We start from the raw sequence: 284,589 nt of genomic DNA, 5'->3' as shown, positions 1-284,589 counted from the left end.
TTTTTAAGATAACTTGTAGTCACCAGAGTAAAGTATCAGTGACCATGAGGACATTGCTAAATTATAGTCTGGCACAGAAGGTCGAAACCACTGTATTAAATGGCATTAAATTCACTTCCTCTCATTCTCTCCAGTTTAAACTTTCTAATCCCTTAATAAAATGTTTAAATACTGCATTTGGCTTTGGGAATGGTTAATATATTATTCACTTTACAGATAGCTTACAGATTAAACAAAAGCCAAAACTCGGAAAACTATTTTGTTCACAGGATTTTGGAAATCTGCTTGGTCAGTGCTTAGCAGTGTCGGTAAAATTAATGAATGTTTAATAAATTGTTAATACTTTCTATAATACTAGTCTAGTTGATGGATTCTGGTCGTGTGATCTAATACAATCCAATTAGTCAAAGTTTTTAACAATCTGGGAATCCAAATGTTTTTCTCAGTGTTGGGCATACAGTTCCGAAAAATTATCTGTCAACCTCAGATAAAGCTATTAATTAAATCCCTTTAGAAATGGTTGGCTATGGATAAATCGTATCCTCCCAAATAAGATCATGGTTTTGCCCTATTGAACTTATTTGTTACATTCACAACTAACATAGTCAATTTAATATTATTATTAGTGATACCAATGATTGCCAGAATAACAAAAAATAAGATCGAAATTTAGATATATTCTATCAGCATTACAGGGGTGGATCACAGGGATGGGGCAGGGGGGCACAGGCCCTAGCTGAAACCTGTTTGGCCCCTCTCCTGTCAGCAGTTTAAAATATGTAAAAGAAAGAAAGAAAAAAAGAAGTAATAATATGATAAAAGAAAAAAAGTCAGTTATATATAAAGTTAGTTGAAACATGTAATTGTATTGGCATTTTTTATTGAAGAACACAATGTACCTGAACAAGGAATATTTCTCAAAAAATAGTCGATGATGTGTGGCTTTGATTCAGAGTCACTGAGCTAACAGTAAACAAGGAATGACTTAAATGTGCACCTGACTGTATCATGACTTGTGCATTGATGTTGGACATGTAATTGTAAATTGTGGCCCCTTCATTACCCCCGACTCCTTTAGATCTGCCACCGCAGGATTGTATTCCTTGATGTTCTGAGCAAATGGCAGCATTATGATAAGGGAGATCTTTCTCAAAACTGAGCAAGATGTGGACCGGCACTGGAGAGCATATATTAAACCTGGAGAGCAAATGAATCTGGATTTCCAGTCGTATCAAGTGACTTCATGCTCACTTCTCATGAAGCTTCTATTCAAAACAAAAAAGAGAGAAAAATGGTGATGGTGAAAAATGGATAGCGCTGCCAGAACTATGATAAATTCTAAATAATGGCTGTGGGAGCAGCTTCCTAATGGTAATGTTCAGCAGTGTTATAAAAGCATGGCGACAGGGCTTAACTTGTGCAGTGGATTTTACACGGGGAAATAGCCAGCGACTCCCACTCTTTTCCTGTGAGGAAAAAAAAGTCGCGGGGGGTGGGGGGCAGGGGGGGGGGGTCCCTACACATAAAAGATGTGCAACAGGCAACGCGGCGTTCCTCGTATAGTTTTTCTCACACTCCTACAAACCTTCTGTCACATGCAACAGTTTCATGGGAGCGAGACGCACAACAGAGGATCTAAATTTGTGAAGCCGCTGGACCTGAACACAACAAAATTATACGTTCAGAAACACTATAGCCCCCGCTCACATTTCACTTAACTACACTGTCATCTTGGCACCGCGGCGGAGACGGGTGCACGTTTTTCCGAGTGATCTTCTCTTGCCCTTTGAGCGGCGATGACGGTCAGCTTTATTAAAAGGGATATTTCATCCAAACACAGGGTGGGGGGGTGGGGGGGGGTTCTGTTCTCCTCCTGATTTTGATTGACAGCTCGACTCCGGCAGAAAATCAAAGCAATCTGGGATCCATTTGGATTAAAGTGAGAGGGGTCATCGTCAAAGGCTAAGGTTAGGCACACTGTGTGGATTTCCCACGGAAGTAACAGGCGTTTTAGGGACTGATCCGGCGCCTTTTGTTTCCGAGCGGGACTTTAATGTGAAGATAACATGTTGTTGTTTGGAAATGTTAAAAAATGCAATCTTAAGTATCCCCCTTGAATGTGAATCATCTCATTACCAGGCATTCTCACACTGAGATAATGTGAAGCATAATGTATTTTATATCATCATGGTAAGAAACAGGGCCAGCAGTGCACTGTGTAAAATCCCCTTCAGTGGCATTATTTTGGTCGTCAGTAGCATAAATTTGGATGCGAGGAACATCAAAGCCCCCATATAAATGCCTTTCTCTTCATGTTGTCATCCTATCTTTGAATCACTCCCCCTCCCCCCTAGGGCCATGGTTATTTACATTTTCAAATCTGCATTTTTCATATAGATCTGTCTGCCTCTGATTTTAATATCAGTGATGTTTCCCACGACACCTTTTGTTTTATTATGCATTATGAATTTCTTCCCCTCTCACTCCTCCCTCTCCCTCTCTCTCTCTATCTCTCTCTCTCTCTCTCTCTCTCTCTCTCTCTCTCTCTCTCTCTCTCTCTCGCTCTCTCTCTCGCTCTCTCTCTCTCGCCTCCATCTTTTTCTAATCCCTATCCCCCACACTAGGCTTATGAGTCCCAGTGTTTTATCATGGGGAGAGAGATTTATCATTTCAATCTCATTTCAATAAATAAAATAATCTCTCTTCTCCTGTACGTGACAGCAGCTAATAGTATTTTGTTATCGTGGAGTGAAACTTTGCAGACTTAGTGCACTTGCTGAAATGCTTTGCATTGGCATTCTGCTCCCGCATACAGTAGCACCGCCTGCCTACATATAGGAGTGAAGGATATTTATCGCATTGTAAACTGTGCACAAGTACATTTTAAGATATGCGGCCCACTTCATTAAAGCAGAGCACGGTGTCAAAATGTTTAATTTGTTGATTTAATGGATGTAATAATGTCATGCTTTTCTTATAACATGCATTCAGTAAGTGTAAGAGCTGAAACAGAGGTTAAATGCAACATCATGTTAGATGCTTGGTAATTAAATGAGTAATGTACTTACTGGGTTTGGTTTGTACCTATTTGAGCAGCTGTATGGGAATCCTCTTGTACCAATTCCATCCTCTTAAAAGCTACTGGGCTGCACTCATGTATGCTTTTATCTTTCAGCCAGGATATGTTCTTAAAGCATGGTCTGTCAGATCCGCCTGCACTGTGGTGTGTAGAAGAACAAGAGCAGCCATCAAGACGACAGTTTTATTTTAATTGCTATCTCCCTTTCCTCCCGGTCCTTCATTTTCCCTTACCCCTGGAGCAAATCAACAGAAAAAATGTAAAAGGACTGACAGGAAAACAATTGCGTTTCAAATTGAACTCCCTGCAGAGTGTGTTCACTTCCTTAACCTGACATCCCTCCCTTCCCCACACATGGCAGAGGAGAAGCCAAGGCGAGCGGCAGCCACACTAAAGCCGGAGAGAGGGGGGAGACCGTCCTTTTGAATATGTGTTTTCTGTTTATCATTAGCTGACTGGGTGCTTCATCATTCGGCGAAAATCCCTATCTGCTGAACATAAGGCCGAGAGACAGCGGGGAATCAATCTTTTGTGCTTGGGCAGATAAACACAGGACGCAATCAGGGGGAGACGGAGCGACGGAGCAGGCCGCGGGACTCACGCCGCCGGTGATGGATGGCGGAAGTGAAAGTGTCAGGATGGCATTATGCAAATGGGGGAGGCATCCGAGCATCGCCCCGGTGATTATGGGAGATGGGAGAGCAGCCTGTGGTCCCCCTGGCACCAAGGCAGCCATTTTGGGGGCTCGTTGTCTCCTGCTGGGGAGTAGGGGAGGAGGGGAGGAGTAAAAGGGGTGTGGATAGAGAGGTGGACGGGGGAGAGAGAGAGAGAGAGAGAAGGAGGAGATGAAGGAGGAGGAAAAGGGAGGGAAGAACGAGTCACGGTATCATTCCCTCACATGCACCAGCGCCTCACCCCCACCCTTTACCCAAAAAAGGGGAGGAATAAGTCTATAAGGAGAGTGAGAGGCATCTGTGTCATTTACTGAAACAAATGACCAGCCTTCTCTTTCTGTGGGGTTTGAATGAGGAGGGTGAGACTGCTGAATGATAGAGATAGAACACTGATGGAACAATCATGAATAATGAACTTGAACTGGACAGAAATAAAAGCTGGTTAGGGTGATTGCGACAGCCGCTATATTTTTCGACAAGTCGGAGCGACTGCACGCCAAGCAGCTCTCAGAGGCCAACGTGACCCCTGGGTACAATGGTATCCATCCTGGCTGTGTCACTTTCACGACCATCTCGACTCACACACACACACACACACACACACACACACTGATCTCAATGACAAGCGAGCAGGACACACACTCTCACTATAATGACCAAGGATGCTACTTGTATTAAAATGAGGGTTGAAGTGAGAGCAAGGCAGATACTTCAGGGAGCAGCCGGGGCCCAGAGGGGAGATCCAGCCACAGTCCCTGCTGTACCATTACAGTAAGATTGGATGAAGATGGAGACATGGAAAATATGATAGTGTACGAGCTGATGGGGACGAAGCAAGGAGAATGCCGCCGTCGTGATTTATGCACGCGATCCCGTGCACGGCTTATGCGCAGCCGAGAGACGGATCGTGAGTTAGTGTGTTTGTGTGTGATGTGAAATTAGCAGCTGTAGTCATATGAGCCCATTTTTCTCCTGTTTACACAAGAGGAGAGGGAGCGCGCACGTGTTTGTGATAGCAGGGAGCAGGAGAGAGTCACTGATCACGCGCTGTGAAATTCTTTTGAATGAACGTCTGCCGCCATCTCTGCGCCATTGTTTCTCCGCTGGAATACAATTAACAACCATCCGGTGTCAATCTTTACAATCTCAAATCGTTGTCCTCCTCTGACGCCCGCATTCATTTTCAGTCGCTGTCCTGGCGAGACAAAGCGGGCTGAAGTGCCCGTCCTCCACCTCTAACTTTAACACTCGCCACAACGCACAGACAATACCACTCCGTTCCGCCTGATTGGATCCATTTGCATTGGACACCTCCTCTGCATATTGATTGATGGGTTTAATCAGCGAATCAGGGGGAGCGCTCAGACATCAATCTCTGTCAGGCCCCTACCTTTTTTCCGAGCCTGTGATTCCCTGCTAGGACTCATCAAGGAAAGCAAGTTTAGACAGAAAGAGAGAAGGAGGTGGGCAGAGGGAACAGACGAGAAGAGAGAGAGAGGGGGGAAAAAACAAGAAAGAAGAAAGGCATGTGGGGTGTGGAAGGACGAAATAGTAGAAATAACTTGAGGGGGATTTTTGTGACTGGCCGCAGTAAAAGTAGATCAGGTGTGGCGTAAAGGAAGATTGGCTAACTGTGAAGCCATGTAGGAAATTTAGAAAATGAAATAGCAGCCAGACAGAGCAGAATTTATACAGGTTACACCTGTACAGTAATGCAGAAAATGTGTGGAGCATGAAAAAAGGGAGAATTCACTGTGAGAATGATTCTGATATTCATTGTTATCTTTAAAACCAACTAAACATTTCAACTTTTGTTTGACATTGGCGCGAAGAGAAATCAATGGACAGAAAGAGTCTTGAATTAAATCAAACTTGAGTTCCTTTTCTCTCCACCTAAAACGTCAGTAGATGGAATGTAATACAGGATGACAAAACAGTTAACTAATTGGCATCAACCAACTCGAGTCTTGAGAGTCTTTCTCTTTCCTGTCTAATTTCACAGGTCCTAAAACAGGTATAGCTGTCAAAGTCACAGGATCAATAGAACGGCTTAGGAAAACAGCCTTTTCACTCCTCTCCCTGCTGTTTGTGTGTGTGCTCGTGTGTGCGTCTCTGTGCATGCACAGTTGTATATATAGAAAGTGTTAATTGAGGTGTGATTGCCATTGTGTGCCTCATCGGGGGATGCAGGAGACCCCCCTCTACCCTTCCAGTGTCAATGTGAGAGTGTACCTGTGACACGTCGAGCTGACAGATACTCCGTTTCCGTCTCACTTGATAATTACTGTAATACAAACTCAATTAAAAGTAAGCAGCTCAAAGAGGAAGGAGACGAGTTTGATTAAAAACGTGAATAAAAACACAGATTTGAGAATACATATTTTTACAGCTCTGTCTCCACAATGGTGTGAGATTCGCTCAAATGAATGCACGTGTCTCTAATTTCTGTATCAGCGGAGGCAGCTAATAGTCTGGAGACAACGTTGTGGTTTTTAATGAAGCTTGTTTCTTTTTAGTTTCGGAGAAGGGCGTCTTGTTTTTAGGTAAAGAAAAACCCGACTGCCTCTACGTGACAGTTTAACAGAATCAGCCAGTTAGCGACGGATAAATGAACGACAGAATTAAAGACACACGAGCAGACGCTCAGCCTCTCTCAGCTGCACGGTGCGGACGTCGGCTTAATAGCGACCAGATAATTGTTATGAAACAACATCACACACAACTAGTAAAAGAAAACTGCAAATGAACTCTATCCTCCTGTATTTTAAACATTTGTTCAGGCTGAGTTTTTTTATTTTATTTCTTCTATTAAACTCAATTACTTCCTGCGTGAACCTGGCCTTCACAGAAAGGGCCCCATAATTCACTTCTGGGGAGTGAGAGAGAGAGAGAGAGAGAGAGAGAGAGAGAGAGCAAGGGAAGAAAACATTGCAACATGCTCATTTTTTGGAGGAAGAAACTTTTAATACCCACAGCTCTTAATGACGGCACTGCAATTAGAGTGGCTGCATTTTTGCTCTAGCCGCGAGTCAAAGGAAAACAAATAAAGCAGCTCGATTTAGAAACCTTATTAGACTTTGAGTCCCTGAGCAATTAAAGTATTACAGCTGAAGTGCTTCTGTGAACCCACCAATGGAACGCATTTATAGGTGGTCTCTACTTTACTGGTGGTCTGTTACCAGCCATTTTTCTCCCACTTTTTATTTCTTATTTGCACCGTTCGGAGCTCCATCCACTTCATTGTTTGTGTGTGTGAGCGTGCTGTGAGAAGTTACTGGACAGTATGAGCTCCTGTTATTAACGTGTGTGTGTGTGAGGGTGTGTGGTTGTATGTGTGTGTGTGTGTGTGTGTGTGTGTGTTTGCTTTAAGTACCAGATTATGACAAAAACATTATAATTTGAACAAAAGAATAAAGATCAATTAATGATATAAGCCGTAATATTCAGAAAGAAAACTATTCAAATAATCACAACTCATCTTTTTTATCAATCACTCTTTCATCTTCTATCTGCAGCACTTGCCCCACGCAGTGTCTAAATTGGCTTGGCTGTGATGATGCCCTTTGCAATGCAATCTCTCCAATTTGATGCCTTATCAAATTACTAACCCAAAGGAAATTAATGGTATCATCTGCGTCAAGGCATTGATGTAGTTTCACTTAGCCTGAAACACTGGGGTTCTAATTGAATGATTAGATTCCTCTAGATTTTCTATCCATCTTTATACTAATTACAATATAAAAGGGAAACCAAGTGCCTTCCGTATCAATTTTAACAAATAAATCCAGGTAAAAATGACAGGAAAAAGAAGACATTGAATGTATGAATCACATTTAATTAATACATAATTGTAATTGGCTGTTATTGGAGGGGGAAGTGTTCCCGAAGACAGGCAGAATTTTATGTTCCTAAATGTATTTTATTTTAATGACTTGTAATACATTTTGGTTAGGGCACAGTGATGCGGGACTAAATCCGGATGTGCCACTAGGGGGGGTGGTGATGCTTTTGGAGCCGAGCAAGCACATGGGCTGGTGTGCAGTGAAAAGGCTGTTCGTTCCAATGTTCTCATTCACAGTTGCTTTCCCACAAGAGAGAGAGAGAGAGAGAAGGTGGCTGTGTTTCAAAGGCAGGGAGGGAGAAGGGATAACAAAGAAAGAGCAGGAGTATAGACTCACATCTCAACCCGCAGAGTCGTTACAGCTCTATCTCGGCTAACTTTGGCGGGAAGTTTGACCCTCCGCGTGCTAATACCATAATCCCCGTGCGGTGACCTCCTCCTCTTCGACCGCTCCTGACACCTCCTGCTCGGCCACCTCTGGCCCGGCTCCTCCCCTCTGATCACTCAGCAAGCGTCCCCGCCATAACTGACTAATGACCCCATATCAATATTTGGCCGTGGTCACAGGCTTTCAGTACCGTTGTAATTTAAAGTGGATTAGTGTTCGCCTCAGCACGTTTCTTTTGGCAGCCAGCCAGTGGGACAAGCTTTTGATAACAGGTTCCTTCTTGAGTATGTTTCCAGTGTGTGGGTGTGGGTGTGTGTACATGTCTGCTTTGTGTGTGTGTGTGTGTGTGTGTTTGTGGGAACTACATAAGCTGCCCATTGCCCTACGGGACTTAAACACCAAAGCAGCAAAAAAGGCTGCAGTTTTTCCTGATGAGAAGAGGACACACGGATACACACACACACACACACACACACACCGACCCACACACACGCAGGTGCTTGCTGAGTGACTTACTGCCCAAGCCTGTTTACTGCGAAATGCTGAGGTCTCACTCCAAGTATTTATGCTGCTCTAAAAAACGATTGCGTTATTGTGGTGAGTGTTGAGCAAGTTCAATTAAGTAAAATACTTCAGGTAAAAAAACAATGGTATACACACACACACATATATATATATATATATACATATATGTTTATATACATATATTTAGAAAGAGAGAGAGAGAGAGAGAGAGAGAGAGAGAGAGAGAGAGATCCCTAAGCAGATTTATGCAGTGCCACCTTACCAGCCCTTTTGGGATCCGGTGTTAATTCTAACTATAATTCAACAGACAAAAAGCATTCCTCTGTTTTCTTAGTGCTGTTTACTTATTATTATTGTTTAAATATTCCAAACATATTGAGATGTATAGATTCCCCCCCCCCCCCCCCGTCTTCTTTTCTTGGTCTGCACTGCCGTGGCTGATCAGACACGACCAGGTCCAGACTTGTCAGGATACTCTGACTTGTCTGCTGCACTGAACAAACCATAAAGCTCCGGCAAAACCCAGACAGACAGACAAATGGGGGGGGGGGGGAGAAAAACCCCTGTGAGTGTGTCTTACCTTGTCCCTGCACCGCTTTCAGTATGCAGAGTGCGGAGGCAGAGTGTTTATCTCATTCGCTGGTGAAATGCTTGTGTAACTGAACGCTACGCTGATCAAGTTCAAATCGCGGCAGGATAATTAAAACATGTTGATCCCTTCAGTCATGGGAAAGGGGCAGATTTATTAATGATACACTCACCACAGCCCCGTGGACGTTGTGCACAGCTGAGAAATGGTAATATTGCATGAAATTGTTGGTTAGATTGTCATTTACCTGCGGGCCCGTGCCACTGTGAGAGGTCTTTCATGTAAATGAATTTGTCTAGAGAATGAGAGAAATGAGAGACAGAGGGAGGAGTGAGAGATGAAATTAATAGCTGCGGGTCATGGGGATAATGATTTCTTCATGGACCCAGTCAGAGTCAAATGGCCCGGGCATCGCGTGTGTTTTTTTTTTTTTTTTGAAAGGAGGAGTGAATGTAAGGGTGAACATTACATTGAACAGGGGCATTTGCTGAATATGTAAACGCATTTGGTTTTATGACGGGGTCTACATGCCAACAACGCTTCCAAATGACCCACTTTGTATTCACGCAATGCAAATTTGCCGCTGCGTCGTTAGATCTCGTTGATTGAGTGGTGCTCCCATATGTTGAACAAGAGAACATATAATTTACTCATGATAACAAAATATTATGACACGTAGGGATGGGGGGGGGGGGGGAAACTGCTGCCACGATTCTAGCTGAGACTACCTGGTCAAGTTCACCTCCCTCGAACGGATTTGTCTCATTTCAGCCTGACTCGGAGTGGATCTCAGGCTCAGGTCCCGACCTCGCCGTCACCCGGAGCAGACAAACCCCTCTGGCGTTAACTGCGATCCCACACACATAAAGGATAAAGGTGCAGGTGTGTTTTTGCTCATTCATATCTGAATGGGGGTGGCCGCGTCAAAAGCTGCTGGTCAATCTCTTTGCACGTCTATTGTGCGGGGGGCACGTCTGACAGAGTAAACCAGCATGGACACATGTGAACATAAAGGGCGTACCTCACACCCCCACGGCCCCATGCTGAAAGGACCCAGTGAGGGTGTGAGCAGGAGGGAGAGAGAGAGGAGGGGACGGGGGAAGAAAGGGCCCAGGCCAGGGCCCTAATGGTGGGAACAGTGCGGAGGTGAAGCCGTCTTTTTGTCTGCCGCGGATAAAGGAGGCTTTTGAGAGGCAGCGTGTGTTTTTGTTCCGCGGAGGGCCATCGAAGCTGCAGGCCATGCTCGTCCCGGGTTGTGTTGTCGGGGGGTGGAGGGGACAGGAGTGTGGACACAGGCAGGAGACAGAGTTACTCGCTCCAGGGAGAAAAATATGCTACTGTGAGGGTGTTGGAAGGAGGACAGCGTATCATCTGTCTATGAAGAAGGGGGGGGGGGGGGGGGAAGAGCGGGGGGAGGTGAGGGGGAGAGTGTGAGAGAGAATAAGACAGTGCTCGAAAGGGACAGATGGAGGGGAGGGGGGGGTAGAAAGTGAGACAGAAAGACGGAAAGAGAGAGAAGGAGAGGCGTGAAGGTGCTTTATGGGGTACTTAGTGGCTCATGTATCCACGCTGCTGTCATTTCAGGTCACCCATTGTGCTGCATGCAGCCGCACACACCTGATTCTCCCTCGAAAGATATCCTACAACATATTGCAATTTTCCAATCGTCCAAATAACCGCCTTTGATTTTTCGCCACCCATTTCAGCGGGGACACTTGACACTACCTTACCGTGACATACGGCCATTGTTTGGCGTGACAAGAGGACGGCCCCCTGGCAGCCTGCGGTGAACTCTCGCTGCTCCCTGACCCGTCTGACCTTTCCAACAGTTCATCTTCCACACACCAGCATTGACTGATCTGCCTTTAGGGCCCTCAGACCGCTCCGTGTCGCCTCGGCTGACAGCGGACAAAACTCTGCGATTCCTTCACTGAAACTTGATCTTCATATAAAATATTGACGTGGGAACCCAACCGCGTATTCAAGCCGCTGTATCAGCTGACACACAGTTACACGTCGAGCCGCAAAAAATAAGGAGATGCAGATTTATGCATTTTGGTTTGCATCTGAGTAAACTAGTTTCGGCCGTGGCCCTTTGAGATCCTGTTTACCGAACGATTACTCATCCCACATTACACAAAGTGAACAAGCAGAAAGTCCTCAAAGGTTTTAGGTGTCACTTGTCGCTGTTATGTCACAATTTGCTTTGAATGACCCTGGATGTCCTCTCTCCTCTTTTAGCCTCTCAGTCGATTGTCAAGACATCTAATCTCTTTGAACGTCCGTTAAGGTGTGACACGGAGTTTGTCTGTCGAGCTGATTGTAATTGATGGGATCAGATGACATCTCCAACCGGTGAAAGGAGGACGGTGGATTCCTTTACAGGGCAGAGCAGACATCAAGTTTAATGACAGGATGACTGTAAGGGCTGCTGCTCTTTAGCTGAGGGCAAACTATAAAGCACAATGCAGCAGAACACCTTGTTCTTCTTATAGTCCACTGTTGGAGCAAAGAAAAAACCTAATGTCATAATGCATGTATACAAACTTGTTCCACTATGACATATGTTACACTAAAGGTTTGCTGATTTAATAATCCAATTATCATTATGATCCTGATACAATTATTTCTCATATTGGAATAGAAGTAAACAATGTGGCTGGAAATTACAGTAATGTCACATAAAACAATAATGTTCTTTAAAATTGAAAATGATAGAATAGAATGGAACACTAGCACTTTCATTGTACTGGGTAAAGCAGTACAACAAAATCTGAAGAGCTACTTCTGAAAAAAGTTTATCAAATGTATAAAATGTATACAAAAAATACATAATTAAATACACAAGCGATAATTACAAGACTGATCAAAGAGTGGCTACGATTGGACGAAGCAAAAAGCCTTGTTTAAAATCTTTGGAGAATCACAAAATGATTTTGTCAAGGTAATGATCTGCCAAATACGCGGTGAGATCACCAGAGGAGTAACAATCGCAAAAACTAATTAGTCCGCAATATGTTTATCACCATTTTACATGGCAGTATATTACGGTTTGATATATTGTTACATGGCCAATTAGTGTCTCATAATGCTCAGTCAGCCACAGAGCTCGGGGTCAGAGGTCGTGTTCGCTGTAGGCTGAGAGTGACGGAGACGGAGGCAGAGGCGGTGCAGGAAAAAAAAACTAATAGAAATAGACAATTTCAGAGGCCCAGACGAAAAAGATAACAGCAGGTTCCATTATTTTTAATATAAATAACACTCGATACAGGCAAAATGGCAGATGATATCTCACACATCACAGTGTCCAGATAGTCTGCAGATGAAACGCCGACTTCCTCAAGTCACTGCCTTATCTCGAATTAGATTCTGACTTCACACTGGTTCTATGTAAATATTCCTCCGATGAGACGTTACAGTGCACACAGTCATCTGTAAAAAGGTAAATGAACTCTTATAATAGCCTTTATCTGGGCACTAATTGCCATAATCCATAAATCATCCGAGGAGATTACATCACCTCAGGGCTGTCAAGTATCATAGATGTGTGATAAAGCATTAGAATCAGTTAATCACCTCTGACAAAGAATATGAAATGACTGAATGACTCCAGGAGCTTTGTTAGGATGGGCCGGAACAAGGAGTGGATGAGGAAAAGGGAAAAGTGTGGGGAGGCTGCTGTGGTGGTAGACAGCTAGTGTGTGTGTGCGTGTGTGTGCGTGTGTGTTGTCTACAGCGCTGAACATTTGGCATTAGCTGCGGAGACACCGTAAAAACATCACAATCACGCCACGGCATCGTAGTCAGGATTTCACACCTTCAGCGCTTCTGCTCATACCTACCAGGACCCTCCATTAGCCTGCCCATGTGTTGACACTCCAGGTGTCTGTTCGCAAATGATTCGAATGCATTTTTGCCGGCTACTGTTATTTATCACACACAAAATGGGCAGGGGACACGGTGATGTATGCTATCCGCGGTGACAGTGATAACCAGGACAATAATTACACAAAGCCCAGCTCATCCATCACTGTCACTTATCACTTAAGCAATCAGGCATTCAAAAGAAAGAAGGGCGGGGAGGGATGGGAGGATCCTGGACTGGGATTCTCTGTTCCGTCTATCAGGCGGGCCGATCCTGTTTGGCTGCTCTTATGAGCGCGGCATTGTTGAAGTCACTTGAGGCAATTTTTGTGAAGGTATAGTTGCATTGATGTTAACTCAAACCCGACAGCGCCCTTATTTGATGTAGATGTGGATTATATGCAGTGAACAAACAATGCGTCCGTTGCTGATCTAAATGGTTTCTGTGATGATAACTTTTTTTAATTGTTTGTTTCCAAGGTCCAAAAATTGTCACTTTGTATGTTCCAGTCCTCACATCTCACATCTATACAAGTACAAACACACAAACACACACCGGTCATGCTGTCCAAGATGGTGAAATGATCATTCAAGAAGAAAACATTTCAATTGTTACCTTTTCCAAGGGCTTGCACAACATATACATCGACGGTACGCACAGAAAAACTGGTTTCTCTTCACAGAGCCGGAGACAGAGACCGGATAGCCTCAACATGTCTGGGCTGCACTGACACTGAACTTGAACCCTGAAGCTCCTGGAAGAAGGGAGCGAGCTGGAGAGTGAAGGACGGCTTGAACGACAGAAAGAGGGAGCTTCCCAGGTAGAGAGAGAGGTCAGGGGTTACATAAATACTGAGAAAGCCCTGTGGGCTGGACTGATGCACTCTTGGGTAATGAGGCTCACACCTCCAGGGACTCATAACCTTTGAACCCTGAACCAACCGTGTAATGGCCTGTGGGGGGGGGAAGAGAGAAAGACAGCGATATCACTCCAGAAGCTACAAGCTCATGCCTTTGGTGAAGAGGAGATACATGGGGAGTCTGACCTTTGACCCGGTGTTGTTACTGTGACATTTACGGCCATCAGTTTAACCGATCTTTAATGGTATAATGTGCAGAGGCTATCAGACATGACAACGAGGTAAAAAACGATTCCAACCGAGGAGTGGAGCGCAAACATCTGCTGCATGCGAGCACCAAATGAAAAGCACTTTACACCAGTGTTTCATTCCCCTGTTTATTGCAGCAGGATTGTGAATCTGTTTCCTTTGAACATGATGGATCATTAAAGTAATGGTGTACTGTGGTTTTGTTCTTATTTTTGCTTAGATGTTACTTCTTTTTAAATACAAATTTTTATCTGTGTCTGTGTCTCTCCTGAGAGCTGCCATTGCTCTACTTACCAGGAAATACTTTCTAGATATGCTAATGTACAGTCACGAGAGAAAGCACAAGTGTGTGTGCGGGCATGTGTGTTGAAAAAGAAAGACACACAGGGAGAGAAAGAGAGAGAGAGAGAGAGAGAGAGAGAGAGAGAGAGAGAGAGAGAGAGAGAGAGAGAGAGAGGTAGAGAGAGAGAGAGAGAGAGAGACATGGGTGGTTATCTTGTAGTAGCAGCAAAGGACAAGCATTTAAGTAACACACAGCAGCACAGTATTTTTCTTGTCTGGGTTGAACTGTTTGTGTGCGGGTGTGTCTTTGTGTATCTGTTTACGTAGATGCCTCTTTAAAGATCCCTGTAGGTACAGTATGTACCATATAGGTACAGTTGTCTCGGTTGAGACGGCATGTTACTGTCCTTTGTACTCTGTGTACCGCACTCTGTGACTTTGAACGTTTAAGAATACTCAGTACACAGGAATGTCAAGTAAGTAATAAAGTCAAATAAGTTTGACATTTTGGGAAATTTACTTTTTTATAATTAAGAGTTAAATTAAAGGATCAATGCCATTCTCGTATTTGCGCAATCATCATGAATCTACAGTTTGAATCTACAGAGGGCGTTTAAGTTTAGCTTTCCATAAAAACGGAAAAGCACTGGAAATATTCTTGTTTGCCTTCTTGGCAAGAATAAGATGAGCATATTGACATAGGAGGCTATTGTTAGCAGCTGGTTTGCTGAACGGAGTGGAAACAAAGAGCGACAGCCTCTCTGACACTGTCCACAGATCTTCCTCTAGTAGCACTTCTCTAGCTCACCACTTAACACATTTTATCTCCTTTATTAAGTATGAAAACAACATAGTTCCACTGAGGGGCAAGGCGATTTCAAAACAGTTTTGAAGGTACAGATTTAGAGATGTAATTTGCCACAGGCCACAGTAACAATTACTTCATTTGTCAGTCTGGCTCATTGCTTTAACACATCAGATCAGTCTAAGACACCCAGCAGTGTCACCACCGACAGCCTTAATGGTCATCACACTCTGACAAATGAGTAATGAACACTAGTACAAGCGTACGAGTACAGGCGTGCTAACCAAGCGTTCCATTCAAGCCACTAATTACAAGTAACTGATTCCTAACTCCTGGAGTCAATCTCAAAAACACGATGGCAGCAAAATATTTCTTTAATATTGTCAGTTACGAAATGCTCCTCCCTCTCCAATGATATGACCCAGATGACATAATATAACTGCAGGTATGAAATTCCCCCTAGTTCATCTTCTCTGTCGACACATCAGAGACACCCCCCCCCCCCCCCCGCCCCCCCGTCATGGTGTGTGGTCTTCCCCGGCTTCACTCAGCCTATCTTTTTGGATCTCAGTGTAGAGTTCATCAGCGCTACGTGACACAGACACCGCTGCTCGTGGCTACAGTCAGTTGTCCCAGGGTGGTCAGTTCCCTACGCGGCTGATTCTTTTAACTCTAAACTGTTTTTACTTACCACAGAAAGTACACGTATGTCAAACACAGTGCACGCAATGCAGGGGATGGGGGTGTAACATAACATATAAATGAAACACCACAATGCCCTGTAACATACAGTAGTGACAGTAAAACTGGTGTGTTCAGTTCAAATACACTAAATGACGCTCATGTGGGAAGCAGTCTCACAAAACTGAAACGGTTTTCACCCTCTTCCTGCTGTCAAAGTCTTTTTACTCTTAACTTTACTGGCAATAAAATGCTGAATATTCACAACATCCTGCAAACACTGTAACAACCTTCCACCATAAATCTTGTGTGCCGGTACCTGCTGACCAATTAATTTCTGTCAAGGCAGCCAACAAAATATGTAGAGCTGTAGAATCATCAAGTTGAATCTTTTCCTGTTAAATTTGACCTTATATATATATAGGTTATAAGGTATATATATATATAAGGTTAATTGAGAATAAAAAATAAAAAAATCCTGGATCTACTCCTTTGTCCACATTCACCCAAAAATGTAATATTTTCTTCCTTGGTCCCAAGTTTCCACCAAATTTCATGGATATCCATTCAAAGTGTTTTTTGTGTAATCTTGCTGATGATCAAACCAACCAACCAAAAGACAGGGGTGAAAACATAACCTCCTTGCCAGAGGTTATTAACTTAACGTTGTAAATTAAGTAAATTTTGATTATTATTTGGGAAAAGATTAGAATTTATTTTCATAACCTTTTCTGAAAAAAATGCCTTGATGTAATTTAATTAAACCAAATCAACAATGACCTTGCAGTCATTTATACACAGCTATCACAACTAATGCCATGTCCCTAACATCCGCTGGTGGTCTCTAACATCTGGTGTTTAGCAACTTATCACCAAACTAGTGCGGCGTGCCTTCAGAAGTACAAGTAAGATATTCACTATCATGTCCTATGTTGTAAAAATAAAATTTCCTGTGAAAATGTAGAGGTGTGGAGTCGACTTCATGGTTTAAATAAATTATCCAGCAGCCTAAGCATTGCTCCCTGAAATCATCACTTGAGTTCAACCTCCCACAGAGCCACTGTTCACCTTGATTAAATCTCCTAGAATGACCTATTCTTTAGTAATGATAGTACGTTATGACTCTGACTCGTAGATTCTGATTTCTGCCTTTTCAAAGAATTGTTTATTTTGGGAGATACGCTTGTTCGCATTGTTGCCAAAAGTTAAATGACAAGATTAACTCCACTCTTATATCCGTCTGCTAAATATAGATCTGGAGGGAGAGGACGATTAACCTAGCTTAGTGTAAAGACTAAAAACAAGGGCAACCGCTAGTCTCGTTCCTTCTTTAGTTCTTTAAATATACCTGCCAACACCTGTAAATGTACATGTTCAATCTTGTTTCTTCAGTGTGTGTAAAAGAAAAATGTTAAACTGATGACATTGTTGTTTCACAGGATATTAGGGTGCCCTGAATATTTTTATTATGGAAAAGCTGTCACTTTGAGGTGGGAACCAGAGGTTGGGTTGCCATATTTAAGAGATTTGAAGATGCCCATGCTTTCTGTTTCCCACAACTTTCAAGGTTTACGCTAAGCTAAGCTAATCACACCCTGGCTCTAGCTCCATACATGACAACAACCTCTGACAAATGAGTGAGGCATGTTGATGGTGACTCCATCAAAGAGACATCCCTCTTCTGCAAGGAATATTAAATATTCAGGGTTACTGAGAACTGGTCTTTGCACAGATGGTGCGGCGTGCTTGAAGGGGATAGTGAGAGGAATTATTGCGAAGGTGAAACTACAAAACATTAATATTGTGATGAACCACTGTATTTTGCACAGAGAGCCCAGTTGGCTGAGGTGCTGGATGAGGTGCAGGTGGTAAACTACATCAAGGCCCCTTAAGTCCCGCCTCTTCTCCCAACTGTGCGCTGAGACATATTTGGTCATATCAATGACACTAAGCTACAGAACACGTCCTACCATCCACAGACAAGATTCAGGGGTTTATAGGCGAGCTAATGCTGTGGCACGAGGCTTTGAAACAGGGCTCCATGGACATGATTCCATTGGCATTAGCCGCACCGCAGGCGGCCCCGGGAGCGTGCTGTATTTGCAGAGTGCAGTCAGACTTTAAAAGAGAGGTTTGAGCGATATTTTCCACATGTGGCCAACATCGAGGACTATTACTCAATTCAAGATGCATTCAATCAGGACTCTTCAACAGAGAAGTTGACTTTGAGAGAGTGAGAGAGAAGAATGTGCAAAGCTCCCTATGAACCGCAAGATGAGACTCAGATTTTGTGAGCTCCCACTGGATGAGTTCTGGTTGGCTTCTGCATCGGAGTATCCAACCATCTCCCCCCCACACTATTGAGCAACTTCTTATTTCCCCCACTCCCTACTACACTCTGGTTAACCTGAAGAGCAACAGGAGGTCACAGGAGGTCTCTCTGTCGAGCAGGACTGCGAGTGGCCCTCTCTTCAGTACCACCCAGGATTACAAAAAATGTGAGCATGACAGGCACGTGTGTCACACTAGCTTGTAAGTAGGCAACAATATTTACAATCACAAATGTATGTAACGTTTACAATTTCTGACAGATTGTTATTTTCAACACAATATTGACTTACTTGATACTGTGGTTCTATTATTTGCATGCATGTAAAAAATGTCACTCACTGGCAATGCATCTCCTTTGTCTTGACCGTTGTATAATAAACAACTCAAGTGCAAACTGTTTATGTATTTACTGTTTATGGACAAATTAGTTTTCATTCTAAGTGCATCTCTCTTCGTAGCTTGGTCTGTAAAGGGTGGTTAAGTCAGGCCAGATGTGCTCCTCTCTCTCTCTCTCTCTCTCTCTCTCTCTCTCTCTTTCTTTCTCTCTCACTCTCTCTGTCTCTGTCTCTCTCTCTCTCTCTCTCGTTATTTCACACACACACACACACACACACACACACACACACACACAAACAAACACAAACACTTTTGTCCCTCCTCCTTTTTCAAACTCTCTTCCTCCTTTTTCAATCAAATTACTATGTTTTTATTTACCTAATTGTGACTTTTGTGTTCGTTGTCAGAACGACAACTCGGAAAGAACGAGAAGTCTTTGGTGCAGAAGTTGTCCAGTTTCTGACGTCATCAAATATAAATCAGTTAACACAATTGAAATAGAAGCTTTTTATGTGAACTTGTCATTTGGTTTATGATACAGGTACACAAGTTTTAAAATATTTATATGTCTGTCACACCTGATCCTTTATCTTTGCTTTTTGTTATCATACAAATAAAGGAAGGAGGTGTTTATATGCTCCAAACAAATAAATACAACACATTTTCTTTTCCATATTTTTCTACAAAGCACATGAACATATTCACAAAATTGGAAAACGACTTCATAACTTGAGAGATGGTAACTCCCGGGGAGCATGTGAATGCACAGTGAAATAACGGGGACAGTATGGACTTGTGGGTCACGTGACATCCCTCGGCCAGCTACTCAAGTGGCCCAGCATTAGCAGTGACAAAAGAGTCTGTGGCACGCTCGTCAGAAAGTCAATACCATGATAAACACTGCCCTTCACTTGAGCCCCGGTTCACCACTTTAGCAGCCAATTGCCTCGACAGTCATTACCTAACTAGTAAATCACCACAGCTAGGATACAAGTAAATAACGGAGCCGGTGAATGAATAACTCCACTAAAGAGGTGAGCAGCCGCGGCAGGAAACCCTGTATTGCCCTTCATTTTTACACAAACTCATTCTAAGTGGAAAGTGAGCATATGTTATAGAAAATGAGCCCGTAAAGCAGAATTTTTTTTATTTTTTATTTTTTTTCTCCCCGATGGCTGTTGCAGAGAGTGTCATTCAAGATGTGGCCTTTCCACACTCATAAAAAACACATAAAACACACATTGTGCTCTCGTAAAGCACTTACAGAGGTGAGATTTATGTGCCGGGGTCTGGATTTTCCAAATAGAGACCAATGCTGTCCCTACAATGTTTGTGATTTATGCTGCAAATGTATTGGCATGAATACCAATGTGATTTCCTAAAATTAGTAGATGAGGTCTGATTTGAATGAACTAAGCTCTGAAGCAGGGATCCCCAGCTCGCTGCAACACATTTCTTTAAAAAAAAACATGCAGAGCTCATCACCCAGGAGTCCTGTTTCTGCCCCCATTGTCATTTTGAGAGGCAACCTTGCTCCTCCCAAAGGCCTGGCTAAATGTGTGTGCCATCATGCATACAGTCATTAGACACTCCTGCGCTCATACAAAACTAAATACTCCATAACTACAAAGAAAAGACGTCAGTGCAGCGCAGACCTGCTGGTAGAATGGGCACAGGTGATTGGCTCTGCTTTAGCCGAGAAAGGACTAAACTCCCTCCACAGCATGAGGTGTCACTTACTTCGCTAATGTGTCTTTAATGTGGCCTGTTACACCCTTGGATGTGGATATCAAAACGTTTAAGTCGACCCGCTCACTGGAGGCAGAAGTGAGTCTTGTAAAATGAATTATTGATGCCGTGCGCTGCCCCCCCCCCCCCCCCCCCCTCTCTGATGGGGGAACAATGTAACGTGCGCTGGCAAATTCATCTGGGCTCTTTAAAATCAAGGTCTCGCTGCTCACTTTCATGTTCTGACGAGGCTTCAGACTCCGAGCCACAAGGCATTCCTTGATTGCCGGTGATGTCCAAGTCTTTCTGAGAGGCACCGCGGTCCTGTCGGGACAGAGCACGTTATTGTTGGGATACCTGCATAGTTGCATGATTGGTGTCAAATAAACATGGTGCTGAGCTACAGTGCTAGAGGTCTTTTTACCTGTAATTATGGCATGGCTAGCTTTCCACTGTGGGACAGCTGCCAGCTTGCTTTGGCTTTTATGGGGCTTCTGGTCCTTTCTTGTGGTTGTCATGCTGCAATTAAAACTGTCTCCAATCGCTGGGTGGCAAAAGGCGCTGAGACAGACTCTTGTCTCTCGCACACATACACACATACAGTATGCATGTGTACTCATATACAAACGCACTGTGGAGCCACTGGCTGGAGGCGATGGGAAAGCGTATGATATAGGAAAAACATAGTTAATTACATTTGACAGGTATCTATTAAAGTGCATTCTTAGACCTTAAAGGGCCTTCACACATCTAATGGAAATACACACTCAACTGCTGCCCATGAATAATAGGGCTTCCAAGCCAAATGCTTTGGCTTTTTTCCCCCCCTTATCTCACCGAGATCTCACGTCTGTCAGCGAATAGACAAATCACCACTAATCAAATCCACAGAAGTATAAACCAAGGTTGTATACCGGTATTCAGATGCTTTTAAATGAGTTATTCAGGCATTCCTCTCACTTTTAAGTGAATGAGTACTTGAATCCCTCCTCCACAGAAGCACCAGCTCTTCTGTTTATTACAAACAATAGAAGTATGATTGTAATCATGGCACTTTCCCCTCACTTTGCAGATAAAGAAAGGATGAACGCGTCGCAGACACACTTGAATCATGACCCGCAGGTGAAATGTCCAGATGCAAAAGTGTACCTATCTGTAAGATAACCTGGGACAACACGTGGCAGGGACAGCTGTCTGTCTGCCGGCTCTGTTCATACGTCTTTCTCTCTCAGCCTGGCTGCCCGTCTACCTCTCTGTCTGGTTTGTGGGTTCAGCCTGTCGGTCTCGCCATTCTTTACTGGTCTTTCATCTAATCTGCCTGAAGACGCTGTCAGATCAGCTGTCTTCAAAATCCAATTTAGCTGCTTGATACAAAATATTCCATGCAAAAAGAAAGGAGACAGATTCATGTTGAAATCCTCAATGAGTTACACTATGTGTCACAATTGATTATTGCAACGAGTTAGCAAACCATTAGTCTTGATATTCTGTCTTCTACCTTCTTCTAAGTGTATGAATTGAGATGTAGAAAACAAAGGGAGAGTGAGGGAGTGATTATTGCAAATCAAACAGTTAACAATCTCCGTAGAAATACAGGGTATTTCCGATTTGCTTAATGGTTTTTGGAAGACATTTTTGAACAGGTAATGGATATACAATACATAAGAATATATTTATTGTTAAATCTATGAGTTGAACTTTCAAATACAGGAGGTAGACTCGTGCTCTCTTCCATCACTCTGACCTCCACAGCCTTACTTCCCACTTTGCTACATAAAGGGCACCCTGGTTAACTTACATGCTAAGATTCGAACTTTATCATAAAGGAACACCTTGGATTTTAACTTCTGTCACAGCAAAACAGCAGTGAAAGAACTAGCAGGTCTTTACTGTAACCAGGAAGCTGGTGGTGAGGAAAAGGCCATTCAAACGCCAACATCTTGAAACTGCAGAGGTCAGAGTCATTTAGACTTCGTGTGCTCTGTCAAGAATGCCCCCCCACACCAAATTTGGCTTTCTGAGATATTTGCCATGTCTTGTTTGGTGTTTCTTTTGGACAAAAATATTGTCTGGTATGAAAAAGTAATGATGCAATGTCAAATGTCAGATGGAAGTGTCAAACTAGGTGGCCGACATGTTTATACACCTGGTCCCTCACGGGCCTAAAGGGAAATATTTGGTGTATCATGTAGTGCTGTCAGACAAATTTGTGCATGCTCTTGGCTGTAGGCATTTTCTCTGAAACCTGGGAAACATCTATAATGACTGTTTGCTACCTCGACCTATTCCTTTGGCTTGTTCTGGGTAGGGAGTTGTTTGTGAGGTCTGCTGATTGGATACTGAATGATACATGTATTTGTTTCAATATAAGAGATATCAATTTTAGGATATTTCCAAGAGGGCGGGCCTGAATATTCCTCTCCCCGATTTACATCTTGGTCTTTGCCACTTGCTGTCTTCTGTATTTTCGGTTTTCACTGAACAATTATCCCTTTTATCCCATCCCACACCCCTGTGTTTCTCCCAGTCCCATCTCCTCTCATTAGAAGGGCTCGAGGATCACACACAAAGCCAGTGAAACATTATGATGATAGTTTTGTTGCATGCCCTTCTTTGTCTCTGTCCACATTCCTCGAAAATGAAAGATGGCAACAATTACCTTGGTGTCTGATGCCTGAGGTCTTTTGACATCCACCTTGAAGAGCAGGTCTGGTTCCCCGCCTATGGCGATGCTGACGCAGGCTTGTGTTTTGCGTCAATTACTGTCCACATGAAGATGGCTAACTGACTAGGAGTGGCCATTTTCGCCTGCAAAGTTGCATTTGTCGAGAGCCAACATTTGTTGGCATGGTAAGCTGCTGTGCATGTATAGGCCAGCCTTTTTTAGAATGATTGACAGCACCGGTTCTTTATGTATTGTCTGTGAAGATTCTCTGTCACCCAGGTGTCTTCCGGGGCTGTACCTATGAACACGTGTAGGCTGCAACTCCTGAAGATTCTTTCTGTGTTAGTCGTTGCTGTGGACAGCTTGTCGGGATTCCATCTAAATATTACCACAGGTCAAAGGAAAGGCGGTGTGTGGGTATTTAACTAGGCTGTACATCAAAGCGTGGCAATTTGAGAGTGACATGTGAGTCTGGAAAGTGCTAATAGCCTGCCCGAGCAGACTCCATCCAACCTCCTGCCAATGTCAGAATCCAGCTGAATTTGCTCTCCAAGATGTTCTTCTGAGGTGAAAGCCAGCAGTCAGTTGTAGCGCCACTGGTAGCCGTTTCCGACGCTTTGGTAGCGTAGCATCAAAGTCACAGGGCACACATATATTCCGTAGGATTAGAGTAGCGTAAAAGGACAGCCCCAGCCCATTCACTGTTGGCACGGCCGCCACAGCCTCGGCACAAGTGAGTTTTTAATGCATTCCATTTAACTTTAATTACTCCAATCTCTGCGAGGGCACACAGGAAGAAAAGGCCCGGGCGTTTGTGCCGAGCAGATTACCCCACTGCCCTGCCAAGTCCGTGGCGCGCTGCATCCTAAGATAGAATTCAAATTCAAATGTGGGCTAAAGAAAGTGCAGCTGTCACCCCTCTGGCCTGCGAAGCCCCAACCGGATCAAAGATGAGCTGTCCTCCTCCCCTGCCCGTGTAAAAATGAGCTGTCCTGGCCGTGCCAGTGTCTCGTCCCCCTGGGGCACCTAATCCTCCTCTCCTGACTCCACACTGACAGTCTGAATAAAGGCATTAAACCCCGCAAAATAATTACCAATTAAAACGGATGGAGAAGTCATCAGGTAGTGACTGAGGGGAGGGGGGTGCAGGCAGAGGCAGCAGAGAGGGATGGAGCTGTGTTGGGTTTCTCTCCTCCCTGCCAAGAACAACCTGTATTTTCTCCTTTATGGGTTATGGGTTTGCAGTTCTGGATGAGTGAGTGACCTTACTGAGTAGTATCAGACCAGGAACAGACTTCTGAAAGCTTCTAGGATGTCGAAGAAAGTTTGTGTAAGGCATCCCAACTGTAAGCAAGCCAGGAAATCGGTGCAGAAGTTTTATAAGCCTCAAGAATTAAGAATAGTTGTTATATCGGATGCTACTTTATCTGGGTTAGTGCTGCTGCTGCTGCTGCTGCACAGACCTTAGATAAGGCGAAAGCACAGAGATCACTGGGCATCTGTTTGTATGTTTAAGCATAAGGAGATGTGCTGGTGTGTTTGCACGTACGTGAGAATGCATTTCAAAGTATTGGGGTATTTTGGGGCAGTGGTCAAACCACATGTGGATGTGCAAAATGAGCCTTAACTGTTGTTGTGTGTTTACTGGCCACTGCGCCATAAATGAGCATGTGTGCACATGTGTGTTTGTACCTGCAGAAGAATGTTATGGGGGTGTTTGCAGACTAGCGTGCCATGAGGCCCGGGGCACTAATCCACCAGCGCCACACTGCCGAATCCAGGTAAAGTGATCCTAAAGCCTTCTTACCCCTCTCCCTCCTCTGTTCTCCCTGCTCCCCTTTGAGCTCTGTCTATTAGCAGTGGCGGAGATCAGACTAGTGAGTATCCACTCAAAAGACCAGTCTGGACCAAGGTCCCACATTTTGACAACTTAATCTCCTCTTTGACGGCAGGCAGAAAAGAAGGGAGTTGTCGTGTGACAAAGGGTTCCGACTTGACCATGTTCTTTTGAACGTCCGTCCTCCGCTGTAAGAGACAACCTGTTTTCCTGTCCCCGAGCATAACCATAACACATCCCGCCCACTGCCCTATTTTTCGGGCTCTCGCTTGTTTATGATTTCCATGCAACTGATGACTGAAACTAACTTTCAGAGAGACAGATAGGGACACACCATGAAATTCCAGTTTGACTCACACGGATATTAAGAAGAGACACACTATAAATCAAACTTGGATTCAAGTGAAGTTTATCTCCCACTGTTTCATAACGTTGATTGAGCAAGGTGGCTCATTCCAGCGCCTCAACAAAACTGCTCCTCCATCTGAAACCCGCAGTATCTCTCCATTGATGTTGATCGCTTTTGACCTGAGGGACGCTCCGCATCGCTGATGTGACTTGTCTTTTGGTTTCTGTATCGGCGCCAAAATCACCCGGGGCTAAGTACACTGGGCGTGTACCCTGCTGTGGACGTTGCAGCGTGTATGGTGCATACATTTGTACGTGTGTGAGAAAAGAGGAGATGGAATTTTTTTCCCTATTCTTCGGAACCCATAATTAGACCTCAACTGAGATTCCCAGCCAAGCACATATTTTCTCTCTTCATAGATACTGTACACATAAAACATGTACACTACATTTACTTTCAGCCAACATTTTTAAGATGATCCTTTGCGGGTGTTTTCATCTCTCCCTCACTCTCTGTGATAAAGCTCAGGATCAATTTAAATCTGCTCTGTTTCATCTCAATTATCATGCTATGGTCAAATTATTATCTTGATTTAAAAACAGATCTTCGCCGTTGAGGGGCCCAGTCGACTCAAAGGTGCAGCGTTAATTCCATTTATTGTAAAGAGCAGCCCCCAGTATTTTAAGGCTAAAACCTTGATCCCCTGAGATGACAACTCAGCTTTATCTAGACCTCATCTTCAATCCCTTTTACAAACTTCAGTCAAATTGTGTGCGACTCTAATCATGAGGAAAATAAGTTGTCATCACTGAACTACTTCGGGTTATTTGTCATAACAGCTTGTCTTGTTTAATAAAAGCATACATATTTTAACATGTGCAGAAAATACACACTTTCTTTGCTCCACCGTGCATTTGACCATGTTTCTGTGGTTTCAGCGGCGTGCTGTTTAAGTGGATCAGCAGCTTCTGTGAGACTAAATAAACACCTCAAAAACCCCTTCGTAATTAAAATAACTTTGTGTAGATGCTGCTTCGATGAAGTCTGTGATAACAGTTCAACAAACAGGCCTGTGTGTGTCTGTGTTTTGTGTTTGCGTGTCACTGCCACACGAACTGGTGGAGCAGCTTTTGTGCCAGTGGCATGTTGACATGAGAAAGGACTTACGCACTGGGCCGTAAAACTGCACGAGAGGGCCGTACTTTCACACTCATATGATGATGTCCTAAAAATACTCTCTGTGATCAATGTTAACTACTGTTTATCTTAATCTACGATAGGTAGAGAGGTAGGTGGTTGTAGGGAGGGAGGGAGGGATTGAGGGAGGGAGAGAGGAACGGAGGGAGGGATGTGTAGATGGATAGGGAGGTAGGTAGGTAGGAAGGTATATTGGTACTATATACTTAGATTATTGTGTTACAGCAGCACGGTGTCAAACACACACAATCTGTAAAATTATTAGAACAAAACTACAATAAATATGGAAATAAAGCTGTTAATATAAAAAGAAAAAAAATACATTACATTACTGTATATGATTCCAAAATGTGTTTAACTGAAGACTGGAAAACTTTATCTTTGTATCTCTCCAGTGAAAACTTGCTACTTGTTTTTCTTTTGACCTTTTTATATATACGTGAGATACAGTGTTAACATGACAGGCTTTGAGTCATTCATCAGCATTTTACCGTTTCAAACATCATCTGAGGCCACTCGCCATTTCCCTCATCCATTTAGTTTTAAAAGAAAGGACACCAAAATCATACAGGCGCAGACACGTCGTTCAATGTGCTTGAAAGTGTCTTTGTTGGAAGATGAGAAAGTCTGTGACATGCTAAGGTCGAAGGACAACTGATAATTTAGGGAGAGCAAGGATTTCTCTTTTCATTAAATGAAACACTCCATATAAAACAAAGAGAAGGCCTTCGGGCCTTGTCAACCATCTTTATTAGAAACCCCACTTTGGTCTTAATGCATTTCTAGTCATTAGCCAGGGCACAATATGTCACAATCCTCTTCAAAAGAGTACGTACACATTGTTCAAATAATTGCCCCGTGAAGGACAAACATGCATGTAAAAAGGCATCATTATTCAGGCGCAATCACTCGCAGGGACTTTCAGGCCTTCCTCTCTGCCATTGTTGTAGAAGGCCATCTGATGTCAAAGTGCCTCTTTGCACAAGTGTGAATTAAAGACGGAGATTTGCCAAACAGCAGCGTGAGAGCGCCAGTGCAGACTTAAACACACTTTAATCAGATCTGCTGTGGCGGTGATCATAAGTTGAAGACACGTTGCTATAGGAATCACAGGCTCTGGTCTAATGATACTGGTTCACACTGAGCGTGCGGATGTAAACTTAACACAAAACAATGTAACCGTCAGTGTTGTGGGAATCTGACACCCTTCGCAAAACACCATCCCCCGGTTGTCAATCAAACCGTTTCCGATATAAAATTTGTCCCATTCGCTCTGCTTTTTTAATTAATATGCATAGTTAATGAGCAGTTTTACGCCAGACAGCGGTAAAATGGCAGCTTGCTGCAATAACCAAAATCACTATGCATGGATGACTGACACATTGTTTTGTGTATCATCATTACTCTCACTTTCAAACTTCTATCCATCCATGGAGGATATACACTGGTGACCTCCCCAGCTGTCAGGGGAACTGGTGAGGCTGCTGAGATGACTTGTTAGGACGTACTCACTGTGTCCAGCTGCCTGACATGACATAACCTCCCCTGGCACATTAACTAATTTACAGTATTTACGTTTATGTATGGCCCTCAAGGATTTGTACCTGCAATCTGTAACTCACCTTAACAGCGTGTGTTGGAGAATACATTACCTTCTGTTTTTAAATTTTGCATTTTAAATTGATTTATTAAAACGTATTAATTGTTCAGCTTAAATTTTTCTTGTTTCCTATATTTGTGGCGGGTGTCAGTAACCTGATCACCTCCGCCAAGGATATTTAGTTTTTACCTGGGTTGGTTTGTTTGTTAAGTCCGCAGGATTCCAATGGAAACGTAGGATATGGTACATGCAAGGGAGGAACCAATTATATTCTGGGATGGATCAGGATCAGGGGACTGATCCAGGATTTTTTTTTTATTATTCTCCTTCTTAACCATTGTGAGATTTTCAACACTTTGCTTGATTTCTCAGAGAATTGCACGACATATATTTAGGGGGTTGGTATTGCTAAGCGTGTGCAATTTTCTGCAGATCCCAATGAAAAATTGAGATCTACTGGATTTGCATGTGGCTTCACTGGGCTGTCGGCTTTCTTCAGTGGTAACAAGAAGGTCTAGAAGCCTGTAACCAACACCCATGTGTAGCAGAGAAGCGTAAAGTGGCCTTAGCTGTAAGCCTTGTTTCATTTAAGGGGACTGTGGGCTTTGGCGGAGATATGCGCTTACTGAGGGCAATTTAGTTTTGGTATAGGACTTCTCATTTGACTCTGAAAGATAGCGAATAAATGTAATGTTGAACTAGTCATTTAATTAGATACTGAAGTGTTGATAAGACTGTGAAAAAGACCACACGTTCCTTTCTGTTCAACCCGTCTGGCTGGTTCATGAAGGAGGAAGTAATACAAAGGATACAACATATTTCATTTGATATGATGTTATTAAATACTCTATATTCAATATTATATTTTTTTCTATCTGCAATAATTTCCATTGCCATCGATTTCACAATTAATTAATTAGACCCTTCCACTTCAGATATATATATAATAAAATATAATAATATTTTGCCCATAAAATCTGTGCTGCTGAGGTTGCAGGATGGGTCATTACACCAATGTCACATCAAGCCTCTAAAAATTGGCTGTGCACACAGAAACAAGCCCCCCAACTGACTTAATACTAACTAATCTTTTTTAAGTTTGAAAAAACTGGGTCTTAAGAAACCTCCGAACAGCAAGAGAGCCGGGGCGATTATGCCGATGTTAAGTTTAATACCCACACTCCTGCCAAGACAGGAAAAGCAAGGGTGGAAAAGGGACAGATTTTTTGGCAGCCCTTCGTCAAAAGCATAAAGCAGTGGCCACAAGGGGAGACGTAAAGAGATTAGAAGAGCTATTGACATTTCCCCGTAGCAAGGAACGGGGTGTCGAAAAGCAGCGGGGATGATAAGGTGTACAGGCATTCAGGCCCCCCTCTCATGTTTTATGTATCTGTGATCACAACTGATCGTGAGAGAAATTAATCAATAACAATGCCGCCGGGATGTGTGGATGACACATGCCACTGCCCACCCCCCACCCGCCACCTCGTGCCGCCGCCGCCGCCGCCGCCACCTCCTCCTCCTCCGCTGCCTCCTCCCTCAGTACTCCTTGCCACACTCCTCCATTCTCCACCCTCCCTCTTTCTCCTCACCCCATCCATTTTGATTCGGGGGGCCTGTTGTGCGCCGTGTCTAGGTGAGGGATTTTTACATCCCCGGCGTGCTTGGAGGAACTCCATATGGCCGGGATCAAAGGTGTTGCTGGGTGCATGGTTCTGCTTGGTTGCCAGCCACCGCCGTTAATTAGAAAACAAGATCAGAGGCGGTATTAAAATCCAATTAAGCCCGTATGAACAGATTGCCAAGTGATGTTCACTAATGCATTACTGAGCACCATGCAAATTTTAGTGGCAGCATTTGGCTTTATGTTATGTGTTTGTGTCATTAAGAGTGTGTGTGTGTGTGTGCGGGAGTGTGTCGCTGCACGTGTCACTTGCTGGCGATCCAAGGCTCTGTGACATTGCCTGATCTTTTCCCTGATACACAGCTCTAATCTCATATAAACAATCAGCTAAAGCTCCGCAGCACAACAAACACCTATCCACACAATAAGATTGGATGATATTGCTTCTTACAATTAAAGCATAATTGAGAATGCTGAATTATTGATCCGTCATAATTGAGTTCTCTTCATTTGATTTGTACGAGGAACTAATACAGCACACGGAAAATCCAGCGGATTTGGATAAATTGCCTCGGAGTATTCGGGTTTGATACAAAGTTGGATACAGCCTCTCCATTCGGTCTCAGTGGCCACTCAAAGGCACGAATCACAAGAGGGACAGGAGCTTTCTGTTTAAAGTCATCTTAAATGTGGAGACGGCTGTCAGCAGATCAAATTAAACCACGTTAAGGAATTGGATGAGGCACATTAAAATGCGTACATAAAATCATCCTGCACAATAAGTGCCTATTTAGTCCGCGAGTTTCATTCGCCACCGCAGACAGACAGGGCATCTGTACCAAAGACTGACAAGTGGATGCAGCTGGTGGCCTATGGCCCGAAGCATCCACATTATCACAGACGAGGGGCTGTTAATGTTGGGCTGAATGGAGCCCCTTTTGAGATACAAAATAGCATTCTGATTAGAAAGCCAGGAAATACACATGTGAAGTGCCGGAAACCGTCACAATGCAGAGCCACGGCACATTTGGCACAGTCTCAAGCTGCGTGTACAGAGGGGTACGATTTTAATGAAGGGATGTGCCGCCATCAGACACATTCAGATCTCACACCCAGTGTTTTGCAGGATATGCTCTTCAGGTTTTGGGTTCGATCAGTATTTTCTAATGAGACCGGAAACCGTGGACTCGTAGTTTTTAAAGTTTACAGAGATGATTTCACTACATTTGTTCGTAGTTAAAAAGGTTTCCGAGATCTAATGTTTGCTCTCCCAGGGGAGCCACATGTCAGACCTCTTTTGGCTTTTTGTCCGTGCCAGCACATTACATCTCGCTGTGGCTGTGACTTTTTATTCCTCCTTATGAACAAACGGTTGAACAATTAAATTAAAGATGAGCTCAAATGATCTGCATCATCTGCATTACAGAGCTGGGCAGGTATTTGACCAACAGTAGATCATTCAGAAAAACAATGAAGTGCTTGTATGTGGATAGGTATGGTAAATAAGAATGGGATGTAGGTCAGAGCAACAAAAACACAGACGAAGGAGGATTTAGTCAGGCTGAAAATAAAATTGCGTAATGTAATACGCCCGACTATCAATGGGCAGACAACAATGAGACAACTGAGTCAGCTTCGATACACCGGCTGCGGTTGGAGAGTCAAAATAATCTCCTTTCCTTACCACTATTCGTTGACCTCAATGGAAAACACCACACGGTCAAGGAATGACGTGAAATCGGACTCATTTTACACAGAAAGTAACCAAATACATTTTATCGAAAAAACTAAATACAAAACAAACAAGAAAAGAAATGATGAAATAACATCGTGAGGAATACACATGAAGAAAACCTTATATCATGCATTACGCAATCAAGGGATCGAAATAACCTCTACATTAGTATTTAGATCTGATGATGCCATTGTGAACAATACGTTTAATTCGCTGGTTGTTCACTAGACAGATGTGACTGAGAACAAATCCGGGGCTCAGAGCATCATGTGAGGATTCTGGATCGTGTCATGAGAATAAAACAGCTGCTCTGTTTTTTTTTTAACTCATGTGTGATCGTCCAGGTGCAACTACAGTGTTAAGTCGCTTTAAATGTTGCTGCTGCAATGAATTGTGGGATGACATTTTCTCCGTTTCTTTCCTAAAGGAGATCAAATATTCGAAGTGTTCTTATTATGGCGGCCGCAGACAAGGTTCCGGACCATTTCACACAGTTAGGAAGGTTTCTAAGCTAAATTTACTTTTCAAACGCACCCGCTCACTGTTGAAGTTTTGGCCTCATTGATCCACCATCCTCAGGATTGATTACAGCTGTGCTTCATCAACACCACAGCTTCTCATTGGTCCGAGTAGATCACTGCTACATTTATAAACAGAGGCATGGTGTTTGTAGAGCTGTTTGCTTACCATGATGGCTGTTAGGGCCTGCTCAGGGTAAGTCACCGTGTCTCTGTTGCTTTGACTGATCTGATTAGTCTTTCTTCTTATGTTTCATCTATTTTTATTAATAGGGCTTTGCTTCTTGTTCTGCTGACTGGTGCAAGTTACAGCTACCCTGCAAATAAAGGTAAAATCCCTGTCCTCCACATGTTTCTGCTGGTTTTGTGAGTTTGTATTCATTTATTTTGCTCCCTGCAGGTTTTGACGCCGGCTCCGCCTATGGCAGCAGTTACGGTGCAAACCCTGTGTCTGCCGGCTCCAGCTGGGAAGGGCCTTCCTCTGGATATACAGATTCTGGTGCGAGGGCTTCTTCTGCTAATACTCGTCCGCAAACTGCTTCACGCAGAGTGCCTAAGTACTCCCAGCCCGGTGTTCAGAACAGACATCAACTAGACATCAACTGGTCAGGTGCACCTTCCAGTCCTTTTTCTTCTGAGGAAAGACCCAGTGCCCACCGCTTTGCCTCCAGTAAACCTGAAGCACTTGGCTCCAGGTATATGGGTCCACCTGCTCCTCCCCAGTTCCGGGCAGGTGAATTGTCTCACGAAGAGACCATCTACGAGAGTGGCGACCATGAATCTGAGACGGAGGAGCGACGCATCCCACCGTCACCTCCAGGTGTCGCTGTTGCGGATGGACCAGTGCCTAATCGTGATCTCCCATCGGTCACTGGGGAAGGATGGGTTGTGTATCCTTATCCGATAGACTACATGTTACGGATGGGCCGGTATCCTCCAGGCACACTCTCTCACTTCACCGACAGCTTTGAGCAGGGGAGGGACTCCTGGCAGGACTCACACCAGATAAGATACTACTATCCCGCTAACCCCCGTCCTCTGCAGGCTGAGACCATCCCCACTGACTCTAGAGCATCTCGGAGCAATAAGCGGCAAAGCCAACCTGTGAAGCAGTCTGCTGGGAGTGCTGGCTATGGTCAGACCAGTGCGGTGAATGGACAAAACCAGCCCTATAGAAGAGTTGGGTCCAGCAGGATGACACAGCCCAAGCATGGTTAAGGTTGAAGATCAATTGTTCTGGTGGTTTTACTGCTAGGTTCTTGTCAAGGTTTCTGGTGCTAGCAAATGATTGAACACCATAGCTGCAGTTTTTATCTATGGAACATGCCAGTTTTCTCCATCTTTGTTCCTGCCTGTTCCAACTTCAATAGCAATGAGCTTTAACGGTAAGATTGATGATCTTGTTTTTACACCGAACGGAAAATAAACCTCAATAGTACAAATTGCCTCCATTGACTCATAACGTATCTTTAATCTGGTATTTGGTGCGAGCCATGAGGCCTCTGCTGTGTGCACTGGCTCAAAATGGCAGTAGACCTGCTTCGTCAATCTATAAATTTGTCTTTGCTGTTAATCCATAATGTTTGCATGTTTTTAAAAGTACAAACTCATTTACACACACACTTGTCCAATTTCAGAATGGCTCAATGTTTTTTTTTTTTTTCAATTTGGTCTAAGGTGACTTGAGCATTTCAGGAGGAATTGGCTCAAAAATATTAAAATCAAACTGCACCACTGAAATTCTTGAGTGGCCTTGGACTTGGTCGCAAAGACATTACACGTCATGTGAACTCAAGTCAAACTTTGCTCTTCCACCTGCTGCGATGCATTACTAATCCTATGTCTTATTCATGAAACAGAGATTCAGGTTTTCAAATCCAGCTCCAGCATCAGATGCCTGTCCCCGAATCATCTACTGAAGCCATTTAGACATTAATAAAAGCTGTACATTCTCTAAACATCTGGTGGGTTGAGGGGTGGAAGCTTTTAAAGTCACTTTTTCCCCATGCTGAGAATTAAGAGGCGTTCATAAACAAACCCCCCCGTCTTGGGCCGGCTTGATGTATAGTTTGGTTTGAGCTGTGGCTCAAACAAGGGGGAATCAATATCCAATCTGTTACAGTGACATTTGCTGATGTCATTAATGGACAGTGGGCATCCTAATTCATATAACAAATCACCTCCGAAAGACTCCATTGATCTTTAATTAGAAGCTGCTGTTAATCACCTTTATGACTCTCCTCAGTGGCACCATAATGGTTTCTGCAGTGAAGCCACGGCAGCATCAGCAGGATGTGTTTGCCGTCAGTGTTTATGTACAAAGCACCTCTCCGTTAATGGACCCTGTTCCGATATTTTCAGAATATTTTACATTTGTGACTTTTAATCCAGTTTGGGCCCCAGAGAAGAGGCCAAACATGGAGTCGTCACTTGCATCTAAAAATCCTTTCTCTAAATGGTCCTTTTCAGGCATCGGGACAAACAATGACCCGCAGGAGAGAAATGGCAATTACCTCTAGTAAGGTGGCCACTTCACACACCTGTCACAACACAGATGAACCCATCATAAAGGACCAGTGGAGAGGGACAAAAATGCAGGGGGTCTCCCTCGGTGACCCTTCAGCTTTCATAGTCTCCCCTCTTTTCCTGCTCCACTATTAAGACATAAAGGGGTCAGTCCCCAGACGGCTCCTTCCTTTATCCATCGCTCTCACACTCATCACGGCTCATGCTCCCCAACCAGTAGCCACAGAGCCTCGACATATGTATTATTTTGTATCCTGTTATTTTTCTCTCAGAAAACACCACTTTCCAAAATTTGGATTTTGTCTGTTACGGTTTACGTTGTGATTTTAAGGTTTTCCTCATTTTAAGGATTGTCCTTATGAACAGTTTTCTCTTTTAATCAGGAGATCTTATAAACAAAAGATAATTTTGAGATAAAACATGTGATGTGAAAGTAGCCTTGGAATTGATCAGGATGATTTTGCTGCTCCTTGATTAAAAGATGAAATAGTTGTTCGTGATGGCTTTTCCAGATTCGATGGAGTCAATGTTGTTTTTTTCTCAAAAAGTGACAATCAGAAAATCCTCCTCAATGCTCCATCAATGTTATCCATGTATTTTTATAACAAATGGAATAAGCTACTTCCAAATCGTTTGAGCGATGTGAGGCAGGGCTTTTAAAACATTATGTGAAGGATAAAAAGAAAGGAAAAAAAAGTCATATATATTTTGCCATATGCTGTGATTTGGCATCTGGCATCCTCCTGTGCGACTTGATGTGAAAGGTGGAATGTGGTTCGACTTGGCCATGCGGCAAATGTGGCCAAAGTCGGTCTAAACAAACATGTATTTCAGATGTGTGGCTGTAAAAGGAACGGCTAGACGAGGAAATAATTTGCTCATAAAATTCCTAGATCTTCATACGTGATTGTTATTCCTTCCAGTGCTTTACGGCGCCCTCTTAAAATAATGGAACAGGAAGAAAATCCCTTGGGTAAAAAAGTTTTATTTACAGCCGTTCACATGTGTGATTTCTTTTGATTAGTTTTGGTCATTCATTTTCCGATTTAACAGATAATTTGTCTAAGCTGCACACGCTCAATTAGAAATTTCCTTTATTCTCAGAAACATTTTTTTTGTGTCTGAATACCTTTGGTGTTATGAAAACCATATCATTAAGTACACCACAGAAATGGTGAATTCCTTTGCCATGTAAAACTTTTTTTTCCTCCGTAAATGCAGGGTATGCACAGACCAATGTTAAAAATCTACCCCCAGCCATCGTGAACGGCCCAATTGCCTTGTGATTAACGCACAATAAAAGAATGCGATGGCTTAAAGAAGCAGCAGGAAAAGCTGCCCAGTGAAAGATGGGTGTACGGCGCACTCTATAATTAAGCCAGTCTGCACTTGATGAAAGTAGATCACACTGGCGGGCCACGGCTTCACAGCCAGTTTGTTTTTACGACATAATTACAGTCCAAATCAAATGAGAAGATTTAATATTGCACCACGACAACCATGTGTCCAATGTCAACAATGACACTGACCCCCCTGAGGCAAGGTGTCTGTGTGTGTGTGTGTGTGTGTGTGTGTGTGCGTGTGGGAGGAGGGGGTGGGGGGGGGAGCAGGTCAGGCGTCAGGAAGCCGACAGCAGAGAAGCCTCCCCACCGCGGGAGCTATCTACCTGTGTCTGGGCCCACCTGGGAGGTCTGACACCAATGGAATTACACTGACAGTGGGACAGAGGGTAGGAGAGAGAGAGAGAGAAAAGAGTTTGTCTCTGAAACAGAAGGAGGGAAGGAGGAGGAGGAAAGAGTGGGGGTACACGAGGGAGGGGGACGGAGTCATGCGGCGAGAAAGTTCATCTGAGAAGAATCTATCTATTAGAAGCAGGTGAGGGTGGAGGAAGCAAAAATCTGAGGGAGGAAAATAGAGACGAGGGAAGTGGGTGAGTGAAAGTGATGAGGAAAGCAAAAAAGAAAGAAGAGAGGGAGAAGCAGCAGACTTGGATATTTAGACAGTGAGGGTGTGGCCTAAGAGCAAATACAAACAAACATCTTTCATGCCAGTGTCTCCAAGGCCGGCCACCTCGCCGTGGAGAGCTCGTGCAGTGATCTTACAATTAATGATGATAAACAGGATCAGTTGAGGTGAAATCAGTGGATCACATCATGTCTGTCCTCTCTTCCATGTGAGTGTTTAAAATGCATGTTTGAAAAAAAGTGAGCTGCTTTCAGACATGCACTGAACTCCGTATAATCTCCGGACATTCTCCGGAGGGACTGCACAGCCGTTTTCAGACATGACCTGCGTGTAAGGTCAGATATCCGGAGTCATTCACTCGGACTTTTGCATTAACAGTTCAGAGCATGTCTGAAAGCAACTTACGTGATTTCGTAAATGTAATTTTCCCCTGCCAGCCCCCTAGCAAATTACTCTGGAGAATGTGCGAATGAGGACATGTGAGAACATAGCAGGAGACTCACTTGTAGCAAGTGACACATGTCTGACCCAACAACAACAAAAAGGAATCTCAACAGCAAAATGTATACATTTTTGCTGCGCGGCCCCTCATCTGAACGCTGTGATGTTGTGAACACGTCTGAGAACCCCAGAGAAAAGTCTGGAACCATTTCTGTGGACATTCTCCGGAGCTCATGTCTGAAAATGGCTATAGAGGATAATAGAAACAATAGACTCTGTAGTTTTCTGCAGTTAAGGAATTGTCTGACTATAACTGAGGTACTTATGGCAGCCCACAGTTGTCCTCTCTGTTTTGAGATGAGTGCCGTTCTGATTCTTAACGACATGGTTGTGCCATAAACGACCAAAACCTCCCACCGAGTGGCTTCAGTGTTTTTCCTCCCTCAGAAAAAGTCTGCATTTCCTGTCCTTTAGTGACCAGCTTGACACGACCACAGAGCCTTTGTTCCTCTGGGTCAGATTCTCCCGGAGGAGAACCTTCCTAAGTACCAGCTGTTGAGTGACCACGCTCGACCACACTGCTCTCTGTCTCCTGACCACCCCTTTAACTTGCTGTTCCTGCTCTCCATCCATCCATCCCTCCCTCCACCCTTCCCCGAGTTGTCTGCCTTTCCCTCCCGTTCCCAAGAACCTCCAGCTGGGCTGGATTTTCTCTGGTCGCTGTGTCGCAGGGCGAAGCCCCAGCAGCTCGTTGGGCGGCCAGCGCCATTTGACTGGGTATTGGTCAGGGCTGGTAGATTAGTAACTTGATCTACAGAGAGGCCAGTGGGGCCTGAGGCCTGTGATCCAGTAGAAAGTAGGGTCTCTGTGGTGGCCTTGTGGTTCTGTGTGGGCCAGGGCTTGAACCGCAATCCTTGCTGACACCCTGTTCCCCAAGGAGGTGGTTTTACTCCAAATCATGATTTCCCATCTCGCCCAACTCTCTATGTCTATAGGGCCACTGCCCAGGGCTTTCTGGTGAAGAAGATACTGCACATCCTCACCACTGGTACTTGAGGCCGCTTTTCTCCCACGGAGCTGGGCACACGAGACGAGGACTCATCCCAAACCGTCTTAAAAGAGGGCTTTTCAACCTCATGTCACATGGGACCTGTGTTAGATCGGCTGGTAAAAGAGAAATGTCCGAGATGGGACTATAAGCTTCCATTTGTGTGGCCTTTGACTATATGAGGAGCTCAACATGGACATAAAAGGTTCCCCTAAAATAGGTTATATAATACGATGTTAGAGGATGCTATATGATTTACATTTTTACGAAACAAATACACGTCAGTTTGATAAGGAAAATAAGAGTAATACCATGTGTTTTGAAAATATACCTGAGGGGAAAAAAATTAAACCAAGCACCTATGGTCACATGACGTTGTGAGTTTTGATCCAGTTTTTACCTTTTTTCAGAATCATTAAAAACATCTGCAGCCACTAATCGTCTGCAGAGTCAGGCTATTCCAAATGTTAAGTCGATAGTTTCCCCTTTGCAAGGATAAGAACTGTGGGAATGTGACATCTTCTCAAGATGCACATTTCTACTGACCAGAACACCAGAATCATCAACATGGCACCCAGATGTCAGCCTCCAGGCATGAACACACACACACACACACACACAAACGGTTGGGAAAGTCACAGTCAGATCCCTCCAACAAACACCAAATCCTCCCAACATAATCTGTGTAAGCAATTTAATGCCGCTTGTTTGATTATTTTCAGAATATTTTGACATAATAATTATGTTTTTATGGTGAATCCTGGATAATTTTGAGACACAGAGACACTTCAGTTGTGTGTGTGTGTGTGTGTGTGTGTGTGTGTGTGTGTGTGTGTGTGTGTGTGTGTGTTTGTGTGTGTGTGTGTGTGTGTGTGTGTGTGTGTGTGTGTGTGTGTGTGTGTGGCAAGAGCTGGCAAGTATCGAGAATTCCTCCTGATTTGTCTCTTGCACACAAACCATCCCCACACAAGCCTCCTTTCCTTTCTTTACTCTTCTATCTGCACTCTATTGTTGTGTCTCTTTTCTTCTCATTCACTCACACACACACACACACACACGGTGAACATTCACTGTTGTGCTATCCACAGGCACTGGAGGCTCAAGCAAGGACAGGCTTGACTGCCATTGGCTTGATGTCAAGAAATACCTGATGGGTCCCCACACTCATGCCAGAACTCATTTATGAAGTATGAGCCTGTCAACCATTATGCTCAGAAATCAAAACTCGTATGATGCCAAATAACCACAAGTTCCTCAGTGACAATGAGGCCGACATTCATCAAAATTCATCAAAACATTGACTACTGTTTGTATTCACTCAAAAAAAACAAAAAAAACTGAGAGGAGACAACCTTGATTACAGGTTTTATTATTTATTACCGGCCTCATGTTATCTGACACACTATGAGACATTTTAGCAGTCGACAATGCGAGTGTGTAGCTGCTCACTGAAGCAGCATTAAGGTATTACGTTTTGAACGTGACATTTATCCACAACATGTGTAATGTCGACGTACGTCAAGTCAACATACGTAGACCGTCGGACCGCATCTGAAGAATGTGGATTGTCGAGCAAAAACATGTTTGAAGCCTGAATGATGCGCGGAGGGAACGTAACGCAAGACAGAATCGGTGTAAATTTAGGAGTTTAAATTGTATAGCTTGTCTGTAGGCTGCTATGAGTTATAAGGTCAAGTGTTCAATCTTTTTTTTTATGATTTCTAGTTCTTTGAATGCATTTCTTACGCTTCAACATCCACATCATGCAACATAAAAATGACAACATGGCATATCTTTAAGTTAACAACCAATGTTGGTCGGCTGCCATTACAAAGTCAGTAGTTTACGGGGGTTTGATGACACACTTATGTGGGACGCAGTTCTCAGTTTTCATTGCGCGACGGCTCAAATAATATTGACATTTATATTTAATCTCTTACAGATACTGTGAGCAGAGTTTTTCTCCATACAGATGTTACCCATCACAAGGCGTGTGCCATGTAGCTTTGTATAGAGTTACATTGTAACTGCGCTTGTGGTCCCGTCGGCTGTTGCTACATGTGTTTTATTATTGTCGGTGTGATGTGCGGAGGAAATAATCAGAGTGGAAGATATGTTCAGTCATAGAGCAATCGCAACATTTATTGAAGTGTTGGCTTTCTTGTATTGATTTTTCAACACATTACAAAAATACATATATGTTCAAAACAGCAGATGTGTACTGTTCTGAAATCACTTACTTTTTTCACAATGATGCACTCCCCCCCCCCCCCCCCCCCCGAAAAAAAAGAACAAGGAAACCGTTTTGTACAAAGAGTGTAAGTGAAAAGTGAAATATGAAAATGCATTCAAATTACAGCTGTAAGTGCCATCACAAGACCTTCAGCCAACCACGAGAAGAAAAAAAAAACAGCAACAAAAAACATAATGTCCATGAATGTCTCGTAGAATCTGGAAAAGTATTCCCTCACAAACCATAATATTCCCCCTGCGGAAGGTTCAGCTTCTTTCTTCTCCTTTTTTTTTTTTTTTTTTTTAAATCATTTTGTTTTACATCCTTTAGGGATGGCTTCACCAAACCAACAACAACAAAAAAACACAGAGGACAGGCCATAAGTCAATAATGGCAGCACTCTTGTTAGAAAAAGAAAAAAAATCTGGCATGATTCTGCAATTTTACATTTAAAAAAAACAAATCGTCTTCCCGTACAGTGAACAAGTAATCAAACAGAAACATATTCATGAAGATAAAATCCCTCCACCAGGATAATCATACAAAACTGCTATGGCATTCAAAAACATCTTTAAAGAACATTGGAGAAAACAATACTTTATTATCATTTTTAAACACTTACACAGAGTATTTCATTAATGGCATACTTCAACACTGTAAACATATTGTAAGACTGAATGTCCATGTGTGTGTGTGTGTGTGTGTGTGTGTGTGTGTGTGTATGTGTGTGTGTGTGGTCTGGATCACTGTCAGGCTTCCACCGTTCAATGTTTCAATCCGATATATATTTCATATTTCATAGCTGTATGGCTCTTTTTTGGCCCAACTGTGAGCTGAATTTACTCCCGGAATGAATACACTGTGCACTTTACAAGAGGACTTTGATTTTTGCACTCATGCATCCACATCTGTAAGCAAGCTGAAGGCAGCTCTTCAGCCGATCTCGTGTTAATTCACTGAAAATATATTGGAATACGTGGTGACTGAATGGCTTATGGAGCGCTGCTGTGACCTTAACGTCAGGAATTTGCATTGAAGGTACTCTATGTTCCTTTTTTTTCCCACAATAACAAAACGGCACACATAAAACCTGACAATAGGCCAGAGAGGCAGGTCAAACTTTCAAGTGAAGATGATTTTGAGGACTGAGAGTTGCAGTGGTAAGATGAATGATGTTGTCTCGTTCTCTTTTCATGTGGCTTTCGCTGTCTCCCTCCCTCTCACGCTCACTCTGTCTCTACGCTGATGGGCCGTTATAAGATGTGGCCACTAGATGTGCGTTTGGAAAAAGAAAAAAAAGAAAGAGAACAACACACTTTTCATGTGCTTTCAATTTCACTTGCATGACTCTTATTCTCCCTGGTCAAGGCCTTGCTCTCTCTCCCTCCATGTCTTCCTCACACTTCCCTCATTTCTCAGTTTCAATCTTTAATTTTTACCAGAAAGATAGGTTGCACCGCACCCCCCCCCCCCCCCCCCCCCCCCCCCCAGAGCAGCTGTGCTTAAAATTATCATAACTCATATATATCCATTTTTTTTTTTTTTTTTTTTATTCATTTCAGAGTGAATGATGCAGAAAATAAAAACTGTAATCCCCCCAAAAGTCACGAACACACACACTGTCTCAAAATCTGTTACTGGGAGTTAAACCCGTATCACTTTGTGAGGCGAATGAACCGGCTTCCTTTTTTTTTTTTTTTTTTTTCAAAGCCGCTCTAATGCATGAATCTGAGCTAGTGAACTGTGAAAAGACGCCGTCGGAGAGCGGCTTAGAGCACGCCGCCGAGAGAAGAACACACACGCTAACACGTATTGATATGAATTTCATTTGAAACCATTTTGTGCGTCCTAAGGGGACAGGGGCCAGTCGGACTGGGTCAGAGGGAGAAAGAGAGAGAGAGAGAGAGAGATGACAGATTCAGAAAGTGTTACAATTGTTGAAGTATCTTTCGGTTAACAAACCGCCTTTGAGTAAGCACACGTACGGTGGGGGAGGTAATCGAGTGGGTCTGATAAAGCAATAATGTATGGTAGTTACACTTATAGCATATACTGTGGATGATGCAAGCAGCTGGTCTTCTGATTGTTTAATTTTAGGCCGTGTTTCACGTAAAGTCAGGGCTACTTTAACATATATATATAAAAAAAAGAATATATTTACAAACCATAAACAGGACTTTTCTCCTTCTCACATTAATCACAAGTAGTCTCAACATATTAAATATGTCGGTTTAATCCTACATTGGGAATGTTCTGAGCATCATTTAAGGGTACCTCCATTAAGTGCAACCTTTATTTATGTCCTGACTGAAGCGAGGACAGCAGTAAAGTAACTACATTTTTGAAATAATTCACATGCCAGTATTTTTATTTATTTCAAAAAAGGACAAATTCCCTGAATAAATTAAAAGCAACTCATCAGATCTATAAGACGATGTTGGATTTTTTAAATCCGACACGATGTTTTATTGTCAGGCTGACATTCAGTGCTTTATGCCTGTATGAGGGAATGGATTGTAGTCCGCTGCTGTAGTTTATATAGAAAACAATTCTTTTTACTTTTAAAAGCTAACGGCTTCGTACAACTTTGCTCTCACGTGATAATAAGCTTCCTTGAAGGAAAAAAAAGATATTTTGTATTAAGGGTGACTTTTTTTCCTGTAATCGCATTTTAGAAAAAAAAGGTTCTTTTTTTTTTTTTTTAGCACATTTCAAAACTAACTCCATATGAAATCCCACAAAGATGTACCTGCACATGCCAAATATCATTACAAAAATCCAATAAATACAGAAATTATTGCACAGTAGAAAGGCTCCGTGGATTCCTAACTGATAAAATCCTCAGACAGTTTGCCAGGAAACACCAAGTTGGGCATTCCAGACAAGTTCTCATTAAAGTTTCCCTTTGTTTATATTCTCAGGTGGCAGTTTCTGTGACAAGAAAAAAAGATGAACATCAATCAGTCTCAATATTTTAAAGAGACAGATCATCCAGCCAAGCCCCATAGCTGAAGAAGTGGTTATAAGGATTTCATTTGTGTGTCTGTGTGTGTGTGTGTCTGTGTGTGTGTGTGTGTGTGTGTGTGTGTGTGTGTGTGTGTGTGTGTCTGTGTACGTGTGTGTGTGTCTGTGTGTGTGTGTGTGTGTGTGTGTGTGTTTTCTTGTGTACACTGAAGACTGTATAACTAATGGTCGCTGGCTATACCTCTGTCCGCCTGCTCCAGCTTGACCTCGCTGGCCATCAAATGTTCGCCATGCCACTTCTTCATGTGTTTCTCCAGTGTGCTGTAGACACTGAAGGGCATGTGGCAGATGTCGCAGCGGTACACCTCCTTTCCAAACTGCCCATGGGTCTTCATGTGGCGCGTCAGCTTGGAGCTCTGGGCGCAGGCGTAGCTGCACAGGTCACACTTGTAGGGCCGTTCCCCCGTGTGGCTGCGTCGGTGCACCGTCAGGTTGCTGCAGTTCTTGAACACCTTGCCGCAGTACTCGCACGTGTCATTCCTCCTGTCCTTGGAGCTCGGGGGCCTCCCCGGTCCCGGACCCCGCAGGAGGTGAGGAGTGCTGCTGCCGCTGCGGCCCGAGGCGCTCCCTCCCTCCATCAGCTCACCAGGCGGGGTGGCGTAGCGCAGGCTTCCTGTCTCCGAAGAGGAGTGCTCGGAGGAGGTGGCGAATGGTGACTGACGGGAATCAGTGAACCCCAAGAAGGGTTCTCTGATGAAGTGGCGTGAAGCTGCGTAACCAGCCAGGAGCTGAGAGTAGACATTCTCAGGAGAGATAAGCGGTATGGTTGGGGGAAGCTCCAGCTGTTCCTTCTCAATCTTGATCCTCTTGTTGTTGGAGGGGTTTGGGCTGGTGATGGGGGTGGGCCGACGCTGAAACAGCCCAGGGAAGGAATCTATTTCAGATACACTAATTCTGCCGTTCATCACAGGCCTCTGGTCCTCCTGCTCACCTCGCTCTCTCTCCTGCTCCCTCTGGTTCTCTCTTTCTCTTACTGCTTCACCCCTGTCTCCACCATTTCCATTAGGTTGTCTCTCCAGGCTTCTCTTATTAGGGTTAAGTCTAAGGTGATTGTCCAGATGGTTGTACGGGTGCATGATGCCCACACCGCCACTGTCGCATACTCGGTCCCTGCTCATGGTCTTCTCCTCAGGAGACTGTCTTGGACCATTGTCCGATTTCGGGCGGAACTCCTGCGAGTCCTCACTTAAGTTGGAATCTGGCCGACTTCCATTCCTTATCTCCTCATCTTCTTCCTCTTCTTCCTCTTCTTCCTCTTCCTCTTCCTCCTCCTCCTCCTCATTGTCCATTCCCATCACACTTGAATCTCCCTCCCGACTCTTCTCCTCACCCTCTCCTCCCTCTCCTCTATTTCCCTGTTCTGGGGAGCCACTCATGGACCCAGACTTGTTGTGCATATGTGTCTTCATGTGCCTTTTAAGCTTGCTTGCCTGGGAACATGCGTGGTCACATAGATGACACTTGTACGGCCTCTCTCCTGTGTGACTGCGCCTGTGGACGATCAGGTTGCTCTGGAACTTGAAAATCTTGCCACAGAACTCACAGGATTTGGATTTTCCTGGGGCTTGGTTTTGACCCTGGGTGTCAGGAGGGCTGGTGGAGCCATGTGCCCCCTGGGGAGTGGGCGGCTGTGGAGGATAGGTGAGAAATGCTGGGGGCTTGGAGCCAGGCTGGAAAAGTGTAGGACTTAGCAGGCGGTGCATGTGTGGCACACGGGTGGGTGAGAGAGGGGGTGTAGGCCCCCCATTATTGGTTGTGTTGCCTGCCAGTTCCCTCAGACGACGGGAGAAGTCCATGGAGGGAGGCTCCATGGGGGTCATCCGCATCACCCTCTCAAAGGCACTGGGGTGCTGGGACAGCAGCCCCATCTCCTCTGGGCCTAGCCGCTCTAGAGGAAGTCTTGGGGGAGGTGGAGGGCTAATAAAGGGTGGCGTCGCAGGCAGTCGGGTCTCCATGTACCCCGGGGGAGGGTGGTGTTCCCTGAGCAGGGGCGCGGCCATGCGGAGGAGGTGGAATGGGTTGTTGGTGTCGCCGAGGAAAGTGGGGAGAGGAGAGCGGGGCAGGGCCTCGAGGCCGGGGGGCGGAGGCAGAGCCATGCGGGGAGTGAAGGAGCAGTTGACCGGGTGGTGGTCCAGGTAGATGCGGATGCCATGAGTGTGCTGGGCATGCTGGAGCAGGAACCAGGCGCTGGTGAAGGTCCGCTTGCAGGTTGTGCAGACGTAGCTGGATGGTTCATCTTTCCCTGTGGACCAAGAGAAATAAATGATTAATGTACAAATCTAACACGCAAAGAAAAACATTTTACTCAACATTTCAAACCAGCATGTTACTTTCCAATGCCTGCACATATATTAACAACCTGTGTGCATATGTGCAGAGTTATGTTTAGGAGAATGAATAGTACAGTTATATTAGCTTTGTGTATCTGTGTATGGGGGTCTTCTGTGGGCTTTGTCTGCGTGCATATGAAATTTTGAATGCGTGTGTGTCTACAGGCTAATGCAGATGGCAGGTACTGCCCTAAGGCCGTGACACATTATGCTAATTCTAATGTCAGCGAGGCTTTAATACACAGATCCATCTCGTCTACTGTGTCATTTCCATATGGAGACACGGGAGACAGCCACGGAAAAAAAAACACACACCAATGGGGGAAACAAGGAAATATGGGCGAGGGGGAGGGAGAGAGGGAGGGAGGGAGGGGGTGGGATGTGGCATTAGAGAGAAGGAGAGACACACAAAGGGGAGAGAGGTGATGGAGACGACGTGTTAACTGTAAAGTCCCCTCCGGTCTTAAAACAGCATCCACATTAAATAAAGCTCTACGTCACTGGTGTAATAACTGGTACAGTAAAGCGATCTGTTGTGGTTGCTCACACACACACACACACACACACACACACACACAAACACACACGCACAAAGAGAGAGAGAGATAAAGGGGGGGGGGCTGTACGTCACTCACTGACAAATTGCCCCTTTAAATGGCGTGACTTAATAATGCTAAATGAATCTATCAGTCACTGTAGCATGGCACTGTCAGCCTGCTTGTGACTCATAAAAAAAAGAAGAGAGCCGGGGTTGGGATCCATCTAATTCAACACAGGCTGCAGCACTGAAGAGGCATTTCCACAGTCTCATGTTCACTCGCGAGTCATCTGCATCTACTTTGTGATCAGCAGCTACCGCAAGCCGAGCTGTAGTCGGTACGGTGGCACCGAAGCCCCCGAGCCAGGAGGGAGAAAACAAAGACAGAGAGGTAACTCATGCCCAAAATGGCATGTGATCAAGAGGAGAGCCCTTAAGATGGCTGTCTCTCTCTGAGCCGCCCGTTGTCATGGAATGTAAAACACACTCACAGTCACTGATACATCGCGCAACAATATTTTACATTCACTTTCCTCCCCTGCCGCTCTCTCTGCTTCTCACGGCACAGCTCGCTCACAGATTCACACACACTTGTGCCGTGTGGAGCACATGAGCGGAAGCTGATGTTGGAACAGTGTTGAGTCCAGGAAGCTGATTTGGCGGTGTGATTGGTTTGGCTTTCCCCGGGGGAGACAGGGTCAGAAAAAGTTAATGAGGGGCTCATTTACTGATTCTCTCTGTTTTTCTCTGCTATTAGTGGGGGCTGTAGTGCAGCCGTCACTCTCACTGTGTGTGTGGGGTGGGACATGACCTGACTCCTGCTACAAACGTGTGTGTGTGTGTGTGTGTGTGGGGATGCAAGCCTAACTTCTAAGCATGCATGTGTATATGCGTGTGTGTGTGTTTGTGTGTGGGGCAAGTAGTGGGCCGCCTGCCCGTGTTTAGTTTGGCGAGGCTTCACACGGCCGCTTGGCAGCAGCGAGCTGGACAGCTTAACAGCTTTGGACGGCGAGAAGAGAGCAAGAGAGGGAATGGGAGAGGAGGAGAGAAGGTAAGAAGAGAGGTGGAGGGACTTTGGGGGCCAGACGTGCTTGAGTGCACCCACACACACACACACACACACATGCACGCACGCACACAAGGCTATTTGCATACCCTGAGGGAGGGAGAGGGGTCTATAGACTTGTGAGCTTTATAATCCCATCAACACACAAGGATCAATATGAAGTGAAGATGTGAGATTGGCAGAGGGACTGATGATCTTGCTTCATTTACCAAATTGTGTGTTTTATTTTGTATTTTTTTTATCTCTATTTTGGTCCGCACAAATGGCCTCATCAATACTACAAGCCACCCAATCGTATACCACCACCCCCCACAAACATACGCCCCCCCCATCGCCGCTACAGCAACACATTTGCATCTTGTCATATCTTACACGGCCGAGCCATATGCTGCCAAAGGAAGCGTGGCGGCTAATAGAGTGGCAGCTGATGGCCACCGCCTAATGACGACCCAAGACAAATGTTATCAACTTCACAAACAAGCAAGCGAGCAAACGAGCAGGGGGAGGGGAGGAGAACAGGGAGAGAGAAAAGAAAAGCAAGCCGTATGTCGCCACTAAGAGAATAAGAGATAGAGACGGATGTAGGGGTGTATAGATAGATAGATAGATAGATAGATAGATAGATAGATAGATAGATAGATAGATAGACAGATAGATATAGATAGATAGATAGATAGATAGATAGATAGACAGACAGATAGATACATAGATAGATAGATAGATAGATAGATAGATAGATAGATAGATAGATAGATAGATCCTCCATGTTTCAGACACAGAAATGCACAAAGAAAGAGGTCGTGGACATCCTCATTCCATTCTGTCCTCTCTCTCTCTTTCTCACACACACAGTCACACACACACACACACACTTGCACACGCACTGGAGGAGTGTGACGATATCATTAAAGAATCACGGTGAGCCGTGTCATGCTTCAGTTTGTATCAATTACCGTCTCGTGCCTGACACGCAGATAGAGACCCGGCCACCGCTGACCACCAAGGTCAACGACCAGTTACAATAGTTAAATTCTCATCTCCACTCAGCCACTGATGCTGGACCTAATTGCCCAGTTTACACACACCATATGCACACACACACACACGAGCACACACACTGCTCAGTGGTTATGACTGAGATGAGGGGTTGCGATGAAATGCAGTCGCAGCAAGATTCTGGTGATATGCTGCTGCACTACTCTCTGCTTCTGTCATTTTGCAAACAGCACAACTACTGCTTCTACAGTGTATTGGATTCACCCTAAAAAAACGATAACACAGTAAGTTATGCGTCTGTCCAGGTGTCCACTCAGGCAAACTTTTCCACGAGGCACAGGAACACAACACAAACCGGAGACTGGCGTGGAGACCAGCTCTTTGCCCTGTGCAACAAAACCAGGGCTAAGGGCCAGGAGGCCTGGAGGAAGTTATTAAACATTGGCACATGCATGGAGCTGAGGTGGGCCAGTAATAATGCTCTCCTTCTCTCCTGGGTTGGTTTTTTTACTAAACCACCGGGCCAATTAAGCCAGTCTTCAGGGACTGAGATCTGAGCTTTACATCAGATTTTATTCTTTCCAGATTGCCTTTTATAGCCATTATTTTCCTTAAAAGTACAAACAAAATGCCAGTGGATGAAGGGGAGCCATGGTATTGACTGTTCGCATATGGCCAGTGTAGAAAAGTTGGTGTGAGCTTGGCGGAGCTGAAGTAGACACCAGGCGTATGGTGCAGACATGTGGATTTCGTGTTTAATTTGGGGAATTCGCATATGCCATCTCCGCAGCAGGACTCTGATTTATATAGCACTTACATTTGGGGGCCTTTATCACATTCTCTAATCCATAGGGACTTATAATAAAAACCACGGAAGAATAACAAAAAATCCACAAGCTCAGCCTTCGAACAAGATGGGCATAGCGGAGCGTCGCTGCTGACAGGGAGCAGTGAGTGGATGGTAATGAACGCTCGCTGGTGCCAAATTTCCCCTCACAAAGCTCAGGGAAAAACATCATAATTGAAAATAAGTAGAATTTGAACGCTGGCCCACCAACCCTCTCGACTGTACCACATTCAGGGTGAAGCCAGGGTGAAACAAATTCAGGGAGCAAAGTTTGTAATGTGTACAAACAGAAGACGGTGCAGGTTGGGGTTGTTAACAAGGAGACGAGTCAGGGAGCAGGTGATATGTTACAGTTGGTGTCGCGTGTGTGTGCGTGAGTGTGTGTTTGTGTGTGTGTGTGTGTGTGTGTGTGAGTGTGTGTGTGAGTTTGTGTGTGTGTGTGAGTGCACTGCAGCATTCCTGGAGTTCAGGTCCGCTGTACTGCTCCAACATTCCATCAAGGGCGACAGAACGCCACAGCGACAGATTTGCATACAGAACAAAGCCGCCCGCAGGCTAGGCCACTGGGACTGAAACATGCCCCTGCAGCCCCTCCTCTCCCCTACCCTCTCCGTGCACGCACGCACACTCGCGCAAACACACTCCCACGTGCACGAGCAAGCACAAGCCTTCTGGGGAGTACGCGTGTGTGCACCTGTCAGGGGTTAGCTGACACCTCTGCTGCTGGCAAAGCAGCTCCTCATTAGCATGGCTGTGATCTAGGGGTCCCCAGGGGTCCCGGCCTCCTCTCCTCACCCCCTGTCCCCTCCCTACACCTCTGCTCCTCTCCTCCTCCTCACATCTCCCATCCGTCCCTCCCGCTCCTCCTCCTTCGTCTTCTTCTTCTTCCATGCCCCACTCCCCTCTGCTCTGATGGCTTGTTTGTCATGAGGGGGGCTAATCAGGAGACATGGGGCCACGCAGATCAACCGTGTGTGTGTGTGTGTGTGTGTGTGTGTGTGTGTGTCTCTCAGGGAAAAAGGGACCTTGCACATTAAACTATAGGGCCCCGACGTGCAGCAGCTGACTGTCACACACATTCAGTAAAAGAAAGAGGGAGATGGAGAGACAGAAAGAAGGAGAGGGACTGTGGAGGGTGGCAGTAGCAGGCAGGGGGTAAGGCTCTCACACAGTGTGACTGGCTCCATGCTAACTCAAACCAGCTTTGGCCTGCTAACCATATACATATGTGTGTGTTTGTGTGTGTGTGTGTGTGTGTGTGTGTGTGTGTGTGGTGTGTGTGTGTGTCTGTCTGCAGCCAATATGACCAGCTGAAATGCCTGACAGCCCAAAAGAGAATTTAAAGACGCAGTGCTCCTTCGTGTGCTCACGGAAAAGTGTTAGGGACTGAGCCCTCGACACATTTTTCCTAACGATATGTATCTCTTCACTTTTCTCTCTCTCCATCCCTCTCTCCTCTCCTCCTCTTTATCCCATGCATGTGTACACTGAGCACCTGTACTAGGTGTCTGCGTACTCCACCCTGACCCTCATGCCTCCTAGGATGCGGGTCAAATGAACAATAAAAGGGATCAGGTATCTCCAACAACTTGATCCCAGACACGCACACTATACACGGAGCCAGACCAGCTGCGCGACAACGCACGAGTGGAAGAGGCTCTCATGTAGCGCGACCGAGGGAGCATGTTACCGCCATGAGGCAAGCCATCCCGGCGAGGGCACAGGGGACGCTGCTGTGAAAAATAACTGGAAAGACCTCTCTGTCAGTTAAGAGCTATGACTCTTGGCTCGGCTTCTAGGACAAAGAGGGAGAAAGAGGGAGGGAGAGAAAGGGAGCGATATAGACGCAAAAAAAAAGACAGGGAGGGAAGGAAAAGAAAAAGGGAGCTCCATAAAGTGCATTAGCTAAGCTCTCTGTGGCATTTCTCTAAGCCTGACTCATCGCCATCAGCTCCTAACTGGTCCCAGTGCCTGTACGTGCGTGTGCACATGTTCCTGTGAGCGTGTGTGTGTGTGTGTGTGTGTGCACTCGCGTCAAGTGTGGGAGCGTTTTTTCGGGGTGTGTGCGCATTCTTGTGAGGGGCTGCTGTCTGTCATGTGACGCTGACAAATGGGTGACACTCAATCGTGCTTGTGGTTCGAGAGAAGATGTAAGAGAGAGGAGCAAGATGGAGAAGATGATGAAAGGAGGAGAAAACAGGGGGAGGAAGAAAAGGAAGGAAAGACAGTGAAAGAGGGGAAAAAAGATAATTGCAGGGAGCAGAAGAAAAAGTGCGCTGTTGTTTACTTTATCACCTGCATTTACATTTTAAATAAGAAGTAGACGCACTTTAATCTCTCATTCCATCACCTCGAGTTTTGCCAGGACACAGCAGAGAAAACAAACAACATAAAAATGTGAAAAGGATGCAACGACAGGAGGTGTGAGCTGAATTAAAGAAATAGTGTTTTAGATAAAATGCCCCTAGTGATGCGACACGTGAGCAAGAAAAATCTAACTGTTTGGATAGGTGATAAAAGACAAAAAACTCTCCTCTGACCATGAACTGGAAACTGACTTTGTGGACTCCCACAATGTTTGTTTGAGGTTTTACATCCAAATGAGCTCCAGTCACTTCCCTCGGGGACTCTCACTTTGTCCAGAAAGTCAATTTCCTATTCACTGGCACTGAATAGGAAATTGACTTTGACATATGAGTGACATGCGATTTCAGTTTTGCGGGGGGTTTATTAAATTTTTAATCGGATCAATCATTATAGACAAACAGTATGAAATATATTGTGCTGGATTTATTTTTTTTGGAACAGAATGAAAAGGTGGCATCATTTTGGTCTTTGTTGATGATTTAAATGAAACAAAACACCCTATGACGTCTCACACACACACACATACACACACACACACACACACACACACACAAAGGCTTATCTCAACCTGTGATGAGCATGTGTTCCTTAGCAAACTCTGGTTGGTTTAACGTGTGTGTGCGTATTACTCATTTATTGGGACCTAACTCTGTCTCCGGGGTCACTTCAAGGGAACAAGTCTTCCTTGCGGAAACAAAAAGTCCCAATAACATAAATGAAAGATTTCTAAGGTGAGGAGATGTGTTTGGTAGAGGTTAAGGTTCAAATTTAGTTTTAGGTTAGGTTAGGTTTAGGCTAGGTTTGGGCTTAGATTAAGGATAGGGTTAGGCAAGTAGCAGCTATGGTTAAGTGTGGAGTCTCCAGGAAATCAATGTATATCAATCTAATGTCCTGTGAGGTAATGGAGACAAGACTCCATGTGTGTGTGTGTGTGTGTGTGTGTGTGTGTGTGTGTTTTGTGTAACACCGAGTATGAAACACAAATAAATAGGAACAAACAGTGCTTTTTGTGTCTCTGTGTGTGTGTAGTGCATGTGTTTGCATCCTCAGTGTGTATCTCCCTCTACCATTCTGGGACATGGTGCTATATTCTCTCAGCAGTAGTAATGTTCCCCAGCTGGATCCTGCCCATTGGAGCCAAGCAGCGTTAACTAGCCGCCCACAGGAAAAATACCACCGTGGCCCTGAACGCAGCACACCAAGTCCATCCAAACCAATCAGCCCGCTATAAAACTTGCCCCTCACATGCCTGAGAAATGGCATGGAGTCCATTCCAGTGGGCCTGAACATGCACAAGCTATTTCACTCTATCGCCACAATTTCCCTCATTTAATATCTAATTCCAGCTATTAAAGGTTGTGAGAGGATGCAGTGCTTTGTTCCCTCTTCCGAACACAAAGCAGAGGCTGTGAGGCTGGTGAGGGAGAGAGAGAGAGCACGCGGAGTGCGGCATCGTTTGAGACCGTTTTGCAACCTAATTAGCGTTAGCTTGATGCAACAAAAAGGGGAGAGTGTTAAAAATACAAATATAGGCCAGAGATGTTCAGCTCTCTAATTCCTTTTTAAAGGTGAGAAAAAAGCTAAATTAATGAACGATTTAGTTTCTCTTTTTTACCGCAGAAAAGCGACTTCCTGGAGTCGACATACACTTTTAATGTGGATCAGATTCATAACAAGATTCATAAAGAGTTGATGTAGTGAGCCTCAGCTAAGGTAACGTCATAATTGAAGTACAGACATTATCTTCAATTCAAACTCTTGAAAAGAATTTCATCATGTCAAAACAGAACACCCATAACATCCTGATGATTTTAAAGCGTGAATCTGGAACATTTTAATGGACCCCCTGGTAGGGACTCCCATTGAGAACCAGCGATATAATGTATTGCACCGCTAAATGTGAGACGATTAAATAAAAATGACCCGGATAGAATCTTAACTCATCTCAAACTGTAATTTGAGTGTACAAAACTCAAATCCATTCTAGCTTTGAACTTCTTTGTTGTCCTTATCCATTGAGCCGTCTCTCCTGTCTTCTAAGGGCTTATGATAATGTGAAGCCCGATGGCACATTATTAGCATTGCTCCGGTCATGTCTCCAGGTGAATTCTGTTCTCTCACGCTCTCTCCCAGGTCCTTAAAACATGCTCGCGTGTGTCAAACCGCCTCGGAACACCTAACCTCAAATGCTCCACGCAAACCTGTTCACGGGTACAAATGCAGACATGTACCGTACATAGATCCATCCCTCAACATACACACCCAGCACATATTTACGGGGTGACATGCGGGTGTGTGATGGGGCTGAGTTTGGCCCCAGGCCTCCCCCTGTGGGCTCCGAGCTGTGGCCTCTCCCTCTGTCTCTCTCCTTCTCTCTCCTTCTCTCTCGTTTCTCTCTCTTTCTCGTATTCTCTCTGTCTTTCTGGCTGTTATCACGCTGATACATTTCCTGCTCCTGGCATGGCTCCTGCATAGCTTATGGTTAAAGAAAGCTTTCATCTATCAGTGCCTTAAGGAGACACACACACACACTCACACTCACACACACACACACACACACACACACATACACTCACACCCACACATATACAAGCAGTGGTACAGGCCAGCGCTGCCCCGCCAGACCACAGGCCCAGACTAGCTCCGCTGGCACCAATCACCCTGATAACATCTTAGGCTTTATTTCATTTTGGCTTGCTCTGTTCTGCTCTGGGAAAGACAGACACAGAGAAGAGGGATTTCTGGAACACAAAAAAAGTATGAGTTACGCCAGTATACAGTGAGCGCGTAGCCCCTTAACCTTGAGGAGCTCACTCTACTGTCTGCCACGCCATCTCCGGACATGACGGTGCAAGTCCTTTCTCGTCCGAGACACAGAAAAGAGGGGGGATGTTTCTTCCTTTGACTTGAAGATGGCAGATCGGGTTTTAAAGTGAAAGTAAAAGTTAATTAAAAAAACATGTTTATGTGGGAAATTGTTTTCATCCTCTCCCTCACGCCTTTCATGGCTCCGTCCACCCAGATTAATAAAAATTCTAGCCAAATAGTTTCGGGTTTTATATGCTCAGGTTTACTTGTCTACACTCGTCCGCTCTTCTCTGCGGTGCACAGCGCTGTGAAATATGTCTGAAATGTATTCAACATCTGTGTGTGTTTCCAGATCACATGTTCATAATCCACAGATCTCACTGTAAAGGGTTTTCGCTTGAAATTGAAAAGTGCGGCCCTTGTAAAAACAGTTAACAGGGTGTTCTGTGGATTATTGTAACAACAGTGCCACACTGTTTCTGGGAAGAAGATATTGCTTTAAAAAATGGTAAATATTATATTTTCAAGTGAAATTCTGTGAATGAAATCGCTTTTACGTTGGTGCAGAAATCTGGGCAAAGTAAACCAAATCTTTCTGAGTGAGCAAATGTGTTTCCCCCCATCATTTTGAACTGAACTTTCAACATTAGACATAAAATTAATTTTTTGCATCATCTCACCCCGTCGTACAACTTTTACCAAGAGCTCCTGTTGATGTGAAAGTCGCATCGTGTGCATGGAGGCTGTTGATGCAGTTTGCAAACGAGACCTTGTTCCAGTTACACCACTTTAGACTTAAGTGACAAACCGACATAAAAGAAGCTCGTGTTTGTCATGTGCTTGTCTGCGTCTAGTGTTCCCTCTCGGTGTAATTGCTCAAGACAAATAAGTGGATGAAATAAGGGGAATCGTAAGTGTAGCATGAAAGCCTTTCAATATCTCTCGCGGTGAGGCAGCCTGTAAAAAGGAAAAAAAATACGGCCATAAACGCTGTCTCCTAGTTTTCTTCCGCCGCAATCCTTGCCCAATCAGTGCAGGAGGATAATAAGATGAGGGGGGGGGGAGAGGAACAACAACAGTGTCGCAGGTCGGATTACCCTCGTCTGACTGTCTAACAAGTGCCATTTCTTTACCTCGACACAATTGGCCACAACTAATGGTGGCTCCTTTTGCTACCGAAGGCAAACACGCACTACCTTTCAATAGAAAAAACTGGAGTGAGGAACCTGGTCAGAAAATCTCTCCATTTACCCCTTGAAGGAGAGCATTATGTGTTCTGCTCCTAATGTGTGGCAGACCGCACAAAGGCTGCACACGCGCAGACACATGAGGATTTTATCTGCATGTCCGACCCGAGGAGTGAGAGAGCAGCTCGGCAGGCCCTGCCACCGAGTCGCGCATGTAAAAGTAAAAAATCTAAAGTTGTTAATCAGCTAAAGACATTGATTTTACTCTGCCCCGATTAAGGCAAACTTGTTATCACATATCGCCACCAGTGACAGGAAGCTACAATAACCAGAGTGCAGTCAAATTACCTTGGTGATAATGATTTTATGCAAAAAAAAAAACATCAACACGTGCACGGATTCTCACTGACACAAGTGGTCCATGCCAACGACACCGTGAAGTTCACGTCGGCACTTCACTCGCGGCTCCGCACAAAGCAGCGTGTTTGTGTGGAATACCGAAGCGCCATCATCACCCTCCATGCGTAGCAGGGACGGGGTGTGAGGTTTCTAATGCCTCTTAAGTAAGGCTGTTAAGGAGCACGGAGTCCACACATCTGGAAGACACAGTCAGTCGGCACATGCTGAAAGTTAGCGGTGGCGCTCGCAGTCCAAATTAGTGGCGAGTTTTATTCCCCCGCTGTGGTAGGAAAATATCAAATCTGCTGCCATATGAGCGCCATAAAGCTGGCTGTGGAGCGTTTGATGCCTTCATGTGGGAGCCTTTAAGCTGTGTGTCTATGCATGTGTGTGTGTGTGTGTGCGTGTGTTTGTGCGCACGTGTGTGTTTGGTGGGAGATGCAGGCATTAATATGAGATGGGAGTCATTGTATGCATTCCTGCATGCACATGTGTTGTGTGTGGCTCATATCTGCGTGCCTACTCCTGCCTGCATGTTTCCATTTTCTGACCAAATGTGTGAATGCAGGTTTCTAACCGTGTCTGCGTGTGTGTGTGTCAGGTGGCTGTGGCGGTGTGTGTGTGTGTGTGTGTGTGTGCAGCTGTGCCATTTTAGCAGCTCCCTTATAGACCTATTTGACCTGCTGTACAAAGCAGACAGACAGACACAAGCAGAGTCAGACGGCCCCTGGGGTGGTCCTGTCTGAGGTGCAGCGTTATGGGCTAACAACACTCGGGCCCCATACACAGGCAGAAATATGTATACTGTAATTGTACACACACACGCACACACACACACAGATGTGAAAGTGAACTTAAATTCTCATACAGAGGCACATAAATGTTATTATTTTCCTCTAAGCTATAGGAGAAAGGTTTTATTTTGCAAGTGCATAAAATTGAAAATCGAGCACAACGTGTTGCTTATGCGCCTGTTAATTTGTTTGAAATTAAATATTTAAGTTTACAAATTCATTGGCGGAAAAAGACACAATACTGTGCAGTAAAATATTTACTTTTTAAAGTGTCTAGACATGGGGTTAGACAGATAGAAAGGGTGAGTCATACATATACATACAAATGCACAAAAACAATATGCATGCATTCCATTTGATATATATCTTTGGTTATTATATTTAAAACGTTTTGGTTAAGATTGCATAAATTATTTTGAAAAATAAAATCTAGGCAAGCTTATTATTCATCGCATTGCTACAGAGAAAAAACACTAAAACTGTAACTTCTTAAGAAGTGTCATCTACTCTATTTCCAAGCAATGGTAAAGTCTATGAAGTCTGTGTATGAGTGTTTGGAACATACTGAAGGCCTTTGAATCTACCTCTGCTCAACTTAAAAGTCATGCATGAGTGTGTTCTGATGTTAGTCAGTTGAGGAACTGGTGTTCTCCTCTCTTTTTCTCTTACAGAGGAACAAGGAAATATTTACAACTCAAAGAAAGCAGGAAATACACACATGCACACACATACGCACACACACACACACACACACAGAAAATGCCAAAATAAAAATAGGAACACATGCCTAACAGCACACACAAAATAAATCTCCCTGGCAAGCGTTCAAAACGCTTGAGTGAGAACACATAAACACACACAGACTGCACCAGAAATGCATGAACACGCATGAGACACACTTGCAAGCACACACATGCACATGCACCCCCCCCCCACACACACACAAACATACACACACACACACACACAAACCACGCAAGGGTGCAAACACTCACACACACACACACACACACACACACACACACCACCTACACAAGTGCCACCATGTAACCCCTAATCACAACCCCAGAGCTTGGACATCAAATGAAGCAAGTTTAAAAAAAAAAAAAAATCATCAGGAGTAATTAACGCATTTTCATATGCAAATGTGATTAATGCAAAACTACAAAGTCATTATGCAAATCAACTTTTCCTTGAGCCTCTGTACAAATATTCACAGCTCAAATCAGGGATCAGTCTCGCCATCTTTCTTTTTTTATCTCTTACCCCTCTGCCTCTGCCTCTATCTCTCCCTCTCTCGGAGTAGAGATAATGCGTAAGTAGCATGTGAAGTTATTTCTAACTCACGCAGTGTGTGTGTTTTCATGCGATGGGCCGGGGCTATGGCATTACGCCGCCTGCCTACTGATTACTGGCTGGTTGGCACTGGAGCGAGACAGGGAAGCCGGCGTACAGGGGAAGGTATGAATATGCAAAAGCCTGATTGCTTTTCATGATTAAAGCCTATTTAATATGGAAATGAGAGCAAGCCAGGTGATTAAAGGAGCATTGGGTGGTGGGGCAAAAAAAAAAAAAAAAGGATGGAGAAACGGAGAGAGAGAAGTAGAGAAGGAGAGAGACACCTTCAAATCCACACACCGGCAGAAAGGTTCGGAGACAAACAAGTGTCAGTCATGGCAGATTTGACTTGTTTGGACACCAAGGTCTTTGTCACATCTGAAACGTGCATCACAGGTTACCATCCAGAAACCACCATTACTCATTTTCGGAGAGAAAAAAATCCCCCGTTGCCAAACAAAAACTGATTTTATCACCTTAAACCGCGTCCGTGCACTTTAACACACTTTCACACCCTCAGTAATTCGGAACATGTAGGTGTGACCGTTTCAAAGTGGCAGGTGTCTCATTTAAATCCCTCCGTCTTTCACTTTTGGTAACACATTAGGTGAAAACTGCAAGATCTTCAGCCTAATTCAGTGATATGACTGCGTTGCCCGCAAACATGGCGCCACAGAGATCAGAGGTGGACGCAGAGGAGGAACAGAGAGAGACGTCTGAGGATGTCGCTGTCGTTCACAACGTCTCATGAAATATTTACTGTGTGAACTCAACCCACACGCCGTTTGTGTGTGAGAGAGCGACAGAGGTAGACAGAGGGAGCGAGAGGTTGTCATGATGTGACTTCGCCCTTGTGTACTGGTTGTCGTAAAGTGCTCCGAGGGGGCCCGCCGCCAGCCGTCCTGGGAGGAGTTCAAAGCAGGGCCAGGGTCGTCTTAGCATGGAAACGCTCCCCTAGCGACAACCCCTTGCCTGCCTGATGACACGCATCATTCTTCACAGACACCGCACATGCACACGTGCGCATACTCATACAAAAATTCACACAAAGCGCACACATATTAAAATAGCCCCCACATACACACGCGCAGAGTGCATGCATCAGCAAGAGAAACTCAGGGATACAAAAAAAAAAAAAAAAACTGGGAGCAGACGTGCCATTTTTCATCTACACCATGTGTACGGGAGCTTGTGCTTGCATGTGTGTGTGTTTGTGTGAGTGTGTGTTTTGGTGAGAGTGTGTTTGCACCTTTTGGGGTTGAATCTGCTAGCCTTGCAGCATGTTTGCATTTTAAGCAAGCGGGCTGACAGACAAAGAGGCCAGACAGGATGTTATAAAACACGATCAGGTGAAAAAAACAAAAACAATCCAGGGGAGGAGGGGGTTAAGGGTTATTGCACATAGCACGAGCTGTGCATGAAAAGTGCATGTATGCTCTTTTGCATGTGTGTGCATTTGACTCCTATTCACATCCCCTTGTGTCTATTTTTTAACACTTCTGCTGCAAATATTTGTTGGTGAAGTTCCTAATACCACAGGCTGGCAAATGTGTGTGTGTGTGTCCAATGTGTGTGTTATGTGTGTGTGTGCAACTAACACACCGGACTTAATTAGACCTAATAATGTTTAATCTAATTTGGTTAAAAACTTGAGACTGCCTTGAGTGGCAATCTAATGTGTTGAGCAAAGCTCCCCTCCTCTCTTTCATTCGGCGGCTTTGAGTGCTTTCATGTCCTGTCCTCTCAGTGATAAGACTCTGTGTGGCTGTGCGTGTGGCCGCGTGTCTGTTGCTCAAACAGTCCGACTCCCCTGCACAAACGTTCCTCCCTCTGACCACCTACAACCCGTTTTTTCATTGCACCAGCTTCCAAATGAGTTCCACGTTTTTTGATGTCTCCGCTGCAGCCGGCCGTCTAGGTGCGATGCAGCTACGGGCCGCTTACAGCTCATTAAACTTCCATAGTGTGGCTGGGAATTTAGATCGGCGATAAAAGCCACGTTACCGTCTGAACTGCTGGAATGTTGGGGAGACACTGATTAAACGTTTAAGCCTATTTTTGCAATCAATATGTTTTCTTTCGGGGGGGGGGGCATCCAAAACGGTGCTGTCACATATTGTTTGCGATCTACTTTCAGCAAATTTTTTTTTCTCACTGCAAAAAGTTGGTGACCACACACAGCTGGTGGCCACACGCGAGAACATGTGTTGATCTCTGCAGCGATGACACAAAAAAAAAGTGTCTGCACCAGCTCTGATTCCGAAACGAACAAAATATGCAAATGCAGAGCTGTGTCCCTGGGCTTATTATTTTTCTTTTAACAAAAACGTCTTCCAATCTCGTACAGAACCGGCTACACCTTGGAGCATCCTGCCGAGAGAGATGGGGAGTGTGTGATATGTGAGATGAATACACTCGTACAAAAAAAAGGGGTTATTCATTCAGACATTGATTGATTCTGATCGAGTTTGGTTCAGGAACACATTAGTGCTCACCGTAGAAATGTTCACCTCTCCAATATAATGTAACACAAACAACGTGCACCTGCTGGGGACCCGTGTTGTCATGGCATCTCTACAAACTGTTCAACCTTTCACACTGATTATTCTCATCTAACGTGGCTTGTGTAACCTCTCAGTTTATTTCGCTGTGCGCTGGCGGTTGTGTAAGATGTTTTTTGAGTAATTCAATAATCATTATAAAAACAGGGATATATCACTCTGACGTATGAATCCAAACTGAAAAAAGCTTCAGGTGGCACTTCAGGATTGCTATTCAGAATTCTACTCAAGATTACAAGATGGACAAGTGGGAGCAACATGTGGCTCTAGTAATGTCTCTCAAGTCTTTCATACTCCGCTGAGGAAATTTATGCACAAGTTTTAATTAACGCACACACAAAAAAAACATTATCATAAGGGCCGTAACCTAGACAACACTAAGTGATACGAGGTAATGGAACAAACGTTTATATGTGTTTTTAATCCCTGGCTACTTTTAAAATGTGATATTACTTTGTCCTGTATATTTTAATTCATTAATTCAATTTTTATACTGACATGGATTCGTGAACAAAGCTTCACAAATCCATTCACGTCTGTGACACTGTAATCTGAATCTCCACTTTTATTTTGAAGGGGCTGCTCTGTATTCTAAAAACCCTTGTTTATTGGAAAACAACACATGTGGGACATTATGTAAAATTAAAGTCTCATCTTTACGATATATATAAGACTACCTTTTTGGTAGTTCAACACTATAGGGTCCAGGTGAGTTTGTATCTGATTTGCATCTGGTAACTTTTACAACCAGGTTGCCTCCCTTCTGCAGCTGAGACCTTCTTCCTCTGCTGAAGTCTGTGTAATCCTGGATAGCCTCCCCAGCTCTCGGCTGTGATGGGGACTGTCTCCCCTGATAACTTTGAACTGGTTTCCCTGCAGCGCTGGCAGTGTGCAACACACACGCCGCCGCCGCCGCCACCGCCACCCACCCCCAGCCAGATGAACGGCCTTGCTACTTTATTAATCCTCTTCTCCTCACCACGAACACAGATGAATTTTAATCAGCCTTCTTAACCTCTTTTTTTTATACGCTGCAGGATTTCTTTACAAAACGCACCGACACGTGATATGCACTCACACATGAGCAAAAAAAAAAAAATGAGAGAGAAAATACACACATACAAACACACATGCACTCGTGCACACACACACACTGACTGGGTTGGCTCTTCTATCACCTTCTTCCCGCCTTTCAAAATTGGTTTCAGCTGAAGAAGTCCTTCAGGCCTGCCAGTGTGTGTTTGTTTGGGGTCTGTGTTTGTGTGATTTTGTGGGCTTGTGTGTGTGTGTGTGTGTGTGTGTGTGTGTGTGTGTGTGTGTGTGTGTGTGTGTGTGTGTGTGTGTGTGTGTGCGTGTGTGTGTGTGTGTGTGTGTGTTTGATGTTTTACTTAGAACGAAGCAGAATAGACACACAGTGCAGCTCTCACTCACTCTAATGAAATCATCGCAGGCTACATTAATCCCTCCTGAAGGCCACTGTCAAAATAACAAGCAGCTGGGATTCTTTAAACAGAGCTATCTTTCTCGGACAGGTGAGAGAGGTGTGTGTGTACATGGCTCTGTGCAGCTATGTGTGCTTACGACATGTGCATCTATTTATTGGTTCTTGTGTTCCGGTCTCCATACCTCCTCTCTCCTGTTTGGGGCAGAGTCCCTTGGACGGCGTCAGCCTCCTGTCCACATCCACCTCTCCTCCGGGGCCCACCTGGATGCCCACCTCCACTGGAATGGACCCTCTGCACAGCTCCAGGGACCTGGCCCTGGGAGAAATGGCAATGCCCGTGACCCCGCCACTCTCCCCTGGTTTGGAGAAAGACCCTGGTCCGCTCCTGGGGCCCCGACACAGACGGCGCTTGTGCTCGATGAACACAAGGATGTCGCCCAGAGGGAAGTTGGTCTGGCACTGGCCGCAGGTCAGCAGATCGTGCTCCCCGGGGCCATGCCGCCGAGGGCTGGGAGTGGACGGCTCTGGAGATGGAGATCCCGCTCCTGAGTCATGATTGGCATCTGCTGCTGCTGAAAAAAGGCAGAGGAAGGTAGAAGATGTCAGAGTTTGGTGAGACAGGCTGAGACACAACACACAAGGAGGTTTAGTTATTCCTGATGACATTACCTGATAAACGCCAACCCTCCCTACCACACCAGATGATCATTACGTTCACAACTGTCTCACTTTCATCGCACAAAACAAATCCGCTGTAAACCTGCTTCGCCTAGACAAACACCTGCGCAGCTTATCTATGAGAGATCTGCGTGGGTGGGACCCGGCACATACACTCTATGTATGTGTGTGTGTGTGTGTGTGTGTGTGTGCATGTGTAACTCTGTGTGTGTTGGTGTGTGGCCAGGAAGCTATTCATCTCACAGTGCAGGCTGGGTTTCCGGTGAGGGCCCTCGTTGCACTAAGCTGTCATAGCTAGACGGCTGCCTCACCACGTGGGAGCCCCAGCGTGTGCAGAACAAAGTGTAGCACAGCACAGGCCACATCCACCAGTATGTGTGTGTGTGTGTGTGTGTGTGTGTGTGTGTGTGTGTTCTTATGTTTGTGTATCACAGAAAACGACAGAAAAGAAAAATGAGAATGAGGGGAAAAAAGAGTAAGACGTCTAAGTGTGTGTATATGAATAGAGCAGCACACAGGTGAGTTCGAACACTGTATTCTCCACAGACAGAAAATCTATAAAGCCAAACCCGGGGTCCTGTTAAGAGAGTAAATCTCATTCTTCACAGATCTGACACAGCCATTAATAACCATTACACATTCTTCCCCTCCCTCCTCCCCTATGGCCCGCACAGACTCCCTCGGCTTAACGTAAATCCCTCATGGACGACCTCCAGTTTTTTTAAACACTGCCCCCGATGCACCAGTATGAAGATGTGTCTTCTTCTCCAAAGCCCGGAGGAAACCGGAAGCTCCAGAGACTAGAGGGGCCGGGCGAGCGAAAAGAAGGTACCCAGGAGAGAGATGTTGATGCCTGCGAGAGGAGCAGAGCCGTGCCTGCCTGTCTCCGCAGCTCCTCCACTTCTAGCACCTGCATCTCCCCCTCCCCGTACCCTCATCTCTCTCTCTCTCTCTCTCTCTCTCTCTCTCTCTTTCTCCAAACATGACACCCCTAATAATTGCAAAGATTAGACAAAGAAGCCAGTTGGTGTTTCTCGGTGCACAGATATCAGGGGAGAGATCCTAAACTCTCTTATCCCCCATCTCTAACTGTCAGAGAGCCGCTGCCCCTCCTCCTCCTCCTCCCCGATCAGGACTGTTAAACTATTTTTTCACTGAATTAAATATGTCCAAGATTCCTGTTCGGCTGTGAATCACCCCTCCTTCCCCGACCTCCCCCACCCACACGCACTCACACACGCGTTCAAGTCCACTCACTTCGCCCCGGAGTAATGATCTGATGCCAAATATCTTTTCTCTAAATGGCGATGGGGCTCCTGGATGCCTGCCAGATCATTTCCATCTCATAATCTTTGGCGGCAAAGAAGGAACACAAACACATATTTACCTACAGTTCACAGCTTGTGGCCGTAAATCACATGGAGCAATGTTCCAGAGTGCTCACACACAGGGCCCGAGTCTGTGCTCGCGCATGCATGTGTGTGCGTATGTGCATTGCATATAAGTAGGACTGTGCAGGAGCAGGAGATGCACCCACCGACAACATGGCGCGCTCTCATTTCTCACTCCGAGGGCAAGACAGGTGTCGTGAGGCCTAGATCATCATCATCGCGGCAAATGAGGAAAGGACGGGATCAAGTCAAAGAGCTGACAGACACCTGGGCACTTGAACTCGACTTCCCCCCCCCCCCGTCAGAGACGGAGACGAGCAGAGATGGGCCTGTTTGTTAACCTATGGATGAGTAACGTGGCCTGGGGGCAGAAGGCAGTAAATTAGGCGTTGGCACTGCTGCTGCACCGGTGGAATATCAGTCGGACAGCTTCTAAAAACCGCACCCGCCCCTGAAACCCGCTCACTGATCTGTCCCGAGGCTCACCTGTGTGAGAAAAACACATGTGCAATAAGGAGCCGTCCATGGAACGCCTGCGGCAAAAAAAAATACAAAAAAATGTGTGGACACAAACACGCTGTAGTGGAAGTACACACACACACACACACACACACACACAAGCAGACACAGACACACCAAAGAAAAAACACTCTAATGTTGCCTATCATGGTGACAGACAGTGTCTAATTCCTCTGTATAAACTCCTATGTCAGAGGAACATGCTTGATAGGTAAGGGAGCAGAGCAGACGCACTGTCAAACATGCCATCGTTGAGAAGGCGTGATGATAGCAATGAAACCCAGCTGTCTACCACGATACCACACATACCTTATTTCTCTCTCTTGGTCTTTCGCACACACACACACACACACACACACACACACACACATATGCAGAGCCACTTTCACCCATGCAGTGACAGTCCTGCTCCTCTCCCTTATCAAGTGTGAGTAAAGTCAGGCAGCCTTAGAGCACCCCCTATCAGTTTGATGAGGAGAGAGTCAGTTAGTCACTTCCTCGCTGCTGCTGCTGCTGCCGCTGCTGCTGCCGCCGCTGCCGCTGCACAATATGTACCAGATGGGAGACACAGCTGAAGACAATGGACCTCTTTCACCAATAGTTCCATTTGTGAGAAAGGCTAAAAGATATTCAGACGCCCCGGCCAAAAAAGTATTTAATGATGAAACAATGTTGTCAAAGGCTTTGAGGAATTGTCTCATTTGCGGGCTGAAATATTTTTTTAATTGCAAAATGTGTGCCGTGCAGCCGGGGTGACTGTCTGCGTTGTAATTCCAACGTCAAAATTGTTGTACGGCACAGTGAGTGTGTGTGCTCCTCTCAGAAGGGGGCCAGGTAAAACAAGCTCGGTGGGTGAAACTTGCCAAAGTGCTGGTAGCACTGAGAGCTCCTGCCATGTCCTCTGCACTTAATTGCCCCGATATAAATCCTCCTAAAACCTTTTCATTGTTTCTATCCTCATATACCCTCATGTCTCAATTATGCTCCTGTGTTTCATCGAGCCGAAGGCTAAGAAGGAGAAAATTACAACAGCGTTTGACAAGTCCGGCTCTGCCCTACAGTGAGTCGGGTCGAACCAGAAAAAGTTGTCGTCTCGCTGTGAGCGAAACATTTGTTTTTATTTAATGACATGTTGCGATATGAAGGGATTCTTGTAAGGGCCATGACGGAGCGCCGTGAAACTATTTTCCACCGAAGTTCTGACCTTACACAACAGTTTAATACCAGCTGCACACTCTGTTCCGCTGGTGAAGGCAGAGTAAGGCCAGGGGCACTCGTATGACAGTCGACCACACTGTATGGGTTCAGACCTGTCTCTCCTTCTTTGTCTTCCCCTTCCATTTGCTGAGCTGAAAACGCACACTTGCGTACACACACACACACACACACACACACACACACGCACAGACACACACAAGCACATGTCTAAACCCCACAGGGAAAGTCGGGTAAGATTCACGCTGTCATTGAAAATAAATGACACCAGCAACGTTGCAGATGGTTGCAATCAAAAATTCAAACAACAAGCGGCCTCGCTTAGCCTATCCCTTTTTCTCGGCTGCGGCTGCCAAGGAAAGCTGCAACAGTGCGCGTTGTGTAAGGCCAGGCCTGTGTGTGTTTCATTATCTTATCACCATTTAATCTATCGCAGTCTCATTTCTTATCGTAAATCTTCGATGATCGGCCCGAAAGTGAGCAAAATACGGCTCTGCAGCTGACTGTGACTTGTCACTAAATTGCTATAAATGACTTGTAAGCTGCGAAGCATGACACTCGTCGGTGTAAATCAAATTTGCAAAACGATTTTAGAGGTACAATAATAGTAAAAAGAGGCACTTTATGGCTGTGCAAAATTGATTAAACGTGTTCGATAATATTGAAATATAGAAAGAAAATCAAGAGAGCAGACTGCAGTGCTTCGTCATAAATCATAAATCGCTCACCAATCATCTCCTTTGAGATTATCGTTCGTTTACCACAATGTGTGTGTGTGTGTGTGTGTGTGTGTGTGTGTGTTTGAATATTTACTGTTGCGTTGCTCTGCGTACGGTGGGTTTCTCTCTAGCGTTTGACAGCCATATGGTGCAAATAAAGAAAAAAACATTAACTGTTTCACAAGTAGCATGCCAGCTCCGAGCGTAAACAGTTATCACAAGGCGTTTCCATGGCTGGATCCAGGAAAACGGTCCTCTGGAATATCGCTGATACTGAATTGCTAAAAAATGACTGCTTTCTGAAGGAGGGAGGCCCGTGATGCCGCAGTCGTTAATGTGTGAGTAATATAGGATAAGGATATTCCTGTGATAAGTCTCTTTTTGTCATGAATGTGACTCCGAGCTGAGTCACGGACTGGAAGAGTCTAAAAAAGCCTGGAAGGGATGTTTCGCTGTATTTTTTATCCTGCAATACCTTAATTCAACAAAGGATGAGCGTCAAATTCGACTGAGGCAGAATGGCCTGTTACGTGCATTTGTTAAAGTGTGAACATAAGCCATTTATGTGCATTTTGAGTGTGCTGTTTGCACAGTTTTATAACCTGTGTGTGTGTGTGCATGTGTGTGTGTGTGTGTGTGTGTGTGTGTGTGTGTGTGTGTGTGTGTGTGTGTCTGTATGTGCCCGCGTGTGTGTGTGTGTGCTTTCCTTGGCGCTCGCCAAGCATTTCGTACATTCATGGCAGTTACTCTAATTTCCGTACGTCCCTCTTGATGTCTGGCCTGGCAGGTCGATTTTCAGTACATAGTCTTCCACGAAAAGCCTGTCCAGAAATATGCTGATATTCAGGTTCTCTGTGTTCCCAGGTAGAGCATGACCTATAGGTCCATGGCTGCAGGGCAGAAGGCTGCTGCGTTCACTTACACCGAATAACCCCTGATCTGACATGTAGGTGATATATGTTGGCAATAGGCTGGAACTTCATATAATCACCTGTGTAAGGAGATCCCTTGTGATTGGTCTTGACAGCTCATACTTAAATCTTGTGAGAGCAAAGTCGACCAGGTGATATATTGAAAATATTGAAAATAGACTACATCCTCTTTTTTAATAAGTTTGTCGGACCATTCTCTTGCTGCACGTACACTGTGCAAAGCTCTCCTTATATGTTGACTCAATCAAATTACAGTTTGGTTTTCCCCCAGCGCTCCTCAGATCCTCCAGCCTGAGATGTGATCCTGGTCCTCTCCAGACCCACCCAGCTGAAGAAAACCGCCCGGAGCGACATGCAGCCTCCAGACATCGGATGATAGGGACATGAGAAGCTCTCCACCCATCCCGAGCTTAGAAACCCGGTGTCGCTATTAAGATATCCTTTACATACAGTAAACACAGCTTCACTGCTGCTCTGTGCAAACACATCTCTGCAGATAAACGCTCACAGACGCACATTGTTCTCGTTCAACTGGGAGCAAATAATAACGTGTGTGTTCAAAAGGGCCTGTTTTGGCATTGCATCTTTGGTGGGTTTGCAATAGAGGGGAGAGGGGAGAAAAAAACACCTGAAAGGCCAGCACTGTCTTAATCTTGCACTTGTGCGTCTCAGGTCAATGTCTCAGCTCGAGGCCACGGTTAAACAAGCAAGCGTGTATCATGTGAGAGAACAGGTAGGACGAGATTCAGGCCCTTCGGATGACCCAGCTCTCACAGCAGCCTACTGTACGTGCTCTCATGGCCACTTCGGCACAACTTTAACCTGTGCACGCTCGAGCTGAACACCAAGGGTTTGGCAGCATTTTGCAAACCGGCACATCTCGACTTCAGTTAGAGGTTTGACACTTTCATGTCGTCCACAGAGAAGTCAGCGGTGATTAAAAGGGAGCTCTCGAAACCAGTCATTAAAAGAATGAGGGGAGAAAACAGTCGAATGTCGGAGGCATGTGAATGCAACTCCAGCTCATGGAGGTAAGTAAAGAAATGAATTAAAGATAATCAGTGACAAATAATTATAATTCTAACCACAGCTTATCTGCATGCAGCACAACAAGTTCCTGCAGTGGTATGAACCTGCTGACTGTACATCAGGTGCTTAAAGGCTTTTGTGGAACATATGCAAAAAAGACGTCAATCAAAATGACCCATGGCCGGAAGGATGGGCGGCAAATATTTGACAGTTAGTCCAAATTTGTACAACTTCCCCAAAGACAAATGAAAATATGACATACGTTGCCATTTTTTTCCTAATAAATCATGCAGGTAAATGATAAGCACACAGACACACACACATGCACATGCCTGAGGTGAAACTGTATAGTGGTGCTCGAGTTTTCTTGCACAGTTGAAAATGTGCATCAGCTCGATCTCCATCTTAATCAACTGACAGACAGCACTGTGAGAAATAATACAGAGGCAGATCAATAGTCAGGCTGGATCGATATTTGTCATCAGCCTAAAATCTGCTGAGGGTGCATCACACACTTCCTCAGCAACACAAAACAAAAACACTCCGAACATTTATCATTTCATACTGAAATGATTATTCCAATGATCAATGATTAGGGCCATAGTCTAAACGGGTCGGGTGGGACGGAATGCGTCTGTAACCCTCTTTCAGCACAAAACCAGACTGTCCAAAGATTACATCATGAACTTCTGCAATGAATTACCCAGATTAGGGCCTCTATGAAATTGGATTTAGGCAAAGCAGAGGGCTGGGAGATGAAGGTTAGATTGATATAATTGATTAGAAATTGGATTGTGCGACTTTTTAATCACATGCTCCGAAAATAAGAAAATAAAATAATCCTGCTTCAGATTTAATCCGTGCAATTTAATCACATTTTTGGTTCGCAGCTCTGAGAGCATCAGACGGAGTTCGTACCCCTGCGTTTTAAAAAACTATTGCATCAATAATACCAGTTTTAAAAAAAGTTCAGATTGTGGTTGGATTGTGCACTTTGGATTTATTTTTTTACACATCCTGGATTTTTTGTGCGTTTTTAAAATGTAGTTAAAGCACAGATGCGTGTGTGTGTGTGGTTGTGTGTGTGCGTGTGTGTGCGTGCGTGCGTGTGTGTGTGATGTGTGTGTAAAAAATAAAGATACAATTAAAAATTGAGGTACAAGTTTGTGCAGAGCTCACCAAACAACTGTGGCCTTATTTTTTGTTTATTAACAAAGTGAACACAAATATAAACAAAGTGCCACATGTTGCAATATGCTGGAAAAAAATATATAAAATTGTGTTGTAGTGGTTTACAAACTCATACACAGGCCACGCAATAGTGCGTGCACACGTAATCACACACTCACACACACACACACACTTTGTCAGACAGTCCAAGTGTATCTGTCTTTAGATCATCTCTCGTAGTAAAAGTCATGTGAAGCTGCAAAGGGCACATTTTAAATATTGGCCTCCTTAACCCTTTAAATAAAATAGTTTAAAACCATTAATAATCCACGTTATTACTCTAATCCAGACTAAAAGTGTGTTAAAAGAACGGTATGGTGTTTTGTTTTTCCCTTTATCACATTGTGAATTAATTCCCACAAATCAGATAAATTGTGTGTAATTTACTTGTTTGTTTGGCTCATTTTTTAAATCCTAATGCATGTGCACGGTTAAGATCTTTCCCCCTACAAATACTTGTATTCTTTGCTGAAAATCTATTTGTACCAAACACAAATTTACAAATAATTGTACAAGTAGAGTCAACGAGAGACGACGGAGAAGAAAGAGTTAAACTCACCTTGAACTGTCTCCCTGTGCGTCAACGATAAGTGCTGCGGGTTCACCTGCTTGCGGCGGGACATTGCCCCGGCATTTACTCTGGCATCGCCCGGTGAACGGCACTTGGAGTCGGCTTGCACCGTGGTGTCGGTCTGCTCCGGAACGCAGGAGACCAACTTTCCCCTCCTTTGCCTAAATCCCTCCGCTATTCACAGTCTTCGAGCCGCAGCTTCTGATGCGCCCTGCGGGAGGTGAAGGGGTCGGAGCGGAGCGCAATTTATAGATGGAAGACCAGTTTGTCCACAAATGTCCGACCGCGTCTTCGCAGGACTCAACACCTGGATTGAGGAAGCCAAAGTGCAAGTGTTTTAGGAAGCAGTCGACTTTAAGTGGCCGATGAGCTGATATGTACGCAGGTAGGTAATATTTTGCAATGAGCTTTTTTTTTTGTTTCAGACAAAAAAAGACAGAAGAATCCTGGACTGCCCACCTCTGCAGCGACCGTGGTGACAGATGAAGGACGGCGCACTCCACCGGCGATAGGTATTGGCTCTTATTTGTTTCCTCTCCCCCCTTTTTTTTTCTTAATTCTAATAGTATGATTATATCATCTGGGGTCAAGCGGCTGCTGATTATTCTAGGGTTCCCTACAGTCCTTCGATTTCAGCAGTGGTGCGCTAAAATGACCCTTTGGCACTGACTCCTCCTGCGCGTTTTGGCATCAGCGCGCGGAGCGGCAACTCTTGGCTCTGGTGGCAGTAGCCTCGCTGATTGAAAGAGGGAGGGAGGGAGAGAGAGAAGAGAGAGAGAGAGAGATGGGGGGGGAGTGAGCAGGCGGGCAGACAAGACACCTCCTCCTCTTTCTCGACCAACAAGCAGAGGTCCAATGTTTCCCAGCGCCCAACAGTGTCGAGGCTACTTCGTGTTGACTCGCGCGACGACAGAGGCGCTGTTGGGGAGGAATCTACACGCAGCCTGTGTGTGTGTGTGTGTGGGTGTGTGTGTGTGTGTGTGATCGGGGGTTGTCTACAGTGGAGTGGGGCTGGGTTCCAAGTTCAAGTGCGAGTCCGAGCCGTTTGCGCTTCATCCACCGCAGACATGTGAGGGCGCGGGACAGCAGCGCGCGGACACCAGAGCAGAGGGGAAGTTGGCTCGTGTGTGGGCCACGAAAGTAAAATAAAGACCCGATCATGGTGTCTGTCTGCCCTTCTTGACTAGTGTTAAGTGATAGCACCCACACTGTTATCTCCACCTGAGCTCTAATGGCCATTCCATCCAAAAGTGCATGATGTCAAATTATCAGGATTTCCCTTTTAGCACGTTACACCCCCCCCCCCCCCCAACCCCCCCCACACACACACTTGCTTTGATCGGTTTACAACTTCCCTCTTTCCACTCGACGCCAGCTGTAATTTTGTGTGGCCGTGTCATTAGGACATCTTTTTGAAATGACAAATCCCAACCACTCACTCCGAGATCAGCCCCAAATAAACAGTTGAATTTAGGTAGTCCATGCTATTGTGGCTTTCTCTTCTTTGTAAAAATGACCAAAGAACACTATACCAAACACTACAGCACATGAATGCAAAAAAACACACACACACCTCTTTCTTCCCACATTGGATCAGAGGAGGGGAGAACCAGCACGCTGCATCTTTGTTGTTTTGGATAATTTAAACATGTTGTGAGGCAACAGTACCCTCTGTTGGCACAGACTGGAGACATTACAAACCTGTTCAGGGGGCAAAGCCTTAACACGGCGCTGCTGCTATAGTCCACTCTTTATTTTTTAGAGCGAAGCCTCTGTTCAGAATCTGAGAGGGTCCTTGAAGAGCAGATCAGGTTCACTCAGTGGCAATTAATGGCACTAATGGGCAATCATTCCGCACATGATTCACTGTATTCCTTCAGATCAGTGTACGCACACAGATAAGGGTTTGGTGTGGGGCTGCAGCTCGGCTAAGCACGTCCTCGAGGTTCTTTTTTTTAACCGCGCCGTGCAATTCAAAAGTGTGCCGTGCTGTAATTTTGGGCTGGAATGCATAGTTGAATAAAAACAAACGGCTAATAACGGCGTTTAAAGTTGACACCATTTCCGGGCGGATCGGCGGAGAAGTGTGCAGTTATATAGCAATACATTTTATAGTCGGGCCATTAATAAATCATGGTGGGCAATTTTAAGAGCATTAGAAGTTTGATTGCTTCGGGGCAGGCCTAGGGGACTTTCAGGACAGTAATTATTTATATAAATGAAATGTCATCTCAGCTCTGGCTCAAGTAGACATAACCTCAGCAGACTCCACATGGAAACACTACAGCACAACAGCTATCTTTCAGGGATAGGCCGCGCGCGTTGTCAAGCATATTGCTTTGACTGGAGCGCATAAATTTGGTATGTGATATTACATGAAATGTCTTCTTCCCCGCATCAGGCCAAGAGAGCAACAGCAGTCTTGGACACATTGGATTCTGAAGGAAAACATTATTCCCAGTACACACACACACACAAACACACACACACACACACACACACACACACACACACACACACACACACACACACACACACTTGTGCCATCCCTTCTGGCTCCAAGCAGCTCCTTGATCCTTACCCATGGGTGTCTCAATAATACATCAATGTCTCCATTATAGCTTGTATCTGCTGGCTCTGGGCAAAGGCAGTTTAAGCTGGGTTGCACAGGGCCAACATACCACAAATACCCTGCTTGTGGACACAGGAAAGGTTTTAAGTCCAGAGTGTTGCCTCTGAGGAGACATGCATCTCGCGTTGTAAGTGCCACCGCTGAATGCCAAATACCTGAACACACCGCAGGGCAGTTGCCTACACCAGAGAGGAGGATACGCGAAATTGAAAGCTTTGTCCAAGTAACAAGGGACATTGTGTTTACAGTTCAGCTCTTTTACCAAAAATGGCCGAGGATTTTAACGAGATCCCGGGCACTTGTAATTTATGTTAAAACACAGAAATTAGCCCAAGGACCAGGTTCAACTCTTGCACATCACTGGACAATAGTACACGCCATTTAACTGGCTCCGATTCTGGGTCACAACCTTCATCACATCCTTTTATCCTCCATTTTTCATGTCTCTCCCATCTGTTTACTCTCTGAAGAATACCAAAATAACATTAATATCTTAAAATAGCCCGGCGTATATGAACGACAACTGCACATAATGCAATTTTTAAGAGCTTAAAGAGAATTAAAAGTGTACTCTGGGGTCAAGTGTACGAACGGGTCAGAGCAGCCATTTCTGATGTGTTTAACCACAATGTGACAGAACCGACATAAACAATGAAAGGTCCACTCCAGGACAGCTCATGGTAATATGAATATTGCTCTGGGATTTGCTTATAGTTGGTGCTTCATTATGCAATGTTTAATATTAATAAAGAAAGTACAAGTATATATTATTCATAAGCTGATTTACTGTGGCTGCTGTGTGTGTGGGTGTGTGTGTGTGTGTGTGTGCACTTGGACTTGAGTGACAGATTGAGATGCTCCCTTGCTACGGGCAATACAACCAGACAAGGCTCTTACTTTTCTACAGGACACATCCCGACAATTTCTACCACAGTTAAGAGGATTTGTCCGAGCATGGCTGAATGTATAATACATGCAGATGCCAAATTTTAATTTGGACCAAGTAAATGATTCAATGCCGGGTTTTTTCTTGGAAGAGAGGCCGGTGGGGGGAACGGAGAGAGCACAAGATGTTAAATGTTGCCTGCACTTACACTGCAACATTTAAAGCAGGGCAGTAGTCCTACTAGTCATTGGGGCGGGGACACGTTTAAATAAGGTGAAATTGACCCCCCAAAAAACGGAATTTGTTAACAATTGTTAATAATAATAAAACTGTTATGCTATGACAACAAGCAAAAGAGCACCGTCATCCGATAATATTCACTAAGGTGTCGTGCAGCTCATGTTCTGTTTCTGGCAGCTCTGCATGCGGTTTGTCCAATATCCCTTTTCCACCAACGCGAACCAGGTTCCAGTTTTCCGGGCTGGTGCTAGAGCTGGTTCGCTGTTGCTTTTTCACAGGCCATGCCACTCAAACACTCAAAGATGTTTTTTTATCATGTGTTTTTGGTCTTATCAATATATTTCTTATTTACCTTAAAACCATCATTCAATGAATCTCACTTTCTTAGTTTTGTTGTATTTCTCGGTAACAACTGCCCTTGCAGTAGATTTTCGGCTTTTTACAGCTCTAGCCTTCAGGTGTGTAAATAATATCAATCGTTTAGAGTTTGATGAGTTGTGAAAAACATCTTATTATTTCCATGCAGCCATTGTAAAATTGTATTGGTCACAGATAGCTGTAACATGCCACCTGTTGGCTATAGAGCAAAACACGTTTTTTTGAGGATCGTGATCGTGGACCCTGGATCGTGGTGGCAGCTTATCGTGGATTATGATTACAACTATATTGCTTAGATATACAATATGTCTACCCACATACACTGCCACTATTGGCAATATCATTTTCATTACAATTGTCATTCCTGCTCCCTTCATCATTTTCTATTTCTCTTCTCATGAATGCTGTAAATATTGTCATTTTGTTGATGTGCTCGGTTACAGGCAGATTCTATTTCATTTCTGTCCGTCCAGGGAGATCCCTCACGTGTGGCTCTCTCTGAGGGAAATATCCCCTGTATATATTGTTTTTCTCCCCCCCAGTTTTTCGTCTCTCTTGTTGAGGGTTAATGACACAGGATGCACCTTATTAAGCCCTGCGAGAAAAATTGTGCCTTGTGAATATGGGCTGCCGGCCATACAAATAAAATTCAATAAGAATGATTTATTGATTTGGGTTTTGTGGGATTCCCTTTTTGCTTCAATCATCAATCAATAAAATTGTATTTGTATAGCCCATATTTACAAATCACACTTTGTCTCGCAGGGCTTAACAAGGTGTGACATCCTCTGCCCTTAACCCTCAACAAGGGTCAAGAAAAACTACCCAAAAACCTTTTAACAGGGGGAGAAGAACATAGAAACCTCAGTGAGAGCCACATGGGAGGGATCCGTCTCCCAGGATGGACAGAAGTTCAATAGATGCCACTTGTAATAGAGAGAATCAGAAAAACTATGAGTATTTGCAGCATTGATAAGAAGAAACAGTTTGTAGCACAATGGAAGGTAAATGAATTGATGAATTATTGTCAATAAAGGTAATATATCTGAGTAGACATATTGTAGACCAAGCAGTCTTGTTGTAATCATAGTCCACGTTCAGCAGCCACCACGGCCATGATCCACCATCACGATCTGATACAATAAGAGGGAAAAAGAAGAAAGAGAAGCTGGAAAGAGAAGCTCCTTGTGTCATGTGTCCCCGACATTCTAGAGCTATAGCAGCGTAACTTAGAGCAGGTCTAAGATAAGCCTGGACCAGCTCTAACTATAAGCTTTATCATAAAGGAAGGTTTTAGGCCTGCTCCTAAATGTAGAAAGGGTGTTTGTCTCCCTGAACTGAAACCGGGAGGTGATTCCACAGGAGAGGAGCTTGAAAGCTGAAAGCTCTACTCTTCTTTGAGAGACTTTAGGGATAACAAGTAAGCCTGGATTCCGGGAGCGCTGTGCTCTAGTGGGCTGATATGGCACCATGAGCTGTTTAATGGTGCCATATTATTAAGGGATTTAAAAGGGAGAATGTTAAATTCTATTCTAGATTTTCTTACAAACGATCTTTGTAGACAAAAACCAACAAGTCGAAAGCATGATATTATTTTAGTCTCATTCACATCTGTTAAATAAGCTCCTTCCACTACAGGATTCAAATTAGAGGTATTTGATTTATATGTTTAAAAGTAGTTTACACTCTGTCCTGTGTCTAAATGTTACACGTGTTTGATTAATTTCTTTTCATTTCCATTTAAAAACTCTTTGAAATCTTGTCTTTTTGTGAACCATATTGTTTCCAAGTATGTGGTCAATTCATAAACTGCAAAACCCAGTCATGCCTGTGCGAGACCACTAGTAATTATTTGTCTCCCCTTAGTGGATGTTATTGGAACCAACATATTTCCTCATATTAAAAGTAAATGGTGTTGTTATTATTCCTTCTGATGGGATTTCTAAAGGCCAGATATTTAAAATGGAATAAACATTAATCAAAGCACGAGCTAAATTCATTCAGCAGAGGAAAAGAAAAACTAAAATCTAACCGAGGCACAGGCGTGCCAGATATCTTGCGTCGTGACGTCATCGTCCGACGCTCTGCACAATGGCGATGCCCTTGTTACAATGGGGTCTGTTGTGGATCACTCGTTTCCCGACTTATCGTGAATAACTGCGGATCTGCTCGTTCGGTTGTGTGTTCTGTGTGATTTCTCCAGTACGGCTACATGCTAAAGGTAAGAGTCGTGTTCGGCTGCGGGCGGACGGACCCGATCAGGCCGAAATCGAACTACTTCTGACAGGTTGCGGAGCTCCGAGCCTCAGCGTTGATGGCACCTCGAGTCAGTTTAGCTAGCCGAGGTTAGCTTAGCTGCTAGCTGCGGCCGGCGATCTCACTCCGGCCGCCTTTACATGGAAGGTTTCTTTCGTTTTAAGTTGCTGGTGTGTTCATGCGACACCCCCTGACGTAGCTTACACATTATGTTCCAGGGACGTTTCATAATTAAGCCCCAGGAAGCTAACTTTAGCCAGTGCTAACGAGATGCTAAAACCCACTGTTTCCTCTCAATTAGCATTACGAAGCTAACTTTTTCGGTAAGCTAATTGCGAGGAGGGGCCTCTTCTGGATCCACGTTAGTCTCTTCATTTCAGGTTATGAGTTGTTGTTGTGCTGTTGTTACAGCTACAAGGTTAATGTCAGGTGTAGTTTACCCATGAATGAATGGAGAGAAGGTGCAGGGACACTGTCTTTTCTCTGTGCTACTCCTGGTTGTTGGCTGACTGTTAGCTCTCTGTCAAATGCAGAAATAAACACGTTATCAATGCTGTGAAATACTTGGTTCCGAGGGAAATGCATAGAATTCACACTGATCTCTGTCTTCCTTATTTCACACTGGGTGGATAGAGGAACGTAGCTACATCCTGCTCTTTATGATGACTGAGTACAATGACTTAAAGTGGCCTAAATTGTTACAAAGTAAAAGCAAATTATGAACATATGCTCCTAATATTTCTTAATGTTCGACAGAGTTGCCTATTGTGGCTTCAATTCATTAAAAGTTAGAGCAAACTATGAAAATCCCCTGATGTTTCACAGAGTTGATAAGAGTCACCTGCTACTATGGTAGAACATCACTGTTAATCAATGAGTGGATTTACAGTTTTACAGTAACACTTAATATTCAGAATCAGAAATACTTGGACAGAAATATATATATATTTTGACATAAACAATAATTACAAATACAAAAAGGTAAGCAAGAGTATAAAGAAGTGCTTTTCTCGTCTTGATGACCACTCAAAGCTATCTAAAGTAGAGTTTGTGCCTTTCACACATTCATACTATGCCTCTGTGTACAGCACTTTCTTTATCACACACTGTCAAAGCAGCATTCTTCTTTCTGGCACCGTCTTCGTAGAGATCAGCTTCCCCCCCCCCAAACAACATCACTTCCACTCTGTATCAGTTTGAGTCTGTTTAACGGGCCGTCCCAGCACACAACAGCAAACAGGATAGCATTGACGCCTACTCTTGCTACCAATGCTTCTGGGTAGTAATGGCCTTAACTAAACCTTTTTTTGCCATCCTCTCAGCAGTCGAGTGCAGCAGGTCCATCCAACGTTGCCTCCCCTCAGCCAATGAAGGAATCGAGAGAGAACTTCTCAATGACTGGCCAAACGATTCTGGACCACATCAAACCATGCTGGTACTGGGACAAGAAGGATTTGGCCCACACCCCATCTCAGTCCGAGGGCCTGGACTCGGCCACGGAAGCTCGATATCGGCGAGAAGGAGCCCGCTTCATATTTGACGTGGGAACCCGACTTGGCCTGTATCCTTAATTGATTTATTGACAGATTGAAATACTGTGCAGGTCGATTTAGTAAAGTGCTCCGTGGTTTGGTTCATTCCTGATCAAAATACAGTAAATATAAACCTAACTTTTCAAATTATGAAGGAATTATACAACCAATATACAGTATTTAGGTTTGTTCACTTCCCTCTTTTACAGGAGTTATTTACTTTCACTGGAATAGATGGAAAAGACTTGTATAAGACTAGTTAACAGGAAGTATAGCAGAGATAGTATGTAGTGATCATAGCAGCACAATCATAATAAACATCTTTTTAAGTCAGGTCAGTTTCCTTTTTCATACTTGTTATCTAACAATGTGCAATTATCTGTCAATGGTCTCTGATATGTCCTTGACTGTTACCAGACACTATGACACACTGGCAACTGGGATCATATATTTCCACCGCTTCTACATGTTTCACTCTTTCAAGCAGTTCCCTAGATATGTAAGTTCAATTCACTTTTTACGTTTTTTCACGTTCCTGGAAGTATGAATAAATGTGTGGGATTAATGTTGCCTTTTTGCGTCTCAACAGGTGACGGGGGGTTGCTGTCTCTTCCTGGCGGGGAAAGTGGAGGAGACCCCGAAGAAGTGCAAAGACATCATTAAAACCGCCCGCAGCTTACTGAACGATGTGCAGTTTGCTCAGTTTGGAGACGACCCGAAGGTGCGGCTTCTCTTATGTTCACTATGTTGTCTTGAGTCTCTGGTCCCTGTTAACACTGTGTGCTGTGAGTGCAAAGGGATGTTGTGCTGTACCTTTTTAATTGAGTCAGGGAATTTGTTCTGGTCATGGAGTTCAGAAAAGAAGTTAATAGTCTTAACCAGCTGTATAGATCCCTGCCATAATATCATGAAGACCTAGAAAGAGAAAAGTAAACATGTCTAAACATTGCTGTTAATCTGCTTAAACAAGCAACCATACGATAATCTTATGTTGTAAGATTCTGTCTCCACTCTTGATCTTTAAAGTCATGAACATGTGTGTTTCTTCAACAGGAAGAGGTGATGGTTTTGGAGAGAATCTTGCTCCAGACTATCAAATTTGACCTGCAGGTGGAGCACCCCTACATGTTCCTGCTGCGCTATGTCAAGCAGCTGAAAGGTGAGTTGGATTAAGTATTGCATCAGATCCAAATGGTCTTGTACATTATTATGGAACAAACAAGTTAAACATTTTATTTCTCCTTCTTGTTATAGGGGAAAAGAATAAAGTGTGCAAGGTGCTGCAAATGGCGTGGACGTTTGTCAATGACAGGTGAGCAGCCGAACTCTCTCCCACTGTCACTCTGTGTCATACGTGACTGTCAGTGGTGTCATGCATTTGATTCACTAAATGTCTTAAACTCTTATAACCTAACCTGTGCAATGGAAGTACTTATTTAACGGTCTGAGGCTTGTAGAATTTGTTAATTTGTAAAGCACCAAATCGACATGCAAATCTCAAGGCACCAGGTAAGGTTAAGACCCTCCCTGAATAGTATCATAGAGAAACCCAACAGTTCCCACAATAAGTGGACTTGGTGACTGTAGGGAGGAAAAAAATCCATTTCATTAGTGAAATCTTTTAAATAACTTCTTTTAAAAGCTTTAAAAAAAACCTTCTTTGGAAAAAAGTCTATTCCATAAAATGTTTTAATTTTGTGTCAACCTAATAAAGCACTTTGTATCTGTGTTTTGCAAAGTGCTGTAACAATAAAGTTTATTTTATTAAATGATTTATACATTGATTATATGGTAAATAAGTGAAACAGGCTTTACAACCTGGGAAACATTGTTTTATAAAGACTGTAGTGGAAAGGGCCTCAGGATGCATACCACATTACAGCAATGTCTCCAACGTCAGTTTCAATCTGGCCGATGAACTTTATTGCCTGTTTACACCTTTACTCCTGACATTGTCTCTGTTGTGCGCTGGCAAACAAACAATTGTTAAAAAATAGGTTCTAAATAGTTTGCCTGTGTCCCCTCCAGCTTGTGCACCATGCTGTCTCTGCAGTGGGAGCCAGAGATTATCGCGGTTGCCGTCATGTACCTGGCTGGCCGCCTCTGCAAGTTCGACCTCCAGGAGTGGACCGCCAAGCAGTCGTCGCGCAGCTGGTGGGAGCAGTTCGTCCAGGACGTCCCAGTTGGGCTGCTTGAAGGTGCTTGTCACAAATCTACTATGCTTTGTGCCTTTCCTTTGATAATTGTCCAACCTCTTTTCGGACTTGTATGAACAAAAAACCTCTGTCGGTGTCCAGACATTTGCCACCAGATCCTGGACCTGTACTCGCAGGGCAACAAGCCCATCCCTCAGGCGATGCAGGAGAAGGAGCGTCCGCCTATTCCTCCAATCCCTGCTCCTCCTGCCCCACTCGGACCACCCCCAGTTGCCAACCCTCCTCCCCCACCCCCAAAGAAGACATCCCCTCCGGGTGGCAGCCCTGCACGCCAGCTCAAACGTTCACATGTGAATATACACTTAAATAACATTGCTGATGGCGTAACATAGATTTCATCTTACAGTTAGTGCATGTATTTATAATGATTTATATATCAACACTAAGCTTACCTCAAAGGGACTCATTCATGTTTCTTTGTTTCAGACGTCCCCCAAAGATGAACCAAAGGCTCCAGGTAACATTCCTATTTAAATATTCCATTTGGGATTATAAGTAGTTGAGATCTTACAAATGTTGAAATACCTCCAAGAAAAGTTTGCTAATTAGCATGAGATTTTTTTTTTAAGGATTTTATGAATATTCGTGCCTACAGCAAAATGCCCTCCTTATTAAAGAAAAAAAGCTTTTGCATGTTATTAACTGGCTTGTTATTTTGCAGAACAAGTCGGGTCAAAGATCCCGAGACTGGAGAGCCCAATGCCCCCCCTGCCAACGTCGCAGCCTCCCTCAGGTAAATGTTGGTCATCTACCATCGTCAGCCAGTTTGCAAAGATGTTGCTATGCCCCTACTATTACCTTTTCATTTGAAAACGCATCATCTCTGCTTCTAATGGACTAGGCGTCCCACGTTTGGAAACTATGATGTAGACACTCGCAATCCTGTGCTAAATGGGTCTCTTGGGTCATGATGTAGCCTTCGCTGATTCAGGCCCCTATCACATGACGACACCCCGTTGTCCATTTGCCTGTCACCAGATAGGCCGATAATGAGCAGTCAGGACCCCTGCCTGAGACTCAGGCTTGGAAAGCAGCCCTAAGTCTTTAGTCCTCCCAGTCTGCTTACATAATCACCAACTCGTCTGGACATAATGTTTCCCAACACACGCATAATCACATACTCCCTAACCTCTCCCAGACCAATCTGATTAGTGCTTGAGCCTGATAATGAGACCTCCTATGTGGCTGATGCCTGGTAGTCGTGGTCTGGCTGCGTGCTGTTCGTCTGGGAACAGAAAGGTTATTTGAGCTCACGTTGGAATTAGCAGCCTTGTGATATTTATAGGAACAATAATTAGCAATTTTTTCTAACGAGATGTTTTTCTTTGCTTTTTCTTGCCGCTCACTAGACCGAAAAGCTCCGGCTCCAGCACTTCCCACAGAAGCCGAACCAGGAAGTGAGGCTGCTCCTCCACCCCCGCACGCGCCGCCTCCACACCAGCCCCCTCCGTTGCCCCATCGCCCTCCTCCGCCACCGCCCTCCAACTACATCATGTCCACCACCAGCTCCTACATGTCCGGGGAGGGCTACCAGAGCCTGCAGTCCATGATGAAGACGGAGGGCCCCTCCTACGCCCCCATGCCGCCCAGCTATGCTCCTCCATTACCGCAATACCACCAACACGTGTATCCGCCGCCTGCAGCACCACCTCCAGGCCCTCCACCTCCTCCTTCCACCTACCCGCCACCCAGCTTGGCCCCGGCCTATCCGCCTCCAGGTTACAATAGCTACCCTCCGCCACCACGTATGCCACCAGGGCACGTACCTCCGGGAATAGGCCTTCCACCTACAGGGTACCCGCCTCCTGTGCCTCCAGGACAGCAACAAGTCCCCCTGCCCCTTCCACCCGGCATGCCCCTGAACCGGGGTGGATGGATGAGATGAGAGTGTTATACTCTATGAACTGAGACTGGGGAGGAAACGCTCTCTGAGAACAACCGGGATCTGGTGTTATTGTGGTACAGAGGAAAAGAAGCAGTTTCACCTCCACCAGGACTCCTGGACAGTTTCTAGGGTCGGGATTAAAGTTTTATCAGCAGATAGTCTTAAGAAGAAAAGTGAGTTGTCGACAGGTTTGTTATGAGAATCCAAAGTGCTGCTGCGAGATCGTAGTAAGAGTCTGGAAATATTTCAAAGTAAGTGACCTAAGTCGAACTTGGTGTTCCCAATTCCAGGATCTTGTAACAAACACTGTTTATTCATTGTTCGGTTCTGGGAATGTACCAGGAAATAGTGACACCCTGTTTTTTCCCCCCACCAATTTCGCTCTTGTTTTTTAAGTTTCGTCAGGCTTGCTCCTTCACTTATCATGGGGAGATGAGATGTACTATTTTGACTTTACCTTTAAATGGATAAAAGGTTGACTTATATTCCCTTGTGTTTTTCTATCATCCTCATCTTGATTGGTTTTTCCTGAATCTCCAATCCATCCTAGTGTTGCCGAGATAAAACAATGTAGTAGAACCTTGGTTTTATGGTTAGATATAAAAACATCAATACAACTGAAGGAGACATACTGTATATTCAAACATGTCCTTGAATGTACATGCTGTATATTTGTTTCAGTCTTGCTACTTGTATTCTGTTGAAACAGAGGTCGTGTGCGTCGCAAGATGTTTCTTTACCTTTGTTAATTTTTGTTACTTATTTCCTGTTCCATTATATTCATTGCAACTACACAACACAAACCCTGTTATCAAACCCAACAACATCTTACACTGGACATTCTAAAGTTTATTTGTACATATCTGATCTTTTCATCCGGACAGATTTGTTTGCGTTTCTATCCATACGTGCCTTAGTCAGGCCGCTCTGTTTCTCTGTATGCTGCACGCAGCTTTGGTTTTGTGTCTGAGTGGCACTTAAAACAATAAAAACTGGCTTTTCCTACTTTAAACTGCCTTCTATGTTTTCAGTGTGTATAAGGTGAAAATATGGATTGTACAGAAGTGGCTCCCAACCTTTTTTTTTTCCTGAAATACCCGTAAATGCGTTTCAAGTTTGATCAGCAGCTTACTAGTTACTTAGATGCTAAATTTACTAAAACCGTACTGTTATTCTAGTCCGTGACAAATTAATTATTTGAATCAGATTTCTATTTTAGTTGTTTCATTAGTTGAGTTTTCCACTCGCCTGTGCAACAGCAGAGATCTTGTTTGGAAATAAGTCTTGATTTTATGTCCAGTCCTGCACCAACAGGGGGCAGCCTACACTCATCCACTATGGAAAACATGTTATTGGCCACAGTAAATAAAAGACACTTGTTGTGACACTTCTGTCATGAAGCAATTTTCTCTTTCTTTTCTAAAAGTTGACTCCTTTTATCCCGTGCCAGATATTCATGTCATCTCTGAAAGTGATACAAAAAAAGGAGTTCCAGTCATGTGAGTTATTGCAGGAATTGACATTTATTGACGCTGTAGACTCTAGGATTCTTTACTGTGGTTTTAGCATATAGGCAGAAAGAAAAGAAACACTATAGATGTTTGTTAAAAAAGACCAAATCAAATCACCATGCAGAAAAACGTGGCACATTTCAAATCAAATGCCATATATATAGAATATTTATATATAGAAAGTATTCAAAATTGTATCATGGCTTCAAATCAGTTCCTAGAAAAAAGGACACTTTTAAAAACCATACTTTGATTTATTATTATTATTTTGACCCATTATTTGAGAGAGCAGAGGCGCATGGCGGGCAGCCTCAGAAATGTTCTAATTTGGAACAAATAACGATAGAGGTGGGAGAGCCCAAGCTGTCAGTCATTAAATGGACCTATCTGATCCATTCAACATGACTCAGCAGTTCCAGACAGCGATCCCATCTCTATCTGACACCTGGCAATAAATACTGTGACGAACAGCGTTTTGTTCATTCTGACATCAAGAAATACTCATTTTTAAATGTTAGTGTTTTTCAAAAAAAGACATCTAAGGGAAGACTTATCTCTTGTATTCTAAGAAACAACAACTTTAAGAAACATGCGCTGCGTAAACACACCTGCTGAATCCATGACTACAGAAAAGGTCAGAGCAGAAGAAATCAAATAAAAAATAGACCTTTTCATCTACTGACGATATAAAACCAAAGAACTCAGAGCGATCCCAAAAAGGAGTCAGAACTGAACCTGGGGGGAGGTTTTAGTATTTGGTCTTGAAATTTTTATCAGCATTAATGGGACGAGGCTTTTAGCATGGATTCAGCAAATGTCTTCAGCTTTCTTCAACCGTGCTGCAACCAGGGTTCAAACAACAGAAGAGAGGATTCACAGGCAGATGCTACAGCTGCAAGAGAAGCTTTCATTTTCCTTTTACACACCCACATGCACACACACTCACTCACTCTCACACACTCGCTCTCTCTCACTCTCTCACACATACACACACTCTCACAGTCACAGATGGGCAAAGGTAAAGCTGTAGCCCTCCCAACCTGAGAAAATGATTGTCGAGCATGCACACAGCATACAATTTTAGTTAATTTCACAAAGTAAGAAAAGTGATCGATCCAATAAACTCATGGATGGTTTGATTCCAAATGGCCTTGATACATTTCCGGACGTTACACAGAAGGAGGAATAATAGCGAATCACCTGGAAGAGAATATTAATAATAATAATTAAAAAAAAATGAAAGTTAATAACCCAAACCCTGTTTAAGGTCCGGCAGCGTGTGCTTTTTCGAACTAGATTATTGATCACATGGCCACGCTAGAATACAAAACAGATAAAAGTAAAATCAACAATAACAATGAAGTAGTGCCATGGTTTTATACATAATATACACAAGTTAACAGTGATCTCTAGACTTCATTATCCATAGTCTCATGAGCAAAAAGGCGCTAGGTCACAGTGGGTTTCACTTGGTTAACACTTTAGAATGCTACTGCTAGTTACACTCGCTGACCACTAGGGGGAGGGCGATACATGTGACAGGGGGTAGGGTCTCTATGGGAGGTACAGTACTATCACGACTTCTCCGAAGATACGGCCACGACGCTGCCTTCACGTCCAAACGTGTGAGAACACTCCGCCCCCTGCGGCCGAATGACTCCTGTGCTTGAAACCATGTCACAGCGCTGGCTTTGTGTAGCGTAGCTTTTGCTCTGAAGGACTACAAGTGGTGTGTGTGTGTATGTGTGTTTGTGTGTGTCTGTAGGGGTTTTACAGGAGAGATCGTCGTGGAGCTGGTTAGCTTCGGAAATGCGACAAAGAAAAGTGGCGAATCAGTGAAACTAGCTGCCAGTAGTCAATGTAAGCTCTGAGAGATTAAAAACATGGAAAGTACATGTGACTAACAGGTCCGTTTATGTGTCTATCTTAGCCCGTGTCGATAGCGTGCTGGTTGAAGGAGCGCTGTAGGCAGTGGGGAGCACGGCATTATGGGTCCTGGTAGTAAGAGGTGGTTTCAGGTGAGTGCAGGTGCTGTAGATCCCCATCTCTCTCTCTCTCTCTCTCTCTCTCTCTCTCTCTCTCTTTCCCCCTCCATCTCTCGCCGGCTGCTGTGCTACAGCGGCCCTTTGAACTGGTTCCCAGAGAGGTGCTGTCTGACGGACAGCTTTGATCCCGCCGCATCTCCCAGCTTCCTCCACACCACCTGCAAAACACAAGCCGAGAGAGAGAGAGAGCAGGTGAGAGGGGGAAGAGGAAGAATGAGGAGGGAGACGTGCGGAAAGAAAGGGAGACAGGCAGAGGCTCCGCATGAAAATAGGATTTTCCTCTTCAAGAGTGACAACTTCAAATGCTCACAGTTGGACTTTGAGCTGCAAAGACGCGAAACACACACACACACACACACACACACACACACACACACACACACACACACACACACACACACACACACACACACACACACACACACACACACACACACACACACACACACACACACACACACACAGATTACAGAGGAGCTATCTCCGTATCCATCCTCTGTCTCTGCGAGGCTTCTCTCTGCTGCTGAGTGAGAGTGAGGGAGAGAAAGGGGCCCCGGGGACCCCAGTGATATTACAGAGGTACCATTGTAGTGCTCCCCAGATTCCTGGCCTGTAACATACCTCCGCCGGGCCCAGATAGCCCTGGCTCTCATTTTCTCTCTCGCTCTCTTTTTCACTCTAATCAGCGAACCTTTTTATCCCGGATCAGGCCTTTCAGCACCAACAGAGAAAGATAGAGGGAGACGAGGGGGGAGAGGAAGAATGGAGGGGTTGAGGCCGAGGCTGGTGGGGGCTGGTGCTGCTCCAGTCTAATTGCTCTGACAGCTCAACTACGAGCCTCTTCTTACTCAGGGCTTCCAGTTTAGAGTTGGCTTCGGAGCAGGGGAGGTGGGCGTGGGGAGCGGGGAGTGGGCGAGCGAGGCACAGGGATAGGTAGAGAGAGAGAGAGACAGAGGGAGAGAGACGTGCCCGGGACACTTCTGCAAGTGTCATTCCGAACCAAGTGAGTGTGAATGAGGCTTCGCTCATTAGCGAGAGCAGCTCAGAAACCCGACCTAATTTGCATCCAGCGGAAAAGAACTAAAAACACTGACACACAGAGCAAACGGGAACAATATGGACATGAGTTGCTCTTTTTTGCGGCAGAGGGGTCAGCAGGAGAAGAATATTCAGGTGTTGCTCTTACGTTGCACATCTCTCGCACGATGGCCTTCTCTTTCTCACTGAGATCGTCCTCGTAGTCCTCGGGAGCCTGCTTGTCCAGGTTCTCGTGGACCTCCAGCACCTGAGGGCAGACACAGAGATTAGAGTGAGTGTGAGTGTGTGTGTGTCCACTGATTGGATACGTTACATTAATAAATGCATGTGGTTTAAGCAACATTTTAGGCGAAGTTGTATGAGAGCTGTATAATCTAAGATTTCAAGAATAATGTTGAGTAATTATGAGAGTAGAGTCGTTGTTCCTGTCCTTCTAGATCCAACACCTCAAACCAGTCTCATTGTTTCTTGAGAAACTATGAAGCCCTTTTGAATATCATGCAGATGTGACCGACGATAAAGTCGACCAATACCAAACATTTCCTCCTCCTCAAAAGAAACAACTTCCTCCATTCTTCAGAATAGACTCAGGTTCTTACACAATAACTTAAGTCCTGATACTTATACGATAATGTGGTGCTGCTGTGACAGAAGGTTTTTGTAATTTGTAAAACTTATACTTAAGTTATATTTAACAAGATGCTCCACATCTCTAATTTTTACATAGGCGACAGGTGGATCTTCAGATATCCCCCCCTCTGAAATAGCACCTTTTCTATGACTTTACTTTCAAAGTCTATGATTTTCTTTACCCTTTTAAGCGGAACTTAAACTCTGTCAAAAAAAAAAAAATCGGATTTAGGACTTTGAAACAACTTTTTACAGCAGTGTCAGTTTTGCATTTGACAAAAGATATTAAAGTAAAGTCAGGACTTCTGATTGAGATTGTTTTGGTGTTGTGCTCACTGACAGCTTTTCCTCTGGTGAGAGAAACAATTGACCAATCAGAGCACGCATGTTCCTACATAGCTCGCTCCATCTACTAAAAACATGTAATAAGCACAGACGAGATCTACGTCGCTTTTCATGATCAAAAAGCTCTTCGATCGATTTGAAATATTATGAATTAACGTCCTCTATGATCAAGGAATCAGAAACAGTGTCAACAAGAACCAACGTTTCCTTTAAATGAAAATAACTGTGGTACCTTCATGGCGTGCACCACAGCCTCTGGCTTCTGGACACAGGACAAGTAGCCTGTGGCAGGGGAGGACTCGCTGGTGGGGAGACGTCCAGTTCCCTGAGAAGAGATAAAGAAAAGAAAATGATTTATTTTGTGCTAGATGGTACACGGATTGCGAGAGGATGTGACCTCTGGAGGACATGCTCTGCAGACTGCCACATCTGCTGTCACACACGGTTTACCCCCGACTCCCCCCGGCGTCACACGAGCACCGACTCTCACCGAGCTCTTCGTTTGACCCACGTCCGAGACACTTTGCTCGGTTATGAAAACCTAAATAAATAAAACAACACTCTCTCCATATCAGTGTGTGTTTGATTTATCAGGAGAGATTTCTTTCTCTGTCGAGCTGAAAATACCATCCCCTTCATCCCGGCTCAGATCACCTCGCGCCTGCTTGTGTTTTCCTTCCCCTCCCTTTCTTTTTTTTTGCATCCACCATGTTGTCAGCAGCAAGCCAGGTCTGCTACCTGCATGCACACTGTGATTTAACCTGGTGTGATGGGAGCGGCCGGCCAGAAAGAGAAGCAGGGGAGTCGCGCTTGACTCATCCCACCCCCTGGTTAGTTCCAGACAGTGGCTCACTGTTCGAGAGGGACACAGAGATCGCTGGGACACACAAAGGCAACATTCACAGCAACCTGGCATCGGGGCCATAGCCTGATTAGACACAGCTCCGTGACTCTGTTAGCCAGGGTTCAATTCTCCGCTCACTACCATTGCATTCGCCACCCCCCCCCCACCCCCCCACACTCTTTGGGTGCCAGAGAGAGGCCACAAAAACCAACAGAAACAGATAAAATAATAATAACTGTTGCTTGAGGCCAAGAGGGATGGTGTGTGGAAACTGTCCGTTCACATCACATCAGCCGCATGAAAAGTTGATGTTTCCCTGGTCCTGAGGGAGGTGACCTGACACATGCTCACCTGACAACCACAGGAAACAACCGTTTGTCTTACATGTGCCTTTATAATCAGCATTTATTTATTCCGGGGGTGGGAATTCTTATATTCTTGAGAGAGAGAGGGAAAAGGGTAGATGCGTTTTTATTCCATGGGTTTTCAAGAGCATCGATATAAGAGGACTGGTGAATATAATAAAAAGGTTCATGTGAATTGTGGTCGTTAATTGCCCAAAAAAAAAGATCTGTTCAGCAACACACAAAAGAATCAACATGCAAAAACAAGTTTTCAAAACACTCCCTACTAACAGCCAGGGCAGAGCGTGTATTCTCTTTTTTTTGGGTGGCTGTGACTCAGGAGGTAGAGCGGGTTGTTCACTACCCAGAAGGTGCGTGGTCCATTCCCCCGCAGCTCCGCTCTGCATACCAGAATGTCCTTGGGCAAGACACTGAACCATTGCCCCTGAAGTTTGATGAATGATAGAGATAGGGCTGCAGATAGATGCACTGTATCAACCGTAATGAGCCTAGCCTTTTTAAAGACTAGAAAAACTTATTTGAATTTTAAAATGTTTTTTTCTTTCATTTTTACAGTTGAAATTTTTAAAGAAAATAAAGCCAAACTTGAATTTATGGGCATATGGAAGATTCTCTTTTGTTGCAACGCATACAAAGTATCTTTCATTCATTGTATATATTTGTATTTATTTTGTTATAATTGCCTCTTTATTTTTTTGATCTATTTATTACTGACCTGTTTGGGAGTTCTTTTTCCTCATAGGTTTTTGTGAGCTTTAAAATAAAAATACTATATGTGCAGTTTCAGTGGAAGTCAAAAAGCTCTTAACAGATGTAATCTCATTTTTAAACCATGTTAGAATTTATGGATAATGAGTAATGTCTAGGGTTGTAGCTTCATATGACAGCACCTCATTATTCAAGGGCCACATCAAACACACACGATTTACAGAATAAATCCCCCTGTTAAACACATTCCCCACTGTGTGTGTATATCTTCTTGTTTAAGGTCATAACGACAAGTTCTTACATCCTCCTCTCGTCTGTGGGTTAAAGCTGTAAAGGGAACTATGAGGACACTGCCAGTATCACTGTGTTGAACTTTTCTGTTTACTCTACGCTGCAGCTCAACGCAGTAAAGGAAAGGATTTGGACAGCAGCGCGGAGGCAGCTCAGAGCAATGTTTACTGCTCATATGGACGTACACTTGGTTACGGCTCGCCTGCATAAACACGCCTGATTCAGGCTGAGGGAGGCGGGGGGGAAGCAAACGCTGTCAGAATCAATGGTTTGTAGTTTGATCACACAGAATCTGGATGCTTTTTTTTCCCTTCTCCTTTTCATCTTTCTCGCTTGTTTTCTGTTTGACACTATCACGCTCGCCCGCCCCTCTGACCTGAAACTGGGCCTGACTGAGAGACACAGGACTAGATATAAAGGATGAGCTGATGGATCAGGATGGGTTCCAACAACATGACTCCAGTTCACTGAGGTTCTGCTGCTGTAGCTGCCACATCGCTCAGCTTTCTCTCCCTCGTTCTTTGTCACCATCCAAGGCCTTTGTTGAACTTGAGCCACTTAACACTTCACAGAGATGTCACGACAACAAAGACGTGAATCGCTGACGCTGCACACAACTGATTTGACAGGACTGTCTGGTGTTTGTGCAGATTAAAACATATGATAAACTGATTTATTAGAATACAATATAATAATTATTATCATCGTCATTACTACTGTTACCTGGTGCTAACAGCCATTCTGACAGATCTTGTTCCTGGTCTCTCTCATTTCTGTCTCCGCCCCCCCTCTATCTTCTCTCACCTCCTTTCCATCCACTTCTCTTCTTTCACATTTTTTCTCTGCTCAACCCAAACAGTCGAGGCCGATTGAGCCTGGTTTCTTCCAGTGGAAGGGTAGTACATAATATAATATAATATAACACAATATAATATAATATAATAATAATATTGTAACATAAAACAGGCTCCACCCTAATTCGGGAAACTATTTTGGCTAAAAGTGACTTTCTGTACAGGGAGCTTGAGCACTCGCTCCCACGAATTCTGTGACTTAATTCATTTTTAAGAAATAATTTTCTGCTACCATTAATTTGTTTAAAATATTTCATTAACAGAGAGAAATATGGACAAACTTGTTGGCTCCAACCTGACAGCCTAAGGGTATTATTTTCTTGAATTGATAACAATTAATTGTGAAAACACAACTTAATCCAAGAAGAAGGACAATCAGGACTAAAATATGTTGTCATTAGGAAATATTTCTATATTTCAGTATATTTGGGTTACACTTACTATTTTCTTCCAATTTTCCTGTTATTATAATTTCCAGAAAATAAGAAACAGTTTAGAGGGAGTTCCTGGGTACACGGTTACAGTGGATTAAATATGACTGACAATGTCAAAATGATGCCAAATGTCAAGGCGCCAAAATTCACAGCTCAAGTCAATATCATGACCTTGTTTTATGTGTGGAATTAAACGCTGGCAGAGACCACCATCCACATAATTGGCAGTTTATCCTTCCTCCTGCTGGGAGAGACCTTTGTGGGGTCAAGGTTCACGGACGTTATTAAGCGAGGAGGAGACGGGCGTGACCCACAAGCTTAAAAAGGTGCGAGCTGGCCTGCGCCTCACACTGGGCCTGTGATTAAAACATAATATTGATTTTTTACACAGGGAAGATTTAGTCCTGCGGGTAGCGGCATAGCCCGACTCTGACCTTGCTTAAGCAGTCAGAAAACAATTATCCAGCCTCTCCTCCCCAGACACCGGCAGGGTCAGGGGTGGGCGGTGGATTGTCGAGAATTATTACTTTCATAGCGGGATTCGATTCAAACCGTCTCCTCAGGGCACGGGGGGGGAGGATGGAGCTGAAAGGCCAGGATGAGGGAGTGAGAGTGGGGAAGGCTGACTCCTGTCTCCATCTTACTCGCTCTTCTTCCCATTATCTTTTCCCAATCCATCTTATTTTCTTCCTGCTCCTCCCTCTCCTGCTTTCTTCCTGTTTGTGTTCGACATGGTGTCGTGTAAGCGAGAGCAATCTTGCATGTCTGGGTATAATTGGAGAGTTAGCAGTAAAGTGAATTAGAGCTGACATGACTTGATTCCACTGTGGGGGCACGAGTACAGTCCTCCCTGCAATTAAGTCTGTGTGGGCCCGTGTGCAATTAAACCCAGGCTCTATACCACATTTGTTATAAGCAGAGTGATAGTGTTGATCTTTGACTGCTGGAGAGGAGAGATATGAGTGGGTGTGTGCCCCCCCCCCGTTGTGCATCAATGTGAGTCCTTGTATGCGTGTACCCTGCTTGTATGCATGGGCCTGTGTGAACTTGTGCGTGTGTACTGACCATGTGCATGGCGTCCTGGCGCTGGGGCAGTGAGGACAGCTGGGACTCGGAGTGGTAGAGGGTCATTCCCTTCCTCAGGACGCGGAGGTCACCTGGGTTACACTGCTGGACACAAAACAAACATATCATTAAAAAACAAACTCGTGGCGATGCTTAAAATCTAATTACCCCCAGCAAGGGGGTCATGCTTTCACTCTGTTTATCCTTCTGTTAGTTAGTTAGCAGGAAAACGCAACAACTCCTGGACAGAAACTTGGTGGAAGGATGCGTTACGGGTCAGGAAAACACCCATTGCATTTTGTTTTGCTTTCTCTGCAGCGTTTTCCCACAGAATGAATTCCATCGATGGCAGCAGCGGGGTTATCAGGTGCACATGCATGACCGTCGCTCTATTGCCCAACAGACTCCCGAGTGACAGGAACAGAGGCTAACAGAGTTCTGGCTTGAGAGAGACAGAGAGAACAGCATTGAATGCCACTTAGGGGAACGTGCAGAAACGCAGCTGAGGTCGGACTGCCTGCGTGGACTCAGACGACCTAATGCAGAGAATGGCTCCACATACAACTACACAATGCAGCAATGGAGCAAAACACCAGCTAATAAATCATTTCTGTTTTTATGAGAAGTGTAAACTAGTATTTGGTTTACTGTCTACAAAGGACATGGCAGGTTTTATATATATAGTATATACACTGATACTATAGGGAAAGCCGCACAGATGTTTGATATCTAACAAGTCGGCCAGTAACGCCTGTCAGGTTGATTTATCATAGCTCTGCACTAGAGTGGAGACACTTTTTCAAAGATGAACGCGACAGAAGGTTTGAGATAAAACCTCAATTTGAAAGGCAAACACTGAACATTAAATCATTTTGAATGCTTACATTTAAAACCACATTAAATGAAACTATAAAAATCCTGTGCTAAAACAAATGCATAAAAAACGCTGCCAGTAAAACATTTATTGCTGCCAGTGTTTGTCTGGCACCACTGTGCATATTAACATCCTCGGTGATGGTTCATTACAGGCTGCAGTTCCCCCCGCCCCCCCTCCACCACACTGGCACCTGCCTGCACTCGCATTGTCAGTCGGACGCCATCGCTCCGAGCACTTCATTTGCGGAGCTGATTTTTATTTGTTGTGGCTGTCTGCATAAAAAGGCCCTTCAGAGCACCGGGGCCGTATCACATTGTGCATCATCAAGGGCCATTACGCCGGGACAGTGTTCCCAAGATTTGTCCTCATTAGCAGCAAAAGACCACTGGTTCCTGGAGGCAGTAACCAGCCCTCGCTCCTCTCTGTGGGCAGGGACACAGCAACACCACTGTTCCTTATGACATTTCCTCGTGTCACGCACTAATGTTCCCTCTGTGCGAGGAGCGGTGCGACAACACACGTGATGCCGGGGAGCACTCGGGCTATATATAACCCAACGAGCTGTGGGTGAACGTCTCTGAGTGCGTGGACATCGTGCTGTCTGCCGCTGTATTCCCTCGGTGCCACATACACTCAGGTGCACGCTCATACATCCGTTTTGCTCATACTCGGAATTCACCTCGTCTTCTCTGCCCTTCCATGTCCCCCGTCCTCTCGGCTCTTCCAGCTCAGTGTCCTCTCAGTGTTACCCTAACCTTTCCCAATCCCTCCCTTGGCACGTCTTCATCTACCCTCTGGGTTTTTCACAATCATGCTCTCAATTCTGGGCCTTTTCTAGCATCTTTTTGCCATTTCGGGCTCTCGGCTTTGTTCCTTGTGTAGGTTATTTCTGAAAGGGTGACCTAAACAATATCTCCTTATGAGACTACATTTAAATCTCCTAGATCCCGATTTTTATTTGGATTTGCACCATATTTCTCAGTCCACAGATTCTCATTCAGATCCATGAATTATGAAAACATAACCTCCTGGACGCATGTGGGAAGAAGACCTGCTTTGATCAGAAGGAGTTTTCTGACTAATGCATATTTCCTGGGAAGTCTAGTTTTACAAACAAACCAACATGTCTCCAACTTTCCTTCCTTCCCTGAATTGACCTTGGCCACTGAGACCAACAAAGCTATTTGTTTGCCAGACAGCTGGAAACAAGTATCTTCTCGGTTAAAGCTCGGGCCCCTCCGTCTATCCATCCATCACAGTGTGCTTGGAGCTGAAGGGGAGAGGCTGTGGATGACATGCATCAGTTCCTACATGAGTTATGAGAGGCAGCAGTGATGCAGCCTACGCAAAATTCTGTAAAGTTAATTTGACTAACCCACACTGGGTACTTCACTGGGTAGTCTGAAATGATTTGTTTCCTTCTCAAAATTAAGCCCTATATGGTAATACAAGAATAATTATTCCTGTACTACTGTACTTTATTATGCAAATACATATTGTTGTGCCAGAGACATGCGTCCTAAGCTTCTGTGCCCTATACACACTAATGAAAACTTATAAAAACATAAATACTGGAGTCAGTCTCAGCTGTCAATTATTAAGTTTAACCCATTTCTATAGCATTACATAACTAATTAAAACCAACTCACCAGAAAAAAATAGCACTGAACATAAATCAGTGTACAAGACTATCTACAATGACAGAAACAATCTGTGAGAACAATGTATTTGACATGTACTTTGACCTTTTAGATTGGTCCTTGTCCCATCAGCAGGATTTATAACTTATATTGCAGGCAGCCACCAGGTGAGGCTTTCCAGAGGCTTCGGCTTTACTTTTGGGGAGTGGTCATTTCCTTCATCTGAAGAAAGACTCTGGTTCTTCTTCCCATGTCTTCTGTGAGGGTTTTCCCTCAGTACTCCAGCATCCTCCCGCGGTCTAAAGACATGCATACTAACTGGAGACACTAAATTGCCTTTAGGTGTGAATGGTTGTCTCTATGTGTCAGCTCCTTCCCCACCTTGACCCACCAAAGATAAGCTGATGGGTGGATGGACGGACAGATGGATGGATGGATGCATGGATGGTAATGCATCCTCCTAAATGCTAAACAACTTTAAAAGCCCACTGTTTCAAAGACTCTTAATAATTCAGAGTGGTTGCTTTCCTCCCGCTGACATAGCAACAGTTAGTAAACCATGTTCCACTCCATGGTTTTCAAGCTGATCCGAGTCAATAAATCAGTCAATGAATAAAAGCATAATTCATTAACCCCCGTCATCATTCAGGTCCACTGGTTCCCACTGCGGTCCACTCTCCGCAAGATGACTTCAATTACCCTGCAGTTAGTGGACTGGAGTATCATCTGAATCTGACAGATAAATCATTTAATTCTCAGAGTCATGCTGCAGAGCACTTAGTTGCTCAGGATAGAGTGGCAGCGAGCTTGTGGGGAAAACCAGAGTGCCTCACACTTCAGTGACTTAACAGAGACAAGTAACCGTTAAAGGACATGGGGGATCTGAGTGGGAGAAAAGTTCGAAAGAATCTCGTACATGTACGTGATGAAGCATGCTCGTGGTCCTGCACAGACAAACACACACACACACACACACCCTGTTTCTCTCCGTGATTACACCTGTGCTGTGCAGGACTTTGTTCCTTTCTGCCGTGGGACCATGTTATTAACTCTCTCTCTCTCTCTCTCTCTCTTCCTTTTGTCCCCTCTGTACAGTCAAATCCTTCAGCCTGTTTGGAGGGGCAACATTCCTGCGATAAGAGGCTATTGTTGCCTTCAGGCTTAACAAAGTTTCACTGGACCCGTTTCGTAACACAGGAAGTTAGGCAATATGTCCACTGAGGCAACTAATCCATTGTAACAACCCCACCTGAGAGCATTCACACACACATCAGTATAATTGTTGCATAAGAGTCAGGTTAAAAAGTAAACCGGAGAAATGTCGTTATTTGCTGGAGCAAAAGAAATCAAAGTTTATAAGAGACAGAACCATTGAGATGTTTCGGAACTCCAGACAGACGTTTCATCATTCCTCACTCGCGTACAAGTTGTCGGCCATGCATTATGGATGCCTGGTTCTACCTGAGTTGCCTTTGCAGCTTAAATTATTCAGCCCAGAAGACGTCCCGACAAGCCAGGACAAGCATTTGTCATTCATGCACCGGAGCACGATGTAGCATTGGTTCACCGGGGGTGCCTTGTACCAGACAGTGGGTGAGCGGTGCAGACCAGCTCCAAGCGCAGAGAAAGGCTTTCTTGCCAAGATACATGGCCACCTCATTAGCACAGCATGCTAGCAGAGCACACAGGGACCAAAGGACAGGAGTGGACACTGAGGCAGGACCTTTCCATGCAGACTAACTCCTTTGTGAAATGTGCACTGTGTCAGAGCTGATTCAGGTCTGTGGTGATGTTTGAAGCTACTTTGAAGGTTGTTGTACTGGACTGTATTATTACGGATAAAATAATAAATCTAACACAACATGTATCAATATAGCATTAACGATAGAGTATTCAGACTCTGTCACATCGCTCTTTTACCGTGAGATATTTATTTTATTTTAATTTTTTTAATGTTTTTTAATAAATAATCTAACCAGCTGATGGCTGTGGTTTCATATTCAATTTATATTATATGTGGGGGTGGATTTAATCTTCTTATCTAACTTCCAGCAAGAACAAACAAGTTAATTTCAGTCCTTATGAACATTATCGGAGAATTGATGTCTGAATTTCAGCATAAAGTGAACATGTTCATTATTATATATGTCCCCCCCTATAAAAAAGCCCCAAAGCTCAAAGCTGTAAAAAAAGTCCCACCACCGAACACATAAAAGGTGGAAAAAAGGAAAAGCGGATCAACTGGTTGACAAACAGAGAAGTCAAACGAAAGGGGGCGTTTCAGAGAGTTACCTTTTTCGTCTGTATCTGTGATAAGCTATACCGGCTATTAGCCTGGAGAGAGAGAAAAACATGATGATGTACTGGTTCATTACTGGAACGTTGTCATTGGAGTCTTTTTGAGGTTCAGAGATAAACATACAGTTAAAAAAAATGACAAGACAAAGACAAAACACAAAGACCAACGGTCGATTTTAATAAGCAGGTTCATTGTATGTGTCCCAACTGCTTTGAAACAATGAGTAGCACTTCACTGTAGTACTGAGGTGCTGTAAGGATTCCAGCCTACACTCTCTGCCTACGTATTAAATCTGCTGGGAGATAATTGGGGAGGAGAAATAGTTTTTTTTTTTTAAGAATAAAGGCTTCGAATCAAAATGCCTTTTGAACTTTGAAATTAAAACTCAACTGTTTGCAGCCTGAACTGCATTCAGATCAACTGGAAGCCTAGGGATGAAGCAGAGATAACAAATGATATATAAAAGACTACAATCTATATTTACGCTTTTGTGTGAGTTTACAGTTTGTTCCTCCTCAGATGACTTGTTTCCGTGATAAATCTATTTGTGCGGATGTAACACACACACACACCTCTGCAGACTGACATGACCTCCCGGTGAACCAGACAAACTATTTCAAGCCCCCACCCTCCCCTTTCTCACACTCCCACCTCCACCCGCTCAACCCTCCATCCTCCAAATTTTAGAGAAGTCAGAGCAAGGTCAACTTTTGGAGACATGCTTTACCCTGTCACTGTCACTTAAAGCCTCTCTCTCCCTCCCCTCCACCTCCTTTTCCCTCCTCTCATCTCTCCTCCGCTCCCACAGTTCCCCTCCGGGGGCTAACATCGCTGCTCGCTGCCGAGGCTTACTGACTCCCCATGAATTAAACATGGGTAAACATATTCTCCAACTAACAGGCAGGGTGTTGTGAGGGGGTGGCTTCAGAGGAGGCAGCAGGCAGCCACTTCATCTCAAACCGCCGCCGATCACATGCTGCTGGCCGAGTTAGAAAGTTGCACAAGAGTTCAGTGACTGGGCTAATGGCGTGACTCCTGAGTGAGTCTCTCCACTGAGAGTGACGCACATCTGCCGCGGTATAACGTGTGAGCCTCACCTGTGTGAGAAGCTTAGTGTTATCGTCCTCCAGGATCCGCACTTTCGTCTCCAGCTGTCTGATGTAGTTGGAGGAGGGATCTGGAGGAGGGAGGAAGCAGAAAGAGAGCAGAGGTGATTAGCATTTAAAAGACCTCGATCAGAAAACGGGGCAGGGCAGGGCCAGTGGAGCGAACGGACCCCATGCAGCTAGAAAACATTGTTATGCACTTTGAGACTCTCCAGATCAGGTTTGAGGTAGTGGTTCAAGTCTGAAGTTGGAATATGGGGAATATGTTGTCTTCTTATTAACATGAGCTTTTATTTTGAAACTGCAACCAAAAAAGTACACACACACACACACACACACACACACACACACACACACACACACACACACACACACACACACACACACACACACACACACACACACACACACACACACACACACACACACACACACACACACACACACACACCTAACTGTTTACTATGAATGAACGCACTTAACCAAATTATTTCAAATAGCCTCAGCAGCCACATGAGAAATAAAGGATAAAATCTACTTAAGTATTTAAGTAGTACGCAAATAACTTTTAAATAATGTGTACGTTGTTTTACAATTAGGCAACTATGTTAGTCCAAAAACGTTTAAGGTAACAGGTAACAAGAATTTAGAGAACGCTAATGTTTAACACAATAACTGTATATAAAGACACATCTTCCTCCTTCTGTATAAACAATAAGCCAAACATCTTGGATGCGGGTGCTGCCATCTTGGGGATGTCAAGCAGAGTGGAGCTGTGTCACCCTAATGTCAAGGGTCAAGCGCTGAGCATTCCCACCCAGATTAGCAGAGCTTGACCTAACTTTTGACCTCACGCTCGCCTGTGGTCTCCCAGTTGGTTCCACACTTTCTCTTTGCCTCTCGTTCATTCAGTGAGAAACATGTGACATCGCTGTGTTTTTTTTTTTTTTAAACATGTCACAAAACTGTTTCTTTCTGTAGACACCTGACAAACCGTGGCCTAATTTCACCACAGCAACACAAGAGCAGAGCTGATCCGGATACCGCAGCACTGTGCGTTAACGCGACTCGGAGGGTTCAAACCAGGGACAGCGACTGTGTGAAGAGTGGAGGTGCAGTTTGACTTTAGTAGGTGCCACGCAGCTTGTTATCTGAAAAGCCATGTTTAATTTACAGTGAGATCAAAGCCGAGCTGTGCACAGGAAGTGCACGTCAGCAGCAGCAGCGAGTGAGGAGCAACAACACTGTGCACACAGATGGATTTTGTTTTGTTTTCTTAGAGGAAGTACAGAGAGACTGAGAGAGGAGACGGAGGAGATGTAACAAAGCCGGTGGGGAGGTTGCTGATGAAAATGACGGGTTGAGTAAGATGCCGATGAGAAGCCGGTGCTGTAGGGTATTACACACACACGCGCGCACGCACACTAAATCACAACTTGTTGCAGTGACGCAAGTCAGTGACCTTGGTTTTACCCGACCAAGTTTTTTATAACCTAGCTGATGAGGTCTTTGCGACCAGGGGGCACTATTCTGCAGAAACAACTATCACACACACTTAGCAGCAGCCTGGATTGTGTAGATTTACAATGACACACTCTTGGTCACAAATAAAAGCTACAACATGTTTTCCGAGTTTCAAACGCAGTGAGGAAACTGGTCTCAGACTTTTACACCCCAAAGTAGATGCATGTTTAAGTGTGTGTTTACATGCACTCGTGTGTTTACAAAGCTACTTTTGACGATGCAGTAAATGCATTTTTTTTTATTCAATAACCTAATTTCTAAACAAATTGAATATAACCCAGTTTTCATAGAATAAATAAAAATAGATCCTGGTTAAGTGCATATAAATATAAGATATTAATAGGCATCACTCCATCCTCAAAATAAACAGATCTGATTATTAAAAGGATTTGTTAATATATGATGTCCTCTCAAAATCAGTGGGTTTTCATTACTAAATAGCAGATTATTTTTTTAATTCGGACACGTACACTGTGTGTTGTCTCAGTACACAGCCTGTCCTCCCACTCCACAATCAGTCCAGATGCACCTTCAACACTTGAAAGAGGCCGGCTAAATAACAAAAATATTACAGGAGAAATCTGATCACTGACTACCTGAATGTAAACAAATCTTTTACAGATTTCCAGGCTGGCTTTCATAATCCTGTTTGTGATGGTGCTAACACACTGTTTGTGAAAGCAGACACAAAGAGCGGCCCCAGCGGGACCCGCAGGCCTGTTTGTGTCCGGCCCTTTGACTCTTGGGCGAGCCGGTGTCTCTGTCCACGAACGGGTGGACAGAGGCTGCAGTGACCAGAGCCGCTAATCCTCTCTTCCTGCCCTGTGACACTCTAATCTGGATTCATCTGCTGCCCTGACCTGCGGCCAAGATCTCAAGCCGATTAGGTCGACGGTTCCTCAGCCTTCAGTCAACACCGGCCCACTCAAACAACAAAGGGAGAAGCCTCGGAAAGAAAGAAGGAGAGGGAGGACGGAAAATGAATTCTGATCGCTCTGGTGTGTATGTTAAGATTACTAACAGATGGAGATCTTTCTGTCAGTAATCCAATAAACTCCAAAGTCATTCCGAGTCGGTCGGGCTCATTTTATTTTTATCTCCTAAATGAATTGAAAAATTAATTTACGCACTCAAATGTAAATATCGATATATAGCTCGGACATATAGCCAGCTAGAATTAGACTGAAGTGAGGAATCCAACTGCTATAAGCGCTGTGTCTTCACATCTCCCACAGAGCACCGTGCCTCCCTTCCACTGCCAATCTATAAGCCTTTGATGTGTTATGGGGGGGTTATGTTAAATCTCGCAGCGCATCACGCATGGCATTATTAAGTAGTGATGCTTAAATATGTGTAGATCTGCCGTGGGAACATTCGCAGGAACACACGACATGCACCGAATGCCTCAACACACACACACACACACACACACACACACACACACACACACACACACACACACACACACACACACACACACACACACACACACACACACACACACACACACACACACACACACACACACACACACACACACACACACACACACACACACACACACACGGGTGAAGCCAGCTTGTCACCCTCTCTTCAACAACCGACTCCAGAGAGTCATCCCGGTGGGAGAGGGGGGTCAGGTTATTGAACCACACCACTGCTACATCTCCTTTTTTATTACACACAACCGCCCCTCAGGCTTCACATCCTCTCCTCACCGCTCCCTCATGAAGCTGGAGGAAAAGCCAGCAGATCACACAGGGATGGTATAGCCGAGCCAAAAATAATTAAATATAATTATATATATATATATACTATATTGAGAGAGAAGTAAGAAGAGAGAGTGGGAAACCTCTCAAGTACAAGGGAGCTATTTTTATCTTCTTAAGTGTTGTTTACCCAAATGAATTGAGCTGATGTATGCTCATGTGCGAGGTTGTGTGTGTGTGTGTGTGTGTGTGTGTGTGTGTGTGTGTGTGTGTGTGTGTGTGTGTGTGTGTGTGTGTGTGTGTGTGTGTGTGTGTGTGTGTGTGCGTGCGTGCACAGGACAAAAGGTGACGCAGACAATGGCGTGAGTCCGTCCCCCTCGCCATGCGTCACTGTACATCACGTCAGGGCCACCATGACCCACTTCTGGTGGCCACTCCTCTGCCCTGCTCCCTTCCCTCCGTTTCATTCCAACCCTCCACTTTTAACTGCTCCTTCCATTGTCTTTCCTTTTCTACCCTCAAAACAAATGCAAGCTTTCGAGTAACTGACCCATTAGTGAACTTTGCTGGTTGGTGACGTTGTCGTCTGGGTTTCTATGTTAAACAGAAGCTCCCAAAAAAGTTGTGTGTGATCATTCACAGGTCATGACCTCCACTGGCCCTTCTTTGTTTTTCTACTGTGCTCCAAACCCCCTTCACCCATCTGTCCATCATCGCAGCCCCTTCTGCACTGCATTGTCTGGGTTGTTTTCCTAAGATACAACCACAAGGAGTGAGGCACAATTCTCCATCCAAAATGAGAATGAAAACCACTGCAGTATTAAAACAGTGTGAGAGGGTTGACCACGGTGTGTTTAAAGACCTGCTGCATGAGCAGGAAAGTTTTTAATCTTGGAAAACAGTCCGTACTCAAGGTCCACGTACGACTCGGCTGACCTAAATACTTCAAAGCTGCAAAGCTTTGACCACTGCTCTGGTAATCAACATGCAGTATTTGAAATACTGCATTTTGTTTTGTTTTTGTTTATAGCCCATGACATAAGGAATAGCAATTTAATATTATTCATTATGCAACAACATTAATTAGTATTAGTTTGTAAGACAACAATATTTTTCGTCTTAGCACTGACACTCAGCTTGTAACTGAGAGAAGCTGATTGGGGAAATCATTGAGAGAGATTTTTGGTTTTGGTCAGTCGAGGGGATTCGTTGACAGTAACGGGAATCCAAAACACTGCCAGCCTTAGAATTTCAATATGAAGAAACTAGAATGAGTCCCATTCCCGGGAAATGAGGGGAAATATTTCCTGGTTCCGCCCCATGATCTGGGTCTTCTCCAAAATTAAATTGGTTCTTACATGACCCATACTGCACCCTTTAACCAAGTTTCATAGTAATCAGTTTTGTAGTTTTTGTGTAATCGTGCTTACAAACCAACAAAGTATATGTCTTGAAGTAACTGCGATAAGGTTTGATTCCTTATAATACACTTTTACATTAAAACTCTTTTGAGGTGCGAGCGATACAATTCTCCTCCTTACATTTCTAGTTCCTCCATCCCTACATCTGTTCTCTTTGTCACGCCCTTCCTATACATGTCTCAATTCCCAGTGTGGGTCAGAGAATGGGAGCGGGTTTATTGGAGGTCAGACCAGGCCAGTCTTTATGGAGCACATACAGGCAGAAGGGTGTTGCAAGAATAAGCCTGGTTAGCTATTAGACGTTGCAATATATATACTTGTTATTTAGCTGGTATTGGCAGGAATGTATATTACAGCACAACCAGCCTCCACACTGTTGACTCTAAGGTCGTTCATACATCAAAAGCTTTGGTAAAACAGTATAGTTAAAAAGGACTCAGCATTGGAATCCCCTCATGTTTTCGAGTCGGATCCCTCGGCTGTTTAGAAGCCTGCAGTGTACAGAATCACTCTGCTTCTATTATTCCTGGCTCGGCTCCGGCTTTCATCTCCCATTCACAGCTGTATCGCAGTGTTTTAGCACAGAAACATGGATATTCTCTCAAAAAATGAGTGTGTACTGTGTGTGCCGGGTATGAGCAAGCGCCTATGTGCAGCATTTGTACAATAGGGAGTGCCCGTGGGTTGCATGGGTGTCTACGCCGAGTGTGTGTGCATGTGGGAGGGAGGGAGAGCAAGTGTTTGTACAAAAGAGGGGATTTTGTGTGTATGTGTGTGGTTATGCGTGTGTGTTAGTATGTGTGTTTAAGGCAGGAGGCTGGGTCAATTACCTCAAGATGTTGAAGAAAGAGCAGAAAGCCTCTACACATGTCTCCCTCTTGATTCTCTGCACCAACACCCAAATAAAAGTACAGCAGGATTCCGTGAAACCTGACCTCAGCGGCTACAGAACATCCAATTTATCAAACAATAACATCTCCATTAAGGGGCAACTTTCAAAACTCCAGAGAGGACATATTGAATCCATACGAGGGAACCGAATGGGGCCCAGCTTTGAAAACAGAAAAAAAAGGAGGGAAAAATAAATAATGGAAGGAGAGAGGCCCCACTGCCTCTAAAGTCAGATCCTACAGACTTCGTTCAGATCTGGTTTTAACACGCGTCCCTGAGTGAACCGGTCCCGGGTGTGAATGTATACCCGAAGATGCATATGAAATCTGATGATTCAGACCACATTGGGAGTTGGTCTGAGATTTTAGCTGCGTGAAAAAATGCAGTCAAATTTTGGAGAACACACACAAGTGTTCAACTTAGGGGTCCATGAGCACGGATGGATGACTAAATGTAGCGGAGCCCAGCTGACCATCGGACACAGAAACTATGAATTCACCTTTAGATACCAGGTGTCCCTCTTTTTTCAGCCTCAAGAACATCACTTAGGCATGTGCAGAAATCCAATGCCTGATGGTACTACCATGCCTGGTTATACTTGGAAAGATCTGACTGACTGATTGCCATTCAGGGGAGACGTGTAGCAAAGTACAATTAACAAACTGATTATTTGAACAACTGTTTCAGCTCTCTGTTCCACACACTCCAAAGAGGAATGACATGTGGATATTTGTATGCACTCTAAGGTATGTGCGTGATTGCGTGCATGTGCAGAGCAAGTGTGTGCTCGCTTCTTTTGCCTGGTTGCCCAGCGCTCAGTTGAAGCCAGGGCAAACTGACCACAGGAACAGAGAGGAACAAGTTAAGCGGGCACCCATGCTGCATTAATGAGGGGGGTGGCAGAACCTGGCAACCCAAGCATGTAAACCACAGGCCCATGGGAGGGCTTCAAAGGCTCGACTGGTGCATCAGCTGGCAGGGAGCTAACCCCATCTGACAAGACATGGCACTCGTTCTGAGGGAGAGAGAGAGTGCCTCACCACCTCACACACACTCTGTCGTATGTGACCATGTATGTGGGTGTGGGTGCGGTGTGTTCCGCAGAAAGCGAGACATGTTTTTTCATGAGCATGTGAATGTTGCCGACGTGCGTGTGTGCATCTCTGTGTGTGATAACAGCCCTGCGTGGCTTCATGCTTGAAGAGAGATGACCCATGCTGAGTGACTCATGTGATAGTTTAAGTGTCAAAAGGGATTGGGATTCAAAAGGGCGGCCTAACCCCAACGTTGCTAGGTGAAAACAGGTTTTTAATCATTTGCCGCACGTCATAATATTTATAATAATAAGTATTGCACTTTTCATAGAAATGCTAAATGCTTTACAACAACGAAATGACATACCTTATGGGATGCACGACCAAATTGACGAAACATATTAAAAACAACAATGTAACATTAGATAGAAAATGACAGTTGAAACACCTTGTGGCAAGAGGGGTATAGCAGGATTAGACAGCTATCTAAAATTAGATTTTTCTTTAAAATCCCTTTGTAACATTACATTTTGAGGAAAGTTTAACAGTATTAAAAAACTAGTTCCCGTCTAATTCAGCTGCTGATTAGCTTTGGACCTTTGACCACCCAGAGTTACTCCAGTACAAATTGTGTTTTAACTATTGTTTTCTTTTTCTTCTTCCTTTTCTTTTTGGCTAAATGCATTGTGTTTACTTTGATACCTTCACTGTCAAGTAGGGAAGCTCGATTATGGAAAAAATCATAATCACGATTATTTTGGACAATATCGAAATCACGACTATTCAAACGATTATTAATATGTGCCCTTATTCTGAAGTCTATGCTTTATTCTTTAAATGACTGGAGCGTGCGCAATAAAGTGAATCACTTCCGGTTCAGGTAAACACCCATTAGGGCGTGTCTTATTCCTCGTGACCCAAAAATCTATTAATCGAGCAACCCTACTGTCAAGTCAAGTCAAGACAAAAACTTATTTTCAACCCATGGGTATTTCTTTTATAGATAGCATGGCATAGAACCTGCAAATAATGTCTTCTGATTTACTCTGAGGAAGAGCTGAAAAAACAAACAAACTTTCGATTGACTGAATGATTAAAATGAGGAATACGATAAATTTGAACATTTCAAAATGTGTTCCGGGAAAAATATTTGTGTAATTTGAGAAAATAACTGTTTTAGTAGATTAGGTATTTTTGCCACAACTTCAACTAATTCCAATGTTCATAGAGGAGGAACATGTAGTTAATAGGGATGAGCGAGTACAGCATTATCTGTATCTGTATCTGTTAACCATATCAATTATCTGTATCCGTATCCGTACTCGGAGTGGGCGGGGCCTAACCCGGAAGTGGGTGTGATTTAACCCGGAAGTGGGCTGGATTTAACCCGGAAGTGGGCCGGGTTGTCTTGAAACGGGCGGGGCTTTAACCAGTATGTTATTTTAAGCATGCAATTGATATGGGTTGATCAGAAATTGTTATATTTATTGCTGATTAGAAAACTATTACAGGACAGCATCTGCATTGAGCTTCAGATCAATGATTTTGATCACAATAGCAAGCGAACTATTTACAGAACAAGTTTTGTAACAATGAATACAACACATGCTGTTGCAATTATGAAGTGAAATGTAATAACAAGTGTTTTCATACTCAACATAACTTTCTTTTTTAACTTTGAATTTTTTTTAATTTATTTCCACACCAGGTGTGTGTGTGTGTGTATGTGTGTATGTGTGTGTGTGTGTGTGTGTGTGTGTGTGTGTGTGTGTGTGTGTGTGTGTGTGTGTGTGTGTGTGTGTGTGTGTATGTGAGTAAGAGAGAGACAGAGAGACAGAGAGACAGAGAGAGAGAGAGGGGGAGTGTGTGTGTGTGTGTGTAGCTTAATTTGTAATATTTTTTATACCACTACTACCTAGAACTTGTCAGACACTCAGTGCGTGAAGTAAAATAAAACTGGTTAGAGCCAACTGACGGTTTAAAAAAAGTTTAAACCGTTAAAGTAAAAAAAAAAAAACTGTTTAAAAAAAAAAAAAAAAAAAAAATCTCCGACAGGCAGAGACGCAACGCGAGTCGCTTTCTACCAGCACCACGTCTGAACGAACCCACGTTTAACAGAACTCTACTGGTTAATAAGTAAGTACAAACTGAAATAAAAACAAACTTCAAGCTGAAGAAACCCTAAACGTTAACGGAAAAGACCCGCGAACCTGAGTGACTGAGAGACAGAGAGCTGTTCTTTGAGTGAGTGAGCAGAGCGGTGTGTGAAGGGGAGGAGCGCTGTGACGCTGTGTGAGGATTTTCATTCAGTCCGAGCACAGATATTGACTCGTATTACTCGTATAATACTCGTGCTCGGCAAAAGTGCTTTATCCGTACCGGATACTCGTTTCAGCCGAGTATCCGGCTCATCTCTAGTAGTTAAGTACAACAACTTTCTCATGGGTTATAAACTATATCATTAATGGAAAGATAACCTGCGAATAAATCAATAATGAAAACAACCGTTATCTAAAGCCAAAGTCAGACTGTAAAAACTTGCACCTGATAACAGACTTTTTATCAGTCTGAGACTACTGCATGGTAATTCAACCTAGTTTTTTTCTTCGATCATATGGTTTGTAAAGTTCCTACGCTCCTCAAATGGTTCTTGGTCCCCTGTGAAAGTTGCAGCAGCAGAAAAGCCCTTTAACTGAGCTTCCTGGACCAGACTGCAAAAAGTAGATTTCATGTAGATTTAGAACAGATATGTCAGAGTACGGATCCTTTGGTTATGTTGCATTCTACCGATTTAGGAATCAATTTGGTGAGGAGAGTTCAGCGTAAACATGTTATAGGTCCTCACTCATTTCCTGCTTCTTGCATCAGCCTCATTTCCTCTCCTACTTTCCAACATAAATCAATCTGACAGTCTGGATAAAACAGAGAAAAGTGGACATGCAAACATTATTGACTTTAACTCCACACAAATAACCACGTCATGTTGTATATAATTATACACACTGTCATTTGAAGTTGTGCGGAGGTCCGTTGGGTCTCTTTAATGTAACAAGTGTTGGTAATGTGTATTGAGTGGAAATTGAAGACCTCTATAAATCTCCTCTGTCTAGGTATTGATCGGTCTGTCAACAACCTTAGTGGGGGAGAGAAGGAATTATTTATAGTCGTTCCAGCAGACTAACAAAGACGTGTGTCTTGTTGCTATAACAGATCCCGTCCGACATCGCGATGCGCTCCTCCCCCGTCTCCTCCGATCGTCGTCACCACCCTAGCAGGGTCTCGTGAACGCCTTCACAAGCCTGAAGCTGTGCATGGCTGGATAAAGACGTGTCCACGCAGGAGCCAATGTGATCGATCTATAAATAAAAAGTCCTTGGCGTAAATGCAAACCTAATTTGTAAGGACTAATTGTGATTGCGAGGACAGAAACATTTCCAAAACAACTCCATGTTCTTCTCCAGAACAATCTAACCGCAGTGTCACAGGGCTTATTTGTTGACAGTGGACGATCAAGCCACTTTCAAGGCTGGTGCCCTAGGACCTTAATCTTTTGATTAGGCTAGAAGAATGGCAGCTTGGCAGCCAGTTGGATTTAATCTCATAGATGTGGTCCACAGCCATAATTACATGTGTGCATCTGTTGGCCAATTCAGTACGCGACAAAACAGAAAGAAATTAGCGACATTTGGAGATTGATTGGCCGTGTGGGCTACAGGACGCTGCGACTCATGAACCCATTCATGTGTGTGTGTTATGTTCCAGATGACTTTTCTTATCCATCTGTCACCTCTGGGTCAAACACGCGAACAAGGTCAGGACCCCCACGAAGCATTTGGGTAACGGGTCCTACCTTCCCCAACTGGTCTTCTGGGTAAATGCCCAAACTGAAAACCATCCATTATTATGATTATCTTGAAGAGTATAATCTGTTCAGTATTTTCCTAATCCGAGAAGACCTTTAAATCTTTCCTCTATCTCACACTCTGTGACACTGTGAGCCCTCGACACTGAAGGTCAAGGGTCGGGACACTGGATTCCTCTGGATCAGTCACCCAGTTAGGATTTTCTTCTTGCATAGAGCAACATGGTGGGATTACTGCGTGAATGAGTGTTTGTTGTTATTTATCTTCCCCTCTGTTTGCACACATTTCAGTATCATACACAGTTAGATGGGATGATTTGTTGTGGGAATCATCTGTGTTTAACTAGAAGGAGTTATGAATATTTACACGTCGCTTAAATTGACGTTTAAGCAAACCTCAGTCAACAAAACTTTTAGAAAATGTCAGTAAACCAGCAGTTTAACTAAGACCATGTGATAACAGACGCACTGTCTCAGTATGCCTGCATGTCATCAACATGATACCCCACAGTGCCCATGGAAGGCTTTGCACAAGAGGCTTAGGAGATGGCTGGCTTTACCTCGCACAACCCACCGCAGTGTGTAAACAAACACCAGAGGGCATTGTGGGTAGGGAGCATCCTCCCAGAGCCCATGGCCCTCTTTAACCTCATTCCTCTCCCCGTTACCACGGTTTCACCACCACAAACCCAATGGCAAACCCCATTTGCATAAATCTGCATACCTCCCTGTTGCTTTAAAAGCCTGTCTGACTGACTGCTGAGCTGGCAGAGGCCATGCTTATGTAAGCAGAGTTAGCAGTTAGATGGTCAATACAGAGGACGTCCCATCAATAACTATCACCCTTAAACCCCTTTATTATGTGCCTCTGAAAATCCCATCTGCCGTGTGGGTTCTGATGCAATCTTTTTCTTTCCGATGACATCACCTCATGTTTTCATTGCCCTTTACACCAGTAATAGCGATGTCGGATTTCATTCAGACGTAAATCAGAGAGGAAAGGAGAGCAGGCAAGATTCAACTTGCGGATGAGCTCTGCTACATAATTAAAATGTTGACAAAATCTCTCTTGCTCGGGTACCTAATCTGTGCTTTGGTTGATGATTATCGGAACAAAAAGAATTACCTGTGACAACATGTTAAAAATCCCTTAAAAAATGTGCTCTTCAAAAGAACACTTGTACATGAACGATTACAGAGCGATCATTAGAACTGTGCTACAGAGTCAGTCAGTCAGTCAGTCAGTCAGTCTCTCTCGCTCTCTCTCTCATAACATATAATAAGTGCCAGTTTGTGGGTTCATTTATACAGTTGAGGCCTGGAGACCTAGACAGTGTTGACGTAATGCCGTGGCTCCAACTCGGACCTAGCCAATGGAAAAGCAAACTGGTTCTTAAACGGTTCACAAGTTCAACCAGCTCCGAACCAGCACTAGCACTCGGTTCACTTTGGTGGAAAAGTAAGCTTTCTGATTCCAATTTCCTTTAATCTTAAGTAGCAATAGTGCACTTAACCAGAGTGTTGTTTACCCTTTGAAACCATTGTTCATTTAAGGATGGGATTTATGCTTAATTCTTGTAATTGAATAAAAGCCTAAACCATGTCAAAATTAGTGTTGATTGTTCATACTTTGCAGAATTGCACACTTGATTAAAATATGTTTGGTCTTAATGGTCTGTAATAATTTTTCTAAATTATGTTTTGTTACCTTGGAGGAAATTAGTTTGGTTGTTATGTTCAGTAACTCGAAAATAGTCTCTAAAACCAACGTGAAAAAAAAGTGATAAGATCGTGGATCGTGATCCTGCCTGGAATTAAAATAATTATGTACATGGGGGAGACTGGGAAATTTGCTTCCATAACCAGAGCCAAACTCAAAGTGGGCGGTCACTGTTAAACTTTATGATAATGGCCTGTGGATTTTCTAACAGCACAAAGACAAAGCTCTCACAAAATAACCTGGAGAAACAAAACCCCCTCTATTAACTGGTGTCATCTGGGTTATTACCAACTATTAACCAAGCACTGGTGGATAAAAAGGATCTGTGAAGGGCCATTAGCACAGTAATTGCCACAGAGAGAAAGAGGCTTTACGTAAGAGCTGTCCAGATAGACAGTTATCTCATCGTAACCACCACTAAAATTGGATTGATGTTGGAGTGGAGTTCCATGGCCTTTGACTCAACCCGACAGCAGCATTTTGAGATGCGCTGAAGCTAAGCGAAGGCGACAGCGCTTATACTCCGCAGTTGTCAGGAAAACAGGCCATTAGAAAGGAAACAGGAGCATGAGAGCGAGACGTACAGCAGGGAGACAACAGATACTGTGCAAACAGGACAGAAACAGGCATAATAACCGAGGGAATTCTATTACATCCCATTATGAATGGTTAGCGCTGGCTCCATCCAAGTCTCTCGCTACAGGAGAAAAGCCTGGACTCATTATCTATGTCGCTGCATTCGTCCCTTCTGTGTTTCTCTGGCTTACATATCGACTCAAAATCCCTCCGACCTCCTGGCGAGAAGTGACCTATCTGCTCAACTCCGAGACATCCTCCTCTAAAGGACAGAATGGTGTGAAACGCGTTCAAACGGGGACACTGAGCTAAAAAAAAACTGTCATCCACAGAAACTGGCTATTTTTAAACGCAGAACATGAAACATCCTTGTAAGAAGCAGCATCAGACGAAGAAAATTACATTTTAATCTACCAAGGGTCTGCACACACAGTCACACATATTCAGAAACACACAAAAGCTTTCCTGTGCCATTGGTAGGATGCCTCGAAGCTCAAAGGCATGTGCGTTTCTGTGTGTGTAAGTACATTTATGTGAATGTGCGTGTGTAAAAGGAAAAGCTCAAAGGTGCGAAACTGCCAGGCATTCCCAAGGTGTCTGATCTTGTCTAATTGCCTCCAGTTTAAATGGACCCTGAAGCACAGTGTACTCTCCAAAATTGACGGTTATGTCTCCTTGCAGCTCTGCATCCTAACAAACTCTGGCTGAGTTGAGCTTAAATGACAGCGTGACGAATCGCAGCTTTGCTCTGTCATCAGTCATTCTTACCTTTCTAGACTAAAACTTAAAGCAGTTCAAAAACATTTTGCGCAGGACTATTTGTGTGCCATAATCACATGTTCCCTTGCATACAATCAGGGACCAGCTATTTAAAAAAAAAAAAGGTAGCATCTGAGTAATTTACACGAAAAACTTAGAAAAGCAGTAATTCAGACATGTGACCCATGAAATAGCTTCAACTGACAGTTAATGAGAAATTATATCATTGATGTGTTCATTTAAAATATGATCAAATCTAAGTAAACACACATACTTGATTTCTGAAGGGAGACAGCTCTAGTTATTTTAAATTCATGGTTTTTAGTAAAGTTCTATAGTCAATGATTGACTGACGTCTGAACACACATGTTAAATTGTGTATAAACCGGTGTAGTATTATAATATGCAAACACAAGAATACAATTTGTCTTCTATTTATCTACTAATTCCAAAAAACTTTGTGTCCGTCTGTCGCACATCTTGAGAACTGTTCATCTCACTGGCCTCACACTGAGCATGTGTTTTTGTTAAGGGGCCAAAGAAAGTCACACATTACATTAAATATTAACAGCTTTGATTAAAGCAGTTGACCAGCGCTCTGTAGCAGGGTTGCAAGTTCGATCACGACAACAGCAAGTTCATGACAACGGCCACAACAACTGAGTCGCCGGTTCGAGTTGAGCTTCACTGAATTCTGAATAAACAGGTGAACAGCTCTTTGTGCAAATTCAGGGTTCTTTGGACTGAGACCTGCAGTAGGCCTGTACCTGCCGCGGCTGACTTCAGGTCACTTTTACAGTTTCAGAAAGAGAACTGCAACAAGCATCACCACAGACCCAGCAACAGTAAAGAATGAACTGGGACAATGCTTAGTTTGATTGTGCGTTCATGCGTGTGTTTGTGTGCGTGTATGTGAGTGCTAGCAGGACGTCAACCAAACCCAGCTCCAATCACACAACAGCCATTGGTCCCACCAGTAATTATCTCCAGTAATCGTAGCTAATGAATGACTTCATTAAGCAGAGCTGCCACAAACATCAACCCCATTTCCACCCAAGAGGCAATAATGACATTTACGACCAGTGTTGCAGCCTATGTTAAACAAGCCTAGGCAATTGCATTTGATTGGATGATGGAGTACATTATAGAATTATATATGTGTCCTGTATTCCAGTGTGCAGGCAGGGTTTTAAATGTCATTTTATACTGTGCTGTGGTATATCATAACAGTCCATATGCCATCACTTCCACTGCGGCACTGAAGAGTTCCATCCTTTTAATAGGACCAAGCCCCACCTCTCACTATGTAGCCATTAGGTTTATTAGTGTAGCTTGTACAGGGGGCACAGCACGCAAACACACAGAAGGGGGGGGAATCACAAGAACAAATTCCATTAGCGAGTGGGACTAGAGGTTTTATAGCCAGATGGTTAACCTGCCCTGAATCAATCTGATGAAGACCCCAATCTCACGTTCAGATATACACACACACATATAAATACCTAATAAAACCTAATGGGAACTCATCAACCAGTAATTTTATTACACAGGACCTTCCTGACACCCCATCATCTGGTCGTCAAGTCACGCTTTCTCACTTTATGATGCATGGCTATCATTTGCGCAGCAGGGTGGTTACAGAGGCAGTTTGGTTTGATACATACTCTGATGGGGCAGAGCCATAAGTCATACTCATCAATCTAACTGCCGCGGCCTTTGACAAATTCTCTTTTGGTGTCTGGGTCCCATAAATGAAATGCAAAGCAGCAGAATGTGATCCCAAACTATAAAATAAAACTGCTTCTGACTGGAAAATTAGAACTGCGGCTGAAGCTGATGTGCTGCCGCTGGAATCCCGAAGCCACTGAGCTGTGGGATGCGGTTCAATAAAATACTTAGGCTGCTGAGTAATGGTTTAAAAGACAGGGACTATTTTATGTGATGAGTCCCTCAAGATCCAGCTTGCTTGGGTAGTTTCACACCGATATCTTGAGAATGAATCTCACACATAGAAACCATTTGCTCTCGGGTACCTTTTTTATGATGAACCATGGTAAAAATCAAGCCCCCTATCCACTGGTCAAAAAAACAACCAACAACCACCGACACCCATCAACACCAACCGACACCTGGCTCCAAAAAAGTCCAAAAAGCTAAATATTGCATTTCCCAAAATGCAAATGCTCTGCATTAATGTAGAGCTTTTCTAGTCTTATCTACCACTGGATGTGCTTTACACTACAAATCACATTCACCTATTCACACACATATTCATTCAGGGCTTCTATATGCTACTCCTATTCTATCACAGACCATTGACAAACTGGGGCAGTTTTCAGTATCTTGCCAGAAGACACTTTGGGATGCACCTTCTGATTAGTGAACGACCATCTCTATCTTGTGACACACAGCCGCCCCCAAAAAAAGTAAAATTTCTTTTTTAAGTAATATGCTTCTTCAATACACCATCAAATGTTGGATATTAAGCTTCAAAATGACAAAAAAACACCAGCATTCAGAAGGTTAAATAAAACTGTAAGACAGTATTTTTCAGATGCATATTTGTTTCAAGTGAATTGCAACCAGCTGCAGCAACACACAGTCCGGATCTTGTGCAAGATACAAGGTTCTAACAGGGCCATAGGCATTTAATGAGGTGTGATACGATCACAATCTAAATGTGTCAACACCCCGAATGAATAATAATCAAAATCTATTGCTCAGTGCTCAAAAGCTATTTGGCTGTTTATTTTTGCCCAATAAAAAAAAAAACCAGTCGATATATGCTGTAAAGCTGTTTCACCATCTATAAAAAGTTAACCAGTGTTGCCTGCATCACCTCCGTTACCTCAGTCACCTTTGCAAACTGAAGAAACAGGCTCCAGGGATGAGTCTGTGACAAAAAGCTGAACTGACTTCACCTTGCACGGCACAGACGGGTCAGACGCCGCCCGGCCTCATATGTCTGTGGCAGCTGTCCACCGAGACAGTGACCAGGTGGTCCCTCTGACTCACTGCGTCTTACTAACAGAGGGAGGTCAAATCAGATCACTGGCAGAAACTGGCAGAGGAGACAGTGAGATGAGGACAAGGCCGGCCATGTTCTGTCATAGCTGATTTTAAATAAATCAAATATAGCTTAAGAAAATTGATTTTGAGTAAGGCTAAATGAGCACTAACTCGATCTGAACAAGCCTTTATCCGTTTTATGCCTTTTTTTGTATATATGTAGGGTTATCAAACCTCTAATCATCTTACTGTAAAAGCTCCAGATTAGGCAACAGGAACATATGCTAGCTTTGGCCAGGACAAACGTTGTGCTGCTTCTCTCTCGGTTTTAAAATGGCAATGAATCCAGTGTTTTCGGCTGTTTGGAGACCCTGTGGAATGAGTTCACATTTCACCCAAATGAGTGTTGGGATATGTTTCCCACAACCATGCATAGGATAAAATTAGACATAGAAACAAAGGCATGTATTATTGACTTTGTTGCATATGTGTGGTGCAAGTACCGTGTGCAAAAAGAAAGTTGCAAGCCTGACTTTTTAATTGTCCTTATTAAAACTTAAATTAAATGCTGCGGGCTTAAGACAGATTTATCTACTCCCAGTGTTTCCCATTAATTACCTAGACTGTGGCTGCACGCCATAGTCTTATATGTCCCGCCCCAGTTTCACATAGCATCAAAGATCTCTATCATAGTGCTTTGCATCATTGCTTCATTGAAGAGCTGTGTGCATAGATTGGCTCAGCCTCCCATCAAGCCCTGCTCTCTCACCATCACACTGACCATTGTGAGCACTGGGAGAAATCCTGTCACGTTGGTGCTATAGTGGACAGTCTCAAAATCTATAGAGTGGGGCAGATAGTTATAACAAATGTGCATTTTGTGACAATTACGCAATTACCTTTTGGATTTTGAAAAAAAAAATTGAAAGGCTTTCTGCTGGAAGTGTTTCAATTTTAATGCTGCTCATCACTAAATGCACAATTGTTATGGAATTTTTTGCTAAGCTGCACCACTAACACACTTTTCACTGTCCTCAGCAGACCTCAGCAGAACTAGTCTGCACTTCATCCCTGTGCATTCCCTCAGCGGTCCTCAGACGGCAAAAGGCAGCATACACGGACTTCACTACTTTCCTAATTAGCTTTATTTACATTTTTGTATAACATACACTGTGCTTTTCAGTACTGCAGTGTAAGACCCAACAGTGTAAATAATTGAAAGCATATCTCTCCCTCTACGACTTGTGGAATATGAACTCTCATTCGACCCTTCTCTCACTGTTTTCTCTCCGCGCGTTAAATCCCGAGAGGCAACAACAGGGAACGTTCACAGACACTGACGCCTGATTTATGTAACCAATTCGCTGTTTTTATTATGACACAATGACAATATGCTGCGCTCGCTTTACCTTGCATCCAAGTTCCTGTCAGGCTGCTCTTCTTATAGACATTCCCTCGGAATTTAAAGGCACGGTCCCACCCAAGAGCTGTTAACACGTGCGGTGTTGCAATAAAGCCAATCTTACAGTCTCATAGTGAAACTCGTTACTCATTTCAAAACTGTAAATAAGTCAACTTTAGACCCCACTGACATGCTTGATTGTAGCAAAACATTTAGCGACGGGAAAAGGTTCCAAGTTGGATTAGTTAAGAAAGTCGAACAGGGTCATATGCAAATCTATAAAAGAGCAGCTATAAAAGAGATTTGCATTGTGTCCTATTTGTTGGATTTAGATACATACCTGTATAATGTACATCAGTAATCCTTTCTTAATTTAAGATTCTGAAAAATGATATTTGCATGACAAAATTCCCCATTTCCTCTTATTCTACTACCATCACCCTCTCAGCCGCAGCAGCTGAGGTTTCAGAGGTGGCCAATTTCCAGCTGTGCCCCCCGGCAGTGAAATCTTCTCTTTTGTACTCTCGTTCTTTTTTCACTTCCACCTCATCCGCTCTTCCTATACCTCATCCATCTCTTTTGCCTCATCGCTGCTCGTTTCACCTTTGTTTAAACTTCGGTGCTCTCTTGTTTCTTCTCTCCACTTCCCTCCGGCCCCAACTATCAATAACCCTCAACCTTCATCTAGTTTTCCTAATCCCACCTCTCCCACTTCCGCATTTTTTTAAACTCTCCTCATTTCTCCCAGATTCCCCCTTCCTCCGCAACCCTCATCGGCCGCACGTGGCCACTAATGTGGGCTCCCCCCCCAAAAAAACCCTCCTCTGTCAGCCTTTCCATCCATTTGGTTAACTGTGCTGCCACGACTGTGGTAAATACAACATAAACACAATGGGTATTGATTGCTTGCCACTGCTTTCATTCAGCTTGGCATGCTTATTATGATGCTATTATCTCATCATTTTCCAAATAGTCAATTATTAACCTCTGCATGGAAACTATGATGAACCTTTCATCTTGTTCCAAACTGTATAAATGCACCATACGGAGGCCGGATCAGAAGAATCACTAACTGGTTGCACATGGCTTAGCCCTCCTCCTCATCCTTTTCCACTTCATGCCCGCTGCTTTTGTTTGTTGTGCGTGTGCCGAGTACAAGAAGGCCCTGAAGGTATACAGTACACAGAGGTATACAGTACGCATACCTCCTTAAGGAAGCACATCACCGTAGGCAACAAAGAATCACTGGCCGTAAGCGCATTCCTCCCAAACAAGATTAAACTTGTTTATAAGTTCTCTGACCCAAAATAACGAAACCTGAGAAATTTGTCCAACGGGAAGGAGAGAGATCTATTCTGGAGAGGCACAGAGCTAAAGGAGGTGCTAGTCTATAGAGAGAGCATGGCAAAGCACACCCCATAATAATGAAAAAAGGGGCATGGTATCCTAGCAACAGGCAGAAAGGCAGAAGCCGCCTGCTCTGCAGTGTCCTCTGTTGCTCCTGGATCTTCAACCTTGCATGTTTCTCTGAGAGGTTTTCCTCATCAGCCCTCTTGGCAGACACTCTCATGCTTCGCCCCATCCTTTATCCATCTACTTCCTGTTAGGGCACCTTGTCGCACCCCAACGAGGGCACTTTCATAAAGTGCGCACGCCATTTAACACTGTTATGTGTTCTAAAGGGTTTAAGAGAGGGCCTCGGTTGATACAGTGCATATATCATATGCAAGGCTACGTGCCAAGTATTTAAAAGAGTGGTGGGCAGCACTGGATCGTCAAATCCTTTTAGCAGAGAAGCCCTCTCCACCAAACCCTCTGAAGGGATTCGGAGAGCCAACGACAGAGCTGAAACGTCAGTGGTTTAATCCCTTACCTTACATCTTTTGTTGACTGAGAGAAGAACGGGTAAGACACAGAGGATATATGGGAGATAACACTGTTAAACCTCTCCTGAAATCCCCCTTGGCTGGTTTTGCTGCTCCATTAATCTATTTCCGATTGAGATCGCAGAAAATTGTGCCGGGTACGGCTAGGGAGGCAGCCAAAGGCTAAAGAGGGAATCATTAAAGAAATGGTGGAGATTGTAGAGAAAGAATTATTTTTTTTGTGCTCGAGTGTGCATGTATAAGAAAAGGATGTTTAGGTTCACTGAGTTCACTCAAGAGTCCTCATCCAATCAGACATCATTAGGAGCGGCACGGCTTCTGGAGCATGTGCATCAATAACAAGTATTAGAGGCGCAATATATAACGCTAGATCTCTCACCCTTAATATTTTAAGATGTTCTTATTTGTGCTTAGGCTATTTTTTTCCAACAATATAATCTGAACCTCAACTCCGCTTAGATGTTTTCGTCCTTATTGTTTGTTTTGGTTTGTTTGTTTGTTTGTTTGTCAGCAGGATTACACAAAAACTGCTAAATGAATTTACATAAAACTCGGTGAGGGTGGGACATGGGCCAAGAAAGAACCCATTCAGTTTTCTTGTGGATTCGGACAAATACATTTTTTTAACTAACAAATTTTGCATGGAGATTTTTTTACATTTTCAACTATTTTCCAGGCAGTTATTCATTGGTGTTGATGAAAACAAATTAGGCTTATTAAGAGGACTAAAATCCATCTTGATTGGATTTCGGGGCACTGTCTGGTCTTGATGGACGACATATGTGCTCTGCTAAGTCTCAATGAGAACCCCAGAGACCAATGAATTATTACTAGGAATGCTTAACTATCCTCACTTTAACTAAATGAAATTTACACGATTTATTATAACGTGGGATAAGAGTGAATCTCGATCTGTATGACAAATTTGATTTATTGCCCAGCCCCAGTAGATCTGCAAGACTTAAAACTAGTATGAATAGGACAGTGACCAAAAAAAGCAAAAAGTGACAATTTTAATTATTAAAGAAGCACTAATGTTTAACAAGCTCCACAAAATAAAAGTTAACATATTTACTCAGCAAAAGCTGATTAACAACAAGATTTTAAGTCGAACCCTGGTTAATAACTCACTGGTAGATTACACATAATATTTTATAAACACTTTATGCAGAGAGGCCAGTGTCCTTCACTGTTCTTGGTCTTCGCCTCATTTTAATTTCAGTGGATTGACTCGGACACAGCTCTCAGATGGAGCTGTTTGAAGGTCCCACTTAACTTTTAAGGACAGCACATCATTGTTTTTGAGCTCAAGGATTAGAGGCGAGAATATAGGGCCGCTTGGTGCCTGATGAGAAACACACAGAGTAAAATGTACACCGACCCTTATTGCCTCCCTGCTGTTCCACAATTCAAAATGTGCTGATTCTGAACTCCTCCAAAAAAACACAGCAGCAGAGCAGCAGAGCGACGCTAGATCGGAACTAGGGAGGCCACAGCGCTGAGAGAAAGAGAGGAGAAACAGGCCGGCTATAACTGGTTGTCAGAAATGTCATCTCCCCTCAGTGCGTGAGTGAGAAATATGCTGTGTGATGACCCTCCAGAGGTCAATAAGTGGCTCCATTTGCCCAATCTGACACCAAACCACCCCAATGAGGCCCGTCCGGACGGAAAGTGACTGCCCCAGGAACAATAGAGCGAACCACCTCTTCGTCTAACTCTGGACCCACATGTACTGTTTGGAGGCTTCAACCAAAACGCTGCTTATTCACGTTGAATAGGGTGAGTTCATGATTTGGCATCATGCAGCAGTGACGACACTAGCCAATCACATTGCGTTAATGCAAAGGAGGAGTTAAGGGCAGCTGGTGAATGTGCTGTGTTCATCTGCTTGTGGATTGTAATTCCCTTGTACCTCTCTTTAGCATCGTATTGACAGCTAGCATTGCTCTTAGTGTGAAAGGCCATGCTGTGTGGCCATGTCGTGTGTCCCAAGCATTAAACTGTCCCCGTCAAAATTATACTTTTCACTAAAATGCTCTGATTTCTATGTAAAATGGAACATTTGTTAAACTATGATATCGCCCTAAAGAACATCAACCATAAACTTAATTTAACATCACTGCACCACATAAGCAGCAATCACAGGGATCTGCTTCGCCAAATATTATTTGGATGCTAGTTTTCTCTCTGGTATTTGACTTATCATTGATTTATGCCACCTATTGGCCTGGCATGAGTGTTTGTGGTCGTTTGTGTTGTGTTGTAGAAATAGAGATATTTGGTAAAATTAAGGTTCGGTGGACGGAGAAAATATCTGTTCAGGCATGCCCCCCGTCAAGCGTTAACACAAGGCATACGTGTGAGCCCTGTGTAACCTCCATCAAAGCACTCTCTCCATCTCTACTTCCGGTCCACTTTCCATAGATCTACCTCCTGCAGTCCTCTTTTTAAGATCTGGCCCTGCGGCCAACCAGAGCCAAGCAGCCAACATGTAATCTGACATTATCTGTGCATCTGCTGAACCCAGAGTTAAGGCAGATGGAGTTAAAGAGGATCGGAGGGGGACCAAGGAATATCTCCAGAGTTTTAGATAATCGTGTGGACATCCCTGATTGTTCCACCCACATTAATACCAGCACACATATCCCCCAATGCCATGAATATCAATCACACGCAATAAGATGAAAAGATAAAGAAGCATTTGTACTTGTACCTCTCTGCCTCTCATCTATCGAGGCTGCCAGTCCTTTTCCGTGAGCTTGCATTTTCATGTGATTATCAGCTTCCAACTAAGCGCTTTATGATTGTCACAGTCGTACCGCTGGAATCGAACTCTCCGCGCTTGGCAGTTCAAATGAATAATGACTTTGATCAGCCTTTATAATCCGAGATGGAGCCTTGTTAAGTGCGGTGGTCTTAGTACATTTTTGATGAAATTTCAACAGAGATAATATTGCCGCTGCGTACTTATCAGGAGCAGCACAACTGGGACACGGGGGAAAGAGAGATTAATAGTTTTTTGGAATAAATATTTCATGGCGAGGGAGCATTGATAATGTATTTATAGCACTGAGAGTTCAAAAATGTCTTCTGACCTTCCCCAGGTGACTCACCTACTTTTCGTCTGTCAAATTTCTTTTTCATATCCTTTATCTAAGAAAGCACATGACAGGTTTTGGACCCAATGGGTAACATGAATGGACCGAAGGTTACAACATTTCTAAATATGTTTGGATCATTTATGTTACTGACGTGGCTGCTCCAGTGTCTTTTTCATTAGTTTCATTATCTATCTTGACATAGCTTCAATAAAATCCTTATCCGCTGAGAATTTTTTTGATATTTTAAATGTTCTCCATTTAGTACTGAAGGTAGAAAGCCGAGCTCTTGTGGGAGGTCATATATCATGTGATTCTATATAGCTCATTCCTATCAATGTAGATGGAGAGTCAGTTGTACATTTTTACACTATACAACACAACCTTTAACTATTAATGGGGCCTTATTTATTTGAGGTACTCATTCTTTACATATTCTGTGTCATATATAAATACAAACAGGGACCATTAACACAAAAAAAACTCTAAACATAGCAAACACATTTAAACAAGAATCAAATTAAAAAAGCAGATAGCCCTGCCATCCCCAAACAGTCCCCTTATGAAACCACATTTAAATTCACAAGATCCAGATTTTTGGGGGGGATCTGCATTAATACACATCAATAAATATCAGTTATTTAAGCACCCCTGATTTATTTCATGAATCTACTTATCCTAGTAACTAACAGACAAACAGAAAAGCGCTGACAAAGACATGACCTACTGAGCCGAGGAATGAAAAATTCAGAGCAGAGACATTTTCCATGAAAAACCATATTTAAAAGATTTGTTTAAATGCCAAAAGAGGGAAACAATTCCAAGTTTAAAATGTCTTGGAGCTCATTCCAAGCTAAAGGCAGATTTACTCAGATCTGTTCGCATGAGACCGAGGGGAAACTACTTTTTCCCACCATCTTTGTAACACCAACAATAGGCCACACTGACAGATGGCCAGAGCGGCATTAATGTGGGGCATTAATAGAAAAGGAGGAGGAGGAGCGCTGCAATCCCTCAAACTCCCCTGCAGTAACAGAAGACTTAAAAAGACAAGTCATATGCTTCCAAATTATTTAATTCTTAACATATTTAGCAAAACAAGAAAGAATCCCAATTTCTGGAATAATTCCTCGCATAATCCTCGCTCGTCATGCAGCTACTGCTTCAGGCTCCAAGTAGTAAGAAAGAATCCGGAGAAAGGTCTGTCTCGAAGGCCCATCCCAAAACAATAAGGACACGTTTTCCCAAGTTACACCAGTTTTGGCACATAAAACCAGCCTACCGGAAATTAGCATACAGGATAGCAGAGCAGTTACCTGAAACCATGCATAAAAAAGTCTTCCCGAGGATGGAGCAACAGCACACAACAGACTGTACAATTCATTCCAGATGCTTTCGGTTGACCGTCAAAGCTTCACATTATCTCATCCATCTTGGTGGGCCGAGGCCAGATCCACATTTTTCTGGTGCTGCAGTTATGCAAAGCTACACACAACTATGTGAAAACTGGGGATTTGTTATTGTCAAATCAAGTGTTCCAATATCTTTGTTATCACAACAGCTGGCAGCTAAAACATTTGCACAGATTCCAAAGGAAGCAACGTGTCCCTCAACTCGAAAAGTAATGAGCCATTCCATATGGGACCAAGCAAAGGTTGCCCCATGGCGAGAATACAGGCACTTGAGCATGGAAGAAAACAATCTGTAACTGTTAAACCACAAGTCCAGGTGAATGACTGGCACTATTAAAATGCAAAAAAAGGGAAAACATTTGCTGACTCCGGCCTCCAATGTCACAGTGACCAAATGCGAACGGCTGACAGGCCAGAAAATCCAGATGAACACCTTGTTCCTCCAGGGCCTCGAAAGGAGCTGATGAAGAGGTGCTCTGTCTAGAAGTTGCTGACTTTTGGCAACCTGGGACCATTCCACCAACGAAGGTCACCGGGCATGATGCACAGACAAAACTGAATTGCTGATAGTGAGTTTATGGAGCAGCCCCAGATGGGTTTTTGACAATGACGCCAGTTTCTCTATTGAATTCCCTCCTGTGTATGTCCTTTACATCCTAATCAGCAGTTTGGATCCGATACAGGACACAGATCAATACAAGGGTCTTGCCAAGGGTGCAGAGTCCGCAAATAAGATTAACTTTATTCAGTTAAGGATTATTTAATTATATAGCCAAGCTATGTAGTAAGCAATCTTTAAGGGCTTTTTAAATATGTTATTCATTACTTTTACGAGAGACACTACTACTGCACCAAATTAAAGTGCATTTACTTTTATAGTAATTGGAGCGAGTAAGGTTATCCCTCCATTTAGTCAACAACATTATATATATCCATATATAGGTGTATTTTGAAGAGGAATCTCTTGAGTTACTGTCCTAGACTGAGCAACCGCAGCATCACATACAATTTAATAAAGTCGTTACCAGATGATGAAGAGCCAGGAACTACAATAGCAACCAAAAAATATTTTAAACCCGCTATATTCAATAGATTGTTGTATATATTAACCAGACTCTTCAGTCTCATTCAGATATTGAGGTTTTACAGTCATTGTTTTGGTTTGACGGTACACAACTTTACTGTTTGATTAACATTCTGCTATCTAGCCGCAAAGAGCTAATAACTCAGTGCTCCCTGTTAGAAACATTTCACAGCCAAAGTGCAAGATATTTTTCTTTAGGAGTTGGTAGAGACCACAAACAGATATAAAAGAACACTGCTGGTATTATATTTTTCTTGATGATGCAAAGACACATATAAATACTAATGTTAATGGATGTGCAAGTAAGAAAGGCCACAACACCTTTAAGAAGGGTGTTTGTAACTTGTTGAACTGCCCCCGAAGAGAACGCAGTATTTAGTAAATACAGAGATTAGGTATCTCAGAGTAGTATTGCATATCGGAAAACCCTTTATCAGAATAGATAAAGTTGCCAGGCTGTATCTGCTTGTTAAAATAACTCAAGTAACATCTGAAAGTAAAGTTGGTCATCAACTTCAGGTATTTCCAAGTTAAAATGAGCATAACTCTGACCACACCCTATTTGTAACTAATGTGAGAGTTATTTTGAAACAGCAGACACACACACAACCCCCCCCCCCCCCCCCCACACACACACACACACAGCTGACCTTACTCTTGCTGGCATCATTCTGCACGGGTCAACCAGCATAAAGGCCGACCATGCCGAAACCGATCCCCATCCCCCCTGTCCTCTACCTGCCTCCGCTTCAGCGACTCTGAGGCTAAGCATAGGCGCCGTCCACGATCGCCCCACTGATCATTGCCGTTGCCTAGGCAACAGAGCAACCCATCCCCACCAGCAGCCCACTGCCCAGTCAACAAAAAAGATGGACATCCACTTAGATCAGTACAGACATGGAGAGAGACACAGGACCTAAAAAATGCCAAAATATTTGTAAGCGCATACTTTGTTTTGATGTAAGTGACACCAGAGAACATCTCCACTGTCACACACCCAGACAGCGGTGGCCACACACACACACTTGCTGAAAATACGTATTGTTTTCTTAAAGGTCCTTACACTGAGTATTTCCCTGTGTGCAAGACTCACGCCGGCTCAATAACCTCATTCTGTCGGCCGAGTGCTGAGATGATGGGAATGAACGGGCAGCGGATCAGACGGCAGGTTCACAAGAACAGGGAGACAGACGGATGCAGATGGAACGAGAGGGGACGACAGCAGAAGTCGAGTCCGTCAGGTAACAGAAGACGGGGAGGAGGCAAAAGTTCAAAAGAATGACCTAGAGACACACACGTCTTGATCATTTTCCATCTTCCTGTTCCTCTCTGCTACAGTCTAATTCCTGCTGTGTCACTAAGAAAAGAGAGACCCACTTCCTCATTTGTTTATCCAGGAATGTGGGACATCCTGACAGGCTGGCTTTTCAGTCACAGCTGAGAGTTTCCCCCGGTGGCTCTGTCGCTTTTTCTCAGTCTCTATGTGTGTGTCTGTTTCTACTCCATTATCAGCGTTATCAGCCGCCCGGCTTCACACCGACAGGGTGCTGGGAAACACAAGCCAAACAAACAGTACCTGACGCTACTCAGTCACTGAGGAAGATAAAAATATATATGTCAACAACACCAGGAGGAGTTCATAAGAACATTTGTGCCTTCCTTTGTGAATTTGGTAGATGTTTGCAAACTTCAAAACTAAACATTGTAAGAAATTATATATCAGCATTTCCATTTAGAGCAGTAGGTTTTAAAAAGGGCAACAATTTCTACTACATCTTTTCACATGACCTGATGTGATACTATTCATTTTCACAATTAAATCCGAACTGCAATTTCAGTTAAGTCAGCAAGAGTGGTTGCTCTTCCTTTATTTAAAGTTTTGAGTACACACAATGATACCGCCCTTTGTGAGAAAAGTACAAATGTAACCAGGGGTAAGGTTGCAAGAGCTCCAGTCAGCATTTCGGAACACCGAAACATGAATCCAAGGTGGACAAACAGGATATTAGCGACAAAAACATCCTATTCCGGCTCAGACGCCCTTTTTCTTGCCTTGCAGACATGCCAGACAATGACATGAAACCACAGCCGAGAGGAAAACACCATTGTGTTGTTGATCCACCAGTTTCTTTTGAAATGAGAACGGAGCTCCCGTACACAATGACGGGCCAAGGCTGACTTTCACTAGCAGGCTGTGATTCACTGAATGATGTTTGATTAAGGAAAAACAAAAGAGAAACTGAAAGCCCGACCTCTTTATTTGAAGAAACTAAGAAGCGATAAAGACTTTACAGTCATGCAAACAAAGTAAACAAGAACTTTGATTCTTTCTCATAAAAAGTGACCCTGATAGTACAAGACTGAATTCTCAAGAGAGACTAAAATGCTTTGTCTGAACTTTTAAAGCTTATTGATGATTAACCTCGGATGGAGAAAAACCAAAGGCTTCTGTCGAACATGAATGTGACTGTCAAGACACTGACTAATTTTCGTTAGTATGATGACACAGACACACACACACACACACGCACACGGCCAACTGGGAGGGCTGGTTTTACGGTTCCATCGTGATGCTTTTAGGTCACGTCACTCCCCAAGGGTAAAAGAAAAAGAAACTGAAGAACCAGAGAGCGAGAGAGAGGAAAGCCTCTGAATGAGAAAGGGGAGTTCACACTCACGGTAGCACCTCATATATTTAACACACACACACACACACACACACACAAGGGCCAGGTGCTAAAGACCCCCAGATTAAAGACACAATTTTTACGACTTGTCAGTGCGTCAATTAGAACTAATTTGAACCTAATCTGAGCCTAAGTGGGGAGATTTACTGGGTGACTCAGGAGAGTGACTAAACACAGGAAGGCATGGTGTCACAGGAACAGCACCATTTACTCAAGAGAACAGTTCAGGCAGTCTCCTGTAATGTCAAACAACATGCACCCATCCATCCATTATCTTATCCTCCAGGAGGCTGGAGCCAATCCCAGCTGACATTGGGCGGGAGGCGGGGTCCACCCTGGACAGGTCTCCAGCGTATCGCAGGGCTGACTCATAGAAACAAACAACTATTCCCAGCCACACTTCAGAGTCACCCATTAACCTTAGCCTACTTTCTTTGGGCTGTGGGATGATGCAAACCCACGCGGACACAGGGAATGTGACACAACATGTTAATCAGATTCACATTCATGCACTGAGCTGAAGCTCTATTGAGCCTTAATCCCCGGTGAATCACTACACCTATCTAACTGGTTTTTCTGAGCGCCACAGGCAGCGGAATGGACGGGCAGCCTCTGTGGTGATGACGTCTGAAAAGTGTCTTTGTCGTCGGCCATCTTAAAAAGGTCACAGCGCTGACCAATGTAGATTTATATTTAGTCAAATTTCCAATTCATTTTTAAATTTATGTCACCTTAAAAACAAATTCCCCCATTTTCAAATTTGATGTGACCCAGCCTTTCTGAATAAGGGAGGGAAAAGGCCAGTGTAAACTTTTTCAGTAATGAAGGTCCACTGTTTTACGGTGCAAATCTCCAGCTGTCAACAGTGGTTGTGCCTAATTCAACATCCCACCAGCCTTTGAAAAGCAAACACACACGTACCACACTTTGAGCAACTTGTGGCGAAACTCATTTAATGAATCAATATTTATTTGAACCAAGTTTCCTTTCCTTGCGAGCTTGCTTCTAATCAGTCCGTGCCTGCAATGAACTGACTTTCATCAACCAAGACAGCAGTAGCTTTTAAGAAACATGAGGGCATGTGGCATTAGTCAAGCTCCCTCCATTAAATCCACTTTAATGTACGGAAACTGGTGACATCATAAAGGGTTTATACAGAGAGAACTTTCTAACGAGCAGAAATACTTTCAGAGAAATAAATCCTGCTTCACAATGAGAGCCGATCAGATGCTATCCCCACCCGGTCTTGATGCTGAGGGATTTCAAAGTGGTAAAAGTAGCACAATATGTTTTTTTTCTGCACTACTCTGAGAGGCCTCGCACACTCTCTGTGGTTATTAGAAAAACTGCTCCTTTAAAGCCATTTGGCAGCTAAAAGGCCAGGGGAATGTGTGAGGGTCTGCTTAAGGTCAACAAGCATTATTACAGAGAGGCTCTTTATCAGTTCATCTGGACAATGTCAAAGCACCACTTTACTGTCTCGCTCGGCCACTTTGTCTTAATCTGGTGAGGTTTTACTCAGTCTGTGGCACTATAGGGGAGCCTAATGCAAGCTCCCTGTGACAGCATCATATTTCACACGGCCTTTGACTGGAGGTGGGTCCCAGACCACCAGAAGGGACTGCAGCCGGAGAGAAGTCTGGCAATAGAAGTCGCTTTTATATGATATTAAACATGGCGGTACTCAATATAGCCCCCTGCTGTTTTATCTTTTATTTCTTCAGAGCAGCAATCTTTGCTCTCCTTACACACTACAACACTCACCCTGTCCACATAAACATGCATATACACAGCCATGCCCAAAGGAAGAGGTTTGGGGGAGCAGGGGTTGTCGGCCGTGTCAATGCACAAAAAAAATTCAATTAAGCGGACAGCAGGATGCCTCTGAAGCCCAGCCTCCTTTGTGCTCACTATGCCCTCCAACAGTCCCTCACCACTCCACCCCCAAGCTTCCCAGCCAACCCCTTACAGCCATTCCGCCACTCCCACAAAACCACCCAGACCCATTGGGGGCCCTTTGCTGGGCTCTCTTTCACGCATTCCTCTCACAGTGCCCCATTTGCCTCTGAAGAAATTAAAATCTTAAAACAGATGCATTAGCCAAAAATCATAAAATGTAAATATAAGGGGATGAAACAGAAGCCTCCAGCTCAAGACGAGTTGGTTTTACTAGTTGGAATCCAAACTCAATTCTCCCTCCCTTCTTCCCATCTGTGTGCGTCTGGCATCCGGACAGATGCTGTTCGTTTAGCACTCGAGCGTCGGTCCTCGAGCTTGCGTCCTAAATGCCCGAGGGAGCCACTGGCATTTGGACAGCATTAAATAAAGCCACTTCTGCGGACCTCACACCGCGACCAGATCTGACCTCGCAACATGGTCTCTTCGCTCAGGTTTCAAGCATTCAATGGTGCAAGTCTGTGCTGGAGAAGGATTTTCTGCAGAAGTTTCAGCTTCAACCTGCAGGCAACCACAGTATGTTTTACATCAGAGGTTTAGAGGATTATTTATTGATAGAAGTGATGAGGCACTTGTTTGATCCGACTGCCTCTGGGAGCAGTCATCTGACTCTAGTAGTAGTAGTAGTAGTAGTAGTAGATTGGGATCCAGTGCTTTGCTGTTGTTTTTAAATATCGACTGACATCTTAGCTAATGCCAATAGAAGCTGTGTTCCTCTATTCATGGAGTTGTTTGCAATTATGTAAAAGCCAGAAAGATTTGTGATGCTCAGCTGTATTTAGGACCCGATAACATCGATCTCATTACCAATGCATGGCTTTGAACAACGGAATAATAAACCTCCCGAGTGAACTGGGCCAGCGTGTTATAGAGTATCTGTACATCACTGTCGGTGATGAACACACAGCACCAGGGGCCTCAGGGGCACCCAATGTCACACATCTAACGCAACAGCGGCTTAGAGAGGTGCCGGGCCACTGCAGACACAATATCGACGTTACATAATGACAGCAAAACACTGCCAAAAAAATTTGTGTCAGCGTGAGTGTGTTTCTGAATCAAGGGCTCTCTCTGCTCTTCTTGTGCATGCTTCCAAACGTTGATATCGCTTAACGTCACCGTTTTTTTTTTTACAGCCCACAATTCCAGGACAATCTGATGGATAACATATGACCGCTCTGATCTAATTTGAAGCTGCTTCCCCTGAGCTCCAACGTACACCCGCCCTGTCCTTGTACATCACGGTAAAATAGAGAAATAAATAGGTTTTTTTGGCCCATGAATGTGTTTATTCCCCCTCGCCAAACAGATCATGGCGAGTTATCAGCCCATGTAGCTGAGCGAGGCTTAGTGTCCTCTTGTTCCATCATGCCAGTTTCATCCCAGCTTTCGTATTTAGGTCTTAAAACAGGGACATTGATTTCTGGTCCCTTGCCATGCATTTCAAATGGGCCCTAAGCAGGCACAAGTGCTCCTCTGTGACCAAGGACAACAATGATAATCAGCGAACGGCCCTAAAAAAAAAAAAAACTATTTGCCTGAGTCCCCTCCAAAAGCTATTAAGATAAGTCCTCTTCCTTGAGGACCCTAAGTGCAGTGACCCAAATCAGTGCAGAATGGAAGGACAGTAGCGTGGGACTAAAAAGGCCACTTAAGGATGCAGGGTGGTCAGTGTGTATGTGTGTGTGTGTGTATGTGTGTGATAATCACCCCAATCAAGACTTTACAGTGAGGTTAAGCCAAGACCCCCCCCTCATGATAATCCTTCACAGCAATTTTGATCAGCATATGTTGTCAGTGCCATCACACACATATGGTGACTGTGAAACTGTCTGACTGTTGTATCTGCTGGGAAGGACACTAGGGATAGGAGTACAGATGTAATACTACTGTGCTCACAGTACATAGTACAGAGTAATAGTGTGTAACTTCAGTGGGAACAAAAAAGCAGGAAATAGAGATTCCTTTTCTGGAGAGGTTTTAAAACCAATCATACGTTTTAGACCAGTAAATTGACTTTTAGACCCAAATATAAACAAACGAAATCAAAAAGGGATTTCAAAATAAAAGTGGGTCTATGAGCTATGTTTTTGAAAGTCACATCAAACTTGGTTGGGTGACAGTTTGTGGAGGCATATGGAAGAAGTTGGAGGCCTTGTGTGTGTACTCACCACTGAGTCCATTGGGGATGCTCCTGTGATGGTGTGGTGCTGACAGGTCATCCATGGACCTCCTCATGGTGGGGCCCACCTTACTGTTCTCTGAGGGCTTGTGTATGTGGTTGTGGTGATCGGGGCTCCCAGCGCTCCCCGTGCTGGACGTGCTACTCCCGTCCCCGACATCCCTGACCGTGCCGGTGCCCCCGTTCAGGTTGGTCAGACTGGACTGGCTGTCTATGGAGCTCCTGGACCCGGCTCCGTTCCTCTCCTCGTCCAGCATGAAGATGATCTCCTTCAGCTCGGTGTTCTCCCTCAGCACGGTGTCCTGGTTGGCCTCCAGCTCCTTCAGCTTCAGCATGTAGGTGCCCACCTCCTTCCACATGGCACTGGCAGTGAAGCGGCCGAAGCGCTGCCACTCCCGGGACAGCTTCTTGCCCTTCTGTCGGTCGTCGTCCAGGAAGCAGCAGAGCTCCCGGAGCTCGTGGTTGTCGTCCTGCAGCTTCTGGTTGATCTCCTTCAGGCTCCGGATCTCGTGCAGGTGCACCTGCAGCCTCCGGTTGATGTCCTTCATCATGTTCCCGTGCTCGATCATCAAGTTCATTTTCTCCCCGTCCACCTTCCTCAGCCTCCGGATCAGATCCTCTTTGCTGCACCGCTGCAGCTCCTCGTCCGTGTGCTGGCTCAGGTCATCCATCGGTCCCTCGGACGGGTTTTTAGCCATGACTGTGTCGGCTGGGTCTCGGGGTCGATCGAACGGAGTGTCGGTGTTAACGATCGGAACCAACCCTCAGATGAATCGAGGTAAAGAAGGAAAACATGGTCCTGAAAGTATCGCTGTGTCCTCCTCAACAGGCCGATCGTACAAATACCGATGCGAGGCTACGGCCAACCGAGCATGAAGCGAATGCCCTCACTGATCTCTGGGAGGAGAATCCTGACTGGAGCTCGGCTATACTCACATTCCGTCCAAAACACAAACACGTGATGTATGGATTTTCTAATTGATTACCAGTGATTTCCAGTCGGCCGCTGGTCCCCGATGAGGAATCCCGTCCGCGCAACACACCTCGTTCCAGCGCTCCGTCCGCCGCCGGACATCGCTCCGTCCCACTGATGGAAACGTGAAGCGCACACAAACTGAGATCTCAGTGTTGATTTAAGTCGAAAAAATGGCGAGCGATCGAGTGAACAGCCTGCTTGTTTTGTTCACCGGCTGCTCTCAGCGCGTCTCTCGCTCCTGGATAAGCCTCTTTAGTGAAGGTGCTGTGTGGTCGGTGGAGGCACTCTGGGTTCTCCAGCCAGCTCTCAATTAGCAGAGCAACCCCGCCTCCTTCTTCTTCTTCTTCTTCTTCTTCCTCCTCCTCCTCCTCCTCCTCCTCCTCCTGGATGTCCACACACTCAGTTCTGGTTTGAAATCATTCAAGAGGATTTGGGCCCGAGCAGCCAATCAGGAGGAGGCATGGGAGTGGGCAGCAGGTGGAGGAGAAGAGAAGTGAAGCCTCGACACTCGGAGGATCAGCCCTCTTAAAGGAACAGGCACACAAGTTCAACACCGAGGGGAACATATCGATCTCTCAAGTAAATCAAAACAGAGCACGGAACTGTGGCTTAGGACACGTGTCTATACGTGTAAATTCATATAAGAATACACACACAAAAACACACACAAAAACACACACACACACACACACAGACACACCCTGACTGCAATGTCCTAATTACCATAGCTATGCAAACCTGTGTGTACAGCTTTACAAATAAATATATACGCACAGGATATAAATATATATACTTCTATTTATTTGTTATTTAACTTTTATTTATAATTGTTATTTGTGAAGCTGTATATCTGTTTGTTTGTGTGTGTGAGTGTGTGTTTATCACGTACATCACAAGACACGGATTACATTAAAATCCCCCTTTTTTAAAGGGCTGTGTAAGTTATTGTTCAAGTTACTGTATATTATTCGAAACCTGACCCTGATCAGCTTTCTACTACGATCTGACCACCGCTTACCACTAACCTAATTTACATCATAAAATGACAACAGCCCACTTAACGTAACAATCCTTCAGTGTCAATTGTAGTTCAACAAGCGCTTTTGAGATTTCTTTGCGAGATTGCAGCGCCCTCCTGTGTACACTGTCAGTAATGCCCCCTAAACGACAGGAGGCTCCTTTCCACTCTTTGGTTTTCAGAGGTGTGCTAGTAGACTTCCACTGAGATCACCACCCTATGAGTTGGGGTTGACATAGACTTGAGTGCAAGGTAGATCCCTAAGTTACACATCCATACAGACGGGTGGGATGCAGTGGCGGATCTAGGATTTTTCAGGAGCCATTAAGGGGCTACGATCTGAACAGAGGGGCCAATCATATGTCCAAGATCCATACACAGTTCCTGATTAAGTTAAGGTGCACATTTTAGTCATTCCTTGTTAACTGCTAGCTCTATATATCTTGGAGCGATGCCACACATCATTGAAAATATTTTGAAAATTATTCCTTGTGCACATTCCTTGCTCAAAATAGCTTAAAAATACAAATTCTTGACAAATTGTTATATTTATTGTCGGCATTGTTGGTATTTATTTTCAGGATCCTTTTGGGTAAGACTGAGAGCCTCCAGACTCTGAGCTGAAGATTTACTACTAACGCAAGTTTCATGGCACAGCTGGATTTGAGAAAGATTTCGGCCATCAGACAAAAGTACATGACATCCCCAGTGGCCGGTCCAGAGCAGATGGACATGGACAGATTAACATGTCTCCAGGGGGAAATCACTTCTCAGACAGATTCACTGGATTCAGTCAGATTACACAGGGAGCATCGTGTCCGCTGTGACCCTGCAGAACGTGGTAAGTCATGCAGTCTATACAGTGGGGGTCGATCCTGAGACAACAGTTTGACAAGGAGGAACAGGAGGAACAGGAGTCTGAAGGAGGGTCTTGGACGTGCAGTTGAATTTTTCAACTGCAGAGCAAGTGACATTGAGCTAATGACAAGCCAAGTGGGACTGACTGACCCCGGAGCCAAGAACCAGGACAGAAACTCACACATACACTCCACAGCACACAATATGTCCAATGCAAAAAGCTGCGGTTCATTTAAAACCACATAGGGAGCAGTCAGGACAGGCTCAGTGTAAAATGCTGTCGCACAATGCTTTACAAGATCACGGCTAGAATCACGCTGTCAGTCATAAGTCAGTCAACTGTACTTCTTCTCAGAGTGACAGAGTCGGTTATAACAGAGAAAGAGCTGAGAGCAAAACGCAAACTAGAATTCCATACATATTTTACCCCTGTTTGATTGCACAGGAAGGGTTTGTCTGATTCAGATCTTTGTTGGCTTTGCAAACAGGAGAAAGGTTCTTTTAACCACATTGTTTGTGTTCAAATGTTGTGGGAAATCGTTACACAATCCCTGGGAATGATTATTGGCTAAATTATATTCATCGTGTTCCTGCATTGTGCCTTTTGAATAACACTGCTGGAGGAACTTGGTCCAAACTCAACAAACACATTTTTAATAGTTGGATGCATGACAACTTAAAGATGGATTACAACTAACTGGAAAGATACAAATCAGTTGCGGCTTCAAACATTTCTGGTTTTCCCTGGAGGGCTGAAACCAACCTTTCTGAGCACACAATGAGGAACAGCAACTGTGGTGCTTAGATCATTATTGTGTTATGTGGGTAGGGTTGCAAAATTCCGGGAATATTCCAAGTTGGAAACTTTCCATGGGAATTAACGGGAAATATACAGGAATATACAGGAATTAACGGGTATTAACGGGAATAAACTGGAAATTGTGTGGGTAATTTATACTAAATGTATTTACCTTGTCATAATCGGACATAAATATAAACATTTTCTTTTTTCATAGGCTGATTTGAGCCCTGAGGAAACTTTGGGCACTTGACTATAAGCTACCGCATCTTTGTGTCATTCTTAACATAGGTCTTTGAATCGTATTTGCAAATGTACACAGCCTTTCCTTCTACAGTACATTGGCTGGGGTGAAATGTCTCCACACATGAGATAGTGCGCGTGGCAATGTTCTGTAGAACAAGATGAGAAAAAAGCTTGTAAAAAAACACTAAAGCGATGCCAGAGATATAAATAGTTGCCAATTGGAATCGTCTTTAAAAATATTTTACAATTGATGGATAAATGAATAGAAATAGGCTAGATGAACAGATGAACAATCCTCAATCAGCATGTTAATATATCTTCCCCAGTAAAATCATCGAAACTTACCTGACTAGTCCTGCACACCACAGCCGGCCTCAATAGCTCTGCTGTAGTGTGCAGGATGCTGGGAATTATCTGTGCATGTGAGAAATGCACAGTGTAGGGTTGAAATTCAACATGCAGCGTGTTGCATTTCATACATCTTTAAAATGGAGTTTCGAATGATGTTTTTATTGCTAAGGGTTTAATTTTTTTTTAATTCCCCAAATTCTCGAGCTTAATATTCCCATGGAAAGTTACCGGAAATTTACTGGAAATTTTCCGAAAATGTTCCGCCCCTTTGCAACCCTATATGTGGGTGAAATATAAAGTTCAAGTTAAACAAACAACTTTCCTTCAGCCCTCGTGTTGTCCAGTAAAATGTGTTTGGGAGTGACATACTGTACTGTCTGTCACTTTAGTCACCAGTAAAGCAGGGATAGGGATTGATTAGTATATTTATATAAATAGATATCTGCTGCAGCAAGTACAGAGGATGGTGCACACTTCATTACACTGTAGAGCCAATGTTTCACTTAAACCAGATTAACAGTATGACGCACAGTGGAATAGACCTGAGAGAGTTTGATGACAGGTGGGAGAGGACGCAGGAAACAAACATTGAACAGAAATAAAAAGCAAAACATAATAGCCACTTATTAGTCTAATTATTTACCTCCCCTTTGCATTTTTTAATATCCCTCTTTTTGCTCTCGCTTTATTCTTGTTTAGTTACTGTTATTGTCATTATTTAATTACATTTTATAAATTATTCATATTATTGTTGTATTTATTGGACGTTAAGAGTGTGTGGGACGGGAGGGGATGTGGGGATATACTGTGGTTGTTTTAAAGCTGAGTGATACCCTCCCTTTTTCTCTCTTTCTCCTTTTTGAGAAGTAACTGTAAGGGATTAATAGAGAAAGAGTAGGTGCACAGCAGATGTACCATTACCACACAGGTTGCAAAACAATTTCCACCAATAGTGTTCAGGTCAACATGTTTGATTCATGTCTGATTGGAGGATTTGGCTCCTTGCTATGTGAAAAAGATTACCGGTGGCAGGAAACACCACATTTTCCACAATTAGAAAAACACAGATCCACATTCACACACCCACCACACACATGGGTTTAGAAATGCCTCTCTGTTGACTGAAGTTCCTTCCATTCATTAGGCCCCCAGTAAATTCAGTAAATATGAATTTGATTTAAAGGGCCAGTGTGTCGAATTTCTAAGGCTCTCTTTGCAAAAATGGTTAGTTATATTAACTGTGTAGTGAGCCAAAAATAAATGTGATTTTGTTTTGATAGAATGAGCCTTATATATATTTGTAAAAAGCTCCGTGACCACAGGTCTCTTATCGCCATAGTTGGATGAAACCGGTTAGAGGTTAGGGTTAGGAGTGCCTCCTGTTGAGATTAGGCCTCTGTGATACTCCATTGTTATCGCTTCCAGTTACACATTGGGTAGCTTTGCTATTTTCAAGAACTTCTCTGAGGAGAGCCAGGTCATTCAGGACACAGCAGTCAGAGCTGCGCCTCACATCCACAGAGTTCTAGGTTCCAATCTCAGTTTCATGTTTTTTGGCGGTTAGGTTACCTACTCTTAAGTTGCCTCTGAATTTGATTGGTTGTGTCAAATTTTGACCCTGTGGTAGACTGGCGAACTGTCCATGTTGTACCCTGCTTGTTGCCCGGTAGCAGCTGGGATGGGCTCCTGTACCTCAAATCCCCCTAAAATACCTAAAGTACGACTGGAGATGAAGGTGGTGGTCAGCGTTGCCGCCTCACAGCTAAAATAATTCATGGTTTGAATCCCAGTTTACCTCTTGGTGGATTGTGAATGTTTTGTCCGTGTTAGCGTATCCAAAGCCGTGCAAACAGTGTTTGTTTGTTAGCCCTGTGGTTCCTGTGTCCAGGTTGTACCCAGCCTTTCACAACACAGATGTTGTTTTACAAGGAAACGCCAAGGTGGATGCATCTGCAAATGCCGCAGCTAAATAGCCCCTAACCACACAGCTTGTTTCACTTCCTGATACACATAACACCAACATCTGATCTGCAAGAGCTGCAGAGCAGAACGAGAGAAGAGGAGAAGAGTAACTGGATGAAAGAACAGGTACATTTCAATCATTGGGACCAAACAACAAACCCTGTAAGGTTTCCATGTTTCTCCAAAATCATTTTTAATCCACATACCATAAAATATACCATGGGAAATCAGCAGTGACTGTGCTTTGCGCTCCAGGAGACAAGCATAGGACACACGACCACAGCACCTTCACTCTGCATGTCGGCCACACAGCCTTTACAAAAAAGAACCAGATGATATGGATTTTCAAAGGCCTCCATAAAATATTTGATTTTAAATTGCTGATAGTCGTATATTGTTATATTTCGTTGTCAAACCCTTATGACAAAGAGATGAGGCTTGGTATTTTTGAATGAAGATAATAAACATATGTTTGCATAAAGTACATAAAACGTAAACATATTTGTTTTTTTTTGTTTTTTTCTGTAAAAAATTCGAATATTAGTTCAAGCAAATATAAGTACAGATTATACTGTAGCCCTGTAACCTTATTTGTTGCCCCATATCCCCATTACTGTTTTGAAATAACAATAATCATAATCATTCCAGCCTATTCATCGTTCAGAAAGTAATAAAATAATCTGGCAGCATTATAAAGTTAGAAAACTATTACCTGAGCAACCCAGCTACCTAATTTCTGCCCAGAGATCATTGTGTTTTCTTCTTATATTACTGTGTGTTCATTCTTCTCGTTGTAATTCCTGTGTCTGATAGAGCACACCACTCCGCTCTTTGGTCGGAGTGTGCCAGTGTCCAATATGTCAAAGGTCTCTCCAGGGGCGAGGGTGAAGTCAAACCTCTGGATCAGCTTGGCCATCACCACTTTAGCCTCCATCTGAAAACACATTCAGGGTGTTTATATGGCTCTGTTCAGACATGGTATCAACATGCGTGTCGGGTGACCCCATCACAAGTTCACGGCTCGAAGTTGGCTGGAAAGTTTCTCCTCATGTGTCCCCCAGTGACCCCGCTGTGTGTGTTTTGCCCATGTTTTGTCTGTCTTCCTGTTTCCTGTTCTTTTGCCAGTTCACCTGCACGCCTGAGCTTAATTCTACCAACAACTTATCGGGCTTGTCTCAGTATGTGAAGAGCGGTCCATCCTACGAGAATCCACGAGATCATCACCCATCGTCTGTGGTAGAAATTCTACAGCTGCCTCCTCTACCCTGCACTTCCGCTTTCTGTTACTCTGCCTGTTATCAGTCTCTGGCGGCCTCACCCCTGTTTGACCAGTATCCACGTTAATAAAATATCTGCTATGCTTGTCCTGCCCCAGTTCGTTGAACTACCGATTGTGTGGAAGCCTGCGTGCTCCGCCGCCTGTCTGCTCTGTCATCTGGAAAACGTACTGTTGGAACACTGGCCTGTCCCAACCCGTCAGTCACGCCCCTGCTCTACATGTAAATAAACACGTACAAGATTGCAAGGAACGGGTTTGTCAATTTGTATGTGTGAGTGTGTGAGAGACAGGGACTGTGGGTCAAATCAGCACAATGTGCCCAGCTATATAATGAAATAAGTAATTAGTCATTTGAAAAAGTAAAAAATTATACTACTCTACTATGACAGCCTTACAAGTATGTGTCACTACTTTAGCACATTGAGGACATCAGCTGAGTGGGCAGTCCTTCAATGTGGCCCAGGACATTTGCATCCCTGTCCACCTTCAGATACTGTATATGGACTGATGAGTGATTGTATCTCATGTGCGTTCACCCCTGTACTTAGAGCCTGTGAATCTGATCACCCAAGACATATGTGGATCGCAAGTGTGTGTCACATTTATAAACATTTTGTCATCACCCACCTGAGCAAAGTTCTGGCCGAGGCACGAGCGCGGACCGAGGGCAAAAGGGTAGTAGCAGTAATAAGGCCTTGTAAAACAGATAAGACACAGCTCATTAAATGGACTTCATTCTCTTATACGGAGCAAGTAACACAGTAAGAGTAAAAATTAAACTTGTCTTTGTATGCAACTCACTTAGTGGCATCTGGGTGGAATCTGTCCGGATCAAATGTCAGTGGGTCCTTGAAGAACTTCTCCATTCTCCCAGTCACATAGGTACTGAACTACATTTCAGAGCCATTCATTGAAAGATGATACAGAAACACACTATAAGACATGTTTGGGTTTACATGCTGCACACTTTCTGATTTGCAGGCACATTCCAGACATTCAAAAGTGAATGACTCACCATACAGGTGAATCCTGCAGGTATGTGGATGCCGTCGATGACCATGTCTTCAAGTACATCACGAGATGTGCCTGGAGCTGTCGGATAGATCCTCAGAGTCTCCTTCAGCACCTGGGGGGAGGTTACAGTGTGGGCCAGTCGCTTAACAACTGCACATTTCAGTTGAGGATACTGGTTTGTCAAGATCTCTAGATGATTTCCTTTTTTCTCATTTAAAGCTGAGTGTTGAAACATTTTCCTTTTCATGGCATATACCTGTGAGAGGTAGGTCAGGTTCCCCAGGTTCTCATAGCTTATGTCCTGTCTCATCCCAATGACATCATCCACCTCCTTCCTCACCCTCAGGAACAAGACGCAATTCATTAACCATCATTCAGCAGCTACATTATTAATAACAAATAATGCTTGCCTTACTTCTCCAATATGTCCGGATGTCTTGCCAGCTCCATGACGCAAAAACCGAGTTGATTAGCTGTTGTTTCTTGGCCTGAAAATGTGCAGATGACAACAAATTAATCAGTGTTACTTTCAAACAACACACATTGACGTGACATTAAAAGGGATTGTGTTCTTCATCTCTAAACAAAAAATGTTTACATAATAGATCAGTTAACATAAAAACCGATAACAATAACAACACTTTAAAAATGCACAGACTGTTTTGGGAACAGCTACACCACAAAGTTAGATTTAATATCCTTGCAGATAGAAGAAAAAAACTGTTCAGATAGGGTTTTGTCTCCATTCAGTGGACCTACATAATAGTATTTAACTCAAACACAGTGGTGGGCTATAAATCTAATTTCAGAACTCACAGTGAAACCGGTGGATAGACACATTTTACTAACATTTTGGGTTAAAAGTTCCCTTTTACTAATTTTACGACTTCACATTCATTTCACAAACCAGGGCAGAAGCAACAGAGACTCACCAGCGATGAAGAACGTTATAAAATTGTCCAACATGGTCTCCTCCTCTTCTTTAGTAGCGCTTTCCTCTGGAATCAGCAGAAAATGGAATCAACATGTCAATTAATGTATGACTTCTCAACTCATTTTAATATCACATTCAACCATAGACATCCATTTTGGATTATTAGGCATATTTATGTACTTACAGCTTCATATCTGTTTCTAATCTTTCCCTTTATTTAACCTTTTTATATGGATTAGATGATGGGTTGTGTATTGAAATGAAAAAAGTTAAATGGGTTTTTACTTTCTAAGTTAAGCTGCTTGCAACTCTCAATATTTGATGTTCTTATCTAGATCCTATTACAGTTTTTCTCAGTTGTTAACACACAAAAAGCTAAAATTCGGCACAATTTGCACAACCTTCACTTCATGCAACAATCGCTCGACCCAATTTGGCACTACTTCACACTCCCTTATCTGCATTATACTCTGACTTTCATTCTTTACACTCTGATGTCAATTACACATCACATTGTTGTCAAAACACTACACACAATGTCCAGTTGTTGCACACACTTCTCAAGTAAAATCTCAAAGCATCAACCTACAACACACAAATACTCAAATCTCTAAACATTCAGGTCTGTTGAGCAATTTCACAGCATCTACACAGCCGAACAGGAGACTGAAACTGTAGATATGGTTCGTGAGAACAACTCTATCACACTCAGACAAATAAAAACTAGGATCCTGGCTGACCATGCTACATTTAGAAAAGTCCAGACCGTCAGCCTCTCTACATTGGAGCGTATTCTTCATGGACTGCCATGTGAATGAAACAAGTGTTCAGGGTCCCATTTGAACGGAACACAGGCATAAAGGAGTTACAGCGAGAGCTTGTGCTTGTAAGGACCAACATTCAGCACTGACACATGCATGTATTGTACCTGTAATCCAATATTGTTCCTTTTCCACAGTGTCTCACTGTAGCCCACTGTGTTGACCTCTCTGTGTCCATACTGTAACTTGCATTCTCATGCTGTCTCTGTCAGCGGATCCAGGAGATAGATAGATTACTTTATTCACCCCCGAAGGGAAATTAAGTCGTCATAGCAGCCGGTACATTTGAATACAATAAAATACAATACAATAGAATAAAATAAAAAATATTGAGGTAGAAAGCCTCACACAGCTCATGTGTTGTACCAGTACATCTTTATTGATGAGGTGGGATTCAACCTGGTGAAGAGGAGGTGACGGGGCAGAAATGTAATTGGCCAGCGGGCCATTGTTGAGGCCCCCGGCCAACGTGTCCCGGGAACATCACACTGTGTGCTGCAATGAATCACCATGGGATGTTGCACCGTCATGCCCACCTAGGGGCCTATAACGCTGCCCGTCTCCTCGTCTTCCTGTATGGCCTGCATGACCTGCTGGTACCACCTGGTCAGATAGATGACCCACAGTGGATCAATCACGTTGTCGTCCGGGACAATGTGAGCTTTCAAGTGCGGGAGTGGTTCCAGGACCACCCACATTTTTCCGTTCTATACCTTCCACCTTATTCTCCTTTCCTGAATCCTATTGAGGAATTATTTTCAGCTTGGAGGTTGAAGGTATACGAACGGAACCCACAGGACCGGGTTCCACTGCTCCAGGCCATGGAGGAGGCCTGTGGCGACGTGAGTGTCGAGGCCTTTCAGCATTGTGTGTGTGAGGTTTTTAGTTTTCTGTGTGCAGTTTTGAGAAAGCCGTTATTGTTTTGAAAATCGTGTGCTAACAATTGTGAAAAACTGTAATTTTTGTGAAGGGGGGGGGGGGTAGCAGGCCGGTTTACAGTTCTGTACTGTTCTCTATGTGTACCGAAATAAACCTTTTTATGCTGCATATTTGTGTGCTGTTTTATGTTTGAGTATGAAAAAAGTAGGCCTACATTGAGACATTTTACAAAAAGAGAAATGGCTCATTCTCCAGAGTCACTGTCATTCATATGGTGTGTTCCATTTTGATGATTGCGTTTTCAGTTTTTCACTTCAGTGTGCTGTAAATGCTTGGTAGTGTGCAAGCAAATGCTTAGTTGTGTGTTCTCAATGAATGGTCTGTGTGTGTCATTTGAAAAAATGTCTGTGTGTACCAAATGAAAACACGAGTTCCATTTTGTGAACAGGTAAGAGATTTGATATCAAAGAGTCATCTTGCAAAGGGAGTGTCAGGTTTAGCATTTTGTGTGTGAGGTTTTCAGTTTTCTGTGTGCAGTTTTGAGAAAGCCGTTATTGTTTTGAAAAACGTGTGTTAACAATTGTGAAAAACTGTATTTGCAGCTGCCATGACTGATTACAACACAGGAACAATTAATCATAATTCTTATCCAGTATAAAGGAGTGTGAACTTTAGGGACTGTTACCTTGGCCAGCAGCTTTGAGGATGTGCGTGAGGATGTCCCTGGGGATGTCATCGCCTCTTCTAATCGCGTTCTTTCTTTCATTTAACCAGCAAGCTCCGGTTGTGCGCAGCAGGCTGCACGCTTCCCTCACGTCTTTAATGAACGATCTGTTCTTTGGCTTAAACTGGAAAGGAAGGATTTTAGGAAGTATAACAGTTCATGAACCTTTAATCATATTAACTCCAAACAAACTGGCAGCGAAGACATACCTCAAAAAAGGCGTCTCGGAGATTGTGAATCATCCCCTTTAGACATGTCTCGATGGCTTTAGGGAAGGGCGAAGTATTATGCAGCAGGTCCAAGTCCACACCGAAACCAATCTGAGAGTTAACAAGGAAACTCAATATTGAGTTGGTTACAATGATTTGATCTTCGGATTAAAAAGATTGGGTTAGAGGAGCTGCGGAAGAAGCAGATTAACACAATACCTTAGCAATAACGTCCAGAGTAACACAGTTGAACAGGGCGAGCATGTTGGCCTCAGTCTTACTGTCAGCAGCATCCGTGAAGCTGTTCATCAGTTTCTCTGCCCTCTCATCGAAGGTGCCCATGAGACCTCGCAGATACCTGCAGGCAAAGAGAGGATCTGCAATGATTGTTGACGCTGTACTTAAAATCCAGGTACATGTAGATTTCACCATTCTTTCTCTTGGTGCAGAATAAACCATATTAAACTCACAAGCTGCTGAACGCAGGGTCCATGATCCGCCGCTGTTTATACCACTGCTCATGGTGCTGTGCTACTAACATGCCGTTGCCAAAGAACCTTGAAGAAAAGAATTGAACACAATTCTTATAAGTTCTTAATAAGGTTGCACATGATTTAACTTGACAAAACATTGAACAACGTCACACGACCGACAACAAACGTATCTAAAACATGCTAAGATTACCTAAGTGGACATAACAGATGGGGCTGACTGTTTGGTGCTGATGCCAATACTGATATTAGGCCTAAAAACATTATTGATACATACAGCTGATATTTTTGTGAATGAAAGGGTAGTGTTCCCTAAGATGTTGTTATCAGACCTTTATAAAAACAAATTGGGGCCTATATTGGACAAGTTTGTGCCAGCCAATATATCGGCGGTCCTCTGATTACAATGTAAGATGATGTATCTCAGAAGTGTCCGATCAGCATATTGACACCCATCACCCATCACAAATATTGACATTGTTATTATTGACACATTGCTAGGTGCGTTTGACAACATGATACTGTGTACACAGGAGTAGGGCTGTGCAATCAATCAAATTTTAATCGTGATTTCGATTTTTGGGTCCAACGATCTCCAAACTAATATAATCCAGTTGAAACGATTTATTTGGCATTTTTTTCGAAAGAGACGCGCATGCGCAATTCAGTCCTTCCCCCAAAGCATTCAACGCGGCCCAGCTGACTGGCACTCACTCTCAAGCAGCTGTAAAGAGAAGGAGGCGAGTTGTGTGTGTAGTGAGCGGTGGTATTTAAAAAACAGCGCGAGTGGAAAATGGCAGCCCCGTTTGATCGACAAAAAGGGTACAAAGAGTTATCTTGTATGGGATACACTTCGGATTCGAAGAATCCGACGAGGAGCAGCCACACACAGTGTGAAAGATTTGCTACAAGGTGATATCTGTTAGCCTGACGTTGTCATACTCATAATTCTAGTCAGAATGTGAGTCTGATACCGCTCCATTGGGCTGTGATTATTGGGCGTGTTTCACCCGAACCAGGAAATAAAATTCCTCTTCGCTCAATTGGATAGACCTACAACCAATCAGAGCAACGTAGTATGTGACGTATGTAAAGCGGCACGTTGTTGTCAACAGAACTTAACTGCACGCACGCTGGAAGAAGTAGAAGATCAATAAAAAATGATTTTTGCCAGGGTTGTACAAATTGAGAGAAACAGTTAATGTAACAATGTAATAAGCCCAACCCAAAATAACAGAATAAAACAGTATGCATAAAGTGGCAGGTGTAGCAGTCAGTTACATTAAAGGTGAATGCACCTACGAACAAGTTCTCCGTTTAGGATTACAGCTCCACAACATATCAAACAAATCATATCGCATTTGTCGGTCCTGTAAGAACTTAATAACACGGTGGAAACGCGACATTCCCGTGTCCCATCTTCTTCGCGACCATCGGGGCCAGCTGATAGATTAAACTTTTTCCGAATCCCGTAGGAAGGACGGCAAAAACATCTTTTCGATCTACAAATGCCTTGATCACGTTTCTCTCTCATCAGACTCAATGGCAGCATCTACACATCTCAGCTCTCCAGCGGCAGGCATGTTTGTGGAAAACAAAGTCAACCCAAGCGCTCTTTGATAACGTAGTTGATTACGTTACCGTTGATTATCTGTCAATCATCGTATAAAGCACGCCCTGACAATCTGATTGGTCCGGTCGATTTCGAACCGGGCATAATTTCTCCCCAACAGAGCGACTCCAGACCGAACTTCCCGACCTCAAATGTTGTGGGCGGGGCTAAGTTCGTCTGGCATCCAGGCTAGGTATCTGTGCCACTTGGCAACACAACAAATCTATTCAACCATCTGAAACTAAGAGTTTATTGATGATGCTCAGCTCGGTGAACCAGATAACACCAGGTTTACACCGGGCGCTGAAGCGCAGCGCAGCTCTATACCTCAAGCGCGCAGCCGCCTGGCTGTTCACACCGGATCCGCATTTTTCCGCGCCGGGCAGCCCGCGATTCTGCTCGTTGTTGTATGTAACCCGTTCAATGTATGGGTTCGGGGGTAAATGATGATGGGCATCATAGCCCCCCCCACCCCTCTCTTTCTCTCTCTGTCTGTCTGCTTGTGTGCTTGTAGTTGAGGGCCGATGGGGACATTTAATAAGGAGAGGAAAATCGGGGAAATTGAAACTCCAAGACAACAGAAGTGAAATACAAAGCATGGGATGCATATTTGATCATTTATATCATATAAAGTATGTCATTTATATCGTTTAAAGTCCTTTTTCAAGGTGTTTCCTGGCGCGATTCTCAGTTACAACGTCTTTTTTTGTAGAGAAATACTGAATAAATGCATCATGTTTTCAAACTCAAACATAATAGTTTGAATATTCGTGATTATGATTATTTCCATAATCGAACAGCCCGATACAGGAATATCACCGATTTATTACCTTTGACCAAACAGGTTGAAGAGTTTCTTGTAGACCATCCTATCTTTGGGGTACTTGGGGGACATGAGGATTTCCTGAAAACATACAAGGGGAGCCCACAGAAAGACATTTCCATTGACCTCTGCACGTTTAACAATTGTGCTGATTCATGCTGGTCTTTGTTCAGCAGTGCGATGCTTAAGCAACACAAGACCGCACACAAATCAGTGGTTCCTGAAAAGGTGCCGTGTTTACCTTGGTGGCTTCCTGACAGGTGATACCGAGTGTAATGTAGTGAAGAATATTGATCCTGTAAACAGGCCCGTACACCTCTGACCTGCAGAGGACAACTTACAGATGAGTTGGACACAATTGCAGTCACACCTGAGTCGTGTCAGACTACACACGTGAGGGTATTAACACACACACAACGAGAATAACACACTTACCACTCTTTGAACTTATCGTGGATCACTCCGCCACCGTTCATGACCCTCAGGAGCGTCGGCGAATGTCCGAGGAAAAAACTGCGAGGAGCAAAACAAGGTGTCAACAAGATGACTGATGTTAGCTAGAGCTCGACATCAGCACGAGCAGTAACCGAGCCACTTGACTTACTTGTCTCTCGGCGGCCCGGGGATGTGATCGTACTTCATGTGAATGTATTTGATGTACACGCAGTAGGAGAGAAACGCGATCACAAGCAGAACGAGTAGAACCACCACGGCCGGGGCCATCCAGCCCAACAGGACGGAGAAAACTGCCATGTTACCGCCAAGGCAGCGCGGAAGTGAAGTGGAGATCGGTAGGTAGGTCGTCAGTGTGGCCAAAGTGGACTCTGTATCAAAATTGTTCACGAGTACGTTGGCCGCTGTGTATAAAAAGATCAGCTGTTTGCATGGCAAATCAACGGGCTCCATAGCTCAGTGGTTAGAGCACTGGTCTTGTAAACCAGGGGTCGCGAGTTCGATCCTCGCTGGGGCCTCGTGCGGTGAATTTCCTTTTTCTCTTTCACCAGTTTGTTTTGGATGTTTCCACTACGAAAATAACTGTATTGATTCAGCACCTTCCACAGCCAAAGTAACAAAGCGCTTTAGACCCTTCACAAACCAGTAATACGGTCTCTTGCTCCCCTAACAGTTAGATCAGTCCACCACCCCAGTTATCGCTACGTTCGTACGTCGCTGACTGTAAATTTGACAAGTTGATTTTCTTTGGTATTTATTCCGGAGGTAAAATGGCACCAACATATCTTTACTTTGTCAGGCTGCTAGTAACGTCATTTATCAAACGGACAATCGACTGTCACACAGGGGTGAACAGCTACTGCCACAACAACTGGTGAGTCTTGTTGTGACCAAGTATACTGTGATGAATTTGTCGTGTCCAATCTTGTTTCCTCATTTCCTTTTTTGACGGCCAATCCGTAAACTCTATGTCCGTCTTTAGTCACGCCGCCGAATCCTGTCGCACCGTCTCCATCTTTCGGGACAACCAATCAGTGAGTCCGTTCTCCTTCATTTGCGTGACGTCGCCGCCACTCACAGCAAAACGCTACGCTCGTACGTCGCTGACTGTAAATTTGACAAGTGGATTTTCTCTTTGGGATTTAATCCGGAGGTAAAATGCCGCCGAAATGTTTTTACTTTGTCAGGCTGCTAGTTAGCTCATTTATCAAACGGCCAATCGACTGTCTCACAGGGGTGAACAGCTGCTGTAAGATATATTAAAATCACTGTTAATGATTAATTCGCTACAGATGCCATTTGCTACGTTTTCCGGGGTATTTTCCTCGTCTTTATATAAATCAAGCCACGCTACACAGTAAGATCAAGACCGTACAAAATTATGTATAATTCATAATCATAATATTTTTTGGCCGGCAATTTTAAATAGAGAGAATCAATATGGTTTTGACCAAGAGGAGTTCTGAACTCTTCCTCCTCATTGCATCAGTTTGTTCACCTCCCCGATCATCTTCCTAATCTATCCTCCTCTTTTGCCCCTTCATTTCACTTTTTCAGTCATCCCTTAAGTCTCCCATTTCATCTGTCGTTGTCCACATCCATGACGACGTACTAGCAGGACACTTAATCTGGATCTGTGTTGATGAGGGAGAAGCAGCTAATTGAGTAGCAGGTTAATTGATTTATTCAACCCTTTGATACACAAGCTATGAAAACCCCTTTTTAATGGACAGCATTCCTGTGTTAATTCATGCATGGCTGGGTGTTTTTTTTTGTGATATTCTTTTAAAGCTTATGCTTCTTTCTTCCTTTAGGAGAAGGCGCCTTTGACAACATAGAAGATGCCACTGTCATTAAAGGAGCCTTCTTCCTTTAGGAGAGCTGGGTTCCAAGACTTACCCACGACTCCAGCTTGATCCTTTAGAACATAGTCTAGGTCCTCATGGATTTTAGACTTAGAATAGAGACCAATAAAGATATTTGCAATCTAAAGGCGTGTCTAACGAACGCTGCCTTGTTCCCTCCAGCACACCTGATTATGTCAGAGGCTGTGTGCGACTGCTTCGAGATCATGGGGAAGAAACAGAACAAGGCGCAGGTTCCACCAGCAGCCGAGCCTCAGAACAAGAAGCCCTCAACGAGTAAACCATCCAAGAAATCAAACTCCAGCAATACAGTCGCCCCTCCGACGCACAAGGACCTCGAGGAAGCCCTCAAAGCAGTGAGTAACACACATTCCCAGGATTTGTCATTGAGCGTGTGAAAACCTGTCTTTCAGGAATGTGACACTGAGATTTGTTGACAACTAATGGCCAGAGTTGAGAGTGGTCACAGATTTTGAAATATTTGAAGTTTATGTATGTGAATTTCCAACTTTTCTCCCCAAATTTTTGCTTCAAAATAAAGACGAATCTTCCTCAATATTTGTGTAAGATTTTCCTGATGTCTCTGTAAAATAAATATATTTTTAAAACCTCAAAGCCGCGCATTTCTTCATACAAACCCCGAAACCAATGCAGCATTGTGGCAACTTTGGAGCAAAATATCACACGCTGACACACAGATTCATCTTCACATAACTAACGTGTTGTTTCTGAGGTTACAGACAAGACTTATCTGCTCTTCTCTGCTATTCTCTCTTCAGCTGGATGTCAGGGACCTGAAACAGCGTCTGGCTCACAGTCAGACTCTGTTCCCAGACAATCCATCCTTCTGGGTCGAAGCCCTGGCCGAGTACCTCCACCTCAATCTGACTGCGCCGGAGACAGAGCCCACTCACTGCAGCTGCGCTCACGGTCGGTTGGTTTTTTGATCGAGATCCAAATATGCAAAGTAATACAGTGCAATTTTAATATATACCTTTTATTAGTCAACAACCTGACATTGAAAGGTTTTTGCAGTAATGTCATATCTTCCTTTTTTCTCCCCTCAGACTACCCATACTGCCTTACAGGGCAGGAGCTGAGGGATGTGATTGAAGGCCTCATCAGAGGCTGCAGAGACGTTCTGCCACGTTGCTTCGACCACTGTGTTTACGCCATGCTCACGGAGCTGGACAGGCTGTCAGGTAAAGGCAGGAGGTTACATTCTGTGTTTGCTCCGAGTATCTTCAGTGTTATTTCCAGAGTATTCAGTACTTTCAGTGAAAAGATGAGGAGCTGTTTGGAGGATGTAGTTTGTGATGCATATCCTGAATGATATAAATCATTTGGTTAGAACATCACAGGTTATGTGGCAGAACTTTTCTAGTAAACTTGATCAGTTAAGGAAAAATAAACTCATGAACTGGTTTTAAGAATGTCTGGGGTATTCTTGCTTAAATGAAGCAGCCAATAGTTGTGTGATAATAGGAAATGAGTTGAATAAGAATAAATGGGCTCTGGCATGAAACAAAGGTCCACTTGTACTTTCACTATGGATGCAATTACACCATCAGCAGCAAGACCCTCCGTCAAATCAGTGTTACATCTTGATTTTAAGGTCAGAGTATACAGTGATTACCAGGGAGGTAAAAAGTTATACATCAAAATACAACATTGCCTTTATCCCTTCAGGAGAACCACTTCATGGCTACAGAGTTTGCATCCAGGCAATTTCAAAGGACCAACCCACAACAGCCACCCAACATCTGCCAGAGGTAAGTGTGTGTGTTGAATGCTTCACTGCACTGGTGTGTGTGTGTGTGTGTGTGTGTGTGTGTGTGTGTGTGTGTGTGTGTGTGTGTGTGTGTGTGTGTGTGTGTGTGTGTGTGTGTGTGTGTGTGTGTGTGTGTGTGTGTGTGTGTGTGTGATTTCAGTTCCATTGTCCAATGCACTGCAGGAATTGTTTTCTGCAATAACTGTGTAGTAATATGTCATAATATCCCCCCCCCCCCCCCCCCCCCCCGTCCTTGAGTTGAGTTAGCACAGTGTTTCATTGTTCTCACAACTTTACTGCTTCTCCGGGTCTGTGCTTTCTCCCATGTTCCCAAATATCTCTGAGAACAGAAAGTCTGGGAGCAAGTCCGGTTTTGTAGTAAATGATTGTGCAGCAAATTTCAACACAATTTAAAATACTTTACATAAAAAAATGTGTATTCATCTTCTCACGTTTATCATCTCAGTTCAACAGCTATATATGGTTAAACTGCCAAATATCAAGCCTCAATTCCATTTCTTTGACACTTATCAGTCCATATATATGTTGTTATGTATTATAATAACAGAATTTGCCCTTGGAAAATTCCTTTTGGTCTGTCTCTTATAAAACACCAGGACGGCTGTTTCAAAATGTGAAAACCCTCTCATCTCATCATCAGGACTTTAAAAAGTAATGAAGTGTTTCCTGTTTGAGCCTCAGACTGACTGGACTGAAAAAATATACAAACTTCACATTACATGTTTTCCTGTGTATTTTGGGAGGAAAAAAGAATCGCATTTAATTTCTCAAAACAAAATTGCACCGTTAGTACATTTAACATGAGACTCAGGACTCAGAGTATTTCCAGGATTAAAGGTGACTTGCTGGGCGGCTGTCATAATGCTCCAGTTCTCATCACTCAGTTTCTTGTGTCACCGTGTTTCTTTAAATACACCATGTGTTCCTGGTTGCTGTTGCTGTTGCTCTGGGCTGTTCTTTTTTTAAACGGCGAGCTGAAAAGACCCAGTGTTGAGTCGTTTAATACCAGAACTAACTGCTCCACCAGCACAAGGTGAATCAAGTGTTTCACTGTGTGTTTCAGTGTGGCTGGGCATCATGCTTCCTGTGCTCGGTGTGAAATCCTTGTCTGCGTATGTCATTGCCTATCTGGATCTACTTCTCCTGTAAGTCTGACGGAGTATTACGAGAACTGTGTGTTTCAGTTTTTATTTAGATCACGTAAAATACAACAAAAACCTTCTATTTGTTTTGACATGCTCTTTTTTTGGATGTAATGTGATTTAAATGAAACTGAAATCATGATCTTGAATCTCAAATCCTTTTGTTGTCCTCCTTCTTCCAGACATCATCCAGACCTGACAATGGGATTTGACATCATTGGACCTAAAGAGTTCTTTCCTTTGCTGTATTTCGCCTTCATGCCCGAGATTGCCCTGTCATCAAGGTGAATGGAATCTAATGTAAAAAGCTAAACACACGTGAAGTGGTGGAGTTCACTGAGAAAGATCATTTATACCTTTTTATATTTAGTATCAAAACAGTTGTAAGCTATTTATCTATGAATCAAAACAAACTGTAGAACTGATCATTTCATACAATTGAGTTTGAACGCATATGACTCTGGTTGTTTTTTTTGAATCTCCCAAAAACAAATAACCCCTTTTTTGTTTGTGTCCAGTCTGCAGGGGCAGCTGAGGCGTCTGTACCCACGACTCAAAGAGAAAGCAAACATTCAAATCTAAACTCCACCAGTAAATATAGGGGGCCACACATGAGGATGTAGTTACGATTTTGAAGCTGATTTTCCTCTTTCCTTTCTCCAGTCTGCTGTTGAATCATTTGTTGAAGTCCTGGAAAGTCCTGCCACCAAAAGTATGACTCCCCACCATGACACAGATGGTTTATAAGTAATAGAAAAGAATACAGAGAGAAACTGCTGCATGAATCAAGTCTAATATGTAATATTAAAACTAAAAGACTTCTTGGGTCTGAAATATCTTTTTAAACGGCCTTTTTAAATCGTCTTGTACTTGACGGCTGTCTTGTATTTGACCATCTTCAGCTGCGGAAGAACCTCGAAGAAACAAGCCAGTCGTTCCGAGTGACCATTGAGGAGATGAGCGACACCGTTGAGACTCCGGAGCTTCACGAGTGCATTAAACTGTGTCAGATGAGACGCACAGTGCAAAGCAGAATTTAACCACCGGGCACGTTTGAGGTTTTATTTATTTATTTAACATGGAATTAAACCTGCGATGCCCAAACTCCCGATTACAACTGCAACACTTAGATTATCAAACATAACTATTGTTTTTGCTTTGCCCACCAGAATCTGCAGGTGAAGATGCGTGGTCGTGGGCTCCCCTGGTCCAAGCTGCTCATGGTTCTTCTGGTCAAGTATCTCGCCGACTTCATGGCCTACGTCGTCATATCTCACGGCTCCTTCACAGGTAGAAGTCCAGATCCCGTCTGGATCTGGACTTTTAGTTTGTTTGTTCTTAAGGTCATGTGATGGTTGCTTTGTGTTTCAGATTCCAGCACAGCGAGGTATCTGCACAATTCAGGGGTAACGGCCGTATCTCAGCAGGCCTGGGGCAAAATAACAGTCTATTCAAAACATGGCTTCGGGTACAAATCCTTCTTTTAACTCTTTGTCCTAGTAACTGTTCGTGAAAATCAACCATTTAACTTGTGTTTCAGCTTTTTCTTTAGCTGGGTGGAGACAAACACCCTGTATTATTACTCGGAGAGTGTGCGGGTCCTGAGGCCACTAGTGACCCAAGCCATGGAGAAGTCTAAAGCAGCATCCGTTTTCATCTCTTATCACATCATCCTCTGGGAGAGAGAAAAGATGCCGCTGGTCATAGAATGGGTAAGAGTGAATATAAACAAACATACAAAACTGTCTCTCGTTCATATTTATAGTGTAATCGCTGATCAACTCTCTTCTTTGCTCAGGTCTGCACCAACACTCTAGACAGTGTGTTCCAGGTGTTGTCGTATGTGAGGGAGCTGCTCCGCCCCCTTTATCTCAACTACATCCTGCCAGCTCTGGCTTTTTTGGGCCTTGATTTATAAGTAATGTTGCTCTGAGTCTGTTTCCATAGCGAATTGGAAATAAATCTCTAATATTTAAAGCTCTGGTAAATAGCATGACAGAAACTCACCTGCCTCTGTGTTTCTCTCTTCCAGGGGTTATGACCAAACCAGCGCTCACTCAGCAGGAGCCGTCTTCTGTCTCTTGTTTCTCTCTCTCACGCTCTTTCGTTCTTTCTCTCTCTTTCTCTCTCTCTCTCTCCCTGAATTTTCCACCGCAAATTTCAACTGTTGCTTTAACAAATTGTGTAATACATACAAGATGTAGGTTTTTAGATGATTTATAGGCTGTTTTTATTTAAAGATATATTAAAAACAAAAGAAATAGAGAAACTTACTAAAGGGCAGGGAAAAGAAAAATCTAAGCAATCTTTGTAAGCATTACAAACAGGATGTTGACCATTCGGCTCTGAGGTGTTCTCCATGAGTCACTGTCCAATTTGTATCAAATGTGAAGTGACATTGAAAGATTCATAATACTAAGTAACAGTTTGGGTAAACAGGCACATGTTGCCGATACAAGTTGATCCAGTGTCATTTAAGTTGTATTATTAAAATTAATACAATAAAAAATGCATCCTATAACTTACGACCTGCAACAGGATCAGTTTCAAATCAATTTTTTTACTAAATTTCCTAAATTTTCCGTTCCCCTGTTCTCCCCCATCTTTCTTCTTATTCCCCACCCATAGTAGCATGTCTTGTAAACCAACAGTGGTCGCGAGTTCGATCTTTGCTGCGGCCTCGTGTCATGTTATTCCACTGTGATGATCACTTTATTTATTCAGCACCCTCCAAAATCAAAGTAACAAAGCGCTTTACGATAACAACACTTCAAAGATTCACAAACTATAACCGTGTGAAATAATACGAAGTTGTGAAAAACAAATGTCAACAGTTGAAGATTGGCCATTCGATAAAAGTGAGTCTTTAGATACTAAGTTTGACTGCCTGAGCTCTGAGCTCCAGGGTGGTGGAGCCCGGACAGGGAAGGCCTGGTCACCGGTTTAATACCGAATCATTATCATCATCATCAGGAGGCTTTAGTCAATACAAGTTTGAACTTTACTGCTGAGACATCTTGAAAATGGGACCATTTCACTCGTATCTGAAGACATTTATCTTAACACCAATCTGTTCATTCAGTCGTATCTTGTGCGTCATCCGCATACACGGTAATGATGACACATACAGTTCAGCTAGAACTTTCTCCGCAGAGAGTCAGATTCCTGTTGTTTGTTGTGCCTGCTTTAATGAGGCCTAACCAGATCCATATATGTGTCACGCACCCACTGCACCTTTACTCTCCGGTTCACGGGAATCATGACACAGACCCGAGTTACGGTTTTCACGGCTTTAGAGGTTTGAACCAAACTGCTCAGCCTCCCATCTCCGAGCTCATCCCTCAAACGATGGTGAGGCGTGGGAATTCCTCCATGACTGAAAATAGGACCCACATTGCCAAGCGGAGTATGCTTCACACATATCACCCGCCTGTTTTCACCTCAGCCGGTGAAGCGGGAAAAACCCTCCCTCCGTTTATTCAATTGCACTCGTCTCCTGGAGCGCTGGATTGGGAGCCGTCACAGAAGCTTGCACACGGGAGCGATAGGCTACATGATGCAGATGGACATTGTGAATCAGATGTTTGCTTGTGTAAATATATCGGCTGATCGCCACACGCACTCTGCGCTGCTAAAAGGGGCTAAAAGGGCGGCAGCAAAGTCAATGTGTCGGCACAAGATCTGATTTCAAATCTGCTGCTATCGACGATTCCCAGATGAAGCAAAAAGTGTTGTGATCCACGTGGTTAAAAAACATTAGTCAATATCTGTTTCGGGTAATTGAGCCACTGACGACATTTTATCAGATCGACCAAAATACGCTCACACACTCACCAAGTTATCGTTCTGTAGGCTGACATGAAACTGGAAGCAGTGAACACAACACTAATCTGAGCACCATCGCACAAAAGGATTATCCTTACATGGTTAAACAAAGCCGTTAATAGACACTGAGTGTCTATTAGTCTATTCTACTGCTTCTGGGCACGTAGAGCATCATTAGAGGATTTAACTAGACAATGAATCACTGTGACTTCTAAGGTCAAAATAAGAATCTGTATTCTTATTTTGCAGATCGACAGATGTCAAATTTACGCAAAAACTTTTCGTTGATTTATCATTTAGCCAAACTACGGATGATTTATTGGCAACTATTCATCATTGGATCATTCGATGATTGGACATATTTTTATGTTTCCATTTGGGGAAGCACCATACCCAAACGCTAAACGAGCATGTGCGACGGAAGAGTCCAGATGATCCGACAGGTTGTAGGTTAACGGGGCTGAGAGCAGACAGGCCGGTGAGGAATCAGGACAGAAACCAGACTCACACAGGGAGCAGAGCTGAGACACAAAAAACAGGCTGGAGTCAAAACAGCAGGTGAGCAGCCTGTATCAAAAGGCCCTAAAACAATGCAGGACAAGGCATCTCTGAGATACCACTGGATTTGAGCGACACACACACACAGGACTATTTACGATGAAGTGATCGATTAATAATCCCAATAAATGGCTAATCAATCTATAAATCCCCCCCCCCCCCCAACATCCTTAAAACAGAGCATTTTTTTCATCTTAACTTGTGTGAGAATGTGTGAAGATAAATTTGTAGAATAGGAAAATAACAAAGTATCTACAGTGAGGGCTGTGTGTTTACTCCTGGTGACCAGCAGGGGGAGCTCTATGTCAGTCTCCTCAAACCTCCTGTCTATGCTTTTGAAGTGGAGGCTCACTATAGGGGACAAAAAATGGCAGATTTAGCATTGTGTTTCTCCCTCACGTTTTTTCTTTTCTTTTGTATTAAAGAGCGTGGCCTTTTATGTTAAGAGTATCATTTCTTCATTTCACCTTCTGTGAGGAGAAGGACTCAAAGTGAAGCGGGGGACATGAGAATGATGCAGTTGTTTGCAGGAGCAGAGAAAATTTGTTATGAAAATAAATGACCACCATTCAGATTCCCGGTGTCTGCTGGGGTCGAAACATTCCGGGTCAAATGAGCACGTCGTCTGTTTTTCGTTTGGATCCTCCCTGCAAGACAAGATCTCACAATCTGATCCAGGTCTGACCTTCAAAGCCACTTTCCCCCAGCTGGTTTACTTTCGACCCATCCGCCTCTGTCCCCATGGCTACCTCATACCTGGGCATATTGTTTGCCGTGACCTCCGAGCTCGTCTGCATTCTTATCTCCAGAAGAACGTGCACTCATAGCTCTGGTCCGGGGTCTCTGCTCTGTGTAAACGCTGGAGGCTAGGGGCTGTTTGATGTTGTTATGGCTGGCCGGGTGCCGCCTGAGTGCGACTGCATCTGCAGGGCCCTCACGTCCAGAAGGTATTGGGTTGGCCACTCTTTTGATTATATTATCAACAGAGAGGTGGAGGGGCAGGGGGGAGAATGATGACTCCCACTGGACATGTGTAGACACAAGTTGGTCCAGTCTGCTTAATCCAAAGAATGTGACTTATGCAGACCTCTCTGAGGATATTCATGTCCAGCGTCGGGATGATCGAGCTGAATGTTCTTCTTGTTTTTGATCAAAAACATTTGCCGGCCCTTGGTTTGCGCAGAAAACATTAAAGAGGAAAGAAAATCTAGACGTCCTACAAATAATTATGAGATTGGTGGTAAGGATTGAGTGACATTTTTAATTCAGACATCAGCGCCCTCCCCAGGATACAATGATATAATTTTGGGGATCCCTTTTCCCCCCCACATAGGATCAGCTCAAACTTTTGACTTGCCCTGTTCTTTGGTCTGTTATAAATTATTCACAATTCAAAGCATCGCCTCATCAGCTGAACTTTGTGTGTTATGCTATGAGAATAAAGGAAATTTCTTCTTTCTTTTGCTTATTTCTCCTAAATGCAACTGAGCTCAATCTAAGGTCAATATCAGATTTAGTCTATTTTCTCATATTTCTTCCATTAAGCTCCCGATCATTATTCAAGACTATAAAATTCTCATATTTCTGTCTCCCTCCAATTTTCTTTAGTCGGCTAGATTTCCTGAGATGTAATTAAGATCCAACAGAAAAACTTGATTTGCTTACGCACATTATCTGAGATTTGTCTCAGTGATCAAATTCTAATCCAAAGAAAACTCAGGGAAGCCAATGAGAACAGCAGATGATTTTATGGATTTTTTTTCCGGCCTATGTTCATTGGGGCAAAGTTAAAAAATAAATACTTAAGATATTGTTTCCATGTGTCTTTCCTGGAAAGTTACAAACCCCCTTCAGTTTATCTGTTATCCAAGCACATGTTCAACCTCTGTCAACCGACCCTTACCGATAATTAAATGATTGAACTCAATCTTCTAAGAATAAGACAATGATTTATTTCTCATGAGACAATGAAGAAGGAAACATTTTACTTTTGCTTTTCCTTAAAGTTCCAGTGTGTAAGATTTAGGTGAAAGGGATTAATTGGCAGAAATTGAATATAAAAATAATCCCAATGATGTTTTTACCAGTGTGTTTCATCTAAATTGAATGAAGTGTTGTTTTCTTTACCCTAGAAGGGGTCCTTTATATCTAAATACTTTTTATTTACAGGGTGAGGTGAGGGGTATTCCGCTGCAACAAACAACTTCACCACTAGATGTCACTAAACTCCACACACTGAACCTTTAATGCACGCAAACATGATTCCTGCTTAATATCACGTGCAGTGCGTCAGGATGTCGTCATTAGATTTTTGTCATTCTTGCTTTTTCATCACTAATGAACCACTTGTGAGATGTTATTCTTGCTCCTTAAAGTCTCGGGTGGGTGGAGGCTCCATTTCGAGGTGGCTCCTGTTGATCGTTTCAGAACAAGGCCGTCCTGTGTGTCCAGGAATGGGGTGAGTCCGCCTCCAGATAATCCATAAGATCCTAAGATCCACTGGCATCCATATAAGTCCTGGAGCAGCTGAAGTGTGGGCCTGGGTTTGTGTGCACGGGCTTCTTGGCTTTAACACAGTATGTGGTTCATGACTTCTGTGACCCCCCCCCTGTCTGCCTCCTGTGTGAGTGTATGAGTTTGTGTGGGGGTTATTACCCTCATGAACAGGGGAGGGGGGGGCAGCCGGCAGCCGGAGCGGTGACTTTAAGGGGCCGCACTGTTTGCAGGTTGACCAGCCGCAGAGCACCCAGAGGAAATCTCATGTTCCTGCCAGCCTACAAAAGTAAACAGATCTGAAACCACTGAGGGCTGGCATGAGGCCTGGGCCACCAGCACTATAACCAAAGGAATGACTCACACCACACATACACACACACACTCACACACACAGACACACACACTCACACACACACACACTCACACACACAGACACACACACACTCACGCAAACACACGCACACATTCACTGACTAACATAGAGGTGCACAAGGTGATGCATGCTTTGGTGATGGCCATCCAATCTCTCCACGTTTTGCATGTGAAATAATCCACTCTGACTAACGTTGGTGAGCTGGTACGTCTGTTTAACCTCAGTGTACTTCTCCCTCTCTGACACATGCCAACGGTGAAGTGTATTAACCCTGGTTTTCAAACAATGCATCCTCCCGGTAACTCTCCAGTCTATATATCTGGTAACATCTACTGGACGGAGAAAGTCTTGAATCCCCCCTTTTCTTCCCTCTTCTGTTTCCCCCCTGCCTCAGTCGCTCTCTGCGTTCCCCCGCATCCTCACATCTGCGGTTATTTATCTGTTATTCTGCGGCAGCAATGTGGTCAACATGTGTCTGGCTCCGCTCCACGCAGCACTCATCTGTAGTCGACTTAGGAAATCACCGGAGGAGCGTAGTAAACCATACCAAGCTCCTTATCGTTTATAACACAGTGGATACGTAACAGAGGGATGGAGTTCTAAATATCTCCCTTACTTTAGTACATCCTCCATTAATTGCATTCCACTTTTGACCTAATGTTCTAATGTGAAGGCATAGCCTTGAAGGATAGAAACCATGACTGGATTGAGAGTATCTGAGAGGAGTGTTTGGATTCCCTAAGCCTATGGATTTAGATTACCCCGACCTTTGACCTTTAAATCTCACTGTTATTTAATCCTCTAGGAAGACTATAGGTTCGGACATGCTGGTAGAAATATAAGTTAGATCAACCTAGAAAAATCAGTGGAGAGGGATGACGCTGGTGGTGGCGGTTAGATAAAGCATGCAGGAGCTTAAGAGGTTAAATGTATGGTACAGCAGAGCTGTTCTGTCTGCCGGGTCAAGTGGAATCACGTCTGCATTACGTTGAGATCCAAGCTGCTATTCCTGGAATTTTCATAGCCAATGCCATTCCTTTTGCTTTTGCTCAGATTGAACCATACATTATATATAAAGATGAATGGCATGACTGCTCCCCTGGTAGCTTGCTGCAGTATAGGTCAAAAACCCTGGCTCATCCATGTTAGTGGAATGGACATAGACCAAATTAAAAAGCACAGATAAATTACAATATGATATAACCGGCCATTTTTTGTAGTTCTTTTAACTGTTGTATGTCCTTTGTTTGGTTTTTAATGTGGGAAACATCATGATTGACAGCTGAGACTGAGTCACGATTGGTCGGGTGCATGTATTAGTGGGGACCTCGCTACCATCGCCCAATCCCCTGATAGCAAGATGGCAGTGTTTGTATCTGTAATATTTTGGTTTCATTTCAGGATGATGGAAGACACGTAGTTCATCTTTAATACAAAATTGGTTTCCTCGTTTTGTTTGCTAAGCTGGAGCTACATATTTTTATAATGAAGTCCACATTAAGGATGTGAATAAAGAGTTTTTCCCAGAAAGTCAAACTATCGCTTCAAAATTCAAACATTTGTGACAGAGAAAGCCGTATGGTCTGTCCCATTGGCTCTCCTTACATCACCCAGTAGCCTCATAAGGAAGTAACGTGTTTGTACTAACTGAGAAGTCGCTGCATGGTACCTGTTGGAGAGGAAAGGTACGGAAAAGCTTGGTCAGTCAATAAATAGCATAACCGCTTGGCTGGATAAGGGACTGTTCTCTACAGTGCTGTGCTATGCTTGGCTCCACTTTGCGGTATCTGGAGTGTGGAAAAAGAAACGACACACTAAAAAGTCAGGTGAATGCAAGGTCTTTATATATATATTTCGTCAGCGTAATTGCAACAACATTTTTTATTTATATAGCACTGCAGTAGAACGTAAAATGAAACACACACTTTGTGTTGCTGTACGAAGCGATATGAGGCATGTGGTTTCCCTTTCGATGCGGGTGCCTTCGTTTTTCAGTCGGATTAGTGCACCATGTTGAGTATAGAGTCATTTCAAAGCTTCAACAAAGTTAAAAAACAAAACGAGAGCAGACAAATAAATACTGTACAACACCATATATGTAATACTAGATTCAGAAATCACAAAAAGATCATGCTTCTCTCCAGCGAACGCTGGATATATGCACTCTCATAGAACAATGCTGCATCTCTGGCGAGTTACCCTTCACAATAACACTACCGTCGACAAATGGCGAACATGAGTACATTTTGATATATCATTTGCATGTGTGTGTGAGCGTGGATTCAAATATATACACGTGCACACACACAATTGGATGACAAATGAAAGGAAAACCCAATATAAAGTGTGTTGGGCCACCACAAGCCTCCAGAAGAGCTTTAATTAGCGGCATGAGCTCTTCAGGAGGGTTGACACCATTCTTCTAAAAAGATATTCCCTCATTTGGTGTTAAGAGATGAATGATGGGGAAGAACGAGAAACACGCCCATCCCAAATCTCCCATGGGTTTTCAGCTGAGCTCTGGTGACTGCGAAGGCCATAGCATATGATTCACATCATGGTCATACTCAATGCTTTTATCCGCCCTCATACTCTTTCTGCCTTTGTTAGGTTCCTCTGTTCACATACTATTTTTTTTTTCTCCTTCAATTTGTCACCAATCTGTATAAACTTATAAATAAAGTGCCTTCCTTTAAAATTGGTGATTCCAAAATGTAAATGCAAATCTGGAAGCAGAGTTCCTGAAAAAAAAAAAAAACATCCATGAAATCAGACGGGATAGAAAGGGCCCTTCCTGGAGTTTTAGGATATTTCTAAGGGGTTTAAAATGATTGTCACTGGGAGTTTATTGGGGGAGGGATAAAGTCTTAACACATCTACTGCTACAATGCTAACAATGCTCAATGTTTAATATGGTAACACACAAGCCTTTTCATTTCTTTGTGCTATACCTAACGATGACAGACTCAAACGTTTCCCGAAGGTCCATGTTGGGCGTGCCCATTTGAATAGGAATGTCCTTTCGATCCAAGCAGCTTAAACTGCAATGACACCTTTCTACCACACTCAACGTACCGACAACAATAATTCAGATATAAGGGATCTATTTGCTTTTATAAACCGCACAAAAGTATTATCTCCACTTCTAATCTGGATCACACACACGATAAAACTCACTACTCTTTACCCCGATACACTTTGTACAAAGTCTGATAGTGCTCCGCTGTAGAGGTAAATGAACAAATGTGTTTATCATGGTCAGTGAGTCACCCTGAGAACATTGTAGAGACGCATCTTTGAGCACAATCTACTCACTGTATAGCTGATTATTTCTTTCTCCTGCATTTGCACTGAAGAGACTTAGGAGGTTGGATTTAACACAGGCACCAACAGTCAGATTTTCTTAACTCTTTGGCACCCAGATGATATATATTGTAAAAATGTGAGGAAACGCACAACATCAATCTATGTGAAGAAACATTCGAAATCCAATTCTCTGTTACTGACTAAAGGCTGTTATCTCAATTCTCACAATCAAGCTTGATAAAGCAATTGCATATTTCAGATTATTAATTAATCATTTATTTCTCAGGTTCACATCTCAAATTCTTTTATCATGACAAATTTTCTTTCCAAAAGATTGGTTGAAATGTACGCTTATGTGAATAAATTTGGCATTTTTGGGTCTATTTGTCTCAGACACCCTTCATTCTTTTCAAAATTTCAAATTTGTTGGAATATGCTTGTGTTTGCTGCATTAATACAGCCCACGTTCACGTATTTATATTACACCTGGTATTAAAATGTGTTTGGGTGAAGGTAACGCAGTTTGAAAGTACTGGACCACTGGAAAAGTACAGGTTTAAATGTGACGCAGTGTGACACAAATGTAAATGCAATTCTGTCGTCAACCCACAAACAACGTGTATGGAAATACTTAAATCGCATGTGACAATCCCAGACCAGCGAGGTAGCAGCTAGGCAGCTACAAGCCATTAGCCAATAAACACATGAATCAGTCCTTCCTCTCCTCAGTCCTTAGCATTGGACTTCATTCAACACACTTTTGAATGAAGTAAAGAAGAGAGAAGCAAACAAACACAATAATGCATCTACCGTCTTCGTCTACTCTTTTTTAGATCATTGTTTTTTTTTGGACAATGTGTAGCGGATGTAACGTGAATTGGATTGAGTCATTAAAGCTCAGTCAGATCTCAGGCCACGTCCATGCTACTTTGTATTTATACGTGACCACTCAAGTACAACTGGGCATGAACATGCTAGTGTTAACAAGAAGGAGTGTGCGTCTCACTGGACAGAGGAACTGATGCAGATTACTCAAAAAGTAGCTTGTCTCAGTTTCTAACTTCACAACAGCTGTTAGCAAAGACAACAGGGTCCGCAATGCTTATAATTGACTATCCATGTTGCGTTCTACATGGCTAGCTGAGGCTAATGCCCCTTCCAGAAGGGGGTCATGTGATAAGAACCTGACGAATCAGCAAACGTTATGTCATGAGTAAAAAGACCAAATCAGCAGTAAGTTGTGAGTGTTTACGTCATTGTCTTTTTTACTGCTCATCCAAACTAAAACACAGCTGAGGAGTTTGCAAACTTAAACACGGCTGCATTGTTTCCAAACTTCTCTGTTTTAGTGGCTCTGAAACTCTTGACTAGTGTGGATGCCAGGCGTATCTGTAGCTGAGTCGATGCATTTGTGAATGTAGCATCAGTGACACTGGAGTCACACATTAATACCAGGTGTACATGTCATCACATTCAAATGGTATCTCGATAGAAACCTGGTCATGAGACTCTTACTACCAGGTGTAAATGGAGTCATACATTTCCTAAGGTAAAACTTCGAAGAAGCATGATCAGGATGTTTACCATGTGTTGCTATGGTCAATCACAAGCGCTCCAGGACACCGTCAAAGAAGCCAGTAGGTGGACACCACGCTCACACGCACCCAGGAGAGTGCAGTGAATAAAAGGAAACAGAGCTTGATGTCATGCCAGATGTGTAAATGGTTGGCAAGCAATGGGAGAACACTGCATTTTTTTCCATTCATGTAATTCAGTTCGGTTCAGTTGAGCCTGTTGTCAGGACACGGTGCCAAATCCTAACTTGACACAGCCACACTTCACAACATCAATGCATGATGAGTGGCTGATGCATGGTTTAGATGTAATATTTTCGTGACAGCCTCCGTTCAAATTAGGATTGGGCCCTCTGACTCTCTGACTCTGAGTGAAGTTGTACATTTGGCTGTGGTCCCTCAGTACTCCCTGGCCTCTTCTAGTTCGTTCATGAACACGTCTTCATGGGGGTTTGCTGGGCAGCTCTGCCCATTGTTGGGTGGACGCACCGCATGGAAGCGACTCCAGTCTCCCTTGCACAGGATCCAAGGCAGCACGTCCACCTTAAAGTGTAACTCGGGTGAGAACTCAGTGCTGATCAGGTTCGGCGTGCCTGCGCCTTTACCCCGCGTGATCAAGCGCCCGCGTTCGTCATAACAACAGTGCTGCGCTGCGAGAGTGGACAAGTCACCAGAAAGCGCTGAGCGGATGCAGCTGCGCGCTGACGGCTTGTAGATGTCCAGGCGCTCCTTCTGGCCACTGGCATCACGCCAGCGGAACTGCCGGCCATGAGTCTCGTCATAGACACTGACGACGGTGTATCCTACTTCAGAGGGGTAGGAGCAGGGGCACCCGGGCAGCTCGGACAGCACCTGGTGGAGGTACCTCTGTAGGAAGTCACTCTTGCAGTTGAGCCACTTCTCACAGCTGTCCACATCTGTTGAAAAGAGGACGACAATACCACATAATGTTACGGTTGTTCATGGTAGAACTACATAAACATCTATAGCTGCTTCCAGACACGCACTGCACTCCATCTCCTGAAATTTAATTGGAGGGGCTGCATGTGAGAGAGCAAATTACAGAGCGAGAGGCTGCAGACTTTTTTTCCAGTGGATTCATCGCGTAGGAGACACAGACGAATATGTCAACTTGGAATGAAAACAAGATTTGTGAGCTTACGGTGATGAGGGCCTGTGTCAAAATGTGATTTGGCCAGCGTTATGTCCGGCCTCTACCTGCAGTGCCCTCTGGCAGACCCTGGTGAAAGTCTGGACCCAATTGTGCAGACATTCTCCGGGGATTTATGTCTGACAATTCATTGAGCCAGTCCTATTACCCTTGTGACATGTGTGGCATGCTGTTACTCAAGCATACTTAGCCAAGCAGGTTCTATCAAATAATATACCTAACCGAGGATTGGCTTGTAAAATTGTGGACTGCAAAGAGTCAAGAGTTTTCGTTAAGGTGTAAAATATGATCCTGTAAACAAATGAAAGATGTTATTCTTCATTAGACTCACCTGTTCCAAATGGCTCGGTGCCATTCTCCATCTCGAAAGGAAAAGGTTCTGGCACAGTGTTGACATCACCTACAAAAAGGAAAGTAATACGTAAGACGTGGATTAAAAACCAGCTGGAACATAAAAATTATGTAAACCAAATTGGTTTGTAATTGTATTTCTTTAAATTGGAAGTCTAATCTCACCGGGGCAGGGCTCCTGGTCACACCTAGAGGCTTCTGTCAGAGTGCAGGAGTAGCCACAAGACTTCGTCCTCTTCCTCTCACCGTGGCCACACGTCACCGAACAGGGAGACCAGGAAGTCCACTCATCCGTCTCCTTTTCTGTGGGAGAGAGAATTCAGTGATTAGACCCTTTCACACTCCATTTGACTTGGAGAGATTAAAATGAAAGCATTAAATTATTGCAAAGAGGTGACTTAATTTAACAAGCCCATAGGGAGCAGCTTTAAGGTGTCATGTGAGATTATAAACACAAACAAAAAGAAAAGCACCTTACAGTTTTGTACTGGAGTGAACCCTGCGTGTCTGATCCACAATGTGTTTTCTTAGTTTCTTCCATTTAAATGGCAGTTTTCTGCTGCTCTAACCTTTCCCATGCAAACCCATATTCTTTTTAAAATGGCTTCAGTAAAATTAGAGAGAGAGAAGCTGTGCTGTGGCTGTCTGCCTCCGCACCACGTTTCCTTGTGGCGTTAATAATACTGAAAACAAGTCATTCTTGATTAAAGGCGAGGTGGGTGCAGAAATACCAGCCTGGGTGTAGCGAGCACCCAATTTGACTCTGTGGGCGCTGCCAGCTCGCCATGTGGCCAAACGAGAATAAGGTCTCAGGAGAGTCTTAATTACAGAAGAAGCGAAGGCAGACATCCTTGATTTATGTTCTCCGAGTCTGTAGATGTGACCACTTAATAGGCATTGTTGCCCGTGCTGGCTTGTCTGCGTGTGCAGAGAGTGTCTTTATATTGGCAGATGGAAAAGGCAAAGGATATATAGGGTACAAATACTCAGGTTTTACTCAGGACACTTGCTACCGAGTTTTGAGGTTATGTTGAAAAGTTTGTACAACTACAACCACCGTAAAAAGGCAGTCAACCACGCAAACATATGGGAAAGGTCTTTAAAGATGCTCTAGGCTCTGGTAGATTGTGCACTAATTTACAGTATGACTCACACACATTGACCTAAAAACTGTCATCAAACTTTACTCTTCTTTCAGAAGGTACACCTACTGTACTCTCTCTCTCTCTCTCTATCGCTCTCTCTCTCTCTCTCTCTCTCCCTCCCTCTCTCTCTCCCTCTCCCTCTCTCTCTCTCTCATTATTTACTATTTTTACCAGCGAATTAGTGGCCTGTGCAAACTGAGACAACATTTTTTCCCACCAGAAGAAGGCAGAATTAAGAGGGGGGAAAAGAGCAGTAAAGGTTATGCAGGACCCTGAAAGCCCCCGAAATTCTTGAACAGGCTCAAAAGGCAGAGCCGCCGAGGCCAGTGAGGGCCGCCAGGGTCTGGGGTGGGTGGGTGGGGGGGGCCCATGGGGTCCCGGGGCAGGATGAAAGAGCCGGCCGGACGGCCCCTGTCATTCTGAGTTCCCAATCTGCCCTCTAATTGTTCACAAGCAGTGGGCTGTTTTGTCCCAGGGAACATTGCCGGCCTCACGCTGCCATTAGCAAGCGCATCTGACCCATCTTCAAAAGGCAGGCCTCCGCGACCAGCACGACCAGTGTCGACTTCAAAGTGCCCATAATCCACAATGTCCTGATGGTCGAGTGCTCATGCTGCCTCGCATGCTGGCATCATTTTGTTGTCTCTGACTGTGAAGACAGTTATCGTGCAGCTCCCCTGATTCGCCCTGTTGTCTCTCTCTCTCTCTCTCTCTCTCTCTCTCTCTCTCTCTCTCTCTCTCTCTCTCTCTATCCACTGTCCTTTCTCACTTTCTGTCTCTCCTCCCAGACATTCACATTATCTCTTTTTTGATAAACATTTTTTTTATGATTGAATCGCTTACTTTTCCTTTTTCCTCTTTTTCCTTTTGGTTAAACCTGCATATTGTGTTTTTTTTTCTTTTTTGGCATAATTTGGTGCCTTAATGAATTGTATGATCGAGTGTACCACTTGGCAAAACTAACCATAGTAGCTCTGCATTGGATCCCAGCCTTCGTTCCAATGAGTGTCCCAGTCTCCGCCCACTCCGCTGGGTAAGGGTTCCTCGCTGCCATAATCCAGCGAATAGTCTTCCTCCTCCTCTTCCTCGCCAGTTTCCTCCATGCCCGACCGGTTGTTGCTGTCCTCGCCAGAATCGGCGTCGGTGTAACTCCAGAAAAGAGGCCAGAAAAGCTTCTTGCCGCCGAGCCAATCTACTGTGGAAGAGGGGGAAGAGGAAGAGGAGGGCAGCCATTCTTTTTCCTTGGCCAGGTCCATCTCTACCTCCATCTGAGGGTCGTCCACAACCTCAATGGTCATCTGCGTAGGAATAAAGAGAAGGGATATCAGTTTGAATGTTGTCCCTCTCTGTCATTAAAACGGCCGTACCACCACTACCTTCAGGCTGCTTTAGTGCTTGACTTACAAGCTCTTTAAGAAATCAACCATCTCAAATCGGCGGAGGAGTACTTTAGCAGGCGAACAGTCTCTCCCCTGATCTAAGTCAGCCAAGCAGACGTAATCATGAGCATTCAGCCAACAGCAGTCCTCTCAGGGAGAGAATTTGAGCATTTATTCTGGATAACTACCTCTCATTACCTCAACATGACTCATCCTAGATGCTGTAGTGCTTCCAAGGGGCCTGCTTCAACTGATGTGAAGACCAGGCAACAGGAAGAATACTGGGGAAATCTTTTCATAACTCTTTTGACCTTAAAGTCACAGTTAGGAAGGAAATATGATAATAGGATCGGGTTTAAATTGTCTCCGTTGAGCATAACATTAGTGTCAAAGAAGAGCACATCTGGACAATATGCTACATGAAAAGACATTTCATCTGTCTCTGTGCTTGATGTAGACGTGGGCCGGCATCATTACGTCCCTTGAACCACATCCTGATTAAGTTGACCAGAGCAAAAGAGGATAAAAGCTATTTGAACTTCTAGAACTTGTAGAAGCAGATGATGAGCAAAGTTCGGTCTTCAAGATTAGACTGAGATTGTTCATTTTGCTACACATCAAGGAAATAAATCATTTTGGAGGATAAAAGTCAAAACTACCCTCGTAATTCTCCTCATATAAAGTGTTTAAATTTAACCAATAATTCACCACTTCTTGATTACTGTACGACTGAAGCACACAAACTATTCCTGGATTGTTTTTGTTATTATGTACAGAAATACACAGTATTCCTGACACTGTAGATATCTTCAAGGATGTCTTAGAAGCTTAACTACTGGATTTGAACAGATACAGAAATGTGTGACACCTGTCACTCTCCGCTCACCTGTATGTTGGGGTTCTGTGAGTTGATGTCAGCGTTGGCCAGGTCTGGAAAGTTCTGGAGATCCAGGATGAAGGGTTTGGTCTCCTCCTCAGGCTGAGGCTGTGGGAGAACCCCAACGGAGCGGTGCTGCGGGTGCGACCACCTCCTCTGGTGGCTGTGTGGCTCGGGCAGCAGACTCTGCACCTGGTTCTGCTGCTCCAAAGTCTCAGGGACATACTGGACCCCACCATTATGAACAGGGTGTCCATGACCCTGATATAAAGAAAACAAATCAAGACATAGATGGGTTATTGGATGTTCTAATCTGGAAGGATTTAAAAGATTACATTTATTCTTTTATCTATGCTGAATATGTGCAGCCATCACCTTCAAAATGGGCAACTGGGACAAGCATAAGGTAGTCACTGATACACATGCAAAACACAAGGGGCTATTTTAATGCTATTGAGTAAAAGAAATCCATCATTTATTCGTACTCATTGAGGTGTATACAACAATTAGCGCTCTGTTTCCGAGAAGAATCCTTGAAGCCATCTACCTTCTCATGACTTGGTCAGCAATTCCAGAAAGCCCCTGAGGCATCCAACTAAACAGCCAAGTGACCAACCAGCCTTCGTTCATTTCACTCTCATCTTTTTTTCCCACAACAGTCATGGCATCCAGGCAGCGGACAAAGAGGGGCCTGTGCCAGAGGGATCCTCTTTTAGCTTTAATGAGAGGGCCTGGGAGGCGTGGGACCCCTGGGCTGGTGCAAGTGTGTCTGAACCTGCTGTGCTGCCGCCACTATGGCCACCGCTTGATGTGACCTTCCAGGCTGTGCAGTGTTGATCCCTGAGACTAATAGTGATATTATAATGGAGGTGAGCTGTACCGTAGCTGAAATACAGTCACTAAAAGGGTATTTTGACAGAGGTCTGATCCTCCAGGGGGCATGACTCTGTTTCACCTTTAATAGGACATACATCTATTCCATTCCTGATTCTGGTCACAACCGAAAAACCAAACTATACCAAACTCTAATGAACCCTGCGGTGTGCTATTCACTCATTTATGTACCGAACACACTTAAGTGGCATGACCATATGATTGGACAGGACCTTGGGTTTGGACCTAAGCCAGTTTGTGGTCTGCTAGGAGCAAACCAGCGGCAGTTAGAGGGGCTAAAGAGGAGAAGAAATGTCTGAATTAATGACCAGTCGGTTGATGATTTATAGTTATGGCCTCTGGAACGGGGAGTACTTTTCACCGACTGCTTGTGATTGTCCCATAAAGAAGTTATGTGGTCGGACAAATCCAAGCATGTGAAACACAGAATGCCTGTTTAGAGGAGAAGCCTGTCAGGCATGATAAACGATGGATGAAGAGTTGGCCCCCTCCCCACATATCTGTATACTAGTGATGACAAGTAGATAACCTTTTGGGGATGGTTAGCGTTTCTAAATGTAATTTCATCCGCCATCTGAAGCGAATGCATCGGCATATTGCAATAAATCCAAATTGGCCATTTACAACAGACATTTTGAATAAATTCTAATACTAAATTCAAAATATTGCAAGAAGTACTAATGCTCGTGTAAATCTTAAAATACAATATGCAAAGTGTAGAGAACCTTGTTAATAATCTGCCACTCTTCTTATAATTGTTTAATCGTTCAAACGACAAAACGTTCCCAGTTAAAGAATCAGAAGTGTAAATATTTGCTGCTCATCTCTGTTTTATATGATTGTAAACTCAAACAAACAAGTAATTTGACGATGTCACCTTGGAAACTCACTATTTCCTGACATGTTATACTGTAGAATCAACAAATGATTATTCAGCCAATTATTGAATCCTAGAAATAATCTTTAAATAGCATCAGAAAGCTTTTAAGTTTAGCTTGCAGGTGTTATTTGGTGAGTTAGTTAGTTATTTATCAGGTTAGACTTTAATCTTCATATTAATTGGCTTTGTGCATTATCCATGTGTAAGCTTTTTCATACAGGAATGCACCAACACAAAGTTGTATTGCCAATACCTCCAATTCAACATATTACTTCTAGTCTCGTCTAAATCAAACAATAATCTTCTATGTCAAAATAACAAATAATAAAGATCCGGCTTCTCTCATATTTACCCTGATTTCTGCTGCCTGATAAGACAGCATGATCACTAGGCTACTGGCCTGTTATTAGCTCGAGTGCACTGAGCAGTGTCCGCGTACACCTCTCTCACACATGGCCCTACACCCAAGGACTTACGCAAGTTCACAAGAAAGACTAAGTCCAGAGTCATGAGAGGCCACATACTTTCACACCCTCCTCATCTCGTCCTGTTACACATCTGGATCCTGTATTCTCTCGCCCCGTATATCACTCTCTCCTCCGTCCTCCCTCCCCCTCGCTCTCTCTGATCCTGCTCTCTTCCTCTCAGTAGTGGAGCCGTTCTGATCAAAGGCCCCGATGGCCGATGGCGTGCAGCACGTTTAACTGGGGAACTATACGGATGCAGCAGGGGACCTCAGACCGGCGTGGAGACTGGCTGCTCTCCACAGAGAGACATCAATGACAAATCCACCCCCGTTTGGCACAGCGCTGTTGTCCCCTTTTCAAGTGGCTGAGAAGAATGGATCCATTTTGAGCTACTGTTGTCGCTGCGGCCGATGGTGACACACATTCCGGTTTCGGGAGAGCAGGACGGGACGGGGCTGAGGTGAGGGGTGTGAGCGGGATCTGGTGGATTCTGGGGAGGCAGACGGTGTGGCAGCCCTGATTTATGCGCCCGCGGATATCAAAGGCCTCCGCACTTGGCCGTTTCCAAACCATTACAGAAGAACAATAAACTATGGGAGCTCTTTGATCGCCGACTCCCTCGCGAATGGAAACGGGACAACAAATGCATGCCTGGTCGAATCGGGATGAGGTTGTGGAGGTTAAGCTGGGAGGTGGGGGGGCTGGGGGGGAGGGGGGGAGAGTAGAAAACAGACAGGGCGATCAGGACAAACGATATTTGGGAAAAGAGGCCACTTCAAAACAAACTCTTGCTTCTCCTTTGCCAAGAGATGGGGGGTAAAAAAAAAAAACAGGAAATTCCACATTAACACAATAAAGAACCAATGTAAACAATCAGATGGATGACACTTGACCCCCCCCCCCCCCCCCAGCCCCCCAGCCCCAGTGCGAGGGATGCCTAGGGTTCGCCTTATTCTGGTTACATAAGCATCTCGTTACTGGGCACCCGCTTTACTGAGCCCTCCCCTCTTCCTTCTCCCTCCCTTAATCTCCCCTCTCCATCCACCACTTACAGACACGCATCCAGCAGGTCACAGGCGGAGGTACAAAGTCACCAACTGCAGCCTTTTCGGTGAATGAACAGAAAAATCTCAACAAGCCGCAGTGAGATATTTTTTTTTTCCCCCTCAGTAATCATTCCCCTCCCTTCTTCCCTCCCTCCCTCCCCTTTCCCTCTCTCCGTGTCTCTCCCTTTTGCTTTGACATCAATCAGTCAGATGATGAGAGAGAGAACGTCCCAATAGGGCATCCACGGGAGGCCACACAAGAAGGAGCCGGTTTCAAAGGCAAAAAACTCAACCCTGACACAAACACACACAAACAGACTTTGATATCCAAATATGTCCGCGTGTAACACAAACATTCCCGTAGACACACACAGGCACAACACACTACACAGTGTGTGTGTTTGTGTGTGTGTAGAGAGAGAGAGAGAGAGAGAGAGAGAGAGAGAGAGAGAGAGAGAGAGAGTTTAGATTTATTATAGCAGGATGTATGCAGAGGGATGGCAAGGTTTACTATACATGGAGAGAAGAATGGAACAAAAGAGAGCAACACTTATCTACTCACTGATTTTTATCAATTACTTGATGAGTGATTAAATAAGAATTAAATACACAGTGAAATGTTGTAAATGACACAATTACTAGCCTAACTAATAAGGTTAAGGTTCTTAACTGCAGAGCGTTTGGTCTTTAATAACAGTTATTACATTTTAACGTGTAGTAAAAGCTCCAGAGGAACTTTCACCCGACTTTGTAAACGTTAGGTGAAAGTTTTCTGGGATGTTAGAATGATATCGTCACTGTTATTTTTCTGTATGAAAGCATGTATCGTAAAAGACAATCACCGAGTACTGAAGGTGTGTTTTGTACTAAATTAAAGTTATCCTACAATAATACGTCGTTTAAATGTGTAATAAAAGCTGCGCAGGAACTTAAAAAAACTTACATTAACGTTTTTCTGTGGCGTAAACATGATGAACCTAGAAAAGCCTGTGTCGTATATGGCACACAACGACTTTATACCTTCGCTTACATCATTAAAGTTAAATAAACAGTAATGCTCAGATTATTTGACATTTTTATGTGCAATAAAAGCTACATAGGAACTTTTTCAAACTTAAATTAAAGTTTTCTGGGAAGTTAGCGTGATATTGCCGCCTTTATTTCAAAGAACTCAATGACAGCATGTGTTGTATGGCACACAATTACTAACCGACATAATTAAAGTTAAATAAACAGTTGTGATAAGATCAGTTTCACGCGTAATAAAAGCTACGCAGGAACTTGTGAAATGACAGTTTGTCCGTGACGTGAGATGTTGACAGTGTTTTATGTTGTAATAACAATGTTATATTGGTTTTGAAGGGTTCTGTGCTTATAGTTTAGCCGTTAGCTGGAAACTCTTCAGCTCTAGTCAGTGACAGGTGAGGTTCTACGAGTCGCAGCTGCTTGGAACTTGCTCCACTATGAAGGAAAGTAAAGAAAAGCCACAGAAACTGATCCAGGGGGGAGAATCGAACGTACCTTGTGGGCGACACTCTTGTGTCTGGTGGGGAAGCCCGAGCCCAAACTGAGCAGGAGCACCGACCAGAGCACGAGCAGCAGCTGGAGTCTCCTCGCGACCTCCTGACGCATGTTCTCCGCTTCGTCAACGTTTGAAGGAAGGAAAAAAACAAGAAAAAAACTAGACAAAAGTTCTCTGACGCTCGTGTCCAACTCTTCTCCGTGGACGACTTGTTGTTGTTGTTGTTGTTGTTGTTTCGGAGGAAGCGGCGGTGTTGTTTCAGACTCGGGACAGACCCGGCGTCGGGAGGTGTGGGACTTTATGAAGATGCGCACCAGCGTGGAGTGGTGGCCCGCGCGTTGTCCATATCTGGCACCGGCACCTCCTGCAGCAACTGACAGTCCGTGTGTCGGCTCGAGTCCCGCTGCTGCTGCTCCTGCTGCTGCTGCCTCTTCTCTTTCTCCTTCTTCTCTCCCCCATAAACAAACCACCGAGCTTTAAGTACCACAAACGAGTCGGATCACCCCACGCACGATCTGCCCGTCCGCACCGGCGCCCGCGTATTCTGCCGCTTTACAACCCGTGAGTCATCCCGGTGTGGGTGGGTGGATGTTTTCTTCCGATGCGTTGACATCTGGAGTTCATCGCACGCTGCGCCTTTTCTCTTTAGCTGCGATGCGCTAATCCATTATCCTGCTGAAGTTCATCCACTGGTTCCAGTGCGCGCGCGTGTGTGTGCACAGCTCCAGCCAACCGGGCTCGGTAAACTTGCCTTTTACGCACGCATTGTGCTGCAAGAGTTTGGGGCTGGAGGCTCACAGCTGTGAGGAGGGGGGGGGGGGGGGGGGCACTGGGTTTATTGATCATTTACAAGGTTAAATTTACTCATAATCCAATAATCCAAACAAATACTCACATTTTCATATCATCGTTGTTTTAATAGTGACATTTAAATCGTCTTTCAAAACTTGCTTCTAGAAGTTTGTACTCAACTGTTTTTAACTATTATTACTGTTTCTTTTATCATTTTCCTGATGTTGATTTATTTGATTTGTTGTCCTTGAGTTTAGATTTTGTTTGATATCATTTTCTGTCTTTTTATTTAGAATGTGGTCGCCTTATTTCCATTGTTCCTACTGTCTCTTAAATCATGGCATTCTCTGTGATCTTGTTTTGCCCTTGAACCGAACAAATTCTCAGGTTTCTTTTAAATCCCTTGTTAAACTTTATTTACTCTAATGCTATCGATTTTTTTTGTAAAATTCAACTTATTTTACTGTTCTATTATATGTATGTTTAATTGTTTTATTCTGATTTACTCTTGTAAAGCACTTTAAAACATAAATAGTTGAATACCATTATACTTTCTTTGCTGGGAAAATGGATTATTATCTAATCTGGCTACTAAATACATATTAAATTAAACAGATGTAAGAACAGTAATGAATGGCCACGATATCATGGACTGCATGGTAATGGCAAGATGTCAATGTAGCCCTTTCTCAACCATGTAACACAGTGCAGTGGCAGCTGAGTAGTGTCAACAGTCGGAGTTGCAAATAAACACAAAGTCATTCCAGGTCTTGATTCTAAGAAAGTGATTTAATCTTTGCAGCAGTTTCCAACAGCATGGTCAACAAACATCATGGCTTTGCAAACTCCTCCTAGTGGTTTATCTTCAACCCAAACACAGCTACCAAGGGCAAAAGCGGCTGATAAGCACGTTCCCATGAGCGCTGACTGCAGGTCAGTCGGCAGGTAGTCGTGGTAGGTAAGCTGGAAAATTTCTCTCAGGACTTAAATTCCTCAGTTTCAGTCGGGGGAAACCTGGCTGAGAGGAACAGTCACGTTGCTGTTTGTAATTACATTTTTTTTTGCCTCCATAGACAGAAAAGACTGAGAGGAGTTGAGGATTGAGAGGAAACTTTGACAAGAAGACATTCTTCATGTCAGAGCACATTGCTGAAGAGTGCAAATCCACATCATAGTCATGTGTTCCACCTTTTATATTATATTCATTAAAAGCAAATGTATAATGGAATTGTTATTCAAGCCATTTTCAGTGGGAAAAAAAAAAACAATACAATTGGAATGACTCACACAAAAGGGATGTACAGTTAAAGACCCGGAAAACGTCAGTGTTGCTCACTGTGCTGAGGTGCTAAGATGCCACAAACATCAACAGAAGCATCTCTGAACTTGTGTTGAGTTTTGCTGCACACGTGTAGGAATGGTCACGTCCAGCTTTCGGACCGGGTACACTGATGCACCCTCCGATTCACATCGATAAAGTGACAGAGCATTAACACGCGTGAGCAGGATGTTTGGGGCTGACCTCGCACAGAGAAGTCAGACAATACACCTAAAACAAACAGTGTCAAAGCAGGTCGATATGGAATGATCACACATGATTTATGAGGAAAAAAACGACAACAATGTGCGAAAACCTCAACAAATGTCACGCAAAATCTCAGTGACTACGTCATCTTTGCATTTTGAATGCCTTGTCAGTAGTGCTGCACTGAGGAAGACGTGTAAGTAGTCAGTTAAAATACGCACCTTTCACCGGGACACATTTGGAGCTGCCTTTAAGATACATACAACACAAAAGTGAGCTGGCTTAACCAATAAATAAAGCCGTCTGCACATCAGATGCATTTGGGCACGGCATCTTCATACATGCAGATCTTGGTTACAGCGTGTCATCGTGACAGCTGTCGACGCTGACACGCTCGAATGCACTTGAGTGAGGATGAATGGACGAAAAACAATAAAAATAACAATCATACGAGAAGCTCATTAGCTTATAGAAATGTTAAAGACACAGGGCTCAAGTTTTTTTTTTTGTTGAGTGCAGGTGTAAACAGTAAATAAGGCCTAAAAGTATTTTAAGAAAATAAGCAGTAAAAATATCTCTTCGTCTTGCTCCATGGGAATCTTTTCCCTATTCTTTTGGAACGTTTGCTTTGTATTTTAAGAGAAAGGGTAGAAAATATATCTATACATACATACCTATAGATATATACATATATCTATATCTATATCTATCCTTTGGTGAGGGAAATAACCCCAATCTTCTACTCTCCATTCAAGTAAAAGTGATTAGGAAAAAGCCATCAGATAAATACACAATAAGAACTCTTGTGAAATGATGTATCTCTTTGAGGGAAGCTTAACTGAAATCAGCTAGACCAACTTCGGGATAAATAATATTTACACGTATATATTTTTTTACTTTTGAGTGCATCATAGAAATGGCTATGATCAGATTTAGAGGGCACGGATATGACTTCATGGTGTTTTTTGCTCGAGGTTGTGGTGATTATTGCACAATTAAGAAACACATTCAATGTGCAAACAGGAATAAGACTGGTGTTAGACCGATGCAGTCGCAATAAGTTAGAACAAACTCTGTAACAACGGACACAGAAAGATACGGGTGATATCGGTCGTCCTCGGTTAAAGGGTGAGGAAGCTAGGGAGGCAACACCAGGGCTGCCTTTATTCAGGCTTGAAAACGGGCTGCAGCAGAGTGGAGACTTTGGTTCTGGTGAGTGCTCGAGAGTCAGAGGAGATGTGGAGAGCGTGGCTCAGAGGAGAGAAAAGGTAAAGTAAGGGAGGGGAAGGGGGGAGAATTTGGGGAGGTGGGCTGGAGGGCATGATGGGACTCAACCCTGCAGTAGGCTCTCCTCAGACATCCAGCCCAGGGAGGGAAGGGGCTGCTCTCGTCTGGAGTACTTGAGCTGCAGCAGGTCGCCCACTTCACTGATGGCCTCCAGCGCCTGGGACAGGAGGAACAAGAGCATTATTAATCAAAACCAAAAGAGACATCATTTACATCTATTACATTAGTAGAGGTAGCAAGTTATATAACAGATTATTAAAGACCTTACATCTTCATAAAGGGGATTTCTTTCATGCGAGATAAATTAAGTGATTAACCTTATCGCACTTGGATTTGAAACATCCAACTTGTCAGAGAGGTGAAGGAGAGGTGGGCTTCGAAAGGAGAAGGTGAACAGAAGGCTCCCTGCCTGAACCACAACTAAGAACCAACTCCTCCACCTCTTTCCACAGGAGACGGTATCAGTGCTGCAACACTGCAGGACACCTGGAAACAATTTACCTTCCTGACCTTTTTTCTGATTCCGTGGTTTGAGAAATAGCGAGGGCTGGCTTTTCCAAAGACGGGGGGGGGGGGGGGGGGGAGTGCTCTACAAAGAAGGGCTGATGCCCTTTAAATGTACTATTGCAAACAGTGTTGACATGCTCTGCAGTAAGATGAATGAAGTGTCTCTGGAGAGACAGAACCGCTCGAATTAAAGTCTCTGACTGAGCCACACTGTAATGCTTAGAGACAGCCTGGCCCTGCACGTTCCCTCGTATGAAAGGACATATTGGGGGCCTTTAATATTCAACACATACAAATAGACACACACAGACACACACAGACAGTCAGCAGCCACACAGGAGGATCTGCTTGATTAAAAGCTGAGAGAAGCCTACTGCACGCTTGGATCCACAAACACCAGAGTCCAAATAAACTCCTATATCATACTGAGGATAAAATTAAGTCTTCAGCAATAAACAGATTCAGTGGCTAAGACCCACAACAGACGTATCTTTCTATTTGCATCCTGGAGGAGAACTGAAGACAAAGTGGCTGTTGTTTACTGCACATGGCACGTTCAACAGAAAATGTAATAGCCCAGATTGTCAAAGAAATCCTATTTAGAGTTTTTGTGAATGTTCTAATATAAAGAAAACCTTCATTTAAGAAGGTAACTAACATGTTAAATTAGATTTTTAAGCGAGTATTGTTTCCACGTCTATAAAAGCTGTTACTTCTCCTGTTACTGGAAAGTATCCAAACCATTTTAGAGTAAAGAGCGTCCTTTTTGCCAAAACATCTAAGAAAGACCTCTGTTAACAGAGAATGAGAGGCAAAATGGCAAGAAAATGCAAAGGTGCTACTGGTTATTGAGCTTTGTGCAACACTTTAAATAAATAGGGATATGATCATATTTTAAATTTATTTAGTGTTTCCAACACTGATTCAGTGGAGGACTTACTGTGTCGAGCATCTCTTTGGTATGAGCAGCTGAAACGCAGAAACGGGCCCTCGACTCGATGATGGGTGTTGCTGGGAATCCGACCACCACTGTGCCGATGTTCCTCTTCAACATCTCCCGGCCAAATGCCCTGCAAAGCAATGGCGACATTAGACACAGGGCAACACAACTCTCCATCTCTTTAGCCGTGTCCTAAAGATCTTCTATTTAAAAGTGTGAACGGACATCATGAAGTCAAATTCTGCCTATTAGCCACCTTTATTGTCTTTTATGTTGAGGAGTACAGAAGAAATAACATGACGTGTATTGCAGCATACCCGATTTTGGCCGGCATGTAGAGCATCATGGGGACGACCGGCGAGTCATCGTTGCCGTAGATGATGAAGCCGATCTCGCGGAGTTTCCTGCGGAAGTAGTTGGTGTTCTGTGAGAGCTGCCTGAGGCGATCAGCACCTGGAAAAGACAGAAACACACATAAGGTGGGGTTTTAGAGCTGGATTTAAAAACACAGGCAACTGGAAAAGTGAAAACCAGTCTGCTGGGCAGTAATCTGAAATTATATAGTTATTCATTACTCAGTTTTTTAGGATTAAGATTTGTACTGTCAGGCTTTGTCTACACTACTGCGGATATATCTTTTCACAGATTTCCCCCCCGAAACAAAACAAATACAAAAACTCGAAAAGCAGGCTGGGCCAGTTGATGGTAATAAAGTTTACCTCAACGATCCATCAAATAATATTGGGCGAGGCAGATGCCTGGTGATGCTGGTGATGTGGTGCAATTGTGCTAAATTTAGCTGTAAACTTGTAATTAGATCCAGCAGTGCTAACCAAACGTTAAGAAAACCAGCAAATAGCCGTAAACTGTTGTTGTTGTTCGGGTGCATGCTCAACAGCGGGCATGCGCAGAGTAAGCTGTGACCTCATTGTTTACCAAACGCTCCGTTTTTTACATGCACACATGGATACACAGAAACTGTCTTTTTTTAAACTGTGCACTTTGGAAGACGATTGTGAAAACCTGTTTTAGCGACTGTTTAAACACTTTGCATTCGACAGGTTAGTTTTGCAAAATATCCATATGAGTGTGGACAGGGCTTCGATGTAGCTCAACTTCATGTGTGAAGACTGAAGACTGTTCACTGGTTCAATAATTAAAACGTTAATTTTACATTTATGTATTATATTTCTTTCCCTATTTTCTGTTGCAAGGAGAAAACCTAAAAATGACACTTAAATGCTCAATTCGATCTCATCGATTCTGTGTGTAAACGTATAGACTACATGCTCTAATCATTTTTGCTTTACCCGACATACACTTTTATGATTCCTAATTGGATATGAGGATTTTCTTTTCCTCGCGTAGTTTCAGGCAACCAGTACAGAGGTCTAAACAGAGTGAAAACACCTGAGGGCCAATCCATTCAACTGCACCAACTATTTTTCTACTTGCAAGCTTCATAAAATTTAATTATCAGCTATTGTTCGGAGGCCAAGTGAAGGAAACAACATGTACTCTTGCAGACTTTTCCATCATTGATGTTTTCTGGGTTCCTCCATTCAGTTGGCTTTTAAACTGCAGAAAATGAAAAGGAACTTCTGACAGCACGAGCCAAAGTTAGTTGAAAAGAAAGTGCAGGAAACTCCAGGAAACTCTGTCATGTTATATGAATATTTGGAGACGGCACGAGATCATTCGCCTTTTAAAACAACCCGGGTTCTTGAAGTCTGAGGTCAAGGGGCTGAAACTAAACAGGTATCAATCCTCACATGTCAGTCTGACGAATATTGTGGATCCACTCACTGAATCCCTCAGGCCAAGCCTCCACAGACAGCTTCTAAACCTAACAAATAACCATAGTGCACGAAGCGCCAGCAGCAACACACATCTGCCTGGCTGTGCTGAATAACAGAGCCGAGCCATCACAGCTTCAAAGAGCGGCCGAGACACAACAAAGTCTGACATTATATTTACCAGACATTTTTTGTTCTCAACGAATCCAAAGCGATTCTTAGTACAGAGTGATCAGTTGGCAAAAACCTGGAGAGTCGGATATTCAGACATTTTGCTTTCAAATTCTTTTCGCATTCTTTTCGTTATGATAAAAACTGGTCTTGTACCCTCATGCCCCTTCCACATATCTGATTGATGTGAGCTTCAAACAACTGAATGTCCATTTTAATGCAGGCCGGTGCCAGGAACCACGATCGGCAACTCCAATGCAGCAACAAGCCGTATCTCAGCTGTCACTTTGACTTCATGTCAGTGTCTGCGTCTTCAAAAGGCTTGCATTTCAAACAGTGACTGGGCTGCAACCAATCACACTACCATTGTTAGTCTTCTGCAAGGAAAACATGTCAAGCTGGGATACGCTGCAAGGTCAGCCAGTCTGGAGAGAGAGTTGATGTTACTGTGGGAAGGCTGTAACTAAAGAGAACACCCCAGGTGTATTCCCGTTCCTCATGGCTGAATGACTGGGAGAGCAATGTAATCTGATCTTATATTAGCATGTTAAGGGAATCAATCAAGCCCTTTAAAAGAGGTGCCGCCCTGCAAGAAAAACAAGCCCTGGTGATCTGTTTGTGTGTGTAGGACATGAGTCCACAGCGTTTGTTCTGTACAGATCTCTGGCCCTGAGCACCATGCTGCTTTGACCCCAGAATGAAGGTATAGAAGCGCAGATAAACAGAGAATCACACATCTGAAAGGCATAAAGGGAAATGGTAGAGGAATCAGCGTGCAGCCGGTTCAAGACCTTTCATCAGACTGGCCTGAATCAGAAACCGTTCTACAAGTACGCTGCAAGCATGGGGTGCTGAGGGAGCAGCAGCACCCCCTACTGGCAAAGGGTTTTTACTACGAGGGGGAAAACGTTTCCTTCAGTCCGTGTATGTTGAACAAAATGTTGGACAAAGTGGTAGATGTTTTTCTATTTAATTTTAATATTATTTCATATACGTATTATTGCGCTGCTGCACCGCATTTAATTATTCACTTGAAAATTGGCATTATTTAAACTTTCTCTAAGAACCCCCCCAACTCTGACTGATTTCCAACGTCCCTGCCCTCCACCTATCAGCTACTAAAAGCTTCACATCCTGAGAGATAAAGACAGGATGAGTTTGCTGTGGACAAGTGCAGAGAGATGTCCTAAAATGCAAAACTATGCTCTAGAAATGTAACTTTATTGCACTAATAATATACTTTACTGATCCTAAAAATCTCAACATATAATATTGAATAAGATATATAAGATCATCTGAAAAAAACAGGAAGTGGTGAGAGATGAACTTTGCATCATACTACTACATTCTCAACCCTGTAGCAGTGAAACCAGAGTGTTTACACAGGCTCAACAGCTTGATAAGGCTGTGTATCAAAGCTTTATTCACAGGTGAATAATTGCCAGTTTGCCACTGATAGTGGCCTTTATCACACAGATGGAAATAAAATATTTTAAAGGTTAACAAGTATTATGGACGAAGGAGTCAAAGTACAAACAGACAAATGTCTGACAGATCTACACTGCCATCTTGTGGTCATTTCTATAGACAGTTGAATACCAAAGTCAGTGACCCTGAAACATTTAATTGCTGCAGCAACTGCAAGAGAAAAACCAACAAGGAAGTGACCTCACCAAGAGGAACTTCATCAGTCCAACATGCAGTAATCACAACACAGTATGAGCTTTGGTTTGGCATCATGTGATGAACCACACATTAGATTTACATTTCTGTGGTATGTTCAGTGTAGAATGACAAACTAAGGGTCTCTGCAAACTACCTGCAAATTATATCAACTGTAAAATATGTATTTTTGAATGATTAGAGTCATTTGCTGGCACTTAGTCAAAGTTTACCAACACTGACCCAGAGTCAGTAGCTGTAATACTGTAGTAACAGTGCCACAAGGGCGTCAAAATTTAAATAAAAGAATTACAACTACAACAGCATTAACTTAATAGGATAAATCTAGGTCTCAACTCAAATCGACAACCATTGAGATGATGTGGGTTGTAATCAATTAAAAAAGTTCTAACAAGAATAGAATAACTGTTCCAGACCTACCTAGTGTGGTCCCGTCCTCTCCCATGATGATCTTCATGGAAGTGATTATTTGCTGGGCCACAGGGGGGGGCATGGAGGTGGCATACAGGGCGCTGTGAGAATGGCGCCGCAGGTAGTCGATAAGCTCCTATCAGAGAACAACGACATTGTTGGCAAGTGACAACAGCAACAGCAAACATTTGATTTGGATAATATGCCAACATGGAGAGCAGCTGCATGACAAAGACAAATGAAGCAAGGAGATCAGTGGTCAGCCGCGCCGATGGACAAAATTAGTAGGTATCAATATAATACAATTTTGATGGATACAACAGTGTGATTCAAGAATTCTATAATGCCTTTATATAATGCCTTAAATCATAAGTACAGGTAGGACAAGCATTATTTGAAATATAACAATACTAAAGAATAACAAAAAGTATAATTTCTGTAAAGACAGAATCTTTCCATGGAATAAATTAATACAAAGTCATTAAGGCTACTAGTTAGTGATGGTAAGTAGAACCATGTTTTTCAATGTAGTTTTTCTGTGTTAGGGAATTTCTTAGATATAGGACAAGATGGTTTATATCCTTGGTCTTATAAGACTGTATACTCATGTGTCACAGTGAAATCTGTTTTTGGAGTGTTGCTTAAGGTGTTCGATCTAGTGTTTTTTAAACTTAGTTCAACTGAAACAGCACATGGTCATAGGCGTGTTTACAGTTTCACTCTGAGACTTAATACTGTTCTTTTCAGAAAATCAGGAAGTTAAATGTCCCATTTCTGGCAAACAGTGTTGACCAACACCAAAACTGAATGACACACCTTGTGTTGGGTTTCATCAGTCTGGAAAATTACCCAAGTCACAAAACAGGATCACTAATTGCTCCGGCTATTATTTCTTCCCTTGCGACACAGGAGGCTTCATGTTCCACTGATAGCCTTAGAAGTCTTAGGTATTCACCCACCTTCTTGCCTCCGATGTATCCACCGGCAGCGCCAAAGCTCTTAGTGAATGTTCCCATCATGATGTCCACATCTTTGGGATCCAGGCCGAAGTAGTCCACCACCCCCCTGCCATTAGGCCCCAGGGCCCCAATACTGTGGGCCTCATCCAGGTACAGATAGGCCTTGTAGCGCTTCTTTAGAGCAATGACCTCTGGCAGACGGACTATGGACCCCTCCATACTTCAGGATAAAAACACACACAAGAAAAGACAAAGTCAACAAATTATAAAAAGCTCCATAAATCACTTTATGTAGAGTATTCAACTTATCTAATTTTGAATTTTAAGTTATTCAAACGCAAAAATAATTGTGGTGGACCTTTTTTTAATTTTTTTCTTTTTATCCTTAAGATATCTCTAGAGCCTGATTGTAGTTCACCTGTGGCAAAAATAACTGAACTGACATAATTTATAAAGGCCTTGCATTTACAGTATATATAAATATCTAAATTGTATAAACAGATAGTAAGTTCTACCTGTTACCAAAGCAGCTTCAACAAAATAAACATCTATGGGTCTGAGTCTGTAAATTAAATATTTCACTTTCTCACTGGGGGTTCATGATTGTAGATCAATTTTATCCATTTATAATTAAACCGACATTAAGGAATAAAAATTGAAGGCACCTGAATACTTTCTGAAGCCACTGTAAAAAAAAAAATCTGAATGTGTTATTACCTTTCCCTCTACAATACACTACAGACTGATATCTACAATCTACCCCAAACATCACACAGCTGCAGTGTAACTGAGGGAGCCTGCCAGCAGCCGAACCTATATACAACTGCTTGGCTATGCATGTGGGGCTGTCAATGTGTGTCCAAACATTGTCTACATTTGCAGTTGTACCAATTGCTTAGAAAATCCCAGTGGAAATGAAACTCCATTAACAAAGCATTAGTCAAGGCCATTGATTATGTCAGGCAGCTTCGCTGAGAACGGTATTGATCGACACGATTGATTCCCTTTATAGTAAGTACTCTTCAAAGAACATGGAATACATTATCGTAAAAAGGAGAGCTAACACGCTTCCAGAACACAAATGTAAGTGGCTTCTGACATTTTCTTGAAATGTTCCTTCAGCCCCCAAGCAGGAAAATGTCTGGAAAACTCAGAAGTGAGTGGGCATGTTGATGACATTTCTACCATGCAACAGAAGCAAAACTGGAAGAACTCAAATATCTTAGCATAAAAGAGAAAGGTGTCAAGCAAGTGGAAGATGCAAGGGGAAAATGTCAACTTGGAAAGACAATGAGATTTGAGATCATTTGTGATAAGGGCCGATGCCATTGTCGTTGTGCTGCGAACAAAAACACTGGACTTGAATGTTCTGGGACATTTTCCTGTTGTTAAAGTGTTTGACACAGACTCTTACTGCATTCTTCATATGTGAAAGGAAAAAGGCCGACAAATGTCCAGACCCAATTTTCTGTCTGAAAACAGCATTGGTACTATTTATGTTTTGCAAAAATGTCTTTGTATAGTATTTGTTTAGGCCACAATTGAGTGTAACATTAAGAGTAATCAATGTAGGCATTTGTTCTTCTCTCATCTGCTTAAATAAGTATTCACTTATAAATGTCCTCTAGTGTTTTACCAATGCTGCAGTGTAGATGGATTCTATGGGGGACTTGACAGCATAATGTTTTAAATAAGTCACAATTCTGCTATTTATATACATCATGGGTGAATACTATACACTACTGTTGAGTAAATGAACCAGTCAAGCTAAATAAAGATAAATGAGTCTTCACCCTAAAAGCTGTGGGTGTCAAGTAACTGGCAGTGAACACAAGTGTAGTGTGACCCAGATGTGACATAATGATATTCACAGTGAAAGAAAGTAGAAATAGAACTTAATTAGCTGAGTTAGAGTGGGTTTCATGGTAGTAAATTTTCCATCTTGGGCGATTTAAGACTGAGTGTTATTGTGTGTAAGAGTGCGGGTGGCTACTACTACAGAGGTGTGAGAAGCACACACACAAAAAAGATTTATACCTGTATATGCCCTCCACCAAAATGAGGATTTTCTTCCATGGTCGGTGGGTTCTCGGCTGCCCGTGTGCGATGGCGTCTCTCAGCAGCTTCTCCAGGCTTTGCATGTCTACAATATAAGAGACGTGTCTGAATAAAATATGTTTTCACACAGGCTTTAAGTTGCTCACCAAAGACTAGAGAGGACGTTGTCAGCTAAGTATAGATTTAACTCTTCTACGGTAACATGAGATCTTGTGTAAATAAATGGATGAGAGTCAATATTTTATGATGGCCACCCTTTGAAGCATTGACTGCTTCCTGACAGTTAGTTTGGATGTGTCAGGATGACAGGATGTGTGTTTGTGTGGGGAATTAATGTAGAATTGCAGAAGCAGAGAAGATAAGTAGGTGAATATCTGCAGTAAAGACAATTTGCATCGAGTGAGGCAACGTGCTGAAAGATGCACACACCTATTTACTCTCCTGCTGAGCAAAGCAGATTGAGCTAATTACTGTCTCATACTATCGAACAATCCATTTAATCCTTTACATCTGTGTTACTGAAAGCTATGGGTGTGCCCCACGCCACAGTTCTATCTAGCTGCTCTCATGAAAGATGCCAAACATTGGCGATCACTCACTGTTGTGTTTGAAGACCCGAATTGTAGAAGCAGACAGACGGGCTCCCAGCACCAGCGACGCGTGATTCAGCTCGTCACTCAGGATAAGACAACCCTAAAACAAGACAAAAAAATGGTTCAGTGTGTGAAATGTTTTGAAGTTTTAGCTAGTAATGGGATTCGATGCAAGAGTTGCAATCCCCAATTAGCCAAAGTCAAACCACAAATTGCAAAAATTGTAATACACATCAGAAGCTTAGAAACGTTTTAGTGTTACGCAATGACTTTTAGCAGGAGATTGAAGTGAAGTCTCAGGAATATATAAGCAGTACGGCCAGAAGGCTATGTGTTACCTTTACCGGGGATGGATGGTCTCAAAACTAGTGACACTGACAACAGACCCTTAAATTGTCAGTTTAAGTTAGCCATCATATTTTGTCGTGATTATGTGGTGTCTGCAGATAACTGCCTTGAATAGATACATTTTTTATAATGGCAGAAATTGTTTGTTGACGGTTCTTATTCAGACTCTTTTACCTTGCACGCAGCAGAGTATTGTATGCAGCCTTGTCTATGTCTGTGTGCTAGCAAAATACCCCAGAAACGCAGAGATATGTTCTTGGTGAAAATATTACTTGGGTGTGTATCTCCAGATGATTAACTATTGAAGCTTATTAGTTAGGGCGGGTTTGGGTAACGACTTCCACTCGAAACTGTCTGCTGCTTGTGTGAACTTGCACAGCAAAAGCGGTTTTTCCAGAGTATATTTTGCATCTTGCCTGGATGCCAAAGAAAATCTTTATGTGCGACCAACCACACAGGTAGGATTTTAACTCATTACAACCTTTCTAAATAGTTATATAATTAAAAGCTATGTAAATAGTTATAAAAACAAACATGATATTTTTTTGGTGAAGCTTCCCGTAAAAGCAGTATTTTGGTGCATATCCACATGCATTATTCAAAAGCAAGCAAATATAAAAACAGGATGAGACTTTTCAGTGCGTCATAAATAAGCCAAACACCCACACAATCACACTGGTCACGTCCCTTCCTCTGGTAAATGAACAAATGAGCTTGTTACACAACACACAAATATGCCTTGACGTAAGGATGTGAGTTAGCAGGTAAGTGACGGGCAGAGTTATGAATAAATGAACTGTGAATCAGACGTTTACTGTAGCACAGATAGTTTCCCTCTTTCCACTGACATTTTTGTGTTTTTCCACTCATGTTGCTGTCAGGAAATGTGTTGTTTGACTCACAAGGTACACATGCCTGTCAGCTCAGCTTTTTACTTCCTGTCCAAGCAACTGTAATCTGAGTGTTTTGAAAAGCTGGGGCGGAAACGAGTGTGTTGTGGAACAGTCTGAACCCTTCGTTCTGGCCGTACATTTGAAAATGTAGCTTGTTTTCACTTTACACAGGAAACTGGATTTTCCTGAACAGTAAAACTGATAAAGTCACTTGCTTACAGTTCCTGTACAGGTACAAGGGTCATGGTGACTAAAAAGACACAAAGAAAATTTCAAAATCAATTCATGAGGAGTGGCTTGTTCTCAGCGGAACAAAAAGTGGATGAAATTCCTTACCTTCCCAGTGAGGGCAGGAATGTTCATGGAGTTGGTTGCAAAGCCCATTCCAAACGCCACGGACGACTCAACCCCCAGGAACCTGGCAACCAACTGCTCCAGCTCCTCATGGATGTCCAGGGTCCCTGGAAACAACATTATCTCAGTTTAACGTCTCTCCAAAGTAGCGTACTTCAACTCACAGGATTAAGTGCAAATGTGTGAAGCTAGAGTTTGTAACACTGTAAAAGTTAGAAGAGAGGGCTGCACGTTGAAAATATGCAACGATACATCATACAGCCTACATCATCCCTAACGTCTGGCTATTGTCTCTGCTTTAGTGTGGTACAGTATGTCTCTTTGCCTCCCTGCCTTGTGAAGACTTCAGCCATCTGCAGTAAGAGCACGGGTAAGGTGCAGACTGGCAGGTTGGTTAATGAAATGATTGGTGAGAATTTTATTTATTGATAAGATAAAAAATGTTTCTGAAACAACTAACCTACCTTTAAATTACATTTTTTTTCTTATACCTGTCAAACATGTACCTGTGAAGTCAGTATACTTCCTATAACAGAAATACGATATTAACCCCAGCTTCCTTTTTTCTAATTATAAAACAACTGATCCATAGCTGCTTGCAAACTGAAAAGGAATTATATGCTTTCACAATATGTGATTATATTTCATACTCAATCTTTCAATCTTCAAATCCACTTGAGCCTTTACTCTGAAAGAGCAACAAAGAAAAGCGGGATGGCTGTTGAGGTGCCAGCTGAGGTTTATTAGGAAGTCCACTTGATTCATAATGGCGTAAGAGTTTCATTTTTAGAAAAGAAAGCAGCCTCAGATGAGGACATAATGTGACATATCTGCTTCGAAACCTAATCTTGTGCTTTTCAAAAGATTTATTTTGACCCTTACCCATTTCACAGCGAGTGCTGCCTACTCCAACTCCGTACTTGTGTGTGGCTTCAATAGCAGCATCGGCGCAAGCACCATTGTTTTCAGCGAAGCCGAGGTAATTGTATGAGCCCATGTTGATGACGTCTTTCACCACTTTGCCTGTGTGCCTAAAAGAGACAGAGAGTTAGACAGAGAACAGGTACCAGGACTTTACTTTATAGTTCAACACTGTGACCTTGTCTATGCTGGTTGCTTGACATTCATTTCCAGCTCAGTGGCTTTTAACAGCACCGGCTATCATGCACCGTGATAACATACTACAGTATATTGTCCCATGGGACTTGAGCAAGCAGAGTCCAACAAGGACCAAAAGCTTTGCATATTATACAAATGAGATGAATATGAAAGGTATAACACAGCCGTCACTTCTCGAGACAGAACAGCCTATTTTGCCATCTTTTAGAAAAAAGAAATGTAATGGTTATCCTTATTGGGTCATACGCTACCCATCCACAAGGAGGATTAGTTGCGTAATGCTGCTAAGTAACAAACACTGAACACAATTGTACTGATACTAAATCACACTCATAATACTAACATTTGTAGAGGGCTGCGAGTTTCAGCCTGCTTTGTGGTAGTGGTTAGTGTTTCTGTTCAGAGCCAGGTGACAGAAACTAGTCTTTATCATTTAGTTTTTAGCTGACGCTTTTATCCAAAGTGACTTCCAATAAGTAATATATATTATGGCTTAAGTCCCTCTAGTTATCAGAAGAGATGAGTTTCTTGTTGAACTAGGGATTAAAAGCACACACCTGTTAGGGAAGTAATAACCTCCGCAGACCACGCCTTGCACATGTACACACTCCAGCTCAACAACAGAGACTCAAAACCACAAGGCAGCAACTTACTCAAAGGTCCAATTGTAGTCTTGGGAAACTCTCTCCACCAGGTCCATCTTGGCACCGGGGACGCTACAGATGGGTCGGTTCCAGTTGTCTCGGATCCTCATGTATAAGTTCCTGGTGTAAAAGTTCTCAAAGTCCTGATAGAGTGGGACAAAATCCTGCAGGGGAAAGATGAAAGAAACAGAGTGAGTTAGACAATAGTTTTTAAAGTGTGAAGGAGGAAAACTTAGTATTAGTATGACAAGTAGGGTTCCTCCAAATTGGTCAGGAATTGCTTAAAATGTATTTTGTTTTTAAATCTTCCTTTGCATTCAGGAGGATTTTAATGTAAATACTTATCTACCTTCTGCTCCTCTCTCTCCCGGGCCACGTTGCACTTCTCAACGTTCCAATGGCGGAGGAAGTCTCTGAGGTAGCCGAAGATAGTGAGGATGCCGTAGCCCATGTAGGTGAGCACGGCCACCATTAGAGGCGTCTCCTCAAATGACTCCATGAAGGGCGTCTTGTACAGGCTGGAGTTATGAGGAACATTTCGGTTCTGTGGGAAAATAAAGTAGGAGAGCCTGTATTTACATTTCAAGTCTCTGCAAGTTCTGATTAAATGTGCTTTTATCATAGGAAGACCACATTTGTATAAACAAACCGGAGACTAAGGAATTCAGAAACTAAATCATGCTTTAAGGAGTATCAAATAAATGTTACATAACTCAGAACACTTTTTGTTCAAACAGACCATTGCAACAGCTGGTAGCTTCTCCTTTAAAAGGTTATTGTTTATCTATGCTTCAAGTCTGTTAACTCATTAAATCTGCAACACTAGGCAGCCTAATAAACTGTGGTAAAAAGCAGATCAGGGTATTCAGTAAAGGCTGGGCAAACACTACATGACAGCAGGGCTAATTTGTTCAAATTGTGTTTTTCTTGGAAAGAGATTTAGAAACCCAATAATGGCTCCATAAGCACATTTATAAATGGAGGCTCTACCACACCCAGGCCCCCATAGACCAGCGAGCAGTAAAATGAGCATCAAGCCAGGGTTCTAATTCATTGAGTTTTATGAATAGCAATATTGATCCTGAATAATAGGCCTGTGCAAACATGGTCACATGCTGAAAAAGTGCAACATCAAATAAAAAAAGAAATACTAGCATAATTTCATGTTTGACTGTGGCCAGGCTCTCTACAAAACCAACACTAAACAAATGAGGGTGATCACTCATTACCGACTTTGCCCCGCAGCTTAGCAACCATACCCCATGTGACCAGTCATGCTTCTCCAAGAAATAACTCGGAGCCAGGGAACAGGAGTGCACTCCAGTGTGTGTGTGTGTGTGTGTGTGTGTGTGTGTGTTTTTGAATCCGGTCAAACAGGTCCCTCTCACGAGTTTAATAAGTCCTTAAGTCTAGCAACTATGGTCGGGAACTACCTCTATAGAAAAAGGAAAAACACACACACACACACACCATAATCGCAGCTCACAGTCTGTTGCCCACTGATGCCAACAACAGGAGCAAAATCCAATTTTCCTGACGTCATTGTTTGCTTAATATTTTATGCCGGTGGACAAACAGAGGCCTGTGCCCTTCCTTTATTGCTGGAGAGCAAAGCTATTATCCCCCGAAGAGAATCCAACCAACACAACTGAGATACCTGCTCTTGTCACATGCTTGCTCTTTGGCAAAAGAGATGGTGATCATATTACATTGCATACACAACAATAAAGGTCTGCAGATGGTGGAGGTTTCACATTAGGCCTAAAACAGAGTAAATACGGGGGGTAAATCCTCTCACATCTCAAAACTGTCTATTCAACACATCGCTCGTTTTCACTAAACATTTATTGACACTAGCATCACAGATTAGAGCAGTTAGGGAGATCATTCATTCCTAATTGACTAATTCCACATTTTCATTGTAGGGATTATTAGCGAAGGACTATTATTGGTCTGTGACTGACACAGGGGCTTACTGCTAAATTGTCCACAGGCAGCGTTTGTGAGTGGTTAACAGGAAAACTGGAGGTAGAGAATTCCCCGCAGCCTATTTACCGCTGCAAACACAGACCTGTGCTTCAAAAGTCAGTTGCCTTATCAAGGACCTGCAGAGCAAATGTCAACAGGATGACATGGGCCATGGACTTCTTAACACCAAAAGCAGCAGTCCTAATACAGTATTTACATATTGCTATTTTGCATTGTATCCTACATGTTAGGCTAATAACGCTGTTTGAACTCAATGAAAAAAACAGCCAACATAGTGTAGGTCACCCGAGAGATATCCAAATGGAATGGTATTTCAGTTTGTTTGAAAAGTCTTGGAATACCTAACTTTAGTACCTATCTATTCCCTATTATGCCGATGGAATAACCAGGATGAGAAGTAAGCGCTGATGTGCACAAGAATTGAATTACAATGACAGTCACAGCATCTGGAGCTGGTTGTATGAATCCAGCGTGTGTTTTGGAAGTCAGCAGGAATGTGATGTTGTCAAACACGGGAGCCTGTGCATTACCTCCAGCAAAACGTGTGTGGCGTTTGTTTTGTAACGTCGCTCCTATGTGATGATCTTATACAACTTAAGAAAAAAACAAAGGACTGTGTGTTTACCCCCACCGACCACCACCACACACAGTGTTGTAGTCTTGTTTTTTTAGCTTTTTTATGTGTGTGTGTGTGTGTGTGTGCTTCTCAGTCAAACGACAGGAGGGACCACACCCTTCATAGACTCAAGACATTCCTCTCCTGCTAAAGGGTAATGTGGAAGTAGGCCTCCTCTCCTCTCCTCTCACAACACACAGACAAACACACACACAGCCTCTCTTGTAAGCACACAACAGAGCCCTGGTCTTCTTCATACTAGAGGCAGTGTAAACAGAAACCAGTCCAACTTCACCTCTTCTTTCTCTAACACACACACACACACACACACACACACACACACACACACACACACACACACACACACACACACACACACACACACACACACACACACACACACACACACACACACACACACACACACAGGAGGCTAGGAGACAACAGGGTGTCAGGTTACTAAAAAAGTCACTACAACCCTCCCGGATCAGGTGGCAGGTTCCTCTAAACAACGAGCTGCTCTCATGCTTTAACCCATGAAGCCGATAACAGGAAGTGTTCCCAAATACCACGTGATAAGAAACTATAGCGTTCAAGACGAAATTCCGTGTTGCTGTGGGCAACCGTTAGCCGGAAACATGTAGCCTTGAGACAAACCACTTATGGACACCGGCTACATAAATAAATGAGCCAAATGAGGCTCACTGGTGGTATTCAGGATTACATGAGAGGTGACGTTATTGCTGCCCTCATAGGGGACACTGTCCCTGCTAATGAAAGTCCCTAATTCATATCTGCAGTAGGAATGAAGGATAGCATCTGAGCTAAGTCTTGTCCCCTCAGTCAAACTAGTTGAGCACAGAGTCCCACACAGCGCCGCTTGTTTACAGCCCTCCCTCTCTCCCTCTCTCCCTGCGGAGGACGGATGGGCCTCTTTACCTTCTCCCTGGGGCGGCGGTACTTCTGCGGCTGCCGGTACATGCAGTGGTTCTTGACGTAGCCATTTTTGCCGGCGCTTTTGCCGTTCGACGACCGGTGACAGGCGTCCCCGTTGAAGGTCTTGCTCGCGGAGCCTTCCGTCATGTTCAAATCGAAGCGTGTAATAATGTCACGACCGGAGCGGGCGTCGTTCAGGGTGAACTCGGGTACGCGCCGCCGGGAGGGGGAGACGCTGCGACGCCCACTCCGAGCTGCGAGCGCACTCGCCCCCTGCCGGAAACACCCGCCCGTGCGCGCTTGTCATTGGTCGAGCAAGTCACTACCAAACGAAGATCGTCTATGTGTAAGAACAACTCCCGACTCCAACCAGGATGTTGATAAAAATCTTCAGGAAAACGTTATTAATTTCCTGTTTTAGTTCATGCAAGGCTCGGTGTTCCTTTGCTTTATTCTTTTATAGCTTATTATTCCGCATTTGGAAGGCTCCTACTATGGCACAAAAGATCCTTCCGTTATTTATTTATTGGAGCCTTCTCCTAAGGACACTCAGGTGAGTTGAGGATGAGTCTGTTATGTCTTCAAAGCAGCCTAGGAAGCAGTTACATAGTGAACACAACCTGTTTGGGGCCTTTTTGACCCATGTGTGTAAAAGTGATGAAGAAATACAAAATTAAGAACATACAGGTCATTTTTGACCCATGTTGTACATCAGAAGGGTAGTAATACAAAAATGTTCTTTATTCAGATAGTAACCAAAGAAAACATTTAAATGGGGATTGTGAGGATCAGAAACAAATTAATTGGGGAATACCGGAAATGCTGAAAGATGAAATTATTTCACTGCAAACATTAAGAAAAGAAAAGCTGAGCCGGGTCACGTTTGATTTGTGTTGTGCATCAAAGGGTTAAGGAAATCAAATAATTTCCATTTTCTTTTTGAAGACAGATCAAACTTTTCTTAAGTAAACCAAACATTTTACATTTTTTCTTTTTGGTGACAGGTCAAACTTTTCTTAGTTGGCTAATAGTAAATTAGGATAACCTAGATTTATTACTTTGTAACGTTTTACTATTATATTCAACAACAACGCGATGATTTCACAGGAGCTGTTTTTGTGGCATGATAATACTGGAACAGTGTGAGCTCACCTTCTTTGTACCCTCTCTGATGGGCGTCCCTCTCTCTCCAAGGTGGGAACTGATAAACCCAGCCCATGGATATTACTCATAATAACCTTTGCTTGCTGTGGGCGTCAGCTGTATTTCCACTCCAGTGACGGTTTCTCACCTGAGCTAAGAGGATCCTAAACAAGGGTCAGGGTTATCTCCAAGATGAATCCCACAGGGAAAAAGGGTAGGGCTGTGGGGTGTGCCAAGACTGAACAAACGATGAGCTCACTATTTCAGATGGTTTAAAGTCCACTGTGAGGTTTCAGGAAAGTATTGGAGAGGGCTTTGTGGCAATTTTAACTGTCAACTAAACTAAAAAAATCACAATATGTCCGTGAGGATCCTATAGTCCTGGTGTTAAATGGAAATGTGTGACACAAGATACTTTATCTGACCCACATCAGGCTGCATAGACAACTCTATCTTCTGTCTCATGACAGAGAAGAGATGACTGATACAAGAGAGAAGACTGCATCATAAAATGATTTGAATTCAAAACACAAAGTATTGCACTGTTCCGGCACCCCAGCAACTACTTAACTTGTGCTATTGAAATAAAGTTTATTATATTGCATGAATATGTGCCTCAGTAGAGCAGGTCCACGACTAACCAGAAGGTTAGTGGTTCAATCCCAGTCCCTCCGCATTCCAGAAGTGTCCTCGGGCAAGATATTGAACCCTAAATTGCCCCTGACGACTGGGCTGGCAGTGTTTGAGTACTGTAAAGGGTCTTGAGTGGTCATGAAGAAGAAGAAGAAGAAGAAGAAGAAGAAGAAGAAGAAGAAGAAGAAGACCTTCTACAGCAACAATAAGTGTTTCCAGAAAGAGTCGGCATTTGACACAGACCTCCAGGTTTGTACTTCATGTCCTCTTCCTGCTTGATAATTATGTCCTGATGAAACGCCCCAGTCGGTGGAGGCCTTGCTACGTCTGGGTGTGTCTCAGATAAGGTGTAATCAAAATTTGTAACCATGCAATTCATTCTGTCAATGTTTGTATTTATTTACTTTTGTGCTGGATGATTATTTCAATTCTAAGTTAATATAATATGACTCTTAAAAGTTCCGTAAACCCATTCCTGCTCTCACCCTCCTAGATGGCAGTGTTGGGCCACACAAAGGTTGAGGCCTGCAGTCCCACAATCTGAGGTTTTGCTGATGTTCCTTCAGGTTACAGTTCAGTGCGGTGGTATCGGTGTGCTGCCCATTGCCTCTGAGGTGTGACACCTTTATTAAGACACCGCTGATAACATCTGATGATTTGATTACCTAATCAGGTTTTTTTCCCCGTTTGTTTCCTCTCAAGGTCGTAACCTTGTGCGCAAAATAATGAAACATCAGTCCGGTCCGTTCTTGCCAATGCGCACAAAGGCAGTTAAGCTCCGGTCCATTCCAAACCTGATAGTGGTGATAAGTATCCAGCTTTAATAGGATCAGAGGCAGGGTTAAAAGGAAAGTTGGCCTGCTCTTATTGATACAGGCTTTGCAAGGAACTTTAAGGAAACAGTAGAAACACACTGACTAAATTAATTTAGAATTTTGTGTTATAGATGTGATCTATAAAACAAAAAGCACAAAGAGTTAAATGCAAATCACTAATGAACTCCTTAGATACAGTGTTGAGGACATTTCACCTATTACCAATATAAGCATTTATGTAATTTCTCACATTATGTTAAAATCAAATGTTCTCATTTCCCCTGCTACATACATCCAGACTGGAAGTATGTAGACAATTACACATGTTTGGCTCTTCATGCTCTGTGTCTCAGCAAGTGCGGTTTAAAATGAAATAATGCATTTCAGTGCCAAGACTCAGGTTTCATTTGAATGGGTTAACAATAAATAACTGTTATATTGTGATATTGTGTTTTAAATGTAAATGATTTCAATTGATTTGAGCAAGAGAACATTCAACAATAAAACCATGAGCCTTCAACTAAGTACAAGGCAATGACAAAGCTAAACACTTATCAACAAGTTCATGTGTGATTAATGACAGGCACCAGCCCACACCACACACTGACACACAGGTCATTAAAGGGACATGTGCTGTGGCAGCACATATATGGGAGCACATATCTTCCCTCAGCATCTTATTCTCAGTATTTACATAACTGTAAAAGCAATCCACTTATTTTATATACATAATGTATTCTTCCATTGTGTGAAGTTCTACGATAAACCTATTTTCATCATTTACTCAATATTGAGTATCTATAAATGTGGCTATTTGGCCAAATATGATGCCCCAGAATAATATCCCTTGAGAAAAACATCATAAATACTGCGTTTCCACTGACAAGGTTACATCACTGCTGATGTTCATACAGATCCATTCAAATGACGGATGATTTCCTATTCACCGAAGACGTGTTCCAACTCTCCGTTGCAATTTCCCTGCTTTGATGTCCTCTAATGAAATCATCAGGAGAATCACTCTCTCATCCTCTTCCCTCTGCAGCCTATAAAGAGCCAGCGCTGCCAGAATGGAAATCGAGGCGTGCGGCCTGTTTTAATACATCAGTGGAGTCTAGAGGTGGTAGATAACAAATGATGAAATCACAGTAGTACACAAGTAATAAATGAGTCTGCTCATTGCCAGGAATTATGCTTGTGCACAAAGAGGGCGTGTGCAAGTCACGTCCCAAACCCTTCCAGTGGTGCCGGATAATTCCTTTTGTGACAAAATGTAGGGACAAAGTGTCAGTTGGCAAGTTTAAAGTGGGAATAATGGAAACAAGCGCAGTGCAGAGGAAGATTAAACAAGTGCATCCTCGATATATGAGCAATAAGAGCCACATATCCCGACTCCACCATCGCCTGGCTCAGGTCTTTCTTCAGATGAAGACATTAGCCCAAGTGTCAATCACTTCTTGTCATAGCAAATCCCAGAGCGGTCAATGTGCACTCCCACCACGGTTGGGCGGGCCCTGCCCAGTGCAGCGGACAGAACGCTCCCTGACTGACACAACCATTAGAGATTGTTACGCCTGTCTAAACCCTCCCTCCATTATAGATTATCCCCAGAGTGAGTCACAGAAGAGAGGACTGGGTCTGCTCTCCGGGATTCAGGTGAGGCAGCCGGGACGGACAGACGGATTGACAGGCGGGCCATTTTCCAGCAGAGCAGTAGACTCTGTCCGACTCTAGACTGCGGGTATAATGAAGAGTGAATCCCAGCCTAAATATGCACAGATGAGGAACTAATGATAGGAGAGTGGATGAGTGACAGAGGAAATGCAGGCTGCTCAGGTGTGTGCTGCTGGAGGTGAATGTCAGTTTGACAAATTAAATCTATGGACTATGTGGCTCTGTACACAGTATTCAGACTATAGAGCACAAAGGAAGAGCTGCATAAATACAAGTAGGCCCTCGAGGAATCTACTTTGATTTGAAGCTGGAGCCTAATGGAAGCCATAATTATAAATCCTGAATCATCAGCATGTACCGGACTTTTTATGGCAATTAAATATTACATGAATTTTAGGTACAAATTTATGTTACAGCAGCATGAACATTTTGTGCGCTGGAGAAACAAGCAAACACAGCATTGGCTTATTTTAACATTTTACATTTAGCGGCTAAAAGGTCAGTAAACAGATACAAACACCAAATTCTGAATGGATTTCTATGAAACTTGTTGGAAAGATGAGACATGGCCAAAGTAATAATCAGTTTTTGTTGCAAGATTGTGACCTGTTCCCCAATTTCACAGAGAATAATTCCTGGATGAAAAAAACGGGGACATTTAGGAGGCTGATTTCTTTGAGTGTGAAAGTTGATGCTGTTTGATTGGATTAATGGGGACTGTTGGACCTTGATGTCCGAGTGCCATTCTGATCTAACCTCTGTTTTTTTGCCACTGGAGAATGCTTCACACTGATGAGACTCAAGAAATCAAGAAATCTGAAAGCTGTAAAACCAAAACAACTGGATCACATGCTACCTGTTTAGCTTTGGTGACCCACCCTAAAATTCCATCACAGGCTTTGGAGTGAACAAGCTGATTTAGCAGGACAGTGAGATGAGAGAGCGCCTCACTTTTTTGAGATGTCGAACTTGACACAGCCGAGGAAAACAAAACTGCAAACTAACTTTTACTGTAAAAAGAGGTATCATTTAAGAGGTTTGGTTGGATGAAGACCCCCCTTGGTCCCCCTTTGCCCGGGGCCCCCAATGTCCCTCGAGACGCTCCTGCTGCTCAGTAACATGATAATTCACTATGAGACACTTTTCACATTCCATGTACCATCTATTCCATTGTTGCTGATAACATTTTGTGTAATTTTGGTGAAGTTTACATTACTTGCTATCAAATGTCAATCACCCAGTGTTACAATCACATGTCAATCAGAGCTGTTGTAGTTGTAACGTGGTGGGGACAGTTTATGTCAAACAGCTGTGACATCACTATTTGGGCTGTGGTCTCCAGTGCAACACTTCAGCTGTTTTTTCCTGAAGTAAAATGACTAATTTCTCCGTGTGGAAGAAGAGCAGTGTCCCCGGCAGAGAGGAAACAGCTCCATTGTTATCCGTGGATGTGGGTGTGTTCCTTCACCACAGCGATAAAAAGACATCCTTTGTTGCAGCGGCAGCTTTCAGCGCTGGAAGAGAGGAACAAATCTCACAGTGTGAGATAAGATGTCTCTCTTCGACAGGTCAACGGCAGCAGTGGGCGGGGGGTGCATTCATCACCAAAATTATCGCTTGGCTGTCAGCGAAACGGGGCGAGGAATATCACAAAAGGGCATCAGCAAAAAGAACACGTCACCCGAGCTGTCCTCCTCCAGGTCAGAAGAGTGGCAAAGGTGCAGTGCAACAACTCAATATTGTTTATTATTTCTGCATTGGTTTTCATTTCGGTGAACAGATAAGGAGGTATCCATCATTGCTGCTGTTGTCTGCGGGCTGAGGATTCGATTATGGCCCCACACAATATGTTCACCGTTAACACACAACAGCACACAAAGGCGATGCCAAGGAACCAATTTCCTCTCACCTTCATGAATAAGAATCTCATTCATCTTCCTCCGTGCGCATTCATAAAGGCCGACAGGAGACGAGAGGAGACCCATTATCTAGCTGTCTGTAACACTTCAGCACTGGTCTGTGCACGAATGCAGGCTGAAGGGAGAGCTCAAGTCCCTGCTGCTGTTTGGAGACGGAGGCCCTGCTGGATTCAAAAACCCTTTTCCCCCTCATTCTGTCTGCTGGAAGGACTTTTCCCTCACCCCCTTCCAAAACCCTGCAACGATCGAGCCAGCTGCTACATGTCTGATTGATTTCCACACACCGACTCTCATACCCAGGTCCTTCACAATAACCCCCCCTACTATCTTAAAACCACCTCACACAGGCAGCAGCAGGCGGACGTCTCTAACCGTCCGTTCACCACATCAATTATTCATACACCGGGTTAGGATAAACATGACAGGAGCATGTTCCAGTGGAGATAAAGTAAATCCAGCACTGTGGGGCTACAGTGTGGGATTGATCAAAAGTAAGGAGTGTACAGATGATGGAATTATCCCAACAGGAATCAGAGGACAGTGGGGGGAAGCTCTGGGTGCGAGTAAAACACAGATACACCACTCAACACGATAAAGGCGAGTGTTGAATTACATCAGAGCCCCTCTCCCAACACAGAGTCCTGCTCCTGTGTCATTCAACCTGTTTCCTCAGATGCGGAGGGGGGACTGGGACAAACCACCACCGCCTCCCCCCCCTCAGGTCGTGAGGAATTGAACGACTTCTGAACACGTCAGCTTCTCTCCACGCGAGCACAGGTCAGTGTTAAATCACATCAGAGCCACTTTGCTGTAATTGAGTGATGGATTAATGTTGCGTGGGCCACATTCATCGCTCACACATGGGAGAGGCCGGGAGAAGCCTTGAGAAAAACATATTCAAAGCTAAATGTTATGGGCTATATGTGCTTGTAGACTGCATCAAATTGCACATACCAATAGATATCAATCCCATAAGTATGCCTTCATCAGGATCTCTGTATTATTTCTTGAGAACTTCACCGAAATGTCCAAAAACACCACAACTCACCGGGGGGCGAATCCACGGGCACTGGCCAGGGGGCGCTGCCCCAGCTGAAATCTGATTGGTCACGGGAGTTCCCATGTCCTGTCGATAACATAAAATATGACAATTTTGTTTATTTATAATAATTTATTTATACTTTTTGAAGTGCACTGAGCTTGAACAAGGAACAATTATTTCAAAATATATTCAATGATGTGGTGCTTTGAATCAAAGCTACAGAGCTAACAGAAAACAAGGAGTGACTGTGTGCACCTTACTGAATCATGAATTGTGCATGGATGTTGGATATAAAACACAGATTTAAAGAAAATTGGCAGCTTTTGCGTGCTCTTGTGCCATATAAGTGCTACTAAATATAGTGAATTTTCTTTATATTTTATCCAAGGTATAGTCAGAAGAGTTGTATCTTTAGTCCGCGGGCGGAAGATGTGTACCTCATTCCACCATTTAGGAGCCAGAGCAGCAAACAGACGTCTGGTTTTGTTGAGTGGTAAGCTCACAGTGAGGGAGCAGCAAGCCGATTGGCAGATGCAGAGCGGAGTGGACGGGCTGGGGTGTAAGTTTGACCGTGTCCTGGTTGTAGGCCGGGTCTGATCCGTTCGCAGCACAGTGCCCATGTGCTAGTGTCTTGAAGTGGATGCAGGCGGCCACTGGTAACCAGTGAAGGGACAAGCGGAGGAGCGTGAGTGAATTTAGGTTAAAGACCAGTCGAGCTATTGCATTCTGGATGAGCTGAAGAGGTCGGATGTCACCAGGCAACAGGTAGACCTGCTAGGTGGGAGTTGCAATAGTCTAGACGGAAGATGACCAGATCCTGGACCAGAACCTGCTCCGCCTTCTGAGTAGGGTTGCAAAATTCCGGGAATATTCAAAGTTGGAAACTTTCCATGGGAATTAACGGGAATATACAGGAATATACGGGAATTAACAAGAAATTGTGTGGGTAATTTATACTAACTGTATTTACCTTGTCATATACAGACATAAATATAAACATTTGTTTTGTCATAGGCTGATTTGAGCCCTGAGGAAACTTGGGCACTTGACTATATGCTTCTGCTTCTTTGTGTCATTCTTAACATAGGTCTTTGCACAGTATTTGCAAATGTACACAGCCTTTCCTTCTACAGTACATTGGCTGGGGTTAAATGTCTCCACACAGGAGATAGTGCATGTGGAATTGCTCTGTAGAACAAGATGAGAAAAAAGCTTGTAAAAAACACTAATGCAATGCCAGAGATATAAATAGTTGGCCAAACAATTGGAATCGTCTTTACAAATATTTTACAATTAATGGATAAATGAATAGAGAGAGGCTAGATGGACAGATGAACAATCCTCAATCAGCATGTTAATATATCTTCCCCATTAATATCATCGAAACTTACCTGACTAGTCCTGCACACTACAGCAGGCATCAATTTTCCGCCTCTTTGCAACCCTACTTCTGAGTGAGAAGGAGACGTATTCTCCTGATGTTGTGCATCATGTATCAACAGGAATGGGTTGTCGCAGCAAGGGAGGGTTGACTGTCATGTGACCATTCCAGGTTCCCAGCAGTGTTTGCATCTTTACCTCAATTGTCTTGGATTCTTCCTGGTTTCAAGCTGCTAGCTCAGTGTTGTTTCACAGTTTTAAAGCTATTATTTATACTTCTGATGGGCTCTAAAAGACCAGCAATAAAGGTCTAGGGCATTCCACTAATACGGGAAGCCATGACTACAAACCAGGCCCATTGAAAAAAGCATTAATCATGTGCATATGACAACTGTCTGACCCCCTGTTCATGTGCGAGTAAAATATGGGACAGTGCAGATTTGTGAGTCTGCTGGGCTCTGTAAAGCCACATTGATTATATTTCTGAACCCTGGGAAAATAAAACTGTCACACTGCATAAATCATAATTGATTGTAATTAATGGAAACAACTTTGCTCTCATCATCTAATATCATAGAGCCCATTTCTGGAAGAGAAACTATTGTTCTCACTATTCAAACATCGTAATTGATGGTTTCTCCAAATACATTTTGGGCTTACAATCGTCGACAACAATAGGTTGCATTTTAGTAAATTTATTAACAGGGAAAAACCATTATAAAGTAAACTATACAAATTATATAAGCAATGGACTTCCCACTATGTTGTAAAAGTTTTAATTAAGCTGCTCTAAAATAGTGACAAATGTTGACCGATTTGAACGAAACACTATAAATAATACAGAGAGTATAGCAATTACACACAATATGAAATTTATTTTATTGGTGGTAATGTACAAGAATTATACAGCTGTTTGCTTTACACCTTACAGAATTACTGTTTATCTCTGTACATCAAATATGGGCTTTAACGGCTCACAAATACGTAAGTGGACAACTCAAAAAGGGGGGAATGTGGGGAGCAAATTAGACAAAGGAAAATATAAACTCCTCCTGAAGATTTTTATGTTGGTTCTGAATAAATGTATTAAAAAAAAAAAAAAAAAGATTAAAAAAAATCAGCTATGGTCTACACACTTCCCGGGCCCAAATATCGCCTATGCATGACACTGTCAGACATGGAGGCAGATCTCTAACATATCTGTATCCGTCGCTTTAGCTTAACTTAACGTGTTAATTCATGTTCTGTTAAGTAAGGATGTTCAACATGTTCTGAATGTAGCTGAATAAGCAACAAATAAAAACAAAAAAACAAAAGGGGAAAGGGCGCCACCTCCTCCGACATGCCTCTTACAGCTGTCCTGAACAGACTATCACTCCTTCCTGCGCTTCTTGTCGTGGTAGTCGTCCTTTGAGCGGCCGCTGGTTGAGGGCCTCTTAGAGCCGCCGTGCTGCTTGGCTTCCTCCAAGAACTTGTCCAAACCGAAGGGATCCTCTTCAAACTGGACTGGTCCGTCCCGCTTCTGCGCGTGGTCGGCCCCGGAGAATTCTTTGCCAGGAGCAAACCGGCTGGGGGAAAGAAATGAAACGTATTAGAATCTGCAGCAAAAATTCATGTTTTCTCTCACAACTAAAAGATAATGTCACTGCTCTCTGTAACAATCTTCGTGCAAGGACAGAGAAATTGTACAGGGTTTTCGCAAGAGAGTCTGAGAGCAGGACTTAAGGATTTCACCTTCAGGGTTTCGTAATAATCACTAAAAACCTGAGATTTCCCGCGCATGGACTTTTTGCGCAACACGTCAACGAGCCATTTGTAATGTTGACTAGTGAAATTTTCCCACCCTCGTTGTGGGTTTTACCTTCTTTTCTTCTAGTGTACCATACAGGCGCTTGATTTAACCAGGTTCATTCAGCCCTGCCCTCAGCAGGGCTGCACCTTTACATCTTCAATGAGCAAAATCAAGTTTTGTAGGTAATGGGAAACGGATGCTAATAACTATAAAAACAAAATAGTCTTTGTCCTATTTCTCCTTCACCTGTATTTTATCAGAACCGCACCAACAGAAAAAGTTAACAAATATTAAGTCAAATCAAGATCAAATGAAAGATTAACGGTTTTCCCAACTGGCCATAGAACTAGCCATTTAAGAAATAATTTAAGTTTTAGGAAGAGAAGACGCTTCACTCATTTGGTCCATATCATTAGTTGATTTATACCTGAAGAAAACAATATTGAATTATATTACATACGAACGAACATAAAGTCAAATAACTGTATGAACTGGTCATAAAAAATATAAGAGGAATATAAGTACTTGTTTTGCTTGAGTGCTTCAAGGTCATCTGTGTAGGTGTCCTTGTCAATATTTTTGCTGGGCCTGTAGATGTGTGAAGCCATGTCTTTGTTGCCGTGGAACGGCTTGTCGTAGACGTTGTACATGTCATCCTCACCACCAGCGAAGCCACTGTCCATACCCTGAAAAGACAGAGAAAAGGTAAGTGACTAAAATAAGGGACAGAACAGTGCACAATAATGAAATGGCCACTGTATAGACTCTTCTTCAGTTTTGCTCTGCTTCCTCTAGTACCCTAAAAAGGGATAAATGCTGTCCACACTAGGACACATGAAAATGTTTCTTTGTGTAGTGGAGCTCAGTATTCAGCCTTGTACACAAGAGATTTCTCTCCAATCAACACAAATATTCTAAGCTGACGGTAATGTACATAGTAGTAGGTATGAAACTTTCTAACCTTGCTTTGATTGAAGAGCCTCTGGTCGTACTGAGCTTCGGAGGAGGAGCGAGGGTTGGGCATCCCCAGAGCGATCAGCTCACTGACGTCTCTCTCCTGGTCTCTCTGCAGCTTGGACCTGGAACAAGGAACAGAGTCGGAGATGAAGCAACGATTCGCAACAAAAGCAATCGACACACAAAAGTAGTAGTGAAGAACTAAAAAAGTCGTTAACATGATTTTAACTGGAATGTCACTCAGTAAAATGCATACCTCTGCCAAGGCTAAACAACCCTCATCATATTCAATCAGCTGCACCTAATGTTACACACTGAAAAGATCCATGGTGTTAAATTTTCCCCCATCAGAATCCATGGATTGTTCCCTGTTTTAAACATACAGCATCCTTCACCAAGTTGTTTTTGTGTAATCTTGCCTACAAACAAATGGACAGGGGTGAAAAAAAAATTGGACTTCTATTTATTTTATATGCCTATAGGTTTAATTAAGATTTAAAAGTTTATGTCATTGGGGCTTCAATTTATGATTAAAAACTGTGTTTGAGGTTTTTCATTAAATAACTGGGGACTTGAACATTTTGACTGTTTATCAGCAAACAGCCATCTCAAAGTTAAGTGGAAGGCAATTTTAAGATAACAAGGTTTGTGCCGTCAGACAGCTGGAATTGTGTCTATAATGAGCTCTCATCTGAATTTGAATTCCTCCACTCAACCAGGGAACCACAATTCAATCAATCGGCAACCGCTCACAACGACCTAACACACAAACACCGATCACACAGGCTTAGTTCAATATTTCTGCCAGATGCATGCAGATTCAGCAGAGAGGGGTGGGTGAGTTCACATGCAGTGTGTTTTATAGTGCGTGTCCAGCACCTCTTATCTGGAGCTGCCCTCAGAATGTTCCTGTCGTGTTGTCTCTCTTTCCGTCTGTCATGGCGGATCTCATCGCGTTCCCTGGCCTCGCCGTCTTCGCCACCTGCCACGTTAAACACAAAAGGAAATTTTTAAAACAGAAAGGAAACCACATGAGGAAATATGATGTGGAATATTACAGCAGAAATACGATGTGAAAAGCAACATGGGGACTGAAAGAATTGGAGGAGGAAAGGGGAAAACTGATGAGAAGAAGTAGAGGTGGGCTGTAGATGAAGATTGGGATGTAGTGGTAGATAAAAGGAAAATGTTATGGACAGCAGGAGAGGGAAGGCAAGGCGATGAGATACTGTTTGTCTTCAGTGCACATTTAGACAAAATCCCAGCTGACATACAGTATTGTCAGAATTAATCACAAATAATGTCAATATAGATATTGCTACGCTAGTCAGTGCTTTCAAAATGCATGAACAAAAAAATTGGAAGATAGGTGGTGCTGACACCAGTTTCCAAATGCCCAGAGATCCCCCCCCACACACACAAATGTCCTTAACGGTCAACTTTGCTACATCTTGCTCCTTCACTCACCTTTGTCTCCGTGACTTTTAATCCCCGCTCTGCGATCTCGAGCCATTTGGGCCAGCTCCCTAAGTTTCTCCTCCTTTTTCTCCTTCTCCTTCTGGGCCATCTTCTTCTCCACCTGCGCTCTCATCTCCACCGCCTCCCTGGCCTTGAGACACAAACAGAATTTCGCTGTTATTTGGATGTGGGTTGAAGGGTGCATATTTTAAGTAATGCCATTATCCTAAACTGTTGATCGGATCAATCAGAAGGATGGTGCCGTACCTTTCTGTCAGCGATGTAGAGCGCCTCAGCCAACTTGGCAAAGTTTTCATTGATGTGAACTGTTTGCAGCCCCCTACCATCAGCAGCCAGACGTTTGTCGAGAGGAATGGTGTAGCCCTGAGAGAAGTTACGAGAAACAAATTAACAGAGAAGCGGCAACCGGGTAATATATGTATATTTCTAGATATTTAGAAATAGAAGAAATAATTGTGGTGCCACGTTACCTTAGCGTTCTTCCAGTTGGAGATGCATGGAGGAATCTTCCACTCCTGCTGTTCCTTCACTGTCATCTAAAGAAAAATTAGGACATTTAGGTCAAAGATCTTCTCTTTTGTACAATGCAAGTAACTTTATTTTAAATGCATCAGGGTAGTAGTGAAAGCAGAATGTGTTACACATAAAAACAAATGTTCTCAAATGTTTAACTGTACCTTTCTGCTTGGAGAATGCAAGACAGGGGCAGGAGGAGAGGGGGGTCCTCTGGGAATCTTCTTGTTGATCCTGAAACACACAATAATACAACTTAATTATTTTCTTTAAATAAAAGGTGGCCATTATTACATATTCAACTGTTTAATTACTACCCAGTTTTTAAAGAAAGAGAATTCCAACAAATGACCTTCAACTCTTACTTTATGTTACATCCAGGTAAAACAAAGATCTTTATTTAGCTGGGAACTTCAGATTTCCTAAGGCCACAACATGATGCTTAATTTATTTAAGACTTTGTTAACAAACTGTGTCCAAAGCTGCTCTGAACATAGTAATTCTTAAAATTATATTAAATAATATATAGTCTATCAAGCCAGTCTTCACACATGACTTCATGCTGTTCCGAGACAGGTTGTTGACTTACTTGAAACGTGGAGGCTCCATGGGGTCTTTCTGCATCTCCACCATGCGGATCACTCTCTGTTTGGCCCCAGAGTTAAAAGCTACCCCCTGCTGGGATGGGGTGTATCTTGAAGAGAGAACAAAGCAGAAGAATTGGGTCAACATGGATAAACTTTTATTGTCCCTTGCATACATAAATACAAATTAATGAATAGTACCAACGTATTCGTTTCATAACAGCTGATGTCATAACTGTGAACCTATGTCATCACAATATTCAATCCCCAGATTAATAAATTAACGTAGTTGTAGAACTATCCAACTGTCCCTTCTGAATATTTGTTCTAAATGGTATGGAAATTGTTAGTTACTTTTAAATGTGAATATGACATGACTGATGTGACATGTATCTGATATTTTAATCTGTGATTATGTTGTGTATTCAACATTTTTATTTTTATTTTACAAAAAAAAAAAGGGTATGTCAATTGTCTTTGAGCATTGTCAAAAGTGCTAAATACATAAAATGTATGCTTATTATTATGATGATTCATTCTCCTACTACATACCTGATGTACTGTGCAGGAGCCTGTTTGTCTGCAGCTCTTACAGGCATAGCTGCAGCAATCTTCTGAGACACCTGCTTGTCCAAGGCAGCCCGAGTCTTATCTGTAAGCTACACACAACAATGACAATGTAAAGATGTTGAAATCTTGTTCTTACTAGCCTCATAATTCAGTAGAGGTAAGAATGAATAAAAAACTACCAAAAGCATTACGTTTCTGATTGTAATTTCACTTTTCACATTTACATAATTTACTCAACTCTACAGAGCAGAAGACAGATTTGATCACATAATATCAGCAGCTTAAACTTTCCAGTAAACAATGGATAAAACTAGTTAATGATCTTTGAGCAGTCAAATTTAAAATCTCACTATCAACTGGTTCTGTAAGTAAACAGCATGTGTCAGTTTTTCCATACAAACAAATTCCAATATGTCTTACTTCTTTCACTGCCTCCTCGTCGGGCTTCTGTAGCTCTGGGGTGTCTTCATTTAGCACTTCCTTTGGCAGAAGGTCTGTGTATTTACTGAAGATCACCTGCAACACGGAAAGATAAGAAATTATAGCAGACTGAGGAAGTCATCGTTTTCATGATGAAATCAAAACATGATATGCAACATAACCATGGATTGTTTAGACAATGTGCATCATAATGAAATGTGTAGTCTGTAGATGACAGGGGGAATACAGCATTGCGAATCATGTATCATATTAAAAAGTCACTTATACAAACTTCACAGAAAGACAAGTGTTTCTACAATTAATGTTTGTGTACTACCATCTTCAGACCAAGTCTGATCAGTCCTTTAATTTCAACAGGTCAAGTTACTTACTGATACATTCTATATGAGCACTGAGGCGACAGATGAAGCAATAACTGGTTGTGTACCTTATCCTTGCTCTGTCCTTGTCTGGCGATGGAATCATATTTGACCTTTCCCTCTGCATCCACTTGCACCGCCAGGGCATTGGACGTCTTCTTCTTCCTTCCCATCTCCTGAGGAAACTGGGCGACATGGATCTCTGGAAAAGCGCCTCCATCTCCAAAGTCCTGCAGAAGCACAGATGCCAAGGTGATCAGTGCTAGCAGTCATTTCTACATTCAGTGTCACGACATCATACGAAATCCACCAGAGCCACCTCCAAAGAAATGAGAAACCCCCTTAAAAGTTGTTCTCACGTTAAAGCGAAACGTGTAACTCGCGATTATCTTATTTACCTCGAGTGCACGCGGCACCCAGCTTTTCCTCTGTCCGTATTGAGGGGGCTCTCTGAGGGACGAAACCAGGGCATTGGAGTAGGACTTCTGGGCCTGGATCCTCTCCTCTGCCTCCAGCTGGTCCTGGGACAGCTGGGTTGGCGAAGGTAGGAAGCTGCACACACAATAAAACCAACATCAGTCACTTTGTTTTCAACGTAGTCGCGCCGCTGCTGGGAGGCCTAGCTAGCATTAGCCGAATGTAACACGGTAGTTCGTTGCTTTATTCATTAGCTTTAGCAGTGTAAGCTAACTCACTGTCCTCACTACACACCAATAAACCCCGTTAAGTCGAACTAAAGCAAACAGTTGACATTTCACTATCATACACTGGATAAACTTTGGAGTATCCATGCGCTTTTAAGCTAGCAGGCTACTGCTAATCACTTAGCTTCAGACATACGAGTTTGGCTAGCTAGCGTTAGCTGATGCTATTGGCATCATTAAAAGCAGAAGACGGAACAACAGACCAGTAACATCAAATCAAAACATTAAAAACAGTATTAAGACCAGTAAACACGGGCTGGAAATTGCATACAACCACAATTTGCTTCAATAAAAACACAAAAAGCCTCGACGCAGCACCCACCTCGTCAGAGACATTTTCCTTTCTTCCTCAGTGAAGACCTGACCTGCGCATGCGCGATGACAGCACGGACGGTAATGTGTGAGCTTGAAACTGCTTCGCTTTTTTTCTGTTAGTTTATTTTTACACGATCGCAGTGTTTAATGGTTTCATTGACCAGCCGCTATCATGTACTATGCTTTTTAATGAAATATATATTATTATCCTAACGATATCAAACAATTATAATGCATAATATTTAAATACATACATATCATATCAAACAATATCATTGGGCCACTATCTGCTTGCTCAGTGTTAAAGAATAGAAATGACAGCATGGTGTTCATCTATGATCACTGTTTAAGAATACGAATTAGTATAAGGAGTCCTTTATTTGCCCTGCAATGTGGAAATTTGCAATGTTACAGCAGCAGAAAGACAATAAATAAGTAGCATGCCGGACTTGGGTGAAGGAATATAAAGAAGTGTATAGAAATATAGAGTAAATATATAGAAAATATCAATGTTATTAAACTGGTATATACAGTATGAAGAAACAATCAGGGGTTAGGGGTGTTCAGCTGCAATATGCAACTCAACCGCTAGATGTCACTAATTTCTACACACTGAATCTTTAAACAACCCCCTAATTAAATAGATACATATATAAAAAAGAAAAAGGTATTGGTTCAGCCTAGCCTATCAACACTGGAAGAAGATACCTATATAGCTCTTTAGTTTAATTAAGTTTTTGTATTCAGCGTTCCCACAGCGTTCTGACTTGTCTTAAGGGAAAGCAGAGGTTTTACAAACAACCTTAACAATGGCTTGGTTTTGTTCAAGTGCCCTTGTACACCATGACTGTTTGCCAGTGGTCCAGCATTCACAACACCAGGACCCTGAAAGTGTAGTGGCAGGCAACGTGGTTAAATTAAATCCAGCCAAGGACAATTTTATTGTTAGGCAGAAGATACACAATAAGGGGAGAATAGTAGAATGGGAAGAAGTGGATGGGCGGTAATGCACCTTGACATCGGTTGCCACCCGTCAATAAACCGAACAAATAAGAAGAAGAAGAAGAAGAAGAAGAAGAAGAAGAGGTTTATTATTTACACCCAGGCTTAGATCTACTTTTATCCCACTAGTGCTGCCTATTGATGGTTTTTGCACTGCAGACAAGGTCATGTAAGCTCTCGGTTGATATAACTCCACACCAGAGCTACTCCTGCAGGGTGAATATTGCTCACATTCGTCTATTTTCTGTAGTTGTTTTAGCAGCAACTGATTCTACCTGGTTCTACAGAGCAATCAAACAGTGTGAGCAGGAAGGGCAGCTGATATCTTTCTGTGTAAAATAGATGAGGAAGCCCTCAAGCTGTTCTTGTGTCAGTCACCATTAAGGTTTCAGTAGAGTGCACTGAACAGAGGAGGAACATGGAAGTTCACAGAACGACTCGCGGAGAAGGAGAATTATGTAACAGACCCTTCTGTTGTGATGAATGTGATAAATATCTTGACTCAGGCTCTCCTGCTGTAATGATCAGCAATAAAAGTCACAGCCCTGCTCGGAATTTCCACTCTCTCTCTTTCTCTCTCTTTCTCTCTCTCTCTCTCTCCCTCTCGACCCCTTCCTTCCGTTCCCCCTTCCTTCCAGTGCTAATACTTTTGTCTGGTTGTCAGCATCATTTCCATCTCTCCGTCTCCTCCGTCTCTGGTCCCTTCCTATCCTCTCCATTTCTCCGACATGGAGGCAGTCTGTCAGTCTCTCAGCAGAGACGTTGTTTATTGATGTGACATGGGGTAAAAGGACACGTCAAAGGAGATCAATCACCGAGCTGTGGCACGGGACATTTTTTAATAACCCTAATCATCTGGTTGCCTCTCTGTTCATTTATGTCTAGCATTGAGGAGCTCTAGACCCTGCTATGGATGATGGAGCAGCCATTGTTTCTCTGCTAAATTGAATTAAATATATAACATGTGGTTTAAGTCACTTGAGCGTGGTTTACAAAGAGAAGACCAGGGCTGTAAGGCAGAGTCTCCATCTGTCCTCTCTGAGATGCAACATTTAGTGCAATAAACTGATCCGATTAAATGTCCGCTATGGAGATGGTTTACATTGTCTCTGTCATGAGGCGTTCGGGAGGGGGCATCCACGTGCTGCAAGCAGGGCTGCTAGAGATGGGGTTGTGGCAGAGAGCCATGATGCTCGAGGCTATGTCAGTGCTCCCAGCAGTAGCAGGGCACGAGGCACAGGGAAGCAGCACATGCTGTGTGGTACCGCAACATGGTCCACCTCCAATGTCACTGCAGGGCACAGAGGGAGCAGGGAAAATGGAGGTAAAACTGAAAGAGAGCCCGAGCAATAGATACATAATGCAGTCTTATCGAAGGGCACTTGGAGGGCACGTACCGCTACCAAGGTCCGGTCGTCCCCTTATGAAACATTAATGGCACTAGATCCAGATTATGATTTTTTAATCAATTTCAGTGCATTATATTGAAAAAGGGCCTATCTCGCAATGTTAAAGAAAGTGAGAGTAAGATCCTGGATCCGTCCCCTGATCCCGATCCTTACCAAAATTGACACATACCACATCTTTCCAGCAGGTTTCGTCATAAATCCATTTGGAAGTTCTTGCGTTGAAAAACCACAAACAATAAACACAGATGAAAACAAGTTCAGGCATTTACAATACACTTTGCAAGTATTTCTCAAATGGGACAGACACGTACGCTGAATATAATCTTGTTGGAATTGGGCAGTTAGTTGAATTGGGGACTTACTTGCTGGAGAAGGTTGAAACCAACTCCACTAAGACCTTTAATGGGTACAAATTTACAAACCAGTGAGCTGAAGACAGAATCATATAAAGTTCTGACCCTTTTGAGAAGATTGAGTCCGGTGCCTTCACTTCGTCTGATGGAGCAAGAGGGAACCTTGGCCATTAACGAAGGATAATGTCATCAAGAGACGTGATCTTCTTTCAGCAGTGAAATTGCTGCATAGCATCAAAGAGAGAGCTCCTGAAAGACAGTGTGTGAATGGTTTGTGATAGAGAAAGCGTATGAATGTGTGTGAATGGTTGAATGCGAGTGGTAGTTTAAAGTAATCTGAGTGGTCGATAAAGACTGGAAAAGCTCCATATAAATACAGTCACTTTAGCATTTACCGTACTGTAGGTTATTTTTTCTTTCGATCTTTTAATTATCCATGTTTATCCATGTATATATTTTGGACACATCTATAGTTTTTATTTACAATGAAAGAAATATTAACCTACATCTTTGTGTCACAATCTTTATTTGTTAGGAAATAAAAGAAAAAATGATGTAAATAAAGAATTTAGTGTCTTTTCCCCTCATGCAATATTTTATGCTCCCATTCAAAAAATAAACACAGACATACAGGGGGCACTTGGAAATTCATCAGTTTCCTGAGCTGCAGGATTCAAAAGTAAGTTTCCCTTCCTCTTCCAGGCTTCTGCAGCGGGAGTTTGTTCTCAAAGCTGAGCTCCACCCAGTTGGAAATGATTCATGTCACAATTATCAACAGGTAAATACTGGGTGGAGAACGGGTTGAAGAAGACAAGAGAGAAGTGAAGAGAAAGCAAAAACCTTGTGGCTCCTCACGGGAAGTGAATGAAAAATGAAAACATCTCAAAGTGGGTCAGCAGCCTGCCAGTTACCAGTCTAGTGTACACACATGCGTAGACACACACATACACAAACACAAACACACACACACACACACACACACACACACACACACACACACACACACACACACACACACACACACACACACACACACACACACACACACCAATGTTTCCCTGACTGAAGATGACATAACATATCAGACAAGTCCACTTAATATGATTGTGTAAAGTGATTTAGGTCCCCACAACATGAGTAACATGCACACGCACACACACACAACACACACACATAACACACAGACACACACAGACAAACACACACACACACACTCACACACACACACACAAGGTAGTGTCTCCCTCTTTTCAAAGGACATAATATTGACTTGCATTAATTTCTCACATTGTCCTTAAGCATAAATACGGCTTGCCTATAATCCTAAACCTTGCCTCAACGTTACCCTAAACCTAATAAACTTAAAACATGTTTTCACCTTAAAATGTAATGATTTACATTATGGGGGCTTGTTTTCCCTATAATGAAAACAAGTCCATTTCATGTGACTGTGTAAACATATTAAGGTCCCCAAAACATGAGTAATACGTGGACCACACACACACAAACACACACACACTGCATGCATAATATGCGTGCCCGCACACACAGTCTGAGCTACTCGAGAGGACATTTGGTGCCAGATCCGCATCACATTTGACAAAGTGAAGCGGTGCTATCGTGGCACTTTGCTTATTCATTGTTACACCGCAGTCCTCCACCTGAATCTCATAAGGCTTCTTTACTGTGTGGCAACCCTGATCACAGATGGCAGGGAGACGTCTATTTCCATTCAATCGTCCAACGTCGTTACACTGTGAATTCTACTCTTACCCTCTGCAGCTGTTCTGATGAAGGGATCAGTTTGGATTACATAGATGTGTGTTCCTGTATTTCAGGCAAATTTATCACCTTAAATCCAGGAGAAAGGTGTGGAAAACTGCTGTGTGTTTGCTCACTGGTTTATTCATACTGTTCACAGACTGTCTTTCTCTACAATCAATTTTCCTCATTATTTTGGAGTATATTTTATAAAGAGGAGGTGAAAGTGCGGAATTACAGAATGGTTAAAAGAAGCTGCTGCAGAGTGAAACAAGATGTAAGTTGTTTTATTGGCTGCTAAATTCTCCTTAACCTTTAACAGTGACCTCCACCCAGTGATGTTGAAGCTGCGGGGGCCGGGGCAGCACTATATGTGGCCCTGTTCGCTGGCACCGGGATGGAGTCCAGAGAACGATGGGGCCAAACAAGGTCAGTGGAGGGCTCACACAGCTTATGAGGGCTAAACAAACTGCAGGCGATGCCAGGGGAGCCTGGATTCTATTGGGAGGGGAGCACTGAGGAGGAAGAGAAGGAAGAGGAGGGGATTTGCATGACGAACTCTGAGGTAGAAATTTAACCCAATATTTCTTCTGTTTTATGAAAATACTATAGAGCAGTGCCTGTTGTAAACATTCCTGTTTGCATTGACTCCAGAATGATTCCCTGTCATTAGTAAATCCTTTGTAAACACTATCAATGTTTACGTATTGTGTGCCGGCTTTTTCATAAACAGTCTATGGTGCAGAATGAACTTTGTGTTCATCCTACCTGGTATAGATTTCAGATTCAAAATGAAACTGCTCACATGTGTGGTTTATACGTTTGAATGAGCTATTTCTCATACATTGCATGTAGACTATTTCAGTTAAGCAATTGACACAATCTGTAGAAACTAGCTCTTTTCAAAATAATAGCTATGTAATTCAGCTCAATATGAAGCATTGCAGCAACATTATAACTATTTTCCTTCTGAGGTCACATTTGGATGATTAAATCTGCAGCAGAATGGATGATCCAGTGTGTGTGCATTTAGTGATACACACGCCATAAACACATTGTTTGTAATGTAAGAAGGTCCTGCTGATTACACAATAGCATGTTCCCCTGATTCACAAATGAAGGAAGGAGCATGTGATATATTCACCCATGTTGAGCCATGTCATGTGTGCTTCAGTTATTATATATTTACCACTAGATGGCAGCACCACTCAAACCTGGGTTGTCAGCCTCGGACACACAAACAAACACACTCACACAGGCACACGCACGCACACACACACACACACACACACACACACACACACACACACACACACACACACACACACACACACACACACACACACACACGCAAACACACTTTCACAAGTGACAACAGAGACGCCTGCAGGTGTTTCTATAACTCTGGGCTCTACTACACTGCATCTGTTTTGCATGAGAAAGAGCCAGACGTTGAAAAGGAGAGATGATGATGTATTTTTGTTTTTTCAGCGTGTGCTTGTGCGCAGTTCTGCGTGAGTGCCAGAGAAAGAATTACCAGAGAGAGAGAAAGAGAGAGAGAGTCAGCATCGGCCAGTCAGGGCCTCTTAACATCAGCAGGCAGGCTGTCTGAGATACTGCACCCTCCTCTCTCCCTTCTGTATTTGGACATTCTCCAACTTGCAATGTGCACACATCTCATTCAGGATGCTCGGAGGGAGGTGAACATCCATCAGCACCAGCAGTCCCATCATCGGCCTCCCAATTTGGAGAGGAAGTCAATAATTTCCTAATCGAGGCCAACTTGCTTTGTCACTTGCAAAGAGCTTGTTTGTGAGAGGCTGAACGGCAGCTAATTAAAATGCTCTCAGCTCTTTTTTACACGATTAGTCACACTGCCGCATGTGTTCAAATAAACAGGCGTGCAGAGCTCAGTGATCAACCCCAGTCGCTGGTTGTTCCGTCGCCTCCACGCCGATCTGACCTTGAGAAGGGGAAGGAGAGATACAGATGGCGCCGGTAGGAGCCGCAGCACATGTGGGTTAATCTCCGGAGCATGTCGCTCGATGAAGGGTGCTGATAGTGAGTAACGGCAGTGTCTCCGGTGGTGTAGATATGTATCGCTCCAGATTTGAGACAGATTCCTCGAAGGATTTGAAAGGCAAGTACGAGCATCTGCATTCCAGCCACATTTCCTGCTCCGGTTAACGCTCAGCAAAGGCAATACAATTCAACTCCAGAATGAAGAGCTGAAAATCAGATGATATTCTAAATACAACTAATAGGGAACTTGTAAAAGCTTTAATAGATATTTGGAACAGAAAAAACAACTGCAGATAGATAGATGGTTGATTGATTTTTATTATTGTGTTATGCACACATATATGTGCTCAGCTCAACTTAAGCACTAAACCAAACAACCATTCCATTATGTCATCATCAGTGCACCAGAACATTTCTTGATTTTAAACACACATTTCTTCTAATATAGTTAATCTGAACTTATCATAATACGGGCAAGGGAGAAGAAAGTGTGAGACAGCCTGTTCTCCTCAGGGATGGTTTTAAATCCACCGACATCGAGGGCCAGAGGAAGAACTCCTGCTCTCAACTGTACAACAAAAGACCTTTGACCCCTCGATAAGTTTGCTGTAACATAAGATTCAGGGCCATAACTGTGCTTGAATTAAATACATGTTTGTAACTTTGGTTTTAAATCAATATCTCTGAAGCATTTTCTTAAAATGTAGCAAGTCAATTTCTTTTAATTGTGTTCAAGTTGAATAATTAACTCCTTCTGAATATATTGAGATTCAGCTTCCTCAAAAACAGCTTGTAGCCCAGAGAGAATTGTGCAATTTACTCCAAAGAAACAACATTTTCTCATTGACCCAGTTTTCAGACATAATCAAACGATTCAACAGTCTCATCATGTCTCATTTTGTCTTAAAAATCCAGGAATCCACCCCGCATAGCCCATAACAGCTTAAGAATAAGGTATGCCTAAAACATCTGTTGTCGAGGGTTGTCGAACAACCAAGAATCATAAAATTATAACACTCTGAATGTGAAAGTTGTTCTCTCACGTCACCTTATTTACAGCAACAAGTCCAACTCACTATCTGCAGCTTCGTAGGCATCTTGAGAACCTAGTGGGCAACTTAAAGTTTGTATTTTGAGGTGGATGACACACGCACACACACACGCACACGCACACATATTTATACAGCTATCGTAGTGAGGATACTCATTGGCATAATGCATAAAGCCCCTAGACCTAACCATCCAAACTAAATGCCTAACTCTGACACTAAACCTTAACCAGTCCATTAAAAAGGGGGGGGGGGGGGGGCACCAAGTGAACCAAGTGAACTGGTCCTCACAATGATAGCTGTACAAGAGCACACACAGCTGTAAGAGGGACATATTCCTGTCACAGTTGGGGACCTGCCCGGCCAGCTGCGCCCTCCAACCACTTTCTGATTGATTTGTTGGGGCAACTTTGGCCCTTGTACTTCCATCTTTATGCATGGAGGTCCCCCGAGGTGGTCCACCCCCCCCAATTTTTCCGTACTTCCCCTCCATCTCCACTTCTTCCGTTCACCCTCTCCACCCGTGCTCCCTCAACTCTTGCCTTAACTACCCCACCACAGGCTGCCAGTGTTCTAAAATGGGCCTCATTATCATAATAAGTGCCCCGGAGGTTGACCTAGAGACAGCCGCCCTCTCCACAGCAACCAGACAACATGTTTCCATGTTGGTGTGCGGTGCGACGGGGCCACTCCGCCCTAACTGCATTCGACAGGTGAGGGAGACGGGAGGTAGGATGTGCAGCTGTGCTCTACACGTACCTGGTAGCAGATCAGCTGGCAACGTCTCCCGAGGTGGAGAGACACAGCTGCGAAATTCAGGCTTTGTTCCACCTTGTGGAGTTGCTATTTAACGATAATGTCTGTCTATGGAACTAAAGCCCTTTGGAATATCAGTCCAAAACTGATACATTATGAAGAGAGATATGAATAACCAAAATAGTCGGTTCACTTCAACATGAGATTTCCTCCAGTGTATTTTGTGAAAATCAGTTATTGCCAGCAGCTGGTTACCTTATTATATCCGCATAAAGACTGGAATAAGTGGGAAAACTAGCCTGGCTCTGAACAACGCAAATCAAATGTCACTAATTAGCCTGCATTACCATCACTTATCTAAGTAATAGGCTTACCTTGACATTATGGGGTCTGCCTGCCTGTTGTTTAAACAGGATTTGATATGAATTTGGGCTTTCTGTATTTGTTTGAAAGTCTAAGATTGGGAGATCAGTGAGAGATCCTGAAAGTAAAGCATTCATATTTTATTTGTCAGTGTGTGGACCAAAATGTATACCGGAAACATAGCATCAGAGCGGGTACCATTCCAGTCCTACATAAAGTGGTCCTGTCCGATTCTTGAAGATGTCTACAACTGGTACAGGCTGCTGCGCAACTAACCCCAGGAATGCTCTGAGGGATTAGGAGTAACCTGGGTTCAGATTTAGATGGCGTGTGAATCCCATAGCTCCACAGTATTGATGGGATGTGAGGATGGTAAGTAGATTCCTCTAAACTGTAGGCTGACAGTTTATAATCTCCGATGAATGATTACAGGGAAATAAAGATGAAGTATTTTTTAAAGATTTGATATTTAAATTTAAATTTTTTTCCCCTTGAGTTCCTAGTGGTATAAATCTTCTCACGTTCCACGGAAGTAAATAAAAGGTTTTCCCACATTACACCTACATAAATAAACCATTTCCTTAAAACAGACATCTAATTTTAGAGCATGAGGAAGTGAATTATTTGAAAAATATTTTCCCAGCCAAAAAGTGCATTCTGTCAAAAGGTATTAAATTACAAATGGTGAGCAACCACAGCAGGCTCACTGGACGGTGGGGGTGGATAGTCATTTACATCTCAGAGCCAGTCAAGGGTAGCGAACCCAAATGGAACTGCCACCACTGTCTCACCCCTGGTTTTATCGGCCTCTCTCCGAATTAGTGCTGTATAAAAGCAAACTGCACTATGGATTTGCAAATGCCCCCCCACCCTCCCTCACATTAAGATAGCTCAGGCTCCACCACTCCAGGCCCTTGGCGAATAGGGGGGGGTGGGTTGGCTGTGGAAGACCACAGGGTGTGTGCTTCATCGAGCCCGCCTGAACCGTGAATTAGCCATGCATGACAGAAAAATACAAGGCATGAAATTAGCTACAGCTCCCCTCCTCTGTGAGTTGTCTCCCTAGACATAATTTGGTCTGTGCTGTGTTTTTTTCCGCTCTACTTTCCATTACAAATGAACCAGCAGAAAAATTCAGATCAGATTTATTATAAAGGGTCAGCACTGCGGAGTAGTGTGAAAGTCACATCCAATGCATGAGATTAAACAAAGTAATGTGTGATGCATTTCAAAGTAGTTCACATATTTTCAGAGATGTTCAAAGTTGGTCGGAGCTGTATAATCATGATATAGTTAATGCAGAGCAGCAGCGCAACAGTAATTATTTTGGTATTCATTTGAATGGGCAACAACATTTAACACAGGGCTCAGAAGCATCACCTAAACTTTTGTGCATCGGCTACACTGAAACAGTACTAAATGTTTGAAAATGAAACCAAATATTTGAAAAGAAATATAGTGTTTTTTTTTTTTTTTACTTGCAGCTACACCCACTTGCCAGTGGGGGCGTGCTGCAGTTCCCTCAGCACCCCAACTTCCACTGTACACCACCTATTATTAATATACTGGGAGACTTCAGTGCAGCACAAAATAATTAGTATATCTCTGTTACTTCTGAACAATTTCTCATGTCACCCTCCCAGTCACTATTGGCGATCCTTGAAGAGTGTGATACTTTTACAGGATCTGTATGTCGCAGGTTTGAAAAAGTATGCTCCCATGTTTCAACAGCACGATCCCTGTCGTTTAATTTATCACAAACTAACATGTACATTTTAGATTTTTTGGCCTCTGTTTACAGTTCCTTGTTCGACCTGCTTTTTAGCGTAAGTCGAGTTTGTACCTAAAAAGGGTAAGGTAAGCTACATGAGGTGAATATATTTGGAGTAGCCTAGAGTTTTTTTTTTTTAATTAATAATTTAAAGAAAAGGCTATTTCAAGTATTAAATTGTTTATATTTGGAGAAAACGGGCTAACGATAATTCAAACAACTACTTCAAACAAAAATAATATCAGTGAAATATCATTGAACTTGTAAGGAAAGACGGGATGAAACAGCAAACTTTCGTGTCTTGGAGCTCTGACATTTTTGGTTTTGTCTCTTAGCGAGTATGTGACAGATACTCATATTGTATGATCCAAGTATCCAGGACATCTTTACGCAAGTCTTCAAGCACACGGAATCAGCGGGATGTTTCTCTGGGCATCGCTTTTGTTTGAGGTTTTATTCTCCCAGCTTGCTTCCCTGGGATCAAGGCACACACAGTCACACCTTCGCTGCTTTATGTTTCCATGTGATCTACCTACATTCGTCCTTGGAACATTCTCCCAAAAAAACAGACAAAAAAACGTCAATTTCGTTGCCTTTGGGAGAAAGGAGTCCTTCGACATTGACTCAATTGACCCGGCACTCCTGCTGGATTGAAGTGTTTTTGGCTGAGTGAACAGTGTTTCAAGGTTATGGAGAGAGATGCAGTCAAACGTAGTGGCAGCCTGTAATGAGTGTTTTCCTGTGGGATGGACGGTGACTTTGTGGATGGCAGGTGATTCAGGGCCGGAGGGAGAGAGGATTAGAGACTCCTGCCATCTCTGACTTCAGACTAATTTAAACCCATAAAGGACACATTTAATATCTTTTTTTAACCTCATTCTCAACCTGTTTGTGCATGATACCCCCTTTTGATTCATTTCACTCAAATCTATAGTCCCTTACGGGTGACAAAACCCACTAACATCTGGATTTTGTGAGCAATGGGAATGGATATAATCTGCATTCATACTCATGTCAGCCACAGGTTTTAAATTTGCTCCAGCTCCGATCGAAAGGAGTCAATCGCCCTTTTTAAACAGATTTAATCTATGTACTCCTGCTGACTTTGGTGTAAAAGAGGTATATAATAATAATAATAATAATAATAATAATAATAATAATAATAATAATAACAACAACAACAATGAATTGATTTGTATAGCATCTTTCATACAATTAATGCAGCTCAAAGATACAAATTAAAACATGTTAAAATGTCTTTCAAAATTAGAAGAGAACAGATTTTAAGGAACATAAGAACATGATAAAATGACATTTAGATGAAAGGGAAATAAAGGGAAAAAGAAATAAACTTTAGATTGAACAAAAAAGCATAAAAACAAAAAAGAAAGAAGTCGATAAAAAATACGAGAGCGCAGGAGTGCTGTCAAGTGTAAGATCTAGTTACAGGGCTGAAGGCTTCTCTCGCAGTCTGTTCCTCAACTTGGGAACCTCTAACAGACTTGCTGCAGATGATCTCAGTGACAGGACATCATTAAGTAGAGAGTCACGTAACCCCGTCCTAGCCCAGGTATATGTCTCACACATTCCTTTTCTGTTGTCTGTCCGCCTCTATTTCATATTTCAGCTGTCTTGCTTTCCTCTAAAATCTTTCCCTCACTGCCTTTGGAAAAAAACGACAGCGACTGTGATATCTGTTATATCTTGTTAGAGATGTTACGCTCACTCTATAAAGGACGTTCACTTGACTGCTCCTGTGATTTACATGTCATGTGCAGATGAAACCTTGTCACGACTCTGCGTGAAGGGATCCGCTGGCATTACACCCTTGAGTCAGTGTAGGTGGAAGTACGAGAAAAGCATTGGTGTAGAACTTAAGGAGCAACTCAGCTGGACAGTGTGCACATGCTTATTGCCCACTGGCACATGCACATACAGCACCCACTCATGTGCGTTTAATGTAGCTTCTCATATAACCAGACTGTATAATATTTCACAATTCAAACGGTTGTATAATGTTTCTCTGAGGTCAGATCCTCCCATCACATTTGAGGTCACTCGGCACACACTGAGCCTGCATCAATACAAACGGCGTGTCCCCCTGTCTGTGTGTGAGACCCACGTCGTGGCAGCTAATGGTGTAGAAAAAGAGTTATCGGCCCGAGCACTGTTGCAGAAATAAGTGATAAATCACGGTGCAGCGCGATGCGGACACTTCATCAGGCCGCGCATTTGTTGAATATGCCTGCTGTAATGCCGAAGCAATGAGTGCCATCTCCTCATGGTAATTAATGGCGTGGAGAAAAGGCAGCGTGCAGGAGTAAGATAGAGGCAGAGAGGAGGAAAAGAATTGGAGAGACACTGGCGGCAATGAGTGGCTGGCAAGCCTGAGAGGAAGATGTAATTTAGGGTTGGACTAAGTGCCTTGACCGTGAGATAATAGAGGTAATACAAGAATTGGGGCTGTCTTTTGAAGTAGCTCAAGAGAAAAATTCCTGTAATTGGAGGTAGTTTCAGCAAAGATATCCAAATGAGCTGTGGCAAACACAAAGGTAGCTGGAAGTCCAAAGATGGTTAAAGGTAGAGTGAGGGTCACTCAATTTGTTCCGCTAACAAATGTCTGTGGTAAATGATAGTGGACTGGTTTGAAGTTTGAGGCTGCAGCTTTCACACTACACATTTCTGTATCTACATGTAGGCGCACACTGCTATAACCAGCATATTAAAACCTAACTTGAATGACATTTGCTATCCTTTATGTTTTTAGAAGTGGACGCTGAAAACACTTTTTAAATGTGATCTGAGCTATGTTAGCAAACACATATTTATGCATTTACAGAGAAACAGCAGCATTTATCTGGACTTTATCTGGACTCTAGTTAGTTTGAGCAAAGATATCAAGCTGCAGCTGTAGCAAACACAAATCACTTGACAAAATATCACTGGCCAAAAGACAACGCACCATTCTTGTTTTCTTCTGGAGCATGTTCATCACACAAAGAGTCAAAGGGCATGTGCAAAGTAGGCTGAGATGTCATTGTTTGCCAAACACTCAGCTTTATATGCACAAGTCTGCACTTTGAAAAAAAAAAATCTCTGTTTCCGTGACTAAAAATGATGTTTGTGCATGGACAAGAGGCCTAAGCTCAGAGGAGAAAGTTCAAATTGCAAAACATCTGCATTAGTGTGGACAGGGCATCATTTTGACTGCTCTCAAATGGTCGGCTTGCTTGCCTCTCTCCACTCTGTGTGTGTGGGTGTATCTGAAAATGTGTTAACAATTAGAAAAAGGTCTCAAATAAAACATTTAAATATGGTGTGATGCATTTCCCCCAAAAAATTATCGAATGTGACTGCAAAAAAGTAATGCCTGAAAATATGCAATGTGCAATGTGCATTGATCACAGCCCATCAGCTGTCATGAAATCAGGCATTTTAAGCAGCAAAAATTCCCCCCAAAAAGCCAGGGAGATCTTTGAGGGACGGATCCCACCAAGAGGCTTTAACAGGCACGCTGTGTGAGAACACCTGTGTGGAAGTAGAAAGCCTCCGAGGGGCCTTTAAGTTTTCAATTGTCTTCTGTGTAAAATGTCTTACTTTGGCAGTTTCTTGTGTTAACAGTCCTTCTACAAACGAGACGGTGACTTGTCATAGCAGTCAGAGAGCAGCTGTTACTGACAACATTAAAGATGGCTCTGTTTTATTTCACTATAAGTGTCCCAGTAGCCACGACACAGCGAGAGTGAGTCGGCATGAACAGAAACTGCAGCCGCTAAATGGACCATTATTCATTTTATTATTTCCACCTGCGCTCCTCCTACTGAGACCAGCCAAGATGTCTGCTGTGCTTCCCATGCTAGACACACTGAGACTAACGGCTACAACCCTGTCTACAGGCTTATTTACGCTGCTTTTATGTACAAAAGCAATGTAATCATACTGTAAGTGCCCACATACTGCCATGCAACCTTTACAATGGGATGGGTGTAAAACAGTACATCCACTAGAGGGCTGAGTGAAACACCCTCATATAGACGCCAGTAGTTTCTCACCAACGCTTAAAATCTCTCCTCCAAAAAGTTCTGCCATTGTTGAAATTTCTTCCTTGTGTGCTATGGTCGCCTCGCTCGAACTATTGGCTACATTGCATCGCCGTGACTTCCTGTGGTGCGATCTTCAGATTTTTTTCAGAAGACCGGACGCAGAGTATGGACAGAGGTCTCGTGATGGCTGCCCAAAAGTGAAGCCAAGCGCCTCTGTCGCCACCTGATGGCAGCCTTGAGTATAGGTCATAATGGGTTATGTGCCAAACAAGTGGTGTTTCTGTAATTTTCTGTTGTTCATATCACAACGATAGTGCAGTTCTATCCCCCGATCGCTACTGCACAGATTCTGGCTCTAAAAACACAATAAAGCGACGTTTGTATCCAGGATATTTTGGGTTCATGTTTGTATAGTGGGTGGAAATGGAAACACATTGTCCTTTTTTCACAGTCAATGACTGAGAGCATCAAACAATGCATCCATAATTCATATAGTGAGGCTTGTTTCATGTTTTCTATTAAAAAAATATATGTAAAGATAAGATTATTACACAATGTTTAGGTAAATGAGTAATGTTGATGCAAGGTCTAATAAGGCTTGAGTCGGATAAAAATATTTTATGTCCTATGACGGTTAAGTATCATATGATTCCATTATATTTCATTGTCTTATGCATCGCATTACACCTTGCCATAAGATATGCAGTTGTGCAGCATTAAACCGATAAGGAGGCTCTACAGTTACAGACATCAGAATCAGAGACTTCTATTCTCTGCTAGAGAAATATTCACAAATGTATTCCTGACATCTCCCTGTGTATCTCGCTGCGTATTTCTGTCTACCCCATCATGTTTTTTAGTCTCATTTTCTCTGTGTGCTTGCTCTGGTCAGCCTTGGTAATGCCGAGGAAGCAGAGTGGCTGTATAAATTACCGGGCTCCAGGTGAAAGAGTGGGAACAAGAGAACTGGGAGTACAGACGGGGGGAGAGAGAGAGAGAGATGGGGAGCAGACACAAGCTAGCTGTCTGACAGAGCATGATAAGAAACAAAGAACAGGATCACGTGTTTTTCTAGTACCTGGAACTCTAATGATGAATATTGACACGTGGGAGTTACTGCTCTGTCTAACAAATTCGAATCTCTACTGTAAAGAACCATGTTACCTCTGTTTCCTGCTTTATACATCTGCAATTATAGATATGGTGAATGGTCTGTATTTATATAGTTTTTTTTCCTCCCACTCAAAGTGCTTTACAATACAGTTTTGCTATTCACACACATTTTAGAACACATCTACATGCAGCACTCATACAATGCAAGTGCCGTGGGGGGCAATTAAATATCTTGCCCAAGGACACTTTAGTGTGGGGAGACTGGGATCTTACCATCAGCCCCCTGGCAAGTGGTCTACCCCTCTACGTCTGGAAGCCCATACTCTCTGCATCAGTTATCTGAGCTTGAATTAAAGGGGCTGTTGGGCCTTTGATGCCTGCTCCAGGTCCCAACAGGCCCTTTAATTCAAGCTACACCAAATCACACATGCTCACAGATAGGTCTATCAATCCCCTAAATATGCCTGACATTTTTCATTAATATCAATGGATTATTTTTTGGAGAAATGGTGACAATGTCCAAAAATTGCAATGCTAATGAAAGTGAAAAAAATCCTAGATCCACCCCTTTTTTCTTCATATCTTCCGCATTGGCCCATGTTCCATCCTTCCACCATTTTTCTAGAAATCCATTCATGTTAGTGGACGACCGGTTCTATCTCCTGAGCCACATCCTCTCCAGTCTTAAAACATCAGTGCTCTGTTACTGAAACTTGTTTGTGCTCTTCATGTGCAAGGTTTTGATTTTGATTTTGTGGCTGCACCTGTGGCTAGTGACTAGTGGATCGCATAACCTCCACTAAGGCCCAACAGTCCCATTAGATTAGATCAATGACACAGAATCACAGAAATAGGCCTGACTTTTTAAATCAAGGTCCATGACACACTGTTGAAAATTTCCAAAACGCCCTGTTTCTCTGCAAAATAGAGCTTTAAAAGAATCCACATCTGACCCGTTGTCTATATCTGCCCCTTAATGGATTTTCCCTTCACCCTTTTTCCATCTTTCTACCCTGTTTTGTGTTTCATTCTGTAGTTTCTTGGGTAATCCTACTGTCAAACAAACCGACGGACAGGAATGAAATGTAATGCAGTGATCACATGTCACTTTTACTAAAGGGCAGAGACGTAGGGAGCAAAGTGCCCCTCCACAGGTCAGAGCTGCCGTGTTGACCTATAACACCCGTATGTCCACATCTCACCCTGACCAAAAACTGCGATGCGTATTTGCTTACTGATGCAATATTGCTGTGTTCGACAAAACACCCGGAGCAATTTCTCAGCCGAGCCCCCCCCCAAAGCGCAGCGGTGTTTAAAATCCAACACACCTTTTATCGACACGCATGATGCATTTTTTTCTGCCCCTCTAAACAATGCATACTTAAAAACCTCGGGGAAAGGCTACAAATTAATGATAGAGTTTGAAAAAGGAACACAAACACACACACACGATCCCACACTCGGCTCCTGTATTGCTCTCACGTCACCTCTCCTGCTGCCTGTCTGAGTTCCTGCATGCTTTACACAGAAATGTCCCTGCAGTCAGTCACACAGCTCCACACTGTAGCAACTCAAGGCCTGTTGATCAATGCAACCTTAATTTGAGCCCATGGATTATAATAGAGGCATTAGCGTGCATTGATTAGAGCTCACAGGGCCAGTTGCAGTATGAATGGAGAGTCGATAGAAACATCACTGGCAATGACAAAGACCTGCAGACCCGCTCTCTCAGCCGCAGGGGGATTTAAATGTCAAGAAAAGGTGCGATGTGAGTGGGAGTTGACTGCAGCTTTATACAGAGCAATACAAACAATGTTTATCTTAAATTACTGAGATGCATTTTCATACAGAAATTAAACTGAAAGAAGTTCAAGGTTTGGAAAGGTATGGACTTTTACTGCAGCAGAGGTCGTGTCAAAGGGTGTTTTCATGTGAAAGAGCTCCCGCACACCATCTAACCTGCAATCAGAAAATGATTATGCGACGTGTCGGCACTCGACCATCATCAGGCAAATATTTTATGATATTAAGAAGCCATCTTAAATAGGGAGTGACCTCAGGTAGGTTTCATTTGCATGTGAAACTGCAGAAATGCATTTATATGGCAAGTATCGTCAGTCCATTTATTTTCCAGCAGGATTATGCAAAAACTACTGACCTACTTTCTACAAAACTTGATGGAATAATGGAACATAGGCCGAGAGAGAACCCATTACATTTAGGAATGGATCTAAAGAAAGGGGCAACCACAGAATTCTTCTTCTTCTCTCTTTAACATTGTGAGATAGGTAGATTTTATTTTCACATTTTCACACATTTTTTAAGGTAATAATTCAAGTCATATTTAAGGGAACTGATATCTAGGTGTGTGGCATATGGCGAGACTTGTCTGCATGTTAAGTCAACCTTTTAGGCTACAGAAAGAACCTGGCAACCACGCTGATGCTAAAAGTGTAATTCAACCATAATGGTGAAACTACACTGGTACAATTAAATGAAACCAATTCAACTCTACATGGTGCAGTTTGAAATGAACATCTTTGCAAATGTAATAATTCAAGTAAGAAGGTGTTTCTAGTTTTATTTTTGTGTCATTAAGCCATGTTACACAATGAGAAAAAATAACACCTGATGCACTTACTTGTTCAAAGTGTAATACAGTACAACATATTCTTTACAGGAATGTCTGGCTATACCTGTTTTTACAGATGTTTTGTGTTTTTAATATTTTTTTTTTGTTGTTGTTGTTTTGTTATGTGTTGTAGTTTTCCTATGTATTTGTTTCGAAAACTACTTTAGAAATACAAATACTTTTATTTGTATTTTGCTGATAAATCTTTTAAATATCTTGAATACAGCAATTTGTATTTTTAATCGTCTCCTCCACTGGATTGTGTTTAGGTTTAGTCTACAAATCTCTAAAGATCCCCAAAGAATTACCCTTGTTACACTATTCTAATTATTTAGTTCTAGTCAAATTCAGTAGTTTGAAAACTAATTCCCAGCACATTTACTGTATAATTACCATTGCCCCTGCAAGATAACGAGCATCTCTTCTTGTTATGTCCTGTATCCAAACAGAGATAACAAACGGATGGTCAGTAATCGGATTAATGAAACAATCAGCATTCAGCAATCATTAACCGCCCAAGCCTGAGAGCAAGGTCTTTTTTTTGGGGTGGGTGGGAGAAAAAAGGCTGAGGAAACAAAAATAAACACGGCCTATCGTCTTTATCTGGAAGCAGCACATTGCTCATCCACACCCTCTGCAGCCAGTCATCCCAATCCTAATTAACTCTCTGGAATTGGCTCTTTTTTGGGTATTTTTTTTTCCCAGTATTCACAGTGATTATCTCTATGGTTTTTTGTGTTGGGTCTCGACCATCTGGGTGTACTGCAGGGCTAGGAAACACATGCCTGGAGCAATAACATTTCCACTCTGCTTGCACTTGTGTTGACTGAGCTATGGCTGACAGCACCTGTCTGACCTGCATGACCCTGTGCTGATCTCAGGGAGCTAGAGAGAGAGAGCAGCGACCTCTGGCAAATAAAACCCCTGTCTTAAGTTTTATCGGATAAAACAACTACGGATCTCCAGGACGCTCAAGAGAGGATAGATGCATGAAGACTTATGACCACAGGGAGGCGTACTGTTGGTCGGTTTCCCTGCATTCAGGCCCTGTTGATCTACAGCATTGTTGTCGTTTCTCTTTCTTTTAAGGCCACAAGCTTTCCTCCCCCCCCCCTCTGCGTACTCCTCTCGTGAGGCGTGAGGCAATACGAAACTGCCACGCTCGCTCTGTATTCCCCCTATGGAGCATCTGGTCGGTTTGAGCCACGGAGCTGGGAGGAGGCGCACCCTGGGCCCCGCCGTGAAACTTCACCCACTAACGCACAGGGATGGCACAGCCCAGCAGAGCCTTTCCACGGCTCATTCTATATGTGGCATTTCTCTTGCAGCTGAGGGTTAGCTGCCGGGGTCGAGAGAAAGCGGGACGGAGAGGCGGAGGGCAGGGTCTCGAAAAGGTGCACGCAGGGAAACGCAGGGCTCAGGGGGAATGAGGGGTATGACTGGGAGATGGGCTCCAGCAGGTGAAGGTCTGAATTGTGTTGTCGTATTTCGCAGCAGCTTGGGGGGGGGGGTGTAAGGCTAATTTGGCACCCTGAGGGGAAACGAGAGAAGAGGAAACGGCAATGAGGCGAATGTAGAGCGATATGAAATGAGAAGGAGCTGAACAGTAGATTCACTTAAACAGTCGGGTCCACTCAGTTTATTCCCAGGACTCGTGCACGAGGAAGGCAGAGTGGGACAGAGTGGGTGGGATAGAGAGAGATGAAAATGAGGGAGGTAAGACGAAGACAGATGCAAGCCCGGGGCAGAAGTAGGAGTGTTATATCACGGATCTTAAAAAGATTGGGTCAGGTGGGAGTGTGTCTCCTCCAGGACTGAGTTTTAAACCTTTTTACAGTCTACAAAAACATTCTGTCTGATAACTTGGAGAGGTTATTATCCTGCAGTCCTCCGCCTGCAGCGTCTCCAGGTCGAGCAACCGTCTGCACCTCTGAGCCCCCAGGACGAAGCTCCTCACCTCAGGGGATTCTGCTGCTGTTGGGTGCTTTTAAAAAACCTGCCTCAAGGGCTTTTCTTTTATTAGTCGAGTATTTTTGCGTTCATTAGTGTGTAGCCTGCCACTTCTTGGAAAAGCTGTGGATTCTCTTTCCTTTTGTGGTTTACTTGTGGTGGGAGAAGTTTTTCGATCTTGAGTAAAATTCACGTGAAAGCATTCCAAACCCTTCTTAAACCCCAACTGGAGGGCTGCGTAAACATGGCAAACTAGTTGCTTATCATTCATTAAATCTGCTTTCAGACATGCACTGAAGTCTGGTTAATCTCCTGAAGTGAGTGGGAGAGTTGATGACGTTTCCCACACGCGACAGATGCATAAGGAAAAAAAATACTCAAACATGTAAGGATGACAAAGAGGTGGCATACTCGTAGAAGACGCCAATGAAGTTGTAAACCTGGAAACACACCAGGATTCAAGAGCTTTTGGCATTGAGAACCGATGCCAGTGTCGATTTTAACATCTGCACCGAGAATCTCCTTCTGCGTTCTTTATGTATGAAAGGCAAACCCTGGAGAAAGTCTGGACACTATTGTGTGGACATTTTTCAAAGCTCATGTCTGAGAAACGGCTTTAGAGTCATGTTTCTGACCACCTGGTGGATGTAAGTCTGATGTTCATTCTCTTTTAGCTGTGTTTTTGGTCTCTACCAACTCCTGAGTTAAATCTCTGCCTCTTTAGTTGCTAAATGCTGCTGAGCAGGTGCTGTGTTGCACAGTGCTATTTGAGAGGCACAAAGAGCACCTGTCTGCTGAGTCCAAAGGTGACACAATCAGAGTGGTGAGAGCGAACTAAAACAGGAAAGTTGTGGGCTGAACATACTCAGTACAAAAGCTCTGTAAATCTGAGGGCAGCTGCACTTTGAACATGACAATTCCCTGCTCACTGCTGCTGATCCCTTTGACATATTGTTGCTTCTGGTGAAGGGACAGAGACATTATCGGCAAAAAATAGTTCTCATTCAGCAGAGACATTGTTGATTGTTGAGAGAAGACATCTAAAATCACTGTGATGTGAATCACCTGGGATGGGAGGCTGAATCTAGTGATTTATGTGCTCACACTGTTACCGCCAGCTCCTCTGGACCAGCTATAGACTGGTGGTTTGGACAAAGAAGAAGAGGTCAAAGTTCATCTGAACAGGGAGACACATGCTGCCTTGATCTCGAGTCATTATGTGTGCTGAGAAGGTCCCAAAAATAAGTCTGCATGTGTATAAGCTATGGCTTCGAAGCGGGGGCATTTTGGTTGAACTATTTTGCAGAAAGAAAGCCACCATATTGTAAATTGATCACCAGCTACACAGTGATTACTGTCAGAACTAAATTCTCTCACGTTGTCTGTCTTGCGCTGCAATTTTGCATCCAGACATAAACTACATTTCCTAGTGTTGTGTTGTTCTATTTTGTGCAGATTCAATCAACTTGTGATTATGCTTCATCTGCGCGAGCCTCTGGTCGCTCCTCCCACCACACGACAAACAACTAAGCTGAAGTTTGGTTTGATTCTAAAAGTTGTCACGTCTGAGCTTTTTGCAGCACCATCGAATCACCTTTTCTTTATCGGGCCATGGCCTTTAACCTGCAATTGTCCAGGGCTTACAGGAAAAGATGTTCATTAAATGCTGCAAAAACAAAAAATTGGTTGATAGAAAAAACATTATTAGATCGTTTAAAATACTACACCATAGGACACATGATAAGAAGGTGTTTGTTTGCAAGGCCGTTATTTCACCCTCATACCTGAGAAGTGCACAAAACAGAAATACCATAAAAGAATAGTACTGTAGGTTACCCAAACAATAATGAGACTTGTATGTATTAGTACTTACTTACATTTGAACACTGCTCCCTGGGGTTGGAATTCTGCAAATTCATTATGAAGGAGATTTCAAGACAAGGTACTTTTATATATGAAGTACATTTCATACACAGAGGAAGATGCTTTACAGGGACTTTGAAAAACACACAGAGATTTGTTTTTGAAGCAGGACATAAAAAAATTGTTAAGAGCTCAAAATATGTAAAATAAATAAAAAGGATAAAATATGTATACATATTCATAAAAGAGGAGTAGAATAAGACAAATAAGATGGGTAGAAATGTTTGAAATAATAAAATAAAAATAGAATAACTACAATGATCATAAGCTGCAGTGACTGGGGATTTTCCAAGACCATCAAGATTCTGGTAAATTTAAAGTAAAAAATAGCCTTATTCTATCCGATGAAACTCATACTTTAATTATTCTTAAAAAGATAAAGAGTAAACATAAAAATAAGATCAGACGCAGAATATCATAATTAATTTACTCCCCTGGTTATTACACTTTTAATGTCATTTTCCATACGCCAGGAGAAATGGCGTTCGCTTTCTTTTCCACTGTCAGGTATGCAAAGTCAAACAGTTTATTGACGACACAGCAGATGGAAAGTATCACCACGATTCTCCTTTCTTCATCTGCTCCTTCCAGCTCTCTTCCCTCTCTCTCCCTCCATCCATCCTCGTCCCTCCCTCTCTCCCTCTCTCTCATTCTCCAACTATCTTTTTGTTTCTCCGGAGAGCTCAGTCTTGCTGGCTTATTTCCCATGAGCCTCTGCTGATTGTGTGATTGCAATCATCCCACGCAGCTGCCATGGTGACAGGTAGAGTCTATTCTTGCTCTGAGTGCAAATTTAACACCACATTCGATGACATCAGCAAAAATGTGGCGTGTGAGTGAGGATGGCTCCCCCTGTGTGTGTGTGTGTGTGTGTGTGTGTGTGTACGTGCATGTGCAAGTCTTCCTCAAATTATCTAACTGACTTCTACCCATCCCGAAAGGCCTTGTGTGTCAAAAGCACACCGTCATCTCCGCTGTACGAGGGTTATTGCATCAGAAGAACGAGGAATACCAACAGAACCAGTTCACTCAGGTGTCAATTTGTCAACACCCTCTCCTGCGGGGCACCAGGTTTGTCGGTGAGCAGAGGTTTTATGAGCGCCGTCTGACTCGGCGTCTCGGTATCTTCCACCTGAGCCTCTCTCCGAGGAGCGGAGGACGCCCTTGCTTGTGTCAGAGCAATCTGTTCTGACAGGCTCAGAGAGATGTTTGATAGCGAGGCGCCTTTTTCCGCTCGAAAAAAAGGAAATTGGATGGCGTCTGTGCTTCGTCTCATACGTGCCTGACTAACTGGTTGAGCCGCTGCAGCGAGAAGAGAAGAATACAACAAAAAAAAATACATACAGTGTATCCACTCGTGTGTATTACGCCATCCTCTGCTGGATCTTCCCAATTATGAGAGGGGCAGCTGCTTTGCACTGTGTGACAGTCCTTGAGTAAATTATAGTGAATGCAGGGAGGGAAAACACCTGAAAACACCCAATTTCACACCACATAAAACTGTACCCCAAGCAGTTAATTGCCATTCTGAGTGTCTCCTCTGGCGTTTGCCGTCCGAGCCGAGGCAATATCACAGACACCTCCACACGAGCTTATGGAGTCTGGTGTCACCCAGTCGGCGTCCATCCAGCTCCTCAGTCAAGCCCAGTGCCTCCGCCGGGATCCACAGCTTTTATTTTACTCCACTGACTGTGGACTGATGCCTCCACGTGTCTCCATTTCACTTCATCTTCGTCTTCATGCGTCCCGTACTTTACCAAGCCTGCGCCTCTCAGATGATGTTCTGCGTTCACACTTCCTCTTCCTTTCACGGCAACAATTTTCATTTCCTTTTCCTTTTCTCCATCTCACTTCCCCCCTCTTCCCTGCTGCCTGATGAGGCTTTCAGTCCTCAGGTTAATACTTCATCTCACGCTTTCTTTCGCTCCATCCTGCTTTCATTTGCTTGTCTTCTTTCACCCTTCCATCTTTTTTTTTTTTTTTTTTGCAATACCACTCTAAAATCTTCAAATCATGGAGCACGGCCCCAGTGAGTCAGTGCATTTAGATGTGTCTTTCATGATGTGATAAATACAGCGACTCTTCGGAGACAAAAAACAGGATGTCATCAGGAAATGATATTAGCTGCGTGGTTTGCTTCTTTTTAAGTCGTCTCTGGTTCTTTTTGACAAAAGGTCCCACTGCTACTGTAGAGTGGCACTAAATGAAAGTACTTGCTGGGGCCTGTCAGTTGAAGTTTATGCTGTATTTGTTGTTTAATTTGCAATTATTACAATGACAGTAAAAACTAGAATGGCACAGTTCCCTTAAATTACATCAAGCTTCACCAAATTTCACACACTCATGGTTGTGAGTCTCCTAAATGTGCCTGGGTTCTTTCATCAAGATCCATGGATTATTTCCTGAGAAAATTAGCAAAAAAATGTAAATATTGATCAGCCCCCAGTTATCGATCTCTACCAAAATGGTATGGTTGCATGTTCACAGTTTTTGTTAAATTGCACCCTTGTAAGGCGTATGTAAAAATCTCCATTTTAGTGACTTTAAACCATGATTGCGTGTGAACAAGATGTTCAAGAAAATCTTAATTTAGCAAATGATCTGTGTGGACAGGTGGTTGTTAGTTCCCATAGTCCCATCTTTGGAACAGAGGAGCTCAGGGCACTGCAGTTATTAAAAAAATAAATCTTATAACCTAACATTTTAGCTCGGCATACTTTTAATCCATTTTATTTAAAGCTATCTGCCTTATTTTATTGCTGTATTTTATCATTTGAATCTCTTGTTGTATTTTGACTGTATATTTTTCTAAGCACCTCTTGCAACTTTGGACAAAAGGGTTCTATACAAATAACGTTGGATTTGATGATTTGAATTTGATTGGCTGCAGGACCTCTCCAAACAGCTGCACAATACCGAAAAAGCTACTGGAGGTGACCTCACCTGACCTCACTGTCTCCACAGATTATAGTTTAGAGAGTGGGGGACAGCTTCTCATTTTTCTTTCCTTTCAAGGGCTTAAACAACACGATATTTCCCAAAAAATGGGAGGAAATCTCTACGTGACCTCTGTGTCAAACCAGTCAATGTTAACACAGCCAGCCAAGACTTTGAGATCAAGTGGCAGAGTCACCTAGAGCCTCCCAGGGATGGATATGCTGTTTGAAGGCTCTTATATAAAGTCAGCTGTGCCCAAGCAAAGATGTGCGGAACACGTCAGTGCTTTCGAACCACATTCCACCCAATGAGCTGAACCCACCTGTCTGTCTGTTTCTCTCAAACACCAGCTTTGGTGCAGATACAGCCTTTTATTTTTTATTTTTGAATATTTTACATTAGAGCCTCGTGCCCTGTGGAATGACGGCACTCAGGGCGGTCCACTCTGGATCTAAGGCCACAAGTAAGCTAAAGCAATACCGCATGTCAACCAAAGGTGCCCGAATTAGACTTGTGACATTTGGGCCATAGTCACCATTTACCACATGCGCCACTCTAGGTTCATGTCCATTTGGTTCAGGCCAAGAGAACGTCAGAAGAGTTGCATCATTACCTCGGGTGGTCCACTTCCCTATGCTATCTGGGAAGGGAGCAATTTCCTCCTAGTTCCAGCAAAAGTGGCGATACACACCCCATGCAAGGCTGAGCAGGTGCTGGTGACCTTTTTGTCTAAAACCCATCACAACAACTGCAGGTTCCAGGAGCTTCAGGTACACAAGCAAAGACCCACTGACACCATGTTGTTTCCTAGTCTGCTGCTGTGCGATGCTCTCCGCTCCGCTGCGCCTTGTGAACTTCAAATGACTCAATAAAGACATTTTAAATGTCAAATGTCTAATTTTCTCATTTTCGCTCGCTTTTGCTGTTTTCTCCCTCTCCTCACCCTCAGCACCCCACCCTCCCTCTCTTCTCAATTCTCTCCTGTTCTCTCCCTCTCAATCTCTCTGTCTCTCTGTCTCTCTCGCTCTCTCTCTCTCTCTCTCTCTCTCTCTCACGCTCTTTTCTAATTGTACCCGTACAGGGGCCCGGAGGCAGACGGGGAGATGATTACACAGAACTTGTAGTTATGTAATCCATTAATCCTACTCTGCCTTGATTGGCTCACTTGGATGGAGTGATGGGGGGCTGGGGGGGTTTAGAGAGGTGTGCTGGGGAGGGGGAGGAATGACACACGTTACACACGGTAAACGGAGTAAAATGAAGGTCAAGGAGTGCGGCGGCTCGCACGGCGTACTTACATGGGTCATTGCTTTCAATATATAGATTTTATGTACAAGTATATATTTGTAAATATGAAAAGATAGATGGAGATGGGAGGAGCTTACATTCATCAGACTTAGGCCAGCACTCTTTCCCCCCCGTCTCTTTTCCTCATCTTTGCTAGTCCTTGGCTGAAGGTCACTTGTCCGTCTCTGCTGAAATGCATGCACGTTCGCACGCACACACACACACACACACACACACACACACACACACACACACACATGCGCACACACACACACACACACACACACTCAGACACTGCACGTTTGGGCACGAGGCTGTCTCTCTGATCACATGTTTGGGTTTTGATTTTAGGTGACTTTCTTTTCACTAGTACTATTCATTTCTTTTTTTGTTACAATTTGTTGACTGTTTGCACCACAGCCTTTTACTTTTGCCTTCGTAATTCTTAAGTGCTTAGTTTTTGCTTAGTCTATCTATCTATCCCAATGTTTTGGTCAGGTTTCAAGTTTTACACGAAATGGGGCATTAACAGAGAGGAGGGCAGAATGAGCAGTGAAAAAAATAAGAAAAAATCAAGAAGTGGGGACGATGTGTGAGAGAAAAAGCAAGTGAGGGCAAGATGGAGCGAGAGAGCTAGAGTTACAAAGAGCACGAAAGAGGCAGCTAATAGCAGGACCGATGTCCCCATGCATTGTGTGCTTCTCATCATCTCCCTGATTCACCGCCGTGTTACATAATGCCAGGCAGAAGGCCTTGCTTTTATATAATAACCACACACTGGAATGCATGAAATGTCCCTCTCTGTGTGTATTGTTGCTTTGCTTTCGGACCATTGTAGCAGCAGAATCGCAGTGTGAGAGCAGAACAAGAAGAACAGTCACAATCGGCACGTAGCTCCGGGTCATAAAACTTCTGTCCTTGCTCTTTTCTCAAAGAGGTGGAACATTCCAGCCTCCATCTTCCATCTGCAAACTCAGTTTCTCAGCAAATGTGCTGCAGCTTTGATTTGTTGTTTATGTGTATATCGGTTTGGACGATTAGCTAATCTCTAATTCTCACCATACATGCTGGTCTGATATGTATTGCAATTTGATTTTATGATTTATGAAGATTTGTTTTTGAACACTTTTCCATTGGTAAAAAGATTTGCCAAAAACTCTTTAAACTCATTGCCTTTCCAGGTTCACAGCTTTGTCGGCGTCTGCTACGTGAATGGCACCTCATTTTCATCCCGAGATGTTTTTGTGCTTCCAGCGTCTCGTGTTATTGTCACATTTTACTCGGGGCCTGCAAGACAAGTGTCAGGAGCGACTGAGTCAGACAATTTTCAGGAAAATGTTTGTACTTCAGCGTTTGATAGCAGCTAACTTCATTCCACCTCATCAAAGCATCAAGTAAATGAACTGACTTTATTTGAATTATATCAATAAATAAATGGATTCAGGACTTGTAAAAAAAAAAAAACATTAAACATTCCTGTGATACAAGTTGAAGATTTCTCATTCAGCAAAGTGAATGGGAATGAACTGAACAGCCAAAATGAGTCTCCTGACACCTTGTTCTTATCTCTCTCACTGAAAAACATCTTGTAGCAGTGCATTATCAAATCTGAATGTGAAGCTGCGATTAGTGCAAACGTAGATCTGCATCTTTCCTCTTAATGCACGGCCGCACATGCAGAGCCACGCACCATCACTCAGGGCACACACATCAATCCTTGACCTTCGGAATTGCACCACCGTCTTGACAGCAGTTTGCATCCATCTCGTCTGCTATTTGCTCCACGCAGCCATATTTAAATCTAATGAGCTTCCCCGAGACTTGGCTCCTGGCTCCACCGAGGCTGTGTGAGACGTGTGGAACCTAATCCTCGCTCACACAGATCACTGACTTACAGCGATCGGCTAATAACTCTGCCAACTCTCTCATTAACCGCTCTCAGTAGCTCGGGTCTGGCGCCCATTAACTCACAGTGCAGACCTGACACACACTCAAGTGCATGTTCTAGATGAAAGCATCGAAGTTGTAGCCTACTCCCAAATGTAAACCAATGTGTATTCAAGCCAAACACTACACATGTAGAAACTTTCACCGACCAGAAGTATTTATTAACCCCCTGGGATCATTTAAACCCTCTCCACTTGATAGCAAGCCAAAGTCTTAACTGCTGATACTGATGTTGAGCTCATTCCAACATCAATTAATAAGGAGATATCAGATTTTCATTAAAAAAAATATTTTGACCTTGACTAAGTATTTTTCCTTACCATTAAACATTCATGACTAAATATCCTACACTCAGAGACTGAGGCAGTTGAGCAGCAAAACGAAATGGTAGAACTTACAGAGAGTGGCTTGAGGCTGGGATCAGAGCAGAGAGGGAGAGGCAGGTGAGCGGGGAGTTTAGCCGGGTCTGGATCGCGGGTTGAGGCAGGATAGAGGTGAGCAGATGAGGTGAACCTGGAGCTACACAGTTTAATTCACATCCCACAATCCTCTGCATATGTGCTACCTGTCTGTTTGTTTACCAACCTCTGAAAAAGGTTCAATAGCTTATATCAACCTGGACCTTGACATGGTTTTACCCGTGCATCCTCTAATGTGTAAAGTATTGTTTGAGATTCTTTTATATCGAGAATGACATGAGAAGAAAAGTCAAAGCTTGGCTGTAGCTGCAGGAACTAGTTGAGTCCATGAGCTGATATAGGATTGTTTTGCACACACATACACACACACACACACACACACACACACACACACACACACACACACACACACACACACACACACACACACACACACACACACATTGTTTTTGTTATTTATGATGTTAAACATCAGGGTTGCTATATTAACCCCTAGTGGAATAACACCTGGGTTTCCTTTGCAGAAGATGTAGAGAGCAGCTGCTCCTCAGGCAGATTTGTGCTACCTTCATAGGCAGGAGGAGAAGTTGTAGACACGACCGGAACCTCCTCCTCAGCCTCATCATCAGACGTGTTCTCCTGAGAGCCGTCCGTCTTTATCCATAGGATTTCTCAAGGTGAGGTAGGCCCCCGTTCGTGATGCCGTCATCGAGAGGAGAGGCAGAGACTTTGCCATTCAGGATGGAATCATCTTTTGAGTTGTCCATCTTGCAGATAATCATCTACATCAAACTGGCGTACACAAATAATTCAATCAATCAGTAAATAAACTTGTCAATTCATCCAATCGTACATCTAACCAATTCTGCAGGTACCAACACACAGTCACTTAATAAAAGCTGGGGTTGGGTGCTGCAGAGCCACAGCAGAGGTGATCCTCAGCTCAGGCTCCATCTGCAGAAGGAGCTTCAGCAGGTTAATAAAGGCTCTGCGATCGATCATCTCCATGGGCTCCTGGATCTCTGGGTAAATCTGGATTTGAAACAAAGATGATCATTCAGTTTATCTGCCTCTTGGCAACAGAAACTCGGTGGGACGTCCGCTAACAAGAGGGTTGGCGGTTTGTTCCCCTTCTCTGTGCTCTGTCCCTGGGCAGTATGTGAGTGAGGTGTTATAGAGAAAAGAGAATATAGACAATATAGAGAGAGTGAGTTTGAATGGGTGAATGTAAATACAGACCATTTACCGTCTTTATGAAAAAAGGATAACTTACTGTTTCAAGGTTATCAAGGGAACTGACAGTTGGCCACCTCTCTTGAGGCTCAATCCCAGTGTCCTGACTGAATACAATTGACTCTGTGTGTGTGCTTTGTCCACACAAATGTCGGTGCTGAGTCGTCCTCAGAAATACGAGTTGTTCAAAGGTGATGAAATGTGTTCAACTGCGGTCATGTGAGAAAGTTACTGCTTATATAGAATTGTGTCGTCCCAACAAAGTCAAAGTCACTCATCTGTAACTAACCCATAACAAGATCCTATGATGTTAATTTCTTTAACTGTATCTTTATTCACAAACAAACTTAGACAAGGACAAACAGGAAGAGGAAAAACTGCCGAAAGGGAGCGAGTAACAATATAACAAGCAACTAAAGGATGAAACATCCTTAGGTCACATTTGGATAGTTTTGAAGTTTACAGCCAACAAGTGTGTGTTTGGAATTTTTAACAGTGCTGTAAAATCAAGGTTACAGATTGCAACATCTTGTCCAGGTGGTTTTGTACAAATACATTCAATTTACAACACATTTTAGGAATTCCTATAACCCTTGAACCTCTTACTGTCAATGTATGGACATAACAGAATTATTCTATAAACATAAGTAATGTAGGCTGTTAGACAACATTTACTAAATGTAACCTTATTGACAGCTGTCTTATTCAAATTCCACAAATATGCACATATTGGCTCTGTAGATGGCATAAGGAGCCAGATGGCTAGACTGGAGAATCTTTGTTTGAGTCCTTGGGATGGTTTGAAGATTATTTGTGGCAACAGAATATACTGGTAAATTCTCTCTCTCTCATTCAGGACATGACAAGTAAACACATTCAACTGAACATATGTGTTTTGCTGTTTAATGTAATTGATGGGCTAGACAACCTGCAACACAAATTGATTTAGCTTCAAATCCACAAATTCCGAGACGCACTAACTGAGAAAGTAAGAGCTCTAACTGGTGGATCCTTCCCAGGCCAACCTTACCCAGGATTCATCCAAGCGAAGAGATGTCCAATGCTTATGTCCAATGAGTATGATGCTTCAACAGCTGAGGGTACACATGTTAAAAACCAAGGGGCATTAAAACGTTCTTAGCATGTCAAATTTCAGCTATGTTGTTAGGCGACAGCAATAAGGGTGCAAATGATGCAGTCCTCGAATGGAGACACAGCCTTTAAACTGTATGTTTGTCCTTTTCGACTTTACAACAAATTGTACAGGTCTTTTTAGGACAACCTTCTACTGTGAGCACGACCATCATCATAAACATCATCATCATCATCGCTACCATCTACATCAGACGCCAGGCCAAAGCCAAGGACTTCCAGCCATTGCGTCAGAGATGTTAGTGTGATATAGATGTTCAATAATTCAGTATGGTCCTCGAAGGATGTTATAAAAATGTTAATGGCCTTGATAGGAAAAAGGCGCGACCCACCCCCTGCTGTGAAGCCATTGATTTATCTTATACATTTATGATTGACAGTTGAATGGCTCCTCAGCGATGGATCCACGGTAATGTTCAGAGGTTCAGGTAGTCTTGTGGTGTCTGCGCTGATATCGTGTGTCCTGTTGAAGCTTTCTGAAGCTCTCACTGGTCATGCATTATACAGTGAGTTGTGGTGGGGAAGCTGCTTGAACTATAAAAATGTAAATACGTCGTATTGATGGCAACCCAATAAACCCAGGTCATCGGGGAGAATGGTATCGATGTGAGAGAGTGTGTGTCAGTGTGTGTTTTGGCACTGTCACAACAACTCCACTTTCAATAGTCTTCCACCTCACTGCCTAATTGAAATTATACAAACTTTGACAAAGTCCTTTTGTATGTAAATGAAGACAGATCCACTTCTTTTCTTAAAGTCTGTGGCGCTCTCCCTGCCACTCACCTCTGTGGATGTGAGCCCAGAGAACACAACCTTGTTAATACCCTAATGATATCATCTCTGAGCATAATGAACTAATGTGTCAAGCGGATGTCTCCCCTATCTGCCAATCTCCTTTCATCAAGCGCAGTGTGCGGTAGGTGGGCATGTTGGCAATCTTTATAGCAATTTTAATAGCTCCCATTATTCCCCCGTTTCACTGCTTTTCACAATGATTTGAAAACCTGCTGACAGCAGCAGCCGACTGCCAGGCAGCAACTGGCACTCTCATTATTTCACAATCAGTCTTTTATTTACCTCCATCGCCACACACAGCTAACAGAGAAGTTTTTCTATTAAAATGAGACAGGAGTAGTTTGAGCTTCCCATGAGCCGAGTACTCCGGCTCCCCAAGTTTTGTGCCCATTGGCAAGCCTATGCAAATAACATACCCTGCATTGGTTGCGTGATAAATAATCAGAGGTGTCAAAAGTATTCCCATTCATTACTCAAGTAGAAGTATAGATACTAGGGTTTAAAAATACTTCTGTAGAAGTAGAAGTATCAACTCAAGCTTTTTACTTAAGTAAAAGTCTAAAAGTACTGGTTTCAAAACTACTTAAAGTATAAAAGTAAAAGTAATGTAAGGGGAATTTTTTAATGTAAATACATTAAAGTACCATATGTGTACTACTGAGCATTAACATGTGTTTCATGGAGCGGATGACATGATAACTTGCCAATAAGTATTGTAATAGTGCAAAAAGTCAAACCTCAGTTGAATGTTATCAATAACTTTATTGGAAGAGATCTTGAGACCTTTGTGCTAAACCTGTATGTACAACAACACTAACGATAGGCTTTGTTCAGCCGCAAAAGCAGCAGGTTCTCAAAGTTATTTGAGCCTATGCATGCTCTACCTGGCCTGAAGATGAGCCCTGCAACACTAAACAGGCTTTCACAGGCTGCTGAGGCCCTGCCCCTTGTACACACCGCCCGTCGCTACTACCGATTGGATGGTTTAGTGAGGTCCTCGGATCGGCCCCACCGGAGTCGGTAACGGCCCTGGCGGAGCGCCAAGAAGACGATCAAACTTGACTATCTAGAGGAAGTAAAAGTCGTAACAAGGTTTCCGTAGGTGAACCTGCGGAAGGATCATTACCGGTACAGAACTGATTCGACTGCATGGCACCCCAAATCCCCCCACAGGTGCTTAAGGCCAATTTATGCTTCTCCGTTTTGACGGACACGGACAGATAGGACCGCCTTCTTTGCAGTGGAACGCCCTCTCCGGGCCTCTCCGGGGCTCCACGGAGAGCTCTTCGGACAGCTCTGATTTTTCTAACTACACGTCGGCATGGCGGAGAGCCCACGGATAGCCCTTGGCTGTGATTGGTCCGCTAACGCCAGCATTTTGGGACCTCAAACTTCCTGTTTCATTCCCTACATCACAAAAACCAAAATCACAACTACGACTCTATGATTAATGTGACAAGTGTGTTAAGCCAGCGGCGTTGTCCGGCTGACGGTGGCTGCGGTCACATATGGTTATAACGAACTTTGATAAGGAGTCATCAACATCCTTTTTCTGTGTTGCCATCGTTCACTGTGTGTGAGGAGCCGGGGGGACGTAAATAAACCAGCGTGGACTTCTTCTATATACCTCATGAGGTAGGCTTCTCTAAGCTCGACTTCCGTTGCGCCAACTACTGTTCTGGCGGTGAATTGTTTTCACAACAAAAAGGCTCGTAGAACTATAAATCAAAAAGTGTCCGTCCGATCCGTCCGTGCGTCCGTCCGTAACGGACTCGGAGAAGCATATATCGCCTTTGCCGGCCTGCTCCGATGGCCGACGGACCTGACAGCGAGGCGCGTCAGCGGAGGCGGGAGGATGGCGGATGCTGCGAGGACGGTGCCGTGCGCAGCTCTGGCTTTGCTCTCCTCCTTTTCGGAACCCCTCCAGTGCGATAGTGTGTCGGCCTCGGCCTGGCCGTCATCTCGCGCGTGCGGCGGGCACCCAACTCTCTTTGTGTGTGTTTTTGAACGATGACAAACCGTAATGAAAACAAGCCAAAATGAAATAGGAGTAACGAGGCTATTTTTAAAATTTAAGGAGTAAAAAGTACAGATATTTGCGTGAAAATGTAAGGAGTAGAAGTAGAAAGTCGTCTGAAAAATAAATTCTCCAGTAAAGTATAGATACCAAAAATGTCTACTTAAGTACTTGACACCTCTGTAAATAATAGCCATTTTCCACCGTGGTGGAAAATCATTTCTGTTGTTAAATGTGTGTAAAAATATATAAATTCCAACTTTCACTTAATGAAAAGTTGGATGGAAGCTCGAGAAACTCTTTGTAAGTTGGGTAATTGCCTTCAGTAAATGCTGTTATTGTGGTTATTGCTATGGCCTCCATAAAATGATCACTTTCGCATAAATGGACAAACACACGCACACGCACGCACACACACACACACACGCACGCACGCGCAAACACACACACACACACACGCACACACATACACTCTGACATATACACTAATAAGCTCACAATTGCCTGCAGACCAGTCTGAAGGGGCTTTTTTTTTTACTTGCTATGTTTACTATTTTTATATTAGTTACTATATAAAGTAAATCTATGTCATTTGTTACAGTGTTTCCCACATAATTCATTCAATATATGGCAGTATAAACATCAGTGCTGTCAGTATAAACTGATGTTTATACTGACAGCAAATAGCGCTAAAATAATGCTTCTGACAGCTATACAGTGAAACACCTAGTTAGATATGGCTTATGTTATTTGGAGAAGTGTGAAACATTTGGGGGGGTAATTGTCAAACTGTGTTGGTACAAATTAGAATATGGCAGGCTGCCACAGACTATAGATAATTTATGGGAGAACCCTGTAGTAATATTTCAAGCATTCCCATAACATTACTATAATTTTTATGAGGCTGTTGACGGTACGGCAGAGGTTGTCAGTAGTAAGATTTATGTTGTCACTTTTAGGTTGTTGGCTGCCGGCTGCTTTGTTTTATTTGTTGGCATAGTTAGGCTTCACTTCACGTCATTATATATGGAACCATTACAGCATATTTCAAGTTGGTCTAATGGCCTGCATTTAGAGAACTGTGTTCATCCTTGTGGATCCTGGTGCCGTCTATGACTTATTTACTTCCCATGTCTGTTGCCCACTTAGTGGAACATTTTATTTTGAAAATCCTGAGAGTGGGAAAGAAATGCCCCCTAAACTGTTCCAGTTAATAATTATATTAATTGTGTATTAATTATTTCACCATAACTGTATTTTTCTGATCCTATACAAACCTCCTAGCGTATTAAACGTGTTCATCTTAACACACATAGAAGACTAATAAAAATGTGTATTTGGATGTGGTGATTCAAATCATTTTTTTAAGAGAATGACAGATTATTGCATCCACTTGAAAAAATGTTATCTAAATAAAACATGTCGCACACTGACTGTCAGTGAATGTTAACCTCCTAACATATTACAATGTTTTATTATCCAAACGCTTTTCATAGGTCCGGAATAACAGCATTACTCACTACTCCCTGTCACACCTCACATTGGTTATGTGGATAATTTGCAGCTTTCTTTCCTCACCCCAGCCCCACAGGAATACAAAAAGAACCCGTCTTCTCCGCTGAATAACAGTCTGAAATAAATCCATTCCATCCCGGGCAAGAAAAATGGGTGCTTGTAACATTTAATTATTAGAAATTGCTGAGTGGAGAAGTTTTGTAATAATATCCCTTCAGAGAAATACATAAGCATTTATCCTGCAAGGGAGAGGGCCTGCGGTTGTTTGCTTTGTAATTAAGGACACTACACAGCTCTTTCCTCCTCCTCCTCCGCTCTTCTTCCTTTCCTCTTGTCGGCAGCAGTGCTCAGCGTAATCTCTGGCCCTAATAAACACATGCTCACATGCAGATGCATGCGTACACACACACACACACTCTGACACACTCACACACACATATATTCTTGTGAAATCCCTTTAGCTGGAAGAGCATGCCGTCTTAGCAGGCCTTCAACACGCGCTGCAGCAGCTATATATAGAAGTCATCATAGTCGGCTTTCAGGCCCCCTCATCTATTTTCCCTCTCTTCTTTTCTGTATTAACCGCACCAGTGGTTTTCTTTTCCTAAAGTGCTTTCCAGCCGGACAGCCCATCCTCGCCGCTGTCCTTGAAAAAGGTTACGCACATGTTTCATTCTTCTCCATTTTGTCTGTCTCCTGCAGTGAGAGTAAAAAGGAGTGATGGAGAGACGGGGAGAGAGAGAGAGGGAGAGGGAGAGAGAGAGACAGTCCCTCCTGATTGAGAATGATTAAAAGCAGCGGGTTGTCACACCCTGCTGGTACTGATGACAGGACAAAATTACAGCGTGTTAAAGACAGCAAAATGAGGAGGAGGAGGAGGAAGAAGAAAGGAACAGGAGGGACAAAAACACGGGGACAAAAATTGCAATCCGAAAGCTACTTTGACAAATTGGTGTTGAGCAGAGCTTGAAATTCCTCGTGTCTTGCTGCCCCTCACCCCGCCAGCCACATCAGTTGCCTCATTATACACAGATTGACCTCATTATTTCATAGAGAAACAGGCGTTTCCCTGTACGACCCCAGCCCTGATATGTGGTGCCCCAGGATCCCATTAAAGCAACGCTCTGTTTGAAGACCACTCGGACACTGACGCTGCTCCACTTGATTCACAGCCATTAATGGACCAACTGGTGTCGCGCACTGGCTCTTAGCCGCTTGCGGTGGTGTTGTTAAAGTTGATGTTTTATTATGGGGGTCTCTGATTTGCCATCTGGACGGCACTGTAGCCCAGAAATGAGTGTCGTTACAGCAGCGCCACTTTCCATGTCTGTCAAAAGCTTTCGTTGTTTTCCCGTCTAAGAGGTGAGAAGGTGAGAAGTGGATTATCACTTCAAGACGGATGCACAGATCGGAGACATTTTAAATCACTCTGCAGTTTAAACGAAAAAGGCAAGAACGTTTTTCATCACAGGGGTTTTACAGATGGAAGCTCAGGAGCAGGGAGTAAATTAGAGCAGTTGCAGATGTGCTGAAGGTGCAAACTAGAAGTTCCTTAAAATAGCTGCTCCAATGATAGAGTGATAAATGGGACTGACTTGCTGCCAATGTCCTTTGTGCCCTGCAGAGATTAAGAAATCTCATACAGTATTAATGGGGACGAATGTTTGTGGAAATGTTTGCACATAGTAACCCCAACCCCATTTTTGGTGCAAAACAACTGAACACCTGAGACAATGGAATTTGTTGTTGTTCATGTGCAAATCTGAAGACGCAGAGAAAAATGCTTTAGGACTGCAAAATGTTTTCTCACTCTCACAAACACAAAAACAATAGTTACACATTCTCAAATTCCTCATCACAGCTGGACAAATCCAGCATCAATGGCGCAACACATTCACACACCTGTAACAGGGCTGTCGGTTTGAGAGGAAAATGTAGTTTAAACCAATTCGACATGAAACCCCTGTGAAGTCAAGGACAATGTGCACATCCATAATTATATATATATATATATATATATAAGAAAATTGTTATATATAAACAATTTTTTTTAATCTTGGATAGTCATCTCTACAAACAGGTCATCAATAGGTCTGCTTGAATCTGCAAGAGTCACAAATGCCACTTTGTGTTCACAAATTACATTTACATGCATGTACTGCTGCTGTTTTATATCACTTCATATTCATTCTTAGCATATTAAGCTCTTATCATCACATTGCAGGTCTTTTCCACTGCGGCTGCTTGTTAATTCATCCAATTAATGGACAGCACTTGATGCAGCGGCCTGTGTCCATGTTCTGTCTTTGAGGGTTGACCGTGTTATGGGGCATTGATCTGTGTGTCCTGGGGTTTGTTAGTCTTGGGTCTGGCTGTTCTCAGATCCCCCCCCCCCACGGATCGGGATCTCTCTTGATTTATGCATGCCTGAGTTCTGCATGTCAGTTTCAGGCTGTCACCGTTTCGCCATGACATCAGTTAATTAGGAGTAGGTCACGTCCTCTGAGTGGTGTGCATTTTCAAATGTTGACATTTTAGCAAACTTGTTTGGCGTTTACCTGACAAAAATTAGTCAGGTAAACGCCAGAGACTCATTTTTGACATCTGTGTTCTGGTTTCCCGTTGTGCTCATTTTTCATTGAGCAAATAATTTTTCCCATTATCCACATTTACTCAGCAGCAACTCATCAGCCCGAAATACAGCATTTCTCTGTGAGCTGTTTGTCATTATTTATCAGAATGAGCTAATTTGAAAGCCTTTAACAAATAATAAGCAGACAATGATGTGCAGGAATTAGAACAATAATAGAAGCACCGAAACCATTTACTTTACTTTTGAGAAAAATATTGCACCGACATACTTCTGTCTCTAGTCAGCTGTATAAGTGTGTATCGCTCTCTCTCAGGCTGTTACCTATTTGTTTAGATACACTCATGTAGCCATTTGAGTCATCCTTTATTTAATCAGGAAGGTCCCAATGAGATGCAATATCTCTTGTGCGACGGAGGTCCTGGTCAAGATCGGCAGAAATGAAATAAAAAAGTTTCATATATATATAGATACAAACAGGAACTGACAACACAAAAACATATTAAAACACAGCAAACAGATTCAAGCAAAGAACAGACACAGAAACTTATGGGAATCAATGGCAAAAATGGATTATGGAAAATATAAAGCTCCTGATAAAAGCAATTCAGTGGGATTTAAAGACAGCACAATTTGATTCAGCTTCTATTTCCAGTGGTGGTGCCATCTTTCTGAATTTGTGACGTAACCAAGAGTGTTGAGAGTTATTTTTACTTTTGCGAGGCTTTTTTTTTCTTTGACCTCCATCAATAAAACAAAAAAAATCACAATGCCTTAAAAACAAAAAGGTTTTCACGGGAGCAAGAGGATTGTGATTGCCTCTCATGTTATAGTCACAGGCCATTTTTGTTGAGTGGAATCGGTCAGCCTTTGGCCTATCTCTTTTTTATTAGAGATTTGAACATTCATTGAATCGAATGAAGGGGGAAGAGTTCCTATTCGACTTTTAATGAGTTGCCTAATTCCAATTATTCAGATTGTCTGGAGTAGATTGTCTTCTGATCCAGCAGAGGGCGATCACCTGTTGCCTGCCCCTGTGACCTGTCAGTGAAGTAAGTTAGTTAGTGTTGTGATGCTTTGCTCTGAAAATGAAGGACGCTAGCAGCCGAAGGCGTCCTGAGCAGACGATCCTGAGAGTTTGTGGACTTTGTACTTTGCAACTGCCTTATAACAAATCTGTGGGCTCACCTCAACAGCTGAGGAGGCACAACAGACAAGTGGCACAACGTCAATTGTTCAACCTTGAAGAAGAAGTGTCGTGTCAAATTATTTTGTACTTGATTCTTGGATGACTAAAAAAAGAAAATGTTTCTTTTAAACAATTTCCCTTGATGGAAAAATGTCTATTATTTCAGGTGGGCAGTAACTCCTGCTTGACAGACAATAGTAGTCCAGTAAAAAGTCCATTGGAGGAAAGGGTCTTTCTCTCTTAGAGATGCCATGTCTACTTTGTATCCTGCGAGTGTTACCCGCTCCATGTTAACATTTAAATTGCTACATAGCTGCAGGCCCAGCGATGAGCAGAAATGTCAGTGTGTGATGACAAACAAACAATGCCTCCACCATATCTTGATCCCTCGCGTTATTGGACAAAAAAAGCAGAGAGGTCCATTTGCATTTTAGAGAAAAGTGGGCTAGAAAACCTCAGGCGCCCACACAGAACTGCCGGTGTGACGCTGGAAAAATGTGACATTGTGCCATAAATAAAAGTCAATCCCTGAAAGGCTACACGCTTTCGCTCTCTGTGAACAGTCTCACACACACTCACGCACACACACAAGCCCGGCGGCCATTCATTGTTTAAGCAGCATGTACCCATCAAATCCTGCCTCCCCTCGCATTCCCGCAACCTCGCTCTCTGTGCGTATATCACAGGGATGACAGACAGCACTGGAGCCGAATGGCTCCCTCAGCTGTGGAGGTCCGCTCCACTGAGTTACACTGATCTGTGTGCCATCAGCCATCATTGGCTTCACTTACACTCCGCCTCGTAGAAACCAGTTCTACTCCGAAGGTCGGGAAACAATGTGATCACTACCGTTTGTAACACCAATGGGAGCACAGTTATTAAGCAGTCTGACCCAAAGGTACGCCTTGTTTCTCTAGGTGTACCAGATGGAAGACGTCGGAGCTACTTTGGGTGAACGGCTTCTCAAAACCTCCTGGCAGACAAATCTCGCAGACTTGCCATTAGAGAGAGGCAATGTAAACAACGCCTCTTATAACTCCATTGGAGGTAACTACCATTTTGGGACCATACCACCTGCAAGCCTCTTAGTCCATGATTTAATTTGTTTCACAGAGCAATAGCAATCGAAAGTGTAACTGCGAGGCATATGGAGGGAAGCTACTCCCGGAATGGGAATTGGCTCTGCAATTCTGCCTTTATGAGCTTTCAGAAGCACGCGTAACTAGACTCCTGCAGCCATCGTGTTCTCCCCGGGACTCATCCTTAATGAGAGCCATCTGAACAGCAGCGATTGGTTCGGTGTGCAGGGGAAGATAATATTTAATCTGTAAAAGAAAAGATGTTAATCTGTTATTTATGTTGATGACTGGCAGTCGCAGCTGGGTCTGCTTTGCTATTCATGGAGTTGAGACCTCTCGCCTCAGCCTGTTCCACGGGCCGTTAAGGCCGTGATTTACATTCCCAAACCATTGCTGTGTGTGTGAGTTTGTGTGTGTGTATGAGAGAGAGAGAGAGAGAGAGAGAGAGAGAGAGAGAGAGAGAGAGAGAGAGAGAGAGAGAGAGAGAGAGAGAGAGAGAGAGAGAGAGAGAGAGAGAGAGAGAGAGAGAGAGAGAGAGAGAGAGAGAGCGTGGGTAGGTCATAGTATATTATATGTTAGTATGATGCAATGTTTTTCGCTTTTACCTGGAAGCATTCTCCCACCGGGCCATGATGGAAGATTTCCAGATATTTCACCAGGTCCTGAGCCTCAATGTTTCCACAATGTCTCACATGGAAATTTAGGAAGTGAAAAAAAACTTGAAACCACCTTGTGGTTCCCAGCTGTGAGGCTAACTGGGTATGGATTCTAACCTGATTTCAGCTGATCTTTCAACACATGAAGAAAAGCAGTGAGTGTAAAAGGGAAACCGAATTTTTTATTATTTACCCCCGCAGGCAAGCACAGGAACACAAAAATCAATACACACACATTTCATGCATTCACTTTTATTATGAGTCAAAAGTCAGATTCACTCCATTTCATATTTTTTGGAGAAAAAAAAGGATAATCTTATGGAGCCCTGAAACAGATGAAATGTAGTTAAAGTTGGAGTGTGGGGTATTTACATATAAATATCATGAGTTTCATTCAAGCCCTTGACAAAAGTCTTCCCACAGTGCTGATAAGTCCCTCAGGGTCTAAATCTATATATTTTGCAAAGTACCAGATTTAGCATCTGTGGCGCCTATTGGTTGTGCGATTGAGTCCATCATCGATTTGCTATTTTATTTCACTGATATACTGGCCTGCCTCCAAGAACAGTATGAATTAACCTACATACTTATGGCATTTTATGATATATTATATTCGATTTTATATATTCATTTAGTCCATCCTGACTTTGCTTGCTCACTTCTCTCGCATTGACACACAGACACAGACTGACACTGACCCGCTACAGTTTAAATGTTGATTTGTTTTCCACAATGTCATCACTGACCATCACATAATGATCGATAGTTTTCTTAAATCAGTCAAATCTTTGATCATAGCTGCATGTATTCATTCTTTTACACAGGCCCCCCTGACTCTGCTTGCTCTCTTCCTCTCTGAATGAAGATACTATAGAGACAGAAGCAAGTCTGTGCGACAAGTAGGTGTTAGGCAATAAAATGCTTTAAAAAGAGATTATACAGTGATGCTATAACAGTATGGACGTTACCAAGTAGCAGTTTGCTGAGTATCTCAGCATAGAATGAAATAAACATTTCATGCGGAAAAAAGGTAAATGATTAGGTAAATGATGAGATAAATCCCATAACAATAGAGAAAGTTAATGTAGAAATAAAATACATAACTTTTTATAGCAAATATAGGTATATACAGTATTGGTTTCTTGTATTCGTCACTACACTTTATTAATGTCGCCAATTCGGTTCTTGACTCATATGATAATCTTTTACTCCATTTATAATAGGCCTACTAACTCTCATTTAACACAGTATTTGATTTAGTACAATTGTCTTTGTAATTTAAAGTTGTGTAGCCACGTGCTGCTAAAATACACTCACTGGTACTAATGAACATTAACAATGAGCTGTGTTGTGGTAGTGCTCTCATTACCTTAACATCTGTAAAAACACTCATCTGAGAGCAGAAACACTCGGCTGCTCTCGTTGAATTCAATAAACCCACCGTAAGTTGATTAATTACTTTAAATCACAATGCTGCAACTGTACACTGAACCGCACAAGCATACACTCACACACAGACACACGCACACACACACAAACACACGTCCATTAAGCGGTGAGTCGGACATCCAACCGTGAAATCAACCGCTGAATATGGAGTGCTTCCGTTCGGGGAAGGAGATGCCATTGATCGCTGTCTCCTGACATACAAGGGAGTATTAATGCCATACCCCACAAGGGCTGGTGTTCGAGGCACAGGCGGAGAGGAACCTTGCACCACGGAGGAATCTGACCCTGGACGGACGAGGTCACGTCCTTCCACTCTGTTGAGTTTTTCAATTGTCAAACTACTGTTGACAATTTCCCAGTAAATATGTATTTCCTCCCCACACATGATACATCCCAGTCAGATACAAATCCTCCCAGTCACCCATGTCACCTTCAGCCCTGGAATAAAATTTGGATCAATATGTTTTTTTGGGGGGGGGTTTTGGAAAAGCACACATTTTTCATGCAGATTTATTTTACAGACTTACAAAAGTTGATTTAAGACTAGAAACCTTGGAATCATTTAAAAGCTCAAAACCTTTACTGGATATTAATTTGTGTTTGAATACACCACCTTCCCCGTATCCCCCATCTTTCTCTCTGGTGTTTCACTACTCTTCCCTCTGTTTTCAGCCGGAGCACGAGGCCAGGAAACATGAACCGAGCGAACCAAGGTAATGATAAAGAGCAGTATGATAATAGCCATGCTTCACTCTGACCCTTATATCTTTATTTAAATCCAGTGTGATGATGGGAATGAATTTCTTTCTAGCCTGTATGGTCGCCAAAAATGAGCAAATACCAGCCACCATTAAAACGGCTTGATCCAGTGGAGACCCGTGAAGAAAATGACCTATTTGATTTTAAATGAATAGCTTTAAAACTCCTGCGGTATCAGATCATTATACCATGAGAGCAAAATATTTGATCCACGAGGCAGAAAACGTACATGCTGCAGAATTGTGGGGGGAAAAAAACTTGGTGACTCTAAATCCATATTTAATACACCTGCAATGTGGGCTTCACTTCCAATGAACTGAATTTATTAGTGTGGCATCTGAGAAACATGACAATGAAATATTGTGCCCACAAGCAAGGGATGTGACTCAGTTTCCTGTTACATGTCCCCAGTGGATCGTTGGTTTAGAAAGTGCTCCTCCATGAAATATCTACTGTTGTGCCGTTCTGGTGGCCTCCAGGCAAACAAGTGTGGCGGTAGTGTGCGCAGACATTTCATTGTTTCCCTCATGTAAAACAGTACATCATCCTTGTAAATCGACTCTTAAATCAGGCTGACAATCAGGAAACACCTATATAATCTGCCCAGAGGAGGAGAGTAGCAAAGTGCGAATACTTACAGTACTTTTTCAGATATCTGTACTTTGCTTGAGTATATATTTCGATGTAATTTGTTTTTACTTTTAATCTCTACATTTTAACATGAATATCTGTATTTTTGACTGCTTACATTTTTAAAACAGGCTTGTTTCCTAAGAAAAAAACAGCATTCGAGGGGAATTGTCCGTTATTTTGTTATTTTGAGTCATCAAGAGCTTTCCAACAATACGATTTCAACCTACATGGAACAATAACACACACAAGATGATTCCTTGTTCTGTACCTACCAGCACATGTCGAGCACAACATGCAGGATGCAACGCAGCACAAAGGACGTAGCAAGACGAAATAGACAAGAGAAGGAGAATCAAGCGAAGAGAACATGTGTCTGTGACAAGGAGTTACAACAGGGAAAGTACAGACATGGCCAACAGAACTGATAATATTGATAACGTCTATGACAAAGCTCAACCACAAACTTTCCATCCGTTATTTAAAATCAAGAATACGTCATTCAATACATTCTACACATTTACTCCTGCACAGTTTGTTTCTTGCTTTAACCCTGTTTAAGTCAATTGTATATTGCACAGTCTCAGCTTGAGGACAAATGTTTACATTCATATTTTGGGTACATTTCAGAACCTGTGCTTTTATACTTGAGTAAAGAAGTTGAATGAGTACTTTTACTTTAGATGCTTTTTACACAGGTATCTGTACTTCTGCTTGAGTTAAGAATGTGTATTTTTACCAGCTATATCAAGGATGTTTGGTTTTTCGTCAGCGTTTGTGTGCTTGTTCGTAGCTAGCAGCATAACACGAAGACTGTTGGAGAATGCAGTAAGGTCAGGGAAGAACCCATTAATTTTTATTGTTTTTATGATACATAATATGTAATTCATGTAATGTCTCTATCTGCTTGAAAGGATATTGCAATCTGATGCAATATGATTGAATTTAAGGGAACTATTGGGCCTTGGCAGAGGTATGCTCTCTACTGAGTGGTAGTCATAGGTTTGCTGGTTTCTGTGGTTTTTTTCTTTTATATTTCAGCCTTGACATTTTTTTTCTGTCCAGTCTTCAACTTCCCCCCACAACACACGCTACATAAAACAGTTTGAAAAGTGACAGACAAGACTTCTCTGCTTGAAAATGTCAAACTCTTTATTCATCTGCACTGGTTTGCTATTTTGTGACAATTTACAACACACAGGCATCTGCAGAGCGGAGTCAGAAGCAGTTGTGGTACTTCCCACGGAGTTGGTGCGAGATAGCTGTCCGTCTGTCTGCCTGCCTGTGTGAACACACATCAAAGCCCCTGTCAAAAACTTCTGATGGAGTTGGAACAGTGACATATTTCAGAGCTATAATCAGTCACAATATGACGGCGAAATTACCACCTTCCCTCAAGAGCAGTCAGTCGGTTCCAGTGCCAATCAGCTCATCCGAAGCACACACAAATAATCACGTCAAAAGAGAAAACCCCAGTAACGCTCCAGTTCTGTGTCTGTAGCTGTGAGGAAAGGCCCATGCAGATTTTGCCCTGTGGAGACCATGAGCCATTTAGCTAAACCTATATGTGCTTGTCTCATTGAGATATTTTAATTCTCTAAAACAAAACATGCACCCACCGGTAACTTACATAACTTTTCCAATTTGCATGTGATTTGTGGAATAACTTTGAACAGTTTGACTTGCAGCCAGCCCGTGTTGTTAGTCTGTGTTAAGTGATCGTGTTCCAGCCTGATGGTCTGGCCGAGCACCCGCCGTGCAGCCAAGATGCCCGCAGCGCCGAGACTCTATTCAAGCAGAACGATAAGACGGCCTCCTACCGGTCTGCCTCCGCTCGTGGAGCGCAACAGGGGTCGGAGAGTTGGCGGCTGGAGGTGTAGAGGTTGTGGTGGTGGGAGGGGGGGGATGTTTTCTGTTGTTTCCTCTGTAACCCGACCAAAGCAAGGGAGAGGGGATAGAGGGCGAGGGCGAAGGAGAGTAGCTGGAAAGGGAATGTGCCACACTTGCAGGCCCTTGGGAAGACCCTGTAAACACTGCTCAGTCGCAGCTCTGATTACAGAGGCGGGGAGGGAGGGAGGGAGGGAAACAAGGGTCGGGGGACGCTGTGACAACAAAGAGGAAGGAGAGATGAAAAACACAGGAACGGAAAAAGCCACTGACGAGAGAAAAGGGAGAGAGGGAGAGAGAGAGAGGGAGGCTAAGTGGAAGGAATATGATCCAGAGACGGCTGATGAAAGAGGAGAGAAAGGAAGAAGACACAGACTCGCAGAGAACAAGTGGTGGGAAAGAAAGGAAGCAAACAGCGTGAGAGAATGAAAAATCAAAACCTTCCCTTAGTCCTATTTTTATTTAAACATGTAAAACTTTTCTTTCCCACAGGTTATGGTTCTGGCTTTTATAGGAAATCATCCAGTCAGTGTAACACATTCACAAAGTCCGATTTGCCTTCGAGAGTCAATACTGCATTGACTTCAATTCAATTCCATTTGCACTGCTTCTGCTGATCTATACAGCCTCAGCGACTGGAGGATTCTAAATCATGGAGAGGAGAAAGGTTTCACATAATTATCATTTAAGCAGTGACACCTAATTATGTGGCGTGAGCAGGAACACTTGTGGGGGGAAAAAAGCGGGAAATTAGTATTTCTTTTATATTAAATGTTCTTTGATGAAAAGCTATGAAATTGGAATTACTAATTATTTTTTCTATGACAGAGATTACTATAGTTGCTGATAAGCACAAATAATGTGCATAAAGAATGAGAATCAAGCAGTAAAAGGGAGCAGAAACAAATTGGACCAATCAGAGGGCCAGACACATCGAACAAATGAGAGCCAGAGCGAGAGAGAGAGAGAGAGGGAGAGAGAGACAGAGATTAAGTAATGAGAGTCCGTGTGCGTCTGTCTTTGGGATCAAGGTTGTTTCTCCTGGTGATATCCATCTGCATTCAGTGACGTGGGCCAGATGGATTGGTCTAATATTGAATTAGAGCCGTCTTTTTACCCAGTTAGCATTGTCTCGTGTCATTCATGAGGAGCGGCCTTCCTCTCGGCCTCCTCCAAGCAAAAGATCTGAAAGACAGAGGGAAGGTCAGGTATGAACAGAGCAAGACTGCGTTTTTTTTTCACTGTGGTAAACTGGGATATGGACGTCTACTGGTGCCAATGCTCAAATTAGATCCTTTAATCAAAACAGGGTGAATTATGTCTCAATACAAGGTTGACATGCAGCCTTGGTCAGAAACCAGAGTAAAACATTTACAAAAGAGGCCTCTAGGAAAATCTGACCATTAAGAAAGTATCATTAAAAAAAACACATTCACTTTAAGTAATTTCAATGCCATACCTCCTTACAATTCAACAAGAGGCAAGTTAATGAGCATGTCGAGTAAACACACAAACAGTACATGTACACACCTAAATGATTTCCTCAGGGATATTCACTCCATCTTTCATCGATGTTGTCCCCCATCACAAATATACTGATGCTTACACCTCTGGGCAAATGTGTTACTTTCATATAGATACCGAGATTATTTATATCGACCTAGAAGTTGCAGAGGTATACTGTATTCATTTCAGGGATCTGGGAAAGGCCAGATTTTAAGGGGTTTAAGTAAATTAGAATATATGTATCATAATATTTTGATATTGAGATTCCTGCTGTTCCATACCAACTTCCTTTTTTTCCTGATTCTATGCATTTGTCACTTTTCTTTACAACATAATAAGTGACTGGTTGTTTTAGTCCCTGTATATTGATTATTCACTTTGCTCTGATTGCATTTACACTTCGACATTATGCTTTTCTGTTCAAAATGTCATGCCTGTAAAGTTCCATTAAATTGAATTTGGCCAGAGACAGGGCGAGAGCGCACCAACAGAATCTCCAATTGCCTTTGTCTCTCCTCAGGATGCAAATAGGCTTCTGAGCTTCTGTCAGACGAAAGAACGAGTGGAAAGTACTAAAACAGAGCGTGTCCAAATAAAACTAAGGACTGATGGAGTTAGAGAGGAGACCAGGGAAAAACGCTCAAATATTTAAACTTTCGGTTATTAGCATGACGAAATGCAGCTTTGCCAAAGAAACTTTATTTCCTTATTTAACTGTGGTACCATAATATTCATAAAACAGACCTTGTCTCAGCAAAGTCTGAGAAAACTCCTTAGAGATGCAAAAAGCAATCGGACAGCAGACACTTCACTCATAGCTGCACCATTTCCTGTCTACATCCTCACAACAGTGAAAGCATTAACCAGGCCGTGCTGCGTGTTAAGTATCTGATATTGTGGCAGAGTTTTCCAGTTTGAAAAAGCAGCTGCATCACTGCCCAAATAAGGCGGCTGATGAAAAAAAAGTTTGGTACGGATGACTGCTGGTGAGAAAAACAAATGTTTTAAATAAAAAAGTACACAATCTATGTCTCTCTCTCTCTCTCTCTCTCTCTCTCTCATACAGTCGTCACACTTCAACCTGAACCACATACACACAAACACGCGCACCTTTTCAATTTCCTTTATTCTCCCTACTCCCGAGCTGACTCCCCCAGACTGACAGTGTGGATGATTCCTCCTGTCAGGCGGCCTTAAGTGGGCACTGTCACACCATAGCTGCCTCTCTCTCTCTCTCTCTCTCTCTCCCCTCCCCATGTCAGACCCTGACCTCACTTCTCTACGGGCTGCTCTATACCCAAACTTTCTCCTCCTCCTCCTCCTCCTCCTCCTCCTCCTCCTTCTCCTCTACATCTTCATCTATCCGTCCTGCAGACTCATTTTAGTCTCAAATCACTGCATCACTTTTTATTTACCCTCCTAGAAAAATTCTCCCTCTTTCCATGTGGGCAGAGATGATTGAGATGGGAGTACAATAATTGGTTTTCAGTGGGCAGCTCGCGCTCAGACGGACGATCTGCAGGGGTAGCTGTTGAGCACGTGCAGATTTTGCCGAGTCAGCAGTGGCCTCATGGTGTTTTGTAGGGGCGTAACGAAACACGACACAAACGTCCACAATCCTTTATGTTGATATGGGATGACAGGACTATGATACCCACAACCTGCTGCCACTGCTGCAGGTGCGGCCTCTTCAGAGCACATTGCTTTACTGAGAATTGCAGTGAAATGTTAAGCACTAAAAAGAGGTGCACTTCTCCTGAGGTTTAAGAGCCGAAAACATGTGAAATCAGCAGAGAGCGTTTGTAGTTTTTAAGTATTTTTGTAATTGACTTCATATCCATTAACCTGAGTAGAGTCTTACGAGAGCCATTATCCTGTGGGCCAGCCCAGTAAATGTATCACAAGGTACTTAGCAACTGGATTAATCCAACGTTTAACCACAGTTGTTGCTGGTGTGTAGCTGCCACAGTGGTTTGAGTCTTAATACCTGGACTCAAGGCTTTATATATTCAGCCGTTTTGAAGGGGGAGTCATTAACACTATTTTCAAGAGTGAGAATCCTATAAATTATCTATAAACTTATGCCAACTCAGTGCATAATGTATTTAACCACTGCAAATGGATTTTTTTCTCTTATCAGGCAGAAGTGAAACAAATATTTCATGCTGTTCTTCTGGCCTTTGACGTGCTCCTTAAATAAGTCCTATTAATTTCTTTAATTGCTGGAATCGTTTATTTTGTCATATGCTCTTTATTCTCATGGGCACACATTGAAGGTGAGTTAATTAAAGTGATCAGTTATATCTATGTGTGGTTTTTAATGTTAGGCAGATACTGATAATGTGTATTATGTCATTATTATCCCTCCAGTTTCATTCTGGTAGATTTAAAAACGTGTTGGTTTTATATGCATGCCATTTGAATCATGTGCAACCAGGTAGAGAGGAAACTAATAAGTGGTACTACATGTATTGGCTTTAGAAAAATAAATTGGAGCAATAAGAATATATTTATTTATTTACCTTGTGCGTAACTAAAGAAATTAAAAACCTTTTTTACATGAGCATCTAATTAGAGCGAGAGCTAGATATACGTATAATGTATTTTCTTGAACAAAGTTTTATCTATTCGTGTTTGTTGGGAGTTTATTAAACTGTAAAATAGCAATTGTTAATTACATTACTTTGTCATTACCGTTTGATAACAACGTCTTTGGAATCATCGCTTATTCTTTTTTTAACATATATAAGGGAGGATTTGTTGAGTAAAATTTGTACTCCCTGATATCAGTATCAGTCCAGGCCAAGTCAGGCAGCATGACGAGGAAAAGCTTAAGGCAATGAAATAAAACTGTGAATCCACAATTACTGCTGGTTGGAAAAGTCTTAAATATGCAAAATATTACATACAAAGTCTTAATTATGTTTAGCTATCTCTGAATTATTGTAATGTTCATATATATATTTGCCAATATATTGGTATAATGTTAGAAAACGTTACTTTATTACAAGTTCCAGAACAAGTTCCAGAACCTGAGGGGGTGATAAAATCATCCAGATCGGTCAACTGCAGCACACCGCTAAAGTGAGACGCCATATTTGATGCCGTAAAGTGTTTGTTGTTTACCTTTGTGACGTGAAAAGCCCACACAGCTATGCCATGTTCACCTCCACATGTTGTCTTTTGCTATCTTACATGCTCTGCCTATAAAAATAATAAAAGCAGTTACTACTAAAAAATACAAAATCATATAAAAGAAATGTAACATAAGAACTAATTACAAATTTTCTGCAAATTCTGGTAAGAATAATTTATAATATATAATAATAATAAACCTTACAATTTCCATAGGGCCTCACTGTCTGCCAGTGCCTGTCAGTGCTCGGGCCCTAAAAAATTAAATTAAATTAAATTAAATCAAATTAATCCTGCGCAGTTGACGTCTGCGCAGGAGGTAGCCTAAATAAATTATATTTAAAAAATTAAATCAAAAACAAAAACAAATTATTGTTACATAAAACAATTCATTTGCCTGAAAAAATAAAATAATAATAACAACCAACCCTTGAAAGTACCAACTATAAAATACAATTTCTAAAATTTCTAGGTGGTAAGTACATTATTTAAGATATGTTATTAGCTAGACCTGTGACTCATTATACATACTTCAGTATTTCCATGTAATGCTACTGGATATAATGGAACATTTTACTCCTTATCTGACAGCTGATGTACGAATTCAGTATTTTACACAAAACAACATGATCTCACAAACTATCGTTTTAAGTGATGTAACCAAACATTTCATAAAATGTCTTCCTCATCCAACTCATCTTAAATACATCAACACGGGCAAGACATTTAGTTTTTTGTAGTTTTATTTGGTGCGATACTATCATTGTGAGGACATTATTCTTTTTTATGATGTTTTGAAATCAAATTGTAAATCCCTCCATTAACCTTGACAGTCCTCAGAGCAGGTGAAGAAGGCAAAGTTAGCTCAGTTGCTGGGGGATGTTGGCGCCGCTGACTTCCTCTGCTTCCTGCACAACCCCAAAAGGTGGCGGACTCTCTTACACAATGAAGCATTCTTTGGTTTCTTTATCTTCTCAGGCAGCCCTGTCTCCTTGGGTTTGGGATCAGGGAGAACATTGGAGAGAACCTCTTCCTCAGTGAGCTCAGTTCTGGAAACATAAGGTATATATCCTTGGAAGACCTCATCAGAAGTAACCCTGAACTTCTCCAGATTTTTTAGGAGAACACTGTTCTTCTTCTTCTCCTCCTGAAGCTCACTGTTGAACTTCTCCTGGTTGGTTGCTTGACGTTGGCAGACCTCGTGATAAGAAGCTTTGAGCTTCTCCAGCTCTTCTTGGAAATTGTACTTCTTCTTCTTCTCCTCCTGGAGCTCGGTGTTTAACTTCTTCTGGTTGGTTGTATGACTTTGGCAGACCTCGTGATAAGAAGCTTTGAGCTTCTCCAACTCTACTTGGAGAATGTTCTTTTTCATCTTCTCCTCCTGGAGATCGCTTTGATCTCCTCTATGTTGGTTTTATGACTTTGGCAGACCTCGTGATGAGAAGCTTTGAGCTTCTCCAGCTCTTCTTGGAGAAGGTTCTTCTTCTTCTTATCCTCCTGGAGCTCGGTGCTGAATTTCTCCTGGTTGTTTGCATGTCTTTGACAGACCTTGTGATAAGAAGCTTTGAGATTCTCCAGCTCTTCTTGGAGAAGGTTCTTCTTCATCTTCTCCTCCTGGAGATCGCTGTTGAACTCCTCCTGGTTGCTTGTATGACTTTGGCAGACCTCGTGATGAGAAGTTTTGAGCTTCTCCAACTCTTCTTGGAGACTTTTCTTTTTCATCTTCTCTTCCTGGAGATCGCTTTTGAACTCCTCTATGTTGGGGGAAAAAAACTTCCATCACTGGATTAATCTATTAATTTGAAATAGAAAGTTAGAAATATTCTGGACAGATTTCTGTGTCAGTAGAAGTTTTCTCTTGATCACAGTGGGTGTCAATTTCTGAAACACTATCACATTATCCTTTTTAAGGATAGGTATATCCTGTTCCTGCCATATATAGCTCTACCAGGTAGTTAAACGCCACCCAAAACAGTTCTCTTCTTCCGGAACATTCCATTCATTCTTTGATTTCTTTACTTTTACATGTTTCCTTTCAATAGTCATATTTCATCACAAAATGCAAAGATCTAGATAAATAATCATGGATTCCAGCAGTCCCCTAAATGTATTTTTATTCTCATCAAGACCCATGAATTATTCTCTGTGAAATCAGTGAAAATGCAAAATAAATATTTTGTCTCACATTGTTTAACCCTTGTGTGGTGTTCATGTGGACCCACCGCATTATTCGGTCTTTCATTCAATACAGCTACAAAAATATATGTAAAAATACTTAACAGATGTTAACTTTATCCCAATAACAAGCAATATAAACAGCATATATGGTTAATATTTGTAGTTTACCCCTGTTAAATCACATTCATGAATAAAAGTGCTTTTCGTTTTTTTGTGATAAAATGCAATTAAACAAAAAAAATCAGTTACAATCAAGATATGATTGGAAAAAACGAATATGAAACAAGGTTTTTCATCAGTATTGACGTTTATTTATTGAACTTAATTAGAAATTGAACACACTCATGTCAGTCTACACACGAGCCCCAATGAACAGATACAGTATCTAGAAATGATTTTTGAAGAGAGAAAATCTTTGGAAGACAATGAAGGGGAAGAGTTTAGAGAATATGAAGATCATGTTTCTGTCAATTCAGAGTCTGACAGGGAGTTTGGGTTAGAAGAGGATGACATTGACCATCACACAACTACGTAAAAAGTTAATCTGCAGCAAGTCCCAAATCCAGGCCAGGCCATCAGCAGCCAACATATGGATGACAAAAAATGATGATAATTTAATGGTCTTTTTGCACTTTAGCCACCCCGCATGGCTACCAATGTAATAAGGTGCAATCAGGGCCGACACGGATAGCAGTGACTCGTGTGCAGGACATCAAGCCTTCTTACGAACTTTTCATTACGAAAATCATTCTGGATTGCACTAATTTAGAGGGACAGCATGATTTTCGTAGAAAGCTGGAATGAGATGGACCAAACCCATTTATTTGCATACTTTGGGGTTATTATCCGTTCTGGAGTTTTATAGATTATAGCTTCTTGGAGGGCTTACACATAAGAGTAAATATTGTGCATTGAAGAAGAGAAAAGAGAGAGGAGCTGAGAAGACAAAAGATGGGACAAATTGTTTGCAGCAGATCATAATGGAGAAGACAAACACTACAGATAAGATGTGTGTGGGGGAAACCACAGCCAGCACTCTAACTGGATTCCGATCCCTTACTGGAAGTGTTTGTGAGCTTTTGTGGCTGCCTGATCCAGAAATGTTGGCTTTCTTTCTATACATTTGTATGCTTTTCCTCATCGAGCTTCTCAACAATTATATAGACTTCCCAATTCTGGAAGTATACAGAACCACATTCTTTCCATAATTTTGGTCTGGTTTAACATAACACAAAGACAGCGGGAGTTGAAACTTTACCAACGAACAAGAAAGAAAAGCAGAAGACCCAGACAAACAAACAAATGTACAGAGATACATACTCACCACCACAGTAACATAGTTAACAGTCCATAAACTAGAATATGCCGTAGTCGGTTCACAGAGTAAAGTCCAGTCCAGAAGCGTCCATCATATCCAAACCATGTTTTGATAAATCCCTCGACATTGTAGTGGAGGATAGAAGTCAGTTTTCTAGAGGGAGTATTCTCAGTGCTTCCTGGTAACAATCGTCCATTGTAAGAGTGTCCTTAGAAATCCAAAATCTGAGAATAGTCGACCTTGCTATAAAGAGGTTTCAAATCAGTCTAGCATTGTGGTTGCTCCTCGCACCATCCACGTTAGCCCTCAGAATGCACTGAGGGGATATCGTTAGAATATCTCTCACTTCCCTCCAGAATCCCTGGATTTTTATACATTTCCAGAATATATGTGTGTATGGTCCTATTTCTCAGTAACATGTATTGCATTTAGAGGAGCCCACAATGTGTATAATTAAGTCTGTGTAGTATCTTTAATACTTAATTCTTAATATCTTAAAAAAAGAAAGAAATCCCTGTCAGCGATATAACTCAGGATAGTGTGTGTGTATTTTTTTATAACTGATATCCAGACTTTTTCTTCTATTGTTACAACCTAAATCCCTTTGCCACTGATTTGGGATGTGATCAGTTGACACATTCTGACATTCTGAAATAGAGGAGATAAATATTTTGGGTACGAGCTGTTTAGTTCACTGTTTACTTCTCAAGCTCTCTGTTTGCTGCTTTTATCTCCAAAGTTAGGAGGGCTGATAAAGAAACACTTGTTTAATCAAAAAGAATGTTCATGGCAGATTGACACCCCTGAGGTAAACAGCTTTTCCGATGTTTTATTTTCAATTAGGTGTCGGGCCAGGGTTGCAGAGCATTACAGCACTATATATATACGGCCTTAATATCCACATTAAGTTTACTTGTATGGAGGACGGGAAAGAGGCTATTCATCCTTATCACTGCCGTTTTTGTCAATTTGTCATATTATTGATCGGACAGGGAAACGGAGGCTGTGCAGCATCCGAGCAGAGGTGAGAGAGGGAAAGGAGGTGGTGCCTCTGGACTTCCACTGCCACACTTGATAAGTCAGGACTGCGCTGTTGTGTGTGTGTGTGTGTGTGTGTGTATATCTGATATGTGTGGGTGAACGCATTGACTGTATGAGGAGAGATGGATGAGGCCCAGTAGAAACAATGTACCCTCTGACCCGGACACGAATGGATCAGCCCCAACCTTCAGCTACTTGGGGAACGAACACACACACACACGGACACAATTATCAATAAGGCATCAAAGGGGAGAACTGCTTTTCTTATACCGTGTACAAGTTGATGAGAAGTGTGCGTGTGTGTCGGCGTACCTGTCAGAGTCTTTCCAGCAAGCACGGCAAAATTGAAAGAAGTTGTTTTTTGCTTTTGTACTTCGTGCTCCATTTTTCAGAACAGTGTTTGTTTGTTTTTTCCTCTCATTTCACAGCACCTTGAATCATATGCTTTGCTGTTCACACAACCCAGAGTTGTCAGCTTAGTGCATGTTCTCCCTTCTTCTGTTTGTGTCTTTGTATTTACAGGCACTCGCCGCAAGACTGTGTTTGCAACTATAAAATATTAAAAGTGGGAGTGTTTGCCGTGTTTGTTAGACCAGCGACTGCTAATGGCACCGTGCGAGTGTGTTTGTGTGTTTGTGTGTTAGCTGCGAGATGACGCACTTAATGGCAGGAGCTGCTTCTCAACTGCTCGGCGGAAGCTCTCAGCGATTCACGAGGGTGGCCAACACTTAACCCCTGAATTCTTTCCGCTTTGCCTTGGCCGCACGTCTGTCTCAGCCCATGAGCCATTGGTTCTTCCTGCTCAGGTCTTTCCTAAGATTAGTGCAAAATATGCCCTTAGGTAGAAAACTGATTGCTTGTCCTGCACTGGTCAAGTGTCAGCATAGAAAATTAGCAGTTACAGAAACATACTGAATTTACAGAGCAACCCTGGGGCCGATGGGGTGCCAGTTCAGTGGGGGCTATCCACGTGTGAGTGTGAAGGCTCTGGTTTGATTAATATATGCACATAGGTTTTCAGCTAAGATTTTGACTTCCTACTCAGGGAACATTCAGGTGAAGGGTGAAGAAGAGTGAAGAGGACACAAGAGGCAGGACGAGATGTAATAATTCGGGTGTAAAAAGCACAGTGTATTTGTTTTCACCACATGGAAGCTGGTGGGAGAAGAAGCTACTGTCTCAGCCTGTGAATTGACAACAACTCTGCAGGCACTTGGACGTATCTGCAAAATCAATGAAAGAGCTCCCCTGAGAATTTGGTATTCTTCCAGTTTTGCATCCGTCTCATGTTTGAAAGGTCGTCAACATGCCTGCTCGCTCACTGTGAATTTGTCTGCTGTATTCCCACATGGGCTCACTTGGACATTTTGCGAGGGCGCTAGAAAATGTCCAGAGCAATTAACCAGTGAAATGCATTCTCACTTAACAGCTTCTAGAAAATGTCAGGAACATGTTCGGACAGCTGTGCATGTGTATTTCCTCCTTTTCCCTTCTTCATGTCAAGGTAACAGCAATGTCTGAAGCTTTCTCAAGAAACCTTCATCCAACAACCTCTAGAGTCGAGACTTCACTTTGGGTCCTCTGCAACACAAATGAAATGTTCGGACATTATGAGACTGTGAGACTATACCAGACCACAACAATCATGTTTCCCCCAGTGATTAAAGGGAAACATGGTTGTGTTTACAGTTTGTGCTGCTGCTCCCATGTAGCCAAATAAATCAATTATTGCAGCTTGAAGCACATTTGGTCCCCGCTGTCCATTTCGTCAGATATTTCCCACTTGACTTCATTAACTCCCTCACCTTATTTCACTCATCGCTCCCTCAGTAAATCAAGAGGGTGGTTGTGAATGCAGCACAGGTAGCGCTGCCTTTTTACCTTGTGGTGAGCTCGCTCCCATCTGTCACACTCAAACGTCCCAGCTTGTGCTGCAGGGTTTTACTTTCATGTACTTGTATTCCTGTAAAGTCAAGACAATAACAGGCCTATATTTAAAAGGCTTTACGGATCTCCGTCAGCATCAGCGAGCAGTCGTGAGTTTACAGGTCTACGTCATCGTTTCTAAACCTCTGCGTTTCCATCCGTCCAAACCAAAATACAGCCCTGGATTTTTCGAACTTGGAATTTTTGTAATAGAGTTGATGCGTTTCCAAACCGATATGTTGTAGTCTGGCTTTAACCATATTCACATAGTCCAGTATATCTTTCTCTCATTTTGGTTTCCATATCTCTCAGGTGGTCCTTTGCAAAGCTAACCAAAGCTTTTAAGCAGCCAGCAATGCTAGCTCATTGGCACCTGCTACTTTTGTCTGCTGTGTAGATTATTGAATTAAACTATTTATTGAGGTTATGGTATCAATGGTAAGTGTCTGTCTATTGACAAATGTGAAAATGCAAACCACTCATACAGTCATATGTACGAATCATCTCCTTTTCACATACATCATTGTTTCTTTTCTGAGCCCTTTCTTTTCTCTAAAGTCTTTCTTTTAAATGTTCCCGTTCAATCAATGTCCCACTCTATTTGCATCAGTCTGTCTTACATGTCACCACCTGGGGAAAGGATTTAAAGATTTATTATGAATTCAATCACGATCTTGCACTGGGGCTTGACAGCCTTCTGAAAATTTGAATGATTCCTTCAATAATAATGTCGACCATGGTACTTGTATGACTTATGAGAGGTAGAGTGAGTGAGAAACCAGTGTTTACATGCAAATATTTATATACAGAAATACACTACATATTCGTGACATAATGAGATGTAGCAGCAAATGTATTTAGCGCTTTCTTTGGATCTTGCACCTGTCCCAGAGTCTAAAAGCTCTGGGACCCTCTATATTCTTCCAGAGGGAAGTTTTGTCCAACCGCACGGAAGAGTTAGCAGATAGACGGACTGCTCATGCTCGACAAGGGACGGACAAGAGGGACAATCCAGCGCTGACATTTAGCTGAGGAGCACTGCCCTTTAACGAAAGTCAATTTAGCAGGAACACACAAAGGTCAGTGTGTTTAGACGGGCCCTCATGATGAGCTATAAACTGCAGCACATTGGTGACTGAAAACATCCACTTGTGTCTCACACACACACACAAACACATACACACAAACAAACACACAAACACACACATTGTATTAACCTGTGAACAGCAGTGCAAATAGCCAACTTTTGTTTTGTTTAATGAAAAGAAAAAATATGATTTAACCATGCGGCCAAATCTTCCACGTCCACACTCTGTAAATAATAAGTAAGAACATTGTCTTTTTTTCATGTATTTTTCATTACCCATTATACTTAGTCCTTTTGGAATAAGTTTAATTTTGAAAACTTTTGAATGCACAAATCATTTCACTTCAACACTTCCTTTCTTGTCCTCCTTTTTTACAGTTTCTTTTTAGACCCTTCCCTACATTATGCTCAGGGAAAAATATCCTGCTGCAAACTCAAGTGATAAAAAATTTAGAAGCAAGCTACCATCAGAAAAAGCTGTTTCCACTTTAGCCTTCTGTAACGCAGGTGCCCAAATTTCAAGTCCTATCTCATGGAGGCTTGTGACATTTGGTGCAGGATGGATCACTTGCCTTGAGGCGAAACTGTCACGGATCACTATCTTGCAGGGTGCCAGAGAAAAGTCCAGCATTTTACTTCACAGCCTTTGTCTTCTTTCTGGCCGTGTGATTACTACTGCCATGCTATTGGATGAACTGCCAACAATGGTTACCGGTGCATATCGAATTCCGTGTGCCAATGTGCAGATCAGAACTGGTAACATCGTGCGCTCATTGCAAAGACAGTGTTGCATTTTTTAACATCTGAGAAACACCACTGGAATCTACCTGAGGAGGGACGTGAGAACTTAAGGCAGCTAAACCACTGTGAACCAGGAGGATAGACTTCAAAGATGAGCTGATTCACACACAACTCTTCACCTCAGGAATGCTGATGTGAGGATGTTCGTGCTCGGCGAGACAGGAATACTGAAGGTGGCCCAGCTGCCTGTGATGTGATGTACCGCACTTAGGAGCCGTGGATCATTTCATCTGCCTCCAAATGCTCAGTCTTCTCTGCTCTGTCTGGCTGTTTTCACAGAGATGTGTATTATGTTCTTTTTTACGAAGGCTGATAAGCACACTGCGCATATATATGCAGTCCAACAAACAAGAATAAAACTGAATAGAAGCATTTTTTATCAATATAATATTGAGCCTGGGAAAGCGATTTTAAAGGACATTGTTTGGTAGTCAAACCCTGATTATTTGATTATTAAGAGGAATTGGCTATTCATTAATGTGGGGCTTATTTAATTAAAACTGAAGTTTGATAGAAATGATCATAAACAGAATATTTATATATTTATGTTAAAGTCCTTGAAATCTACCACTTTCATTAATTGCCATACTTTCAAAATGAAAATATAAAAGCACATCACAGTTAGAATGATATCTCCTATGGGCTTTACCATTCTATGGACAAGCTTATGCAAAAATCAAATGGAGAAATACCAGTTATATTATTACAAAAAAGCAATTCACATGTTCAAACACTGAAAACGTTATCGCGTAATGAAATGTGCTTTCATCCCACAGAGAGGGGCATCAAAAATGCATGACAGGAGAACAAGATGTATAAGGAGTTGAAATTATTCAAGGATAGCGAGGCCCTGCAGGGCCACACAGGGCTGTTACTGAAATGCGTTGGTAGCACAGGAGCAGATAACTTAGGCCTTTAGGTTCATGTCAACATCCCTGTTCTACAGGTTTTCACATTTACCTCGGCAGACCTGGATATACCTTCCCCGGTTTGTTGACATCATTACCCTCAAATGCATTCACAGTGCCCAGGTTTCTCTTCTCATCTGCGGATCTCAACATTTTGACTTCCTGATCTTCCCAGCCTCCTCTCGCCTCCATCATCCGAGTCTCATGCCGCCTCCGTCCCCTCCGCCCCACCTCTCCCCTGTCTTCCTTTTCATTTTTCCTCTTCTGCCCTTCTTTCTGCTGATGAGAAGCATTATTTCTCCGAAGCTTTTGCACCCGGGAAGCCACAGTCTGGCTTTTGGCAGACGTTGATAAGCGATGATCCTGCGGTTGCCAAGCCATACAAATTATTTCAGGAATAAAGAGATCAATAGTATCTTTTAGCAAATCCTCTCTCCTTCCCCAGACCACCGTTCATCCTGAGTTTATTTCGCACCGGATAAAAGTCTGAGAAACAAAGAAAAAAATTGACAGAAGTCGTTTTTTTTAATAATGTTGTGCACCGGGGGGGTCACTCATAGGGAAATAAAAATGTCAGCCTTTGTTGTTTTCTGAGGTTGTTATTCTCAGTAACAGACCTACAACGTGTGTCTGCAACTGTGCAGAGGGACTGAACACAACACAAAGTCCACCTCAGTTTCTAACTTACAAGTTTCCAATTTATTAAAAGAATGATTTACTTTCTACTCCAGAGGGAGAGGATTGTTGTCAGTCTCATGTCTGTGAGTTAAATACAGATCTGCAGTCAGGGCAATGTTAGCCTCGCTCCGTACAACGAATAGGGGGCAAACAACCAGCCTGGTTCTGACTAAATTGTGGCGTACATTTTTCTTGACAAACAACAGTGAAGTCGCCATATTGAGGTTGCCAGGTTTGACCTAATTACGCCTGTCAGTACCATAGACTGTATGTAAAGATAGAGAACAGGACAGCTCCACTAAAAGCGAAGCCAAAATTGCGGTCAGAGATGATTTCTGTAATTTTAAGTTGTAAGTTTGGTTTTAATTAGTTACTTTAAAAAATAGGGTAAAACGCCATGATTGACAATTGAGACCGACAATTGCGAAAACGCCTTTGATACCACAGCTCCATCCCTGTGATCGCGATTGTGCATCGTCCAGACACCCTTACCAAAACCACTGCTCGCCAACCATACATGGCAACCCACATTATAGCCCAAGACCATAGAAGTATTGAGAAGATCGGTGAATGGTTGTCCATAAAGAAAAAAAGTCGTAAATGTGTTTGACTGAGCCGTGAATAGTTTTATTGGGCCATGGTGGAGGCACATTAAATCGTGAAATGACTGTTTAGCATTTTCTTGTCAGAGTTAAGCGAGACCACTGCACTCTGAATCATCACCATCCGAGTGGGGTCCATTCCTTACAGAACCTTAGTGGTTATTTCAGCAGGATCTACTGTGCTTAGGAAAGTGAGAAACTCACCATGTCTTACACAGATACACATACAATATATTGGCATGTCAACGTTTCTTGTTACAACTCATCTTGTTGTATGGAGAGACGTCGTGTAGAAAAATGGAAGCCGACATGTTAACATAATGAAAGATGTTTCCTGTGAAAGGGTCTGGATGTCACAATAATGACGGGGAAAGATGTCATTGTAACATGAAAGCATGTTGTTACAAGAAAAGCTCTTACTATAATAGAAAATGTTTTTGCTGTAATGAGGAGGCGTCACAGCAACACAGAGCTGAGGATGTCACCCAGCTCCTCCATGTTGCTTGTTAGGTAAGGTCATTGTTATGCCACTGCCTGGTTAGTATGGCACCATATATCTACATATGTCCTGCCCATGCTTCCTGCATAATTATCTACAGAATCTGACTCTCGTGATCTCCCTGTGTAAATAAAAGAAATGGCCGAACATAATGGATTTCCTACAGGCTGAAATGAGACGTGGGTATGAATGATGGAACATTACAATGGTGGCCTTTGTCATTTTCGGCCATGCGGCTTGCAGCTTCCTATCATTGTGCTGAACAGCCCATTACTCATCATTGGAGATCAGAGCCGTGCGCGCATGTATGCGAGTATGTGTGCTGGCAGATGGAGAGATGTAGAGATGGAGACACAAAAAAAAGGATAATGTCGCTCTGAGGTTCCAGCGTGTAGGCTGGATTTTACAAAGGAAATACTGTACATGAACTCATCACATCGCCCACTCCAGATATTTTCTGTTATTATTCTTTTTTTTACTTATTATTAACATTACAGGCAAAAAGCGAGCAACAGCAGGTGGAAGAAATAGTGAGTTATAGAATTGAAAAAAACACATTATAGATTCAGGGTAAATACAGAATCATAGGTTCCTTTTATGTCTGATTTTTTTCCTTTCTCCTCCTCTCAAAACTGTTGTCACATTCTCTGCCAGGCAGTCCTGCTAATGTGAAGCTATTATCAGTAACTATGTCACAGGGAGAGCAGCAGACTAAAGTGCATCTTTTGTCAAGATGTCCTTGAAAATGCCAATTAACCCCTGACTGCTTCAGTGGAGCTGCTCAGCGGCCGCACTGGGTTGTGGATGTTGCAGAGAGCTGAAAGTGTTAAGTTAGGCGTTAGAGAAAGAGATTAAGTCAGGTCGGGTTAGGGAACGGAGCGGTTACTGAAAGGTTGCCAGTTTGGGTTGAGAAAATAAGTGAAAAGAGCCCCACTGCTCCCTCAGCACCTGCTGCTGAGTTGTTCTTGAACTGGGAAGAAACCCCCGAATTGCTCAGCAGCTAATGGCAGAAGATTGGTGTTTTCAGTGGGCAGCTCCCAAATGTTGTAGCAGTGTGTGTGTGTTTTATGTGTGTGTGTGAGTGTGTGGTGCAAGGCAAAAGAAACTGCAATTACCAAATTCCCAATTAGACCTATGTTGCTTTAATGTGATCAGGTCAGTGAGTCTTTGAACAGCACAGGGACATTATGCTAATCCTATTCTGCTCTCCCTCTCTCATATTCATCATCCTCTCTCTCTTTTTTTCAGGAGTATTCTCATCGGGTCCTGTATCTCTGCCCCTTCCCAAAGCTGAGCTGTGATTGATGGGGTCTTCTCATTTTTCTTCTGGGTCAGTGAAGAAAGTAAACGCAGGGTCAAATTATATTAGCATGCAAAGGATACCTGCCCTAACTGAGACAGTCTTGAAATCTAAATAAATATTGCATCTTGGTTTGAAAAATGTATCATGTTTTGGGAACTGATATCGATGAGGCTGTGCCATTTAGGGCCGATTGACTGACTGGGGCAATCTACTGGGTGCCATTCTTGTTCAGCATGATATAGGTTTAACCTCTATCTCCAAATGTCCAAGTCTCCATGAGACCCCTGGAGCCCAATGAAGTGTTACTTGAAATGCTTAATCTGATCATCTCAACAATAAACGGATGTCAGATTCGAGGACTGTTACTTCCTGCAGATTAGGGGACGACTATATGGGCATGATGGATGCTCTGGCATGTGTAACCCTTATGGTGCTACAGTGGGAGGCAAATTCAAATCCATCAGAATACAGACTTTTAGAAAAGGTTTTATCGGATATCTTGATATGATTGACGAAATAGAAGAACTCAATGTGTTTTAGTCCACTAGGTCTTTCCTAAACTCCAACCTGGCATATAACCTCAACATTATTACATTTCTGGACCTTACCATCTCTAAACACCAGGACCGAAGCATCCATGCCTCATTTTACAAAAAAGGTAATTGAATGCATTTGCTTTGTATGATATAACAGCAACCACCACAGCCATTACAAACAAAACACACTCGGGGGGACAGTGTGTACGGTTTAGAAGAAATTGCTCTAAACTGGATGAATTCAAATGCAAAGCACTTGAATAAAAATCCAGACTATGTGAAAGAAATTGCAGCCATAACAAAGCCTACCATCGAGCTTTTAATATCCTCGAGTTGCCTTTGCCTGAAGCCATATCTGAAAATGAATTCCATCACTTTCATCCGAAAATTTGGGACATCAACAACAGCTATTAGTACGTCCTTAGTACAGAACCATCACTATGTGGGATCCTTCAAAGACCAATACCTTCTACCTCAGTGGTCTTCAACAGGGGGTCCGCGACCCCTAGGGGGTCCGCCGGGGTACTGCAGGGGGTCGCGACCCCTAGGGGGTCCGCGGGGGTACTCGTGAAATTTTTGGTTGATAAGACAACTTTTTATATATTTCTGTCAGACAACTCACGTTTGATCATGTAATATATTTATTACAACAGATTTAGTGTTTGGCGTCTAGGCTCCAACTTAATCACTCCCCCATATGATTACAAAGGAATGATGGGAGTGATGAGCAAATACTTGTAACCCCCCGTTGGAGCCTACAGGTGGATGCTGGGCCTACAGGTGGATGCTGGGGTGGTGGAGGGACTGTAGCAACAGGTAGCCATACTGCAGCAGCAGTGCGAGCAAGAGGGGTTGATGGGAAATGTCTCTCTGGTTAAATAGACCACCTGATAAGGTGGGTGTGTATTATAGATGGTTGTGGAGATTGAGGTATATCACATGACGTATGTCACATGATGTATGTCACGTGATTGGCGCAGCGCAGCTCGAGTTGCCTGCCAGAACTAGCTCGCAGGCGTCGCCATATTTCTGTCAGACAACTCACGTTTGATCATGTAATATATTTATTACAACAGATTTAGTGTTTGGCGTCTAGGCTCCAACTTAATCACTCCCCCATATGATTACACAGGAATGATGGGAGTGATGAGCAAATACTTGTAACCCCCCAAAACTGCACATAGTCGGAGCCTGACGTACGGATCGGTATCTGCTATGTGTGGCCATTCTCCGTAGGGGCATTAGCCTGCAGGAGAATATGCTAACTAGTGAACCTGTTATGTGAGCCATTCACCGCCGCGGTGTAGTCATTCGCTGTAGCCAAATTGTCTGCGGGGGAATATACTACCTGGTGAGGTTCCCTATACGGGAATATAGTGAACTTGGCACATGGCAACATATGCACCGGAATTTCCCCTTTAAGCCCAGCAAACCACCTGAAATGTAATAAAATAATCAGTCTGCAAAGCACATACAAATTATTCACTCACATGTTTTGTTTGTATCGCCAATATTCAAAACATGATTCGTTTCATCTGGCTTAACAAATGCGACATCCTGTCCTTAACCCTCGACAAGAGTAAGGAAAAACTACCAAAAAACCCCCATAAACAGGGGAAAATGTAGAAACCTCAGAGAGAGCCACATGTGAGGGATCCCTCTCCCAGGATGGACAGGAACAGATGTATGCCACGGCAAGGGTGCAATGAATCCCTTGGCATCGTTCGCATTGTATCGTCACCATTTGAGGGGATGAAGGCGCGCCGAAACATGCCTGTGACTACCCCGGACGCAGAGACGTGATGGATCCCGAGATCTGACATGCAACAAAGGATTTATGCAGCGGAGAATACATATTAAAACATCAAGGCTGCAGATGATGTTTGAGAGTCAATATTCCTTCTTGTGGTGTCCAACATAGCATGAGTAGCATTGATGATGGCGTGTTGCAGTCCTAGCGGTGCCACATCTTAGTAAGTGCGGGGACAGCATCCAGGTGTTAGGCCTCAGCTCTGGCAGGGATGGCGAGGCTTTGAGGAGATCTCGTCATGCATTTTCGACCATTGATTGGTTGAAGAGGGATGCGAGCGTTTGATCATAGAGGAGAAAGAACAGAAAGCAGTATTATTCTTAACAATGATAATTCAGAAGTCTCGACAAGATCTATCAGACTTGTTGTGAACATGTGTTCTTCTAAGACTAGAGAGGATAAGGTCATGTAGAAGATTAAATAAGCGTCCTTGTCAGATTTCCTGTTAGACTGCTTCCGTTATCGTATACTCTGACTCACCTTGACAACAATTCAGTAATGAGGAAATATAAAGCCAAGGTAAATGTTAGGTAAGACTGTCATCATTGAGGATTCATAGCTTTTCTATTGTAGCAGCATTGACACATGACAAGGTTATTGGTTCTTGATCTATTCACTGTTCTGTAGGAATTGGATGAATACCATGGGGTCAAGACGCTCGGGTATGGTTGGACAGATGGGATTCCCTCTGCTTAAACAGACCGCCTAATGCGGTGGATGAGTGCTGTGGCTTATTGTGGCAAGTGAAGTATGTCACCTGATATATGTCACATGATTTATGTCACCTGATGTATGGCACATGACTGAAGCAGCGCAGCTCGTGTTGCCTGCCAGAGCTAGCTCGCTGGCTTCGCTCCATTTCAGTCCGACAACTCACGTTTGATTATTTATCTTATTTATTACGATATTTATTATTCACAGTAGAACATGTTTGTGTTTGGCGTCTAGGCTCCAACTTAATCACTCCCCATATGCTAACACAGGAATGATGGGAGTGATGCGCTAATACTGTAACCCCCCAACACTGCACAGATTTGGAGCCTGACGGATGAATCGGTATCTGTTATGTGTGCGCCATTCAACGCCGCGGTGTGGCCATTCTCCATAGGCGCATGCCTGCTGGAAAATATGCTACCCAGTGAGCCTGTTATGTGTTCCACGCCACTGCGGTGTGGCTATTCTCCATAGGCGCATGCCTGCTGGAGAATATGCCACCCAGGGAGCCTGTTATGTGTTCCACGCCACTGCGGTGTGGCTATTCTCCATAGGCGCATGCCTGCTGGAGAATATGCTACCTAGTGAGCCTGTTATGTGTTCCACGCCACTGCATTGTGGCTATTCTCCATAGGCGCATGCCTGCTGGAGAATATGCTACCTAGTGAGCCTGTTATGTGTTCCACGCCACTGCGGTGTGGCTATTCTCCATAGGCGCATGCCTGCAGGAGAATATGCCACCCAGTGAGCCTGTTATGTGTTCCACGCCACTGCGGTGTGGCTATTCTCCATAGGCGCATGCCTGCTGGAGAATATGCTACCTAGTGAGCCTGTTATGTGTTCCACGCCACTGCATTGTGGCTATTCTCCATAGGCGCATGCCTGCTGGAGAATATGCTACCTAGTGAGCCTGTTATGTGTTCCACGCCACTGCGGTGTGGCTATTCTCCATAGGCGCATGCCTGCAGGAGAATATGCTACCTTGTGAAACTGATTATGTGCGCCATTCACCGCCGCGGTGGGGCCATTCTCCATGGCGCATGCCTGCAGGAGAATATGCTACCTGTGAAACTGTGATGCGCACCATGCACCCCCGTGGTGTGGTCATTCGCTGTAGGCACATTGTCGCGGGAGACTATATACTGCCTGGTGAGGTTCCCCCCAACTGCCCTGGCTGTAGGAGAATATATTGTGAACTTGGCACATGGCAACCTATACCCCAGAATTTAACACTCTAAGTCCAGCAAACCACCTGAAATGCTGGCAATCATGGACAATCCGTCTCACCCCTCCACAAAACACTGGACAAGCTAAGGAGCAGCTTCAGCCAAAGACTCATTCAACCCCGCTGCTCTAAGGAACGATACAGGAAGTCGTTCCTCCCAACCGCAATAAGACTGTACAACGCATCTACCTCTGTCAGAGCCATCATCACTGAACTAAACTAAATATACCTGTCTCAATTCATCATTTTATACAATAATATTGTCTTTTGCACACTCTGTCTACATATTCTTACACTCATAGTACATTATATTATCTATTGCATCGCCAAATACTTATATCCGTACTATATATTATATCATACTCTTTGTATATTCTTTGTATATATAAGTCTATATACACATATTTATACATGTGTACATGTTATTATTATTATTATTATTATTATATTTGACTATTATTATATATACTGTTACTGCTATTATTACTATATACTGCTATTATATTGGTATAATTACTATCATATATAAATATATATTATATATACTATACAATTTTTTATATACTATCTAACAATAACATTACCATCATATCATCAGTACTATTACCATCATCTGCCACTGCACCTTATCTACCTATTTATCTTGTGTTTCTGTTTTTTATTCTTTCTACCTCAATATTTTATTCTATTGTATTGTATTTTATTGTAATCAAATGTACCGGCTGCTATGACGACTAAATTTCCCTTCGGGGATGAATAAAGTAATCTATCTATCTATCTATCTATCTATCTATTTACAGACCTCAGAGTGACAAAGGGAGCCACAACAACTAGGGCTGCACAATTAATCGAATTGCATGATCGTCAGCGATATTGACATTTAAAATGCGTGCTTTGCTACATATCAAATCAAGCGCTTTCTCGACTAACATTCGCTAACCACCAGAGGGAGAACAAAATGGGAGTTGTCATGCACGCACCCTGCAGCGGTAGCCAGAACAACGTTTGTCTGCAGCCAGTTCCGGTATTTCTTAGAGAGTAGAGACAGAGAGTAGCCAATCACGGTGTCGTGTGAAAGGTAAATCAATTATCAGGAGCAGAAGGCGAGGAGCTAGTCCTTCGAAAAGGATCATCAACCGTTGTATGGTAGTTTTGGAATTTAGGGCAAGTGATGATAACCAAGAACAAATCATGCCAGAGTGCGTTTAGAGTTGTGTTTGCGCCGCATAGCAATACAACTACCTTGTTTAACCACCTGAAAAAATGACCCACAAACCATAGTACAACAAGTGCATCAAGGCCAAAACTAACATTACCTCCCTGAATCTCCGTCCATGTCCAACGTCAACAGAGAAACCATAAACGACCATGCATGGTGCGACAGCGTATCCATCCCCTTCCCGAAAACACACTGGAATAACTGATGCGATCGCATTTCATTTGGCCAAAGACATGTGTCCAATAAATACTGTGTACAGTATTTGTACAGTAAATACAATGATCAAGCACAACAATGGAGCCGTACATGTCCCTGACAATTCACTGCATTGATTGTAATTTGCAATGAAGAGTCGATGCTTACAGACGTCATTTTTTCCCATAAGAACTGACAGGAGAGTCGATTGCCCAGGACCTAATGAAAGATGTGTACATTAGCTGGAATGTAGCACAACATGGAAGTGAAGCAGTGTTCTTGTGCCTTTAAACATGAAAATGCTATAAAAATATATTGTTCCTAAAATGTATGAATAATCATGATATTAATATTGATCTAAATAATCGTAATTATGATTTTGGCCATAATCATGCAGGCCTTACGACAACGCTGCGCACAGAAGTGTTGTGGTGTCTTGACACAACAGTAAACCACCACTCTCTCACATCCAATGAAGGATGTCCAGAATTTTCTGGTGCACTTCCTCAAAGTGCAGATTGTAGTTGACAATCCGAAGACAAAATAGTTGCCCGCGAATTTAATATTCGATCATTCGTTAGTTACCTCATGCGCGTGTTATTCGCGCAGCTGTAATAAACTTTGTTTTACCGGAGGTGCTGATGGAAGTAGCTGAGGAGTGAGCCATCTCGCTCCCTTCCTATCCCTGAAACTCGGGCATGTGCAATGCGATAAATATATCACATGGCACGTCCGTTGCGAAATCATCGCATGCCAGAAGTCATAAGAAAGTCATATATACAAGTTATTTACAATTATTGCATTCAACATCTATGAGGGCCCACCTGAGGGCCCAGCACCCTGCACAAGATTGAACCCCAACCCTTGGTTGGAGGAAGACCACTCCACCCACATATATATTATATTATATTATATAATTGAAAGTTTCCGGAATAACAAAACATATTACCTGCTAGCATTTGATTCCTTTGGGAAAGGTACTGTTGTCAGGAGACAGAAGCTTCAGACCCATGGCTGGAGATTGGACTACAACTCCCATAATCCTGCTGGAGTGACGTACCAGGAAGTACTATAACACGAGCCGGTCCCGTAATTTTGTTTACATCACGTGCAAGGAAGATGGCGTGTGATTCCAGCCTGAATTGTTTCATTCATAACGTTCAGTGCAGACTTCATTCAGCAGAGGAGACAGGATGAAAGCCCCAGCGGATCCAGGCGCGCTTCCTCTGCCTCCGAGGGACAACATCCCGCGGTGAGGGAGAAGTTGGTAGAGCAGAGATGTCCCGGGAAGAATCCGTCAGCGAAGCTGCCGTCAGTGACGCTGCCACCAGCGTTTGTTCGGCCTCTCGGAGCCGCCTTCAGTCAAGAAGTAGTTGAAACTAACTCGTGGCTCAGACCCGATGAATTAAACGCTTCGGGTGCGCAGCTCCTCCAGGATGTGGTGCGCGCTGAGAGGCCCGCGGGAGTCGTGGCGCAGACGCTTGACGTCCGATTCACACGTAGTGAATCTTGAAGGACCGAGCCGACATTTCGGAAATAAAGCGAACTTCTTCAGAGGAGGAATTACTCGGATTGAGAGAGACAACGACCCACGGAGGAACAACGGTCAACGGTTGAGACGCTGTAGCAACAGGTAGCCATACTGCAGCAGCAGTGCGAGCAAGAGGGGTTGATGGGAAATGTCTCTCTGGTTAAATAGACCACCTGATAAGGTGGGTGTGTATTATAGATGGTTGTGGAGATTGAGGTATATCACATGACGTATGTCACATGATGTATGTCACGTGATTGGCGCAGCGCAGCTCGAGTTGCCTGCCAGAACTAGCTCGCAGGCGTCGCCATATTTTTTTTTTTTCAAATTTTTTTTTTCCACAAAATGCACTTTTTCAGAACCAGAATTGTATATTGTCTTTAGCTACACATTGACATGGATCCAACATATTGTAGCGAACGTATAAATTGAGGCAGAAGATGTTATCTTTCAGTCAGCAATGCACACATTCAGCTACACACAGTAGCTCTCTCAAGCACCGGTTCACAGCCCCTTTCATGCAAATACGACAGCACAGGCACTAGCCAATCAGATCGCGTTTATGCTCACGTCTAAAGAGTGTGAAGCTCAAAAATAAAAGATGGCGGACCAAACTCCGTAGATGGTCGTATTTGTACATAAACTTGTTTTTAGATTTTTAGAATTTACCGAGAAATAGACGCTTTACAATGTAAAAAAAACATTACTGTAACTGAAAAATACGTCTGAGAGGATTTGCGAGGTGTCTGAGCCACCTTTCTAATGTTAGCATGCTACTAACCACAAGGGTAGTATTGAATGCACAATAACAGGGTAGCTATGTTTATACATGGCACTAGGCCCAGAATAAACACTATTTTATGCAATTTATATAGTAGGGGGTCCCTGCTCCATCTCGCCATCAGTTTGGGGGACCTTGGCCTGAAAAACGTTGAAGACCCCTGTTCTACCACTATGATGAGCAGAGATGATGACAATCTTGGCATTGTTAGAAAAACACCAACATATAAACGATCTATTAAAAGACAAGGTGCTGCAAAGTATTATCAACGACACAATTGCACACAACACCATTGGATGATTGATTTATCCTGAAGCCCCAGGGTACGCAGCATGTTACTGTTGTAGCTGCACGAGGTGGAGCCTTGAGAATTGTATTTAAGTTTTACATAGAGTGGCAGCATATTAATCAAAGGAGTTGTTAGATCATTAATGGAAGAGGAAAGGGGAAAACAACTTAATCTGTGTTTTTCTTTTGCTTTTGGGCTTCTCCTACAATCTTTGATTTATAGCGAGGTGTTGGATTATTTAAACTTTAGTTGAAGTACATCAAAATTGTACAGGATTTAAGTAAATGTAGCCTACTTAGCTACTTTCCACCACTGTGAACCTTTTACATACTTAATATATACTAACAAATGTAATCATACCTGGCTTCTGGTAAAAGTAAACTTCAGATCCCGAGTGTTTCCTATTAAACAACTCATACCCTTCCACCAAGTTCCATTACATTCGGCTCAGTAGTTTTTCCTCCTAACAGACAGAAACATTCAAAACATGAGCTCCTTGTCAGAGGTATTAACTGGGCACAAATGGACTACACCATAGCCAAGCTCTGTCATGCTGCCAAACATGGCTCTCCAGCCACTGCTTTCCAGTGTGAAACTCCAGCCGCCAGGGGAGTAATCTACCAAGGCTGGACTTCAAATAGTTCCCCTGAACAAGTTAGGGAATTATGGGAACTTAAAACATCCAGTATAACCAAGAACTGTATCCTATGCTACTGATATTATCAAGAAAATATGAATATGATAGCTTTGAAAATCAATCCCGCTGTCTTCTCCTGTATATAAAGGACATGGCGTTACTTTAAGCATGTTTGTTGACATAGCATAGAGAAGAAACGGATGAATTTAGATTCGGCAACTTGGTCTAGGAGCTCTGTGTACGAGTGCAGCTGTTAAGCCTCAGATATTCAACACTGGAAAAAGCTTTCATCATATTCTGGGACATTATTCACAGCAAAGGGGAAACGGTATCGCTGCATTTATTTCTTGGCTCAAACTCAACATTTGAGGTGCAAAGCCTCCTTGTCACAGTGGGTGTACCTGTGAGCTTCTGTGTTATTGAAACCAGCTGCGGAATTGCACACATTATTTGATATCCCTGCCAAGGACAATCAGCCAAGCATTAGATGTCTTCTTAACAGCTACTCTGAGTGTCATTCCGTCTCCCTCATCTCTTTGAAAAGGACAATCTTTAGCTGTGAGTGAGCAAAGCTGCCCGACACCTCTCATCTCGATCGCACCTGTTCTGCAGGATGTCTCGGCACAAGCAGCGAGTTCAAATCCTCAGATAGACTGTATTGCCCTACATCTTTTAATTTGCTATTGAACAAAAGCATTGCTTCTAATCTTGACCCAGCGTCACCCAGAGTCCTCACAAGGAAGAAAGAATATATTTCCATCAGACATAAAAGGTTCAGCCTTGTTTGATGAAGGTTGTCTCTTTTCACCTAAATGGAGCAGTATCAGTGCCAACCTTTTTTTCTTCCCTTTTTCATATTTCTCACATCAAAAGAAGTCTAGTGATTCTCATGATCAAGTTTTTATGTTTTTTTTTAAGAAGTACTCAACCTCACTGAAAAATAATTCTTAGAAGTCAAATGTAGAATCATAAGGAACCAGAAAAGCCTCAAGCTAAAAGAAAAAGGGATGTGGGAAACTTAGGAATCTCTCTCTCTCTCTTTCTCTCTTTCTCTCTCTCTCTCTCTCTCTCTCTCTCTCTCTCTCTCTCTTACATTGACAGATAAACACTGACAAACGCAGTGACGGACACAACTGTAAACTCAGGGTAAAAGCAGCATCATTTGGTCATTGTGAAGAGAAACTTGTTTTTTTATATATTGAAAAGGGAAGTTGTCACAAGAAACACACTCAAATTTTAACGGCAGGTGTGAGCAGCCTAACCATCCACGTTTACAGTTTTTCTCAGTTGTTAACACACAAAAAGCGAAAATTCGGCACAATTTGCACAACCTTCCCTTCATGTACCAATTGCTCGACCCAATTTGGCACTACTTCACACTCCCTTATCTGCATTAGACTCTGACTTTCCTTGTTTACACTCTGATGTCAATTACACATCACCTTGTTGTCAAAACACTACACACAATGTTCAGTTGTTGCACACACTTCTCAAGTAAAATCTCAAAGCATCAACCTACAACACACAAATACTCAAATCTCTAAACATTCAGGTCTGTTGAGCAATTTCACAGCATTTACACAGCCAAACAGGAGACTGAAGCTGTAGATATGGTTCGTGAGAACAACTCTATCACACTCAAATAAAAACTAGGATCCTGGCTGACCATGCTACATTTACAAAACGTCCAGACCGTCATTGGACTGTATTCTTCATAGGAATGCCATGCTGATGAAGCAAGTGTTCAGGGTCCCATTCGAACGGAACACAGCCATCAAGGAGTTATGGTGAGAGTTTGTGCTTGTAAGTACCATACATTCAGCACTGACACATGCATGTATTGTACCTGTAATCCAATATTGTTCCTTTTCTACAGTGTCTCACTGTAGCCCACTGTGTTGACCTCTCTGTGTCCATACTGTAACTTGCATTCTCATGCTGATCCAGGAGCATGACACAGCTCATGTGTTGTACCAGTACATCTTTATTGATGAGGTGGGATTCAACCTGGTGAAGAGGAGGCGACGGGGCAGAAACATCATTGGCCAGCGGGCCATTGTTGAGGTCCCCGGCCAGCGTGGTGGGAACATCACAATGTGTGCTGCAATGAATCACCATGGGATGTTGCACCGTCATACCCACCTAGGGGCCTATAACGCTGCCCGTCTCCTCGTCTTCCTGTATGGCCTGCATGACCTGCTGGTACCACCTGACCAGACAGATGACCCACAGTGGATCAATCACGTTGTCATCCGGGACAATGTGAGCTTTCAAGTGCGTGAGTGGTTCCAGGACCACCCACATTTTGCCATTCTATACCTTCCACCTTATTCTCCTTTCCTGAATCCCATTGAGGAATTACAGTGCCTTGCATAAGTATTCACCCCCTTTGGACTTTTCTACATTTTGTCATGGTATAACCACAGATTAAAATTTATTTCATCGTGAGTTTATGTAATGGACCAACACAAAATAGTGCATCATTTGGAAGTGGGGGGAAATATTACATGGATTTCACAATTATTTACAAATAAAAATCTGAAAAGTGTTGAGTGCATATGTATTCACCCCCTTTACTGTGAAACCCCTAACAAAGATCTGGTGCGACCAATTGCATTCACAAGTCACATTTGCAAGTCACATAATTAGTAAATAGGGTCCACCTGTCTGCAATTTAATCTCAGTATAAATACACCTGTTCTGTGACGGACTCAGAGTTTGTTGGAGATCATTACTGAACAAACAGCATCATGAAGACCAAGGAGCTCACCAAACAGGTCAGGGATAAAGTTGTGGAGAAATATGAAGCAGGGTTAGGTTATAAAAAAATATCCAGAGCTTTGAACATCTCTCTGAGCACCATAAAATCCATCATAAGAAAATGGAAAGAATATGGCACAACCGCAAACCTACTAAGAGGAGGCCGTCCACCCAAACTGCAGAGTCGGACAAGGAGAAAATTAATCAGAGAAGCAACCAGGAGGCCCATGGTTACTCTGGAGGAGTTGCAGAGATCCACAGCTGAGGTGGGAGAATCTGTCCACAGGACAACTATTAGTCGTCTACTCCACAAATCTGGCCTTTATGGAAGAGTGGCAAGAAGAAAGCCATTGTTGAAAGGGATCCATAAAAAATCCCGTTTGGAGTTTGCCAGAAGCCATGTGGGAGACACAGCTAACATGTGGAAGAAGGTGCTCTGGTCAGATGAGACCAAAATTGAACTTTTTGGCCTCAATGTAAAACGCTATGTGTGGCGAAAACCCAACACTGCCCATCACCCTGAGCACACCATCCCAACAGTGAAACATGGTGGTGGTAGCATCATGCTGTGGGGATGCTTCTCTTCAGCAGGTACAGGGAAACTGGTCAGAATAGAGGGAAAGATGGATGGAGCCAAATACAGGGAAATCCTTGAAGAAAATCTGATGCAGTCTGCAAAAGACTTGAGACTGGGGCGGAGGTTCATCTTCCAGCAGGACAATGACCCTAAACATACAGCCAGAGCTACAAAGGAATGGTTTGGATTAAAGAATGTTAATGTCTTAAAATGGCCCAGTCAAAGCCCAGACCTCAATCCAATAGAGAATCTATGGCAAGACTTGAAGATTGCGGTTCACAGACGGTCTCCATCCAATCTGACTGAGCTTCATCTTTTTTGCCAAGAAGAATGGACAAACCTTTCCATCTCTAGATGTGCAAAGCTGGTAGAGACATACCCAAAAGACTTGCAGCTGTAATTGCAGCGAAAGGGGGTTCTACCAAGTATTGACACAGGGGGGTGAATACTCATGCACCCAACAGATGTCAACTTTTTTGTTCTCATTATTGTTTGTGTCACAATAAAATTTATTTTGCACCTCAAAGTACTATGCATGTTTTGTTGATCAAATGGGAAAAAGTTTATTTAAGTCTATTTGAATTCCAGTTAGTAACAGTACATAATGGGAAAAAGTCCAAGGGGGGTGAATACTTATGCAAGGCACTGTATTTTCAGCTTGGAGGTGGAAGGTATATGAACAGAACCCACAGGACCGGGTTCCACTGCTCCAGGCCATGGAGGAGGCCTGTGGCGACGTGAGTGTCGAGGCCTGTCAGCATTGTATGTGTGAGGTTTTTAGTTTTCTGTGTGCAGTTTTGAGAAAGCCGTTATTGTTTTGAAAAACGTGTGTTAACGATTGTGAAAAACTGTAATTTTTGTGAAGGGGGGGTTGAGTAGGCCGGTTTACAGTTCTGTACTGTTCTCTGTGTGTACCGAAATAACCCTTTTTATGCTGCATATTTGTGTGCTGTTTTATGTTTGACTATGAAAAATGTAGGCCTAAACTGAGACATTTTACAAAAGGAGAAATGGCTCATTCATTCATATGGTGTGTTCCATTTTGATGATTGTGTTTTCAATTTTGCACTTCAGTGTGCTGTAAATGCTTGGTAGTGTGCAAGCAAATGCTTAGTTGTGTGTTCCCAATGAATGGTATGTGTGTGTCATTTGAAAATATGGCTGTGTGTACCAAATTAAAACACGAGTTCCATTTTGTGAACAGGTAAGAGATTTGATGGCCAGGAGTCATCTTGCAAAGGGAGTGTCAGGTTTAGCATTTTGTGTGTGAGGTTTTCAATTGTCTTGAGAAAGCCGTTATTGTTTTGAAAAACGTGTGTTAACAATTGTGAAAAACTGTAAATGTATCTC

The 284,589-nt window shown here is 43.1% G+C and overlaps 8 protein-coding genes, 1 long non-coding RNA gene and 1 other non-coding gene across 19 annotated transcripts; 4 read left to right on the top strand and 6 right to left on the bottom strand.

Moving 5' to 3' along the window:
* Positions 1-41,596: 41,596 nt before the first annotated feature.
* Positions 41,597-70,833, bottom strand: bcl11bb (BCL11 transcription factor B b). Of its 5 annotated transcripts, none has more exons than XM_053445396.1 (4): positions 70,413-70,833; positions 69,942-70,260; positions 61,852-62,241; positions 41,597-45,236 (listed from the first exon to the last, which is right to left on the bottom strand). In XM_053445396.1, exons 2-4 carry the CDS (start codon positions 70,003-70,005, stop codon positions 43,156-43,158), a joined length of 2,535 nt encoding a protein of 844 aa, XP_053301371.1. In that variant the 5' UTR covers positions 70,006-70,260; positions 70,413-70,833; the 3' UTR covers positions 41,597-43,155. The 5 variants fall into 5 exon arrangements, with proteins under 5 accessions (XP_053301371.1, XP_053301373.1, XP_053301372.1 ...); XM_053445398.1 differs by having other exon boundaries at positions 61,852-62,238; XM_053445397.1 differs by having other exon boundaries at positions 69,942-70,833.
* LOC128460284 (uncharacterized) lies at positions 66,336-70,457 on the top strand. Of its 2 annotated transcripts, XR_008342195.1 has the most exons (5): positions 66,336-66,529; positions 67,056-67,137; positions 67,395-67,908; positions 68,046-68,154; positions 70,379-70,457. It is a non-coding gene; the product is annotated as an uncharacterized LOC128460284 (long non-coding RNA). The 2 variants fall into 2 exon arrangements; XR_008342194.1 differs by having other exon boundaries at positions 67,395-68,154.
* Positions 70,834-76,169: 5,336 nt separating the features above from the next.
* Positions 76,170-82,990, top strand: ccnk (cyclin K). 2 transcript variants are annotated; one of them, XM_053445395.1, is made up of 11 exons: positions 76,170-76,310; positions 77,671-77,906; positions 78,295-78,376; positions 78,467-78,598; positions 78,931-79,036; positions 79,132-79,189; positions 79,906-80,075; positions 80,175-80,383; positions 80,520-80,550; positions 80,755-80,826; positions 81,443-82,990. In XM_053445395.1, exons 1-11 carry the CDS (start codon positions 76,302-76,304, stop codon positions 81,976-81,978), a joined length of 1,641 nt encoding a protein of 546 aa, XP_053301370.1. In that variant the 5' UTR covers positions 76,170-76,301; the 3' UTR covers positions 81,979-82,990. The 2 variants fall into 2 exon arrangements, with proteins under 2 accessions (XP_053301370.1, XP_053301369.1); XM_053445394.1 differs by having other exon boundaries at positions 77,668-77,906.
* A 492-nt stretch (positions 82,991-83,482) lies between these two features.
* Positions 83,483-131,733, bottom strand: ccdc85cb (coiled-coil domain containing 85C, b). Of its 4 annotated transcripts, none has more exons than XM_053445389.1 (7): positions 130,232-131,733; positions 98,022-98,101; positions 96,918-96,959; positions 92,109-92,213; positions 87,780-87,872; positions 86,721-86,819; positions 83,483-85,692 (listed from the first exon to the last, which is right to left on the bottom strand). In XM_053445389.1, the coding sequence occupies exons 1-7, from the start codon at positions 130,938-130,940 to the stop codon at positions 85,603-85,605; spliced, it is 1,218 nt and encodes a 405-aa protein (XP_053301364.1). In that variant the 5' UTR covers positions 130,941-131,733; the 3' UTR covers positions 83,483-85,602. The 4 variants fall into 4 exon arrangements, with proteins under 4 accessions (XP_053301364.1, XP_053301365.1, XP_053301366.1 ...); XM_053445390.1 differs by having other exon boundaries at positions 92,109-92,210; XM_053445391.1 differs by lacking the exon at positions 96,918-96,959.
* A 4,882-nt stretch (positions 131,734-136,615) lies between these two features.
* Positions 136,616-146,106, bottom strand: LOC128460280 (cholesterol 24-hydroxylase). The gene is made up of 15 exons (XM_053445388.1): positions 145,843-146,106; positions 145,674-145,751; positions 145,480-145,561; positions 145,246-145,319; positions 142,783-142,869; positions 142,532-142,670; positions 142,313-142,423; positions 142,065-142,227; positions 139,678-139,743; positions 139,161-139,233; positions 139,002-139,086; positions 138,747-138,857; positions 138,533-138,621; positions 138,359-138,425; positions 136,616-137,386 (listed from the first exon to the last, which is right to left on the bottom strand). The coding sequence occupies exons 1-15, from the start codon at positions 145,989-145,991 to the stop codon at positions 137,216-137,218; spliced, it is 1,545 nt and encodes a 514-aa protein (XP_053301363.1). The 5' UTR covers positions 145,992-146,106; the 3' UTR covers positions 136,616-137,215.
* A 30-nt stretch (positions 146,107-146,136) lies between these two features.
* trnat-ugu (transfer RNA threonine (anticodon UGU)) lies at positions 146,137-146,209 on the top strand. Its single transcript has one exon. It is a non-coding gene; the product is annotated as a tRNA-Thr (tRNA).
* A 1,254-nt stretch (positions 146,210-147,463) lies between these two features.
* On the top strand, positions 147,464-152,427 carry tmem214 (transmembrane protein 214). Its single transcript, XM_053445868.1, is given in 13 exon segments — positions 147,464-147,912; positions 148,336-148,486; positions 148,624-148,758; positions 149,246-149,332; positions 150,337-150,493; positions 150,673-150,774; positions 151,009-151,056; positions 151,058-151,202; positions 151,393-151,512; positions 151,660-151,780; positions 151,862-151,958; positions 152,043-152,202; positions 152,289-152,427. Coding segments are annotated over 13 exon segments (1,722 nt in total). The 5' UTR covers positions 147,464-147,633; the 3' UTR covers positions 152,409-152,427.
* Positions 152,428-159,564: 7,137 nt separating this feature from the next.
* ism2b (isthmin 2b) lies at positions 159,565-173,117 on the bottom strand. The gene is made up of 6 exons (XM_053444893.1): positions 172,354-173,117; positions 167,555-167,806; positions 166,254-166,587; positions 164,310-164,447; positions 164,125-164,193; positions 159,565-163,539 (listed from the first exon to the last, which is right to left on the bottom strand). The coding sequence occupies exons 1-6, from the start codon at positions 172,462-172,464 to the stop codon at positions 163,022-163,024; spliced, it is 1,422 nt and encodes a 473-aa protein (XP_053300868.1). The 5' UTR covers positions 172,465-173,117; the 3' UTR covers positions 159,565-163,021.
* Positions 173,118-173,916: 799 nt separating this feature from the next.
* On the bottom strand, positions 173,917-192,207 carry sptlc2b (serine palmitoyltransferase, long chain base subunit 2b). The gene is made up of 12 exons (XM_053444892.1): positions 191,979-192,207; positions 188,784-188,978; positions 188,444-188,598; positions 187,554-187,702; positions 186,654-186,778; positions 185,083-185,176; positions 184,463-184,568; positions 182,426-182,645; positions 181,476-181,602; positions 177,723-177,858; positions 177,406-177,535; positions 173,917-176,115 (listed from the first exon to the last, which is right to left on the bottom strand). Exons 1-12 carry the CDS (start codon positions 192,120-192,122, stop codon positions 176,002-176,004), a joined length of 1,695 nt encoding a protein of 564 aa, XP_053300867.1. The 5' UTR covers positions 192,123-192,207; the 3' UTR covers positions 173,917-176,001.
* Positions 192,208-201,436: 9,229 nt separating this feature from the next.
* On the bottom strand, positions 201,437-208,360 carry snw1 (SNW domain containing 1). The gene is made up of 14 exons (XM_053445624.1): positions 208,303-208,360; positions 207,675-207,828; positions 207,345-207,506; positions 206,897-206,992; positions 206,459-206,565; positions 205,912-206,016; positions 205,487-205,556; positions 205,280-205,345; positions 205,056-205,172; positions 204,798-204,939; positions 204,210-204,312; positions 203,335-203,452; positions 202,899-203,059; positions 201,437-202,149 (listed from the first exon to the last, which is right to left on the bottom strand). Exons 1-14 carry the CDS (start codon positions 208,314-208,316, stop codon positions 201,954-201,956), a joined length of 1,611 nt encoding a protein of 536 aa, XP_053301599.1. The 5' UTR covers positions 208,317-208,360; the 3' UTR covers positions 201,437-201,953.
* Between the last annotated feature and the right edge of the window lie 76,229 nt (positions 208,361-284,589).

This window comes from Pleuronectes platessa, chromosome 17 (assembly GCF_947347685.1).
Source record: "Pleuronectes platessa chromosome 17, fPlePla1.1, whole genome shotgun sequence".
NCBI lineage: Eukaryota > Metazoa > Chordata > Actinopteri > Pleuronectiformes > Pleuronectidae > Pleuronectes > Pleuronectes platessa.
Note: the sequence above shows the minus strand (reverse complement) of the source record. Positions and strands in the feature narration are given on the sequence as shown.

Bases quoted from the DNA above. Each gene is read 5' to 3' on its own strand.
- ccdc85cb (XM_053445389.1), bottom strand. From the start codon at position 130,940: ATGGCTAAAAACCCGTCCGAGGGACCGATGGATGACCTGAGCCAGCAC. The intron at 87,873-92,108 runs GTCAGTACACAC...ATCTCTTCTCAG, and splicing joins GCCAGGACGCCATGCACATG to GGAACTGGACGTCTCCCCAC. The intron at 86,820-87,779 runs GTACCACAGTTA...GTCTGCCCTCAG, and splicing joins CTGTGGTGCACGCCATGAAG to GTGCTGGAGGTCCACGAGAA.
- ccnk (XM_053445394.1), top strand. The intron at 77,907-78,294 runs GTATCCTTAATT...GACTGTTACCAG, and splicing joins GTGGGAACCCGACTTGGCCT to ACACTATGACACACTGGCAA. The intron at 78,599-78,930 runs GTGCGGCTTCTC...TTTCTTCAACAG, and splicing joins AGTTTGGAGACGACCCGAAG to GAAGAGGTGATGGTTTTGGA.
- LOC128460280 (XM_053445388.1), bottom strand. From the start codon at position 145,991: ATGGCAGTTTTCTCCGTCCTGTTGGGCTGGATGGCCCCGGCCGTGGTG. The intron at 139,234-139,677 runs GTGAGTCTCTGT...GCACATTTTCAG, and splicing joins TATAACGTTCTTCATCGCTG to GCCAAGAAACAACAGCTAAT. The intron at 139,087-139,160 runs GTAAGGCAAGCA...CTTGTTCCTGAG, and splicing joins CATCCGGACATATTGGAGAA to GGTGAGGAAGGAGGTGGATG.
- bcl11bb (XM_053445397.1), bottom strand. From the start codon at position 70,005: ATGTCCCGCCGCAAGCAGGTGAACCCGCAGCACTTATCGTTGACGCAC. The intron at 62,242-69,941 runs GTGAGTTTAACT...GCCTTTTTTCAG, and splicing joins GCACAGGGAGACAGTTCAAG to CAGCAGCAGATGCCAATCAT. The intron at 45,237-61,851 runs GTATGGAGACCG...CTTGGTCCACAG, and splicing joins CCCCAAACAGGAGAGAGGAG to GGAAAGATGAACCATCCAGC.
- sptlc2b (XM_053444892.1), bottom strand. From the start codon at position 192,122: ATGACGGAAGGCTCCGCGAGCAAGACCTTCAACGGGGACGCCTGTCAC. The intron at 188,599-188,783 runs GTAGATAAGTAT...TTTCCCCTGCAG, and splicing joins GGGAGAGAGAGGAGCAGAAG to GATTTTGTCCCACTCTATCA. The intron at 184,569-185,082 runs GTGAGTGATCGC...CTTATATTGTAG, and splicing joins TCGGGTCTTCAAACACAACA to ACATGCAAAGCCTGGAGAAG.
- snw1 (XM_053445624.1), bottom strand. The intron at 206,017-206,458 runs GTATGTAGTAGG...TCTCTCTTCAAG, and splicing joins GCTCCTGCACAGTACATCAG to ATACACCCCATCCCAGCAGG. The intron at 205,173-205,279 runs GTAACGTGGCAC...AACTTCTCTCAG, and splicing joins CCAACTGGAAGAACGCTAAG to GGCTACACCATTCCTCTCGA.
- ism2b (XM_053444893.1), bottom strand. From the start codon at position 172,464: ATGCGTCAGGAGGTCGCGAGGAGACTCCAGCTGCTGCTCGTGCTCTGG. The intron at 166,588-167,554 runs GTGAGCGGAGAG...ATTCCTACGCAG, and splicing joins CACAGAACCCCAACATACAG to ATGACCATTGAGGTTGTGGA. The intron at 163,540-164,124 runs GTGAGTCTAATG...TCTTTTCAACAG, and splicing joins CACCGAGCCATTTGGAACAG to ATGTGGACAGCTGTGAGAAG.